The 288,358-nt window shown below is 37.2% G+C and overlaps 3 protein-coding genes across 6 annotated transcripts; 2 read left to right on the top strand and 1 right to left on the bottom strand.

Moving 5' to 3' along the window:
- Positions 1 to 52,480: 52,480 nt before the first annotated feature.
- Positions 52,481 to 87,478, bottom strand: LOC149807083 (uncharacterized). Its single transcript, XM_089961682.1, has 12 exons — positions 87,411 to 87,478; positions 80,604 to 81,131; positions 79,043 to 79,221; positions 75,914 to 75,994; positions 71,162 to 71,340; positions 69,639 to 69,831; positions 64,043 to 64,134; positions 61,694 to 61,848; positions 61,109 to 61,230; positions 56,695 to 56,790; positions 56,063 to 56,209; positions 52,481 to 55,263 (listed from the first exon to the last, which is right to left on the bottom strand). The coding sequence occupies exons 2-12, from the start codon at positions 81,010 to 81,012 to the stop codon at positions 55,186 to 55,188; spliced, it is 1,731 nt and encodes a 576-aa protein (XP_089817808.1). The 5' UTR covers positions 81,013 to 81,131; positions 87,411 to 87,478; the 3' UTR covers positions 52,481 to 55,185.
- A 13,530-nt stretch (positions 87,479 to 101,008) lies between these two features.
- LOC149807082 (nuclear pore complex protein Nup155-like) lies at positions 101,009 to 250,419 on the top strand. 3 transcript variants are annotated; one of them, XM_089961670.1, is made up of 37 exons: positions 101,009 to 101,081; positions 103,023 to 103,168; positions 103,883 to 104,020; positions 104,992 to 105,088; positions 106,479 to 106,549; positions 109,765 to 109,857; positions 111,895 to 112,043; positions 118,064 to 118,169; positions 121,668 to 121,741; positions 126,081 to 126,172; positions 130,495 to 130,592; positions 135,874 to 136,026; positions 144,240 to 144,340; positions 154,404 to 154,580; positions 157,669 to 157,779; positions 161,353 to 161,415; positions 166,770 to 166,902; positions 171,184 to 171,279; positions 174,972 to 175,113; positions 181,629 to 181,695; positions 191,404 to 191,516; positions 194,525 to 194,601; positions 194,853 to 194,986; positions 197,553 to 197,612; positions 201,474 to 201,605; positions 205,700 to 205,777; positions 210,226 to 210,422; positions 211,016 to 211,166; positions 214,443 to 214,547; positions 215,817 to 215,971; positions 217,967 to 218,096; positions 230,565 to 230,678; positions 232,461 to 232,581; positions 240,818 to 240,928; positions 243,135 to 243,271; positions 245,927 to 246,033; positions 247,302 to 250,419. In XM_089961670.1, the coding sequence occupies exons 2-37, from the start codon at positions 103,024 to 103,026 to the stop codon at positions 247,438 to 247,440; spliced, it is 4,167 nt and encodes a 1,388-aa protein (XP_089817796.1). In that variant the 5' UTR covers positions 101,009 to 101,081; position 103,023; the 3' UTR covers positions 247,441 to 250,419. The 3 variants fall into 3 exon arrangements, with proteins under 3 accessions (XP_089817796.1, XP_089817782.1, XP_089817788.1); XM_089961656.1 differs by having other exon boundaries at positions 101,021 to 101,262; XM_089961662.1 differs by having other exon boundaries at positions 101,021 to 101,262; positions 102,952 to 103,168.
- A 4,005-nt stretch (positions 250,420 to 254,424) lies between these two features.
- On the top strand, positions 254,425 to 262,706 carry LOC149807081 (kielin/chordin-like protein). Of its 2 annotated transcripts, none has more exons than XM_089933858.1 (4): positions 254,425 to 254,447; positions 255,179 to 255,282; positions 256,906 to 257,037; positions 262,513 to 262,706. In XM_089933858.1, the coding sequence occupies exons 2-4, from the start codon at positions 255,213 to 255,215 to the stop codon at positions 262,647 to 262,649; spliced, it is 339 nt and encodes a 112-aa protein (XP_089789984.1). In that variant the 5' UTR covers positions 254,425 to 254,447; positions 255,179 to 255,212; the 3' UTR covers positions 262,650 to 262,706. The 2 variants fall into 2 exon arrangements, with proteins under 2 accessions (XP_089789984.1, XP_089790066.1); XM_089933940.1 differs by lacking the exon at positions 254,425 to 254,447 and adding an exon at positions 254,502 to 254,520.
- The last annotated feature ends 25,652 nt before the right edge of the window (positions 262,707 to 288,358 follow it).

Raw genomic sequence — 288,358 nt, 5'->3', positions numbered from 1 at the left:
AACACCCGTGGGTCACTCTAGGGACAATGGAAATTTAACATGGAGAAAAATCGTGGGTCACTCTAGGGACAATGGGAATTTAACATAGAGTTTGGGTCTGTCTAGGGACAAGGGAAATTAACATGGGAATAGAGTTTGGGCTTGTCTAGGGACAAAAGGAATTGAATATGGGATTTTTTTTTTTAAAAAAAAAGTTTTTTAAATTTAAATTTAAATTTAAATTTAAAAGAAGGGGTAGGCAATTGAAAAGTCATTCTCTTTTCGAGAAATATGGCTGGCCCTGAAAAGGGCCTTTGGGTTTATGTTAATGTATTCATTAACATAAAGGGCACGCATTGGTCTTCTTCTTGTCCTTAGGCTGCGTCTCACTGTTGGCCCGTAAATTAGCACTCTTTTGAGGCATCCTTGTCTTTCAATGTAGATCCTCCGTATCCACAGGCTGGTGTTTGTCCTGTGGACAACGGTCCACTTGGATCGGACGTACATGAGCATGTCCGTCCTAAACATCATGGAAGACACAAGGGTGGATGACTCAACTGTGGTCCACATCTTGAAGCGACGAGAACAGGTGAATCAATGCAGTGAACTGTGCTTATTTATAGGTAGAGGTAGGATTGAAACGGATTGAGTTCATTCACCAATCCGAACACGCGTTACAAAATTCAGTCAGCTCGCATCCAATCCGAAGAGAACAGTCTGTGACGTCACGTGGTCTATATAGATTCGTTAGCGCTTGTGTGCAGTCAATCTATGCGACAGTGATTCAACATGACGGAAACTCAGAAAACGATCCATTGGGGTGCACCAACAGGGGAGACTGCCCAAGGGAACCCGGACTTACTTTCAGAAGAGGTGAATTGGGATTTTGTGGATTTTCTCTCCTCGCAAGAATTTGTTCCGGAACCTTCGTTACCTTCTTCATTACCGCAAGTGGAGAATTTTAGACAGAGACAGAAAGAAGAATTGGAGAAAGTTATGCAACGACAAAAGGAAGCGGAACAAGCTTTTCTCCTACAGCAACAGCAAGAAGAAGAGGTAAGAAAAAAACAACAGCAACAACAGCAAGAAGAAGTATCAGCAAAGAAACAAGAGGGTGAAAATCAAACGGTCACGGTACTGTTGGACATTTTAGCGGAGTTAAGAAGTCTGAAACAAATGTATCAGACTTCTTTATTACGACCGAAGAGAATACGACCTTCCCGAGCTAAACACGTCAACCCTGTGACTAAGCCTACCGTACCACCCTTAGTGATTTCAACCAAATCATCATCATCAACAGTACGCAGTCCAGAAGTAGGCCTTGGCCGTGGCAAAGGCTTAAGGCAGTTAAAGTTGATTGCTTAAACTCACCCCTACACCATAAAGAAAAAAGGCCCTTTTCAGGGCCACCCACATTTCTCGAAAAGAAATACAATTTCAATTTGCCAATAACTCAGAAAAACCTCCACCCATTTTACCCTTATAGTACGTTTCTGTGTATGAGTGCGTGAGTGTACGTTCTTTTCTTAAAATCAAAACTCAAAGACACTTACTTTATATCATTAATTTATTCTTTTATCCATTTTTTACAATCCAATTCACAATTCACAACACAACACTTTAATAAAAAGTTCATTGACTTCTTCTTTCTCCTTGTTTAGTCTCTCTGTTTTTTGAATTTCTTCACCGTCTTTTCTTCATTTTCTTCCCTTCTTCTTTTCTTCTCCTGTTTCTTTGCCTCTTGTAAATAGAATTGTCTTCTTTCTTCCTCTTCTTCCTCTGAAGAATCCCTCTCTTCTTCCGAAGAATCCCTCTCTTCTTCTGAAGAATCCTTTTCTTCTGACTCCTCTTGTTTCTTTTTTGGGTAATCTGGAGACCAATGTCCTTTTTCTTTACAATCATAACAGGTATCTTGACTTTTGTCTTTTTTAGTCCCTGTTTTTTTTCTTTTTTGACGGTCTGGGCACTCTGAAGACCAGTGCCCTTTCTTCTGACAGATATAGCAAGTATCTTGACTTTTATCTCGAAAGGAAGGAGAGTAGTCCGTGGGCTGGTCTGAAGAGAATTTTCTAATGACCCCTCGCAAAGCTCTGACGAAACGTTCCATCTGGGTAGTCTCTTCCATCGTTGTGCTCGGCTTGAGAGTGAAATGAATAGTGAAAGGACAAGACACGCACCCTTTTATATACGCTGGTCTGCCATGACTATAAATTAGTTTATGGTGTTTACACTTGAGTCATTTGACGTTTTGCACTCAAGATGAAACGATCCTATTCATTCGAGAAGAAAGAAGAAGAAAGTAAGAGGCAGAAACGTGATCTATCGCCTCGTACCAGGGCTGAAATCTTGGCACAAATTCATGCCAGTGATTTTGAAGAGGACATGAGTGAACCAGAATTTGAAACCTCTAAACCAAGTTCGTCACCCTTAGTCAACCCTGAAAAGTACTATTCCATTCGAGAGACAGAAAAGCGCTCCTCTAGAAAATTTAGAACCACGGCTTACACCTACACGGTGAAGTTTAAAGATTTCAAGGCCGACGTACTACTGGAGAAAGCAGAAGGGTTTATCACCGAGATGTGAGATTCTTTGCTCACCGCACTCAAGCGACAATGTCAACCCAAAGAAGACGATCGCTTGACACTATCCATAGATCACGACGGTTTGAAATCCCCTGTTTGGATCGAGTTTAGCAGACCCGCAGAACTAACCCCTTCCAAAGTCATGGACAAGATTCAACACGTACAACAATCTAATGACCAGTTTGACATCACCGATGGTAAAGCCACACTGAAAATGGCCTACGTCTCTCTTCCTCAAGGGACAGGACGCAAAAAGATGTTATTGGTGGACGACCTTCGCAACACCAAAACAAGTCTCGTCCGGATTAACAACCCTCAAGACCAGATGTGTTTAGCCCGTGCCATCGTGGTGGGACGAACCTATGCCAACAAGAACGACACGGTAGAATGGAAAAGAACCTGGGAGAACATTCGAAAATCGAACCGAACCAAACAACGAAACGAAGCAGAACTCCTGTTGCAACAAGCTGGCCTGTCCAAAGACACACCCTGTGGCATTCCTGAGATGCAGAAATTGCAAGATGCCCTAGCTCCACGTTACACCTTGAAAGTGCACCCTCAAGAAATGCGCGGACCTCTGTTGTTTCGAGGCCAACATTTTAAGGACGGAAAATACATTCATGTTTATTATCACGATGACCATTTCGATACCATTACCAGTATCACCGGCTTCCTGGGATATGTTTATTATTGTGAGAAATGTGACTATGGTTATAACAATTGAGAGCAACACAAGCATTGTGGATGGAAATGCCCAGGATGTTTGGCCTCTCCACCCTGTCTGAGCGAAGAACCAGTGCCTTGTTCAATTTGTCTGCGCACGTTTGTCAGCCCTACCTGTTACCAACAACATCTGAAGACGCAAGGTTCACAGAAGAAATGTGCTTGTCAACTGCTGAGATTGTGCCCTACCTGTGGACAAGGCATACTTACCAATAATGCCAAGGCACACGTATGTCGAGGAAAGAAAAAATGTCACATTTGTCACCACATCGTGGACTTGGAACACCAATGCTACGTGCAAAAATACCAACCCCCACCAGAGAAAGAGGACGGTCACAAGAAGAAAGGCAATTTCATCTTTTTCGATTTCGAATGCATGCAAGAGACTGGCATTCACATTCCTAATTTCTGCGTGGCTCATCGAGCGTGCGAGAAGTGCATTCAAGAACCTATCTTCAGTCATTGCCCTCACTGCAGCAAGATTCCTGGAGGACGTGAAAAAATCTTTCGGGGACCGAAGACGTTAGACGATTTTGCCCAATGGGTCTTAGACCCCATCGACAAGACGTGGAGCCAAGAGGACATCGAACGTTACGGAGATTGTCATCGTCATGCCACGGTGATGGTTCACAATTTCTCCGGATACGATGGACAGTTTCTTTTGAGATACTATACGGAACATGGCACCGAGCGTCCTAAAGTGACTTTGAACGGAGCCAGAATCATTTTCATGCAAGTGGGACAAGTACAGTTTAAAGATTCGATGAGCTACTTGGCCATGCCTTTGAGCCGAATGCCTAAAACGTTTGGAATGACAGAAATGGCTAAAGGGTACTTTCCTCACTTTTTCAATACGGAAGCCAACCAACACGCCGTTCCACCCCATTTGCCTGAGGCTCACTATTACGACCCCGACAACATGCGTACCGAACAACGAGAAGATTTCTACGCTTGGTACCAGGCTCATGCCTCGGACCCTTTCGACTTTCAGGAAGAAATGTTAAAGTATTGTCGTTCCGACGTGGACATTTTACGACGTTGCTGTGGAAAATTTCGAGAACTGTTCATGGAACACGGAGGGGTCGATCCTTTGAAAGAAGCTTGCACCATTGCCAAAGCGTGTTCCTTAGTGTACCGCCAACGATTCATGCCTGAAAACACCGTGGCTGTCATCAGTCCTCAAACGACCCACTTTGTCAAGCGTCAATACTCGGTCAAAGCCCTACGTTGGTTACATTACTTGTGCGACAAGGAAGACAAGTGGATTCAGCATGCCCGCAACGGAGGGGGCGAAAAGACCATCGGAACGTATTCGGTCGATGGCTGGGACTTAGAAAACCCCAAGATCGTGTACGAGTTTAACGGTTGCTTATTTCACGGATGTCCCGTCTGTTACCCTGATCGTAGCACTAAAAATCAGTTTTTACAACGGACCATGGAAGACTTGTACCAGGACACTTGTCAGCGACGCCTAAAGTTAGAACAGCAAGGATACCAAGTGGTGGAAATGTGGGAACACGAGTACGATCACCGTATGAAAACCGATCCCGAGTTTAAACGCATCGTGGAAAGTTACCAGTTCATGGACCCGCTGAACCCGAGGGATAGTTTGTACGGAGGAAGGACCAATGCCACCTGTTTGCTGTACCAAGCCGACGAAGAGAAAGGAGAAGAAATCAAATACTTGGACGTGTGTTCGTTGTATCCCTACGTGTCCAACATTTGACTCCTAGCCAATCTGGTTTCTTCTTCAACGACATGGTAAGTTACTTTAATGTCTCGGTCCCACTAAGGGTAAGTAATGACAATTCGGTGACCATCGAGCATGTTCAACGTAGGCCGAATCTTGCGGTTCCCAGTGGTGAAGTGACACACCGCAACTGAAGCACTTGACTTTATCTCCTTCGCCCAAGTAGAAAAATCCGGCTCTGGCTAATTCTTCGGGGGTCGGTCCTCCCAGATACTTAGGCCATTTTCCTTTGAACGATTGAAGACGATTTTCAAAGTCGCAGTATTCCGACAAACGCACAGGAAACGAATATTCGTCTTTCACAGGTTCGTTTCGATGAGGGCTGGGTGACATGAACAGGAGTTTGCTCAGGGCTGGATGACATCCGTAAGGGGGTAGACGTGAAGGTGAACATTCCCCTTTAAAACGAAACTCAGTAAAATGTCCAAGAGGACGAGCGGCATCACTTTCGCATCCTACAGGTTTGACACGCACAGCATCACTTTCCATGATAGGGGTAGGGACACTAAAGTTCCCATGATGCTTTACGCCATCGCTCAGGTCACAAGGTACAGCATCGTACCCATCGCAAGGCTCACAATCGCATTCCACTTCCGAAGTCTCACACTTGAATTGTGCCTTTCTAAACAACTTGTTTCGTGTTTCTCTGAAAGTATTCATCTTGTTTGCTCGGTCTTGGTAGTCACAATGAACTATCGATCTTGCCTAGGGTTCCTTTTTATATACAGACCAATACCGACGTGTCCATACGGTAAGGTGAAATGATTGGGAAGTCGCACTCGCTTCTGGTACACGATTTGATAGACATTTTCCAAGGGTCGACTGACGATGTGGTGAGTGGGTAAACGTACAATCTTGTTCGGTTGATAGGTGGTCACTTTAAAGTTTCCATCCTCTCCCGATTGCAAGGCTTCTTTCAATACCCCAAAGTTGACCACTCGACTGGTACGATGATTCAGAGTCAGTCCTTTCACTTTGCACGTCGTGTGCACTTCTCCTTGTTTGTCACGGTATTCGTAGCCGTAATTTTTGGGGCCGCCACTGACGAAACTTAGAATCTTGTCGTCGGGATGCTCGTCTGTCCAGGCTCCTAAACGGTCTCCTTCGATGTCAGGGTGATGTTGAATCGGGTGATGGATGTAAATGCAACTGTCCGTGTCAAAGTACAGGACGCGTTCCCCTAACAGTTCTAAAGCTTCGTACAATTTTAAGCGAGCATGGGCTGTCACGTAAGCCGCAATGATGACATTTCCAAAAGGGTCGTCTTGTACAAAGTCCAGATCTTCTTCGTAATTGACCAAGATCAAATTCTCTCGAACGACGTCCACGTATTTCATGTATTTGGTTTTTTGTCGTGAATCATCTGGAAGTAGCGGGAAGGTTCTGTCAAATAGTCCGTCTTGGGTAAACACGGTCGTTGTGCCATTTTACCCCACAAGCAATTTAACATCACTTTGGCAAACGATCGCCTGCCTTCGTTTTTCTCGATGTGGTCTAAAGTGATGCCTTCTTGTTCGTAGTATTTCTCTTTGAATTGTACTTGGTCTTCGGGAGTGTGACACCAGGAAGAATAGCCGCTGGCTTCTTGCTTCAGTTTCAAAAAGGCATCCACGTAGTCAGCGAAAATGCCTTTCTGACTGGGATCACCCTTGTGGTATTGTTGTGTCTTGGGAAAGTGGCAAATTTCGTACACTTCTAACAGTTGGTATCCCATGTCCAGTGCTTTGAACAATTCTACGCTGACCCAGGTTCCCGTCAAGGCACGTTCTTCCTGGGTGTGCTGACAAGGTTGGTCTTGGTTGCACGTTTCGGCACAAGTACGGCACAAGGGAAACATCAGTTTGCCTTGACAATGGTGACCAGTATTTAAACTGCATTTCAAAAACGATATTGAATCATTACCTAAAGAACTGCAAGAGAAGATTTACAAGGAAGTTTGGCAGGGGTTTACCAGAGTGAAATCTCAATGGGTCACTGTAGAACTTTTGTGTCGAGAAATTCATAAGAGGAAAGTGAAAAAAGTCAACCAGTGTGTTAGATTTCTTTGGGTCAAGGGTGCATTCCTCCTATTATATTACTCTTGACCGTTTACATCAAAAGAGTTCAGTGACATTCTTGGACGTTACCCTGAATGGCAGTGGTCAGAAATTACTCACTATGTGGATTACTTTTGCTCTCGGAGAAGATTGTGAAATGTACGGACTGACTTATTCATGGATACTTTACAAGAGAACATTCGTGCTTTGCCTGTGGAGTTGAGAGAACGCATTTACCGAGAGTTGGTGAAAATACAAGTGAAACGTAAAGAACAATTGCATCCGTTACGTCACCGGTGTTTGAACCACTGGTACCTGAAGGCTATACAAGGATTGATTCAATTGAAAGTGTTCCATCGGACAGACATTGATCAACGATTCTCTAGTTTTAAAAAGGATTGGTTTGGTATGGACGATTCTACCTACATCATTGTAAACGTACTGCATCGAATTCCAGAGGAAGAGTTAACGAATTACCAACATCTTGAACACAATGTCAACTTGGTGAAAGAGGAAACTTCTGAACGAATTGTAATGTGTAGACTAGTGACTGAACGATTTAAATTCGACACTGAAGTAAAACCATGTTTGTGCAAACAGTACATTTATTGTGTCAGACCAAAGAGGATTTAGTATGACCTATTGATGGATACTTTGCTAGAGAACATTTAAATTCCCTACTGGAGAACGAACATGTTTGGTTAGAAATTACCTTTATTGCTTCCGAAACAAAGACACTATAAAATCAAGTTGCCATGCCACGGATTATGTCACATATTATTGAACAGATTCCGTGGAAGGAACTCAATGACCATATTCAAACCGTGGATCATTACCATCAATTATTACAAGAACTGTATCCATTCAATTTGGGACGACAAGTGGTGTGTGTCTTAGTGACTTGTTTTCTGGGATTTCGTTTACCAGCCGATTCTTTGTGGACTCTTTACGATCAGTACTTACCATACCCCCATGGCCTTAAATGGTCACGAAAAACTCCTTTTACTCAAAGCCTTGCGTTTTCATCTGGATACTTCTCGACCTCAACAGGAAAAAAAGATTCGTCAACTTTTAGCTACCCAAGACGTGTGTGACGATGTGTGTGTAGCTTGTGACTTACACCCCCATTGGACAGATGTTCGTGATTGGAAAAAGGGGCGTTTTGAGGTTTGGACCCAAGAAGTGGCCCAGTATGCACAAGAGTTGTTCAAGGAAAAAAGTTACTTTTCAACCTGTGTTAGTGACGGTGCCAGAAGAACCCGTCACCGAGAACAACCACTCGCTTCAGGACAGGACTGTCATGGACATGCCTCAAAGGTCATTCCGGGAGGACACTTGTGTGACAATACCTCATGTAGAGACTGTAAGAACATTACACACTGTCCCTAGGACATCTTGGTTACCCAAAACATGTTGTAAAGACACTTGTTTATATTCCACTTTGATTGTTTTGATGTGTTTTTTATTCCTGTACATCACTATTTGGGTTTTATGTATTTTTGTCTTTCGTGTTCATATTAGAAACATTCAATAAACGTGTTCTGAAAAAAGTATATAAACTCTTGTCTTGTTTGTTTTCGTGTCACAAGTGACATTTCTCACACAATGGCTACCTCTGCTGTCTCTGTTCCCTCTTCCTCTACTGTCAAAGTCATCGACGAACACTTAGATCGTGCCAGTTGGGAGTCTTTGTATCTTCGCCATCCCTTTAACATGCTCATTGCTGGACCTAGCGGTTCAGGCAAAACCGAATTCGTCAAACGTTTGATCGAACATAAACATCATTTGATCGATCGGCCACCTCAACGGATCGTGTGGTGTTACAAAGAGTGGCAATCGGCGTACAACCTCTTGCGAGAAAGTCAAGGCGATTCCATCGTGTTTGTGGAAGGCATTCCTAAAGAAGACGACGGCATCGTCTCTGACTCCCGTCAAACCCATTTGGTCATTTTCGACGACATGTTAGGAGAAGACGAAGAAGAAATTAAATTGTGGTTCACGCGCAAAGGGCATCACCGTAATGCCAGTGTCGTTTACATCACCCAAAATTTGTTTCAACAAAGTAAAGCCCATCGCACCATCAGTCTCAATGCGCATTACGTGGTCTTGTTTAAAAGCCCTCGAGATAAATCGCAAGTGCAAGTCTTAGCCAAACAGTTAGGAACGCCTTGGCTGACTCAGGCGTACGACGATGCCACTCAAACGCCACACGCCTATTTACTCGTCGATTTGAAACCTACGACCCCCGAGGATTTGCGATTTCGTACCCACTTGTTTCACCACTGGTGCCAAGACGGAGGGCCTGTCCTGTACACGTCTCCGTCCTCGACTTCATTTCACTCCCCATAAAAAATCTATAAAAACCTCAGACCCTTTTTCGTCTGTCTCACACAGTGTGAACATGACGTCCCTTCAGTCGCATCTTCCCGTCAAATTGATTCGTGCCTTGTATGGCATCAGTCGAGAAAAAAAATCCACAAATACGAGCTCGTGTCTTAGAAGCTAGTCTCAAAGAAGTCTTACGATGGTTCACGGTGACGGCACGTCAAATACTCCAAGGAATCATTCAGATTCCTCATAAAACCCAACGCTTTTTCGATCGAAACAAAGTCGCTTTGGTTCAACTGGCCGATCCCCGCATCGACACTCAAACCAAAAAACAAATCATTTTGAAACCTGGAGGGAGCGGTAGTCTAGGAGGGGTCATCATTCGCTCACTCCTAAGATGGGATCCTAATGCCCCCAAAGTTATCCCCAAAACAAAAGTCCAACGCAGCCCCAAGAAGAAAAAGAAAAAGACCAGGTCCCCAAGGAGAACTTCTCCAGTGGCAGGACCCTCCTCTTACCAGACACCACCCCGGAAAAAGAAAAGAAGCCCCCAGAAAAAGAAACAGAAAAAAAGTCCCCAGAAAAAGAAAATTCCACAGAAGAAAACTAGTCGCAAGAGAGGCACTTCGGCTAGGACGCAACCTTACACTCGCAAACCACGATCTGCCACGGCAGTGACTGCGTCTCCGGCATCCTCACGTTTGTCCACTTCTCCGTTGATGACACCAGGAACTGAAGAGTACTTGGAGACGTTGATCACACCAAGAACATCTCCGTTGATGACCCCCAAAAGAACTTCCCCAGTGGCAGGACCCTCCAATTTAGTGGCAGTGGCTGCTGCTCACAAAGTACCTTCTCCCAAAATCAAAGTCCATGAAAGATCGGGCATGTTACAAAGTTTACTGGATTTGTCCAAGCAAGAACTGGCTCGATTTAGTCCGTTGCGTACCCCTGCACGACGTGTCATGCCTGTCCTCAAACTAATACGACGTCAAGACAATCAGTGGCGACGCGTTCCAGTATAAAAAAGGCCTGTGACCAAGTCGGGTATCAGTGTTTTTTGGTGCTCCTGAAGACTCAAAGATGTCACCCTCCAGAAAACCCCAAGGAAAGAAAAGGAAAGGACTGCCACCACGTTTAGCCAAACATGGGGACATGTTATCTGTCCTGTCCAAATCTTCTCCACCCCTACGAAAAAAACTCATTCAAACAGCCTCCAAAGAGGTCATCGATACCGTGTGCGAATGTTGTTTGAACGTTTTGAAAGGCACGATCCCTTTGTCCAAACGCCAGAAACAATGCTTAGGCAAACATCGTCACGTTCTTCGCCAAATGGTTCAAAAGAAAATTCCCATTCGTCAAAAAAAGAAGATGTTAGTGCAACGTGGAGGTATTTTACCTCTCTTGTTAGGCCCCATACTGAAAGGAGTCTTGGGAACCATGTTGGGAGGACTGGTGGGAGCAAGATAAAAAGGCCCTCGGAAGTCCCAAGATCTCAGAATCGACCGCTGACAACCCCATGGAAGGACGAAAACTAGCTTTAGTGCCTTACAAACGATGGATGGAATACCATCGGTGGCAAGAACAACGCACCCCGCATTTACCTCCCAATCCCAATTTGAGCGAGATGTCCCAGTTACAACACGAATTGCAGTCCTTGATGGATCGCCAAGATTTGTCCGAAACAGAAAAATCGCAAAAGTACGGTCAACTCTTGCAACGACTGCAACTCTTTCACCAGAAAGCTTTAGACGAAACAGCTTTACCCACTCTGAAAGATTTTAAGACCTTGATGAAAAGTTCAGCACCATCATCATTACCACCACCACCACTACTACCATCCCCAGGGGTCACCAGAGATGCTACCCCACGAAGACCTGAGGAAGAAGAGATGCGAGAAGTGTTTCAAACACCGTCAGCAGCTCCCATTTCGAGTAAGATTGCAGCATCCTTGTTGACACCGTCCCCCACACCCCAACGAGAGGAAATGAAAGCTTGGGTTAAAAAGATGATGTCCACTCCTCCTTCGACAGAAGTGAAAAAGAAAGAAGGGAAACCAGAAGCGAAAAAAGAAAAGAAAACCAAAGCCATTCCGTTGCCACCTCCACCACCACTACCTTCGACTTCTACTCCCGTGGCCCATCGGACACGTATATCCGTTTCTAAACCACCCTTCCGTCCCACCCAAAGTAGCATCACCGAAGAGTGGGTGACTTCTTAACACACAAACACAAACAATGGAAAAAGTCTTAGCCAGCATTTACTACGATCCCTCCCATCCTGCAGGTTACGCAGGAGTTCAAAAATTGTATCGTGCTGCCAAAACTCGACTGAAAAGTCTCCGTTTACCTCAAGTGCAACGATGGTTACAAGAACAAGCTACCTACACTTTGCACAAACCCATTCGACGCAAGTTTGCCAGAAGTCGCACCCGAGTGGAAGGCATCGATCATCAATGGCAAGCCGATTTAGCCGATGTCTCTCATTTGGCCAGCTACAATCGTGGCTACAAATATTTGTTTTGTGTCATCGACGTCTTTTCCAAATTTGCCTGGGTCGTGCCCTTGACTTCCAAATCGAGCAGCGAGTTAGTGCGAGCCCTGCAACGAGTGCTGAAACAAAGCGGTCGTCACCCTCTTCGATGGCAAACGGACAAAGGCACCGAATTTTTGAACCAAGCTTTCCAAAAAGAATTAAAGAAACGTGACATTCATTTTTTTACCACCGAGAATCCCGAAACCAAAGCCAGCATCGTGGAACGTTTTCAACGCACTTTGAAAGAACGCATGTGGAAATATTTTACGCATCACCACACTCTGAAGTACATCGACATCTTACCGCACCTGGTGCAAGCGTACAACCAATCTTACCATCGAAGCATCGGACATGCCCCGCAAGAGGTGACTCCCGACAACGAAGTGTTGGTGTTTGAGCGCCTGTTTGATACGTCCCCGACGAGGGCTGTCCCCAAGAAAAGTGGAGAGTTGGCCGTAGGAGATTGGGTGCGCATTGGCAAAACCAAACGCACTTTCGACAAAGGTTACTTACCTGACTGGACGACCGAATTGTTTCGCGTCACTGGACGAGTGCATGGCCGTCATCCTGCCGTCTATAAATTGGAAGACATGAACGGAGAAGTGCTCAAAAGAACGTTTTATTTGCCCGAGTTACAACGTGTCACCAAAAAAGAAGACGACGTGTACGACATCGAAAGCATTCTCGAACGCAGAACCCGTAAAGTGGGCAAACGACGTGTCAAAGAAGTCAAAGTACGTTGGAAAGGATATCCACCCAGTTTTGATTCTTGGATCGACGCTTCGCAAGTCATCGACTATAAAAAGAAGTGACCATCATGCCCTTTTACACAGACGCAGCTACGTCGACCACTCCTCCTTCACCTAGTTCTTCTGTGCAAGATTTACAAAAACAACCTTTGTGGGTGTGGTGTGGAGAACGTGTGCCTAAAACGCAAATCGTCTTTTTCTGCCAAATCTTCGTGGTGTATTGTGTCATCGGGGCAGCCATCGCCAATTTGAGTTTGCAACAAGGAGACAAATAATTGTGGACCATTTTATTGAGCAGTTGCATCGGTTACCTGCTTCCCAATCCCTCCCTGAAATTCTCCTCGAACGGGAACCTTGTGTCCAGTGCCAGTGTCAGTCACCACTCCAACCACAATCAGAACCCCATTTTGGGCGGAGACACGCCTCTGACGTCCAGTAACCCCTCGGACAGCCACAGAACTCTGGAATTATGAGTCACGAAAACCAATTTGACTTAACCTTACCCAGTGACAGTTCCATGGAGGTGTTTCCCCACAACACGTTGTGCTGTTACACGGCCAAATTACCTCAGGCCATCCCCTTAGATCACGAAGCCCATTCGGAAGTGGCTTTAGTAGAAATCATTCACCCGACCCAAGTCCTCAATGTCCTTCCCAATCAAAATAAATTTGATGTGGAAGTTTATGACGAACAATTGCAACAGTGGTTGGATAGCCATGGCAAATATGACAAGAAAACCCTTGGCACAAAAAATCAAAAGTACACCACCTATCACTTGTTCATTCCCCCAGGCTATTATTTTAGTAATCAACATTTGGTCAGCACCATAGCCACCAGGTTTAATGGCGTGTTTCTGAAAGCTTTGGAGGAAGTCAAAAAAGGTGTCGTCACCCTGGAGTACCACAAAACAGCTCGTCGCTTCCTAATGAAATTTCCTGAGGGGCGTAAAATGATGTCTTTCTTATTTTGTCCTGAATTGTTTGACATGTTGGGCGGAGACATGGAGATGAGAAAGAAATTTGAGCAAAAAAGTGAGCTAGCAATCATTTACGACAACGAGTCTTTTAGCAAGTTCTTTCGTACCCCAGTAGAACTGAATCAAGGACTGAATTTGATGTTCGTGTATTCCGATGTGGTGGAGTACAACGTGGTGGGACACACCTCCGTACCGTTACTGCGTGTCATTCCTTTCAAAGTAGATTCTGCCACGAACGCTGACGAGGGAGGTGGAAACACTTACCACGTCCACCGCGAATTTGTCCATCCTCACTATTTGCCAGTCAGCAAGTCGTATTTGGATACGGTCAACATTACTATAAAAGGAGATTTGGGACAAAATATTCCATTCACCAAAGGAAAAGTCACGGTGAAACTCCATTTTCGAAAACGATTCTCTCACGACTCGTAAGTAAGTCATGTATACAGTGTACCGAGGGGTTGCTCGACAGCGAGGACACGGTTTAGGAGGCATGCTGAAATCGGCCTTTCGTTCGGTGGCTCCGGTGTTGAAACCGATGGTGACACGCGGATTGCACGCCTTGAAAGATGCGGCACTGACGCAAGGCAAAGAATTTCTCCAAAATGTCATCATCGACAAACAAAACCCTAAAGAAGCCTTCATGAGGGCAGGCAAAAATGTCTTGCTGCAAACGGGCAAAGAGATTTTGGGCCGACGAGACACACCTATAAATGCCCTGCACGCTACCGAGTCAGGCATTCAGCAAGGACAAGGCAGAAAGAGACGACGAAGAAAACACCCTTTCACCAGACTTCAAGCTAGAAAGGCCAAGAAAAGAAGAACCGTTCGAGACTTAGACGTTTTCGATTATTGAAACACAGAAAAAAATGATGCACCGAGAATCTTGCGCTTGTTCCAAGACGGAACTGGATCTGTTTGCCATGCCCCCCACCATGATGACCATGCAAGAATCCCAGTGGATGGAATTTCACCCCGTCTCCTCATTGACAGCCTCAGCTCCCATTGAGTTTGAAATCAAAGGACAGCCCGAAGATTACATCGATCTGAATAGCAGTTACTTGTACTTGAAAGTCAAAGTTGTCGATGAGGACAATTCGACCTTAGATGGCGATGAGGTAATAGCTCCCGTCAACAATTTCATGCATTCCTTGTTTAGCGGAGTGGACTTGTACTTGAACAACAAACTGGTCAGCAGCAGCATGGATACTTACCCTTATCGAGCGTACCTGGAAAATCTCTTGACGTACGGAATAGACGCCAAGAACACTCATCTCAATGCCTCTGTGCTATGGGAAGTTGACGAAGCTGAAAAGTTTGAAAATTTCGAAACTGATGAAAAGAAAGAAAACAATGACGGATTTATAGAACGAAGAAACAGAATCAAAGATGGACAGAGTTTAGAACTAATGGATCGTTTGCATTTGGACATGTGGTTACAAGAGAAATATTTGCTAAACGGGGTGAATGTTCGCCTGAGACTGAATCGTAGCAGTGCCACTTTCCATTTGATAGGTACTACTACTTGCAAAACTGTCATATAGGAAGCCAGGCTCTACGCACGACGCGTGGAAGTGTTACCTAAAGTGGGTAACGACATCAGTCAAACATTGAGCAGAACGACCGCCAAGTATCCCATACGACGCGTGGAAGTGAAAACCTTCACCATTCCCAAGGGACAGCGATCCATGATCGAAGATCATTTGTTCCAAGGACAGTTACCCAAACGTTTGATCGTTGGTATCGTCGAGAATGAAGCCTTCAACGGAGCTTTGGGTAAAAATCCTTTCTATTTTCAACACTTTGGCGTGTCCAAGATCGAAGTCAGTCGCGATGGCAAGACCTTGTGTACCCGACCTTTCGAACCTGACTTTACCAAGAAGAATTACTTGAGATCGTACTTGTCCCTGTACGAAGCCACCGGCCAGTTAGGAACCAACACCAGTCACGGTATTACGTACGACGATTATGTAGGAGGCTATGCTTTGTGGGCTTTCGATTTCACTCCTGACCAAGGCAGCGACGAGGGACATTTCCACCCTATAAAATCCGGTCAGATTCGTGTGGAAATTCAGTTTGCAAACCGAGACCCTGATGTAACGGTGAACGTCATCCTGTATGCAGAATTCGATAATACCATAGAAATCAACAGTTTGAGAGAAGTCATTCTAGATTACTAGAAGCCATGGAAGACTGTTATCCCTCTTTGCCTAGTGGAGAAACTTTGGAGATGAAATGTGAGGAGACCGTGGAAAAAGAAGAATCCCAAGACAAAGACGAAGAAGTTGTCATGATGAAGTCAAGATGGCCAGAACAAGAAGCCCATTTAGTCTCCTGTTTTGCCAAACACTTGGTCGATAAAATGACGGAATTGATCAAGAAAAATTGTTATGGATGTCAAAACGATCATCCCAGTCAAATTCAACACGATAAATGCCTGATGTTGAGTGAAGAAGAAAAATTGGACGAGTATCTGGACGAAGCTTGGAGTCTCATCTCGAACAAAGACGTGTTGCACCAGTGGTATAAAGACTTGCGTGAACATTCTTGTCCACCATTAACCACTCAAGAGATCCATCGTATCGAAGCTCTCCTGAATCAGAGTGAGGAAACAGAACGAATAACCGTTTATTCGTCAGACATTTTCAAGCAAAAAGTCAGGATCGAATTGACGACTTATTATTACCTGTGAAGAAGAAAAAAAAACCACACACAAAACAATGGATACCTGGGAACTTTATTACCTTTTGAACCACAGTTCGTATACGGCTTCTTGGAATCCTGTCGTCTGTGCTAAAGATGAACTCCCTCATCGCAAACCTAAAGACCATCAAGCTTACGTGATCAACACGGACGACAGTCATCTCCCAGGAATCCACTGGGTAGCCGTCTACTTTCCTCAAGAAGGATGTGTGGAATATTTCGATTCGTACGGATTGCCCCCTTTGGAAGACGATATCATCGACTTTATGAGAAGAAATGCTCAGACCACCCGATTCAATAATGTGAAATTACAAGGCACAGATTCCTTGGTGTGTGGACAATACTGTGTGTATTTTCTGCATCATCGCAGCCTAGGCTATTCCTTAGAACATTTAGTGACTCATTTTGATCCTCGTTCTTCTGCTAAAAACGATGTGAAAGTAGATCGATGGTTTTGTGACCATTATGCTTATCTTTTGTCTCAAGCTAGGAAACGTAGTGTCCATCAATGGCCTAATGATTTCCAACATTGGAAATCACAATTTCATTCACAACGTTGTCAGCCCTGTTTAAAGTAGATTGTCAATGGAGAAAAAATTGTTTGATGTTATATTGTTGGATTATTGTTAAAAATGTTAGAGTTGTTGTTTAGTGTTAAGTGATTTTTGAATAAAAAATGTTGTGTTTTGAAAAAAAATGCCTTTGTGGTTTGTTTAGCTATAAGAATGTTGGATTGATGCTCTTTCATTTCTTACTATCCCTCTCATGACACTCATTGAACCTTGCGGCTCGAAAACCGTGTGGGGGATGTTTTCCTTCACGTCCGCGCTTTGACTTTAAGAACCGGGGTTGTTTCCAGTCTAACCATCCATTGTCGACTCATCCTCCTAAGAAGATGTGCTCCAAACTAGCTAAGCTCAACGAAGCCTACGTGAATTTGCATAGGGTCAGACACAGTCTGATACCGAAGCCAGAAGAAATAGAGAATGTGAGAATGCTAAAAGTCACTGAAGACCTGATAGAAGAGCCATTCAGAGAAGAAATGAACAGGGAGAAAGAAGAATGGACAGAGAAGTACAGACTTCAGAGACAGCAACAACAGCAGCAACAGCAGCAACAACAGCAACAGCAGCAGCAACCTGAACCTGACAGAGGCTTTGTCGATTGCCGTATCGACACCAAAGAGTTCTTCTTCTCTTTCCGAAGAAGCAGACCTATCGCCAGAAAGTCTATCCTCAGAGGACATCGCATTCTTAGAAACTAAAAAAGATTGCCATAGCAAACAAAAAAACAGCCCTTTTCAGGGCTACCCAATACTCTAGAAAAGAAATAACGATCCATTTGCCAATGTGTGTAGGTAGAGTAGTGTGAATATAAACACTAACTCTTTTTAAAAAAATGTGAGGGTATGTGTTTGTGTGTTTGTGTTTGTAAGTGCTAAAGTATGTTGGTATGGATAGTAGATTAAAATGATGTCTTTTTTTGGTGTTTGAGGTGTATATTTGGGGTTAGATTGGATTGCTTTGCGTATGTGGATAGTCTATTGAAGTGATTCATGACAAAAAATTTTAAAATAGTGATGGGTAACATAAAAAGTGAGTGAGTGTTTCTTTTAGGTCCGCGCGTTGTTTCTTTGGCCATGATCTAGGTAAGATCAATTTTATGTTTTTAGGGGGATGTTTTCCTTCACGTCCGCGCTTTCACTATAAATTGAAACTCGCTGGGCAGTCTAGCTACCCTTGTTGATTGATCAACACCAAAAATGAACACGAGACTGGCGAAACTGTTGGAACTTCATGTGCATCTGGAATATGCCAGGCGCCTGTTGAATGAACTGGCCGCGGGAGCCATTGTGGAAGACGGAAGGATGAGAGAGGAGGAGGAAAGAAGAAATAAAGAAGAGGAGGAGAGAAAATACAAAGAAGAGGAGGAGAAGAGAAGAAACAAAGAAGAGGAAGAGGAAAAGGAGAGAAGAAGAAGAAATTTCAGAATCCCAGAGAGCGAAAATTGGGATTCTGAAGCCACATATCCTGCCTCTGCTCTCTCCCCCCAAAAGGTAAAAAGTAACTGGGGGACAAGATGTGTATGTGGCGCCAGGCCTGGAAGGTGCCACCATTAACCAGGTGTCCATGAAGTTCCAAAAAAACAGCCCTTTCAGGGCTACCCAATACTCTAGAAAAGAAATAACCATCAATTTGCCAATGTGTGTAGGTAGAGTAGTGTGAATATAAACACTAACTCTTTATTAATAGTGCGAGTGTATGTGTTTGTGTGTTTGTGTTAGTAACTGTTCACGTAAGTTGGTGTGAATAGTAGATTATGGGTTTCTTTATTGTTTCTTAGCATATGTGGAGAGTATAGTTAGAGTTATATTATATGAAATGAGAAAAGTGGGGGATGTTTTCCTTCACGTCCGCGCGTTGTTCGGTCATGATGTAGGTAAGATCAATTTTATGTTTTTAGGGGGATGTTTTCCATCACGTACGCGCTTTCACTATATGAACCCACCACGTTCGTCGTTAGAACCATTCTACGGAATAATAAAAACGAAGATGGTGGTTGCAAGTGACTTGTTCAACAATTTGGTACATATATACAACTGGATAATAGATGGTATCTATGTAGTGGAGAGACTAGAAAAAGAATGGAAGATAGCAGAGCACCTGGACTACGCTAAATGTCTAAACATGGCAAAAGAAGTGATAGCAGGAATGATTGAAGAGGAGGAAAAGAGATTGAGAGGTATGATATATCCCACCTATGTCAGAGTGGGAAGCCTAAAGGAAGCACTTGACAATGCAAGCAAAGTCAGGTGCTTTCTTGAAAAAATGTCACATGGGACAGAGTGCTCTTATGTGGAGAGAGGTCAGGAAAGACTGAGGAAAGGAGAGGAGTTGATGAGAAAAGTGATGGAGGTAGAGGTAAAGAAGATTAAAGAGAGATGGTATAAAGAAAGAAAAGATCAGGAAAACAAAAAGAAACAGGCTGATTTTGATAGGCTAAATCAGAATTGGATCAAAGTCCAGGAAACGTTTAGAGCCTTGGGCCATCCAGACTGGATGCCAGAGGAGAAAAAGAAGAAGAAGAAAGGAATAATGGAAAAAGTGAGGACTTGGTGGAAGAAGTTAAGGAGTTAGAAGAAGAAGAAACCCAAAGGCCCTTTTCAGGGCCAGCCATATTTCTCGAAAAGAGAATGACTTTTCAATTGCCTACCCCTTTTTTTAAATTTAAATTTAAATTTAAATTTAAAAAACTTTTTTTTTAAAAAAAAAAATCCCATATTCAATTCCCCTTGTCCCTAGACAAGCCCAAACTCTATTCCCATGTTAATTTCCCTTGTCCCTAGACAGACCCAAACTCTATGTTAAATTCCCATTGTCCCTAGAGTGACCCACGATTTTTCTCCATGTTAAATTTCCATTGTCCCTAGAGTGACCCAGGGGTGTTTTTAATGGTAATTCCCATTGTCCCTAGGGTGACCCACTTTACTACTTGTGTGTGTGTGTGTGTGAGAGAGAGAGAGAGAGAGAGAGAGAAAGAGAGAGTGAATGCGTGAGTGTAGGTTATTTGTATGATTATAAAAATCAGAACCAAGAGACACTTACATTTTCTGTCTGGTCTATTCTGGTACAAATTTTACAATCTAATCAACAACACAACACAACAGTAAAAAGTTCATAGACTTTTTCTGTGTCTTTGTTCATTCTTTCTTGTTTTTTTTTTAATTAAAATTTCTTTACTTTCACAGGTTTTTCCTCTTCTTCTTCTTCTTCTTCTTCACTTTCTAAACGTCTTCCTTTCATCTCTTTTTTCTCTTTCTGCACTTGTCTGGATTTTTCCTTTGTTGAATGTACCTCTTCTTCTTCCTTTTCGGAACCCATCTCTTCCTCTTGCTCCTGTTGTTTTTAGGGCATTCTGAAGACAAATGACCTTTCTCTTGACAATGATAACATGTATCTTGACTTTTGTCTCTTCTGACACCTGTTTTGCTTTTTTGACGTTCTGGACATTCTGAAAACCAATGTCCTTTCTTCTTACAGGTATAGCAAGTATCTTGACTTTTATTTCGAAAGGCAGGGGAGTATTCCGTCGGCTTGTCTGAAGAAAACTTTCGTATGACACCTCGCAAAGCTCTGATCAGAAGTTCGATCTGTGTTGACTCTTCCGTCGTTCTGGTCTGTTTGAGACGGAAATGAATAATGGAAGGGAAGACACTGAGCCTTTATATAGGGACGATACTAGTCTCACATGGATATAGGGGACCATGGCATTAAATATATAGTCATTTGACTTTTTGCAGTCAAGATAAAACGATCGCATCATTTCGTTGAGAAAGGAGAAGGAAGTAAGAGGCAGAAACGTGATTTATCGCCTCGCACAGTAGCTGAAGTCTTGACTCAAATTCATGCCAACGATTTTGAAGATGACATCAGTAGGACAGAATCCAGACCCAGAGAGTCAACACCCAACCAAAGCCCACCACAGTCACCAGTTAACCCTGAAAAGTACTACCACATTCGAGAGTCGGAAAAGCGCTCCTCTAGAAAATCTAGAATCACGGCCTACACGTACACAGTGAAGTTTAAAGATTTAAAGTCCGAAGTACCGTTGGAAAAAGCAGAAGAGTTTATCACTGAGATGTGGGATTCTTTATTAACCACACTGAAACATTAATGTCAAACCAAAGAAGAAGATCGCTTGAGACTTTTCGTTCATCACGACAGTTTGAAGTCCCCAGTTTGGATCGAGTTTAGCAGCCCGTCAGAACTGTCACCTTCCAAAGTCATCGAAAAGATTCAACACGTACAACAATCCAACGACAAGTTTCACATTAACGATGGAAAAGCAACACTGTTTATGACCCATGTGTCTCTTCCCAAAGGGACCGGACAACGCAGAAAAGCGTTATTGGTGGACGACATTTGTAGCATCAAGCGTATCCTCGTCCAAATTAACAACCCTCAAGACCAGATGTGTTTAGCCCGTGCTATCGCGGTGGGACGAACGTATGCCGACAAGAACGACACGGCAGAATGGAAAAGAGCCTGGCAATCTATCCAAAGATCGAACCGTGCCAAACAACGAAGAGAAGCAGAACTCCTGTTACAGCAAGCGGGCCTATCCAAAGACACACCCTTTGGCATTCCTGAAATGCACAAATTGCAAGACGTCTTGGCTTCACGCTACACCTTGAAAGTAGGCCCTCAAGATGTGTGCAGACCTTTGTTGTTTCGAAGCAAAGATTTCAAAGACGGAAAATACATTCACGTTTATTATCACGATGAACATTTCGATGCCATTACCAGTATTACCGGATTCCTGTGATACGGTTATTATTGTGAGAAATGTGACTATGGTTATAACAATCGAGAGAAACACAAGAATTGTGGATGGAAATGCTCAGGATGTTTGTCCTCTCAACCCTGTCGTTTTAGAAATAAAAATCTGTTTCACTTGATGGGATGAGTGGGAAGGGAGGAAAAATAGTATGTGGCTAAAAGTTACATCTGCAAATGGCAATTTTAGTGGGGTGCGTGTTTGGAAGGTTAGCTAATCGGATGGAGTATCTGAGTAACATTTCTTGTCGTCTCAGTTTTAGCGGTAGTTCCCCAGTGAGGGCTTGGAGCCCGTCCGATGAGTTGGAGGGAAGCGTGCTTGTGCAAACGATTAAAGCTATTCTTTGGATGGCATATAGTTTGTATAGGAGTGGTTGTTTTGCTGAGTTATATACTTGACAACCGTAGTCTAATTTGGATCTTACAATGGCTTTATAGATGGTAAGTAAGGTTTCTTGGTTGGATTGCCATGTGGTACCTTTGAGGTTTCTTAAGAGGTTTAAGTATTTATTGCAGCTTTGTATAAAGATATCTATATGGTGTTCCCAGGTTATGTGGCTGTCGAAATACATTCCTAGGAATCTTACTACCTTAACATATTTGATCAGTTGGGTTAGTAGATAGAGGTTAGGGTAGGCTAATTTGTTGTTTCGTTTTGGGGTAGATATTATTGCAACAGTTTTCTTATGTGATATTTTAAGCCCCCATTTAGCAGCCCATCTCCCTATGTTATCTAAACTTTTTGTATTTCTGTGATGTTTTGCATTTGCTGGCGGGGCTTCCTGCTCTCCAGATGCCGCTTTCGTCTGCGAATTGTGAGATATTAACTTTAATGGAGGCTATGTTACGGTCAAGGTCGTTAATCATAAGGTTGAAGAGTATTGGACTGAGTACGCTTGTGGTGTTCCATTTTCAAGGGAGAATTCTTTGAGTGGGTGTTTCCTACTCTGGTTATAATTTTACGACCTGCTAGAAAGTTTGCAATCAAGTTAAACATGCGTCCAATAATTCCGAAGTTGTTGAGTTTTGCAATCAATCCTTTTGTCCAGACTAGGTCAAAAGCTTTTTCTAGGTCAAGAAAGACCGCTATAAGGTTTCTGTCTGTTTTTCTCATGGAGTTAAATGCTAGTTTAATTTAATGTCTGTTTCTAATCGTAGTAATTGGTAGGTGGTGGAACGCATGTTACGAAAGCTACACTGGCGTTCTCATAGCAGATTGTTGCTTTTGATGTGATGTTTTAATCTGTTCGTGAGTATAGTTTCCATAAGTTTACAGATATTATTGGTGAGGAGATGGGTCGATATGATTTTATGTTGTTAGGGTCTTTGCCTGGTTTAGGGATGGGAATAATGATGGTCTGTTTCCAGCTATTGGGTAGTTTTCTATTATTCCAGATTTGGTTGAGTAGCTTAATAATGGTTGTTGTTATATTGCTGGGGAGAGTTTTTTATATTATATACCCAATTTGATCTTTTCCAGGTGATGTTTCTTTCTTTGACCCTAACGCTATGTCCCATTCGTATAAGGTGATTTCGCTGTTTTAAGTCGGAATCTTGGGTTCCTCTTTCTTAAAAGAGGTGTTGAAGGGTGTTTTCTGCCATATGTCTTTGGTCTTGGAAAATTTTTGAATGGTTCTTACGCTGCTCATGTCGGAAAAGTGACTAGCAAGCATAGCGGCCTTTTCTTGATTGGTGGTAGCACGTATTAGTTTGGGGGTTGAGGAGGTTGATTTTCCTCAAATAGATTTTTTTATTATCCCAGACTTGTTTGGAATTTGATTTTAGATTTAGTTTAGAGCAAAAGTTTTGCCAGGATTTTTCTTTAGCTAATTTATGATGTGTTTTAGATTTTTTTTCCTTATTCTTTGTAGTGGGTGAAGACTATGGAGTTTCCTGTGTGTTTATATTTAATGAGTGCACTTTTTTCCCCTTATGTGCTGTGCTGCATAGATCACTCCACCAGGGCATTGATTGTTTAATTGGGGATCTTACAGTTTTTGGTATGCATAAACACATATCGAAGCATATTTACAGCATTGTATAAGCATATTTTCAGCGTATATATACTCAATTCTAAGGACGTCAAATTGACGTTTGTCTAGTGAGAATAGCCAAATTGATATTTTTCTAGTAAGAATAGGCAAATTGATATTTTTCTAGTTTGCCAAATTGACTTTTGTCTAGTAAGAATAACCAACTCAAGATTTGGCTAGTGAGATGATTGTTTAATGAGAATAGTCAAAGTGACGTTTGTCTAGTGAGAATAGCCAAATTGAGATTTGTCTAGTAAGCTTTTTAGATATATACAATCTTAATTCTGAGGACGGCACAATATATAATATTAATTCTATAACTTAATTCTAATGGCGGCACAAATACATATCATTTTTGTTTTAAGCACGGCACAACATATACGGAAGCCTTCTTGCCATACTGGGTAAAAATTCCAAACCAGGAATGTTGACTGATATTGACAAACCGTATTATGAAAGAGCGTATTATGTAACCGCGGTTATATACGCCTTATATCCGATAAATGATAAACACAGCGTTAATAATTTAAAACCAATGAAATTGTTAAGGCTAAATTGTGTAGCCGAACGAGTAACGGAACATTTTACCATTTCGACTCGTGGAAACGGTCTAACGCATAAAAGACGTAAAATAATAAATGAGTGGGGATAAATAGTTAAGGCTACCAGAGCGTCTATCAAAGACGTCGCTGAGCTAGGAAAGAAACTAAAATTCCCAATAAGAATAAAAACGTTAACCGAAGAAATTTTGTACGAATCGAATATAAATCGATTGAAATTATTGATCATACTGCACATGCGAGGACTAATGCAGTAGCAATATTTCCACGAAATCGAACTGTTAAATTTTATAACGATGATATATTTTATTTTATTAACGAAATAAGTAAAATCGATCCTGTATTGTATGGTAATTTTAAAGTTCTGATGATGGAAACTATGATAAGTTTGTACGACCTAATGGCGTTATTTGTCGCACAGAATCTCTCCACGAAGAATGAAAAATCTTGCGTTAAAATACACCGATGATACTGAACAATTACTCAGTAATTGTTTTACAGTTCCGTTAGTTGCGGCTCATTTTGCTAGAGAGAAAAATTCGTCGAAACCAACTCCGTTTGATTTTCTCAATGATATAATATCGAGTTGTGTCGAATACGGACACGGTGGATTATGGAATAGTAAATACGATCGTAAAGATGTTATCTCGGTTGATATGGCTGCATGTTATCCCGGAAGTTTCCTTGGAACGGGAGAATGTTCTGTATATTTTAAGAGATTTGGACATCCAACATACTAGATGACCAAAGTGTCGATAAACCTGACTTGATTCGCTTGTATCGAGTCATTTAAGTTTGCCGAAGGTCTTCATCCAATTTGTTATGTCTGGTTTGGCAAACATTTTTCAGAAAAACATTGGGCACCAACAGTATTTTTATGATATATGCTTGATTTAAAAATAATGATAATTCTGGCAGTAAGTGAAGCAATTATATCATATCGTCTGCAGAAAGAAGTTTTTTTTTTTTTTACCACAACAAAAGAAATATTCTGATGATGAAAATCATGATATAACCGATTACGAAACTAAAATCGCAAAAGATCTCGGCAGAAAAATAATCGGTAAATTTACTCAAGGAGGATCATATGATCATAAACGACATTGTACAAGAATGATTATAGACGATGCTGAGTTAGATTTTTTAACTGCTGATACAACGAAAAATATTCGTTTATAAGTCGAAGTAACGTTAACTTATCGGACGGAACTAAATTAAGTACAGTTGTGGGTTATATTGATGGTGAATCACCGCAGTTAACTCATTTAAGATCTTCAATGCTAGCGTACGTTTCGATAAATCTATTATTTGCTGTCAGAGTCGCTACAGATTCGTTTCATATCATTAAAACTATTCAGGATTGTTGGAGGCGAATGGAGTATAAAGCAAGAAAATATACTCGATTATTCTAAAATCGGCCGAAGTTGAAATCGAAGATATTTATTACAAAAATAATCAAATATCAAATTTATCATCTGCACTGTCAGTGTATGATCCTGTGACCAGAAATAAGATTGTTTATCTCAATGGACCTGGAAGTTCTGGTAAAACAACTCGTGTGATTGAGCTATTTCGGAATTTTGATATGGTCGTTTTTACCCCTACACACAGACTCGCAAGAGAAATGAGAGAAAGAAATATTAAATCATGTACTTATTACAAATTCTTTCGATGGAAGGGAGATAAAGAGACTCCTGATCGAATGGGCGAAAAATACATTCCAAAGATTATCGTTTGGGATGAAATATGCACAGTGTTGTTAGAAACAATAAAAAAACATTTCTTGATTGGTTATTGACAAAAAATACTGCTGTAATAATGTGAGGCGAGCATGGTCAACCGCCACCTTTTGTTGGATTGTCTCCACACGAATGGTTGAAAAACTTTGTAGATTATTATGAAGAAATAACCAATGATCATAGAGAGCTTGATCCAGAATTAAGAGAGCTTAAGAAATTAATCAGACTACAACCGAATAAAGTTCGGTGTGAAATAATGAGTGATATAATTTCAGAAACTCCTATTAACAATTTTTGGAATTTACGGAGACCAAATGACTTAATAGTTGCAAGCAGAAAGAGAGTTCATGATACACTTCAACAACAATTATTTATGTTACATTAAGAAAAAATTTCAAATCTACCCGTACCATTGTGTTATCGACCAGCAGATACGCGACGGCAGAATATCGACGTTGATATACTGCGACCCTTGACAGAGTTAAGGAGAAAACATAATCTTGCATTCAATGATATTGTCTTAGTTGATGTCAGTGTTTTTGAGGATGCGCTGAAAATGGAAAAATCTCTGTGGACGCTATTATACGCAGTGACGATCCATTGATCACAAGGATTCACCATCTCTGATACAGTTGTTTGGATCGTCGATGATCGTATCGAATGGTAGAATTTAGTTTACATCGCAGTGTCTAGAGTTTGAAAAATGTTTCAGTTGCGGAGGCTATCATAGACTTCATAGAAAAAAATAATCAAACTGCTGGCAATAACGATGATATAGAAAGAAAAAAATTATTTAGCTATAAAAAATTTGACAACAAAAAATAAACGCGACTTTGATCTTGATACTGAATTTATCCTGACGCTGAAACAAAAGCAAAATAATCATTGTGCGAGCTGTAATACGGTAATGTTGTAGCAGTATTCAAATAATAATCCAAGACGATTTTCTGTAGACAGAATTAATAGTAAGTTTGGTCACACACGCGAAAATGTGATGCTGACTTGTCTTGAATGTAATCGACGTCGAAGTGCTAGTTAAGTGAATGCGGTGGTAATTGTGTGTCTTCAGGAATTACTTGCAATTGTTCGCGTACGAATCCACGTTGAGGAGCAGTTGAATCTAGTCGGTAGATTGCAGGTCTACCATTAGATCTTACCACGCTAGAAACTGTATCGGTCGTAATACTCCAAATAGGATCAGTCTCTCTTTTTACCGCCTTCAAGTTCACCGGGTTTATATAAATATCTTACAGTCACATTACCTAATATTGGTTGTTTTGAAAAGTCATGCCGTTGTATTGGTATATCTTTTTCGTAATCTCATTAATGGGTTTCATGACAGTTGTTCGAGTAATTTCATTATTTAATGCATATGTCACACTTGGTAATCTTGCAACCCATTCGCGGGATCTCGCATCTTTCTGAATTATTTCCTTTGCATATTGATATCTAAATAACCGCTCAGCAAGTGTTCGATTAAATCGTTCAACAATTGCCTGATCATGATGAATTGCAGTATGTCCTCGTCTAATTTTGACATTACGTTTTTTCATCAGAGATGATACTGCACCAAGAAATTCCTTGCCAGGATCAACTTGTAATAGTTTTGGCCATCGTAAGGGTCCTCGTTGATAAATTGGTTCAAAAGCAGAAGAAACTTCAGTTGCTGTATTAGTTGATAATAGTTTCGCTTCCTTATATCTACTTGCAACGTCAACGACAGTTAACGCGTATTTATACGTACGTGATTGACGTATTCCAATTTTAATAGTATCATGTGGTAAAAATAAAATATCTGCTTGATGAACTTCATTAGGAGTGCTGACATAAAAATGTGCATGCTGAATTTGTTTAGGTGGTGGTAGCTAAATTTGCCATATTGCCTGTCGTGCTAACCATTTTTCAGCAGCAGAACGTGTAGCATTTGCTGCATCAGCGAGTTTACTAATTGCTGCTCTACCCCTCCAATATTCTCTTGGGCTATAATAAATCGATTCCATTATTTCAATAATTGGTTTATTAATTACCGGCTCCGAATAATAATTTACCTTCCATCGCAGATCTTACCAACCAATTAGCTAATGATTCTCTGTAAGATTTATATATATATATATATATATATATATATATATATATATATATATATATATATATATATATATATATATATATATATATATATATATATATATAATTTAATGCATGAATTAATTTTACGTCTGCAATATGTCTTTGTTGCAGATCTTTACTTTTATAAGCTACATCATGAATATGACATGCTCGATCAATATAATTTATAGGATACTCTCCAGGTCTTGGTTGATCTTGTTTATCAAGTCGGATATAATGTCGGGTTCGAGGACCACAATAATTATATCCTGGAAGATGTTTTTCTCCTGGGTATTTAGCCCACGGAGTTCCTGGTAATTTTCCTAATGAAGTAGCGATATCACCACCAATTTTCCTTGACTTGTCAAGGGAAATATATATTTATTTATACCACATTTTACACACTTACCTGTAAGCGCACACTTTATATTTTTTGTTATTATTGTTGTTAATCCACTTGTGGGGGTGGATGCTCTACATTTAACGCAATATAGATTCATATTATTTATTATATTTCTACAACATGGATGTCATTGATTTCTCAGCGACACGAAAACAAGAGCCAGTGAAACATATGTCAGCATTACCGAACTCTATTAGAATGATAATAATAGGTCCATCTGGGTCCGATAAAACGCAATTATAGCAGCAGGGGGGGCGAATCCGACATTTTGTCCAAACGTTATTTTGCTTAATTATTACTTTCTGCACTCAGCGGATCCGGTGTCGTCAGCGCCTGGTAAAAAAAAAACGACGTCGTCGTCGAGGGGATCGTCCGGACGTCATTTGGTTTAATTAACACCTTCTGCGCGCCGATCCCCAGCGTCGTCAGCGTCCGGTAAGCACATCGACGACCGCGTCGATGTCATCGCCCCCCCTGCTGCTATGATCTTACAAACAGAGTGATCACTAACTCCTCCTCTTGTAGGTCAATTAGGTTATTTGACTGATCGGTAATTCTAAAATTAATTCTCGTTAAAAACCGATTATGGCATCGCATATAGACCGGATTAATCGGACTCTCAACGATTAAAAATCCCGGAGGGGCTGTTGGTGAAAATGAATAAAGGATGTACCCCTGTTGAGCCTGATTTGATTGCTTGGTATCCACCTGATAACTCCCTTCGATAACATCACACACTAGATTAATCGCTATCACCGATGCAATATTTACGTTGTATGGAGCAATATGCCTACCATCATCTCCGTTATCGTGTCTGAGGATATGAGTTGATGGACTGAGAAAATCATTAAGAGACTTTCTTAGTTCTGGCGCGTTGTATCCTGGAAACCTAAAATCGGGTAAATCGGCTTCTGCGATATTATACTCGGTTAGGAATCGTTGTTTATTATCATCGCTGTTAGCGGATATTGTACCGATGATTCGTTCATTGATATATTCCATGTCTGATATAAGTTGATTTAACACCTCAACGTGTTTTTGTGCTTTTGTCTTCCGTAGCTGTTCTAGTTGTAATTGGTAATAATAATTAATTTCGATAAAATACCTATTAATATCACTTAATTTAACTGTGGCCTCGGCGGACAATTTAGGAGTTTTCTTATACGGAAATATCCATTGCATGGTATTCCTGTCTTGAAATATAAACCTACTGGGTAATAACGCGTTTTTCATAATAGACAAATCAATTTGATAAGCGGGATCAATCTCATGATACGATCGCGTATTCGTGTGCAAGTCTGCGGGGATTTCATGAGGTGGATTCTTAGGCCATCCTAGTATGGTTCTTATTGAACTGTTATAGATATCAACCATATACCCCGGTGTGTTTATTTCAATCGTCGACGATAACGTCGGTTCATGAACCGTAATAGCGATTTTTGATTCCTTTCCTGTGATCGATTTTATCCTGCGTTGAAATTCTTTATTGATTTGTTCTATTTGGTATGACCCAGTTGGTATTGTAACCTCCTCCCAGTCTGGGGTCCCATCGGGTTTATTTGTCCGTGCAAAAACCAGCGAGTTATTAGGTTGTTGTCCGTTAAATGCGTCCGCTCGGATATTAGGCCAACTGTGATATATTCGCAATTTTGCCAGCGCTATTTCCTTCACTGGAACCGGCGATGGGAAGTTCACACTGAATTCGGGTTTCGTTGACGTTATTGATATCATATTTGTTTGTACCGGAGTGGTGTTCTCCGCGATCCGTTGAAGCAACTGAAACCCTTCGGGGTTCAGCGACATTATTATTATTCGTTGTTTTTAGTGTCTAATTTCAACAACCAGGTGGTTCCGGCTTCCAGTTGAAAATCCTCGATTTTTGACATCGCGGAGCTATACAACTGGACCATCGTGGAGAATTCAACATCGGATATGAACAAATTATCGATCGACAACGAGATCAACCCGGATAATTTCGAGTACGCGTCGGATACTATTTGATGTTTTACTGTGTACTCGTCGAGTTTTTTCTGAAAACACGATGATATCTTTTTAGTGATTGCGTTGGCGACTCCAGCAATTGTTGTCATCGCGGAGATAGCGATTGGAACAGCGATCGGGGCTATCGTGGTCACCGTGGATAAAATAACACCGGTACCGGCTACTATACCCGACACCGAGTACACGACCGCGTCGATGGTGGTTATTTTTCTGCGGTATTTTTTTATTTTTGCACGGTATTGTTCGGAAAGCGTTTTCAAGTTCGCGGAGAACTCTTTTGCGGTATCGAATCGATATTGATGTGACGTCGGTGATACCTCTGATTCAATTACCCTGGTGGTCATTTTTATTTTAAAAGAGCTAGTGTTTTTAATTACTTAGATTCGCTACAAATTCCACATACCATGTGATGTTTGCCCCGGCTAGATTTCCATCAACGGCATAAATTGTAAACTGTTCAGTTGCGTTCCTGTCTATAATTGTTGATATTGTATTGTTAAACCCGGATGAACCCGACGATAATATATTAAACTGCATCATTGAAACCAGTGTCAATCGATAAATGCCCTTAACAGTTGCGGTGATATTTACTGTATTCTGTGTAGGAGTCCAATCGAATGATCCATGCCGAATTGTGTATACTGTGTTGATGGTGTTCTCATGAGGGATTTTTATTTTTTCGAATTGCTCTACTACTCTCGGTAGTCCGTCTTTAATCGCTTCAACATCAGTTCCGATTATTTCTATTCTCCGCCAATTCGCGTCTATATTATTCTTGTTCGCTGCAACATTAGTTTTGATTGTTTCTATTTCCCGTGTATTCTCGGTTATACTTTTTTTGTTCGCTGCAACATCAAGTTTGATTGTTCCTATTTCATATGTATGCACGTCTATACCTTTTTTGTTCGCTGCAACATCAGTTTTGATTATTCCTATTCCCCGCCAATACGCGTCTATATTTTTTTTGTTCGCTTCAATATCAGTTTTGATTGTTCCTATTTCCTGTGTATGCGCGTCTACACCCTTTTTGTTCGCTTCAATATCAGTTTTGATTGTTCTTATTTCCTGTGTATGCGAGTCTACATTATTTATGATCGTTGTAACATCAGTTTTAATTGTTTCTATTTTCCGTCCATGCGAGTCTACATTATTTATGATCGTTGCAACATTAGCGCCGATTATTTCTATTTCCCGTTCATGCACGTCTACACCATTTCTGTTCGTTGCAACATCAAGTTTGATTGTTTTTATTTCCTGTCCATACGCAGTGATATCATTTATAGTTATTGTAATCTCATCCGGTTTGACATTTTTTTTACCAAGGAATTTATCAACGGCGCTATCAACCCTGTTAAAATTTTTTCGTAACGTGTAAAATTGGCCCGACAGCGTTGCAAAATCCAAAATAGTATTCCTTATCCCCGCAAGATTCGGTTCGGTTACCGTCGGGGTCCCAAAAAAACTAGCGGTAGTGAGTTGTATATCGGTGATAGATTTTTTCACCTCGGTGACAGATTTTTTCACCTGCGCGTCAAGTTCGGTCACCGATTTATCCAACCTTGTAAAACCGTCTCGGATTAATGTTATCGTCGATAGATGTTCACCCGGTTTGAGTCGTCCGTCGCTGGTATACAACGCGATAGCGTCCTCGGCGGCATCACGCTGTCGTGTTAAAACGTCATCCAGCGACACATTACTGGATTTCAATTTACCCTGGCGGTCTTGAAATACAACTACTTCACCTGGGTCAACACTGGTTAAATTCAACGTATCGGCGATTTCATCCTCGATTAGTTTTTTTATGTCATCGGTGGCGGGCGTTTCCGTGGGTTTTTTCAGCGCCGAAACCGGTCGTCCCCAAATATCAATCATCGTTATTGTAAAAAAAAACGGCGTTTCTAATTAACCCGCCGGGCCTCTACGACCCCACTAGTGTATTCGTTTACAACCACATGAGGTGGTTTCCGCGATGATGAAATCGCCGCGAGTACGTTTAATACCTCACGGCCGCATATCGGCGGGTCGCTTAACTGCTGTGTTGGCAACGTGGAATAAAAAACCCGGGCTGAACACGCCCGGATATACCGCATGAACTCTTTCGGCGGAGCTAACCCGTATGAATCAAAATAGATGATCGCACGCGGATCAATCGCGTATGCAACCCAATGAGTTCCCGCTCCGGAGGACCCATCGAGGTTAATTATGCCGGTTTCAATATTCCTTGGTGCCGCCGGTAATTGATCCCTCATAAAAACACCTCTGAAGTTTTTTATCGCTAGCGCGTTTGCGGCGTCTATTAAATCAAAATTAGACATGGGAGTCATTGACTCCTGAGTCAATAAACGGTTCCCGGTAGTCTTAGACCCTTTCCCGAGTACCATGAATACGGGGTCCCCGGTAGTCTTAGACCCTTTCCGGCTACGGGTCGTTTTTTTTTTATAACCTTTCCCGGTTGCCTTTTTCAATGCCATTCCCGCCGCGGTACCAACGGCTCCTAACGCTGCCGCCTTAGCCACTGCTGGTGCGGCCGCGGCAATCAACGCTGGAATCGCGGCTAACAGCGGAAATATCCCACCGGTCTTTTCCATGTTTTTAATCGCTGCGGCTGAAAAATCTATTTGAACACCCTTTTTATTCTTCATCGGATTATTGAAATGTTTTATTTGACGCGCCGTCAACGATATCTTGTGATTACCACCTGCCATCTGTGACGGCTTCAGCGTTATTGTGGTCCCGCATTGTTTAGCCGACTTTGATCGTAATTTTTTGACTTGACCATCAGTCAACTCTACACTGACGACATTATACGACATTTTATTGTAAACGTGTTTGTGCTTTCAATTACATGTTTTCCACTGGCGCATCAACGATTCTCATTCGTCCACCAACACCTTCCAACAGCATTGATTTATCGCTGAGAATGACAGCAATAGCTCTATAATTAGCAATAACTCCGCGAGTTACATTAGCTCGGAAGTGTATATCAACGACGGATTGTCTTGTTAAATCAAGATGTTCCAGCGAAAAGTAATAGATCGGATATAGTTCTCTGAAATCATATTGTGATATTTGCAAACCAGTGTCGACGTTTTGATCACGACTCATATACGACAGCAACCGATGGTACACGCGTGCGATATGGTTTTGACCGTAATTAAGTTGTATATCCTCAGATGGTTCCTGCTGGCCGTTTATTCTCAGCGAGACGTCAGTAACGCCTAATCGATCAAATATCATATGGCTGGATAATTGATTATCAACTCTCGTCATATCCTGCAACGCAACAAATATATGACGCGGAGCCGAAATACCTTGTTGTGATGCCAGGTTCCATGTGAATATACCATTGATATTTGATTGCTTAGTATCTGTTGTTGTTGTTAGCCAACTTAGTAATGATTTTCCTCCCTGCTCCATGAAGGATAGCAATCGTGCCTCTGTGGTAATGGATGGAGTCATTACTGGCATCCACAATGACATTTTAGTTAAAACGACTTTACCAGGGTCATTATTTGGATTTGCAGGATCCGCTGAAATTCTCCAAATTGCATTTCTATCATCACCTTTTCGCACAAGCACCACGGTATGCTTTGCTCCGTAGATAACTTTTCGCACGTTCCTACAAAATCCAAATATATGATGCAGTGGAATCGCGCATGAGAAAGATCTACGCGCCCCTGTTAACATTGATATGCGTGTTGCAGCTCCGATGTTAAAATTAGGATCGTTGTTTATAATCATACTCTCAACATCAGCGTCATTGTTATTAGCATTATTTCTTGGTCGTCTTACCACAAATTGCGAGTTTCCGGCAGTGTTTTTAGTATCCTTTGCAAACATCATAGATGGACCCGCTGATCTTGTGTAATCGTCGGAATATCTTGCTAGCCCGATTATTGTTGTAGCAACATCAACATCGCGTTCTATAGACTCGATCTCTCGCCCGTCAATGAGATATTTTGCGCTCTCAAACAGTGCCATTACGCCGTTATTGACTAAGCCAACTTTGGTACCATCTGGATACGGTGCTGGTACAGCAGGAGTATCGGCCTCTGTTACAAGTTCTCCTTCGATTTCAATAAACGCTTCACACGGTAAAAAATATTTACTGGTATCATGGACTTGAAGTTCAATTCGCGATCGTATGTCGGGTTGTACTGCATGATAGGAATAAAATTGATAATTACGGACAGAATCATCCTTGTGCACTGGTGCGTCCATATCAAACGCCGGGTCAGCTGTTCGTTTAAACATTTTATTTAATAATACGCTGATGCATCTAAATCATCGTCGTGGTTTTAAACCACTTCCCGCTATTATGTTTGCGATGTCATCTTGATTATTGTTTACCAACGACGCTAGTTTTTCTTCCACGGCGTTATTTATTACTTTACTGACATTCGCAGGCATCACTGTCGTTGATGGCATCACCAGTGGTTTCTGTTTTTTTCTCCTCACCAACGACATTAGTTTGTCCTTTGCTGCAGAAAGCGCCTTTCCGGCAACATCTCCAATAGCACTAATACCCTTATCACGAATAACATCAATAGCCTTCATTCCTAATTGTTTGGCTAATGGCGCTACTTTTGGAGCCATTCTTGTAAATAAACCCGCAATGGTGCTACCGAGACCATCTCCATAGTACGCGCGGTAAACAGGCAATCGCGAGTTTACCACGTAGACGAGTACTGGTTTATCATGGTTGTAGTGTATGATCATCTTTATTATAAAAACACCGGTTTTTCAATTAGTGATTGTGATCATCACCCCTCCCCACCGCCGTGTGGAAAACCGGAATAAATTTTATCAAAATTTCCTGGGGTTTTTGCCCTCGATAAAAATCCTGTTTTTTCCGGTTTTTTCTTGATTTCTAGTCATTTTTGGTCATTTTTTATTGCCTATAGTCGTTTTTTTTCGATTTTTCAGCAAAAACATCGATTTTCTCTAAATGATTTCCTGGGGTTTTTGCCCTCAAAAAATGGCAAAAAACGACCAAAAACAGTCAAAAAACAACCAAAAACGGTCAAAAAATGGCCAAAAACAGTCAAAAACGATAATTTTATAATTTTATAATTTTATAATTTTTTTAATTATCCACTAACTCGTCTATGAGCGCTCGATACGCACTAATGTCCATGATACCGCCCGTAAATAACCGCTTGCAAATATCAGCGGCCTCATTGATTATTTCCGGAGAGTTATTTCCGGCTCGTTTTCCTCCGATTAGTACCTCTAGCCGTGATATATCACTGAGAACACTGTTAGGACAGGTAACGCCGTAGGATTCTTTACCAACAGAGTATCCTTTTCCTTTTTTTGGTATTCTACTTTTTACTTTATTGTGGAATGCGTCGTAATCGGGGCCATCACCGCGTGGTAATACTTTTTCATATTTACTCGCTAAATACACCATTCTTGTCCAATCCTTTAACGACTTTATATTTTTCTCGTAGCCGCTATTGATATGCTCCTTATCTCGTATGCTCTTAGCAAAATTGTTGGCGGCAAAATCAATTAATTCTTCATCGCTGAAGACCCTGATTTGATCTATTGTGCTCTTCTTGAGTATATTCCCCCTTTTCTCTTTTTCTTCCGATGTTTCTTCCGATGTTTCTTCCGGTATTTCTTCTTCTGGTTCTCTTGCGGTGGCGCCTAGTTCTTCCTCGTCGGCCATTGTAACATAAGGTTCTTGTGGGTCCATTATAGCGAGTGGTGGTGGCCTCCGTGTTGTAGCAGCCGCTAGTGTTTCTAAAGACCTTTTTGTTTGTTCGGTTTGAGCCGCTATCTTTTCAAGCGCATCGAGGACGGGTACAGTTGCCGCCGTAACATCTTTGGTCGCTTTAGTTACCGGGGCAAAGAGTTGTTCGCTTCCAACAGTAAAATCGGTTTGTAGTTGCTGCCGCGTTTGAAGTTGTTCTCGGACCCTGTCTCGTAACGGTATGAACTTTTTAAGCGCTGCTAGCCGCTCTCTGGCTAGCCGAGTAGTAAGTGATTCGCCTACCATTATTGCAATTGCGAAGCAATTTCTAATTTCTCGCCGGAGTTTTCGTCTATAATCCTTCTAATGTTTTTGATCTTACTAGAAATCTCCCGGCGTCGTTCATAAACACGTCCGAGTTTTTTTCGTATTATTTCAACGGCAGTGAATAGTCCAATGAATGCATTTGCGTCATTGTGGTACAAGTTTTCATTGATCGTATGTTGTAATCGTTTTATAAAAAAGTACTCGCGGGCCAGGGTAAAACGCCCCCGTTTCGATTGTTCGTTAATAATCTCATAATCGGATAATATTTTTTCACTGTCCAGACCATCAGATAATTCAATTCCTTGATTTTTTAATTTTGAAATCTCGGCTAATATATTATTGATGTCTTCGATATTCATTATTCTTATAGAACATCTTGTTTTTAAATAAAAAAAAATGAAACCCCGTGTATCAATCCCGAGGTGTTCAACAATACTGAATACTTTGTTTTCTTCCGGAATGGACAATTTATTGTCATGGCGACTTCGTCAGCGCCATAGGCGCCGGTGACTTCGTATCTATATATGAAAATCGAATTCTATGCCCGGTCTTTTTTGAGATTGCTGTTTGATATACTCGTTCTGCTACTTTTCGTATTGAGGCGATACAAATGTCAAAGTATCTACTGGCTTCATTCATCGACTGAAATATTTTTTCCTCGTGAGTTGTTGTATCAAATGACTTTACGGGTTTTGCTTTCTTTGGGTATTTACCGGTTTGGCCTTTTTTGGTATTTTGACTCTGCGAGACAGCTTGCAAGTTTATAAGAGAATTATCAGTCTTATTATTATTAATATGATCAATCACAAGTCCATTTTCGATTAATCCGTTGAATACCTCAAATACCGCCCTATGAACATGGTACTTCTTCTTTCCGGCACCAAACATCAGATACCCCTGATTACTTACGGTACCAACCGGCTTCTTCAGTTTGCGGTTTCTAACAATGCCGTCGCGAGATGCCTCGTAATTGACGAGCACAGGATGCGGCTGAAATTCTTGGTCCATTTATATAATAATACTACTTGTCTAATTTATTATTTGGTTTAATTATAAATCTTTCAACATAGTCTTGAGGGGTTTTGATGACGGAGTCAGCGGTGGGGTCAATGACGGCGTTTTTAATTCGTTTGTCATAATAGCGTTTTAGTTCCCTGTATCGCTTTCCGACACAATTGATACACAACTGCGATTTTCCTCTTACACCGACGTGGCAAACCAAGCACGGGAGGGGGCCAAGAGAACCATTACGAACGCTTTGTAAATGATACCCGCAGAATTCGCCTCTACATGATTTATTGCACGGGGTTGTCGACCCAATCATCAACCATTTGCAGTGATTCATTATACTATATTCTTTCATTTAAATACTTGTTTTAATTATATGGATGAGTTCGGGAGATTAGCAGCAATTAAGCCCTGGAAAAATATTAAGTTCAATCTCGATAGAGTCCTCAAGGACGCACCAAAAGCGTTAATAAACGATAGAACCCTGTTGAGTAAAATACGCGATTGTATCGATGAATTCAAGCGTGATGGCGCATCTCATAGTTGGTCAACATTTCGAATTGATGGCGTTGTTGATGCTACCATGAACGACAACCGCGCAGCAACGATAATATCACAACTTGACGGTAAAAAGTATTTCTTCAGAGTAAAATTCATTGTCCGGGTGGAATCAGGTAATTGGATCATACGTGATAAATTTGAACCAGTTCTCAGCGACAAGAAAACAGTCATTGTTAGCCGCGACTGCAAGCCGGGGCTGTTAACCGGAATTGACAGACCATACTATGAACGAGCGTATCCTGAAACAGCAGTTGTTTATGGAATATACCCGTTAAATAAGAAACCTGATATCGGAAAACTAGCGCCGATGAAACAGTCAACGGGGATAAATTGTGTAGCAGAACGAGTAATAGAGCATTTTACAAATGCGTGTCGAGGAAACAAATTGACTGATTTACGACGTAGCAAAATCAACCAGTGGGAACTAACCGTAAAAGAGCGTGGAGCAACCATCAGCGACATAGCGAGATTAGAAACATCGCTGAGATTTCCAATAACGGTTACAACGATAACCGGTGAAGTATTATACGAATCAAAGTACAAATCAAATGGGGCCCCAATCAAAATTATTGATCATAACGAACACGCATGGACGCCCGCGATCACAATATTTCCACGGGATAGAACAGTAAAGTATATCCCGGGGGAATTTTTGGGAGGGGACGGTTTTCTCGCGGAGAGGAAACTATTTGATGCTATCGCTTATTTATGTAAAAACGACCCTGTATCAGTGTGGTTACTTCGCAGCGCTGATACCTTTGATCAGTTTGTAAGACCAAACGGCGAATTATATCGCACTGAAGCATTTCACAACAGGATGAAAAAAACCGCCATGGAATTTGAAGAGCATGATGAACAACTGCTAACAAATTGTTTTACGATTCCATCGGTTGCGGCTCATGTTGCAGCGAGGAAAAATGCGTGGGGTCCAACGCGCAAGGAATTTCTACCGGATGTACAATCCAGTTGTTTGGAATACTATCACGGTGGACTATGGAACACTGAATACAACCGCGACGCTATGATTTCCGTTGATATGGTTGCCTGTTATCCAGCGAGTTTTCTCGGGTATGGATCCGCCGCTGAGTATTTCAAACGATTTGGACACCCCAGACATGAAATGACTCGTGTTGCTATTAATGGACCACTGCCTGATTTTGATTTAACCGGATTCGCTCGCATAGTATCATTTGAGTTCGCGGCAGGACTTCATCGCTGTTGCTATGTTTGGATCGGTAGACACATGGCTGAAAAGAAGTGGCTGCCAATAGCGTTGCTACGGTACATGATTGATTGTAGCATGCTTGTATCGTTGATTGTCAGTGACGCGATTATATCATACCGAGCGCAGACTGAAGTCTGGTTACCAGAACCGGAGCGTCTAGATAGCATAATTGACGAGTCCAAAAAACACATCGATGCCGACGAGGAATATATCGTCGAATGGTCCAGGAGGATATTCAACCAACGAAACCACGAGGCAAAAGATCTCGGTAGAAGAATAATCGGTAAGTTCACACAAGGTGGAAAAAACTGCGATTACAAACGATATTGCTCACGGCTGATTATAGATGACGCAGAATATGATTTCGTAATCAAGGACGCAGTGGCAAAAAATAGATACGTGAACTGCGAAACAGCTTTCTTGTCCAATGGAACAAGGTTGGGTACAGTTGTTACCTACAGCGATGGAGACAGCCCGGCATACCCGCATTTGAGGGCGTCTATGCTGGGTTACGCCGCTATCAATTTATTCTCGATGATAAATAGATTCCCCGACACCGCGGTTAGAGTAGCCGTTGATTCGTTTTATGTTGACGTAGCGTATAAGGGAAACGTAGCCGAGTTTACTAGTCCAGACGAGAGTTGGGGTACATGGAGAATTAAAAATGAAATACGACGCGATTATTCCCCGTCAGCAGATGTCACCGTTGAAAACAATTACCTACGCGGTGATAAATTATCAGAATGGTCTAATGCACCACCGTGTTCTGATCCAATTTGTAGACACAAGACGGTTTATTTAAGCGGCTGTGGCGGGTCAGGAAAGACGACTCGGGCAATTGAATTATTTCGAACGCGGGCAAGTATAATCGTGCTTACACCGACCCATAGACTAGCGCGAGAGATAAAACAACGAAATGTTGACGCCGTTACTTATCACAGCTTTTTTCGATACAGCGGCGGTGAGTGGACTCCTGATCGAATGGGTGAAAAATTTATTCCTGGGGTTATCATTTGGGATGAGATATGTACTGTTTCGTTAGATACTTTACGAATGTTTCTTGATTGGTTGCTGCTCGCGAATACAGCGGTAATCATGTGTGGGGATCATGGCCAACCACCACCATTTGTCGGCGAGGGTCCACATAATTGGTTAAGGGGTTTTGTGGACTATTATGAAGAAACCGATACTGATTACCGGGCACTTGATGAACAACTGCGCGGGGTTAAAAAATTAATCAGATTACAGCCGGATAGAATTCAGTGTGAAATAATCCGCGAGGTGATTCCGGAAACGCCGTTAAATGAATTCTGGGAAACATGGAGACCAAACGATTTGATTGTAGCGAGTAGAAAGATAGTCAGGGACACACTTCAGCGGAAGTTGTTTACGTTGCATAAGGAAAAGTTTCCAACGCGTCCAGTGCCGTTATGTTATAGACCCGCGGACACACGGCGGCAGAACATTGAAGTTGAAATTCCAGGCCGGACAGAAAAACAAATTCTCGTGCTGAATGATATTGTGCTCGTTGATATCAGCGTCGTCGAGGACGCGCTACGTGCTGATAAATCCCCGTGGACGCTAGGATACGCAACAACAATACATTCCTCGCAGGGACTAACCATCACGGACACAATTGTTTGGATAGTTGATAATCGCATCGAATGGTCCAATCTAGTCTATCTTGCGGTGTCCCGAGTACGAAGGATAAATCAGCTTCGAAGAATTGTTATTGACGGAGTCAGTGACGGAGTCGCTGACAAGGTCAGTGACGACAACGACATCATCGATGCAAGCGTCATTGATAGAAAACTCTCGGGTTACCGCCAACAGGATAAAAAAAACAGCGGCGTTTTGATATTGATGCCGAATTAATAATTGCGTTACGACAACAACAGAATAATCACTGCGCGAGTTGTAATTGTATAATGAGTTGGCGCTATTCGGATAAAGACGCTCGCCAATTTACCGTGGACAGGATCGATAACAGTCTCGGTCATGTCAAAAACAATGTGAGGTTGACATGTCTTGAGTGTAATAGACGCAACGGCGCTAGTTAAGACCACGCGGGGGTAATTGAGTATCGTCAGGTATCACTTGTAGTTGCTCGCGTGTAAACCCCCGCTGTGGGGCAGTTGGATCCAGTCTATAGATCGGTGGTCTACCAGTTGATCGTGTTATCGTTGATATGTTATGTGTGGTAACACTCCAGATAGGATCAGTAGCTCTTTTTTTACCGCCTTCAAGCTCTCCTGGTTCATACAGATATCTCACGGTGACATCGCCGAGAATCGGCTTGGAAACGCTATCTATTTTTGATCTTCCGGGTATATACTCGTATTTAATCGCGTCGCTGGGCTTCATGTTGATTGCTCGGGTAATCTCGTTATTTAACGCTGAAATTACGCCTGGCAACCTTTTGACCCATTCACGAGATCGTTTTTCTTGGATAAATTCCTTCGCGTATTGATATCCAAATAACCGTTCAGCAACAGTCCGATTGAATCGTTCAACAATTGCCTGATCACGATGTAGCGCAGTATGACCTCGTCGTACCGCGACGCTATGATGTTTCAGCGTTGATAAAACAGCGCCGCGAAATTCACTACCAGGATCAACTTGTAATAGATTTGGCCAGCGCAGAGGACCTCTTCGATAAATTCTTTCAAACGCAGCGGCTACTTCAGTTGCTGACTTTGTTTTCAACGGCTCCGCTTGTTTGTATCGACTCCCAACATCAACTACGGTTAGCGCGTATTTGTAACCGTTGTCATGCGGCAGAAATAGTATATCAGCCTGATGAACTTCATTAGGTACGCTGACATCAAAGCGCGAGAAGTTGATTTGTTTAGGCGGTGGTAGATAGATTTGCCATATAGCCTGTTTGGATAACCAATTAGCCGCAGTGGCCTTTGTTACCTTTGCAGCGCTTGCAAGCTTACCAATTGCGGCCTTCCCCTTCCAGTATCCTCTCGGAGAATAATAGATGGATTCCATGTTGTTATTATAAACGCTAGCGTTTTCAATTACCAGCGCGAGAAGCTCCGCTTCCAATCATTAATTTACCTTTCATAGCCGATTTTACCAACCATGAGGCCAATTTTTCTTTGACGGATTTATCAGGAATAGCATTTAACGCGTGAATTAATTTTACGTCCGCGATATGACGCTGTTGCAGATCGCTACTTTTGTAAGCAACATCATGAGCATGACACGCCTTATCGATAGCGTTTATTGGGTACTCACCGGGTTTGGGTTGATTTTGATCATCGAGTCTGATATCTAATCGCGTTCCGGGGCCACAGTAGCTATATCCTGGGAGGTGTTTTTCTCCTGGATACTTTGCCCACGGGGTTCCGGGGAGTTTTGATAACTTGGCTGCAATATCACCTCCTCGCTTTTTTTTAAAACATCCCCGGGTTTAATAGAAATAAATCTAAATTTCTTTGTACCGCATTGTGCACACTTGCCAGTAAGCGCCGATCTGTTATTTTTTGTTGTAGCGGTTGTCATATCATTTGTGCCAGTACGTACTCTACACTTTACACAATATAGATCCATAATTTATGTATAGAGACATGAATATAATTGACTTTTCAGCGACTAAAACAAGAGAACCAGTTAAGCATGTTGCAGCGTTACCAAACTCGATCCGGATGATTATCATCGGACCATCTGGATCCGGCAAGACGCAATTGTTACTCAATTTAATAATGAGATGGATGAAGTGGGATAAGTTGTATTTGGTTGCTCCTAGCGTAGATGATCAACGATGCTACGAGGTGTTGAAAGATTTTAACGAGAATGCATCAGCGATCGCTAAAAAAAATGTCATCGAGTTTATTACGGATATCAGTGATGCACCGGGTATCGATGATATTGATGGCGACGTTAACAATCTAGTCGTGTACGATGATGTTATGTTAGACAATCAAAAAAACCCAGCTAGGATATTTTCCAGAGGCAGGCATAAAAACACTGACGTGATATATGTCACTCAACGATACACTCAGATTCCAAAAGTAATCAGAGACAACTGTAATATTCTTGCTGTATTCAACGGCGTTGATACACACACGCTACGAAATATTTGGCAGACATGGTGCGGCGGTGACATGGACTTTAATGTTTTTCGAAACTTTTTTAGTCATGCTCAGTCGACCCCACATGGATTTGTAACGATAAATTTACATGATCCTCGGACACGATATCGTATCGGACTTGACCAAATATTCGGTTAGTTGTAAATAATTTTCATTGTAAATAACCACTTAGCAGCAGGGGGGGCGATGACATCGACGCGGTCGTCGATGTGCTTACCGGACGCTGACGACGCTGGGGATCGGCGCGCAGAAGGTGTTAATTAAACCAAATGACGTCCGGACGATCCCCTCGACGACGACGTCGTTTTTTTTTTACCAGGCGCTGACGACACCGGATCCGCTGAGTGCAGAAAGTAATAATTAAGCAAAATAACGTTTGGACAAAATGTCGGATTCGCCCCCCCTGCTATTATTACTTAATTTGATAATGAGATGGTTAAAGCGGGACAAGTTATATTTAGTTGCACTATCAGTTGATAATTAGATATGCTACGATGTACTTAAAGATTTTAATGAAAAGGCAAAATTGTTAAATAAAGGTGGTGATGACATTATTACTTTTATAATGATGGTGATGAAGCACCGTCCGTAGATGAATTAGATGGATTTATTAATAATCTCGTAGTATACGACGACGTAATGATGGACAAACAAACAAATCCAGCAAGAATAGTTTGTCGAGGTAGGCATAGAAATACTGATGTGATTTACGTTACTCAACGATATACACAAATACATAAAGTGATTAGAGATAACTGTAATATTTTAGTTGTGTTTAATGGAGTTGATACATATACTCTGCGAAATATTCACTAGACTTGGTGTAGTGGGGATATGGACATGATTAAGTTCAAATCAGTGCAGGAAATGAAAGAAAGTTATGCCCAATGGTCTAGTGGTTAATAGCGAAATAAATATATTTGTCAAATTTTACAAAGCTTGTTGTCTTTATCTATTTCTGTTACTTATTTTAAGAGTATAGACTCGTAACACAAAACAGAAACATATATGCAGATCCATCAAAGCCAGTCCCCCCAGCGACATTTAGTTGGATCAACATAACAGCAAAATCCCTATTTTCCAGACCAATTGCAAAGGTTGTTTCAAAGTGTAATCAATCACAATATGACTCTAATTTTCAATTTTATGTAGACCAAAGTGAGAGTTCTTTTTGAAACAAAACAAACGACTGAATGCACGATAAGCTATCAAGTTCAAAGGTCGCTTGGCAGTGAAATTTGCGCATGGATTCTGTTAATGAGCATTGGTTGAATTACGATTGCGTATTTACTTGGGAATCAAGCAGAAATTGAATTACTTTGTTTCTTGTAGTGTTCTTTTTATTATTCGGCCTTAGCTTAAAAAAAAAGCCAAATGCGTATATAATAAAAATGGTTACTACATTTGTATAGGAAAATATGAACTAGTTTTTTCTTCAGAGTAATACTTCATTCCTAACGTTGTGCATTATTGCTCAGAAAAACTCGTTCATATTTTCCCCACAAATGCAGCAACCTCTAAATCTTTCACGAGCATTCTGCCTCCATGGTTTACTACTGCAGCGTTAGTATCTTTTACCTTTCTATCAAATAACACAAAGAACTACATGGTACAGTCAATAAATATTTTGGCTTAGTTTTGGTTTTCTTCTGTTCTGGTTTCATCTTTCATCTTTCTTGGAATGCATGCGAAAGAGTGCTGTGTTGGATTCAGGTATTTAACTTCTTGTAGTAACTTTTCTTTAGTTCTGAGGAGGTATGTATTCACCATCCATTTATTTAGTTTTGAGGAGGTATATATCTACCATAATTTTCCTTAGTTCTGATGAGGTGTGTATTTACCATAAGTTGTCTTAGCTCTGAGGAGGTATGCATTTACCATAAGTTGTCTTAGTTCTGAGGAGATAGGTATTTACCATAAATTGTCTTAGTTCTGAGAAGGTATGTATTTACCATAAATTGTCTTAGTTCTGAGGAAGTGTGTATTTACCATAAATTATCTTAGTTCTGAGGAGGTATGTACTTAAAATAAATTGTCTTAGTTCTGAGGAGGTATTATTTACCATAATTTATCTTAGAACATATGGCTATTCAAGAAACTTGTAAGCGACATAGCAACGTATATTCATCACAGGTATTCTCCTATTGTACATGTTCATCAGAATGCCAACAGAAATCAACAAGTTGAGGTCTTAAAAGTTTATTGAAAGTAATATCAGTATGAGTAGATAAGTGCATGGCAGCATCCATAAATCTTAAATACTGATTCACCAAATTGTGTTCCCTAAATCTTTCATAGATTTAATCCAGTAAATTAGCTCTGCTTTCGTTGAATTCCTGTTTTTTCTCTGTACTTATACTACAGTTTTACCATGACTAATTCTTTCTTTATCAGCTCCATTAGGATCGAATATCCTGAGCAGATGATTGCTTCCCGTAAACGCTAAAGTATAAAAACTTTATAGCGATGACGGTTTATTTTGAAGTTTACATCCAAACTGAAAAATTTCTATTTTGTTTCATGTATGCCATCTCACTTTTTTGTTTCTGTCAAACAAAAAATATTTTAGAACAATGTTTATCACTCTCAAAATGCATAGGTTTTCATAAGTTGCATATCAACAATGTCTACCTGATACCACTCATGAACGTGACTTACATGAACTCTTTTGAATGGAATAATAGACTCTATGGTGGGGTATGCACCAATGTAAAGAAATCGCGTTCAAGGGGTTACATTGTCTCCCCATGTGGCTCTTTAACCAACTTGCTTGTTGAGTGTTTAGGTAATCTGTTCAGTTAACCATTCTTTCAGTGCATTTTCTTTTCTTTTCCTTTTGAACCACTCCAGTGGCCTAAGTGGTTTGATCATCTGCCTCGGATGAGGGAGGTGATGGTTTAACACCCAGGTCAAGTGATACAAAAGACATAAAATGGATAGTCGGCCTGGTGTCAGGATAATGTGAATGGGTGGGACAATTTGCTACATGTCTGTGGCATGATGCCCCAGTGCTAGATGTCAATATAAACTGACACACTGCAGATATTGTAGCAATACGACTGAAAAAGTATTAAAGCTATGTTAAAAAATCCAAATCATACACACACATATAACTCTTTTCTTTTTGTCTTCCTTTACTTGTAACAGATTGATTTATTGTGTAAAAGCTTCTGGTCATTTATGATCATAATAAAGATGTCTTAAATACTATTCTTTTATTCTGAAATAAAAACCATCAAGAGAATACTTTGTATCGGAGAAAATGTCTTTAGGTGTTTTCAATAAACCAACAGGACAACCATTTACAACAGGTCAATATATTTTCAACAATTTGCAACATTTTTTCAGTCTTTTCAAGCATATGAATGATTTATATTCCTTTGGTTGGCTCTACTACCACAACTTTATATAATGAGTTTCCATGTGATGCTTTAAATAAAACCTTTAACTACTTTTTTTAATTAATATAGAGTGACCTTTTAACATTTACAAGATCTTTTAATTGTCCTGTAAATTTAGCACAATTTGTTTATTTTCCAACTTTAAACACATAAACTGATTCATTCTTCATACTACATTGTATAATGCATCCTAAAATCAGGACTGATGACTAATGCTACTTCTTTCAATATCATCATCAAAAATAACCGGTAAATATGAATCATTTCTAGAACATTGGAGTCTCTCCTTTATGTCTGAAATCAACAAATGACCTATTTTATTTTCTTGTATGTTATTTTGCAACACAAATAGCTTTGATGACTTTCTGATCCAGTCTAAACTTAAAACTTGGTATTATTGCTTTATAATTAAATTACTACTTTCAGTACATGAAATATTTCTATCACCTCTCTGAAACATGCTGAATTCAAATTCAGATTAGTATTTTGTTTGGTGTGCTCCACATCATATAAAGCAACATTGCTAATTTTATATTTTGATGGGTCTTGTAAACGATGTTTTCACTTATCTGTTTATTGCCCATGTGAAAAAGATGTGCATCTGTATTAATATTAATATTAATTAATCTATCTGATTCAATGTATACTACTACTTGCCTGGGTGCTCTTTTCACAGATCTATCTTATTCAATGTATACTACTACTTGCCTGGGTGCTCTTTTCACAGATCTATCTTATTCAGTGTATACTACTACTTGCCTGGGTGCTCCTTTCACAGATCTATCTTATTCAATGTATACTACTACTTGCCTGGGTGCTCTTTTCACAGATCTATCTTATTCAGTGTATACTACTACTTGCCTGGGTGCTCCTTTCACAGATCTATCTTATTCAATGTATACTATTACTTGCCTGGGTGCTCTTTTCACAGATCTATCTTATTCACTGTATACTACTACTTGCCTGGGTGCTCTTTTCACAGATCTATCTTATTCAGTGTATACTACTACTTGCCTGGGTGCTCCTTTCACAGATCTATCTTATTCAATGTATACTACTACTTGCCTGGGTGCTCTTTTCACAGATCTATCTTATTCAGTGTATACTACTGCTTGCCTGGGTGCTCCTTTCACAGATCTATCTTATTCAGTGTATACTACTACTTGCCTGGGTGCTCCTTTCACAGATCTATCTTATTCAATGTATACTACTACTTGCCTGGGTGCTCTTTTCACAGATCTATCTTATTCAATGTATACTACTAATACCTGCCTGGGTGCTCCTTTCACAGATCTATCTTATTCAATGTATACTACTACTTGCCTGGTTGCTCCTTTCACAGATCTATCTTATTCAATGTATACTACTGCTTGCCTGGGTGCTCTTTTCACAGATCTATCTTATTCAATGTATACTACTACTTGCCTGGGTGCTCTTTTCACAGATCTATCTTATTCAGTGTATACTACTACTTGCCTGGGTGCTCCTTTCACAGATCCATCTTATTCAATGTATACTAATACCTGCCTGGGTGCTCTTTTCACAGATCTATCTTATTCAGTGTATACTACTACTTGCCTGGGTGCTCCTTTCACAGATCCATCTTATTCAATGTATACTACTAATACCTGCCTGGGTGCTCTGCTCACCATTCTGATGAAGGTATCAGCTTATTATTGGGTCTGTGCTGGACATCTTCACATTAGTTTATCTTTTTACACATGTGAAGCATATTTAATTTGTGAAAAGGCTATTTTATGCATGTGAAAAAGATTTCTACATATATGAAATATAGACTTGTTTTACGTGTGAATATTCTTTTCATATATGTCCAGTTCCTTGTCACCTTTGAAAACATTTTCACATATGAGACAAAAAATGTATTTCACATGTATGAAATAGTCTTTCATATGTGTGAAATACTTTATTACATATATGAAATTATTGTTTACATATCTATAATTCAATAATTAACTTCATATATGTGAATAAATATTTTACAATTGTTTTCATATAAAAATTTGATATCATGTATAATTACGTCTCCATAGAAATGACTGCAGTGAATGTAAACAATCTTCTGAGTAGACTTCACATTAAATTATTTTCTGTCTGAGTTGACTTCATGTTCAATTATTTTCCATCATCTGAGGAGACTTCATGCTGAATTATTTTCTATCTGAGTAGACTTCATGTGAATTATTTTCTATCATCTGAGTGGACTTCATGCTGAATTATTTTCTGAGTAGACTTCATGTGAATTAATTTCTATTTGAGTAGACTTCATGCTGAATTATCTTCTATTTGAGTAGACTTCCTGCTGAATTATCTTCTGAGTAGACTTCATGCTGAATTAATTTCTATTTGAGTAGACTTCATGCTGAATTATTTTCTGAGTAGACTTCATGTGAATTAATTTCTATTTGAGTAGACTTCATGCTGAATTATCTTCTATCTGAGTAGACTTCATGCTGAATTATCTTCTATCCGAGTAGACTTCATGCTGAATTAATTTCTATTTGAGTAGACTTCATGTGAATTATTTTCTGAGTAGACTTCATGTGAATTAATTTTTATTTGAGTAGACTTCATGTTGAATTATCTTCTATCCGAGTAGACTTCATGCTGAATTAATTTCTATTTGAGTAGACTTCATGCTGAATTATTTTCTGAGTAGACTTCATGCTGAATTATTTTTTATCCGAGTAGACTTCATGCTGAATTATTTTTTATCTGAGTAGACTTCATGCTGAATTATTTTCTATCATCTGAGTAGACTTCATGTGAATTAATTTCTATTTGAGTAGACTTCGTGCTGAATTAATTTCTATTTGAGTAGACTTCATGCTGAATTATTTTCTGAGTAGACTTCATGTTGAATTATTTTATATCATCTGAGTAGACTTCATGCTGAATTATTTTCTATCTGAGTAGACTTCATGTGAATTAATTTCTATTTGAGTAGACTTCATGCTGAATTATTTTCTGAGTAGGCTTCATGCTGAAGTATTTTCTATCTGAGTAGGCTTCATGTGAATTATTTTCTATCTGAGTAGACTTTGTGCCATATTATTTTCTATCTGAGAAGAAAACATAGTTTATAGCTTAACAGTATCATGTAACAAGATATTTTCTGCAACACTTTTCAATACTTGCTGCCTTTCTTAATTATACCATGTGCTGAATCAAGAACCACTTAATATTCTGGGTCTGTGCTGGCTACGATTCATGAATGATTTAAGAACTGTCAAATCATGTACTCTTTAAAAGAATATAAAAAACACATTCTAATGACTTTTCCAAAAGAAACTATTTTAATAATGTATTACTATAACAAAAGATCAACACTTTTTGCACACAAAGACCGAGACACTATTTTACTATTTATTGTGTATATTAAAAAAAAATTTAAATTTTAAATTGTAAAATATTTTTAAAAAATGGTATTATTTTCTTTTTTATATGCAAGAATTTATGCCTGCCCTCCACATGCTCAAAATCCTGTCAGGTGCTAACTCAGAGCAAAGATGGTATAAATAGGGAACTGAATATTGACAGAGCTTCCTATGCAAATAAGAGCAACAAGTACCTTGAGATCAGAGGGACTGCAGTTGTGATTATGCTCTCTAGATATAAAATTCATCTGTAACTAGGGCAACAAGAATAATTTGAGGTTTGTATACAGCTTATATTATAAACAGACCATGCAACTTTACTTAATTTTGGGACATGTATATTTCATAAAAAGCATATTATTTCAAAGCATGTACTTTGCACACCTGAAGGCACACAGTATACCAAAATACATTTCAAAATGGATACACTGTTTATTTGCTTTATTTAACCTAAACAAGAGTTTATGATCTTTCACGGTTGGGAAGTTATTGACATAATTAGGAAGAATATTTAAAGTTAATAATACTGATAAATCAGATTGCTCCGGTGGCCTAGTGGTTAGAGCGTCCGCCTCAGTACTAAATGGTAGTAACAGCTGCCTCGCTTGGTGCTCAGCATTAAGAGGTTAGTGTTAGGACTGGTTGGCCTGGTGTCACGATAATGTGACTGGGTGGGACATCATGCTATATGTCTGCTGCATGATGCCCCAGTATTAGACATCGCTATAAACTGCCACACTGCAGACATCGTAGCGATATGACTGAAAAATTGTTAAAGCTATGTTAAAAATCTAAATCACACACACACACACACACATACACACTGATAAATCATAAATTAAAAAATGTTTTCCTCAAATCCAAATCATAATAGCATAAAAAATGTATGATATCATGTTTTTAATACTTGATGTCATAAACTGTTGTGAATACATATCATAAATTTGAATACGAGCTATAAATTTTAATTTAAAATACTGTATATTAATATTTTGTATCAAAATAGGATATTAAAACTTAAAAATTAATGTCACAAAATGAATTTATACAATACATACAAAAACATAAACTAATAAATAAATAGCAAAACAGCATAACATCATAGACAACAAAGGTACATGCATTCTGACAAACCATTACACAAATATACAATTATTTTTATTGTTACTTTTATTTTGTATCATGTATATTAAGTATATAAGAAGACTATTTTTATAAAGTGTGCAAAACCTCAACGAACTCTTGCAGATATAAAATCATAAGCCAACAGGATAAAACATAGGCTAATTAAAGTTTTGCACTATACTGCCATTGATTGCTGCACAGATGTGTATTTAGTTTTTACTGGTTGCCAATGCAGTGAGGAGCAACAATAATTATTCAGCAATTTTGGTTTCATATTTAATAACATAAAGTCAGTACGTTTTTTATACAAAATTTTGGGTATACAAAATGTTTTTCTTTAATGGGAAATGCTTTTTGAATTAAAAAAAAATTCATTTTCATTTTTGACGAATTAATTTTATAATATAAAATATTTATTATTTAACAGCAAAATATAACTGCAATCTAAAAAATTACTTTTTTTCACATTTAACAAATTAATTTTTATCTAAAACATCCACAATAAATAGTAAAATGGCACCCCATATGTTCTTGTGCAGACCAGAGCCCATAATCTAAAAATGTTTTCCAAGCAAAAATATCAGTCTCAATATAAAAAACAAAACAAAATTTGATATTATATATGGAGTAACTGAAATTCAGCATGGTGAGCATACTGGTAAAGGAACGAAAGATATAGAGATAGTAAAATTTGCATGATTATAATGCCATTCTAATCAAAGTTGCACAAGATCTAAGTATTTAGATTTAGAGCTTGACCTCATTTGGCATCATCAAAGAGCTGCTGGACTCCTTGGTACCAAATAATACTCTTTAACATTATTTAATACAATGTTCTAAAAATGTTAGCCCACAGTTGCTTGGTTAGATATGTAACACCTTCCAGGTTTTCTTCGGCTGTGTGGAGTGTAACTTCAGTTTCTGAAGGAGGAGCTTTAAAGTCAGCAGTTTATAATATAAATCAGAGTTTTAGAAAGGTAGCCTCGATAAATTGCCCCCGGTCCCCCATCTATAAAAACTTACAAGTTCTATTTTGAGTGCTAATATCTATTAGAACAGAATCAACTGGAATATCATAACACACATTTATGCCACTGAGCTTCAAACTTTATTTTTTGCATTTATTTACAAAATAAATTCAAAAACATTAAAAATGTTCATATTTGACTTCATATGCTTGCTCTCAGCTGTGACATTTTTGTTCAAGGAACAATAGTACCTCATGGTCAAGAAACATTTTGACAGAACTTTATATCCATACACATGATAAAATCCTCTCCTTTGATTGGATCAGATGGATAAAATGCTAGTGTAATACATTCCAGTATTTACAGTGACAACTACTCTCTCTTATGCATTATGTGAGGTTATGTCCAACTCATGTAGCGAGGCTATGCCCATAAATTCTCAAGAAGGGCCATCAGGGACATTTCAGGTTATACACTGGTCCATGTATTCTCAAGAAGGGTGGACTGGGACATTTCGGGTCATACATGATATCAGGAATATTTTGGGTTATGCATGAGGTCTGGAACATTTTAGGTTGTACATGATGCCAGGGATCACACATGAGATCATGGACATTTATTGGTCTTTCATGAGGTCTGGGTCATTTTGGGTCATACATCAGGTAAGGAACATTTATGGGCTTTCCATGAGGTCAGGGGCATTTAGGGTTATACATAAGGTCAAGGACAGTTCAGGTTATGCATGAGGGAGATTATGAATGCAGATGAAATAGCAAACTGTCCAATGAATATAAGCACATCTTTTCTTTTTACAAAATAAATTTTGAAAAGCTATCAATAGGTTAACATTGTTGTTGTTGTTGTTGTTGTTGTTGTAGGGTTTAACGCCATTTTTCAGCACATAATAGGCTATACATGGTGGCCAGTATTAATGGTGGAGGAAGAACCCGGGAAGTCCCCGGAAAGAACCACTGACCCTCGAGAATCTACTGGCAAGCTTTCTCAAATATCCACATTGGCCGAATCTGAGACTCGAACCCATGCAGACAGAGGTGAGATGGCAGTGATCCGTAACGGAGAGCGCTTTAGACCACTCGGCCACTCAGGGCCCCATATGTTAACATATACATGTATATACATGTCTGACACCTGCCTGACATATTCCATCAGATAGGACATCATGAGAAATACAAGCATTAGATCTGTACATTTGGATATTTTTTCTGAATTAACAAAAGAAAGAAATGAACAGGTCAAATCATATTCTCATATTTTTAAAACTTTATTAATAAAATGAGAGATGTTAGTTTTCACTAGTCAACAAAGTTTTGTTTGTATTTGATCCCTCTTATGCATAGTATGACAGATCCCTCTTACAACTTGCTAAACATGGCTTGGTAGTGTTTGAAAGGATAACGATGTCTGATTTAGCTGTACTTATCATCAGGACATCATACAATTTAAGACAATGTCTCTTACCACAAGCTAACATATGCATATGAAAATGTTGCATCTTTCCAAGTAAAGAAATACAGTTTCTAAAATAATACCACTCATCAGCCCAGTATAAATTAATTTGAATTTAGGGTAGGGTCCACCAATTTCTGAGCAAATGTTCTGGTTTGAAGTTTCATGACTGTATGGAAAAGGCCAAAAATGCTTGTTATTGGGAACTGATTTCATTTTCAGGGTGGTCAGAAGAATAGGTTTCACCATATACTTAATGTATCTTTTTTCTCAAGCATTCAAGAGTCATGTGTTCTCAAAGGATGGCTAGCCTCAATAATACAATGAGAGCATAGTGTCCTCAATCACTACCACTTGTCACTTTAAAGGTAAGGTAAACCCTGTCTTCATAGACCACCACTTTTACTAACTAAAATTATACAGTAAAACCTGTTTTGAGAGCACTCCTTTTACCAACAAAAAATGGTACCTTAAGACACCAACAGAGCTCATGAAATTATGTAACATAGTTGATTTTTTTAATTAAGAATTTGGTTTTATAGTACAGCTGGTCTCACAAAACAACAGTCTTTTAAGTCAAGGTTTACTGAATTACTCACCATAAGGGAAGGTGTGTTTGTGTGATGGTGGTTATTAGGGGGGCCAATCATGAGGCTGGCTTGAAATGCTGCAGGTAGAGGGTATACTGTGGCCCTCAGCTTGTATAAAAACTAAGACATGCAATTTGTAAACAACAACTGAGTCATATGGTGACTTGGCTGTATTGCTATGTCCATCTCAAGATGCTTATAAACATAAAAATAATCACTATGACCAGTTTCTTTGTCTCACTGATTGCACAGAATGTTTCCTTAATTATCTCTCTTGATTATCAACTGGGTGAAATAAAAATGTAATTGATATACTCTGAACACTTAAAATGCTGTTTACCCCAAAAAATTTATTTGGATTTTCTGGTTAGGGCTATTCCATTTAAACATACCACTACCCCACGGATGGCAAAATAAAAAAACTTCCATACATGGTCATCAATAAACAATAATCACTTCTGTGCCATGTCATATCAAAAGATGCATGGCCATGGGTGTCCAAAATTCACTGCTATGACTGGTGGTGGTAGAAAAAAATCACTTCTATGGGTGGTCACCCATTTTTGAATGTGCCTTCCACCCCCACCAGGGGTATGTTTAAATGGAATAGCCCTTATTCATATTTACCAGGTCACAAGCAAATGAAGGCTTCATACCAGGACTAAACAAGTCCATTAACTGATGCTGAGTATGTGAGATACTGAAGTGTCATTAAGTTTACTGTAAATGTATCAGCACATAATTATAATACAAAATATATACAATGTCCAGTGTATCACATTCTTATCACAGGATAGCTGGGAGCAACTGGTTTCAGGTAGGCTGAAGTTATGTCAAGGCACTTTCCTAGGACCTGCAAAATACAAGTTCCATTGTATATCACTTTTTCAATAACCATGGTTAGTAAGACTATTGTGTCAGTATTGATTATTGGCATCTATGATTTTGTGTACCAATGGTACATAACATTTCCACTACCTGCCTTGTTCTTTGGATTCTAAAGGCCCTGACCTTAACCTTTCCATCCAAAATTCATCAGACATCTTTGTATCATAAAATGCAACCCATCTGTGAAATTTAACTGAATCAAAGTTATCATGCAGAGACTGCAGTGACCTTGACCATTAACCTTCAGATACCCAAATCACAAGGCTTCTTGTATAATCTAGTCAACATATTTATGAAAAAACACATCTTAATTTCCTAATCCATGATGTCTCTTAAAGTGTATTGGCAAAAAAGCTGCAAAGATGATGATATTAAAAAGATATGGTTCAAAAGAATATGTGCCATGGGAAGAAAAGACATACAAGTATGTGTCATATGCATGCATGGAAACGTTTTAACATGACATAAACACCTACTGTATAATGTAAAGCTATGGAATTAAAGAATGCATGAAAGAATGAATGAATGCATTAACAATGAAATGAATGATTATATGTACGAATATTTTTGTATACAAATATACTTGACGAGTTGGGTCACCTGTCACATGTCTTGTATATAGTGGATGGATGTACTGTCAACAAACAACATACAGAGAGAGAGAGAGAGAGAGAGAGAGAAAGAGAGAAAGAGAGAGAAAACACAAAGATACAAGTACACATCTGACCTGCAGCACCCTCCATCCCACCCCAAAACACAAATACCTGTCTAGTATCTGTGGGAAGAATCATTCCATCATCGAGTAGCCTTGTGGATGAATAGGCAGCAGACATTTCTCTTTGATATTTTTCCCTAATCTTACTCTCTGCAGCTATATGCTCTGAGGGGTTCAAATTCTTGGGAATCTTTTCCTGGAATGCCAGAAATAAAGATGTAGTAATTTGCATGCATCTCTGTGGTGTAAGAAATTACTTTGTTCTAATATTAACAAAAGTCACATGTGCATTTCTTTCTTTTCCAATCCACTATTTCTGTCAATGGCTCATTTATACCAAAATATACTTTCCAGCATGTGCTTTTTGCTCAATCTGATACTAAAATAGAAAGAAGATATAAAAAAACAAAAAACAATGACTTCAATCTGATGAACTGTATCTTTGAGATCTGGGTGCTGCATTTATGAATTTAGAACGAATTTCAATATCTACCTTGAAAGAAGAAGAAGAGATCAATAATCATGTATTTCACTGCTAACAATTTTAATCATGAGGTGAAATTTAAATAATCTAATAAATTTCATAAGACTGCAAAGAATTAATGTTTTAAAAATGAAAAAAAAAGGAATTATTAGTAGTGAACATGTATCTCATAAAAGTAATGTTTGCTTCAATTTTACCTGAGAGATCTGTTGTACTAATGACTCTGTGTTAGCCAGGCCAATGACAGTATTGGGCCATGTGAAGAGGAAGTTAGGACTCATACATCTACCTCCCTGCCAAAAAATATGAAACTGCATTATTTTCAGTCACTTATATAATTACTGGAATTAAATGAAAAAACTGTATTCTGCACTTCTTAAGAAGCAATAAAATGTCTAAATAGAAGTTAGACACAGAAAAAAAACCACTGTAACCAGTTCTATATTTTCATCAATGGGAACTTTTAAAATGCGGTCTCTGAAGATGGGTAATCCATTAATAAAGGTTTTTCTGAGCATCTGAAATATAAAATATAAAATCAGATTTTGTGGTCTCATAAGTGTTTTCTTACAAGATGGAGTCTTTTAGCACAGGTTCAACTGAAAGATAGTTTTAAGAATGAATGTTTCAAACAAATTATGTCTGTATAAATTTACCTGCAAATAAAATGGCAATCAACCAAAATCTATTACAGTAAGACAATGTAAAAATCAAGAAGATGCATATAAAATGGAAGTAGAAATCAGATGCTATAAGACAATATAACAATCAAGAATCTTCACAACTTAAGAGATCTGGTGGTATGATATATACTTGTTTTTAAGTTGGGTCCAACTCCAAACAACAAAGACCCTAATTTGCTGTCAAAAAATGTGTTGGCATATCAGGGTCTATGCTGCTTGTAGTAATGACTAAACAAAATGCAGAAACCCAGATCTGCCAGTGCATTATGCACCTGCTCATTTAATGACATTGCTTTGTTCACGATGATTTTGTAATATATTCAATAATTATACAACAAATGGTATTATGGGTAACATTGACAGATATCTTTTATATTAATGAATTTATTGTGAACTTTATCTTGGACTATAAATTAATAAAAACTAACTTGATTACTTGATTTTCCATTTAAATCTGAATGTAAACATGGAAGCAAACACTAAAACATGGCCTCCACTTTTCAAATGGTAATCACCGTTGCACATTTTCAATACTGTATTACCTCCCTTGCCGCATTATCATCATAATGTGATATGCCTCAAGTCAATTCAGTTTCATATTTAAACAAACATTTAAATGACTATTAATAAGTCATATGGACACCATTCTTTTGCATACCAGGGCCAAGCAACGTGGAATGAATTGCCTACTGAACTTAGACACAAAGACACAGTAATCCCATTTAAGAGGGCTCTTAAAACTCACTTATTTCGACTGCAAGAACAAACTTAAAGACCTAATAATGTTCCCTACCTTAAATATTTACAGCATGTTTTTGTTTTCTAATTTCATGGTGTTTGTTTTCTGTAATAATATCATTGTATATGGTTTTTATGTTATAGGTGTTGTCTAATGTGGTAAAGCGCATAGAGCTTCTAAAGATTAGGCACTATACAAAGTCCTCATTATTATTATGATCTTGAAGGCATATTCAAACCTGGGAATAAAAATAAATATGTAACTCTAAGCAATTTGTATCTTGTAGGCATATTCATTCAGATTTCTACTAGTTCTCTTTCATTTAGTCAAATTGGAAAAGGAGATTTTTAAGTAGTTTTACAATCCTGGTAAAAGTTTATTCTCTTTTCCAATCTAAGTTGGTTAAGGTCTTCCAAGACAAAGGCTATACTTCTTAGTGAAGAAGTCATAATTAGTTGTAACCAGTCTGAATGCCTGCTTTTGCATCTTCATAGTGTTAAGTCATAATTAGACATCACCAGTCTGGCTACCTACTTTTGGATTTACCAAGTGTGTAGTAATAATCAGATGAAACCAGTCTGAATGCCTGCTTTTGCATCTTCTTAGTTTGAAGTCATAATTTAATGTCACCAGTCTGAATGCCTGCTTTTGCATCTTCTTAGTGTGAAGTCATAATTAGATGTCACCAGTCTGGCTACCTACTTTTGGATTTACCAAGTGTGTAGTCATAATTAGATGAAACCAGACTGGTTGCTTGCTTCTGAATTTTCTTAATTAATAGCTTGTAATAGTGATGCCTAAATATTTTTCTATAGCTGTTCCTTCCAAAGAATATGACATGCTAATTTTATACAAAAAATGTTTTTGTCATTTGCTAATATTGCATTTTCATGTGTTGGAATCTTAGACCAATTTTCATGACCATTATAAGCCATAATTTAGTTATCAACAAGTAACTACAAAAAAGCTGCAAATGTAGTTTTTATTTTAACTAATAATAAAAATTACAAGACAAATTACTAGAACTGTTAAAAATTGCTAGGAGAAATAAGATTTAGCATATTTTCTCCACTTATAAAAAAATGCAAATGGCAAAATAGTTAAATCTGAGCTCTGTTCCTTCCAAGTCAAAGCAAATGGACATCACGGAAGTCAATAACGTGATTACTTGATGTGTAAGTGTAGCAAGCTGTCTCACTGGTCAAGGGCATGTTACAGATATTAACTCTTTCGTCCAAATGGAGGTACCTGTTTAAACAACAGTCTGGACTAGCTACATATGCCATGGGATGATGTGGAACAAAATGGAGAATGAACCATGGCTAGTGAAGCTTGGTATTTTTGAATAGTATTTTAACCAAACTTAAAGCTGTGAGTTTTGGAATAAATCTTATCGTAATGAAAATAGTCTTCCTTCTTTGTGTGCACTCTGTTTTCTTCGTATGTATGATTGATGACTCTGACCTTTATTAATTTCAAATTAATTGACACATCTCTGCTTCAAGCGCATGATGACAATTAAGTCTGATGTGGACATGCTGTGAACACTTACATCTTTGCTTCATGGACCTGTCAATTAAGTCTGATATGGACATGTTGTGAACACCTACACATTTGCTTCACAGATATGATGACAATTAAGTCTGACGTGAGCATGTTGTAAACAAGAGTCCTAAACGTGACTAACTTTCTACGGATGAATTTTTTTTATAGGAATCAATGTGAAGTGCATTTCTTCATTCCTTTCAGATCTTTTCACCTGCTCAGTACTGTAAGCAGACACTATGGTAGCCATGTTGGAGGTCAGATCATCATATTTTATTTGGAGTAACTACAGATCACAACAATTATTTTAGGGCATATCTTGTACAGATAGGGCCATCCATTCAGGAGTAGTAGGGAAAACATGATTTGATTTCAGGATGGTGACCATACTAGCATTGATATCTGCACCATTTCAATTAAAGCCCAACTACATAATGCAATAGATGTTTTAGTGAAAATTTCATATTAAAAAAAACATAAATTCTGGAGAAATAGTGATTTTCAACATTGTAAACCATGTCATCCGTAACTAAGGGGCATTATGTTTATTAGAACCAACAAGACCACATATTGCAGGACTTATTTTCTAGTAGTTTACACAGAGTAGCAACAACAAAAAGGGCTATAAGACGACAGATGTGAGATAAACAAAAGAACTATCACATAAGCTCTACTGGTCTTTGCTAGATTAAAACTTGTTTAAGAAATTTGTGCATATGCCATTACGAATAAAACCAGTCAGAACCAATGATCTTAAAACATACCCCAAACCTGCATAAATATGTTGGATAGTTTCAGATCTGATTTCACCTATTCAAACAACTGGAATTTACTTCATAAAATTTTGTCCACAACAAATGGATGCACACATTGATCATTTTCTAACAATTACTGCTAATTCTCACTTGTTGTGTTATGGTTGGTTGAAGATGTATTTCTGAGATCTGTAGAGCATATTTCTAAATCAAATTTGATATCTGTCAAATTGTAACTATACACAGAATAACACAACTTCCTGTTGCTATTTCCAATTATAGGGCTCCATTAGTGGATAAATCGGATGTTTCATCAATTTTGAGGAAAAAAATCAGATGTGACTTTGCTCATTCCAAGTAGTTGTTTTGGTCATGTGATTAGAACATGTGACTTTGTCTGTCCTGTGACTGTCTGGTGATGAATATCCAATCATGTGACTATTATCACTGTTCTACAAAATGGACAGATTAACTGACAGTTCAGAACAATTTGGGCTACAATGCCAAACTAATCAATCCATTTTGTAATATGTCAAGTTGTTGATCCAGGATTTGGTTAAAGAACAGGCCTAGGTTAGTTAGTTACAAAAATAGCAATCATAAGTTAGAACTCCAACAGTGTTTTTTCTATACATTTTTGAAGAAAAAATAAAGAGTTCCAACATCCACCACAACATTTTGTGAGGACAGATTAATATGCTTAATTAGCAGGTGCATTTCAATTATTTGACAACAGTTATTTGCACAAACTCAAAGGAACAAACCAGCTAGAGCTTGTCTGATTATGTAAATACATCAGATAGTTAAAACCCAGACTATATAGTATTACTTTCAGGAAAAGATGACCAAAGCCTGAGTAAAGATAACAAAGTCTTCTGAAAGCCCATACCATAAGAAAACTGGATGGTCCAATACTGTTCCCAATAATGACTGTTATCTTAGGTACTTGTGCACAGCTCACTGCTGCCATCATCTTAGCATGCTCACGGAGGCGGTTTCCGAAAGATTCACCTATGAAAACATATAAGCTACAAAATTCATTCACCAAGTAAAAGTGATTTTATGCTTAACCATGCTTATAATGTTTTTGTCAAAAATGTCCAAAGTTACAAAATCTGTATGAAAAAAAATTTCTATTAACTTATTTGAACTCTAAAAATATATTCAAGCATGTATTAAAATAAATTAGGCTTGAAGTTGAGCAAAGAATAAAATTATCATGTTTATTTATAGATTGTTACCTTTATTTGTAAGAGTAAACTGATACAATTAACAATTTAGAGTATATAATAAATCAGTTAATACATGTGAATGAACTGATATTTCATGCCACCTTACTGCTTTGGTTTGTGGCCAAATTACAAACTCATCAGTCACATGCGAAAACAACTTGTCCATCAGGATATTAAACAGTGCATGTACATTAAACCATGGCTGCCAGAAGAAAAGGGACAGGATTCTGAGCTGCACTCACCTGAGTCCATAGAGGGTTCAGCAACTGATTCTGAGGTATTCTGTAGGAAAATCAATGGTATTCCTCTCACACAGCACATTTGTATGAAGTGAGCTCCTTTGGCAGCAGCTGAACCAGTTATTTCCCCCTTGTTACCAACAATTCCAGTTAGAAACCTGGCTAGCAAAAGGCAACCAATTACAACCCTAAGATTAGTGGATAGGCTGATTTAAAGGACTTGAAGATTGCTGGAGGGACTGCATGTCAAACTCATGATAAAAGTATTGCTGTAAAATAAGTACAATGTAACCTTGATCTCAAGGTCTAAAGGCCAAGTGAGCATGTTGCAGAATATATTGTCTTAGCTTGATTATAACTCATACCGAATATGAAAAAAATCCATCAAGGGGTTTAGGAAATACAAGCAAAGAAAACAACTTTAACCAAAATTTCACACAAATTTTGCTGTGGCCTTAACACAAAGGTAATACGGGGAAGTAAATATGTTGCAGAATGAATTGTCTCAGTTACATAATGATTCCTTCCAAGCAATAATAAAATCCATCAAGGCAATTAGGAAATAAAAGTGAAGGACATTTAAAAAAAGAAAAATTCTATGTCTGATCTTGACCCCAATGGCAAAGGGGCAACTGCATCTGTCATTGAATAAAGTGTCAGAAGATTCAAAAGGATTCATCGTAAGTATGAAGAAATAAATCCATCAAAAGGTTTAGGAAATAATATAAACCAAAATCTTAATGCACATTTTCTATGACTATAACCTTGACTTCAAGGTCAAAGGGTTTAACAAGTATGTTGCAGAATGATTTCTCTTAGCTTCATAATGATTCATATTGAGTATGATGAGAATCTACCACAGGGTTTAGGAAATATATGTAAATACAATACTAGAACCAAGACCATAACAAAATGTTGATGATGCTGGTGGTGGCAGAAATATTAGTGTTATGTCACACATCTCACTAACATGGGCTTGTTAAAAAATATTTCATAATGAGCATTGTTATGCTTATCATGTCTACAAAGTTAATGGGCAATTCATTAAAAGCTATGAGACTATCAAGAATTATCAAAAATGGATAAAACTCTGGGGAAAAATAATCAGAACATGAGGGCAGAACATTATGCACATACAGACCCCATGTCAGTAATATATGCCATGTTTCAATAGCGTCCATGGAAAGATATGGGAGCAGTTCCATACAAATAGTCATAGATACTAACCCTTGAACACACTTATCATGAACTGTTGCATACTTTTTATGGAATCAAAGTGGCCCATACTGAATGGATTAACATGTTCACTAAAAGTAACAAACTTCTAGTCTTTACAATCATCATATTGTATCTTCTAAGGTGCCTATACTTACATGTACAGCCAGTAACAATTAAGATTCGATAAAATAGTGTATCCATTCTTCTAATTCTAGAACCCTCAAATCTTTCAATATTTTAACCAAACCATCAGCCATTAGTTTTCCCCAAAAAGTCTTCATCTCAGCAATTGTGTCCATCTGTTTACAATCTAATCAATAATTTTTATTGTTCAATTCATTGTTTTATCAAATTTAGAAATGTATTCTTTGCATCAGACTATCATTTTGGTGTTTATGTACCTCTCTTCATTCCTGTGAGAACATAAAAATCCAGTGATCACAATTTTTTCTCACAAAATTAAAATTCTCAGGAATTTCATCAATATAAAATCAGAATGTGAAATTCCCCTCCCCCCATTTTTTTTTTGGCAATTCCATAAAATCTTGAATAGCTGGCATCTGTGAAGATTTTTGGAATGCACTATGTAAATACCATACGGGACTGGCAGGGAAGATTTTGCTGCATGTTCCTGTATTATTGATGGCAGGCATAACTTACAAAATAATAGCTCAATTTTATAAGTGAAATCACATTCTGGTTGCAACAAACAATACTGATGCAACCATGCTGTGTTGTCTTTATCTAAAACAAATTCATCTACATTAAAATTCAGACTTACTCTGAATTTAGTTATGTTTGAGGATATCAACTTCATTCGGTTTGCAAAACTTAATATTTTCATCATTACTTAAATTCAACAATTTGAGAAGAGGGTTATTTTTTTTTAACAGGATGATCTTTCTTTCTTTGGCCTTAAAATCTGTGGGTTTTGCCAGCCACAATACCATTACTGAAATATGACCCCAAAAAATGACTTGATGAGAGTTTATTACATTTGCTATTATTCATTAGAATGTGCCTCATTACATAACTAAGATTTGACTTACTTCACTGTATAAACTATTATTTACTAAAATCACTGTTCCACTATTAAAAGTCCCAAATGATATAAACAATTTTCAGTGAACATACCCATGTATATGTGCCAACCCTGTAACAAGGGATGGACCATATGTCTTTTTAAATTCATGGAACCTGCTTTCATCCACAATTCGGCTTATAACCTGTAAAATAAGAAATTATTAATTACCATATTTATCTTATTCTTCATAATTAACCCACCCCATTTTTACAATGTTTGGCAAATATCTACTAATGATATTCCAGTATTAAAATAAACCAATCCCTACTTTTGGACAAATGTACAAGACTGCCACCCCCCTCCTTGTCTTATCATGGGAATAATACCATATAAGCAATCTCAAAAAATTAAATATGAAAAAGCTTCATGACAATGTTGCTTTGGAAAAAGTTATTCAATGGTTGTACATACATTCACACATGGTTTACATAGTTAAAAAATATTGGCATTCTACTTCATAATCTTTTTATATGTTCTGGTCAACATTTGAATTAAATAAACCATGTACAGCCCCATTATTAATCTTCCTTAATGTTCTGGTGAACATCTGTATTAAACAAACCAAGTATGGCCCCTTTATTATTCTACTTTAATGTTCTGGTCAACATTTGAATTAAACAAACCAAGCATGGCCCCTTTACTGATGTTCCTTTATGTTCTGTTCAACACACTAATTAAACAAATCATGAATGGCCCCTTTATTAATCTATAATCTTAAAATCAATATATTATGACCTGGACAATTAGTGTTTAGTTCAGCACCTTATTGTTGTGATGGTCTTTATATAAAATATTATCATGACTGGTACTCAAAACAATGCCCAATTTTTGTGATAATACATTTTTGTGATAATATGGTCTAAATACAAAACATAACCAGTCCAATACTTGTCAGAATGGTTATATTTGTTCATAAATATCACGATGAATTGTGTCAAGTTGTCATTAATTTCAATAATGTAACCAAATACAAATAAAAAATCAGAATCAAACATCACACAAACTTCAGTTTTTCAAGGTTTCTCTTTTCAGAATGTAGCCAATAAAATATGTATAAGGCATCCAGAGCAAAACATCCAATCTCTCTTGGTTCGAACACAGGCAGAGTCATACCAAAGACTTATACAAATGGTACTAATAGCTGCCTTGTTTGGCACTCAGCATTAAGATGTTAGTGTTAGGAGTGGTTGGCCTGGTGTCAGGATAATGTGACTGGGTGGGACATGATACTACATGTCTGCAGCATGATGCCCCAGTTCTGGACATCACTATAAACTGCCTCACTGCAGACATCATAACGATATGACTGAAAAATTGTTAAAGCTACGTTTAAAATCCAAATCACACACACACCATTATGGCTCTTCAGTTGAATACATTAAATATAATGCAAGCATTTTGTGCCTGAGCAGGTGAGTTCAGGTGAGCCACTCATATCCATGTTCTGTGCAAATGGAAAGAACAATTTCTGGTGTCAAATATTAATAATAATACCAAATATGATACATTATAAGTACAACATTTACCTCACAAAATGCTAAAAATCAATGTCCATCTAATTGCAAGTGAGTTAAAATTAATCTTACCTTCAAAATAGTAATTGGTGCCAAATCCTGTTCATATATCAGTAACTACATGAAAGGATGTGCATGATCTAGCAGGTTTTAGTGTAATTGCAGGTAGACTGGGCAGGTGTGCCTATATTGGGACTAGGTAAGTATTATCAAATACATTATCCAATCATAATACACAAAGGAATAGGTAAAAAGAGGAGTGTCTATAAGCCCTTACTCAAGAAAAGGCTTAATACTTGGTCCCCTAATTTTGTACATGCAGCAGCCTAGAAGCTTGCGAGAATTATGGGCTGAGTTAGCATATAGAAATGCCTGGACATCACTTATAACTAAATTTTTACTCCACAAATCCTAAAGAAGTAATGTGACTGCATAATTCAGAAGTTGCTGAATGACCCAAAAGGGTAGTTCTGCAGCTATAGATCCCAACAAATCAAACTGAGCCCTTGGGATTAAAGATCTCTGATGGCATGCATAAGTGAAAATCATCTGCATCAAAATTAGCTGTGAAGAGGATGATAAGAATATAAAACAAAATGACTATGGAAATTTAATGTAAGCAACAGCAGATGTTTCTTTGTTGTTGTTGTGGATTCAATTACCTTTTTCAGCATATGATAGGCTATACATGGTGGCCAGTATCACTAATGGAGGAAGAACCTGAGAAAACCCAGGTAAGAACCATGATCCATGGATAGTTACTGGCAAGCTTTCTCACATATCCACACTGGCTGAGCTATGACTTGAACCCACATGGACAGAGGTGAAATGGCAGTGATCTGTAAAGGAAAGTGCTACAGACCACTCAGCCACGCAGGGCCCTGTAATTTCTTTGTGTAAAGCATTCATCAATGATGAAGGCATAGAAATTGACGGAAACAAAGCTGAAGGTTAATTCTGTGGTGTGAGAAAACTCCTTGTAATTACTCAAATGGTGAAAAGGCACAAGTGGATATTGATTTTACAAGGTCTTGAAAAAGAGCATGCTTGCTACCATGATCAAAATTAAGTAATGTATATATGGGATTTGGCACCAAGCTCTATATCTAAAGAGAAGATCACTCTTTTCTGACTTCCACCTAGGAGGCAGATGACATTTAGCACTTTTGTGCACACAAAAAACTTGGGAGAGCTGGTAATGGTTGTACTCCTAATGTATTAAGATTTCATAACATATTTAACATATAAACCAATTTTGTCTATTAAAATACATGAATGTTTCTTCAATAATACTTACCTGATCATAATACCTTCGAAGAACAACTTATACCTAAAAGAACCCAGCTGTCCTTGATTTAAAACTTATCAGGAAAAAAAAAGTGGCAGTTAAAGTGATTTCACCTTGATCCTGTGATTTGCTCCAAATCCCATGAATTCTTGAGCTACTACTGGAGTGGAAGGCACACTCTCCATATTGATGTAACTGCATGGAGGCTGGGAGAGTATCAGTGTATTATGAATGGGTAAGTATTATTCAAGAAACCTATTTTAAAAGAACAAATTGGTTTCTTCTTCAAATTACCCAATTATAATACCTTAGGAGAATAGACAAGCGGTGGAGAGAGTTACTTCCTCTTACCCAGGAGAGACCATCTCCAGTCCCCCATGGTATGTGAAACAGCCAGATAACAAAACAAGAAAATAGATGCCATATGTTGAGAAGTGGCTTCAAAAGGAGGATTTTTCTCTCCTGCAAATCCAACAGAAGTTAACAAACTGCATCCTTATGATGTTGTTGAATGACCAAGGAAGGTAACCTGTTGCACAATGGCTTTAGGTCCCATCAGAGAAAGTAGATCTCTGCGATGAAAGCTGGAGAAGTGTACTCGGAACTCCATCCCACGGCACAAGTAACAACAGTTTCACTCTTATGCAATGTTTGCGGCAACTGTCCTAAATTTGTGAGCCAAGATGCAAAGCAAATTCATTGGTGTGGGGTTATTTCTAATATGCAGAACGAATAACCCACTTTCTCCATGATGAAAGTGTGTTGATATATCGTCCTTTCCCTCTGTGAGGGTTACGAAGAAGCATAATCTCCCTCAATGCAACAGCTCAGTCTTCCTTTAATACCACTTCAGAGTTTGCACTGGGTCCTATAGATGGCCTTGAGATCAAAAGTGCCCAGAGTAGACAGGAATTTATTACCAAAGTCTGATTAGCTGTGAACAGTAGCCTGTTCTTGACAATGAAAGCAGGGTCTGTTATGAGTGATACTTGCCCATCTTGATAGAACTGCAAGCAGACGTGTCCACAAACGGCACGTATTTGCAGATTCTGCCTGTCATTCAACAGTGCAGTGAGGTGGCACGTCTTATATGAGAAGTAAAATAATGAAGATCTTGAGAACCATTCAAATTGAGTCTTTTCCAGCCAGGTTAGTAACCATGATAGATTCCACTTGGGCGAGGATCCAACATCATTGGATGGGTGTTATAAAAAAAGGACCATACATCAGATAGATCTTTAGTTTGCCCAATATCCTCTCCTCCAGTATGCAGTATACCAGTGATCATGGAATGGTAGGTTTTTATTGTGATTGGTGGAAAAAATGTTTCTCATCAAAGAGCAACTGAGGTATGGATGCCTACACTGGTATAGTGTTCTTGTGTGCACCACTGTAAGAAAATACCAAACAAGAATTGGAAAGTCTGGTGATGGAGATTGTAATTACAGAGATATTCCTGACATGAATCCAGTGAGGTTTCCCTACTTTCGAGATGAAACTTCAAGGTTCAGCCTACATTTGGACCACAGAATCATTGAAATGGGAGCCCAAGAAGGCAATATAGGTCTAAGATGTCTGCTGCTGCAATAAGCAAACCAAGCAGGTGAAGGAATACTCTAGCAGGTGGATTGTTGCATATAGGCAATGAATCCACCATTGTATTTATTCATTTCTTGTTCCTGGGTGAGACATACTCTATTTACTTGAATGCTGAGTTCCAGACACAGATGACCAAAATCTTATAATGGTTAAGTAGTGACTGTGTGTGATTTGGACTTTTAATATATCTTTAAAAAAATTTCAGTCATATCGCTATGGTGTCTGCAGCGTGGCAGTTTATAGTGATGTCTACCACTGGTGTATCATGCCACAGACATGTAGCATCATGTCCCACCCAGACACATTATCCTGACACCAGGCTGACCAGTCCTAACACTAACCTCTTAATGCCGAGTGCCAAGCAAGGTAGGTGCTAGTACCATTTTTATAAGTCTTTGTTATGACTTGGCCAGGGTTCAAACCTGCGACCTCCTTCATCCAAGGCAGATACTATAACCACTTAGGCCTCCAGAGCAGTTGGTATGAAGTAGATGTCCTTGCCGACAACGAGAATGAGAATTAGGAGAATAATAAATGATATCATGTCTTGATCCAAGATACAACTATTAGCCTGCTGTTTTGTAGCCTGTAGTTTTTGTAGGTGAATCACAGAAACTTCATGGAAGCTGTGTGATTTGGAATGTGAAATCACACTTCTTGCAAGTAAACACTGACTGCCTAGTCTCTCCAATGGAATGCATTTAGAACCAGTTGTTGCATTCTATCATGAACAAAAGAAGAAAAAAGACATAAACGAGTTTGGGAATGCACTTAGGTTGACAACCTAATGAAGAGTGCCACATCTGTGGCTGAAAGAACCCTGGGCAAGAAGGAGGTATACTGAACATGATACCAAGTCCTACGGAAACCACTTGTGAGGTCCTTATGTTGTCCTGCACGTTTGGCAGTGAAAGATTGGAGACATCTCCCTTTCTGGGATGCGTGATAAGGGGCATGTGAAATTGAGGTCATCTGAGATAAGGAGGGTCTTGTAGAGAGATTTATATATAACTAGTGACAGGGTACTTTTTCCCACACTGTATATTAACACTTGAATAGATTTTCTCCAAAAGAATAGCACAAAACAAGGCACTTGAACCAGTACACTTTTAGGTAATTTTGGATGATATATCTTTGGTGATCATTTATTAATACACGTTTTAGATTGAACATAAGACTACAGAATTGCAAAGCAAGAGTATTACCATGTACTATCTAACCCTCTTATTTTAACATATTGCCAACCTTGTGCATGTCCATCTGATGCTGATTTCTGGCTGGAATGAGACCATTAAGTTCTGCTGGATCATACAATGGCAACTGGGGTTCTAGTTGTGGACCTGGGTGACCAGGAAGATTCAGCCCCGCGATTATGTCACGACCTATTTCAAAACCAACTTCCTCTGTTTCGGCATAGTAGTCGGTACATCCACTCACACTGTGATGTTCATAAATATTTGCTTTTCAAAACATAAAAATATAGAGTATGTGAAATAATATGCAGGCAGTGAAACTTCCCTCAATGTCCCTTCTGTAACATGGCTTTCACTTTAGACTGGACAGTCATTTTTCTTCCACCAGAAATGTTTTAATACTTATCAAATCTCTTTGTACTGTCTGAACTTTGCTAAAATGGCCATCATATTTAATCCCAATATTGTTCTATCTAGGGAAGTTTGAACTTATGCAAAATACTGCATGGCAGATATTTTTCACAGATGTTATAATTGACAGCTTTGTTAAAAAAGGATAGCTTTTAACTTTAGTTACTTATATTTGAACAAATGTGGATCAAGAGAAGTTATAATATTTAAATTGATTAATTGTGGATCAAGAAAAGTTAAAATATTTAAGTTGATACATTGTGGATCACAAGAGGTTATAATATTTAAGTTAATAAATTGTAGATCAAGAGAGGTTATAATATTTAAGTTGATAAATTGTGGATCAAGAGAGGTTATAATATTTAAGTTGATAAATTGTGGATCAAGAGAGGTTATAATATTTAAGTTGATAAATTGTGGATCAAGAGAGGTTATAATATTTAAGTTGATAAACTGTGGATCAAGAGAGGTTATAATATTTAAGTTGATAAATTGTGGATCAAGAGAGGTTATAATATTTAAGCTGATAAACTGCAGAACAAGAGAGGTTATACTATTTAAGTTGATAAACTGCAGATTAAGAGAGGTTGTTATAATAGATAAAATGTGGACCTGGAGATGTTATAATATTAAGTTGATAAATTATGGATTAAGAGAAGTTATAATATTTAAGTTGATAAATTGTGGAACAATAAGTTATAATATTTAAGTTGATAAATTTTGGACCAAGAGAAGTTATAATATTTAAGCTGACAAAATGTGATGCAATTTAATTTCATAATCACTCAGAGACTACTAAATCACTCAAGCTTCTTGAAAACTCCAAATTCCTGCAATAGACTTTATTAGATCTGTTATCATTATTTACACTTGCAGCTAATAATGGTTAAGATAAAAAGAAAATTCACATGAACTAAAATGCAAATGTAAAAAATTTTGAAAGCAATTTAAACTGAATTCAGTAATAACTATTTCATGAAACTGTCATAAATTTTTTTATCACACTGCTAATATAGTGTTGTGTTTAATACTTTAAATGAATTGCAGATCAAAAGAGGTTGATAAAGCTGATAAAACATGGATCCAGAGACGTTATAATATTAAGCTGATAAATTGGGGATAATTTATTTTATGCTTATTATTATAGATGATATTATTACTTACGTACAATGCAAAGTTGCCCCACCCAACTCTTCTGCTGACACAATTTCACCTGTAGCGGCCTTGACAAGTGGGGGTCCACCCAGAAATATGGTCCCTACCTTATGAATAATCACTGCCTCATTGGCCATGGTAGGAATATAGGCCCCTCCTGCTGTACAGTTTCCACATACAATTGCTACCTGTCAATGAATGTATACATAACTATATTTGTAAAGTCGTCTGTGGTCAGTGTGGTGAAAAGAAAATCAATTTTGTTGTCTTAAGCAGTAGCTTATGTGAAGTGAGACAAGTGGCATTTGAAGATTGGTAGTTACTGTAGTATCATCAATTTTCGTGGGGTACCAATATTTGTGGTTTTTGCTGTTGCACACAACCACAAATTTAAACCCCCCAACGAAAAATGAGCCACATAGGATGAAGACCCCACCCCACCCATTTTCTTACAGTGTTTCATTCAAGAGATTAATACAGCTACTAGTATTTGATAAGTCAAGGTCAACACTGTAATCTGGTAATTAAATATTAGCATTTACATGTTTTGTTTCTTTTATATTAAACTTTTTGAAACTAGAATTATAAATCATTTTACATTGTTTCAATGCACATGTTCGATAAGGTATCTGATAGTGTAATTTTATACTCACTGCCTTAAATCGATATGTGAGGTAAGGATAGAGAGAAAATAGAGAAAAGCATAAGGTATTCAAACAACAACAACACTAAAAATGAAAGAAAAAAATCATACAAAATAACAGTATATGAAAATTAAATTGAATACTTATTCAAGTCAATCCTTCATTTGAGTACAACTGTTGTTGAAATATTTAAATCCTTCTGAAAGCACATTTAATTTCATCCATGCAATTTTAGTCCAAAAGAACAATCCTGTAAAATACTATAACTATGTCTTGAAACACTATTATCAATGAAACATTATGCATATACACTAATTACAGCAGAGTATTAAAGCTAACACTTCACAGGTTTTTGGACAAAGGCGCTATATCAACATCGTGTCAATCAAGTCTCATGGTACTCAAAAATGCTTCTCAGGTAAATAATCCCCAAATTGCTGAATTCTCAAAGCTGCTGATAATTAGGTCCTATCTTTCACTCATTGTCGCGTGAGCTGCAATTATCCATTCAGCATGAATTGATTTGATTAATGAGGTTGCAAGGTTTACTAATGCTGTGCACTGATCGTCATCAGTAACATCCTTTCCTTAATGGCATTCATGACCTGTTTAGCTTACCACTTGTGGAAGTGTGACTTTAATTATTCTTTAATAACCTATTGGCCTGATGGTGTTGGCTGCATCAGCTTCCTTTGATGTTGAGCACTCAAATGAAAACATGGCAAAAGTGATTAATCTTGACAGGTGTTTTATTTGTGCTCATAAAGATGGAAGTATTGTTTTAGTGTTGTTTTGCCTTGACTGATGTTATTCATTTGGTCAAAAACATGGTGTAAGTATTGAACTTGCCAGGTCCTTGATTTGTGCTCATACAGGTGGTAATATTACTTTGAACATTAAAGTGACTGCCATTTGTGTCGGCAGTTTTATTCTTTATTTTGGGTAATTGTAGAGGTTAAACCATGAAATTAAATACCTACTAATATGCAAACTTTTACAGGCAAAACCAAAAATTTAAGTACCCAAGAAAATGCCTTCTTTTCTTCAAAAAACCACGAAAATTGAGCTCAACGAAAATAAATAATACTACAGTACTTAACAGACATTCATTTCATACATAATCTGGGTTACAGAACTTTGATAATATCTGTCTATTTAAAACAGGTGACTGCATGCATTTTATTCATTTATGTGCTTGGCTTAACAACTGTTATGAAAATAAATTCATTGATTAGTTTTCCCTCAAAGGGCTTCAGAAGGGCTCTTATGTTTTCAGAGAAAGATCATTGTTTACTGAGTCTTCACGTTGAGGTATGGGACAATCACAAAAGCCAGATACTGCCCCCAACCCTGAACAATGAATCATAGTATATCTTTGGTGTTGGCATGTATTCTGTGTACCATTGATGATTCTGGTTTTGGCATGTATGATGTGTACAAATGATGGCACTGGTGTTGACATGTATACTGTGCATCACTAAGTGTGTGTGTGTATGTGATAAGATTTTTAATAATTTTTCAGTCATACAGCTACGATGTCTGCAATGTGGCAGTTTATAGTGATGTCTAGCACTGGGGCATCATGATGCAGACATGTAGCATTATGTCCCACCGAGTCACATTATCCTGACACCAGGCTGACCAGTCCTAACACTAACCTATTAATGCTGAGCGCCAAGCGAGGTAGCTGTTAGTACCATGTTTGTATGTCTTCTGTGCATTATGATGTCATCAATAGGACCTCACTTGTTACTGAGGTACATCACTGATCTGTGAACTCTGGGAGAGACTGGATGAAAAATTATCTGATCATTACATTATGATGTCATTAACAGGACCTCACTTGTTACTGATGTACATCACTGATCTGTGAACTCTGGGAGAGACTGGATGAAAAATGATCTGATCATTACATTATGATGTCATCAACAGGACATCACTTGTTACTGATGTATATCGGTAATCTGAGAATTGGACAGAGAAAATATTATTCCAATCTGAATTCTGTATAAATTTCAATAAACTCTCCTTGTCCAAGACTTTTGAAGGAACACTTGTATTTCCTGGGAAAATAATCTTGAATTCAAATAATTGGAAGAAAAATTAAAAATTCAACTCAAACTGATCACAACAAAACACCTTTAAGTGTCAATGGTTTACAGCCCGACTGGCTAATTCTTATCATAACATAAATTATAAGACTGACTGAAATGCAAAACATATGCCTGGATGTGGGTCAATCCTCGGAAAAAACTAATTGATACATGTTATTTGATACAAAGTTCCTAGTATCATTTGCTTACTTTGAAAATAAAATTAAAAAAACAGTCAGAACTAACTCTATTCCAGTAAATAAAGTTACATTACAATAGCATGTAATGGAATTAAAAAATTAAAAAACTAACAAACAAACAATTAAATTAAATCAAATATAAATTAAATCAATTATACATAACAATTGCTCCTCACCAGCTTTGGTGTAGCAATGTTGATTCACTTAGTGTGGGACTGAACACCAAACCACTTCTTGTGTTGAGTTTCTTCAGTGATCAAAATAAGATAAGTTGACAACAAATTTATTACCTGGCAAAATACCCATGTATAGTATTTCTCCCATGATAAGCCAAGAGGGCCAGCCTTTTAATTGTTTAGAACAGTTTGGGGGTTGAGTGTATCAAATAGCAAAGCTAACGTAAAAATTCGTCCAAATGCAATGAATATGGGGGATGGGTGTTGATTTTGCATGGTCTTGTCATGTAAGACATAAGCAGTAATACAGGATCTTAAATGGGTAATGATTTAGTATTGAATTTATTAAATCAGTTGAATAATTTTCTCTTTGTAGGATCATTGGAGATATGTAAATTATTCAACACGTTTCATAAATTTAATGTCAAATCATCACCTATCTGAGATTCTGTTTATCACAGCTTTTTAAAGTGAAATGAGTTTGGATAAAAATAACACAAGATGAATTTCAGTATTTCATAAAATTCTAGTTTCAGTGCTACACCTTTCAATTCCTGTGTGTAAATAAATAGTCCCAGATGCAAACTGAAAGAATTTCAGGTGCTTAGTTGGACCAATCAGATTCACAGAAAGTGATATGTTAACATTGAAAAAATGTTACACTACAAATACTGTTTTTAAAGTGTTCCAATTATCTGAAAAATAAATTATTACAAACCAATGTAAATGTCTGACCTTTTAGCACTGATCTATTTTATCTCAGTTCAATTTACTTTTCTTCATGATAAAATGATTTTTTATAGCAAGAACCAGAAAACATTCTAGCTATGCTGCCAACCTTATATTTTATTTGCAATTATTTATCCAAGATATTAGTACTAAGAATCCCATCAAAAGACCTACTGTCATTGTTATAACACTTTCTGAAATTGGAAAATTCCATGCAGATTTTTACAAGTTTCTGAGCCAGAGATGCTCTAGACTGGGTGAGAGATAAACAGAAAAACTTTATGTTATTGGCATAGTGATGAATCAAGGATACTGCAAGCAAACTGGCACTGATAACCCTATATCACTACGTTAGTATTTGAAATGGTAGATCAAAGCGAGATATCAATATGGATTTGCTAATAAGCTGCTCATCTAAGTAGAAAGTTCTAATTAACTTTTTATGGATTGACAGTTAGCTCATGTCATTGATTGGTGTAGCAGGCTGACAGTGTTGCAAAATATTAGCTAAAAGTGAAAGACATTTTTTTCTATATTTTGGTTTTCTGCCACTATTGATGGTTTTAGCATATTGTGAGTTAAAATGGAGCTCCAAATGTCCAGGGAACTGAACTAACTTCCAAGTTCCTTGAGGTACATAAACAACTAATAACTTAAATACATGCTTAAGAAACACCACACCAAAATTATTCAAGATAAAGAAAAAATAGTTTTGCAGAATAAAACTTGTAAACAATGCATTCATGTTATAACTTTGAAAAGTTTTAACATAAATGTTAACATTGTTGGCCAATACTGCCATTATCACAGAAAGAGTAATATCCATCAACTAATGCAGATGAGACCAAAGTATATAATATTTTACAGAAAATGATGAAAGAAGATAAACCACTTGACTGTGTTGTGATGAGACACTCACCTGTGGGATACCCTTGGCAGACATGACTGCTTCATTATAGAATGACCTGCCTCCCTGATTCTTGTCAGGGAAGATTTCAGCCTGATTAGAAGAACAGAATTGATATCATTCCATACTACAGCTCCATGAGGATATTTTCATACATAATTAGGACATAAACCAACCATGAAATAATGATTTCTTGTTCAATATAATAATAATAAAAATAATAATAATAATAATAATAATAATAATGATTTAAAACATTAATAAAAACATATATAATGATACAAATACAAAAAACAAACACCATGAAATTAGAAAACATAAAACATGCTGAAAATATTTAAGGTAGGAAACTTTATTAGTTCGTTAAATTTGTTCTTGCAGTCGAAATAGGTGAGTTTTAAGAGCACTCTTGAATGAGATCATTGTGTCTTTGTGTCTAAGTTCAGTGGGCAATTCATTCCATGTTGCTGGGCCCTTGTATGTAAAAGAACATTGTTCATATGACTTCATTTTCATAGCGGGAATAATGAGTACACGATTGTCAGAATAGGAGCGAAGGTATCTTTCTGGTGTGTACACATGAATGAGTTCAGATAGATATGTTGGACTGGAGTCCGTCAGTGAAATATAGCAAAGAGAAAAAAAATTGTGTTTCATTCTGGATCGAATGGATAGCCAGAGTAGGGTACAGAGCAGGGGAGGTATGCTCTGATCGTGGTATTCTAAGGATGAACCGAGCAGCTGTCTTTTGAACTTTCTGAAGTTTCTGGAGAGATGAACCAGAAAGTTGTTGTTGTGGGGTTTAATGCCATTTTTCAGCACACGATAGGCTATACATGGCGGCCAGTATTAATGGTGGAGGAAGAACCCGGAAAAGCCCGGAAAGAACCACCGACCCACGAGAAGCTACTGGCAAGCTTTCTCACATGCCCACATTGGCTGAATCTTAGACTCGAACCGCCGCAGACAGAGGTGAGATGGCAGTGATCCGTAACGAAGAGTGCTTTAGACCACTCGGCCACTTGGGGCCCCTAAACCAGAAAGAATTGAATTACAATAGTCCAGTCTTGAAAGAATGAATACACAAGTGTTTTAGTTACATCAACTGAAAGATATTTGCGAATGGAACTGATGCATCTCAGCTCAAGATAAGCAGCCTTGCATATGTTCATGACATGTTGGTGCAATGTGAGAGTACTGTCGAGAGAAACACCTAGGTTCTTTGTGTTGTAATCAGAATGGTTTCAGTTTTATCATCATTCATCTGCAGCTTGTTACAAGTGAGCCATGATTTCACATATTTCTCTATTATGAACTGAGAGTAGGAATTAAGCAGTTTCAATCATTATGTGTTAGTAGCAATTAAGTTGTGTGAAGTGTTCATATTTGCAGCAATAATTTTGTGTGAGGTGTTCATGCAGCCATGAATTTGTATAAATGTTTATATCTGACTTTTAATGTCCCATTGCAGTAATCCCCAGCATATATTCAGTCTCAGAAGCAACAGTATCAGAGAAACTCACCTATACATAAAAAGTGAGTCCTGGCAACCTACATGCAAACACATATTTTCATGACTGTACAAGGAACAGCGTCAGAGATACTGACCTCAATGAAATCAAGAAAACCACCAATAGTGGTAAGGCTGGAATTCAAACCATGAATTCGTTTCTATTTATTTGGTACCAACCTTAAAAATTGTTGGGGTTCCACTGAACCATAGACTGACAAATATAAATGTCAGCTGATATGTCTCAATAAGAAATAGTGGTTAAGAAAATGACCTAAAAGCAAACCCTAATCAAAAGTAACTTAACTCAAAATAAACTAAGCTCAAATAAATTGAACCATGAAATCTAGGTCCCATTGATATGATTTTTCACTCATAGCTACAGTACTCCCCATGATGAAATTATGTATTAAATTGTGTAACTCAGTATTCAATATTGCCTAAGTAAATGAGTTAATGAACAGGTTAACACAAATCAATGGACCATGAATCACAGCGGCCTATTTTTCAATGATGGTTGAGGTACTCATGATGCAATTATATACACAGTTATGTGATTTCACAGGCAACAGTGCCTCAGAAAATGCTAAGGTTAACACAAATCACCATCTCATGAAAAACAGGTCATCCTGAGCTATTTTTGATTGAATGGTGTAGTATTGGACATGAAATATATAATTATACAGTGAGACCCCAATATAACACGGTAGTTGGGAGCCATAGAACCTGACCGTGTTATAAGCAACCAGGTCATTTAGCTGAAGAAAATGAAGCATGTACCCAAAAAAAAATTGGCAGCAGGGGGTAGGTAATAAATGCAAATCCTAACATAAAGACTCTGACCTTAACACAATGGGTGGTATGAATCAATGAACCATGCACTATATATCACTGATGACCAAGTTTTCACTTATGTCTGAAGTTTTCATGATACACTTACGTACCAATTCAAGTGACTCAATTAGCTATAGTATCTGAGAATGTGACCTAAACACAAAAACTAGCCTCTATATTGATGCCAGATGGACAGACATCATCAAACCATAAGCTCCATAAACTGCAAATGGCTTTGCAATCCAACTAAATATGTACATGATCCCTTGTGCATAAAGAAGGTCAGAGTTATCTTCCTTTGGATAGGAGGTGTAGTAATCTTCAAGATGCATGAAAAAATAATTTGTTTATTACAAGCAAAAGTGCTCTAAAACTGACCTAAACATAAGTTTTCATAATCAGTGAAGTGTGAAATGTAGGTCACAGTGATCTATGTTGGGTGTGATGTAGTACTACTCATGAAGATACATGTACAAACTTTCCTGATAATGCATGCAACAGTGTCTGAATCACTGAACTAAAGATAAAATATGATCACATTCAGTGGATCACAGAATGGAGGACATGGCGACCTACATTTGTTATGGTGGTGTAGTACTCTTTGGATATATGTACATATCAAGTTTCATAACAATAAATGTAATGGTGTTATGAGAAACTACATTTGATAATACATATACCAATGGCAATGATGCCTGAGATACTGTATAAGAAATGTGAGTGATCTAAAAATAAGTTAACTGAACAACTAAGACCCAAGAGCAGCTCAGTAAATACATACAAAGATTTCTGGCTACCTGAAGCGGCAGAAAAGCTCCACCAGAATCTACCACATAGACACATGGGATTCTGTTCTGTTCTGCAATTTCCTGTGCCCTCAGCTGTTTCTTTAGAGTGATTGGGTACACAGTGCCCCCTTTCACTGTTCCATCATTGGCTATTATCATACAATATTTGTTATTGATCTTGCCAATACCTTCAAGAAAGAAAAATAAAAATATAATGCCAACGGATTAAGACAAATAAAACTGCAAATGCAGCACTATGTAAGCTTTACTTTCTGACAACCTGCATATTCCTACACTATTTTAAACTAATCACTCTGCAAATGCTAGTTCCAGAAGGCAATATTTACAAGACTAAGACTAAATTTTGGTACTGGAAAAATAAATCTTTCAAAGTTATTATTATTCAGAAGATAAAGTAATCTGATATAAAATGAGCATGTACATCATTATTTCATTGTTAGAATGGTGGAAATTAGAAATATGTAAAGTTGATGTCAGTTGATTATCTTTCAGATATGCACAGCTACAGTATAGTGTACTCTCTTAAACTATTCACACTTTTCTCAGCTTCAATAAGCAAAATACACTCAGATAATAGGAAACAAAATAAAAAGATCGGACCATATATCGCACATTACTACTTCCATATTGACCAAAAACTTTTTTTTGCAAAAGATGTTGTTTTGGGGTTTAACGCCATTTCTCAGTGCAAGACTATATATGGTGGCCAACTAGTGGAGGAAGAACCCAGGGAAAACCCCAGTAAGAACCACTAAGACATAAGAAGCTACTGACAGCTTTCTCACATATCCACATTGGCCAGTCCGAGACTCAAATCCATGCAGACAGAAGTGAGATGGCAGTGATCAGTAAAGGCAAGGGCCTTAGACCACTTGGTGACTTGGGACCCCACATGCAACAGATAAATTAAAACTCAAATTTTATTGTTGAGGTTTTTCCCACACAATTTTATGCTTTGTAATTTTGTAAACTTTCTTTGGCATCTTCAATACTGACTCCAAGATAACACAGTTTTTGTACCAAAATGTTTGAAACATGTATTTAAGAAAATACTTCTGAGAAACCTTTGGTCATGTGACATGTATTATACATACAGTAGGTCAACCAATGTGATGGTTTTATCTTTTACTGGAATATTTATTTGGGTCTTGTTAAACAGCAAAATATATACTGCTACAATTTCTAAAATGGTAAAAGCCACAGTTGTCATGATAGGGAAAGGACACTCAGGGTCAAGCTACATATATAACATACATAATCAATTCACCATTTTAAGTGATGATTATTATGGATTTCATGGTTGCTAAATACAACGAATTTTATGATGCAACAAACAATCATCCTTCAAACAAAAGAACCCCATTCCAATGATCCTTTGTTGTAAATAAAGAACCCCATTCCCAAATCCACAAATGTAAAATGCCAATGAAAATGTCATTTTTGCAAAACCAAGAAAATTGATAACCACAAAAAATAAACGAATTCACAGTTAGAAAAATTGCAAAATAATGTAATTGATAATAAAACACTGAATAAAAATGTATGATACCAGCATATACCCCAGCTCTAGCCACATCACCATATTCCATGCCTAGCCCAGCAAGAGGAGCTAACTCTAGAAAGTAGTCTTCATCATCTAGGAGTAACCTGACCCTGTCTGTTGCCAGAAACTTTTTATTTCTTACTGTGTGTCTTTCTATAGCTTTCTCTCCACCTCCTGCTTGTGCCATAGCCAACATGTTTCTGTAATTGCCAATTAATTTTTCCATGACCTCAGCATTTTTCTGGAATGATGCATCATTGGTGTCCACTTTCTCATCCAAGACTGGAAATGGCTTTGACTTTCTCTGTTGAATAGTACCAAAAATATGCCTCCTGTGTGATCCAACAGATTGCATGCATGAAGCCTGAAATGTTTTTGCAAATGAGTTTGTGACCAAAATCCTGAATGTATTCATTTTTATGCCTCACAAGTATTCATTGTTATGCCTCACAAGTATTCATTGTTATGCCTCACAAGTATTTGACTCATCTAAGGAACCATTTGGTGCAAGTTGGAAAATACTGATGCTTCAACCTGGAAAAAAAAAGCAATCCACCATAAATTATATTTTTCATCTTATACAGCAGAGCTAAATCGTAAAAAGTATTTATAATAGAAAAAGAAACAACTACAACATTTACACATGATTTTTTTATCTTAGCCACAACATCTCCAATGAACACTTGATTAAAGAAATGGTGTCCAAGATCTTCATTTTCAGCAAAACTCATCTGGAACTTCTGTAAGCTATGAAGTGGATACAGACACATTTATGTCACATGGAACATTGGTCAGTAAATCAAATGCTTTTAAAACAGCAGGATTTGTCCCCTGTCCATCTATTCCTGAAAGATGGGGTTTGGGCCATCTTGTTTCAAGCTCATAAAAAGAGAGTTGGGGGGATGGCAACAAAACATTTGGCCAGAACTGCACTAGTTCAACCCTATTACAGTGAAATCAGACTACTGGATGTTAATATGGTTTTCTGAGAAGGCAAGAAATTATTACTGAAAGAAATATTAACAATGTGTATAACCATGTGCATGGCTTAATATGAAAGTAACACATGTGAAAAACTGCACTGGCATATACTGCAGTCTACAAGCAGTACAGAACAGAAATGGCTGCGCTGTGTTGACATGATGGAAATGTGGTGTTGGAGTAGGCTCTGCTCATAGATTTTGCCCAAAATGTGGAAGAAAAACTGTGGTTATGCAACTATAATGAATAGAACAAAATGCATGGATATGGCTGATTGACTATATAGTTAAATTATTGGAATTTGACAAATTTTCATTTCGACATTTCATTTTTTTTCTAAACATTCTTTTTGGTATTTGGCTATACTGAAACAAAATGGAGCAACTAAGACTTTGCAGAAGTGTGGGCAAACCTCGATATTAGCCAGTCGTGAGCAGGCACTACACAAAAGCAAACAACCTAATGTGCACTGTGCATGGATTTGCCTATGACAAGTCAAACAGATGGAAAACACCTAGACGTCAACAACCTCATTGGCTCAGCCTGATGTAGAGCCTGCCAACTGGCAGATTTATGTGGAGTGTCCTGTAGAAAATGCTGTAAATGTGCAGCTGCTCAACCTTGAATCTATCACACCATACACTCCAATGGGACAGTTGACCTTGAATCTATCACACCAGACACTCCAATGGGACAGTTGACCTTGAATCTAGCACACCAGACACTCCAATGGGACAGCTGACCTTGAATCTCTCACACCAGACACTCCAATGGGAAAGTTGACCTTGAATACCCTGAAGAACTTCATGATGTGTCAAACAACCATCCCTTGGCCAACAGAAACAATGCATGTCTAAGAAAGCTGGCTTATTGGCTACCAATGAGTCAAGTAAGCAAGCTCACTGCTAGCCAAGTAGCTACAGGTACCATGAAGCTAGTACCCTCTTTGCTCAACAAAGACCACCATGTGGTTCACTACCGCAGCCTGTACACGAAGCTAGGAATGTGAGTATCCAAAATTCAATAGCATTAGAGATTTATCAGAATATGTGTATCGCACAGCATATACACATGAACTCTGATCTCAAGGCAAAAGCAAAATGAAGCTAAAGTGATTCCATGTCAATCTTGTCAGACCAGAAGGTGAAGAAAAGCTGGACTGACTGATTATTATCAAGCATTTAAAACATGACCAATCTTTGATGGAAATCTTGTTGCTCTTCTTTCTACAAAGGCCAACTTAAACTCAAACCTCTTTATTTACACATGAATGCCTGCACTCAATCTTTCAAAGAACCTGATGCACAACTTCTACTAAAACTAAATTAAATTGCGATGCAAATGAAAAGACTAGTCTCTTGAACACAAACATTGATAGCCTGCTTCTTTGCATTGAAACATAAGTATTAAACCACAACATGGGTGAAGAGTTAAATCTGTGGGACAAGAAGAATTACCCACATGAACATCATCTCCACAATGCTGCAAACAAAAAAGTAGTCAGAATGTTCAAGGAAGACTGCAATAGAATTGCCTCTATTGACACGTTTGTAGGCCCATGATGTGCAACATCCTCAGAGGAGACTCCACATAAATCTGCCAGTTGGCAGGCTCTGCATCAGGCTGAGCCAATGAGGTTGTTGGTGTCTAGGTATGTTTTCCATCTGTTTGACTTGTCATAGGCATTTATAACTTTTGAAACTAATGAAACAGTAGCCACTTGAAGCTCGTCCAGTCAACTTGATCCACAAAATCTGTCATGATGGGCTTTACGGCTGATGATTTCCATTGTCTGTAAGGACATTGTGACCAAATGCCATATTTTGTTCTGGCCTCCTCTGCAGAAATTTTCTCATAAAGGCTTTGTATTTCCTTCATTAGCTCTGGTGTTAGATCATTCTTAAGTGTTATTCTTTACTATCTTAACCAATCATGACCATTGCTCAAAGAGCAGGAACCTGGCTTTACTTTTGGGTATGAACTTGGCTTTAAACTGATTTTACCATGTATTACTATACATGTATTGGTGTAAATTGGCTCATTACAATACTATTTACCAATAGTTTTTCTAAGTAATCACAGCAAAATATCATATATACTTGTTTATAATTCAAATCAAACTGCAAACAACAAAGATCCTGATCTACCATAGCATAATGCACATGCAGATCTGGGTCATTATTCTAACAATTACTCCTAACAAAATACACAGACCCAGATCTGCCAGTGCTTTATGTGATGACAGATCTAGGTCTGTGCAGCTTACAGCTGGACGCATCTTATAAGTGAGCACAACCTTTAAAATCTATACCAATCCCATAAAGTTCTGAAGTATTCTCACATTAATGCAGCTCTGGCTGGAGTTTTGTTGCTTTTCTGCTCATAATTTGCTTCCATTTTAGGGCTTGAAACATTCATGTTATTTAGTCATTGCTTTAAAGATGACAATAATAATCATCACCATCATTACTTAAGTGTAAAACTGATTTTCAGGGGAAGATAAGAAGGTTCATGAAAATAAAGTAAGCAGACAGGCAAAAAGGAATGCAGATAGAGAAAGATCTCAAAGACAATGATTTTCAGATGTTATAGTCAAATTTTTTCAGAAGAAATGCAAGAAAAACATTTTAAAAAAAATAAAAATAAAAGCAACAGTATTTTTTGAAGTCTGATTCCTCAGGATCTAGTTTTTAATCTACAAGCCTTTATTCGTGTAAAAAATTGTGTTTTTCCCAATGGAAGATTGGACTATTTCAATCTTCACAAGCTTCTTAGCTTCACTTGGATAGTCATACATATTTCCTCTTTGATACACACACACACACACATATCGTATATGTATGCATTCTGTACTTTCTGCATAGTCTTGTCCAATGCCATGACATGGTATATTTAAAATTAGTATGCATGTCAAATGGTATCTTATGTGTTTATTTGCCAGACATCATGCATATACATTTTAACCCAACATGTAAATGTACATTAGAATCTAATCATGTAAATTCTGTAGCAAATTTTAAAAAGAAATCGTAAAGTGTGATTGAGAAGTTGGTGTGTTATCTTATTCACAGACCATTATGCATGACTGCCCAATTTTTCACTGTAGATTTTTTTCAAAGTTCCATATCAAATGAAAGCATATCTACAAGATTGTTTCAAGATTTTTTCTTAAAGTGGCATTTTTCTTCTTCACGAAGCTATGCAACAGTTATTGTATGGCAATATACATGTACTTTGTCTTACTGGTAGATTGAGAGAAAAAAAGAACCTATGTATGAATAAATTATTGACTAGTCCTGTTTTGTATATTGAATTTATACTGTGTGCTTGACCTTTGTGACTGGCAGTTGAGTTTTGCCCGACCTGACTTTTGTTGTTTATTTTTGTAAAAGATGTTTACTTGAATTTAAATTCAAAGCAGAATTAGTAATAAATTCCCATTAGAAATCATTAGTTTCCCAGACCATTCTGTTACACAATAGGTCAGGTGACAGTTTGTATATAAAGAGGTGTTAGCAAACATTTGTTCATTCCTGTTTTAACTTCAGTCTTTTAAGTCATTTACTGAGATAATTTGATAGGAGTGTGTGTCTTTGATTTTTAATGTAGCTTTAACAATTTTTCAGTCATATCGCTATGATGTCTGCAGTGTGACAGTTTACAGTCATGTCTAGCACTGGGGCATCGTGATGCATACATGTTGCATGATGTCCCACCCAGCCACATTATACTGGCACCAGGCCAAACAGTCCCAACACTAACCTCCTAATGATGAGCGTCAAAGTGAGGCAGCTGTCAGTGCTATTTTGAAAAGTCTCTGGTATGACTCCACCAGGGTTTGAACCAACAACCTCCTGCATCCGAGGCATATGCTCTAACCACTAGGCCACCATAGTGGTCTTAACTTGAGAGGAACTGTTTAAATTATTCATTGGAAATACAAAGTGCTCAATGACGTTTTGGAATAAAACACTTCTTTACAATTATTGAGAGCTCATTGAATAACATTTTGGATAATATCATTCTTGCACATTGGGGCATACAGGACTACTGGAATTAATTTGGAACATTCTAAACTTTTGGATTTGTGAGAGAACACTGAGGATTGTTTTGGAATTTAATTCACAATACAGGTAAGTGCCTTTTGAATTTGACTTTTGTATTCTAGGAAAATAATTTATTTGTTTAATTTTACAAAACACTATTGGTTTTGCTTCTTTCTATTACTTAGTTTTAGACCATAGAGTCACAACAGTCCACAAGTTCTTTCTGTCACTGAATTTCCTTATACTGGTGAAGTAATGGAGTAGTTTCTTGTCAAACAATTCAACCAAATGCTCAATCAACAAAATAAACACTGTTCACCTACTGTGGGCCATCATGTATTAAAGACAAGCTGCCAGATGGTTGACTACAAATAGCCCAAGTTACAAAATTATGCTAGTCACCAAACTCAAAATCTCTCTGCCTAACAAAGAACATATTGTAGAATGTGCCTTGTGTATAAAACCAGTTGACCTTGCTGCTATCCCCAAACAAAAATAACTGCATTAAAAAGACACTCCTGTAATTACAATAAACATGGCTACAGTGAGATCCAGATTTCTTCAGATTACTACAAATATTATTTTTTCCCCAACATCATCATCCAATGAAACTCTTACCTACTAAAAATTAACTTACTATATGCATATGGGTAAATTCAACTGACAGTGTGAGAGTCTGCAACAAATGCCAAATAAAAACTGAAATATACTGTAAACAATAATTTTTATTTCTTGAAGGAATCCAAACTATCACAAAATTAGTGCACAGAATCAATCAAGTACCCGGGGCCCCGAGTGGCCGAGTGGTCTAAAGCGCTCTTCGTTACGGATCACTGCCATCTCACCTCTGTCTGCGGCGGTTCGAGTCTAAGATTCAGCCAATGTGGGCATGTGAGAAAGCTTGCCAGTAGCTTCTCGTGGGTCGGTGGTTCTTTCCGGGGTTTTCTGGGTTCTTCCTCCACCATTAAAACTGGCCTATCATGTTGAAAAATGGCGTTAAACCCCACAACAACAACAACAACAACAACAATCAAGTACCCACTGTGTGACAAATGTTTCTGTGTGGCAACTGGTAAAGACCCCCTAGCCACATTCATTACACCTTACTACAATTCCATTCAAACTTTAATACATAAATGCACATCCATTCATATTTGGTTTAGTTACAATTTACATTTATTTACTTTATCACCATATATCCAACACAGGGGCTCGTATCGTTGCTTACAATTGACCTGTCATATATGTACTATATAATAACTAAGTTATTATATAGTACATGTATGACAGGTCAATGGTAAGCAACGATACGAGCCCCTGTGATATCCAATCACTCCAGCACTAGTATGATCATCTATTATAACATCCTTTTCTTTTAACGCTCCTATCTTCACATATCTGAACTTGTTCTATTCCATTAATTTACTGCATACATGTGCAGCTACACGAGCACTAGAAATGTGTAGTAAGGCCCAGTCCTACAATGTAAGACATAGCACATGTTTTTGTTCTAGTGCCATCATCCCCCCCCCCCCAAAAAAAAAAATATCGGGTGATCACTGATGTGTCTTACGTTGTAGGACTATAGTATAGTCCTAGACTATAGCAAAGCCTATACAGAATAAGAAGATCATCTCGTGCATATTAATACATACAGTGACAAATCAAAATAAATGAAAAAAGAAAATCACGTGTATATGCTACCAAATATTCTGATATGGTTGCAGAGAAAATAACCGGAGTTACTGTACAGCACACAAATTATATGTTTACACTTCTAACTTACATCGATACAGATCGTGAACCTTGTCACCTCCCAACCTGTGCGTAAGATAAAAGGGAGGAAACTAAGACAAGACGATGGTTGCGCTATACAGCTTCGTACTTAAATTTTTAAAGATTATTTTACAGATTGTTCTCACTAGTAATAATGGGTATTTAAAAAGACCATGTCTGTCTTAGGTATTGTTAAAAGAACTGGTTCCCCTTTATTATGGCGTATGATTGATGGGTGTGATTTGGGTTATAGAGTATACAATTTAGCCTTGAGATACTTACTACTCAAATATTGCTACTTTCGCATGTTCATTTTCACTCTCATGATTTGATATAGATTTTGTCATGCATTCATTGCACTTTTAGAAGCTGGTATTGTGTAGTGTGTCAAAATTCGTTTTTCCTACTTTAAAAACTGCTAAGTTAGTGTACTTTAGGCTAATCTAGCCTGATTTTTCGAGCACGATTTAATCAGCTGTGTGCTTAGATTTTGTACAAGTTCCATTAGTACTATGTAAAGAAATTTCATCCGTAGTGCATAAAAATAACATAGAGGTATGCCAACATTCTCTCCGTTATGCATGTTACAAATGCAAACACTTTGCCTTGTACATTGCACTGTCTCAAACGTACGCAATATCTGGAACGCGCCATTAATAAAAAAAAAGGCAACAAAAAAAAAAAAACCAACAAAACAACAAAATACAAAAACAATGCCGTAAAAGAATATTTTCACAAAATATAAAACATAAATAATGGCACACAACTCCAGTCTATTGAATTCAGTAGCTATCAGGGAGTTGATACTCATTTTCAAGAGTTTACATCAAAGCAACAACAATGCCTGTATCAAGAGGCGGTGCCTATTTGTTTATATGTTTGGCTAGTTGTGTTAATGAATAGCAATCAAGGGAATAAATGATGTAATTTGATGATTTAAAACATTAAACTGATATACTCCAATTTTTAACAAAAACGCGGATTTAAAGATTAAATTTAATGGTGATAATATATAAATGGTCATTATCAGACCAGATATTACGATAATTAAAAGAATGTATTTAAAAATAAGTAATAAATTACGTACTTGATGCACTAACTTGTATTCGGCCAAATTTACAGTAAGACTTACAGATGTAAACTAATCCAAATCGATTTAGAAACAGCTGAGAAAGAATCTATGGAGAAATAAGATTTACATCAAAAAGTAGTGACTCAGTATATCAAGTATGTTTTAATCGACTTTAGAAATTGAAAATTTTTACATAAATCCAAAATCATTGGTACCCTTGAAAGGATTGAAATAAAACGTCGCAAATTGATTGAAAATATTTTTTTTGTTGTTAGATTTCATGTCTCCTTGTTGATAAAACCGAAAAACAATTTATCTAGCAGATGTCCTATTTATTGCCTTGTTAACTGACAGTATCGAAGGCATTGATGAGGTCGATGAAGACGTAGTATTGGTCCATGTTTCGCTTAATGCATTTCGTCTGGACCTGCCTAACAGTGAAGATCGTGTCCACCACATACTGCGTCCTGGACGGAAACCATTCTATGGCTCTTGTATATTAGCTTGTGACACAGGAATTAATAGATTCAAGATGACTAGGACAATGGCAATGGGAAGAGGATTGCGGTTGTATCACGAAAGGTAATTGATGAGGCCATAATATATAAACAATAGCTAAATTCAAAGATATATCCTATCCCGTGTTCGACCTATATGCGCCAGCGTTGCGAAATCGAAGCAAGTGCAAAATTATCAATACTACTCGTACGTGGTTAGAGATCCTGACGTCCAAGGGCTAAAAGAATTTCAGGTTCAGGACACATCTCGGTGGAGTCATTTTTGGAGGTTGTAAGAAAGCTTGTCCCAGACGATTCTGCATATAATGCCAAGGACAAAATCTAATTTCTCAACAACAGCATCAATGTGTTGTTCAGTAGTGCATGTTATCCCACAGACGGAAAGGAACTCGAAGAAATTATTGACACAATACAAAAAAGATTCGACGTCGTTACAACAATTCACAGACTCGCAGACTCGCCCATTAGAGTGACGATTGCGCAACGTTTGCTGGCGATTAGTAGGGACGATGAATAGACCGTTAAGTCAACGAATTAGAGAACCCAATTAGAGAAGGAGGCAAACATTAACATACAAGGTCGAGAAGGATAAACCAAGGCATCTAACGCGTTAGGGAGGCTGGACCGTAGACTAGCGTGCTGTTTAACCCTGCAGTTGTAAATGATCGGGGAACGACCGGTGATAGATCGTCGTTGATTGTCTGTGCTGCTGTTTACGGGAGGGGTGCTGTACCACGAGCAAATAAATAGTAGCAGGTCTGTAATTAAATCGTCGTTGTAATATTAATAGTGAGTGATCCTGCGCTAACCATGGAATCTCGAACAGCTAAATTAGCTCGACAATGACTAGAGGCGATTGAGAAATATCTCCCCGTACATGATTCTGTCAAACAGCAGTTACAACAGCGTCAGGAGGCCAAAGAACGATTTGCAGAAAGTGCAGCAGAGTTGTTTAAACTGGTCACAGGGGCTAATAAAGGCATTCTTCCCATGTTAGAGCAAACCGCTCAAACAACTGGGAAAATCGCAGAAGAACCAAAACTACAACAACAAAGACAGATTCATCGGGAACTTCTAGCTGAAATAGCTGCTGCTCTGGCACAATTACAATAAGAAATACAGCAATTAATCGAGGGTATTGACAAAGCTCATGAGTGAGGAGATAGCCGATGTGAAGGATATTGTTGCACCAAAACCAAAACCAGAGCCAAAACCATCAGTCCGATTTACCGAAGAAGCTTGTAAACTACATCGAGAGAGAACAATAACAGTTGCAGCTTTCGGATATTCAGATCGTGATAAAGTATTAGATCCAAACACCGCCAATGTTTCAGAACAAAATTGGGTTCCTTTTGTATTTCGAAAGTTCCGTGGTATAACTAGAATCACTGGTGAACACAAGAATGACTTTAAAAAGTTTGAGAAACAAGTCGAAGATGTTAACGAGCGCCATTACTTGGATATATATTTTCAGCCAAAAAGTCACAATTTAGACTACTGGCAGTGGTATTGTCACTCGTGGGTTATCTTAACTTCATAAAAAATAAAAATAAAACACTTGAGAGTCTAGATAAACTCTTCCCCAATAACGTCCTTGCCGATGTTGATCGACTAGAAATTCTGATTGGCGGGCGAAGAGCTGGCAATAATTCCCCTGAAATCATCAATGAAGCAGCTGATATTTGTCAGTGATTATTCATAGGTGGTATCATGGACATTAATGTTTATCGGTCATCTATCCGTAAGGATGAATCAATGCGTGATTATCAGCATTATTCATTCGTATGATGCGCGTGTACCTGACGCATGTGGACTAATCGAACTACAAGTCCAAGATACAAGCAGATATTTCTTGCCCGCTAAGGCATTCATTGAGATTGAAGGTTGACTTTTTTTTAAAGCAGATGATACATAATATGGAATTTTAGATCGAGCTGGTTTTGTTAATAATGGTGTTATGGCGTTGTTCAACAGAGTCACATTCATGGTTGACGGAAACAATATTGAATCATGTCTCGAAAATGTTTTCGTTGCAAAGACGATACTGGGTCTGGCAAGATATTCCGATAATTATTTACTGTCTCCTGGTCCATCAATGGTATTCACGAAGGATACCGCTGATCACTCCGAAAGCAGTAATGTGAGAATCAACGCCGCTGAACTGGGATCGCATCGATGAATAAAGATCTCAACCAAGGATTCTCAGCAAGTCGATCGATGTTAAACGACAATGAAGAATTTTCGTGTGTAATTCCACTGTCACACATTTTCGGGTTCTGCTTGGGTATATAAAAGTTATATTTGGCGCTGAATACAAGGGGGCGCTTGTCAGAAAATCCATCGACGATGATGCATTGTGGCACCCCAATACAGTTGATGCTGGCAAAGTAATCCTAATAAAACTTTCGTTGTGGATGCCAATAATGACACCATCGCTGACAGAAGAACAATGTCTGCTCTCTTTCATGGATAGTAGCAGCAGATCCACGCTGTCCTGGTTGAAGATGACCACAGACAGTGTCGAGAGTAACGCTACTGTGCTATTTACATGGCAGATAGCATCACAACAAGGGGCTTCGGCCCCACGACATATATTAATAACGTTTCATGATAACACCCGATTAAATTCACAGACGCGAAACCCAATGATGTTTGATACTCTCGGGGTTAGTGAAGTTTCTCTGAGAATAAACGGACATCAAGAACCATCCGAAGAAGTGTTAAACGAATTTTGAAAACAATCATGTTGTACGGGCGTATCATCGATTGATGATTTTCATAGGGCATGATCAGAATGTTTATTCTGGTTTGCACATATCTTAACGGGATTTCACATCGTCGTATCCGATCTATTACGTTTCGCTGAAACACTTGGATTTGTTCAGGCAATCAGTCGTCGACACCCACTCCAGACCTAGTGTAGCACGACCAGCAATTATTGCTAAGTACAGAGCGATCGCTTTTATACTGTCAGACAAAGCAATGCTGCTCGAATACGTAGTGGGACGAATGAAAGTCATTGATGCACCAATGGAAAATAAATAATCCGATTGCAAAGAAATCGAATCCTAAGCGATCCCTGCAAACTAATTGATTATTCACAATGCTGTATAAATGTCATATCATCACGATATTGTTACTCTGACTCCTGGTCAGATTAAAAAGTTACAATCGGCACCAGCGAAGAATTCGGGAATAAAAATATTTCTAAAAAAGGCCCAAATAAATTATCGTTGACAGAATGTCAGCTTAAATGCTACAATGATGCCAGGAAATCAAAGACTGGCTTGCGACTTGATCTTTCTGCGGATACCATTAAAGACTTAGAAAAAGCAGGCAGTACATTTCCACTTCTTGCAGATATATCAGCGTTGATAACCGCTCAAGCCCCACTTGTTGTAAAAGCAGCTGCACTTGGTGATGTTGGAACTGCTGCCGGGATGGCATTGAAGAAAGCGACAGGACACAGCCTAAAGATCTAAATAAAGGAAGTGGGAACGAGGTCTAAGACTGCCAGGAACCACCCATTCGTTTTACGATCGGGAAACGAGCGGTTCGGGCATGGGCCTACAAGGAACCCATCGTTAACGATGGCGTTAAGCAAACTTCCCATGTCTAATTTTGATTTACTTGAGGCTGCTTGTTGATTAGGCATCAAAACTTCAGAGGAGTTTTCATGTGTGATTACTTACCTTACAAACCAAATAGCTCTGAAACCGGTATCATTAATCTCGATGAAAATTCCAGGCCAGGTACTCACTGGGTTGCATATGATGTTGATCCACGTAGTGTTGTTTATTTGGATACATATGGATTGGCACCACCAAAGGAAGTTTTAAAATATATCGGCGATACAATGACTGTTGACTTCAACATAAGCGGAAATAGAATTGCCAATCTGAGATAACCAGAATCAGACGATTGACGCTACAACGAAGAAAAACGTGGACAACATCGCGATACGGATCTCGTTAATAACAACCAGTGACGGATTCGCCATATTCAGATCTGAATATATTAATCATATAACCACGTTTACGAATTTTCGCAGAAAGATAAATGGGGTCGTATCTGATTTCTTTTGAAATTCAATGGTCGCTGTCGTTAAGCTCATAGAAATAAAAGAAAAAAAATCAAAAGGATTTAAGATAATTTAATTCATAAGATTCCATTCATCAACGTGGTATACATAGTAGCGTCTGGATCAGCAACATGATCGCAGCAAAACAACTCCATAAAACATACCACTGAGGTCACCGGCGTGTACAGGCTCTGCATGTTTAGAGCTACGAGATTTGGGATATTTACGAAGTATCCATGGCGTCATTAGACCGATAGATTTTCCGGAAACGTGTCAGTCGTGTTAAGTCAAATTACAGAGGAAAGATTCATATTGGATCATGAAGACAAAGAATTAACCACAGCGACGTATTGGTGGTGTCTGGAATTTGTTGCAAAACCTCCTCAATTACTTATTTAGCATTAATATAATGAGCGACGTTTACCCACACAATCCTACAGGTTTGAACAAGCAAGTTCGTGGCAGGCATCGCTGAAAAATACATCGACACGCATAAAGCAAAACAAAAACAAAAATATACCGCAGAAGAATTGTTGTCATTGACGTTGTATACGCGTTTTCGGCTGTACTTGCCAGAACAATGGAGTTAATCGGCACATTATCAGCCCTATACATGGTAGCACAGGCGATAGGAGTAGGTGTAACCGTTATGGCAGGTATTGCTTGTATTCTTAATATCATAGCTAAGAAGCTATGTGCGACTGATAAATTACATGAATACACAACGCTGCTATAGGCAACAGCCAAGCACATACGCGTTATTATCGTTGATATCGTCGGGGTTTAATGACTGTATGATATCAGATCAAGAATTTACGTCGATAATTAATAATTATCATGAGGTGTGTAACATGCAGCTCGCAGATAAAACACACTAGCTAGCACACGGGTGGTAACACTCTGAGTGTTGAAACACTTGTTGTCACAGGGAGTGAGATTACTAGCGACCGTTGCACTCGGAGTGCTAGCACTGCATTAGAATCCGTGTAAATAATAACAAATTTCCACTAATAAAACACCACCAATAACCACATTGATATCAGCGACGTCAACGGAACCAGAATGTGATATTGTCTTCGCTACACCGATAAAGGCATAAAACGGCCGTACTCTTGAAATTGCGCTTGCATAACTGCTAGTCTATAAAAGTATGCCAAATAGTAGATCAAAGTCGTTTGGTGGATTAGCAGCTAATAATTCCATCGTATTCGCGTGTAAAAAATAAACCCGATGAAACACCCAACTAAAATGTTGTCAGCATCCCAACAGGAAACTATCAAATCGAACAAATCAACGATGAGTTTCAACGCAGAATTAAATCTATTATGAGACGAGAATCAAAAATCGCTTTAACCCTGTACGAGCTGCCATAGAAATTTCAACGCCGGATTACGCCGTCGATATCTATCAGTCTTCGATTAGAACCGTGTTTGGGTGGCCGTTGGTAGCACCAGCGAAACCACCTACAACACCACGGCAACAGAAATCCGACTTTACCACAGACAAACGCGAGTTCATAAAAGAACCCGAAGACAAGGATCTTCGAGAAGGGGAAGGGGTTACAGATGGCGTCTAACCCGTGGTGATAACACGACTTATGATGGTAAAGGAGTCGAAGAATGTCTCAGTATGTCACATGGTGAGCATGTATGTGTTGTCGGCAACTTCCGGTAACTATTTTTCAGCTTCGTAAATGAATACTCCAATGAGTACCTACGACAGCAAATCATTGTAACAATAACATATCTAAAAAAGTAAGGGCTCGCACTGATCGTCATTGCAAAATTATTGTAGAATCGGTTATTCATCTGATTCAACGAGGAGATACATTATTGTATGCAGAGTCGTTTCTTGATCAATATCAAATCAGGAAAGCTGAATTAACAATGGCCTTTAAGTTATCAGTGTTTGAACAGGAAGCGGCGAAAATATCTGTCAATGATATTATCGGTGGGTATCTTCCAGGGATCATCGAGGCATGGAGAAAAATACCATCTTCGCAGGATATACTCAAACACAGCATTGTCGTTGATGACTGAGGACGACATATATCACTTGGCATTGTCAATATCACATCAACTGTATCTTTGAACCTAGTCTGTGATGCCGTGGATAGCAGTTATGCCTCAGATCTTGGAAAATCCAAGAAGGCGCAACAATGATATATTCTTTACTCGTTCACCCCTGAGGTTCTCCCATGTCAGTTGATTGTATCAGTATCTGGTAATCCCGTTCTTTTTTACGATGTCCTAATCCATCATCGTCAGGGATATATTTCAGACTGACAGATCAAAATTTGCATACTCTTGATATGCGTCGAGAAGAGATATCACTGAGTTTTTATGTGCGAGACGGACCCTAGATCGAGAAACAGTCCACCGTATGGTCCCAACCCTCCACCATACAGTGTTTCACAAAGTAAAAACAGATACTGTATCAGTGTCCAGATCGTATAACGCTAGCGTTTGAACTTTTTGCGTTTTGAACGCAGAGCGATCCGCTGTAACAGTACAATGAGCCACCATACAGTGATTCACACAGTAAGAAAAATACTTTTCTTTTATTGCTGTCCACAAGATCGTTTATGATCCGATTATGTTTGATTGTCCACAGTATTTTTTCTTTTTTAGTTAGAACGCTAGCGTTCTGAAGTTAGAGTTTTCTATGTCACGATGGAAACGTTCACGTTACGCAGAATCAGATTCACAAGTATTATCAGATCTGACATAAATTTCTTTAACTGTCTTACGTGCATTCCCACAATCTTTTATGTTTCATATTCGCCCGACCAATCTAATCTAATTTTTCTATCGCCGTTGCGAGTGGAACGAATTCTTCAATTTGTGTATCATCGGTGAGATTAGCAAGATACATTCTCATTGCCCCCTGGAGTGATTTGATTAACATGTACTCGGATGGGAGTGTGTATCTCCCTTTGGATTTTCGTTCTTGTAATGTTTCAAAATCATGTGATTTTTTCAGCATTGAGTTGGTCAGTAAGTTCAATACCCGTCATTTTTCAATCGCAGAAATAAACGCATTAATATTTTCGTAATAATAATAATAATTTAAAATGAGCAATTGATGTGTTAGCACTAAAGGAGATGACTCAGTCAGGGTGGTGCCCATTGATAAGTATTTCCCATGCGTTAGGCATACTACTTCTTGTAAGCATTAATTGATCTGACTTCCCCTGGGAAATATGTATGTCCAGTCAAATAATTGACGCCGATAGTATTTCACCATGCATGATTTCAAGTTAAACTCACAACCATCCACAACCAAGCCCATCTGTCTCCTATGTATGTGCAAAGATAATTTTCTTTCGTCGTTGGTGTGAATCGAACTTGTACTGATTGCTAGCCAATATGTTTGGTAGTTAGGCGCTCTACTGATTGTGCCACGTTCATGCTTTCATTATCGCATTCTCGGACGTTGTTATATACAATTACACACTGCTGAAAAAATTACGTATTCTCCTTTTGCAGGCATGGAAATGGCGGCTGTGTGATTTATGAGCTATCTCATGCCCTGTTTAACGAATTACTAACTATAAGAGTAATCCGTTTATCAGAGATTGATTTTGTTATAGTAATTGGTTACGGAACGTTTCGCGTTCTGGTCATGAAATAGCCCTTTGTTTAGCTATACTTATAGATATACTTATAAGAAAAAATCGAAGCCCTTCATGATCAAACACTGAATTCTTCCAGGGGGTTATATGATATATTTCAAATACGCACACAGAATCAGGCGACAAAAATGGAAGCACATGTCAAGAAGGAACTTGTGTGCTGATTTGGTTTGTATGTGTATATAAAACGCAGGCGGACAAAATTATGACGTTTTGTCGTGTTCTCTCTTAGCAGCGGTTGTAAAATTCGTGGATGTGCCTTGGAGATAATCGGTCGTTGTCGGTTTAGTCAGGGACTTTAGTCCCTGCAGAGTTATCTCCCTTAAATACGCGTTCTCTATTCTGCGTCAGATATTGAAATCTTATTCTAGAAAAGGGATGCTGACTGGTATCGACCGACCATATTATGTGTGTGCATATCTTGTCACGGCAGCTGTTTACGCGATTTATCCGTTAACTTAACTTAATACTGATGCTCTTCGTCCGATGCGCGGATCACTCGCTTTCGGTTCCAAGGATGCCATCGCGAAGAATGGCAGCATTATCATCAACTGTGTAGCCCAGCGATTAACAGAACGCTTTATGAACGCGTTACGAGGCAATGGTTTTACAGCTCTGCGACGCCCAAACAAATAAACGAATGGGCAGAAGGTGTTAGAACGCTCGGAGCCACAATAAAAGATATGGCTGAGCTGGAGAAGAAATTGAAATTCCCAATAGAGGTAAGAACGATAACCAATGAAATCTTATACGCGGAAAAGTATCAATCGAGGGGTTCTCGATTAGTAATAATTTACCATAGCGTACACGCATGGACATTGAGTATAACAATATATTCACGGGAGAAAACGGTCAAGTATTGCTATGGGAATATTATTGTGTGCATCATAAATATCAGCAAGCGCGATCTTGTGTTTGTATGGTTGCATGAGAGCACTGAATTTCAGCAGCCAGGCGGCAAGCAGTCAACATCTAGCAATCGTGGAATTTATCAATTCGTCCGGTGAGCTTTATCGTATGGAATTCACGGTCAGATGACCAAAGTTGCGTTAAAATTCACTAATGACAATAGTGTCTTAGAACAGTTACTGGGTAATTGTTTTCCTGTGCCATTGGTCTTTGCCCATTTTGCTCAGCAAAGGAGTTGATGGAGTCTAACGACTCGAGAATTTCTCGAAGACGTTCAGCGTTCATGTGTCGAGTACGGGTACGGCGGTCTCTGGAAATCCAAATATGACTTGGTCTATATGGTTACGAGTTAACCCTGAAGATTTTTTTGGGATGGGCAAATGTAAGAGGTATTTGGAGAGATTTGGGCATCCAATACACGACGTGACTCGGATTGATTACTTACATAGATGACAAAGTCATCTATCGCTATTTTATTCGACACTGCCGTTGGAAACTCGACTGGACGGCCCGATATATGGACATTTTGTTCTTTGTGGAATTGTCAGACGGAGTGCTGGAGGGGCTGACCAGGGATGCTAACATTGATGGTGATTTTGTTCCACTTGTCGATGTATATCTACGTGAAAATGGTGTTAGCCAATCCTTGTATACATTGAAATATAATCATACTAAAGGTTAGATAGAAATCAACAATTCAGACTACCCTGATGTACCGATGCCAACTCTAAGACAGCCTGGAGTAGACAGAAATCAACAATGGAGACCACCCTGATGTACCTATGCCAAATCTAAAACAGCTTGGAATCGTGATATTAGGATGCTTAGCCAGGCATGAAAACGTCGAGAGACTGCTTCCACAACACCGAAGTGGAGTTCACTGACAAATCCACGCCGGTTGCATTCCCTCTTGATTTTGTTGCACCAAATATTGACTCAACCAAGAAAAGAAAATTTCGACTGTTATTTAGCAATGACCCACTTGTTCGTGTAACATTTTTTGGGCGAAGAAGAAAACGATCGTACAGATATTATTCAAAGGCGTAATCAGTACGGTTCTGTATGAATGCAATGTCTGGCCCATTGAATGACCAATCTCTGGAAATTTAAATATTCCCCATTTATATAGTTTCTATGATTGCATGACCTTTAAATTTGTACCAGTAAAACGGATTTTTCTTTCGAAGTGTGTATGCGTATTGCGTCTGTGGAAGGCCAGCATATGTCGAGCAATTATACTTCGTGATCACATCTTTAGCAGAAGAACTATAACAAAACCTCAGAGTTTTCGAAAAAAAAATATTCGAAGCGAAATAACAGCTGCGAGATGAAATCACCAAGAAAACCGCGCTGAGCATCACATTCAAACGTGCTTGTGTAGTCAGCAACTACCTCTGGTCTGGGTGTGGCGGGAATCATAGCTACGTTAACTATTATAATCACACCAGTCGGAATTATTGGAGCAGTATGACTAGTTACTGCTGTGACTGTCAACAAAAACAATTTCGTTACGTCTCCATTCGCGAATACATGTCTTTTCAGAGCTTATCGGTCTCGGGTATGTTGTTATGTATAGCTATACCGTGTGAGTAACATATCATTTTGAGTTCTGAATATTCTAGAAACAAATTTGTTTTCAATTTCATGTAATTTTCCAATTAGAAACGATTCAAATCATAGAAATTTCAGAACACTCTATTTTGTCCTAATTCTAGAAGAAAAAAAAAGTATAAATGTGGTTTGGTAAATAATGACCATAGTCATTCCTGTTTCATATAAGTTTTTAGAAATATGTGATCAGAGTTTGCAGTTGTGTTTAGATATAATTTTAGAGAAATTATTTATTGAAAAAATTAATTGGAATAACTAGCGTTTTTCTTATTCACTTCTTGGATTTATACATGCTACTAAATTGGATTATTGAGGACTCGTTAAAATACATTGTAGATTGCATCCTTTTGATACACCAGGACATTCAAGATTATTGGGATTCATTCGGAATATTCTATACTTTTGGACTTGTGATATTAGCTAGTTGATTTTATATAAATTCTTGAGTTTACTTCTTTAAGTTACATAGTTTAAGACACAGAGTCAAAACACAGTACAATTACAGGCTGCACTCGACGTCTATTGAGGATAAAATGATTAGCGTGGCCGAGTTTGACATGGTATGGACGGAAATGGAAACCTTCAGGCGACTCCGAGCACGGATACGAAACAGGAGCACTAACGACGCTGATTTACAGGCAATCAAAATAAAGTAAATGTTTGCCAGTGTACCGAGGCTACACTCGTATGGCTTCATGATTTGGATCCATAATCATCACTCGCATGATTCTGCAATCGAGTGATTGACAATAGTAATATAATATTAGCGTGTTTTTTTGTCACATAATCTAGGTTGAAGTCTTCTAACCCACATGACTTTCCTCTATCATGGGCGCCTCATAGTAACTTTTGCGCTCGGGTTCACATGTGTGCGAGTGTGACGTGAGGACAAATTCGTGGGGTGGACATGGGGTAATAGCCTTTAACCTGGATAAGAAACAAAAATTCAAAACTGCTCTAATCATATTTCTGTTTGTCGTTAGCAAACATAGCTCTAACAAACTAATGATTTTAATTTGTTATTTTCTTATTTAAATGTAGTTGCGACTCCAAGTGAATTTTGTCTATGTCTACATCTATATTTTATATGATTTATTCTCTTCCAATGTCTTTTCGGAATTTCGCATCAATTTATCGTCTCTTCATACTTACATATCTTGTGAATTCATTTGTTAATATTTAAATAATTTATATTAGGAAATCAAAAGCAGAAATGTCGTTACTAATAAAAATTGTCTAAATGTTAAAGCAGTATGTAATAGTTAAATTCCTTGTAACTTGTTTTTCTTGTTAATGACGTACGTCTTCAACGACTTTTTAAATACTTTTATTTGTGACCACCTGCAATCGAACAAAACAATAATTCAAAAACTTTTGTGTTCGTCAATTTTAGTTTATGATTCAGCATACACAAAATTAAAAATCATGGGACCTACAAAGCATCCCACAAGTCATCTTCTGTGAAAAAAACCCAAACATCCGTTGTGTCGCTGAAGCACATATTTTTAATTTTTTAATTTTCGTTTGTAAAATCTCCTGGTGACTAAATATACTCCCTTTTATTATTTCAAATTTTCTCAAAAAGAAGTTTCAAGGTATACCAGTTAACATATTTATAAGTTTAAATATGATTAAATTACTCGTTATTTCTATTCCAAAGCGTTGCGCAAAGCTGTTGTGCTGTTTCTTTTTTGTTTGTTTTTCTTTGGTTTGGAAATTTTGCTTTCTGTCTTCGTCCCGGGCGCGGTGAAACTCTGTCATACTTAGACATGAAGGGTATTGACAGAAACGGTAGAAGAGGTCCGATTGCGTCCCTGTTAATTCGCGCTGCATGGTTATGCAGTTTAAATCAATAGGCGGGTCGCTTTTGATAGCTTTACTCCTTTTTGTTTTATAGTTTTGTTGGAAGAAATGTTGTGATTTAAACCAAAACTGTCGAGTACAATCGCAAACACAACTGTTGTAAATCATTGCTATCTGTTACACGGCAGGACATAGGTACACCGAAGCGGAATCAGAAACCTGGCCAAAAGAAAAGTATTTATCCTTTTAAACTTTCTTAATTTAAATTGTATTTTACCTTGTAAAATAAGATTTTGAAGAGCGCGGTTCAGTTTTTGCAACACTCTCATATGGAGTAAATTGCCTTAGATCGTGTCTTGTACTTAAATTGAAGGATTCTTCCATGTCCCACAAAATGGATGGGATACAAATAATATAAATATTACTGTATAGTGTTTCAAATTTTTATTACGTTTTAAGTTCGTAATATGGCCAGGTTTGGTATCGTAATAAATGGATTTCATAGCGGTATTTTGAAGAATGAACGGTCCCTACATATTAAAAATTGGCCGTCACTGGTCTTGCGCCAGTAGGCTTATTTGAACTATTAGTGATGACACTAGGTTGAACATCTAATACCTTTATCTTAAGGTCATTATAGAAGTAAATGTACGACGAGTTTACTGTATGATTCTATATATACCCCCCAAACCCATTATAAAACATACAAAATGCTTTTCATTTGCAAATTCCACTATCAGTCCCGTTGCCTCCCAAAGCCCATCTCTGACCCACAGTTGAATTTGTTTTGGGGTTATATACAGATTTCAACCAATAATTTTGTCCCTCTGCATGTAAAATTATAACCAAGATTCTCTGTGGTCATTTGGAGAACCTTGCTATGGTTTGGTTGTTGTTGTTGTTGTTGTTTTGGGGCTTAACGCCATTTTTCAGCACACGATAGGCTATACATGGCGGCCAGTATTAATGGTGGAGGAAGAACCCGGGAAAACCCCGGAAAGAACCACCGACCCACGAGAAGCTACAGGCAAGCTTTCTCACATACCCACATTGGCTGAATCCTAGACTCGAACCGCCGCAGACAGAGGTGAGATGGCAGTGATCCGTAACGGAGAGCGCTTTAGACCACTCGGCCGCTATGGTTTGGTACAGTTTCAGATGTGTCAGTTGGATAGGGTAGCTACTTCTGATTGTTTTAATTAAAATATTTATTCCGGGACTACTTGTCCCATAGCAGAGTAATTCTCCTGATGTTCTCAACCCATAACGAACTCAGACTTCCCAAATTGGCCCATTACAATCTCAGCCCATTACATACTATATACTTGGGTTTTTGGTCTTTGATTTATATAATAGTACTGTGGATGTATTGTCCTTTGTCAATGATTGTTTCATATTTTTCAAAGGTCTTTCATTCTTTATGTTCAGTGAATCTGTTTGTCAATTTTAGTATCCAGTGTACAAACCATACAGGTTGTGTAGACATTCACTACCTACTATTTCAGTCATGAGTGTAATTTCTATAATTTGATTACCCATACCTTTATGATGATTATTAGAAAAGTTTAGAACAAATTTAATATTTAATTTAATATAAGCAAATGTGCCTACATGAGTATGTTGACAGACTTTAATTAAAGATTCCTTAATGCAGTTAGATAGACAAGAAAGGACACTGAGCAATATGCAGAAATTGTGAAAATATGTTAATTAAATTCTCCTTCTAAATTTGAAATAAATTACTGAAATATCTGGGACTTTTGAGAAAAGATATTGTATTAAAATTTTCATAACTTCTGTGCCATCCAAAGTTGAAAGGAAAAGGGTATTTATTTCTGTATTTATTAGTTCTGTTTATTAATCCTTTATCAGGTCATAATCTTTTAGAAACCAGCACCTACTAAATATACTTTTCTTTTCAAGGACCTTTATACCTGGAACAGCTCATAAATTTTTGGCCCTTTCTTATGAAAGCTTCATTTTCTTCGCTCTAGGATGGCGACATTCATCATTCCAAGTGGTGCACAGCTTCCTCATACAGCGGAAAGACTGGAGGAGACTTGCCGCTTGGTAGAAAAGTTTCTACAGGAGGACAGAAACCAGCTTGATCTGTCGGAGCTTCTTCGAGTTCCAGCAATAAGTATGTCATAATGTGCTGAGTTGGAATATTTCTTTTGCTTGTCACACTTTAAAAATAGATTGGTAGAGTGAAATGATCATGCAGAATATGCAATTATGAGATGTAATTGTTGTAATTAAAAAAAAAGAAGAAAAAACATGCTAAGTGTACACGTTTGAGCAGTTGTTATATCTGTTCTAGTTTATATATATATCTTTTAGCTGAGAAACAGAAAATATGAGACACACCATTAAATTCAGCTGATGATCTAAGATTCATGCTATGCTTAATGATTAGCATCAAAAGAGAATGGAGCTGATTTCTGGTTATTATATTTCATGGTCTGACAGTTCATCATTTTAGACTATCAATCTCATTCTGCAGTTCTGAAATTTAAACTGGAAACTGCAATTTTTTTGTAGGCATTTTCCTTATGTGGAAACAACAGCATTTACACAAAAGATGTCAGAAGCATAGATATACACTTGACAGATTTGGATTTCATTGTACCTTCAGTCCAGACTTAGTTGTTAATTGGCCAGCCGCAGAAACAAAGATAGTGTTCAGTCTTACTCCATTCCCATCCCAACACTGTTTCAGTCAGTTTAGTTGGGAATTATTTTCTTTGTCTTTCATGTCTAAAATCACAGGCTAAAGATGGTATACTTTGTCTCATGTTGTATATATTTTTGTCATGTTGTGTATATTTTTATTTAATGTTTTTTACACTTATAGACCAGCCCAGTGTTAGTGGCCTGCAGGATTTTCATTACCCCAGCTTGTTGGAGACTGGTCTTGGTCTTGAAAACCTATCAGAAGTTGGCAAAATTAAGCGAGTACCCCTCCCAGCAGAGCTGATAGAGCAGTTTGGTCGTATCCTTTGTTCACTGAAATACACATAGGCTAAATAGGTTCATCAACAACTGGTGTTTTACTCATTTTGTGTTTTTATAGTATTAAAATAAACCTAATGCTGTGTAAGTTATGTAGTATTACAAGACACGTAATACTCACTTCGGAAGTTTTATGGTATTAAATACACATAATACTTAATTTGTAAGTTATATGGCATTAAAATGCACATAATATTCCTCATACTTTATTAAAACTTAAAAGAAACTTTCTTGAATGTGAAAAACTGTTGTATAAACTTTGGTAATAACACTGAATGGCTATCATGCGACATTTCCAGAAAATAGATGACTTGTACTGATGAAAAGCAAATTATGCCATCCCGTAACATTTTACTGTGATATAGCAAATAAATTCTCATCAGTTTCTTTGTTTATAGCCTGGAAGCTCTTTTAACAACATAGTGATTGGATTTCACTCACTTTCTAGAGTTTCACTGGCTTGCAGTAAATTGGTACATCTGTGCAGATTTGAGGCTACTAGAAGTTATTATAGAGTTCAAAAATTGATTCACACCTATAAATTTAAGTTTAGTAACTGAAAGCCATTATTAGACACAATGTCAGAGTGTTTAAGGAAATGGGTGAAAGAAAGGAGAAAAAAGTAATAATAGCATGTAAATGTTAAATAATTAAAATTAGTCCCCCACCCCCAATTCATTTAGTCATGAATATTTCTGTTTCCATACTGGAAGAGATGTCCTTCTATCTTAGTGAAGTTATGTAATTTAAAATACTGTTTAAATATTTCTCAAAAGACACAAGAGGCCACCTTTTGCAATGCTTGTCTTTTGTTTATCTAGAAAGACATGTATAAAAGCAAAATAAAAATATTTATCATTGAGGTTAATATAGGGTGTGGATAGATGGACATGCACATCATTGTGAAAGTGATCACTGTGTCAGGCAAAAATGACCTTAGTACATACTCAGGTATGCAGCTGAACTGTCAGATGGGATTATTTCCTGAAATTGAGAGAGCCTGGCTTTCTGTTGATAGTGACATATTCTTGTGGAAATATGAAGATGGGTCAGTATTTTGTGTTCCCTAGCAGCTATGTATATTTATGCCACACCAGTGTCCAACAAAATCAGAATTTTAGCCCAATTGGGGATCCTTGGAAAAGAACGCATTGTTATTATTATTAGTTCTACAGAGCCTTATCCAGTTCAATGCATATTTGGAATATAACATGATCACATTCTTGCCTATTGCCGTATACCAATGCTGCTCTTGCATCATGTCCTCGCCAGTGAACCCAAAAGGATAATTCGCTCTGGTATAGTTTTCAGCACCCTATTTGGAATACATAAAAACATATAGTTCCCTTTCTCTAGTGTCCCAGTCCTTGGGTAATACTCCTTGTTGGGGACTAGATATAACAACACATACTTCCGTTTCTGTAGTGTCCCAGTCCTTGGATAGTACTCTGTAGTGTCCCAGACCTTGGGTAGTATTCCTTGTTGGGGCCTGTATGGTCATGGGGTTTTGCTCTTTTATTTATCAACAAATTATCATTTTTTCTTTAAACACAGTTCTTGTTATTTATATATTTGAAGAAAAATAGAAGCATTCAGTTCTTGTTATAGATATGTTTGAAGAAATATTGAACCATTCATGCTTAAAAAAATAGCATTACCCTTGTCTTTTCATCAGTAGTTCAGTAAGAATGGATAAAATTGTCACATGGGAATTGTATCTTTTATATTGGGATATTAATCCATTTAGATTTTTTACTAAGAACTCTAATTTTTTGAAGAATCTTAAAAGTTTACAGAACAAATCTTGTACTTCTACAATGAATCCTTAATTGAATCCCTTAAATCATTGTACTTTGTATGATATTACAATGAATCCCTTAAATCAGTCATTGTACTTTGTATGAATCAACATTGTATCCCATAAATCAGTCATTGTACTTTGTATGAATAGACACTGAATCCCTTCAGTCAGCCCTTGTCCTTTGTATCAATCTGCATTGAATCCCTTAAATCATTGTACATCGTATGAATCTAAAATGAGTCCCTTCAATCAGTCAGTTGCTTTGTATGAATCTATAATGAATCCTTTCTATCAGTCATGGTACTTAGATTGTGAATCTACAATGAATCCCTTAAAATCAGTTGTAACTAGACTTAATCTACAATGAATCCCTTAAATCAGCCATTGTACATTGTATGAATTGACAATGAATCCTTTTTCAGTCAGTCATTGTACTTTGTCTTTCAATCAGTCATATGCAGAAAAGTAAATGAAATCTTCTTAAGACAAGTAGCTGCTTAATAGAGGTTTAAATCTTATTTTAAAAATCCTGGAAAGAACTTAGAAAAATTGGATGGTTCAGGAAAGTAATTACTTAAATGAGTGGCATTTAAGATAAGTTTGACTTTGTTACCATGGTTTATTGTGTTTTTTTCAGTGGAGATCTGGCTTACTTTGATGGCCTGAATGAGACTATTCTTTGTGCTGCCCTTGTTAAGCCCAAACCTGGTGAGTATACCATCCCCATATTACTAACCAGGTTAATTTTGGAGAGATAGAAAAGAGACAGAGTACCTGAAGATGTGACTTGTACGTGTTGCATTTTGTTTCAGGCATTGATTGACTACTATAGTGTTTTCTTGAGCAAGCCATTTTACTTGCAATGATGTAAAATGACTTTCCTAGTTTTGCTGTGCCATAAAAAACAAGACTGGTCTCTGAGTTGGGTGCCAGTTGGCACATCCATATATCACAGAAGTTTACTGTGGCCTAGATTTCACATTTTACTGGCTTAGGTTATGTTTTTGTGTTTATCTCAAAACCAACTGGATATATATATATATATATATATATATATATATATATATATATATATATATATATATACACACACACACACTCATCTGGAGTCATGAAACTGGGTATGCATCTTGAGTAACGAATTTTATGTATCTCTTAGTATCACACCGTTGCCACAGAGGAAGGTCACTGTGACCTACATTTAACTGGCTTTGCTTTAGTTTTAACTCCTGACCAGCTGGGTTTTATTCACTGTGTATATATACTGTTATACCTAGATTCATAAAACTTGATGAATACTTCACTCATCACAAAAGTAGGTAACTATGACCTATATTAGAGCCCCGAGTGGTCTAAAGTGCTCTCAATTACGGATCACTGCCATCTCACTTCTGTCTGCATGGGTTCTAGTCTCGGATTCGGCTAATGTGGCTATGTGAGAAAGCTTGCCAGTAGCGTCTCGTGGGGTGGTGGTTCTTTCCGGGGTTTTCCCTGGTTCTTCCTCCACCATTAATACTGTCTGTCATGTACAGCCTAGATGATGGTTTGTTAGTACCTTACCTTTACCACAAACGAATATCAGTGTGACCTCCATTTCATAGTCACATTTTACCAGCTTAGGTTAAGTTTTTGTGTCGAACTCATGACAAGATAGGTTTTTAGCAGAGAGAATATATATAGAGAGAGAGAAATTCATGGAAGTTGGTGAAGGGATGTATCTAAATGAGTACCAGTCACATCTCAGAAGAAGGTCACTGTTGTTCATGCTGTAATTATTAAACTGGTTGATTCTGTATACATCTCTTGTACCAGACCCATGTTAAAAAGGTCAATGCTATCTTATTTCACATTTTCCTGGCTTAGGTTAAGATGTGCATTTAGCTCATGACCACACTTGCTGTGCATACTATATACATATACTTGTACATGGGGATGTATTTTTATGAGCACTACTCACATTTCATCAGTAGGTCAGTGACAACCATATTTTACATTCACTAACTGAGGTTAATTTTGAGTTTTGTGTTGATTTCTCAGGCGCTGTTCATGCCTGAATTGTAAAATTGCTGATGATATGCATCTCTGTTACTACCACACTTTCATAACAAAGGAAGTTCATGATGATCTATATTTCACCCTTTGCTGGCCTAGCTTAACTTCTCATGACCACATAAGTTTTGGTCATTTTATATGCATTCTTTCAAACATGATTTTTCTCTGTTTTAAAGCAGAATTCTGCTTTTCTCCTGACAAATCTGATTTTTGTTGATATAGTCCTTTTTTTATTATTATCATCTCCGATCCAGTTTTTAAAAAAATTGTCTGTTCGGTCCCATTCTGCAGTGACCCTCGTAACGCATTTGTTCCATATATTAGTTAGCCCATGACTCTCGTAAAGAGTATTTTGATTGGTCAAAAGTTTAAATTCATCCAATGAATCTTCGTGTAATTGAAACTGATGGCAATAGAAAGAAGAAGCGAATTTGCAAAAAATGGCGTCCTGAGTTGTTGAGAGAGACCATGACACGAGAAGTTTAGATAAAGGTTTAAAAAATTTATGGAAATAGGAATGGCTGGAGTGAAAAGTCGACAGAAATTTAGTTGGTCAGTATATAAGAAAACTGAACACTAGAGGACACATTTTATGACTTCTGCTGTACGTTAATTGCAGTTGGAAGAGTTGGGAACGGCACCAACAAAGGAAGCTGCATATGAAAAATTGAAGCTCAGAAGGCGTCTGGAAAAAGTGCAGCTAATTACTATAAGAAGAAAGATTTCTTGTATGAGGGAACAGATGTAGCTGTCTGTCCGAATATGCGCACTGCATGTTGCCAATACAAGCACCAGCTTGAAAGGAACAAGGTTCTCATTGAGAAGGAAAAAAAACAATTGCAAATTGAGCCCAAAAAGGAAGGCTAAACAAATCTTTGCCAAAGTCGTGCAAAGAGCTCGACTGGAATATCAACAGGCTGTGTCCATTGGAGAAAAAAATAAGTGAATGTATGGGATTATTTGTATATAGTTGATGTGCTTGAGTGTTTATTTTACAGATTTTTTATGAAAAAACAGAAGTATAATCTGTTTGCTGCAAAAATTGAGAAATTTTTGTGACTTAATTATGATGTGAACACTGACATGCACATGAAATAACTTACGCACCAACATTATTGGAGAACAATTCACGTGACAATAGATATTGTGAAATTATTCAAGTCAAGTTGAAACTTTTTGTTAAGTTTGTTAGTTTTTCAAATGAGTATTTTGTTATATATTATGATCATAAGTTGCACCAGGAGCAGTTTTTTATGATTGTAAGATGCATTTTTGGCCTGGGGTCTTTGGCTTCCTGGACCCCGGATCAGGGGTACTGCCTCTTGAGGATCCCCAAACCCCACTTTAAAATTTTCAGCTACCAAAATCGTTTCTGATTCTTTCCTTTGTTTATGTTCCAATCAAGGAACTTGATAATTAGATGCATCTGTGTTACTGCAACACCCTTAGAACCAGAGACAGTGATCTTCATTTTACAATGATTCATCCAGAAAAATATTTTCAGCTATTTTGACTATTCCAATATCTACAGTTACTTGATAATTGTGGATGTGGAATGGCTTGCACTTTGGGTAAGGAAGAACCCTATTGATTTTTTTTGGGTGGAAAGATCAAAGAAGAAGGTCACTCTCACAGGGAATAAAATGGTTTCTGCACAATAATTAGAGTTCTATATATACCAAATGTTTGTAAATTGCTTGCTAATCATTGTAGTCACTAATTTCGTAAGAGTTGTACCCTTTTTATTGTTTTTACTATAGACTTATCTCCATCAAGGAATCGGGGCAGAATGCAGGTGAGTGAGGGTATATTTATGTGAGGAAATTGCTTACCACTATAGTTTGTGTTAATATATAATTTTTTTGTTTCAGGGATATTCCAGCCATATATCAAGTTTCTGTTGTGTCTGGCCACCCCTATTGACATTGTGCTGCTTGGTGCTAGTTTTACTGGACAAATTAATGGTACAAATTATATGACAAGTTAAATTTATTAATTTTGCATAGATTTGATATAATCTCAACTTTCTGATGAAATTTAGATATGAACACATAATTGTTTAAGTATGAAAATTGTACAAGATCAGTACAGAACAATTGACTCTTAAAGATGGAATCATTTTACAGTCTGGCAGTGTTAAGTTTAATCTTTTTGACCATCATTTTTTGTTACAATTACTATTCCTCTCAGTTCTGAATAGTGAAAGTTTATATTTGTTACAAATCATTGATGATTGCTTAATTCAAGAACTACACTTACCATGTATGGGAATGTGACTTAATTACACTCAGTATCATAGGCACACTGGTGCTTCATCTGAATCTGGTTCTGTTCAGTACACTTAAACCAGACCTGCCAATCCTTATGATTTTGCAGTAAGGCATATGTAAGTTACACTTAAAATATGGACTTACTGAACAAACCACAAATTACAGAAATACAATTGTTTGTGGTAAAATCCAGATACTGGCTTGTCCATGTTTAATTCAGATCCAGGTTATATATTTTGTTTAGTTGAATTGGTCAGGGAACCAGACTGACTCTATTGGAGTACCTCAGTCACATTAAACTGTACACATTTTGTGATGCAGAATGTATGATCAAACTATTGTTTTTGTTTTTTTAATGACATCTAACAAGCGAGCGGTGAGGATGAAAGGAACAATAAATCTCGTAAAAGTTTGAATAGTACAGAAGAATAAAATGGAGCATTCAGATTCTTGGGGGGAAAAAGCTCAAAGGGCAACAATTATGTTTACGGACAGTTTATTTTAATTTGAGTAAAGGCCTGAAAGATGATTGCCTTTGCCACTGCTTTTTTAAAAAAAGAATCAGGTTCAGAGGTAACAAGAAGCCATTGAGCTTATGTATGTTTTGGAACTGCAGTTGATGGTAATTAAGGTTAAAGTACACTTTACGAACTTTTGAGTTGAAGACGATGTTTACAGTCAGTACATATTTTTGAATCATACATTTGGATCTTTAAATGTATGTTTTCCAGCTTGATAATAGCAGTAGATGATATTTTGTTAAATCTTACTGAAAACTGGCCCAACTTACTGGAAAAAAATTGACTGCCTTACTGTGAAGGTCTTGTTTGGGTTGGCAGGTCAGCTAAACCAAAGGCTGCATTTGAGAGGATTGATCTGGACACTGGCTCACATTCCAGTGCCATGCTCAATTCTTGAACATCTACAGTATGCTACCTGGAAGCCGCTGTAATGCCAAGAACCCACACTTGCATTCTGTGTGAACTTATATCAAAATGTCAGCAATAGAAAACACATGAGGGACCAGCAAATAAAAATATGTAGTTATTTGAATTTTTAGAACAAAAACAGTAGCATTTTTTATATGATATAGGGCAGAAATGAGATGCTGAGAACGTGATCATGTCAATCAGGGAAGGATTCGGCTAATGAAAGGTGGCGGCTAGATTAAAATTATGTTTTGCCATGAAACAGTGTAACATATATAGATGCAATTACCAATTACATCTTGGATATACTGCATAGTGTAGCAGTAAAAACTTCTCAGACATCTTGAAATACAAACAAATTATGTTCTTACTGCACCATTATACAGTTTCATAGATCTGCCTCAAAGCCACAGCAAAATATAAAACTGATATATATTGTGAACTCATACTATACATATTGCAATGTGTAGTGATGTGCAGAACGCTGACAGCTGGAATTCTATGGATGGAATATATTCAATTTACTGTCAGTTATAATATTTGAGCATAATTCAATTTTCTTGACATGGGTATATGCACTGTATATTCATGACATAAAATCTTCACAGATTAATAAGTGAGTGAATTTGCTTCTTGCAATCTCTGCTTTAAAAACTATTTTAGAAAATTCAGTTTCCTTGTAGAATTGTCTGAAATTTTATCCTGGCTAACAGTGTGTGTTGTGTGTGTGTGTGTAGTATGCCATTGAGGCATTTAGATCTGAATATTGCAAATGCAAATGAGGTTTCTTTACTGTTTGTAGGTAATGAGTATGAAGAGATGCATTTACTCCCAGACCCATTATTTTCCATCCCAACTGACAACACCTATATAACTAGCATTGTGGGTACAGACTCTGGGAGAATCTTCATGACAGGGAAGGATGGCTGTCTGTATGAGCTTGCCTATCAGGTAGGCAGTTATTTACATGAATATCAAAATCACCATTATAAACTGCTGAATGTCTTGTAGTATGGACTTTACGATTTATATATAAATTTTATTGTGCCACCAATGATTTAAACATGCTTCTTTTTGCATGTGTTTACTACTTTGAGGAGTAAACATAATTTTCACATTACTAACAGCTGTATGATTGTTGTATAAGATTTCAAAGACTGGTTTATCAACCTCTGTTAGAGTTAGTCTTTAGATTGTAAATTTGTTAATAGTATTTAAGTAAAAGAACCAGTCTGCAAAAGGATGGCACAGCATAACAGCAGCAGTAAAAAATGTGAAAATCTTGTGTGTTTTTTTCTTCCTAAAACATGTATGAAAATTATAGTCATAATATTGGTTTATTTTCAAAATGATTTTTTGTAAGTGCTATTAAGCTTCAGAAGGTCAGCTATATTTACTTGTACAGAAGATTTTTATTTATGGGAAATTAGCTTTATTTAATCCAAGGACTTTGCGTACAATTCATAACATTTGCAATCATAATTTCTTGACAAACCAATTATACTAGATTTTATCAAGGTCATGGAACCTGAACATCGTTTTAGGTTTGAGCTTTTCTTATTTGACATTATAGAATTTTAACATCTTTGTATTTTATATTTTATCATCTTGTTCGTAATATTGATATTTAATTGAATAGTTTTATCTTCATAAACATTTCTGCAATTCATTTCTTCAAATACAAGACCTGATGATAACACCTTAGGAGAACTACTACTACCTTGCAAATCCAGCCCTCCCAGGTTAAATGTTGTAGCTAAGAAGCTAAAAGTTACCTGCCCACATAGGTGGCAGTTAGCAGTCTCCCCTTGATGCAGTGATTAGTGCCAAATCCTATGAATACTTTTGTTATGCATGTGCAGAGCAGCATTCTCTGCAGACAGGGAGGCCACACAATTCACAAATAAGTATTCTAGAAGATCTCCATTTTCCAGTTTTTTTTGCTTTTCATCTTTGGGATCCAGTGAGAGCTCTGAATGCATCCTGTATCTCTTCCCTGCACCGTAATTTGGGCTTCCTCATCAGAATCACTTGGTGTCTACCCAGTACTGTACGCATGTCAGGCTGTCAACAGTATTATCTTAGTGCTGATCCTTTCAAAGTTAGGTTCTTGCAAGGATCATATTTCAAGCCGATGATTCCTCTTGAGCAGTGTCTTCAGCAGGGATGTACACTGAAGTCATTTCGACAGGGGCCTCAGTTCTGAAGAACCATCTCTTAGCCTGAGAACAAACTTAGCATACAAGGTCATATCTCAGGAAATTGGAGAACATTACTTGATGGTTTGTGTGGATGTGAGCACAATTGGTTAAGGTGCACATATCCTTCCATTGTTCCAGAAAGGTGGTAATATGGATTCCTTATCAGATACTGCATATCAGTATCTTAGAGATGAAAGGCATATGGAACGCATTTCATTGTGGTAAGAGAAACTAAATGGAAAGGGCATTTTCAGTCTGCCAGACAAGTCCACTGTGGTGGATTATCTCAAAAAGCATAGGGGAAGTCCAAGGTCTTTGTGTTTTCTTTGGGAATGTCTAAGCTGGCATCTTCTACGATAAATCAGTGGACAAGTTCATCTTATTCCAAACTGACTGTATTGATTACTAGACTCACTGTCTTAGAAGAATCAGCTAATACAAGCAGAATGGTAACTTCATTACTTCATTTTCATTCGCTTATTTGCCCACTGGTATCGAACACTGGTGGATCTATTGGCAGCAAGGGTAATGCAAAACTAACATCCTTTGTCTCACTAGCTCTAGATTTGATTGCCTGGACAGTCAATGTCCTGATTGATCCACTAAGATGGGAAAAATCTTGGACCTTATCTAGGGATGGAATTCCCCAGGAAAAGAGATATTTGCTCATCTGCTCAAGCAACCATGATAGCAGATGTTCCATCCCAATCCAGATTTGTAGAGACTGCATGTCTGGATCTTATTAATCAAGCCCTCAAGAACAAACAGTTCTCTCATCATGTGGTGGAGAGAATAGCTCGAATGAGAAGACCCTCCACTTTTATTTGTATGAGGGAAATGGAGAAATTTTGCTCAATGGTATGAGTGTAAACACATTGCACCGCTGAACGTATCGTTACCTCAGATAGCTAACTTCCTGCTTTGGCTCTTTGACAAGAAACAGTTATCACAAATCATGATTAAAGAATTTGTTCCATGTCTTTTAGCACACTGCTTCATCATGGATGATGTGATATCAGACTAACAAGACCTGTCCAATTTGTTGTTGTTGTTGTAGGGTTTAACGCCATTTTTCAGCACAAGATAGGCTATACATGGCGGCCAGTATTAATGGTGGAGGAAGAACCCGGAAAGAACCACCGACCCACGAGAAGCTACTGGCAAGCTTTCTCACGTAACCACATTAGCCGAATCCAAGACTCGAACCGACGCAGATAGCGGTGAGATGGCAGTGATCCGTAACGGTGAGCGCTTTAGACCACTCGGCCACACCTGCTGTTAAATTTCAGCATCATACATCCATATGCATTGACATTGTGCCCAGAGTGAAATCTATCATGGGTGTTAACCTGACTGAATAAGACACTGTTGGAACAGCTCTCAAGGGCTTCACTGGTTGACTTCTCATACAAGACCTGCTTCTTACTTGCACTAGAGATAGCATGCAGAATCAGCAAGATACATGCTTTATCAGTTGACCTGAACTACTTTCATTTCTGATAGGATGGGTCATTGTCATTGATGATGGCACCTGCTTTATTTGCCAAGAACAGGCTCCTGCTCATGTGGAATCAGACTACTGTGGTGTACCACTGTCTACTCTGGACACTTCATCACAAGGTCATCTACAGGATCCAGAGAAATGGTACCTGAAAAAATTCGAGCCAGTGCATTGATAGAATTCCTGTCTCTTCTTACCTCTCAAAGATGAAATGGATGACATATCAACATAGACACTCCCTTCTTGGATAAAATGGGTTATCCCCTCCACATGTTAGAAATTAACCCAGAATTAAATGAGCATGCTACACATCTAGGCTAATGAAGTTAGGGCAGTCACAAGAAGCATTGTATTTGATTGGTACTGTTCTCTAGCTGACATTTTACAAGCTGTGTGTGTGTGTGGGGCTGAGTGGTCTGAAGTGCTCACTGTTATGGATCATTGCCATCTCATCTCTGTCTGTGTGGGTTCAAGTCTTGGCTTCTCTCAATGTAGGTATGTGAGAAAATTTGCCAGTAGCTTCTCGTAGGTCGATGGTTCTTTCCGGGGTTTTCCCTGGCTCTTCTTCCTCCATTTATACTGGCTGCCATGTATAGCCTATCTTTTGCCAAAAAATGGCATTAAACCCTACCACAACAAGCTGTGGGATGGAGGTCAGAGTGAGTTTTCTCCAGCTTTAACCTTTGAGACAATTTTTCACAGAAGGTTCAGATTGACCTGGGAGAGCCTATCACTTCAATGCAGCATGTTACCTTCCCGGGTGGTTCAGCAGCTATCCTAGGGACATGGCTTCAAGAGTTCTGCTGGATTTGCAGGAGGGAAATTTTCCCTTTCCGAAGTTGTATATCCTTGCTTTTGGACTTAATCCTCCAGCTGGGTTATTTGTCTAGAAGGTGTCTTTCATACCATGGGGGACTGGTGATGGTCACTCCTGTATAAGGATATGTAACTGCCACCACTTCTTACCTATTCTCCCAAGGTATTATGATTGGGTAATGTGTTTGAAGAAGAAACCAATTTTTTCTAATAAGATATATTTCTTCAATAATACTTAGTTGGTCATAATACACATTCACCCTCCCAGCCTTCCAGGAGTTACATCCATTTGGAGATTGTGCACTCCACTCCAGTAGTAAGTGAAGTATTCACAGGATATGGTACCAGTCCTGGGGAGATCCCATTAACTTCCACTCAAGTGAGTACGTAACTTTTAGCTTCTTAACTGACAATTTTGGCCTGAGAGGAATGGATTTACAAGGTAGTATTTCTCCTAGGCATTATGATTGGGTAAGTATTATTGGAAAACCTCTTTTATTAGAAAAAAGTTTAAATTTTTTTCTCGAACATAACTTTTAGTTGTCAAACATATAGCCAGTATTGTGCTGTGTTGTAAAACACTGCTACATACATAAATACATACATGGGGGCCCTGAGTAGCTGAGTGGTCTAAAGCGCTCTCCGTTACGGATCACTGCCATCTCACCTCTGTCTGCGTGGCATTGAGTCTCGGATTCAACCAGTGTGGAAATGTGAGAAAGCTTGCCAGTAGCTTCTCAAGGGTCAGTGGTTCTTTCCGTGGATTTCCCGGGTTCTTCCTCCACCATTAATACTGGCTGCCATGTATAACCTATCGTGTGCTGAAAAATGGCGTTAAACCCTTCAACAACATACATACATACATACATACATACATACTCTTTGGCAGGGAACTGGAGGAACATTTCGGATTTCACTGAATTTCTTGTTCAGCATTCTAATATTTGCTTGTTATAACAATATTTGTATATTAATTAGATATTAAACTTTATTATTTATGCCCTACATTAATTTTGAAAGAATATATGGTGTTACCATTATTCTCCAATCCATCCAGTTTTTTGCTTAGGTCAGTTGCTAACATACTTTTTGGTGCAGTAGGGGTGTGTCATACAACTTTTTGTGTTTGTGTCTCATGATGAGTGCAACACTTCACCAAAAAGTATGTCAATGTAACCAATTTTTTATGTTACCCTGACTTAAAAAATTTTAAAGTCAGTTTCTTGTGTACTACCTATTAAAATTTGGCCATTTTGACTTGTATTTTATGATTCATTGACTTTGCTTCAGTTATTTTACTAAAGTCAATTACTTTTACAGAATATAGGGTAGCATGGCAGTCATTCTTTGTTCATGTAGTTCTGGTATATAAAGCAGTCACTTTTCTGTGTTCATGCTGTTCTGGTTTAGGAAGTGCTATCATTGTGAGAAAAAGAAATCACTTTTCTGACATTAATGTTGGTGGCATCAATAATGTTCAAGTTTTTAAAGTCACATATCTTCTACATCACTTATAGCAACCTTGGGTTAATAAGCTAAAGTCATTTTATGCAAGGCATTCCTGTCAAGCCTGGCTTATGCTACTTGTCAAGATAAACATCATCACGTTTTTTTTGCATTCACCTGAAGCCTGGATATTAGCATGGGTCTATGGTTTATGCACACTGGAGAGCTCCCTATAATGCCTGTTTGAGCAAAAAGCATCCTTCATTGCTGTAAAAGTTCAAAAAGTTTTGTATACAATTTTTAAAACATCATTCGATGTATTCAGCTGAAACTTTGTGATAAGATTATGAGTGTTCCATTTAAACATACATGGTACCCAGGGAAGGCAGTTTTAAAAAAATATATGCCAGGGTACCTTAATTTCACAGAGTTCATATTAAAATGGTAAGAAAATTCTAAATTGGATCAGATGGGTGAGTATTCCACATTAAAAGTGCCTTCCCTGGGACCCAGGTATGTTTTACTTGAACAGCCCTTACTGTATCTTTAAGTTTATATGCTATATTCTAGGAGTTATTGATTATTGCCTGCTTGTTGCATCCTAATGACAATATTAAAGTCTACAAAGGCAGATACAGGGATTATAGTGACAGGTACATGGATGAGACACTGTATTCTGCAGACACTTGATTATCCTTGCTAGATATGATAGAGTAGATTTTCAGTGATTCAAAATACATATTGTATTCCCTCAACAATTTGTCTGTGTGAAACAATGTAAAGAACATATATGACTTATACATGTGTCATCGAATTTAAATAAATTCTAGTGGAAACATTTGGATTTTTTTATATTAAATACAATATGTTTTCAGGATTGCCTATCGATCAAATGACATAATGTCTCTCTGTAACTCTGCATTTGAATCAGTTAATAACAGAGTAGTTTTTGTATCGAAAAATAAGTCAGACTTCAATCTTGTAATGTTCTGCTCATCCTTTTTCAGGCTGAAGATGGCTGGTTTGGCAGAAAATGCAAAAAAATCAATCACTCTACTAGTAGCCTCTCATTCCTAGTCCCATCTTTCCTCAATTTCTCATTCAGTGAGGATGGTAAGTTATGTATGACATCAAACTGGAAATTAGCAGGTTTCTGTTTTTTGTTTGTCAACAGTAAACAAATTCATTTCACAGTTTTCGCATAGTATCTTTTGAAACTGCATTATTGGTACTCTATTTGTTAGGTCTCATGTCTCCCTCTCTCACAAAAATGTTCAGAACAAAAAAACAATACTTGACTAATTGGGTTTCCTGGAAAGACCTGTTAAAACAAGATTGTTTTTGTCAATGATAAAAATAGCAGAAACAGATGAACAGTTACTGTCGTTCAGTTTTCTTACCTGCTGTCAATTGAAATTACTATCAAAACTGTCAATCAGTGATAATCAACATAACTATAGTTACCTGGGCTGTGTTCAGTAAAGATAGCGTTATGCAATCTTAGTGTGACATGTGACATGGTTGACGATTGCTCACGTCAGTCTGGCATAGAATTGAATTTTGTAGTTTACAAACTGTCCATTTCATATCTGACTGAAAATGTTAGAGCAGATGGATCTTTTCAAACTTCCAAAAGATGTCAGATCAAAAATGGGGAGAAAAAAAAACTGCTGTATGAACTTTAAAAGAAGAATGTGAGTAACATAATACACCACTCCGACTGAGCACATGATCATCTTACCGATTGAAGATTTTATGATCATTCAGCAAAGTTACACATGTAGATTAGTTAAAGTGAGTGCTGAATATAAATAATTTGCCAATATATTTTGTATTCTGGTTCTAATCACATGGATTTTGCCCATTTGTGACAAGAAATTTGACTAGTTGCCGAATCACGTTACTAGCAAAAGTAAATTTTTCATACAGTGTACTGTAATTATGGCATATAATATAGATGACACTTTATGCGAAGAGGTTGCTTTTTCATATTAGCAATACTTATGCTTACACCATTCTTGGGGTTGTCATGTTTGCATTATGCATGCACCACCTAGCATACATATCAGAGGACAATATATGAGATCTGCAAAGAGGCCTGTTATGCACTAATCTGTGTAACTTCAGAATATTTTTGCATGTGTTGGGTAATATTGCCAGATATACTGCCAGTGCATAGAAGTGATTGAAATAGGCAGTATTTGTAAAAATGTCTGCACTTTGAGAGCAGTGAAACATTAGAACTCCCATAAATTAGTGCATATAAAAATGAGTTGCAGTATCCAATATTCACTGAACTGTTAACCATTCAGTTGCTTGTGATGTTGCCAGTAGAAGTCTTGCAGCACTTGTTGCACACTCGGTCTTTTCCAGTAGGCAACTATTTGCAAATCTGTGTTTTCTTGCTTGACAGAAATGGTTGTTAAATAAAATTTATTTAGCACATTGGGCCCTGGAACAAGCATTCTGTTGTAATTTTAACCTTATATCAGGGAAGTTTGAGAAATGCTTGTTTAAAGGACAGGTAACCTAGAAAACCCAAAATAGCTGACTCCCATCGTGGTTCATCTAAAGATGATTTCATTTGGAAAATATTGGCTGATGATAGCAATTATGGCATTGATTTTTTAAATTTTATAGTGTATGTATATATGTATATATATATATATATATATATATATATATATATATATATATATATATATATATATATATATATATATATATATGTATATATATGTATGTGTAGATATATATATATATATATATATATATATATATATATATATATATATATATATATATATATATATATATATATATATATATATATATAAACAGATGGCATACTGGTCAACAACCCTTTCAGTGATATTTCAAAATGTTGAAAAGGCAGAATGCCAAGCCTATTTAAAATACAGTCTCAAACAGTTTAGCCCTGCTGTATCTTGTACTACAAAATCTATTTCGCCTTATGAAGGATAAGATAAATTGAATAAATAAGAATTTAATTGATACTTAAATAGAATAATAAGAATATTCATTTGATCAAATTACCTCTGAATGAGCAAGACTATGTCACTGATGGGCTTCAAACTCGAATACAGCATTATGGTACAGAAAAGAAATCTGGCACGGTAGTCTGCAGAGCAGTGATTGAAGAAAGTGACACTGACAAAGCTCACTTTAGTGAAAAATCTGATTTTGGAGCAGAAATATATCTATAAGACAATACCAAAAAGCTGTGGAAAATTGTACGTAACAACCATAAAGAACATTTTCCTTACTTGTTCAAGCTGGCTAAGCTAGTTTTGCATATTCCTCTTTAGACAGCGGACTGTGAAAGGTTTTTCATACAAGGATAAGGAATAATATTCATACATGAATAAGGAACAGATTCAGCTTAGAAACTTTCAACAGACTAATGCTTATACAACTACAGGCAACATATTGTAAAGATTTTGCTTTCAATAGCACTTTAACAGAGTGGGCTTGGAAGAGAGAAAGACAGATATTGGGGGTGTTTGTTATATATTGAATTATGTTTGTTTCCTCCTTCCCTCTCTTTTTTTTTTTCTATTCCCCACTTGTTTTGTTGGTGAAGGGGAACTCTATCTTTAGATAAAGTCCTGGCAGCATGTCTGTATTATCAAATAGCAGATATTTGTGTGAAGTTGTTAAAGGCATTTGAGTTTCTGATTTTTGCCCTTAGTTTCAAAAGTACATGAAAGTAGGATATGTGTTACTTTTTGCTGTTAAGCTATAACAAGAAGCTTAAAAAAGAAATTCCTGATTGGGAATTCCATTGAGATGTTTGACACAACCAAGCCAATAGTCATTAAGATCAATTAGTGCTGCATAAAGTCAACCATCAGTGCCAACCAACTGACCACACTCTTAATAATTAACATATAAACTTTGTAAAAATAGAACGTTTTTATGGAAAAATGTTCATTGTATTAAGTTCCCCCATTGCTTTTTCCCTTTCCTACCCCCTTAAAATTTTGCCAGAATCTTGGCAAATGACAAAGCAATAACAATATGAATCAGTAAATATTGTGATGATGATGATCCAGATTTTCCACATTTAAAAAATATTCTCTAAGTTTTGCAAAGTTTTATTACTGCAGTATTTGATCTGGTAGATATACATAACTGCACAATAAATATGGCATTCTTTCATATTTAAATTTTAAAAAATTTTCATTATAATCTATATAGTTTTGGTGTTTCTCCCTGAATCGAAAGAGTGCATGTTATTTATCATCAAGACTTTAAATGTGTATCTGGTTATCAGTAGTATGCCTTGTATTATCACAAGTTGTTTTTATTAGTTTCATATTATTATTGTTGTTGTTCTTGTTGTAAAAATTAAAAAAATATGCAAGATTGGTAGCTGACAGTTCTAAAAATCCATTTTTATATGTAGTCCACTTCCATTGATGCAGCATAGGTTGTTTCATGATGGGGATTCCTCTGGAGCAGTTCAACCAAGAAATATATGTTTATAAATTGTAGTGAAAATTAAGGGAAAACTTAATTTCTATGTGTTTATATAAACTGATGCAGAGTTTCAGTCAGTAAACATCTTTTCAAATGCTTTTCTTTTAGATTCCTTAGTTCAAATTACTGTGGATGAATCCAGAAATATTTTGTACACGAGATCAGAGAAAGGAACAATTCAGGTAAGCTTGGTGTTGTGTGTTTGCTTTTTTTGAAGAAAATTATTTTGAAGATGTGATTCTGTCTTTTTATATTGGCATTAGTGAGTGTGTGGAAGATGTGATCCTGTCTTTTTATATGGTCATTAGTGAGTGTATGGAAGATGTGATCCTGTCTACAGTGGTACCTCGGGTTACGAACTTAATTCGTTCCAGAACTCGGTTCGTAACCCGAAACATTCGTAACCCGAAACATTGAAATCATTGAAATAGAGACAATCCGTTTCAAGATGAAAGAATTGTTCTTCTTTATTAACGTCCGGTCGTTTACCTGACAAAACACAAAGAATACGTGTACTTCACGTATTAAATAAAGAGAAAGAAAACAACCAAATAAATTAAATGTAAAATAAAAAAAGATTTAGTCCATCTTTCTTACCAAGAAAACAATCATGGGAAATTTGTCACTTTGTTTGCTATTCTGAATCATTAGTTTCAGGAGTTTCGTGTCGCTGTTTCTTGGCAGCCAACTGGGAATCTTTCTGCACCAAGAAACTATCAAGGGAAATTTGTCGCTTCCTTTGCTGGAGAATCTTTCTGAAGTGGGCCATCGCATTATCATTCATCAGGTTTACTGCCCTGTTAGCAACAAGTTTGTTTGGATGATGGTTCACAATGCCCACTTGCTGCAAATTTCTTTAATCCTGGCAGTTGAAACGGTCACTGGCTCCTCATCATCGGATGACTGCTCCTCCTTTAATGTCTTTAGCTGTTCATTCTGAAGATCCACAAGCTCATCTGTGCAAAACTAGGCTACTAGGCTAGCGCTAAGCAATGTTAGTACTGCGTGGCCTTCGTGTGTACTGTATGCGATCATTTGTCTCCAACGTTAAACCTTGCTCTCTCTCTCTCTCTCTCGCCTTCGTTCGTAACCCGAGGCATTGTTCGTTACCCGAGACAAAAAATTTTCGAAGTTGTTGTTCATAACCCGAATTGTTCGTGACCTGAGGCGTTCGTAACCCGAGGTACCACTGTATTTATATGGGCATTAGTGAGTGTATGGAAGATGTGATCCTGTCTATTTATATTGGCATTAGTGAGTGTATGGAAGATGTGATCCTGTCTATTTATATTGGCATTAGTGAGTGTATGGAAGATGTGATCCTGTCTTTTTATATTGGCATTAGTGAGTGTATGGAAGATGTGATCCTGTCTGTTTATATTGGCATTAGTGAGTGTATGGAAGATGTGATCCAGTCTATTTATATGGGCATTAGTGAGTGTATGGAAGATGTGATCCTGTCTATTTATATTGGCATTAGTGAGTGTATGGAAGATGTGATCCTGTCTTTTTATATTGATATTAGTGAGTGTATGGAAGATGTGATCCTGTTTTTTTATATTGGCATTATTGAGTGTATGGAAGAAGTGATCCAGTCTATTTATATGGGCATTAGTGAGTGTATGGAAGATGTGATCCTGTCTTTTTATATTGGCATTAGTGGGTGTATGGAAGATGTGATCCTGTCTTTTTATACTGGCATTAGTGGGTGTATGGAAGATGTGATCCTGTCTTTTTACATTGGTATTAGTGAGTGTATGGAAGATGTGTTCCTATCTGATTATATTGGCATTAGTGAGTGTATGGAAGATGTGATCCTGTCTTTTTATATTGGCATTAGTGAGTGTATGGAAGATGTGATCCAGTCTATTTATATGGGCATTAGTGAGTGTATGGAAGATGTGATCCTGTCTTTTTATATGGTCATTAGTGAGTGTATGGAAGATGTGATCCTGTCTTTTTACATTGGTATTAGTGAGTGTATGGAAGATGTGATCCTGTCTGTTTATATTGGCATTAGTGAGTGTATGGAAGATGTGATCCTGTCGTTTTATATTAGCATTAGTGAGTGTATGGAAGATGTGATCCTGTCCATTTATATGGTCATTAGTGAGTGTATGGAAGATGTGATCCTGTCTTTTTATACTGGCATTAGTGGGTGTATGGAAGATGTGATCCTGTCTTTTTACATTGGTATTAGTGAGTGTATGGAAGATGTGTTCCTGTCTGATTATATTGGCATTAGTGAGTGTATGGAATATGTGATCCTGTCTATTTATATTGGCATTATTGAGTATATGGAAGATGTGATCCTGTCTTTTTACATTGGCATTATTGAGTGTATGGAAGATGTGATCCTGTCTTTTTATATGGTCATTAGTGAGTGTATGGAAGATGTGATCCAGTCTATTTATATGGGCATTAGTGAGTGTATGGAAGATGTGATCCTGTCTTTTTATATTGGCATTAGTGGGTGTATGGAAGATGTGATCCAGTCTATTTATATGGGCATTATTGAGTGTATGGAAGATGTGATCCTGTCTTTTTATATGGTCATTAGTGAGTGTATGGAAGATGTGATCCTGTCTTTTTATATTGGCATTAGTGGGTGTATGGAAGATGTGATCCAGTCTATTTATATGGGCATTAGTGAGTGTATGGAAGATGTGATCCTGTCTATTTATATTGGCATTATTGAGTGTATGGAAGATGTGATCCTGTCTGTTTATATGTGCATTAGTGAGAGTATGGAAGATGTGATCCTGTCTATTTAAATGGGCATTATTGAGTGTATGGAAGATGTGATCCTGTCTATTTATATGGACATTAGTGAGTGTATGGAAGATGTGATCCTGTCTTTTTATATGGGCATTAGTGAGTGTATGGAATATGTGATCCTGTCTATGTATATGGACATTAGTGAGTGTATGGAAGATGTGATCCTGTCTATTTATATGGGCATTGGTAGGTACATGGAAGATGATGTAATCCTGTTTATCTATGTGGATATTAGTGGGTGTGAAAGATGTGGTCCTATCTTTTTATTTCCGCATTAGTGGGTGCATGGAATATGTGATCCTGTCTATTTATATGGGCATTAGTGAGTGCATGGAGGATGTAATTTTGTCTTTTATATCAGCAATAGCAGGTGCAGAGAGGATGTAAATAGGTTTATTTAAGTATTACTGTGTGCATGGATGATGTGATCCTGATTTACTTTGTGCATGGAGGATGATACCCTGTTTATTTATTTGGACATTAGTGGGTGTATGGATGATGTGATCCTGTTTATATAGGCATAAGTGGGTACACGGAGGATGTGATCCCATTGTTTTATTTGGGCATTAGTAGGTGCATGGATGTTTGCCTAATTATTCCCCTTTTCCCATATTGTTAACTTGAAAACCTAGAGGGGGATAGTGTGGGGGGTAAGGTAGGGTGCAGGCTTTTCACGATGATTATACAGGCCACTTCTCTGAGCTTTTTGTTAGACTGAAAGTCAGTTCCAGCTTGGATTGATGATTACATGCTCATAAGTCTCTGTCCTTCCTTTTGATGTAAATGCTTCAGTTAAGGTTTGTGTTTTGGTCATTTTCTCACACACTATTGCCTTTAGTGTAACATGGGGTTACTACAACCAGCAGTCAAAATTAGGTTACTGTGACTTACATTTCATAGCTCAATGATTTATGGTTACCATTCGGTTGAACTCAGTTTCTCTGTATTGGTATTTGTAATTAGGTCATTTTCTTGAACAGCATTATATGCAGAATTGCACAAGTTTGTATTTATATGTGTTATGGGGAGTACTGTTTACGTTAGTGAAAAGTATATGCCTGGCCTGTGGTGCAGTGATTTTGTTTAACCTTTAAGTTTAGATCATTTTGTCAGGCACTATTGCCCATGAAATCACATGATTTGGTATGTAATGTCATGATGAGAGTACATCCAACAGTGACATATTTCATGCTTCATTGGACTTAGCTTGAATTCAGCTCAGTTTCTCAGTTTTAGGGTTTGCATTTAGGGCATTTTCTGATTTGCTTGTAGAGTCACACATGTTGATATTTAGATGTGTAAGTCTGTGCTTCAAAGGATGCAAAATTATGACAAAGAATGTTCCTAACTATCAGACCATACCACCGTTGGTCTTTTTTATTGTCATTCAATCAGACCACTGTCTCCTGGATACACAGTTCTTTATAAATTTGTAATTGGTCTGAACAACCAATTATGTGGACAGAGTCCATGTCTTCCAGTGGATCTGGTTAATCAGTATTTTACTGTATTTTGTGCTGATCATGGCCTGGATTAAACCCACAGAACTTTAAGGATGGACTAAAATTGTAGCCTGAATTACAACAGTTGAATCGGATAAAATCATAGTCCTTTTTGGATGGAACCAATCAAATGTCAAAAGTCTAAACTTAAATTTTATGTGAGCCAGAAGTAAAATTTAAGATTGTTGATCTGTAATGTATGCATATGGTCCCATCTTTTCATACAATGTTCTGCTTTTAGGTGTATGACCTTGGGGTAGATGGTAAAGGGATGAGCAAGGTAGCAGCCATGACGCTACAGAACACTGTTCATGCAGCATCAAACATTGCCAGGTATACTACTGGATATATCCTGTCTAAATGTTACCATGTAAAGGTTGTATAGATCCATGAAATATCAAATAGTCTTAGGCAGTGTTCTTCTTTTCAAGAGTTTTAGATCTCTTGTTAGCATGAGTAGTTTAGGTAAGTTTAAGGTATGTATAGTTCATTTACTTTATCCATGCTTTTATATCATTTACACACAGATGGGTTGAACAAGTTGTGACCTTTACTTGAAAGTCATGCAAATTGTTTAAACAGTGAGATCATTTAGGGCATTCATAATAACGATTAATGGCTTGTTTACATTTATCACACTGCTTCAGTGGCCTTAGTGGTTAGAACGTTTGCCTTAGGTGATGGAGGTCGCTGGTTTGAACCCTGGACGAGTCATACCAAGGACTTTAAAAAATGATACTAGCAGCTGCCTTGCTTGGCGCTCATCATTAAGAGGTTAGTGTGAGGCCTGTTCGGCCTTGTGTTAGTTTAATGTGACTGGGTGAGACATGTTGCTACATTTCTGCAGCATGATGCCCCAGTGCTAGACATCAATAAATAAGGTGCCACACAGTTGACATTGTAGCAATATGACTGAAAAATTGTTAAAGCTACTTTAAAAATCCAAATCACACACACAAACACACACACACAAATTACCTGAAAATCTAAGCTCCATTTGTTGGAATTTCTTATTGTCCATATGACAGTAACAGGAAATGGATTTCTTCTACTGTTATTAAAAATAGTTTGTTTCTCCAGATTCCCAATTTAGCTATATAAAACAGATTTGGACTTAAGTGTCTGATTTAAAGGGGTTTTATTGTATCTCATAGTTACAGAAAAGCAAATTAGATGGCAATGTTTGAAGCTTATAACATTTCTGTACCTGCCAATTTTCCAGACTGTACTGAGGGGGTTGTGAGACTCAAAAAGTGTGTTGTTAGGTTCCATGGGAGTTGGTACACATTCTCCTGTGCTTCACAAAGTTAACCTCCTTCAATCTGGAGTTTCAAAATTAGTTCTGATATCCTTTGCACACTTAATAAATGGCTCAACCTTCCATGAATCCCAGATAGTTTTTGACTTCAAAGAAAATTTGCCGCAGATGCTGAACTTGGATTAAACACACTTCCAGGTAATAATGTGTGATAACTTTTGTTTCTTCACAAGAAACCTACGATTTATCTAATTTCAAATGAATTGGTTTAATCCACTCCTGCACTTTACCAATACAAATTAGCCTGATGGGTTATCCAGTGGCAATGCTGAAAGTACTGTAAAACATGAAATCACCTGACCCATTTTTCAGTCAGTTATGTGACTTGTTGAATTGCGTTTATTATTCTCTGATTGTCCTTTTAATTGCCACTGTGACAGCTGTATATCCTGATGATAGTTTTCAATAAGCATGAAGCTATGCTAATGTTGAACAAGGATACATTGTCATGTCAGGAAAGGCCTCTCTTTATTTTTTTTTAAAGGATTTATTTGAAATAGTTTTTATGAAGACAAATGTGTCATGGAAAATTGGGTGTAGAAAAAGTTTTTTTCCATGTACATTCTGATCTGGCAAATACGCATTCTGTCAGTGGCATTTGGCATAATTAATCTAAATAAAGTACTAGACTTTAATACCATTAAATAATTTTTTTATGCTGCGTAAAAGACTGACCCAACAATCAGGAAAATATTAAGTGGACTAGAGAAATTACATAAAATTTAAACAGAAACAACTGCACTCCTGAAAATCTTTGGATGGTGCTCAGCCTTAAAATGGATTGCATGCACTTAACACATTAACATAAACTACTATTTACTGAAAAAAATGGCATCCTTTTTCATTTAAATCCCAAATGTTTCCAAAAGCTGGATTTGGCCTGAATATCTTTTATAACATCACATTCAGCCAATATGTTGTCATGTTTGACATGAGTCAAACATCTGATGAAAGGTTCATTGATATTCCAAATTAGTTTGTGACAAATACAGCTGTCTTATTAAAAAAATAATAGTCCTTCGAAGGGTCTGACACTTGTTACATGTTTAGGCTCTCATAAACAGTAACAAGAAAAAAGTGAAGACAACAAGCTTTGTAAAATTTATTTCCCTAAAAAAACAAGGTAAAAATGAGGAAAAGAACTTACGGTTTTAAGAATCAGATCCAAAATAATCCAAGAATAATTCAGGAATTAAAAATTAGAAGTCCTAGTAATAAAATGATCTAATGAATTTGAGTTTGAGACCAAAATCTAAAATGGAAGGTGATGACGTATACTGTACCAAGTATAGTACTGACGTGTCAACAGTTCTTTGTTGAACCACAGAAAATAATATTCCGGTGTTTGAATTCCCTATAAAATTTCAGTAAATGTCTTTGTCCAAGAATTCTGTATGAGCACTTAAATAATCCCAGGGAAAATAATTAATCTCTTAGAATCCAAATAATTAGAAGAAAAATTAAAATTTAACTCCAACTGGCCATAACAGAAAAAATATCACCTTGACGTCGAAATGTTTAAAAGCCCAACTGACTAAATTCTCTATAGAAAAAGGTTATACACTAATTTAAGACGCAAAACAGATTCTCATATGAGGGTCACGTGATCACTTTCTATAACAAGATGGAAGCTTTACATGCTTAAGATCACGTACTCCCAATACAACCTCAATTTCACGCTATAAATCCCACAATAAAAAAAATAAAAAAAAGAAGTTGTTTTCTTCAACTCTTACTTGCTCTGTATCAAGATCAGGAACTAGGTCAGCATTAAGATACAAAGTTCTAATATTAGGTGTTTATGAAAAAATAGTCAAGTCAAACTAATTTCTGGAAAATGACAACTTCCAGTAAATAAAATTACATTACAATAGCCTGTAATGGAATAAAAAAAAAGTTAAAACTAACAAACAAACAATTAAATTAAACTATACATAACACACTCTACTGGGTGAAAAGGATTTCTAGGAATTCAGCATAAGATCAATTCTTCCTTTTAACTGTGTAGTGTTGAAACCATCAATGAAATTCTTCAGTGGTTACAAGATTTTCAAAATATGACTTTCCGTTTAAAAGAAGTAGCAATAACAAGATTTGACATCAGATTGGCACCATTTTTATTTAAGACCAACTGGACCCCATGTCATTATGACTTTTGGTTAAGGTAGATTTGTAATAAATATTGGATTTCAGATCAGCACCATTTTTATTTAGGAACAGTTAGACATCGTAAGAAGCTTTTAGTTAAAACTCCTTGTTGATATGATCATCCATTTAGGAGGAATAGTGATAAGACTTCAGATCAGCACCATTTTGGCCATATTGGGTATCATATTGGTGCCTTTTTAATTTTAGGACCAACGAAACAACTAAAAAAACCATTTTGATATGAGCATCCCTGTTAGAGGAGTAGCGATAAGATTTTCAAGATGGCTGCTATGGTGGCCATACTGGGCATCTGATCAATACAATTTTCATTTTGGACCAAGAGACATCATATGAAGTCTTTTAGTGAAAATCCCATGTTGCTATGACCATCCATTCAGGGGGAGTAGTGATAACAAGATTTTCAAGGTGGCCTTGGTGATGTCCATAATGGATGTTCAAGCAGCACCATTTTCATTCAGGAACAACTTGACCATGTGCTGAATGTTTGTGTCAAGTTTTAAGATTACCAAGTCCTAATTTCAGTAATTCTTCTTTTTGACAACTTCTTATCAGTTCAAAGATACTATTTTCTTGACTTTAATACACATTCATATAGGGGTTAAAATTCACCAGCCTTACTTGAAATGGCAAATGAAATGTTCTGGTCGTCATGTGAATTTTCCAGTTAGGTGAGTGGTGATTCATTACTGACCAGTGTTTTTTACCGGAATAGTGTGTTTTCCATTTGTTTAGATTAAGTTTATAGGATCATTTTGCTCTCACTCTTTAGTACTAAGAAACACTTAAAGGGAGAGCAGCAGTCTGGTTTCAGTTTTGTAATCACTTACAAGTTACAAATATTGTTAAAGGATCACATTATTAGTCTGGAAAACAACTGTTCACATATTGAATTTAGACTGTAAACATTGACAGCTTTTATATTTATGTCGAATTAGAGTTTATTCTGGAGTATAAAAATTGTGGTACTTGTCTGAATGGTTGAGTGAATTTTTAGAGATTTTGCAATCCTTTCATTACCACTGAAATCATTATTTGTCTAGTTTATATTTTAAGTGCAAATTTATAAGCCTGTATTTGTAATATTTCATTCTAACAATGATTAAGTGAAGGTGTAGTGAAAGATTTTGTTAATATGCTTGGAAGAAATTGCATGTCACTTTTCTTTCAGAACCATTGACAGATCCCATTTTAAACCCATTGTACAAATAAGTGCCTTGACTAACAGGGAATCTGCCAACATACATCTTGTAGCTGTCACTCAGACTGGTAAGTTTGACTTAAATTATTGAATTCATTTATTAGCTCACCTGTTGGCATGGCAATGTTGTGGTATGGTCCTACATCCAGCATGCTTTGTGCATCATCAGTTCGAATATCTCTGTCATGTATAGCCTATCTTTCATTGAGAAATGGTGTTACACACAAAAACAACAACAACAATATTACTTGATTACATTGCATTAGGATATCTTTCTCAGCTACCTCTGAATCCAGCCCTCCTAGAAAGATGACATTTGTCTTTCTGTCTATAGATTATGTAGAAAGAGGGAAGAAGAGAGAACGCAGACCCAGTCTGAATAACATGTCATAAGCCCATATGCAGTGCCTATCTTCTTTTTCTTTGCATGCCATGTTAATCTACAAAATTGCCTTTTTCTCTTGTCAGAGATGCATTCTGGCATCCTGAGCTGTTTTTCCATATTAGAGTGATAATACTCTCATGACACAATATATTTAACGATGTGTAAGGTGTCATGTGAAATTTGAGTTATGGAATTTTCAGGGTTGACCTTCTAATTTACCCTTCCTCTTGAGTGATATCATTTGCTAGTAGCCAGTCTTATTGCATTAGAATGTTGTCACTACCATATCCTTAATAAAAACCACTATTGATCTTTACTGATTAATCCTGTTGTGATTAGGATGTTGGTATATATTCATCTAGTTATGGATGGGGATCAAATGGGAATCCCACCTTCCCTATGATTCTTCTTAATCTTTATGCAGACCTGTATACACCTAAGTATTCTTCATATTTTGTACTGATGAAACCCAAAATATACTTGCCTCCAATTGTTTAGGCAAGACTATGGAAAATGGCCAAACAAACATTATGTCTTAATGTTTTGTTCCGCTTGTGAAATTTCTTTTCACTAAAAAGTTTTACTTGATCAGTGTATCAGAGAGGTGTTTATTCATTGGTTCCCATGCAAATTAGTAAACTGTCTGCAAGCATCAAAGGGAGCAATTGGCAGCTGTTTTTGAAAACAGCAGACCAGCATCATGTGAAAAGAAAATTGAAAGAAGTCGAAAATTGGAGTGCTAGCCAGAAGTTCATGAAGATTTATAAAACAATCTAACAAGGAATTCATTATGCTTCCTGTGGTGTGTGTGAATTGGATTTTTCTGTCACACATGGTAGTAAAAGCGATATGGAAAGAGATGTGGAGTGCAAATCTCACAAGAAATGGGCTGGAATAAAAGACACAAATAAGTCTCTGTCCTCATTCTTTAAAGCACAGTGTCCAACAGTAGGGAAATGCACATTATCCATGCTGAAGTGATGATAAGTCAGCTTTTGGCTAAGTTAAACTTGCCGTTGAAATCAGCTGATTCATTAAACCAGGATTTAGAGTGATACTGGCTTTAGGAAAAAGTGTTTCGTTTCTTTTAAAAAAATCCCCAGATAATTCAAATTTTGTCATTGTCATGAAAGACAATAAACATATTTCATTGTGACGGGGTGTTGTACAAATAGAACTAACTACAACACTCGCTGGTCGTGGGTTTATTAACCAACAGGAAACATACGGAATAAAAACCTAAAACAATGACTACTTAATATACAGTACTCAAACAGAACAGAACAAATACTTAAATATAAAATATACAAACAAGACAACCAGATTCACAACCCTCACGCCAATATTTCAATATATCAGCTCGATAACATATAAATGATAACCTTACCAGACACAAAAACCCGAAATCTAAAAATGTTACAATTCTCTTGACTTATGACCATCACTATAGGTCTATGTAAAAGCAGAATGAGTAAGGTATTTTTCATCTGGACCCCAGAGAAAAAGTTCTAATGGCTTTTGTTAGGTGCCATTGGATCGATGTTAGTGTGCACTGTGACTGATTACTCACTCATTCATTCACGATAAACATGCACCTGAGTCACATCTGGATGAAGTTTTTTATATTTGAACTGTTATCTTTATAGCTATACTACTGACAGCTGTTGAAAACTACGGACATACTACTTTTGGATTACTGATGGAGAAGGCGAAGGATAAACAGGTCTGCATATGGGATGTTTAGACAGTCATTTCGGGAAGTAAATTGGCCTTCCCATTTAGGGACTCCAGTACTTTTGTTCCTGGTTGTGGGTCTACACTATCTGTTTGTGTAGGATCAAGGAAAAAGGAGAGGTTGCTGGTCTTCTTCCCCAAGATGCTCAGAGGGTCGAGAAGCATTATCATCCTCCATGTTGAGTTACATGAAGAGGAAACTTCTGTCCACAGGTCTCCTTTTTGACAAAGAGCTGTGTGGTTGGATAGGCCTGCTTCTCATTTGAGTGCATGACAAGTATGTCCTGTAGATCTTGGTGGACTTTCACAGAGAAACAGACTGAGATGATGTTTCCTCCTCCCTTCAAGTCCCCTGCCTCCAACCCATTATCTCAGGCAGCAGAAGAGGAATAGATCTGGTCTTTCAGTAAGGTGGTAAACCCAGGTTTTGTATACCAAGCTCTCTGGATCAGAGGTCAAGAAAGTTCTCCAGGAAGTATGTTTATCCTAATCACCTCTTGGGGCCTTCAGCAAATTTCTTTAGAGGGATGCAGCCTTAGTCCACATGTAGTTGCACAAACGTGTTAGAAAGTCCATTGAGAAGCTTGTGTTCCCCTCCCACTTCCCAAAGCAAGAAAAATATTCTGGCAGACGGTCCTCACATAATCATCTCAGCATGTACCAGTCCATAGCAGAGTCCCTGTTCAGGCTGTGTAAGAGACTTTTGGTGGACTTGTTCCGAGAAGGCTGAACAACAAGCACCCATTTTATATCCTCCCAGTACCAGATTAGGGCTTTGGCAGTGAATCCATTCATGGTGAGTTGAGACTGTCTGATAGCTGATGCCTTTCCATTCCTTCAGAATGATTCTGCAAGTGCTCCAGAGTCAGCAAATTCAGATAGTCCATCTGTGGCTCCAGTGATCATGGTTCAGCGATTGACTCAGCCTGTTGGTAGACCAGCCCAGGTTGTTAAATCAGATGAGGGACCTGCAGCCATAGCATATGGGGTCTCCTTGACACTAGACCACACATTCTCCACCTTCTCACTTATCGTAAGTGATTAATCTGCTAGAACATATTCAAGCAAACTTGCGAACAGCATCATTTGGAATAAGAGACGGACCATGTCCATAGTCTGTGATGTAAATTAGAATCTTCCATGATTGTTGCAGTAGGAAGCATGTCAGTCCTAGCTTTCTGTACCTAAGTGCAGTGGCAAAGTTCCTTCTTTTTGTGTTTGGTCTCTTCTGTCAGGGATGAAGGCTAGCCCAGTCTAACATGCTTAAATTCTTCAAGGGTCTGGAGATTGGATCCAATCTTCATCTTTGCGACTTTGTGTCATGTATTTTGAAAGGCAGAGATTTGAGTCATGCTCACTAATGCCTAGATGGAAACTATTGTGTTTTGTGGGCTTGGTCAGATCTGCATTATAAACTTTTGTGTAAAGCTTCTTTCAAGAATTTTACCCCTAAAACTGTTTTCCTGCTTTCTTCAGAATTTTAGAGGAGTAGGAGTCGGCCTCATGCTTTGTCTGTAGTAAAGGATTGTTTAGGGGTTCAGCAGTCATTATGATTTCTTTCCTTTGTTGACCTGGGTTCCTAGTTAAGAACCAGCTGCCTTCAGTAGCTCCACTTCCTATTGAGATTCTCAGTCTCAGTTATATCAGCACTGAGGATGATAAAAAGAGATTTCAATGCCTGTTTATAGCTTCACTGTTTTATATGGCCTTTCGTAATGGACAAGGGTTCTTTTGATCTTTGGCATCAAGGTGGATTGTCTTTACTATCAAGAGAACTTAGGAGTCTCACACTGAAAGAGACCCTTTCATTATGAGAATTAAAGACCATGAAGTTAGGGCTGTTATTACTTTGTGAGTCAACCGCTCTGGTGGCCTAGTGTTTATAGTGTCCGCCTCGGATGTGGGAGGTCGTGGGTTCCATCCCCGGCCGAGTCATACCAAAGACTTACAAAAATGGCGCTTAGCATTAAGAGGTTAGTGTTAGGACTGGTTGGCCTGGTGTCATGATAATGTGACTGGGTGGGACATCATGCTACATGTCTGCGGCATGATGCCCCAGTGCTTGACATCACTGTAAACTGCCACACTGCAGACATCTTAGCGATATGACTGATTTTAAAAAAAAAAAGCTATGTTTAAAAATCCAAATCACATACACACACACACACTTTGTGAATTGGTCAGACTCATTCATCATTGGAGGATTCTCCCCGTTCTACCTTTGGCTTTTAGCACCTCAGAGCAAGGGTGTGTTAATCTTGGGCCAAAGTGGTGGACACTCCCTACTATAATGATGAGTACATTCATTTTTGTAAAAGTTTTGTTAGGCCATCTGCCTCCCTCCAAAATAGAAAATTATGTAAGGCAATAGTGATATATATCACTGCTATTAAAATGTTATTTTGGGGTGGGGGTGGGGGCTGCCTGACACTATTGTGAGATTTCCTATTCCTTTCATGCTCTGATGTCCCACAAGTAGTCTAGGTCCAAGAAAAACAGGATGGCTAACATGTCTGGTGACATGGGATTCAGACTGGGTCTGTGTTCTTTCTAAAACATTCTATGAGGTATGATTTTCAGTCATATAAGCAACCCTTCAAAGTGATTTAGTTTGTATGAAAAGATGTGTCTAATAATTACTTATAAATATATTAGGCATATAACTTTCATATATTCATCATATATTCATTAAAGAATGACCATAATCTAGGTTAAAATTCTAATTATGGATTAACTTGATCATTGGTCCATTTTAGTTTTGTGTTTTGGCTTAACACAGATTTGTAATTTGTACATGTTTTTTATTCCACTTTTGATTTTGGCAAGCTTTTTATTTTGGTGTCATAGTGACCTACTTTTCCATGCTTCTATGATTAAATATCTGTTAAATTTGACTAAGTTTTTATGACACTTGTATGTAAAGTCATGAAATTTGGAGGGTACAACTTGCTACAGGTGGAAGTAGGTTACAGTGAGCAACTTTTCTTTGTATCATGTCATAGTGGAGTAGGCAGTAAGTAACATTCAGTGAAATTCTTGATTCTGCTTTAAAAAGAGTATTAACATAACTTATAAAGATGACTGGTCATTGCTATCATCATTATGGACCATCTTACCCTAAGCATCATTTAGATGATTCCTAAGTATTCACAAAGTGTCAATGTTATCAAATGAATATCTTCAGCAAAAGAAACCTATGTATTGAAGTAATGCTATTACTTAATTTTTAGGTGTGAGGTTGTATTTTGCTACCTGTCCCTTTGGAAGTGCCAGAAGTTGTCCTAATTTACTAACCCTTGTTCATGTACGACTACCCCCAGGGTTTGTGACCTCTTCATTGCCACAGAGGCCGAACAATGTCCACATGGCCTACCACAAGAAAGGTGAGGAAAATGATTGTTGTATCATTAGTATTGGCAGATAGGGAGGTGTAAGTGCTGTTACGATTATGGTTTTAAACTAAGTAATAGAAAATATCAAGAACCAACAAGTTTTGTCAAATTCAACAAATAATTTATTTCCCTAGAATAAAGAGTGAAATTTAAAAAGAACTTTGAGTATTGTGAATTAAATCCCATATAGTTCTACAAATTCTATCTCAAGTCCAGATATAGTCTCAGAGGTACTAATGTGCCAGTGGCCAGGAATGTGGTGACATGTTTACATTCTTTTCATGTTTCACAATGATATAATCCAAAATATCCTTGTCATTATAATTCCAGATTAATGTTTTAGTTTAGTAATATTATTGAGCACTTTGTAATCCCACTGAATACAAATTTGAATAAATAAATCCACCCACGTTGAAAACAGAACACAACAATAAGACTGCTTCTGTGTTAAGGCATGAATGAGTAATTTTTGATGTAAAAAATATTGATATAAAAACGAATCTGGCAGCCCTTATGATTTTGCTGTAAGTCTTATAGAAATGACCCAAAAAATAAGGATTTAAGAAATAAAAGCACAAATTACCGAAATACAATTGCTTGTGGTAAAATCCAGATATTGGCTTGTCAGTGATTGGTTGGGATCTGGGTTTCATATTAGATTCATGGAAGTTGGTTGGGGAACCAGACTAACTTTACAGGAATGCCTCAGATGATTTAAACTGCACACTTTTTCTGATGCAATATGTCTGAATGATCAAGCTGTTACTTCTTTTTTTAAATTGCGTCCAACAAGCAACAAGTAAGGATGAAAGTGACAGAACATCTATTAGAAAGTTTTAACACAACAGAAGTATAAAGGGGAATATTTAAATCATTGGGGAAAATAGGAGGAAGGGAAACAATTACGTTTAGTGGACATCATGGCAGAAAAGATCATTGCTGTGGCCACAACATACACTTTTGTAAAGGATTAAATCAAGTTGAGAGATAGCAAGAAGCCAGTGAGCTACATAGGGTTTGGAACTGCAGTTTGTGAAACTACTGGAGATAATTATGGTTCAAGTAAACATTACACAGTTTTTAGTTGAACGCAATGTCGCTGCATAGGCTTGAATTACACTTCTTCACTTTTGAATACATTTTTTCCAACATGACAGTAACAGTGCATGATATATTTTTTTACACCTTACTGAAAACTGGTCCAACTTATGGAAGAAAATTGACTACCTTACTGAGAAGGTCTTATTAGGCTTGGCAGCTCTGTAAAAGTCTATGACACAATAACAGAGCCAGGATGTAGGTTAGTCTCCTAAAATATTCAAAGTTGTCAGCATGTTTAGGAATTTCCAAGTGAAAAACTAATATCCTACATTCAGATAGAAGAAAACATGTTTGCCTCCATTAATAATGATCTGAATGTTTGATCTATAATCGTAGAGAAATATTAGCTATGTAATACATACATGCCAACCATTAAGCTTTTGGCTTAAGCATTTCACTTTTTTTCACCGACTTATGTCTTAAGTTTGCTTTTAGAGGGATTTTCCAGTACATTAAAAAATAAAATAAAAATAATACAATAAAAAGTTGTGTTTGTTATTTATGTATCATCTTTTTAATTCCACTCTTCATAAAACTTTTAGAATATTCTATGAAAATGGAGGTTATATCATCCTGTCCATTTGGACATGTGTGCATGAGTAATGATGAGAAACTTCTGCACCATTTGAGATGGAGACTTAAAATTTTGAGATATGATTGGCAGTGAGCTCTTATGATCCCTTGCATGCAAAGCCAGGTACTTGAGGAGACTTCATTTAGTAGGGTGGTGGTAGTGATAACTGAAAAACGAGAGGATATTACTAATAACCATTTCGATGCATACCTCAAGTTGTCACTACAGTTTAGCAGTGGATATAGTGATAACCTGCATCTGTCCATCTGCCCATCCATTACAAGATCTCCTAAACTGCTAGATAGAACTTATAGCTTTTTTAAGTTATCTTGTCTTTTGGATAACCATCTGCAATAGCTGGTCATTCTTGGCTCCCACACTTGGGTCCCTGTGACTCAAATGTCATGCACACAAATTTCAGTTACAGTGTCCCCCACTTATATTGTCCCACACAACATTGGCCACCCTCCTCTACACAGCCAGTTTCCTCAGCAATGATGAGTTTTTGTCCAAAAGTACCCCTTGTTGGTTGCCACCCTTCTGATCCATCATGTGGCCAGCATTTAGGCCCCTCACAAGTGGCCACTGTTATCTGTGTCAGAACCAAACTTTAATTCATATGGTAAGGTAATAATCCAATTACTGATGTTAATTTACAACGTCATGTTTTCATTACTGAAAGAAATGTTGGCTAAAGTATATAACATGTATAGTAAGGTTAACATTATTTATTTTACAATAGGATGTGAATTGCTGGATTTTACAAGTAAAAGAATTGTGATAATTCACTGTAGTGAATTATAAGAAATACTTTCACTGCCATGTTAATAACAAGATAATTGTGAAATATGAGGTTATACTTAAATGCATTATGTGGCTAAGTGGTTACAATGGCCATTTCTTGTTACACACAACTAAAGATCAAATCCAACAATGCATTATTTTTTTTTTAATGTGCTATGTTACTTTGAAATGAGAAGGAGCGTTATGTAACTGTTTACATTCTCTGTGTGAATAATCACAAAATACAGCATAACATAAACAGTAAATCACAGACATAATAATGCTGGATCCAATAAGAAATATGCTACTTCAGTCTGTTATACAGTTCATCATGTTAGCCAATATGTTTGAGCATAAAATAGAAAGAAAATTTGCTTGCTGTGAGTGAGTAATGAATTATTTTCACCCACTTGATGACATATAGCTGTTACTCACTCGTTTCAAGCAAGTATCCTCTATATCATTATCTACAAACATTGACAGGAATTGGGTTCAACAATGTTGTGATAGAGTTTTGGGCTTCACACAGTGGGATTGGGATATGTAATAAAAAACATGGTGATTTGTGATGGCAAACTATTAATAGGGATCAAATCAGCACATACTGCCCTTTCCTATTTTCAATTTTAATCCCTGCTGGATGTGGAGACACCCTGTTCAAGAAGTGAGTCTTCCTCCACACCCCACCCCTCCATGGTGCCATTACTGTCCTTCCTTTGGCTTTAAGGTAGGATGGACATTACAGGCTGTGGACCTGTTTTTCTTCTGCCTTCCTGAGGAAGACAAAGTAGTGGAGGTTCCAGTCTCATTCCAAGAGGGATGATAAATCTCTAATTTGCCAAGAAAGTCCACTAGTAGGGTCAGTCTTGTCACCCTCCATGAGGGGCTTCAGAATAAAGATAACCACATTTCTATGTCATCCTGTCAGTAGAGGGATTCTAGGAGAAACAATCCTGTCTTACTTCAGGAGAGTGTTAATGACCATGATGTTTCCATAATTGTGGACTAGAATAAGTTCATTGACAACCCAGTGGTGACAGTTTCTCACACTCCATTGGGGGCCCCAGTCTCCTCCAATCTGTTGGACTGCATAGTGGATGAGGAAGTCTGGATGTTTTCTAAGTAAAGTTTACCAGGTCCTTTGGCTGGACTTGTATTTTATGCTTTCAGTCACTAATGAGAGAAAGTTTCTATAGCACCAGTCCAGAATGCCATAAGGCCCAACAACTGAGCAGCCTCCATCAAATTTTAGGATGTGTACCTTCACTTCCCTATCCTCCTCCATCCTGAAAATACCTCCTTTGTTGTCTCATCTAGGAGATATTTAGATTTCAAACTCTTCTACAGTGGTGGGGGTAGTTGCAGTACTCTTGAGGTTTTTAGGGAACCCCATCCTGTACTATTTTGATGGCTGGTTGATGCACAACATCCTCAGAGGTTTTCTTCTGAAGGAGTGACAATTGTGTTTCAGAGACTGGTATCTCACTTATTAATGCCTAGATGTGTGTATTCTTTGTTCATTGTTAAAATACCATATGATCTGTTGCGTGAAGTGTCCTTTGAGAATCTTTCCTGATTTCCTTAGCTTCAGTAAGAAAAAAAGTGAGGTACATGCCTTGTGAATAGAAAAGGGTTGCTCATGGTCCAGCATTATTTATGATTCTCTTTCTTATCTTTGCCAACCTGGGATTTTGGCTAAGAATTGGCACCCATCAGTAGTTCTGGTCCATATTGAGATCCCCAATCTCAATTGCTTTTCTGCTAATGATGATCAAGATTATCTCCTTTACCCAGTTACCTTAAAGCTCTATTTGGCTTCATCTAAAAGGAAAAGGAGGGGTTTTGAAGAATCTCTTCCTACCTATTAAGGTTTCCTCTGATATTTTGGCAACCATACTTTTCAATTGATTATCCTCACTACGAGGAGAGCCTACCAGTCCTTGCCTGAGAGTGACATTTCTTTCATGAGAATTAAAGCCCATGAAGTTAGGACTGTCGCTACATCTTGTGTCTGTCTGAATAACACAGTACAGATGTTTTATAAATGGAACTGTTATTACACATGGTTATTTTTTATGCTTTACTTAACCCATTTTATCCTGTTTACCAATTTCAACTGCAGTGCCTGATTCCTGAGAAGCAATTCTAAATACATTGTGGTCAAACGGAGCATCATATAGCAGCAGCTGCTGAAATTGTGACTACCTTCACCATGCTTACTAAAAATGTTGTAACAATGTTATTTCTTTTATAAAGTATATAAAACTATATATCTCGGAAAAGGTAATAAAATTTGCAACACAATGATATATGTTTTGTTATCATTTACCAATGTACATGCACACAACTGTATTTTGAAATATGACTTGAAAGAGAAAAAAACATTAAAAAACTTACCAAGATGTTCAGTGAATCTTTTGTCCATGAAAATTAATGAAATGCTCCTAATATTATGCGAATAAAATAAAGATAATTCAATTTCTAGTATTTTGTTCCAAATTTGAAGTTTCTAGCACTGTTAGTTCAAAAGTTATAATAATTTTAGTAAAATTGGACAACATTTCACAAGGAACAATTTGTTTATTTCACATTCTGGAACATGTACTTCAGCATGCAGTTTCTCATGAAAACTTGTCACAAATTAATCCTAGAAATCTTTCAACGTAACGATTTGTATCATCAACAAGTTTTTTTCCAGATTAAATCATCCCATAGTAACTCAAAATAATGTTTTGCATCGGCTTCTCCTGGGTGTTGCTCCTTCTATCAATTTAAATCTTGGCTGCAACTGAAGTGAAAAATCATCCCGGACCCATTTTTCTTGAAAGCTTTCACAGTCAGCTTCATTCTCTGAATCGCTGTTGAAAAGTGCATGAAGCCATGCATCATCTCTTTCATCAGCTTTATTAAATTCTAACCCATCATTTAAGTCAATATTATCATTGGAATCATCCAAATCGTCAACTTCAATGTCGCTACCCTCGCCATCAACATTCATGTTTACATCAGAGTTGTCGTCCATCATTGTATCGATCGATTTTCACGTCAACAATTTCTTTTCCAACCGCGTTTTTTTATATAAATTTCACTGCGCATGCATGCTTTAACCATTTCCTGTGTAGGTGAAGAAGTACACATATATGTGATGTATAACACGTGTTTCTAGAGATGCTACACACATATGTAGTAGAGTAAGACTGTAGTCGTATTCAGGATAAAATGGGATACTACGACTGCAGGCATATTCAGGATAGAATGAGGTATTACGACCTCAGTCGTATTCAGGATAAAATGGGTTAAATGTGTCTTTTTGTTTACCCATAAGCCTTTGAAATATTAATTGAAAGTAGGGGATTTGTCTAGAGTGTGTCTTATGTTTGCAATATCAGGTAAGATTCAATTCTCATGGTCAAGGTCAAATGTTGTTTAATTTTATCTATGTATATATATATATATATATATATATATATATATATATATATATATATATATATACACACACAGTGTGCGACCCCGCTATAGCACGCTCCGTTATAACACTGTTGTGGTGTGGCTCCCGAAATATCTTGTACTTGTATTTTTCCTGTACACTTAAAAAACTTTCTTAAAAGTACGTAAAAAGCTTATTATCATTTTGGTAAAGAGATCACATATGAATAATACAAGACAATCGTGGCTTCTAATTTTGTTAATGTATTTTGCTTGTACACGAAAAAGTTTTTTCTTCTTAAATGTATGAAAAATAGCATGTAAGAACTTTTTTTATTTTTTATTGGTGAAATATTTGGCTGTTTAAACTTGCATAGACAGCCATTGGTTTGGAGTGGAGAAATTCAGAGGCCCCATGAAAGGAAGCCACAAACTGGATATAAAATTCACTGGAATTTATCTATTGTTACAAAAACAAATTCTTTGTCCATAATGACAAACCATCTAAACAGTGCATTGTTATATCATAATCCGCTTATCTTGACATTTAGCGAGAGTACTGTATGTTGTGAGATATCTGGAGATAACTGGACGAAGCATTATCTCGTAATCTATCTTTTGTCTGTAATTAATATATTTACATAGACTGACATTTGTATGTGATGGTAAGTAAAATTCCTCTTCTTTTCAACTCAGAAATAAATCCTTCAGAACACTCACATTTTCCGTAATAATCCCTGTCATCAGACCAGAACACCTGCATCACTATTGTCCATTGACCCGTTGTTAAATTTCCGATGCATGTGTGGAAGGCAGCATCACGCTGCTATCACAGATGTAAAAAATAAAAATAAAAATCTTGTTTTTTGGTTTATTCAATAGGCAGGGAGGAACAGTAACTAAAATAGACCAAACGACGACAAATTCCTTTTTAAAAATGTACCCAGATAAATTAGTTTGCTAAAATTTCAAAGGAAACAGATTACCTTTTAAGCATCGATTGTTATGAAAACATACTCAGCAAATGGAAAAAAATCAGTTTCAATTATGCAATACAGTTATTTGATGTTGCCGCCACAATAAGAAATAGGCATTTGTTTGGTTCTCTAAAGCTGTCCTTAAGTGGTGACTTCAATAACTCATGCACCCTTCACCCTTCATCAAAGAAAGCCAATTACAGTCTTCAATAAAAACAAAGAACTTTTCTTCAAAGGAAGTCAATAATAAACTTTGATAAAAGTAATGAAATCTGATGGAATTTTGCATCTTCCAATGTGACTGGAACACGTTAACTGTGTCATGAAAGTTTTCTTTTTGCAGAGACCAACGGTGGCTTAAAACACAAACTAACTTTTACCGACTTGGAACGTACTGAAAAGTAAATGTGCTTCATCATTCGTTACATGATTGTGCTGTTTTTCCACTGAATTCAGACAAATATGACCGTGACAAAATTATTGAATATTTTAAATCTGTGTATGTGCATATTTTTGATGGAATCACTTGTATTGTGGATTCAATGTATATGATGAGATTCGCTGGTGAATACATGGTGTTGATACTCTATTCATGCTATACATTAGACATATTTATATAAACAGTATTCATGTATATGCACCAATTCGTGGTTCACTAAAAAAAGTAAAGTATTATATATGCCTTCTCTGTTTTCACTACAGGTGTATTTCTCATTTAGTATGCATCAATTTAAGATGGTAACTGTGCAGTTGAAGCATGTATTTTACTACCTGCAATTTTTTGGGGGTACATGCATCATTTTCTTCAGCTAACTGACCTGGTTGCTTATAACATGACTCGGTCTAGAACACGATTGGGTTCTATGGCTTCCAATTACCGTATTATAGCGGGGTCCTACTATCCTACTATGTATATGTATGTGTGTGTGTGTGTGTGTCTATATATATATATATATATATATATATATATATATATATATATATATATATATATATATATATATATGAATTACATGGAACTTGCATATGTACAGTTATGCAAAAAGGTTGTCTTACAAATGAGATTATTTTGTCACCATTAAGGTAATATATTATTACCGACTGTGTGTAATACATCAGGGTATGTTACAGTTATTCAGGGTGAAGGTAATATGTTAACATTAATGATTGTGTGTAATCTATCAGAAGAGGTATGCTACGTAAAATGTAAATGCTTGTTTCATCTGCCATTATATTTTCCAATTTCAACCACCTTTACTTGTTTAATGTTGCACTAATGAGTCAAATTCATACTGTAATTAATATACTTAATCCATAATTATTATAATACATATTTCCAGGTACATTACTCCTGGTGGCATCACAAGGAGAGAACAGTAACGTACTGTGGACCATTAGCAATGACTCCTTCCCCTTCCAGACACATCTGATGGAATCACAGGTGCATCTCATTCATATTTGTAACAGCAAAGGGCTGTATTTAGTACTAATGTTGCATATTGTTGTGACTGGTTGTAATGAATGACACATGCAGTTTATAAACATTAAACATGGCAGATGAAAGCTGATAACAGTATGGTCAACATGAATTTCAGATTGTATCCTTCATTGGTTGAGACATGGCTTGCCTGCAGAAAATGTACTTGTAGTTGGTATTTTTTAGTGCTGGTTCATAATTAATTTTGTTTGTAGTCTCAAAACCATATATAAAAGCTTCTATAACTAAATTATTCGCTTTGGCAAACTGTTCTCTGAATTTAATTTATTCCTGTCATTTTAGGAGAAAAGGTGGGGATTATCTTATTCTGTCACCTGGATGTGTGTGTGTGTATGTACAATTACTGGACATGATAAGACAAATTTATACATGCACTTGACAGAGGCCTGAAAGTCCATCCTTAACCCATAAGAACTTGGCTGTTTGGTCATGATCTGGAAAAGTATTGAGATACTCCCTCTGTAACCATGTAAACCAGGGGTGTCAGTGACATGGTCCAGATATGGCTCACCCGGCTCAATATTCCAGCCTGCAGACCAGGTCTCTTGTTAGTGTCAAATTTGATTGCTTTTCATAGTTTAGGACATGTATGGCCCAAGTGAAGTAATTTTATATCAGATCAGGCCCTCCATAGCAAATGATTTTGACAACCCAGATGTATACAGTTACTGAGAATGACAACAAAATCTTTATATGCAAACAACATTGACCCTGGTGATCTAGCCCCTGAGTCATAACTATGAAACTTTTGAGATCCCACCATAGAAACATATATGCACTTACTTACTGGGCATGAGTAATATGCAACTAAAATGGATCCTTTTTACCCCCTGGGATTAGACCATAGGGTCACAGATTTTGGGGGTTTGGGGGGTTAACGTTGGAAAGCGCATATAAATGTTTCTCTTTCAAATATTTTCCCTGATCACATCAGTGTTAGGTATATCAGCTTAACACCTCGCAAATCAAGCCCAGCAAAAATGATGAAAATTCATCTTTTCTGTCTAGCCCCATTTCCTCCCCTTGCCACCATCAGGTGTTGCTTGTTTTTAAGCTTCTCTTTCATACAACATCAGAAGAGACACATCCCATCAATCCAAAACCAAAATTTGTGTTAAAATCAAATCATCCATGCATGATTTTGGAATTATTTGGATTTAATATTCATTCCTAAAGTCAAATTTTGAATTTTGTGAATATTTTGTGAAATTTGTTCATTTTCTTTGCAATTTGTATACCACATGGTACAGCATGCTACTGTAGATGCATGCTGTTATTCACGGTTTTATTTAGACTGCCTATTACTTGCTCATTCATGTAGTAATGGTTGTTGTTTTAGTGACTTGTTACTATCGACATCATTAATTTATACATTTTTGTTGTGGTTTTTTTTTATCTTGTCATTTCAGTGAAACCTGTTGATGAAATGTAATGAATGCAGCAAGTTCAAGGCTAAGAAAGACATGTACATGTACAAGTTGTGTCTTGCATGCACAAAATGTACTTCATCAGTACGATGCATTGTGTGCACCATATGGTCCAAGAATGTAAAGACTATGGTTTTGCAAAAGTCGACCAAGAAAGAAATATAGTATCGATGATAAAAATGTTGAAATTCCTGCAATAATTGTGTTTCATTGGGAAGTGAACCCCCGTTTGAAGGCAGCCTAGATGGCGCAAGCCCCCCCCCCCCACATGTCTGAACACTGCCTTTGTGCCTGTAAGGCTGGGTGCATGTTTTTTTTTTAATAGATTAAAAAGCTTTATTTTTTACTTCTGTATTGCCATTCAAAGCTCTCCACAGTCATCCAACCAGATAAACTGTCCATCCAGCCAGTTGAGCTATCAATCAGGAGATCTTAGTGAAAGATCTGTCCATCTCGCCAGAGATGTAGCTTAAGTGAAGTCGTTCAGATTGTCAGAGTTAGTATCAGTGAAGTCATTCAAACTGTCAAAGTCTGTAACAGAAGTGGACATAATGGGAAAGGTATTTTGCTTATCATGTGAATGCCTCATTACTTATGTACACAAGTGTTTGTGAACCTTTCTTCTTTTATTGAAAGTTCCAAACATTTTTTTTCCCTCCATTTTGGAAAGGTTGTTATTGATGATGCTGGCTGCTGTTATGATGATAATGATCGTAATGCTGGTAATTACATTTATGTAGATTGTCACAAATAATAGCAGAGGATGTGACTGCCTTGTGTTGTAGTAGTGCTTTTGTTGTTGATAAGATGTACCATTTGTATATAATATGCTGTTCTTTGACCCACCCGATTTTATAAACCTTTCCCCATAGTTGCTTATAAGATGATCTGTGGAGGTCTTAGTTCTGGATTTTAAAATTCTGATCGCTACATGTATTCAAAGGCATAGATGTCATCCCTTGAGTCCCCACCAGGGCTCTATCCCTGGACCCGATTTGGGGCCTAAGTGGCCTCCAAACCCAAAAGCCAACTTTTCAGAGATTTGCAACAAAGTCCATTCTCATCCCTGCTTAATGATAGGTCTGTTTGTCCTACCGTGCTATGGTTATATTCAAGTAAAATTATGATGGATCCATATGTCTCACCAGGTCTAGTGCTTCATCTCTTGACAATTACAGAATCTTCATGATAGATTTGTGTCCTAACATGTCTATGGCTACATACAATTGCAATTGAATCTTAATGATAGATCTGTCTGTCTCGCCTGGCCTTATGCTAAACAAGCACATTATGATGGGGATTTTAGTGATTGGTCCATCTGTTCAGCCATACCTGTGAAACAGATGGTACTGGCACCAACCGGACTGCCTTCAACGTGGCCAGTAACCATACCTGCAATACTCCTTGCAAACCAGCCATCTGCACTGGTATAACAAAATCATCAGTGGAGCTAGCTTCTCGTACATTCATTGCTTACACATAGGGTAATGGTTGTGGATTACATGAGACGATATCATTGCATCACTGAAATGGAAACAGACCATACACAGACTTGTACAAGAAACATTCCACCGCTTATCATGAAACTTAGATAAATATTCAAGTTTTGTTAACATGTCTGTCTCACTTTTTATGAGGTGGATTTTTAATATAAAATGCTTACCACCATATCAAAGTTAATTGAAAACAAAGTTGCTACTTATTCTCAGTTTTCTGACAGCCAGGAAAAATCAGCCAACCATCACGCGGGAGAGTTGTGTATGAAATTCAGTCACACTGGATCAACCAATTGGCACTAAATGAATTACTGATATAAGTTATCTTGTAGGGGCTTCAATTTTGTTTATCCCATTCCATCATCTTTCTTCCTCTCCCCTTTTAATGTACATATCTTCAAATTGGGAGCAGGATGAAATTCTTCAACAGTCACTAATCAACAGTTGAACAGTGGAGATGGTATGAAAACCACAATCTCGGGGTGGTGGTGTCCTAATCATGGTTGTTCTGTACCAGAACAGCCAACAAGTTTTGGCCAATTATACACGTAAGTCACCTCCTTGAAATTCATTCTTCCACCAAGAACCAAAATAGAGACAAGATCTGTATACCTCTCCAGCCAAAGGGACAAGTATGCCATCAGTCTCAATCTTAACAGATGCCAACTTTCATGTCCTTGTTCACTTGACTTCATGAAAGTTTCTTCGGTTCGCCTATTGTGACAAAGTCACCAATTTAGAGACCTTTTTTTCAGTCTAAATATCAACTCTTAGGTCTTTATATGATTATGAATTGTTGTTATCAGCCTGTTCCAGTCTGCTTCCTCTATGGCAATGCCAGCGTATCTGGAATAAACTCCAACAACATATGGTAAGTTCTATTCTCCTTAAGGGTAGAAGTGATTTCTTGTCCCTTTTGAATCATCTCGGTGTTCTCCTTATTTGTGAGAAATCAAACCTTCACCCATCAATGTTTTGTCCCAATCATGTTGGAAAATTTGGTAGTGGTGACTTACTTCCATAAATGGGGGGTGTTGCACAAAATCACTGCCAACATTGGATCAATGTGGACATTTTACACATTCCCAGCACTTAGTGTCTGGCCAGTGTTCTCTCCAGGAAGGGTTAGGCTATCCATACTGAATTCTCAGCACTTAGTGTCTGGCCAGTGTTCTCTCCAGGAAGGGTTAGGTTATCCATACTGAATTCCCAGCACTTAGTGTCTGGCCAGTGTTCTCTCCAGGAAGGGTTAGGTTATCCATGCTGAATTCCCAGCACTCAGTATCTGGCCAGTGTTCTCTCCAGGAAGGGTTAGGTTATCCATACTGAATAGTCACTTCATCTATTGGTTTTTGATTGGATTTGTATGCTTTGGGCATGTCCAGTGATCAACTTTTGCAACAAGGTGGAACTCTAATGGGCCGACATTGCCTCACCAGTTCCAGACTCAGAATCTTGTTCTGAGTATGCATTTAAAGCTGTACTAATTAATCGGCCATACTCATAATTGGGCTGATTATTAGAACAATCGGTATAATCAGTATCGGCAGAAATAATCGGTGCCAATGTAAACAAATTTCCGAACTATAAATTCAGTCATAACATTCCTCTTGACATGTCTTGAATTTTAAATCAGAATTAAATAGCGGAAATTAAGGAATAAACATTTGATTTGGGGGTTAATTGAAAGACAATATATTCTTAAAAGTAAATACTTTTTGCCACACTTGCTGTAAACTACTGCTGATTGTCTTGCACACAACAAAGTATCAATACCATTCATGCAATCATCCCAGTCACAGCACCCAACCAGCAAATGAGGCCTCGTGTGGCTGTTGAACTTCCAGCATACACATTAGCAGATAGCTAGGCAGATTAGATAGGTAGCAAAATTTCCAACTACTACCAAACAATGACTTACTGTAGTTAATCTGTTGTTTAGCCAGTCCTACAATGCTGCTATCAAAGAATAGCAGTCGCATGCTGAAGCAGCTGAATGCTGACATACAAATGTTATGCAGCATTGATATTGGCATGCCAGCTCCAGCAACGTTACTCCTGGATACCCCATCTGCTAAGCTGCTTCTGCATGTGACTTGCAGCCTGTAGCGTGCCTCCATCCAGCCACATGGACAAGTTAGTAGTAACTTACTTGATTTAAAACATTGTTTCAAGAGCGCAAAACGATTGGATTATTAATATTGACTAGCGATTGTCCACTATTAAATATACTAACAAGCCTATGCATAATGTCGAACTCGAAACACTCAAGTTTAGTCTGGAATTACTTCAGGGTAAATTTATTTGAAGAGTCCAAAGCAAATTTGCACACTTTGCAAAGCATGCGTTTCCAAAGGTGAAAAGAATTCTAAAAACTATACAACATCAAATCATGTCCAGCACTTGCGCTGCAAGCACATTGTCGAACATGGCCTGTTTCTGGCAGATAAAAAAGAAAAGGATGCTGCGCAGTTAACCTCAGCAGCTGCAGCAAATCCTCATACTCTGACTAGCCATTTGCATTTGACGACCGAGAGTTATTCGTTGGCACAAAGCTATTGCAGAGTTCATGGCAGTAGATGTGCAGTCATTTTATGCTATTGAAGACATTGGATTTCGACCTCTGGTGGCCAAGGGAGAACCGCGCTATAAAATTCCAAGTTGGAAGTACTTTTCCACATCTTTGATACCTGCCATGCATAAAGCGATACAAAGCAAGGTGCATGATTTAGTTTCTGCCCAATCTGACCTTAGTTTGGCATCTGATGCATAGTCAGACCCGTCCATCGGCGTAGCCTTGAGTCTTACAGAACACTGGCTGATGCAAGACTTTCAGCAAAAACAGGTGACTTTAGCACCAACACCTCTTGATGAGTCACACACAGGAGAATATTTGGTGAGAAAATGGACAAAATATGTGAGGAATACAACATTTCCAAAACTCATATTCATGTTCTTCTCTGTGACGGAGGTGCAAACGTGGTTAAAGCAACGCATTTGGATGAAATCGACAGCATCAGCTATGTTGCATACACACACTGCAGCCCATTGTTAGTGATGGCATTCTGTCACAACAAGCTGTCAAAGATGTTTTGGCGATCTCGGGATCCATAGTCAGCAAGTTCCGGCACTCCCTCCTGGCACAACAGCAGCTAGAAGAGCAGATGGAAAATTTGGCGCTGCCCATAAGAAACTCATCCAGGATGTCCAGACATGATGGAAGTCTACATACAATATGTTGGTTTTGTTATATGAACAAAAACAAGTCTTGTGGGCTTACGCTACTCTCTATGACCTGCCTACCCTAACAGCCCAACAGTGAGTCTTGATTAACAATATTGTGGACACGTTAGGCTCATTCGTGGTCATTACCAAGTAAGCAAGTGATAGCCAAACATGAGTATCCATCATTCTTCCTATGATGAAAATGCTCCAGATGTTTAGACAATGCGCGGGGGGCCCCGAGTGGCCGAGTGGTCTAAAGCACTCTCCATCACGGATCACTGCCATCTCACCCCTGTCTGCGTGGGTTCGAGTCTCAGGCTTGGTCAATGTGGATATGTGAGAAAGCTTGCCGGTAGCTTCTCATGGGTCGGTGGTTCTTTCTGGGATTTTCCAGGGTTCTTCCTCCACCATTAATACTGGCCGCCATGTATAGCCTATCTTGTGCCAAAAAATGGCGTTAAACCCGACAACAACAACAACAACAACAGACAGTGCGCCGTGATATGTTGGCATTACTAAACACAGGCTTTGCTGACGTTGCCAGCAACAAGAAGCTTGTCTTGGCCACCATCTTGGATCCACGATTCAAACATCACCTATTCAGTGAAGTATTACTTGTGACCAGATCCAAAGAATGGCTTGGATCAGAATGCTGACAAGCAGGAGGAACCCCCAGACCAATAAAGGAAAAATTACAACTGAAACAAATGCCATTGGACCATCTATGGGACTTGTTTTCTGTGGCCTGTGCTGAACCTGTCCATACTATCAACGTAACAAACCACGTGGATGATGCCGTTGATGTGATGCTTGAATTGTATCTGGCCAGCCCTCTGTTGCCACGAGAAGAAGACATATACGGCTGGTGGAACATTCATAGGTCTCAGTTCCCCATAATGGCTAAATTAGCTAGACGCTATTTGTCTGCTCCAGCTTCAAGCGTTCTGTATGATCAGCTGTTAAGTGGCGCAGGTTAGATTTTTTCGGATTGCCCTGGATTGTTACTTGCTGAGAAGGGAGAAATGTTACTCTTGCTTAAACACAACGTACCTCAACTAGGCTTTCAGTATTAGCTGCAGCCAGCGTAATTTGTCATCTAACTTTAGTCTTAAAGCATGCATATTATTAATTTTAATTATTATTGGGCTATCATTATTAATATTTTTTAGTCATTTATGGAAATCTAGTAATGGCGACCTGCATAATACATTTTCATTCATTTATATCTTGAATTGGCAAACCATAAGTTTTATCAGTTTTAGTTTTAAAGTTTTTCAAGTTTTATGTTTGTGTGATTGTTGTTTTCTATAAATAACAATGTACTTCTTATCTAGTTTCTGTTTCTTTTTGTACAGAATTTTAAATTCACTTGCCTCATACAACCTTGTTATAACTCACACGGCAAAATACCTGCTTGCATTGGGCAAATAGGTTTATGTTTCCGAATCCGTCACTGTTATAAAACAAATAATAATGAAATAATCGTCTCATAATTGGTATTGGCAGTTTTAATAATCGGCTATATGTGGTATCGGCATAATTGGCAAAAAGTGACATCAGTACAGCTTTAGATGCATTATCAACCAGTTGAGACGGGTTATGGTCATTTGCTTATCCCCCTTCATGGTATTAGTATTGAAAATAATACTGAAAATAAGGGGTAATTTAAATCTGATAGCCTGGTAGGACAAATCCTGGGTGAATGATTTGCTCAATACAGTGATTGACCTACCAAGGAATATTACAGCCAAACTGAATCTTTTCAACCAACCATGGTCATAGGTGTTCCACCCCTGCCCGTACCATCTTTTCCTTCATGTCTGGCTTTTGTCACAACAGCCTTGCAAGAGAAAAAATGTAGACTATTAATTGTGGAGAGAATCTTGAGAGCAAAGAAGGCCATCCACCTTGATTGCTTTTGAGGGAATGGGGTGTGTTTTCAGGGACTATTGTTGAGTCAATAACATAGTCCCTTTGAGTGCCTTGGTCCCTCAACTAACCAACTTTTTTCTCATTCTACGAGATGAAATAGGCACCAGTTACCTTCAAAGGCTCCAATGATATCTGACTCATTCAGGCATCATGACCATTCAGTATTTTGTTTGAATAGGCCAAAATCTCTCACAATCTTTCCAAACTGGAATCTGTCATGGAGGCTAAATTTGGATCAATTTGAACCATTGGCCTTGATCTTGCTGAAGCTGTTGTCATACAAACCTATTTCCTGATAGCTTTAACTTCGGCTTGCAGGGTATGTGAGTTACATGCATTTTCATTGACCCAAACTATCTTGAGTTCAGACCAGATGTGAGCAGTCAAGAGTCATCATACATTCCTTCTCATCTGTAGATAAGTCGAGAGCAACAGCCATGCAAGATCCTGTCCTGTACTTGAAGTGCTCCAAGACAAACACAAATGACTCTTTCTTCCATGAAGGCAAGAAGAGGACAACATCACCTCTCAAGCCCTATGTTCATGGCTTAAGTGGGTTATATGCTTTGTGTACTTGGATGTCTCAAAAGAGGAGAGTCTCCTCATGAGAATTTTAGTTGATGAAATTTGAGCAATCTCTACAACCATCACATTCAGATGAGATGTCATAGAAGGTGGGGGATGCTTGTAGAGTCAAACTTCATAAACTTATTTTCTCATGGATTTAGCTTTGTAGAGACAAAACCTGAATCTGGTGGTTTCCATGGCTGTAGCCCAGATGACCATCGAACCCAATTAAACCAACACAGGTTCTTGGCTTTGCTGGAATTATCTGTGAATTTTGACAGTAGCCATCTCCTTAAGCCTGAAAGTGCATTCATGGTTCATGTGGCCATACACTGTGTTGCTTTAGGTAGTAGAGATTATCATCCGATCATTATTCCCTAGAAGGATTTTTTAGTCCAATTACTTATTCTGAGAATGATTAAGTAACGTATTTCAGGGAGAAAGCAAATTTTGCAAGTAAATTATGTTTCTTCAGGAATACTTACCAATCATATTACTTAAACCCCTAATATCTACCATGCTGTTCTCATTGGCATATTGCTTAGCTTTAATGGGAATGGATAGAGTTATTGCCCTTGGTCTATATGAAATAGACAGCAAAAATGAATTATCTTTTTAGTGGGACCGGATTCGGGAGGTAGCAGGCTTATGTACCTAATGGTAATATGATTTGGTAAGCATACTAGGAGAAACATAATTTACTTAAAAATGTGCTGTTTTACAGATACTTAACTGCATGATTTTCTTGAGGGGAGCTTTTCTTTCATTGCAGTCTTTGCTTTTGGCATCTAATGAAATCAGCAGTGTATCTTAATAGTGCTTTGAGCAATTCTTCAGATTTTTCACTTGATGATTTCAAGATTCAATTCAGTCCTGGTAAAACACATGTAAATCTTTATGATTTAATTTCATTTGGAAGAATTTGCACTTTGAAAACATTGATAGCTACACTACGACATGGACCCAATACCTACATTACTTAAGCAGTACATTTTAAAAAGTGCGGTATTGCATGAACATTTATGAGCATCATCTCTGACATTTATAATGTTTATTTAATTTTTGAAGTAACTTAAGTGAATAAAGTTTGAACATGGTCCCTGATCTTGCATATTGACATAATTTACTGTGATAATTGCCAAACAGGAAATCGCAGTTATGTCTTCAGTTCAAAATACTGTCAACAAAATGATTCACAATGGATATAAATTAATTAATTTGAAAATGTTTGTTGCATATTGACTTTTGTGACAAATTATATTACTAGCTTCCATATATATTTAAAAAGGAAAATTGTAGTAAAAATCACGCCCACTGTAGTATCATTTTACAATAATGTTATATGTTTGATTTTCTCAGACAATAGTTCCTCTGGATGGCAAGACATGGGCTCTTTGTGAAGTGGAACCAGAGCAAGCCAAAGTTCCCAAACTCGGTACACCTAGAGACCAATTTCAGCTTGTGCCTCTAGACCCTCCTGTAGTGGTCAGTCAACATGCAGAGGCACCCAGGAAGCTTGTCCTGCTTAGCGCACAGGTGAGTAAAACTGACAGGCAGAAAGAATTTGTTTTTCTTGACCCAGTTGGTCAGTAAAATAGATAGATGGACCAACATAGGTTTTGGTGGTAGCCGTTAAACAGCATGTAGAGGCCTATCAGATGTTTGACTCGTAAAATAGATTGATCGACTGACTGACAGAGGTCTTGGTGGTAGCAGTTAGCCCATCAGAAAAGTTTGAACATTAACAATGGCCACACAATGGTCTTCTTGAAAACCATGTCATTGATACTTCTGAATGGATTATATTTTCACTAAAAGACTTCTTATGATGTGTAGTTGGCCCTAAATAAAAATGATGCCAATCTAATGTCCAACATAGCCACCACAGCAGCCCTCTTGAAGAGCTTGTTGCTGCTATTCCTTCTAAATGGATGGTCATTTTGACATGGGATTTTGACTAGCAGACTTCTTATATCTAGTTGGTCCTAAATTAAAATGCTGCCAATTTGCTACTCCTGCTAAATGGAAAGTCAGATTAACATGGGGTTTTCACCAGAAGACTTGCAGTGTCTAGTTGGTCCTAAATAAAACTGATACCAAATTTGACATCTAGTATGACCACAGTGGTGGCCATCTTGAAAATCTGTTGTTATTGGTACTTCTGAATGGATGGCCATATTTTCATATTCTGCTGTATTCAGCAAAAGACTTCTTATGATATCCAGTTGGACCTAAATGAAATGGTGCCAATCTTACATCAGGCATGGTTGCCACAATGGCAGTTTTGAAAATCGTATCACAAATCCTTCTGAATGTAAGATCACTTTAACATAGGGGTTTTCACCAAAAGCTTTCTAATGTTTAGTTGGTTCTAAATGAAAATGGTTTTGATCTTAATTCAGTACGGCTCTCACAGCAGCTAATTTTTGGAAAATCATGTTATTGCTCAAGAATATCATAAATGGTTTATAGCACTTAAAAAGGAGACATGGTCTTATTTTGAATTAATGGAAATTCTTTTAAGCCAGTTGAGTATCAGGCCTTATGAGGGACTATTGTTTCTGATTATCGTTTAGATCAGCTGGAAAAATAATCAAATATATAAATGTGTATATATGTGTGTCTTGTTTCACAAATCATTTGTTATAGGTACGTGGGAAAGCCTGCCAGTAGCTTCTCGTGTGTCGGTGGTTCTTCCCTGGGTTTTCCAGGGTTCTTCCTCCACCAGTTATACTGGCCGCCATGTATAGCCTATCTTGTGCTGAAAAATGGCGTTAAACCCTAGAACAACAACAACAACAACAACAACATTTGTTATAGCAAATCAGTGGAACTCATACATATATAGATATTGTCATCTTGACCACCACAGTAATGGTCAGCCAGAATCTTAAATTACCAAGATAGTATGTCCTTTTCACTGTATATGTCAAGTTGTAGTAAAATAAAACACAAATTTTTTGACTTTTTGAAGGATGGAATAATTTTTTTCAGCTAATATTTCATCCTGGCCATTAGCAATGATATAACAACAGTTATGAGTGTGAAGGACATTCTTTAAATTAATTGGAAGAACAATTCCAGATATTGTATAACACAGTTATCTTTTGAAGGCAGGCTTCTCCCATTAAGTATTGTTTCATGGGAAAATGCTTAGCAAGTAGAGAAAGACACCATAGACAGCTTGAATGAAACTGGGGAGCCTAGTAGCCCAGTTGTTGGACTCCTAATCCAATGCTTTTAGGCTTGTTTCTAGCCCAGGCCAGATTAGGTCAATGGCCTTGGCATTGGCTGTATAGAGAAAGGTACTTGCCTCCAATTTCCTTAAAAAGTTATAACCAGCAATATGTTAACAGTCTCATAAAACAAGAAGCCCCAAAATCAGTCTAATAATTCTAAGCAATTGTTCCCCCACCTTAATTAAACCAGACAGGAATGAGCAAGAGCAGTCTTAACCTTAGCATGTGAGATTACATAATTCATATTTTGTCCTACTAAAATTCGATTGGTGGATGTTAAGTGTTTTTACAGTTACAACTGAAGTTTAGTTATGAAACATTTGCAACAGGGGAAAAAAAATCCACTTACATCTTGAGGCCTGAAATGTAGAACTGTTATTCCCATTGTAGCAAATTGTACACTGTTGTGTGGAGATACTATCATGCACCATCTCGTGGAGATATTATACACTGTTTTATGGAGATATTGTACACTTTTTTTTGTAGATATTGTTGAAAATATAATTCTTTTTACTAGATTACAAGTAATATGATGTTACAATAACCTTATCATTTCTGACATATTACTCTGGTTTGGACAGCAGATTATGTTACCTGATGCATAGATCTCAGTTATAAAACATTTGTTTTATTTTCAACTTAAATGTATATTATAACAAATCTTCTCTTTTGAATTATGGTTTGAGTTGTGGAAAATATGGAGAAAGCAAGTTTTAAAATGACTGATTTTTGGACATAGCAATTTTCAGAATGACTGATCACTCAATTTATTTATATAGTATATCTGGAGTATGAAATGTAGAATATGAAATTAATGAAAACTTTTCATTAGTGTGTTTCAGAGCATATATTTTTCTTGGTTTGAAGAATCTGAGTTTAAATTGTAAATTTCATCTATATTTGGCTGTAATATGTCTGTTTTCAATTGCATGGTGGTACATTTTGTAAGATTCATATATCAGTTAAACATGTTTTCAAATGCATGGTGATGCATTTTGTAAGAAGCACACTTCAGTTAGACATGTTTTCAGTTATATAGTGATGCATGTTTAAGAAGCATTTTATCAGTTAGACATCTGTGTTCTCAATCACATGGTGATGAATTTTGTGAGATGCACATATCAGTTAGACATCTGTATTTAATTGCATGGTGATGCATTTTAAGATTCATATATCAGTTAGACATACATTTCTAAAAATACAGTTTCAAAGTGAAGTCAGCTGTACCTTGTTGAGATAGTGTATAAAAAATGTAGAAAACATCTTTGCAAAGAAAACACAAGATGATCAATTACCAGTGCCATAATGCTGACAAAGACTTAGAACAGAGGTCACATAGACCATTGAATAATAATATTTATTGTATATTTTCCTTATTCCTTCAGGGCAGCCATATTTTGCGTAAGATGAGGCCAGTTGATCAACTGCGTCAACTGCTGATTGATTTTCAAGGACCAGATTCAGAGGAAGTGAAAGCCTTCTTTAGGTTACACAAGGTAATGTATACTTTACTGTATGTGTTACAGGTATTTCCATACACAAGGTAATGTATACTTTACTGTATATGTTACAGGGATTTCTATACATAAGGTAATGTATACTTTACTGTATGTGTTAGAGGGATTTCTATACACAAGGTAATATATACCTTACTGTATGTGTTGGAGGTATTTCCATACACAAGGTAATGTATACCTTACTGTATGTGTTAGAGGGATTTCCGTACACAAGGTAATGTATACTTTACTGTATGTGTTAGAGGGATTTCTATGCACAAGGTAATGTATACTTTACTGTATATGTTACAGGGATTTCTATACAGAAGGTAATGTATACTTTACTGTATGTGTTAGAGGGATTTCTATACACAAGGTAATATATACCTTACTGTATGTGTTGGAGGTATTTCCATACACAAGGTAATGTATACCTTACTGTATGTGTTAGAGGGATTTCCATACACAAGGTAATGTATACTTTACGGTATGTGTTAGAGGGATTTCTATGCACAAGGTAATGTATACTTTACTGTATATGTTACAGGGATTTCTATACAGAAGGTAATGTATACTTTACTGTATGTGTTAGAGGGATTTCTATACACAAGGTAATATATACCTTACTGTATGTGTTGGAGGTATTTCCATACACAAGGTAATGTATACCTTACTGTATGTGTTAGAGGGATTTCCATACACAAGGTGATGTATACTTTACTGTATGTGTTAGAGGGATTTCTATGCACAAGGTAATGTATACCTTACTGTATGTGTTAGAGGGATTTCTATACACAATGTAATGTATACTTTACTGTATGTGTTAGAGGGATTTCTATACACAAGGTAATATATACCTTACTGTATGTGTTGGAGGTATTTCCATACACAAGGTAATGTATACCTTACTGTATGTGTTAGAGGGATTTCCATACACAAGGTGATGTATACTTTACTGTATGTGTTAGAGGGATTTCTATACACAAGATAATGTATACCTTACTGTATGTGTTAGAGGGATTTCTATACACAAGGTAGTGTATACTTTACTGTATGTGTTACAGGTATTTCTATACATAAGGTAATGTATACCTTATTGTATGGGTTACAGGGATTTCTGTGCCCCACTACAAATATGGTGGTGTTACCCTCCATCCACCCATCAGGTTAACTCCTGCAATATAGTCTGTTTTAGGTTTTATTGCAGAGCAATGTGTTCCTGGAACATGATAGCAGTCTTGCAGATTGATTAGAAATGGGACCAGTTCCCATTATCATAGAAAAAATTAGACAAACTGATAACACAATTTGTAAGATTAGATTGGGTATTATGCATGATGTTTAAAACAGTTCTCATTGGGACATGGGTCTGTTTTGGACAACTGGTGACCTCCACAAAACACCCAAGAAATCAAATGTTCATATATAGCCCTATCCTGCACTCATTCATTCTTGTACACGACTCCTACATATTTGAAGATGAACGTTGGCTTTTATTATTAGTGATTATTATTATGTGTGCTAACTTATATGGTAGACTAGTACATCTTTTACTTACTGTTGGAAGGAGAAAATGCCTAATGTAATTAGAACTGCTGATGTAAATAACAGTATTTGAAATACATGCCTTTAATTCAGCAATAATGATGAATAAATGTATTTTATCTCTATTGCTATATAATTTTGGTTTTTGATATATTCATATTGTTTGGAATGTTTTTTCTCTCCCTTTGACAGAAACATATCTTTTCTCTCTCTCTCTCTAGATCTGTAAATTACATATATACAGAATACATGCATGGATGAGATATTATTGCTTTTTATATCAAGACAACTGAGTATTTATAGTTAGTGGCTTATGAAGCACCCATGATGTGCTTGGAGAAATTATTTTTTGGCCATCCATCTGTCTGTCTCTTCCAAAGAAGCTTTCCAACTCTAGCTCAGAAAGTGTCAACTTGTATTTCAGTTAGCAAAGCAAAGTATAAATTTGTTGAATATGTTACATAGCTGCCAACCCTCACGAATTTGGTGTGAATTTCACGACTTTTTCAGCGATTCACGGATTCATGCTGTAAGCCAAACATTCATGAAAATTTTCCAATCCTCAATTATTTTAAATCTTTAATAAAATAACCAATTTCCCGTTAAGTGCTACTCGTGATATTCGCAGTTGCCGAAATAGTCCGGTACTGCTGGTCACGATATTAGTAGATCTACAGCTGATTTGTACGGTTGGCCCGGTAGCAAGCATTTTAGCCTATTTTAATCTATATGTATAAGAGTAGTTTTACAAATGCTTTTGAGAGAAACTGGGGCCTAGCCGGAAATTTGCTCCGCACATGCGTCAAAACACTGATTTGAGTTACCATTCAGCATCGCATGTAAGATCTTGAAAATGTCTTCACCACCAAGGAAAAAGAAATGTATTCCTCAAAAAGTGAAGTTTAATTTGGAATATATCAAAAACTGGCCTTTCATTCTGCCATTAAACATTGATATTCATTCATGCTATTTGCACTCAGTGTGTCATCGCAGAGACGATGTGAGGAAGAATGTCGGTTGCAAAAAACACGTAGAAGTTGGGAAAATTAAGAATTCGCAGATTTCAGCTCTGGAATATTTTAAACCATTGGCGGAAGACCTGCAGGCTACCAACGCTGAAGCATTATTTGTGAGTTTTCTTGCCGAACACAATCTACCTTTATCAGCTGGAGACCATGCTAAACATTTGTTCTGACAAATGTTCCCGGACTAGAAAATCGCTTCCAAATTTTCCTGTGGAAGAACCAAAAATGCTGCAGCTTCTGTGCATTCCTCACAGCAACAGTGACAGCGAAAGAGTATTTTCTTTAGTGAGGAAAAATAAGACAGACTTTAGGGCCTCCTTAGCTGCAGAAAATTTGTCAGCAATTTTAGTCCCCAAGATCAACCAGCAGACAAGAAGTCGGAACTGTTTAAAAAACAAATTTACGATCAAGCAGTTGAGGAAGTTCAAGTCTGCCACAGTATCATATCTTGATAAATAAATATTTCTGCATATATGTAATGTTTTATTTTTATTTTGCGAACTTGATATAGTGTAGTATTGATGGTCAGAGTGGATGGAGTTATTGTCATGGTATTTTTCACGAATTCATGTCCAAATTCACAACTTTTTATCCCTATTTTCACTAATTGTGAGCCTGGAAGGTTGGCAGCTATGATGTTAGAATTAGCTTTGAAAATTCCTCTTCTGATTTTTAACTAACCCCTCATGGATGCGAGTCATCTGTTCTTGACTGTTGTTGCAAAGCAGTTCCGGTTTATGGAATGGTGATGTCTTACTGGAAATCTATCTGTTCATCCATTCATAAGTCTGCCTGGCATTAGTACTGAAAGTAGGGTTTGTGTACTATTGCATGTAGAGTCACATATCCTGGTATATAAATGTTTCATAAATATTCATTCATCATCGATAACTAGATTACTCTAACCTGTATTTAATGGTTTGCAATGAGACCATTCTGCTGTTTGCTGTTTTTCTTGTTACTTTATGATTTTTAAGATATGCATTGTATGGACCCTTTTCAGATTGAGCAAGCATGTGCCACCTGTCTTATTCTTGCCTGTACCAGACTAGCAGCCGATCAACAGGTAGGCATGCACACTTTTTAGCCTCTCCCCCCCAGTAACATGCCTGCAGCTTTCATGGCCATGTCAGTTTTGATACTCTTTACCTGGACCTTTTTTGTACAAGTTGGAATCAGTAATCATTTGTGTGTGTGTGTGAACAGAATGTCTGTAGAATGGTGTGATTGTATTAGGGCTGTTTCATTTAAACATACATGATACCCAGGGAAGGCAGTTTTAAAAAAATATATGCCAGGGTACATTGATTTCACAGAGTTCATATTAAAATGATAAGAAAACTCTAAATTGCATCTATGGGTGAGTACCCCACTTTAAAAGTTTCTTCCCTGGGTCCCGTGTATGTTTTCATGGAACAGCCCTTATGGGAACATTGTTGAGATTAAGGTTGATGAAGTGGTTGATGATGTGAGCAACAAATGATTCTGTTAAATGTTTTGACCCCTTCCCATCATTTTTCCTTATAAAATTAATGAGTTGGTGAAATTTCTGTTAAAAATGTTGAAAGAATTTTATTGTAAATTATAATAAAACATTTTCAGCTGAACATAATTTATATTGTCACTGCATCCGTTTCAAATACTGAACATTTTAAATTGTTTTCCAACTTTACAATAGCAGTACACGATATTTTGTTACACCTTACTGAAAACTAGTCAAACTTATGGAAACAAAATGACTTGATGAGATGGTCTTGTTAGAGTTGGCAGTTCTGTCAATTATTCTCTCTTCATGTTCCAAGATGGTATTGTTGTTTTTTTGTTCATGCTGCCTATAGTTTTTGCATGTTTAAGTAGCTTGTCTTGGTTATTTGTGTATATAAACACTTTTCAGAGTTGCACACTGGCAATGAACTGTTCCAAGCGCAAGAAGATTCAAACCAATGAAGACAAACATATTTCATGTCTAGTTTGCTCAAAGTGTTCCTTGACTTCTACTTGCATTGTATGTGTGACATGTTCAGAAGGGATTTGGTCCATGGTTTTGATAAAACGTCTAAAGAGAAAAATGAGATATGGGAAGTCTCGATCAATAGAATGCGATATCTTTGCACCGTCAGTTGCCATTGTTGTGTGTGACAGCATGGCAGTTTCCCACCCTTTCCATAAAGAATGATTCACACAGTGCCTACTGCAGCTATTTCAGTCCGAGTCTATACCAGCATGACAAGTCCTGGTACTTGCCCAGGCACCAATTCTGCTGGTGGATCAGTTATTAACAGCATATCCATTGCAGAACATACCATGCCATGCACTGGGAATGAAGGTGCTGTCTCATCGATGGCACAGGTATGTTTCTTGCAGACATGGATACAATCCCTGATGAGGACAGCCCTGCACAGTGAGTGCAGTGATAACCACTATGAATTAGCATACTCTGACCCATGATGGAGCGTACACTATTTAGCTTCAGTAATCCTTGGGGTTTAATGTATTTACTGAGTTTTGTCAATTTCTGAGTGCCCACTGCTGTCATCTGTGAGCCAAGCCTATAAGGTGAAGGCTTCAGAAGGCTGGAAGATGTCTGATAAGATCCGAGAACAGCAACTCAGATGGATTCATTTTCAGACAGACAGCTACCCACATCATTCTCTTCATACTGCAGTCAGCATAAAACCAGCAGCAAGCACTATTTAGTCATGGATATAAACTCTCTCTTCCACTTCCTATGGGCATGATGTTAAGAATCGGGACACCAAGACTGGTTCTTAGTATGGTTCAGGAGGACAGTTTTGCAATCATGATAGGTCTTCTAGAAGTTCATATGTTTCACATATGGGGACACTTCCACCAGGTAAGGGCATTTCTTTTTGGTATGAATATCAGTCCCCATGGTTTCACAAGAAATGTGAACAGTCAAGCACCACTTCTTAACCACCTCCACTTAACATGACATTACACTGCCTGGTCCACATTCTGCAAAAGCACCAGGTCAGTCAGTTTTGTACCAAGACATACAAACTTGTTCCACTGTTGTTTGCCTTGGATCCCTGGGCTAATATGATCCCATCCTATCTCAGTATTTAGACATAAAACATTTCTTGAACCAAGTCTGCCACTCTCAAGAACATGTCTTGAAATCATATTGGTGTTGTCTACTATTCACTCAGAATTTTAGCACTCAGTATGACTGTGGATCTACTTTCAGATCTACTTTCCACTACAAGGTCCCATCTCTGTTGTAGGAAGAACCTTATTCTGTGTACAGTACACCAGAATATCCTAGGGTACCAGCATAGTGGGCTGGAGTGTCCAAGTTCAGGCCTGCTGAGATGTGAGCAGGGTGTGGCCCATGCAGGAATGTCCATTACTCATTAATCTCCTGGAGTTGAAGGCCACAGTACTTATCAGAGTCATGCAGGAGATGCTGTCAGGAATGAACATTCACGCTCAGTGCTGCAAATCAACTGTCTTCTTTTACATCAGTTGGCAAGGGAGAAATTAATCACCAGGCATCTGCCTGCAGGTTTGAAATTTTTCACATGTGATGTCATTGCTGATAAATCACATCATCTGTGGAACATCCAAGTCAAAGCAGACTCTATATCTAGTTGGATTCAGCTGTTGCAGAACTAATGGTTCTTTCTTTGGTCTTCAGTCATCCTGTGCCTGTTGCGATGATCTTTTAGAAACCTGTGGCAAAAATGAAATGAGAGGCTCCTAATCTTTGTCTCTCCAGTCCCTGAGCTGGGTATGTCTCAGGACATACGTTTTTCCACATAGCTTCAGATCCCCAAGTCTTTCCAAGTCAGGATGCTGTATAATACTGATTGCTCCTGACATGTGGGATAAGTCATGTTGTGGTCATCTAGTGAACTTAGCAGTGGAGATTTCCTGGATATCCTACCTTCTCGTTGCCTGTTCAAATGTGAATGCTGATATTACTTCTGTATCTGTAGATGCACTTGGCTCATATCAAGAAAGCCCTTGAATGAAAATGGTGGAAGGAATTGCACTGGTAAGGTCCAACTTTTGTTCGAAAAAACATGTAGGGAAGCAGCAAGTTTCTGTCAGTAATTCAGGGGTGGAAATGCATTCGTTCAAAAGTCTCATTGCCACAGATATCTAACTTGCACCCTTGTGCTCACTGAAGAGTAAAAATAAGCTCCCATTAATAACAAGGGCTACTGTTCCACAATGGTGGACATGTTCTGACACCACAGAAGGGAGAATATGGAGCAGAAGAAAGATCTCTTTAACCTTGCTAACTTGACTTGTGTTCAAAGGCTCTGATCTTTACTCCATAATGGAATCTTCCATTGGCTCTGATGTGATTGAATATAGCAACCTTTTAAATCAAAGTCTAGAGCTTTCAAGAAACACCTATAGTATGGAGCTGCTTCCTTGTCTTTTTTGCTACAACAGGCTGGAACAGTGAGTTACATGCCTTGTCAAACTATCAGATCTATCCACAGTTTTTCCACCATGGTTTGACTCAAGATGGCCTCTTCTTTAATTGCCACGAACAGGCTCCCATTCATGGGGAAATCTTGAAATTTCTCCCTTGGACCCTTTACCCTAATGGCATTTACATTACCTGATAAGGGCATTGAAGTTTGGTCCAATGTGTTACCATTATCTTTTCTTTTATATATCTTTTACACAACTTGAACATCTGTTTTACAATTCCAATTTTTCTAACTTGTTTAGCTGCTGATGTTCTGAATGTGCCATAAAATGATACACATTGCAGTCACTTGAAGTTGAAGAGGGAAATATTATTTGTTCTCTGTCATCCTGGCTATGGTGGGTTATTCACTTTGCTTATAAGGAACTAACACAAGACCAATGCAGTGTTTTGGCTTATTGGCTTACATGATGGTCAGAGATGACATGCTGTAGCTTTTACTCCAGAGAATGTTCATATGAAAGGGCTGTTTTACCCATTTATGTTGACATCCTCGGGCCCGAGGAAATATTGTCGACATAGGCAGATGTCAAGATAAGTGTTGGGGGTCGGTTGGAAAAAAGATACAAGTTAAATTAATCAGTAAGGGGTGACCTGTCATCAGTGAGTACGTTTACACTTTGAGAAAACAAACAATGGAATATTTGAGTACATGAAGACAAAACCAGTATGAAATACACTTGTATATTGACAAATTACATTTTGCTTACCTTTGTGTAATAAAATCTACAATAAAATATCGCATCGGTCACATCCTGATATGAAAAACATTCGCTACAATATTCAATGTCAGCATTAGCACATGGTTGCATAGTTGTTATTTACATGCTTCAAGTACATGTACTTAAATTGACCTAGATTTTGGTCAGTCTGTTCCCATCTTATTAAGGCTACCAAGGGGATGGGGCTATTCACAGGGAATGAAAACCTGTCAACAAGTTGGTTTGAACAGTACATGTTTTTAGTTACAGAAGTCATTGTGAAAAGTACATAAAAGCGAACAAGAGATGCAGCTGATATGATTAATGAAGGCATAATATTGTATACATTGACACATGCTAATGAGGTATTAAAAAGAAAATTATTCTTACAATACAATATTGTAATAATGTCAGCTCAAGTGGTATACATTTAAAATACGTCCCGGAGATAACAAGTTATGATTTCTCTCAAAATACAAATACATGTAGCAGTATAAGCATGACAGTTTTTGTAGTAATAGTAGACCAAGAAACTAGGACTTTGCTTTTTTGTCGATATAGGCAGCTTGTCAACATATATGATGTCGATGTAAGTGGGTAGGACTATATATATATATATATATAGAGAGAGAGAGAGAGAGAGATAGATAGATAGATAGATAGGCTACCTTCCTGGGTCATTCAGCAGCTTGATGCTGGTTACTCTACTTCCTTTTGGATTTGTAGAAGTGAAATTTTTTCTCCGAACTGCCATCCATGCATAAACAGACTTTAAGGAAGAACCCAGGTTTTGGAATGACATGTTACTTCAGTAATACTTATCCAATCATAATATTGGAACACCTACACAATCCCTCCCTACAATTACATCCCAGTGAAAGCATGTAGCGACTGATACATGGACAGGAGTTGGTACTAATCCCTCTTTCCAGGGGGAGACCACTCTTGTTTTACTTTTACCTCTGGAAGCACATGATGTTTTTGTTGGTGGATTTGCTTTTAAGGTGTTATGATTGGGTAGGTAGTATGAAAGAAACATATTTTTGTCCATGTTTATTCCTCTTCATATAAACATATGATTTATACCCACAGAAATAAATGAATTCAAAATATTACAAAATGTACAGTTTATTGCGTTCAAATTTGCTTTCTTTTGCTTTAAAATGTACTCGAACAGTGAGTGAGATAATTTATGTGAAGTTTTGTCTGTGTTTAAAATTCAACCATTGACTTGAAATGTTTGTACTGCAGGTTGCAGACTGGGCCAGAATGGCCTTTTTCCTGTACGGAGGGGAAGCTCAATACAATGTAGGAGGAGGAGGAGGGGGAGGGGGAGGAGCTGTGAGAGACAGACATTTGATGCCAAGTACTTTAGGGCCCTCTGGTAAGTGTCTCAATGCATAATGTTCACTCATCTTTGAATAGCATAGATCCAGATCTGCAATTATCTAATGCACCAGCTGTTCAAGGTTTATGTTGCTTACCCAGAATCATAACATAGGCCTTGATCCTCTAGCGTATCAAATGACAGCAGATCTGAGTCTACATTGTTTCTAGTTGGGTAGTTGGTATAACAAGCAGATTTGATACACATAGGTCATATTTGGCTTCAGTGTCAACATTGATACCTTTTTTGAATGTCATATGACATACATCATACTTCAGGTTGCAGAGAAGATAACATGTTTTGTGGAACTTTATTGTACAGCATTTGTACTGTGGAATTGGTTACAAGTATACATGTATTTTGTTTTCATAATTGGCTCACTTTATGAAGTAGAGGAGAGCTATTGTACCACCTCAGCATTGGTATATTAATATATGTATACTGAGTGCTATGGTATTGCAGGGTTAAAGTTTGCAATCAGCAAATAAGTAAGTAGGCACTCACCTTCAAGTTATTATGTGTCTGTTGTTTTTTGTGTGCTCTTTGTTAACATACATTTAATCTCAAATTTAAATCAGATCATTGTGCGTAATGATTGATAAAGAGATGCCTACTAGGTTCTAGGTTATGCAAGGTGAGTTACTGTGATGTCGTCGCAATACCCCAAATTATATTTTTATGATGGCATATACTTGTCATAGTGTTAGGAACTTGATGCATTTGCAGCACAAAATGTGAATCAGTTTGAAAATTGGATGCTATTTCAGTGGCTCTCATACTGTCACCTGTACCCTGCGACAACAGAAACTTGTCTGGGAGAATTAAAACAGTGCATATGTAATCACCTATGATGGTGTCAGGATTGTCGGTGAGAATGGGCACGCCAACATGAGCATGAAAGTACATGACTTCAAACTGTTTAAACAAAACCAGGTGATATAAACAAAAGTAATAAATCATGTACAACAACGTTTTTAAGTCGGCAAGTGTCAATTGCGAAAGCCACCAGAAAATAACATTAATAGCCTTGATATTGTGACTCTTATTTGCCACTCTTGATCTCTTGTTTCTTGACAAATATGATATTCATGTGATCTGACTCTTGTATAAAATAATTGGACATTATCAGATGACAAACTAGTTAACCAGTTCATTACAGCTATAGCAATTTTAAGAAGAGATTGATTTTATTTGAGAACATGAAGTATGGCTTGTTTTGAAAAAGTGAAATTCATGGGTGCATTCTTAAAATAGTTTACTCCCCAGCATTTACTCCAAGCTAAAAGCCTTTGACTTTCACCTGGTATGATCTGGGTTCTAGGTTTGGAGCCTGTGGCTTTCATTTAGTAAGCTTTGAGTGTAAGGGTAGTAAGATCTGGCTTCTAGGGTTGGAGCCTGTGACTTAGTTAGCTTTGACTTCTAGGGTAGTAAGATCTGGCTTCTAGGGTTGGAGCCTGTGACTTAGTTAGCTTTGACTTCTAGGGTAGTAAGATCTGGCTTCTAGAGCTGGAACCTGTGACTTTCATTTAGTAAGCTTTGACTTCTAGGGTAGTAAGATCTGGCTTCAGGGGTTGGAGCCTGTGACTTTCATTTAGTAAGCTTTGACTTCTAGGGTAGTAAGATCTGGCTTCAGGGGTTGGAGCCTGTGACTTTCATTTAGTAAGCTTTGAGTTTAAGGGTAGTAAGATCTGGCTTCTAGGGATGGAGCCTATGACTTAGTAAGCTTTGACTTCTAGGGTAGTAAGGTCTGGCTCCTAGGGTTGGAGCCTGTGACTTAGTTAGCTTTGACTTCTAGGGTAGTAAGATCTGGCTTCTAGGGTTGGAGCCTGTGACTTAGTAAGCTTTGACTTCTAGGGTAGTAAGATCTGGCTTCTAGAGTTGGAGCCTGTGACTTTCATTTAGTAAGCTTTGACTTCTAGGGTAGTAAGATCTGGCTTCAGGGGTTGGAGAACGATAATTAGCCTCTAAGGCAGATTTTATTATTTAAAAAAAAAAAAACTTAATCTCTGGTTTTTATCGGTTCATTTTACTACTTGTACATTAATATCATAGAAGGGAATGGATTTATAATTGTTTTATGTTTTTGCTGCTCTATAACATTATGTCTGTATGGATGGATGGTGGATGGATGCAGTTCACAATAACTGGCTATACAGTTCTGATTAAAAGTGAATTCTAAAATTATGAAAATAGCAATTGTTACAAAGATACCAGCAAAATACTTAAGCTAAAAATGCTCCAACATTTTGTTGTTAGGACCACTTTAGTCTGTATTTATTTGTTGCATGAAAATTTGTGTTTACAACGGCCACTGGAGACATTTAAAAGCTTTGTATTGCTGATATGCGTAATCATTGTTTAGACTGAATTTATATGTATTGAATTTTTGGCCATAATTTGAGTTGGGTATTTTTGCATATTAGATTTATTTTTTTCTGTTTGATGAAAGTTGTATTATGCTGTTCAGTGTTGCATATTGAACATATTTACTGATTAAGTTACTTGTGATTGTATAAGGAAAATGTATTATAGTGTTTATATATTAAGAAAATTGCCGATAGCAGTATGGCTGGGTTTTAAACCATGAATATTATAAAATCATTTCATTCTTTGTAGATTTTTTTTGTTCCTTTGAGCCACAAATTGGCAAATCTAAATATAAGCAATAGTGTCTGAAAAAATTACCTAAATGAAAACCTTAATCGAGAAAAGTTATGCTCAACTTAAGCACTGATTGCTGTCAGAGTATAGATCACAGTGACATATTTTCACTTGTTGCTTTTGTGCTCATGATGCAACTACATGCTAAGTTATGTGACTCTGTAGGCAATAGTTGCTGAGAAACTGAGCTAATTGCAAAGATTAGCCAGAATCACTGGATCATGAAATATAAGTGACTGCAATCAGATTTTCACAGAGTGATGTAGTACTAAACCTGATGTGTTTAAATACCAGCTTATTTGACTTATGAGTAATGTCTGAAACAAATGATGAAAGGTTAATCACCATAGGGACACTGAAACGTCACAGTGTCCAAATTTTTGCTGATGATTGTGGTACTCTTAATGATGGAATTACAAAAAAATTGTTACATCATAGGCAATATGTGTTGAGAAAATTAGCTAATATAGACTGTCATGAGCATTGACCAGTATGAATCATTTATCTCATTATGATATATAGAAAAAGCCTAATTTGTCTTTTTCAACAGTTCATATGGACCATAATGAGCATTGACCAGTATAAATCATCTATCTCTTCATGATATGTAGGAATGAGACTGACTTGTCAACAGTTCATATGGACCATCATGAGCATTGACCAGTATAAATCATCTGTCTCTTCATGATATGTAGGAATGAGACTGACTTGTCAACAGTTCATATGGACCATCATGAGCATTGACCAGTATAAATTATCTATCTCTTCATGATATACTGTAGGAATGAGAATGACTTGTCAGCAGTTCATATGGACCATCATGAGCATTGACCAGTATAAATTATCTATCTCTTCAAGATATGTAGGAATGAAACTGACTTGTCAACAGTTCATATGGACCATAATGAGCATTGACCAGTATAAATTATCTATCTCTTCATGATATGTAGGAATGAAACTGACTTGTCAACAGTTCATATGGACCATAATGAGCATTGACCAGTATAAATCATCTATCTCTTCATGATATGTAGGAATGAAACTGACTTGTCAACAGTTCATATGGACCATCATGAGCATTGACCAGTATAAATTATCTATCTCTTCATGATATACTGTAGGAATGAGACTGACTTGTCAACAGTTCATATGGACCATCATGAGCATTGACCAGTATAAATTATCTATCTCTTCAAGATTTGTAGGAATGAGACTGACTTGTCAACAGTTCATATGGACCATAATGAGCATTGACCAGTATAAATTATCTATCTCTCCATGATATGTAGGAATGAGGCTGACTTGTCAACAGTTCGTATTGACCATCATGAGCATTGACCAGTATAAATCATCTGTCTCATCATGATATGTAGGAATGAGGCTGACTTGTCAACAGTTCATATGGTCCCCCATGAGCTCTGACCATTACAAATCTTTTATCTCTTCATAAGATATGGAGGCAAGCTTTACTAACTTCATACATTTTCATTTCTTATTATTTAAAGCATTCATAATTATGCAGATTTTTATGATGATCTTTGGTCCATGCATAAATAAGATTTCCTCTATGTATCTTCACATGGGTTTTTTATTCTATTTTTTTATTTCTTGCACTAGGTGCTGGTATATATTCATCCCCTAACCCTAGTTCCCTCCTTCACACTCCTGGCATGACTCCGTTTCCATCTCAACCAACAGCGGTAGTGACGCCAGGTAAGGCACCACCCAATGTAAAAGCTTTTTGTATGGTATCTTAAATTTAAACTTGAATCTCCATGTGCAGTATTTTTTCATGTATAATGCAGACCAGCTTCAAACATTGTAGAGTCAAATCGACCATCACATGATGTGCTAGCATGGATGAAACAGCATTGACCCTGCTTTGCTAGTGTATTATATGACTGCACTGTTTGCTACTGTTGGTAGGGCATCATACTCATTATCAGTGGGTGGCAGGTTCATTACCTGCCTCAGGCCAGTTAGAGTTGGCTGCTGCAATGTCTCCTTAGGTAAGGCACTCTGCTCCCATTTCCTTGGCATTGTGTAACCAATAATGCATTAAAAGTGCTTTGTAACAACTATCCACCATTTGCTTGCAATCATGATTAGAGTGAACAACACCAACTCTGACTTACTGGCTACATTATGCAGCAACAGATCTGCATCTGATCTTTTTTCTGCCCACAGTTGGGTACTCTTGAAAAATAGTCAATATGGTAGTCTTTGTTGATCTTAGAAACGGTAATCATTCCTACACAGGGCTTGAAAATAATGCCAATCTGCTAACTTAATGATTTTGCAGATAGATTACTAAAACTCCTGTCCTTCATTAATCTGTTGGAAAATTTCCGTTTCTGTCATAGCATTTAACTAGTGATCTTGTGTTGGATAAATCAAATAAAACATGAGATGCCATTCACTTTCATTGTTCCTTCTGTGAGTCTGGGCTTGTAGAATAGGCCTGATGTGTCCATGCTGCATGTCATAAGAGGCTACTGAGTGGAGTCAACTTGTTAGCCATAGGTTGTGACCTGTGCCAAGAGTGGAAGGATCCTGGTAGTTGAGTAAACAGGAGACTCATGAGTGGCCCCCACCCACCCCCAAACACTTTCGAGCCATGACAAATCCTCTTTTCATGATGAACAAAAGGAAGTCTTCTTAACTTACTTTTGTAACATCCTTTCCCAATAATCTCACTGGATACCACGATTACTCCTAAAGTTTCTACCTCTTGTCACCTTTATTTTTCCTCCTCAGAAGATTTACTAGAAGACTCTGGGTTAATGGGTCAATGGGGAGGTATCTTTTCCTTCTGAGTGTACCACCTTTGTATCACTGGCACTTAATAATAAGTGTCCCTATGTTGGTGGGTGGGTGAGCATGGGCGATGAATATACAAAAAAACATGTTATTTATATTTTACATTTTACAGGCTTAGCTTTAGTTGTATTTAGTTTATGATATTGTTGGGTGTTTGGATTCTGGATGCATACAGTCCACTGGAAGCATTCATCTAGATGAGGGTATGCATGGCAATGAGAACTATACCATCTTTGAAAATGTACATCAATGGCCATATCTTATGCACTACTGACTTGATTAAAATGTTTTTGGATCATCTTTTTGCACTGTGTTTATGATAGAATCATGAAATTGAGGATGATCAGCATTTCTTTTTGCTTTTTGTACCGGTAAAGAAGAACACAGACATTTTGTCCTTTATTGGCCATAAATATTTGTATGTTGATACATCTGAAGGAAAGTAACTCCACTGTAGCAGAATAATGTTCTTTTATACATGTCAGTATATTGTCATCTAATTCGGTAATGTGCTGAAGTTGGTGAGGAGATTCGTGTTTATGAGTGAACACCTTGCTTAGTTTTGGGAAACTTGATGTGCGCACTATGGTTGGTATTGATCATAATTTATATTAGGATGTTTTAAATTTAGTTGCTGCATATTATCTGGGAGAGTGAAAGTGCATGCTGTATAAGGTAAATGCCACTATAATACAATAGTCAGCATCCACAGTGTGCCAGCATACTATGTAATGTATCAAGCACTTTCCAAACGAGTCATTTAACTAAAGAAAATGTTGGATGAGTATCTTCTTTATTATTAGTTATACAGGAGATGGGGGCACAAAACTACTAGCTCAGTGATGCAGTTACCAACTCAAACTGATGCATATTGAATGAAAATAAAAACAAAATGGTGATTACCTATTTATTATTTATTGGGGGGGGGGGTGCAGAGAACAGTACATTGGTACATATATGTGTATAAGAAAATTTGCAAATAAATAGTGTATGTGTACTCACCAACTAAACCATAATAGCGAATCTTTCAAATACATGCACAGAGAAGCAGAATTTTGAATTTCTCAGTTTGATTTCGTCTGAATCCAAATACTTGCTATTAAGCACACATTAATGTGTGAAGCACTGTATTTTTGGAAACAGTCATATATGATGGACATGTCAGAGAGACTTTTGACTAATGGTAAAATGCATGAATCAGATATTAGGAGTTTCTAAAAAGAAATTTGTATTTAGGATTGAAAAATACTCTAACTGAAATGTGTTCACAAGGTCAACAGTATTGACCTCATAATGTACTGTGGTAATACTGGAAATTACCTTGGCTCTTATGATATAAACAGAGTTATGTCCAAGAAACATAATATGTGGGAAACCAGAAGGTGATTATATGCTTCCTGTCCTTCCTAGACCCTTAAAGAGAGGCACGACTTCATGACCCAGTTCATATTCTCATGTGTTACTTTAAATGCACTGAAAGTATTAATAGGAATAGGCAAGACTTTTACACCATATTAAGGGGAAAAAGCAGGACATCACTCATCAGGCTTTGGCATCTTGGTTCAAGTGGGTGATTAGCTCAGCATATTATTGGATTTCTCCGGATTATATATGTCTCATGAAATGTCAGCACATGAAATTAAAAAAACATCTGCAAAACTTGCATTCAGACAAAACCGCTTTATTTAGAACATTATTAAAGTTTTCAGCTGGCATGCGGGCAGTCAGTAACTTCTTCCATCTTATTTATTTAGATTATAGTGAAAAGAACCAAATCTCAAAGGAATAGTAGGCTCACACATCCACCAGATGCTGATGCCAGCACAAACTCAATCATTGGCATTGGTGTAAAGCTTTCTCTGGATTTGCCCAGAAATTTTCTTCAGCAAGGAAACAACATATGTTTCTCATTGCCCATTGATTAAAGCTTCACAGTAATTATATGTTGGGAGTAGTTATTCCTCAGGGGAATAGTTTTATTCCTCACACGAGGAAAGGGTTATGAATTTGATTCTCATTTATTTTCCCCTCTTACTTATTCTCCTAACATTATTGAGATCTATACTGTATTTGATGGAATAAGGATTTTTTTATATCATATATTATATATGCTCCAAGAATACTTGCCTAGTCACATTACAACTCATCACTCCCACACCTCTTCACAAGGTGAGTATCCCAGTTGATGCATTGTACAAGCTTAGACTGGAACAGCTGGTATATGGGTAGCAGCCTAGCTGTGGTGAGGGAGGAAATTATTATGTTATGGAGAAGTTTCTTCCCTTAGTTTCTATTTCTGTTTTACGAAGATATATAGGTGATAAAAGACACATTGTTTGGTCTTCCTGGGCGGGTTGGATTCTGGAAGTAGCAGATGTTAATTCCTAATGTTGTTTGTAATCACGTAAGCATTCTTGGAAAAACATACTTAACATTTCCCAGATAAATAAATAAGTAAATGTTGACGATCTCCTATATTGTACAAATCTTTACTTTTTTTCTCATGTTCAGTTTGTTTGCTAAATTCTAGAAAATCTATAACAATGAAAATAATTGGTAACTGTATTATTCCTAATCTGTTTCAGGCATTCATCATTATCCCCAGACATCCACCCCTATGCCAGCCCTCGGACAACCTGGCTACACCCACATGACACCCTACATACCTGATGTCACTCTCTCAGGGAAGCATAATGGCATATGTCTGTATATGGCAAGAATACTAAGGTACTACTCATCCACTAAACTCTAAATATTTGCTTTGCTGTATGAATTTTTAAAGAAAAGGAATTATATGAGTGTTGTTGAGTCATAATTAACCTGTCACAGTGTTTGTATGTATACCTGTCACTGTTGCCTTTCTTACCCATCAAGTTCATAATTGCAATCTCCCATTTTATGGAACATTTGAGAAATCTAGATCAGAAGTTTTGCTTATTAATTGTACAAATCAAATAATTAAAAAGTCCATGCTTAGGCAGTACACTCAATTACTGCATTGCATTAATTTTATAGCACTGCATTATTAGTACATTTCAATAAGCACTGGATTAGGTAGTATGAATTTAATCCTTGCTTCAAATAAAATTCATGGCAATGCTTTGAATAGGTCCTTGCTTAGTCAGTATGATCTTAAGTTTTGGTGTTAAAATTATTTTTGCTGTTTCAAGCAGTATAATTCGAAGGCAAATATTTGCTTCATGTTTTCTCCTTGCAGAGAGTATTAGCTGCAGTGCTTTATACGTTTCTTTGTAGAAATGTCACAAAATGTGAGAAAGTTTGGGCACATATCCACCCAAAATTTTTATTATGCACAAAGTGCATATGAACAGATGGTTGTTTGGTCCAATGATATTTGGGACATGGCTGAGTGTTGGTACACCTAGAAAGGAGGAAGAAATGCCCATCTTTTCTCTGTTCTCCTTGCTTCCAGAAGTGTTTGGGATGTTCCTTTTCCTAAAAGAAGAGTACTGTCCTAGTGGAACAGTTTTATTCTGAGTCCTACTGGTTTCAGAATACAACTCCCTAGTTCCAGGAGATTATGGGACCAATTACTCCTCAATTCCAGCAGTGTATTGGATATGTCTGAAGTTGAGAGACAGTTCTCCTGAGGAGTGGCAGAATTCTGTCAGGGTAGATATTCATTGATCCCAGGAGTGTATGGAATCTGTCTCCTGCAAAGTCGTGAGACTGAATGCTCCAGAAGAATCTGTGAATTCTGACAGGGTAGGTTAGTTCTTGATTCCAAGAGTGTATCAGATCTGTCTCTCACTGAGTAGAGACTCTATCAGTGTCTTTGGCTTGGTGAAGGTTCCAAAGACCAGATTATGCATCCCTGAGAAGGGAAAGCAATCATATCAGTCTGGATTTTCTGATGGAAGCTTGTCCATCAGATCTTCATTGCCTGTCTGGTCTTTGACCAGTCACCTGGCACCAGTCTTTGAGTACCATGTGCTGGTTGTTGTTGTCGTGGGGTTTAACGCCATTTTTCAGCACGATAGGCTATACATGGCGGCCAGTATTAATGGTGGAGGAAGAACCCGGAAAACCCCAGAAAGAACCACCGACCCACGAGAAGCTACTGGCAAGCTTTCTCACATGCCCACATTGGCTGCCATGTGCTGGTCAATGGAATTCCATTATTGGTACAGGAGGAACACAAATCAGGTTGACACCTTCTCCCCTTCTCCATTCTGCTGACCCGTCATAATAGGGATAGGGCATATGTGTCCAAGTAAGAAAGGAAATCCGATTGGCACCCACCCTATTTTCTATGTTCCCATTCAACCCCTAAGGGATGTGGGGACATCCATTCAGATGTGAGTCATCCTTTCCATTAAGAGCATCATGAATGCCTATCCCTTGGTTTTCAATCAGTTTTAAGATGTGGCAGGTCATGCACCTACATGTTTTGCTCATGTGGAGACAAACAGAAAGAGGGGAGGCCAATCCATTCCCACTTGATGATCTCGGAAGGCCAGAAGTATTCCCATTCCCACTAAAAGACCTGTAAGGATGGTCCTGCCACTCCCTGTGAGCAGTTGTTTGATGTTAATACCATTTAGGGTAGATGGGAGTGTTTCCTATCTTGGCTGTAAGGGAATTTTACCACTCCCTTTAAGGAGGTATGGGATGAGGTTAACAATACTCCTCAGTTCCTGTATCATCAGAAAGACTCTGGGTAGGGAAAACCCATCCTCTTTCAGTAGCAGGTGCTGGAAGATGATGCTTTTTTTCTTTTCTTGTAAACTCCAGAAAATTCACAGAGGAGCTGGAATAGATGGTCCTTTCTGCTTTCTTCGGGTCGTGTTCCATATCCCAGTTGTTGCTTCATGCAGAGGAAGAGATGTGGCCTTTTGAAAACCCAGTGAATGAATTTTATGGCCTTCTTTGCTGGATTGATGTCGCAAGCCTTTAGGCGCTTTAGGTTTGGAGGACAAGAAAATCATCTCCAGTTTGCAGAGACTTTTGGAGGCTGCACCACAACTAGATCTCCTTATATTCCTTCCTTTGACCAGGGTAAGGGAGCATTTCCGAAGGTTTTCAAAAGGCCAGCTTAAGGGACAGTTGCCTTTCTGTGTTAAGACAACTGGTTTTGGCATCCAGGTATAGAGTTCACTCTCCTGCTTGGCCTGTTAAGCCACCTTCTTGGATGCTAGGGCATTGCAAGTTGGGATTTGATGGGATTTGGAGTCCATTCAAGCTCTTCGAGGTGCTGGAGCTTAACCTTGTATGCTTGTCAACATTGTCTCATATGCTGCTCTCTTTTTCAAGAGTCTCTGTTGGTCTTCTGGAGGAATCTTTGCCTCTTGCCATTTTGCAACAGTTGTCAGAACTTTGAGGTATACTTTGTCAGTGCCCAAGGGCTAATGCGGGATCTGCTCATCATCCACAGGGATATTGCTTTGAACATGTCAGGTTTTACTTAATCACAGTTAGAACTGTCTTGGGGCTGCTCCATTGGAGGCAGAGACTTTCTTCAGAAGTCTCCTTACGACCATTGCATCTTAGGACATGAATTCCCCAGTTGCACATATCCCTTGTAGCCCACTCCTGCTACTTCAAAATGTTCCAAGAAGCATCCTCATGTTTACAACACCTTGATGCCATCCTTGAAGTTTTTTTCAGAAAGATACAGTCTCAGCATCAGGAAACAACACTAGGTCAAGCCACCCTCTTGCCTGTCTTTAGATGGGGAAGGTGGTGTGTGGCTTGAATGGCCAATGATGAAACATGTAGTTTGCAGAAGGGCAGTGGAAGAGAGAGTGGTAAACAACCAGTCTCCAACTTTCTATTCCAGTATTTTTCAGGTTTCCAGAGAAGGTGGAAAGTTCTGGCTTGTCTTTGAGCTTTCCACCCTAAACATTTCTTCAAGATCTAGACTAAAGCCACAACTAGGAAGGCCTGGCAACTGAGCTGTCTTCATTGAGTTTTACGATACATGTCATCACATCCAAATTTTTTCATCCTTATAGAAAATACCGCTTGTTTTGCCTATACTGAAACGTTTTCCCATCTTGAGCTCTGCCGTTAAGACTAACCTCTTTAGACCTGCCAACCCTTGTGATTTTGCTATAAGTCTTATGGAAATAACCCTTAAAAAAATACGGACTTATAGATTAAAAACATAAATTATGGAAATATGATTGTAGTAAAATCCAGATACTGGCTTATCTTTGTTTTATTCTTAATGGGTTTTCATATTAGATTCAGTGGAATTGGTCAGGGAACCAGACTGACTTTACTAGTGTACCTCAGACATTTTAAATCACATATTTTGTGATGCAAATGTTTGCATAATTAATCTGTTGCTTGTTTGTTTGAAAAGAACACAGTGCCCAACAAGCATCAGGCGAGAACAAAAGGGACAATAAACCTCAAAAAGTTTTAGTAGTACAGAAGAATGAAGGAATATACAGATTCTTTGGGGAAAAAGCATCAAATTCAAATCATGGCAAGAAAGATGATTGCAATCACCACAGCCCATGTGAAGTTTAATTTTTTAAGGATTACATTAATCTGAGACATATCAAGAACTCTGAGAGCTCTTGAGGGTTTGAAACTGCAGCTTGTGAAACTGTACTGGATGTAATTAAGATTCGAGTAAACTTTACAAACTTTCAAGATTAACACAGTGTTTCCTGTCACTGCATCAGACTTGATTCACATTCTGGACTTGTAAATGCATGTTTTCCAGTATTGTTACGCCTTATTGAAAACTGGAACAAATTGTGAAAAAAAATTGTCATACCGAAAAGGTCTTGTACAGGGTTGGCAGGTCTACCTCTGCTACCAGCGCTTTTGCCAGGGTGATGGGAGCTGTTAATGCCTACCTGATAGCTTTAGGGATTCCCATCCTACTGTATTTCAATGACTGGTTGATGCACAAATGCCTAAATGAGTCCCTTTTCACAAGATCTGTACGATTGCTTGTCCACAGCAACCCAGGGCTTGTTCTCACTCAAGAACTGATCCCTTCTCAGCTGTTTTAATTGGGGATGAATTTCATCACAAACCTTGGGCAAGTTTGGCATTTCACTGGACAGTATTTACACAATCTGGGTCTTTTGGCAGGCTTCAAGTCAAGACCTCATTGACTCACCTCTTTATATCCCTCCTGTGAACTTTGATTTCTGTGGCAGACCTGCTTCCTGTAGTAAGGCTGCATTTGCACCTACCAGGGTTTCTCCTTCTGGCAAACTGGAAACCACACAAGGATTCCCTGTCAGTTCAGATTCTCTGGTGTCAGAATTTTATTACCACATGAGTTGGTGGGAAAATTGGGACTAGAGTCCCAATGCATGCCCAAGAACTTCACTTTTGTCTGTGCATGTATGCATCAAATTTGGGTTGGAGCCAGAAAGTGTAGTTCTTCATGGTCCTTGAAGGAAGCTACCATTCACATAAACAGTTTGGTAATAAAGGCAGTATTTTAACTCATTTAGCGATGTCAACCAAATAAGGATTTTTTGTGTGATAGTTCCCAGCAACAACATATCGGGAGTAACATACTTTATAGAGCAAGGAGGTGCATGTACATCTCTTTGCATTGAGGTTTGGAAACTCCTTCACTGGGCAGTCTCTGTGGAGATTACCTTCCTTGTTCTTCACATTCTGGACAAACAAAACTGTTTTAGGAAAGGCATGGTAATCTTCACAGAATGGACTTGGCACCAATCTGTTGCAGAGTCCCTGTTCAGGCTTTGGGGAGGTACCTTGGACTAGTATGGAACATAGCTGAACAACAAGCTTCCCTTACATGTCTTTGATCAGAGGGCCTGGGCATTGGATGGCTTCATTCTAAGGTGTATCACCTGTTTGTTCATACCTTCCCACCTTTTAAAGTATTCTGCAAATGCTTCACAGAGTCAGGACCTCCTTTACTGAGCTCATTCTGATGGTCCCTCTGTGGCCACAATGATCAGTGATCTACATCAGAGGAGGGACCTGCAGGAGTATTTTCTTCACAACAGTTCGCAGATTCTCCACCTTCACACTTGGCTTTTCTCAAGTGATTTATCTCCCAGGATAAATTTTTGAAAAAGGCTGCCAGCTGTATCGTTCATGCCAGGAGATGGTTTACATCAAACATATTTCTAATTTGGTTTGGTCTTGATGAAGCTTGTTTGCTTCTTCACAACAGTTCACAGATTCTCCACCTTCACACTTGGCTTTTCTCAAGTGATTTATCTGCCAGGATAAATTTTTGAGAAAGGTTGCCAGCTGTATCGTTTATGCCAGGAGATGGATTACATCAAACACATTTCTAATTTGGTTTGGTCTTGTTCAAGCTTGTTTGCTTCTTCACAACAGTTCACAGATTCTCCACCTTCACACTTGGCTTTTCTCAAGTGATTTATCTGCCAGGATAAATTTTTGAGAAAGGTTGCCAGCTGTATCGTTCATGCCAGGAGATGCTTTACATAAAATGCATTTCTAATTTGGTTTGATCTTGTTGAGGCTTGTTTGCATGAGATAATATCATTTGTAAATACTTGGCATCTTTGTAATTTTACCTGTAAAGTCTTGTATATGATATAGAACACCAAGGAATTTAGTTTTTGTAACAAATTGGATACCTCTGACAATACAAACATTATTATTATTATTATTATTATAATATTATTACACCAGGAATATGTATGCCAGGTTATCATTGCCACTTTAAATTTACCACTTTGTATGCCTGGTGTGTCATTACCAATCAAGTTTTGGGGTTAAATCAATCTCAGAAACAGATATTACATAATCTTGTATTGAAAGGAAAATGCATTTCCAAATTGGAGATCTCTGAATAGCATAAAGGAAATTAGTTCTTGTTATAGTGTAGGATGGGGTTATTGTTAATGACATAATTTGTGTGTACTTTTTATGATGGCATTTAAACTTAAGGAATTGACCCATATATTAATTTGTCTGACCCACCATAACAGTGTTAGTTGCCCTGGTCCATCCATGCATCACAGCTTGGTTAAAAGCTCAGATTTAGAGCTTTTCATGCACTGTGGTGGGGATCCATGTTCTGTGAACATATTTATGATTTAAGTTTACAGTGAAGGTATTACATCAATGCTGTAATTAAATTCACACTTGAAGTGACCTATACATATTATTACACGTACAGGGTGTTTTAAATGTATCCAAGAGACATCCCAGCCATGTTAATTGAGATTGTTTTTTCCCATTCTCATTGGTAACTGAAGAAATCTGTGAACAGTTTGTTTATACAATATGCATTTCAGACCAATCTGGGATGTTATGGTCACCAAGGATTTCCCCTGTCAGACTCCTCAAGGCATTGTGAACTATGTGAGTATATTATATAATGATGAAGCAGTGTAGTTTCCATGAATATTTTGAGTGTAGTAAAATCTAAAATCTGACAATGTAGTTTCCATGAATATTTTGAGTGTAGTAAAATACGAATTCCATTAATATTTTGAGTGTAGTAAAATACGAATTCCATGAATATTTTGAGTATAGTAAAATATGAATTCCGTGAATATTTTGAGTATAGTAAAATACGAATTCCTTGAATATTTTGAGTATAGTAAAATACGAATTCCTTCACACACTTATACTACTTGCACAGCAGTTTGACGTTTTGTCAATAAATAAAATACAATGAAAAATTTATGACAACATGAAATAACCTAATTAGTTATATAAATATATACAAGGAGTGCAAACAGTACCCCACTATGCTTAATTTTACTGTCTCACTTTTTCTTGCTGCAGAATTGTAAAAAGACTGAAAAACCTACACATATCCATTTACACACACTTACACACTAGACATAACTCTCAGACAACCATCCAGTGATCACCCTTTCTTTTCAGCATTATCCATTTGAAAGTCTTGAAATTTGACTCGGTCAGGTGGAAGTAACTGATTGTACCATTGGTTGAATAACCCATGAAAGTAATACCATGAAATGTTTACCCTGCTTGTTTTCAGAAAGAATCATAAGAATTTTACACAGATTTCGAGAAGGTGAATATTTCTTTAAAATTCGGATAATAGAAAATTTGGTTCGTGACATCATTCGACTTAGTTATCAGTGCTAAGTTGGATGATGGATCTGTTAGATTAAAAAAATGTATTTAAAAAACTTATGGTACTGAGAATTTTTAATAGAAGAAAACAATGGTGAAGGAAAAAATATGAATAATTGTATGACAGATTTGCCATGGCTGATCATGATTTTGACGATAAAGAGAACAATTGTTTGCAAAGGAGAAAACATACTTTATATGACTGTTTACCATATGATGATGGCAATGAGAGAAAATAAATGGTTGTGACAGAGAAAATCAATACTTTGTCTCTTTTTGCCAGGCAAGTGAGTGATCCAAATTGTCTTGGAAGAGTTTCAGATCTCATTTTGCCAGTCCCACTTCAGTTTCACAATCTCCATTCCTCATGGAAGTACTGTTGGACACGGTAAAAGACACACCTTTACAAGCAAGAGATTAGGGTGCTCGTTGGAAAGTGGGTGGTGGAGATTGTTTAGAACCAACGATCTCCTGGTGTTTACTCCAAGCTTTTTCTGGCTAGGAAGGCAAATAACAAGCACAAAGCAGTCATCATCTTCAGTCATCTAAATCAGTTCATATTTCCACCAAAATTCAGGATGGAAATATCAAGGTCAGTCCACCTCTCTGTCTGTCTAAATGAATTTGCCATCATTCTTCTTCTGAAAGATGCATGCCTTCATGTTCCTATCCATTTGTCCTCATGCAAATTCCTGCAGTTTGCATACCAAGGAAATTGTTTGCTTTCCCTTATGACTTGAACATAAGTTCTTGGACCTTACAAAACTACTTATCCATGATGTCTCTATTCTACTTTGTATGCTTCCATGACAGTTTATTTGACATTTTCCTTCAGAAACATATTGTAAATTCAGTTCTAGACAAACTAAAGAATGATCTCATATCCCTTTTAAATCATCAAGGTTTTCTGAGAAATTGAGAAGATTCCATCCCAACAGTTCACTGGGTATGGGATTTCTCACCTACTTCAACCTGGTACATCATCCCCACTTTCATGTGGCCCAAATCAACCTCGCAGAGTCCATTTCCAACAAGAAATGGATCACAGATTTGGTGTTTCTGCAACTCCTCGGATTGTTCAGTGCAGGAGTAGATTTTATCACACTGGGTTCTCTACATGTGCCCTTTGCAGATGGCCTCGCTGTCTCAGTGCCCGTTTTCAATGCCACTTGATTACAGGATCATTGTAATGAGTGAGATGGTATCATTCCAGGACCAGTCATGCAACCATGACAGGCTCACAACAGAAATAAGGGACTCCGATTGGCTGAGTGGTCTAAAGTGCTCTCCATTACGGATACTGCCATCTCACCTCTGCGTGGGTTCGAGTCTAGGATTCGGCCAATGTGGCTATGTGAGAAAGCTTGCCAGTAGCTTCTCGTGGGTCGGTGGTTCTTTCCAGGGTTTTCTCATGTTCCTCCTCCACCATTAATACTGGCCGCCATGTATATCCTATTGTGTGCTGAAAAATGGCGTTAAACCCCACAACAACAACAATGACAGGAATACCTCTTGAAGAGCCACAACTGGATGTGACTGGGTACAATTAGAAGGACCTTTGGTTGGGGAGTCCATCTGTTACCAGGCTTTGACACCATCAGCGGCCAGTGGGATCTTGAGACCAGCTTTCCACATCAGTCTCTTTGATTTTTGGAGTGACCATCTTCAGAGCAAGGTTTTGCTCATTTTGTAAGACAGCTCAGTGGTAGTGATGTACCTCCTCAAACAGGGCAGTACCAAATCAACTCAACTCTGCATACTGGTTTGGGAATTCCACCATTTGTACTCAAATCACAACAATGACATCCAGATCAGACATACTCCAAACAGACTCATCATCTTGGCTGATTCTCTGTCAAGGAAGCATACATGCCATCCATTACGCTTTTGGCGTAAGCATTATGCTTTTTTTCTCACTAAATTATGCCTTATGCATAAACATATTTGGATTACATGTTTTTGGTATATCCCCTTCCAAAAAAAATTAATAATTTGTTTTCTCATTTTTATTAACATCCCATTAATCCCATAGACTGTTTTCTAGACAAGACGGCATCTGCATAGCTATGATATAAGAGTACACTTGTCTGGAGACTTGCACTTTCTTAACAGTATTATGTTCTTTTTATGGCAGCTGCCCATATTACCAAGAAAGAGGCTGGTTTCACTTTCAAACTTTTGACCCTTGGTTTCTATTTATAGCAGCTTTATGGCTTAGTTATGAGAGAACAGACTGGTTTCCTAATTTTTAATCTTTGTGCACAGATTCTTTGTTTTAATTCATATCTGGTACAGAACCAGTCTGTAGGTATTAGGCGCTAAAAGTCGTCTGATTTATTCTAGTCAATGCGTGTGTTAGAGCAAAAAAAAATTTCAAATAATTTCACAGATGGATTAGAAAAAGACGAAAAACAGATTCAAAGATGAATACATGAATTACATAATACAACGTTCCATTCTAGGGCAGCGACACGCCCATTGCAGATGTATTAAATATTGACTGTAAGACACCGACTTGAGAATGAGAGCAATGTAGCTTCAGAGGTGTTTTTGAAGGACTGAATTTAGCAGTCACTTTCTTCCTCAGTAATGATTTTCATGCGATCACAGCCTTTGAAAAATGACCCGACTGGATCAGAATTTAACATGGGTCGAAATTTAATACTACACATGGGTTGTTATTTAACAGGACATTTAAAAATGGGTCAGATTTTAACGTGAAATTTTGATCATGGCTGTTGAAAAATTACCCAACCAGATCACAATTCAACGAGGGTTAAAATTTAATACTACACAGGCTGTGTGGAAAGGATTTTAATATTAGTCATGGTGGTAAAACAAAGAAACCTTGAATTAGCTCATTTTACTAACTCAAATACCAAGGTAACTTCTTTTTACAGCAGAACTCAATTGTGGACACGAATTTTATAAATGCAGAGCGTTATTTACCGAGTTCTTAATAGAACACGACTACCTAGCGGTAGAAGACTACCTTGGTCCTTTGTTCAAAAGGCTAATTCCAAAAATTGAGAATATATGCATGCGCAAGAACAAAACCATCTAATACTGTATGACGGGTACTGTCAGAAAGAAAGGTTGATTTGTCAGATTAGATTTATTTGATAAGAGTTATGTGTAGGTACGTTACTTTCTGATGAATGGATATGTGTAGGTCTGAGGGAAAGAGATGCCAGACAAGTCAAATTGAGCGTAGACATGGGGTATCACTTGCACTCCTTGAGTATAGTTATAGTATAAGGTAATTTCGTGTTATCGCAAATGTTGCATTTTATTTATAAACTGTCAGATTCCTGTGATTGCTTGCTACCATATATACTTGATGATAAGTTGCCCTGTCAATTCTTATGGCTATAAAAAGTTGATTTCACTTTGACCCTCCTATAAGTCATCATTGAGCTGTAGTTGCACTTTGAAAAAATAAACAAGCTAAACTCATTAGATAGACAGACAGACAGACAGACAGGTAAGTACAGAGAGATAGAGAGTTAGGTAGGAAAACTAGAGACAAAACCAGTCTAAAAATAAATACCGTGGTCCCTGTTCTTATACCGCCACTCATTCTGCACCTGGAAATTGGCTGTATAAGACAGGTGGCCTTTCCAGAGGGGCACTGTATTTATGAGATTTATGTGTATGTATATGTATGTGTATATAGTAAGAAAGCTACGTATAACTTAAAACAGTTAACATCTTCATTTAAAAGTAGCTTTCATTATTAAAATATTATTCTTAACTTAAAATATAGACTTATTTCAAGGTAACATAAATTAATAGTTCTTATTCTTATGCATAAAATGTGAGTTGGATATTGTTGGCATATGTATTGCAAAACCATTCAAAAACATTATTTAAATCTTGGTACATACATTCTTGTGTATTTAAAATAATTCACTTTCCATTTACTCCATTTTTGCACTGCTACAGAATGTTCTCCTTATCTGTTATGAAAACAAATTTTCAGCAAGTGAAGTCCCCTCATTGTCATCAAGTTGAATACATTTTACTTTTTCTTCTGAAGTATTATTTCTCTGTTTAGGTGATGATTTATTTTTGTGTTTCTAATGGTACAGTACTGCAATTGAATTATGCAGATTAAACTTTTGTAGAGTAAACAAAATGACTTGTTTATCAAGGAAGTGATAAATGTACTGTCACATGATTTTTTTTGTCTTTGTCTGGTACCCTGTTGTGTTCAGGGTTAATATCTCTGTGTTGTTAGTGCACAAAATCTGTATTTAGCCTATGCTGACCCTTTTATGATCTTGATAATTATGTCCTGTTGTAAAAAGAAAAAGAAATGACAAAATGCTGTGTGAAGCCCAAAACTCTTATCAAAACATTGCTGACCCCATTTCCTCAAAACATCAGGATTAATGATATAATAATAACCTTTGTAGTACATGTACTTTAGCCAACACTTCTTTTGATAAACGAAAACCTGACATCTGGAAACGGACATCAGGAAAGATAATCAGATTATCAGTTCTTACCTTACCATATAAATTCAATATTGGTTCTAGAGATATATTAATAACAAAATGTGGCTTCTTCGGATATTTTCCATATTACCTTTTTGCATTAAATGTGTTGTCCACTGGTCATGTTAGAGGGGTGGCCTTTCTTGAGGGGTACTTTTGAACACAAACTCATTAGTGCCATGGGATTCTGGCCATAAAAAAATGGGTGTCCACTGGTATGGGGTGGGGGTGGCCTTCGTGAGGAGGACCACTGTACAGTTATATTACTGAGTTGAATATATCACAGATAAGTCGACAACTTAAATTTTATCCATCCTCATGTAATAAAAGCTATAGAAATCCATAATACTTCACATTTTAAATGCACTTGTATGATAAATCCTTGAATTTTAGTATAGGTCACACACCTGTATAAAATAGTAGACCAGAATGAACTGATTCACAACATCTCATGATATGTTATTCTTACAAATAAACCATGAATGTTAAGTCTACACTTTTGTGATTCACAGTATCCTCTAAATGTCACCGTCTAATGTGATCAGGTACAAAGCCCACGATTTCATCCTAATTGTTTGAGTCATCAAATAAAGTCATTAAATCTGCCATTATTGTCTGAACATCATCCAACTCTGCTTCCTCATCTTTTTTTGTCGTTTGCATGTGCATATGTAAAGACTGAGCTAGGTCTCAGTAGGTGACACTTTGATCATGTGGTCTGAAAACTATTAAAGGATGCAACTGATCAAGTCTTAGATGTGTTTAACTTAATCAAAGGGAGTTCAAATAAGAATTAACTTGGCATTAAAGAAGTACCATATTTACTGCTGTATCAAAGGGTTGTCATCTGGAAAACAAAGCGGGTGCTGTCTTTACAGATGTGCACAGGGAGTTGTTGGACTCGACTTGGCACTGAAGAAGTTCATATTCACAGTCCAATTAAAGCTTTTATTGGTTTGGTTTGGTGCTTTATGGCACAACAACACAAGTAGGTTATTTAGTGATGAGGCAGTCGGAGTAAGGTGCCTTGGCCAAGGATGTTCCACAGTAGCTGACTCCAATCAAAGGATTGCCAACTGTTCAAACACTGTGTGTATTGCTGTACAGGTCAAATGACTTGGAAAATACCACTTTGGAGTTAGATCTTTGTTATGAAAAACACAGATTTAAATCGAATTGAAACTTATTTAAATCAAACAGTGTTTATACAGCAAAACAAAAATAGAATACTAATAATCATTTGGGCTTACATGAAAGACTTACCATTGAACACCAAAGTTAAGCAATGTTGATGCGCACTTTACTTATCAGTGTGTAATATTTAATTTAATATTTTCAAGTTATTAAATCCAAATGTACTAAAAGTGTTATGTAACAAATACTGTAATAAAACAGATATGCACAGTGCCTATCATATATGCATTTCTGGATGAGAATTTTGGCATGGAAACAAAAAAATATTTGCAGTGACAGTACACCACTCCCTCGATAACTCGCGCACATACGGGTCCAGAAACATCGACCGCACTATAAGTATAAGTGAGGCGTGAGTTATCGAGGGACCTATAAAATAAGCCCAAAACCAATAAAGTGATTGACGACATAACGGAAAAATAAGGGGGGGGGGGTAGGCAGATTATACTGTTGAATACTCACTTTATAATCGTTCTGAGATTAACTGTTAATAAATATCTCTTAATAACGGTGTACTTTATTATTTTCTCATAGGACAACATTAATTTCTGGATAAATTACAGTATATTGAGGTGATCATCGAAAACATTATTCCACGTGGTTTCCGTTCGCTTAACATGTGTACCAATTCACACATTGTGTACTACGTCACTGATTTTTATGTTGAATTGGATACATTCTAGTTTTATTGTTTGATCCAAATTAGACGTTTTTTTATATACAAAAGATCGACTCTTTTTGAGAAACAGTGTCAATCGAACAATAGATAGATAGATTTGAATGCTATAGAAGTAAAATGGAAAACAAAAAAAACAAGGGTTAATCAGTGCTAACATATTTAATTGGTCTACAAATTTAAAACAACGTAAATTAGAACAAGTTAATACTTGCCGTTTGTGCCATGCTTGACAAATATCAATTCACTTTTTGAAAAAAATCAGTTAATTTTTTTTGTGTGTGTTACTTCTTGGTTTCTCTGCCGCCAAGCAAAATCTCTCAGATTTCTCAACTGCGTGAGCTTTACGTAGTCAACATTTTGGGTCTCCAGCCACCTTATGGCAATATCAAAATATTTGATTGCTTCCTGTGCAGAGGGGTGGGGGTGCAACATCTGCGTCTGCATCACTTTCAACACTTGTGTTACTCCAGTTAGAATCGTCTTCTGCTGCAAATTTGTTCGTTATAGAAATAATTATAGTTTAATCTGACATGTATTCAGCTGTGGGGCAATCATTGTCAGCACAAATCCACTCCTCCATATCATCAAAAGAAACACCCATCTCAGGACCATGAGTCTGTACAAATTTGTCCCAAACAGCCTCGGCATTAATGACATCAGTTTCACTGAAACATTCGAAGTCACTATCATCGTCGTTGTCTCTGTTACTGTTTTGCTTTACATCAAAGGCAGCTCCAAGACCCTTAATCCAGCACCCGAGGTCTCTTGTAATTGATTTTTTTTTGAATGCAACAAACACTTCCCCAAGTTGTTGATCAAAACAAAGCCGGCATGTACATGTAATTAGGTTCTCACAGAAGTACTCACGGGTTTCGATGTGACGGTCGATTGACTCTTTTCATGTTTTCAATGAACAGAATATGTTGTGATTATAATGTTTACATTGAAACGGAATTAAAGGATTAGAACGTGACTTTCACACAGGAAGACATTTAATTGGTGTTTATTTCATTCTCTGTTGCCACCTGTTAGCATTTACCAGAAGTTTTCATTGATCACTATTTCACCAGACTGTTTATTTACAGTATAATGACAACTATTTATCATAAAAACTTACATAATATATGATATCTTTAAACAGAGGTCTCGCTAGGATTTCAAAACTGGGTCTTTCTGCCTCTGAATTCAATCACTAAATATCAGTACATTTTCTCACTCGGCCGCCAGTCAAAGCCTTTGAACTAGCCGCCTAGCTGTTGCATCATGTTCTTTTTTTTTTTTTAATGTACTCTTATAAAATGGCAACAGTACATCAAAGAGTCTTTCAGTCACTGAATTCTGTCATTGTAAATATCAGCACAGTTAACTGATCAACACATTTTCCCACAAAGCAGGTGGCTGAAACAGGACCGGCAAATCTTTTAATTTTCCCACGCACCTATTACATGCGTATGGAGGACTCCCGCCTCAGTGATTTTCTGCGTCCCAGATCAAAAATTGGCGTCCAAATATGCGTAATTAAGCGTTTTCGAGATCTCTGAAATTAATTATTCTTTAGAACCTGTAAATTTCAAAATATGGATTATATTTTTATGGGCAATAATCACCATTTTCGATGATAAAACGAGCAATGTATCAAGGTTTAATTTATCAGTTCTTATCGTAATTTTTTCATGTTCAGCATATTTTAAAGATATTTTAAATACATTTTCTCTGGAAAAAATCGGGAGCCAAGATGGACACTGTATTATAAGCGGGATCGCGAGTTATCCAGGTGCGAGTTATCGAGGGAGCGGTGTACTTTGCATGTTTTGCAAACTTCTAGAATTTCCAAGATTCATTTAAAAAATTTGATATGTGTAGAATATCCCATATTTATAAAGAATTTGGTATGCCACACTTATAAGATGACACTTGTGCATGAATAAAAGTTTCTGTAAAAAAAACGTCATCCTATAGATGAGTATATATGGTACATTAATAATGTATACATTTACAATAGATACATTATTTTAAAACAGACATAATGCGTCATATCTGGATGATTTGCTGCTGTTTTGTTTTATATTCCCATCTTAAATGGGGTAAGTTATGGTATTGTCGTTCCATTATCATTTGATTGTCCAGTCTATAATGTTGAAATGCTTATAGAGATTTTCATGAAATGTATTTATATCATGATCAGTCAGTGTATCATGTACCAATCCTCAATCTTATGGACAAGGGAACATGGCTTATTTTCTTATCTAGAGAATAACTTTCGAACCATGGACAAAATTTTAATTGCACTTTAGCCAGTTATATGTTTATAAGTGTGTGTGTGTGTGTGTGTGTGTGTGTGTGTATAGTTTTCAAGGTCAGAGACCCGCATATCCCACCTGACTGTCAGACATGGGCAAACTGTATCAAATATACAAATCATTGGGAGGAATAGGTATCTTATTTGAGGTACTTGTCTACAAAACTGAGGCTTTATATTAATGTATTGAGACCAGATATGGTCTGGAGGTGAGACACAAAGTTTTGCTAACTATGGTTACATTGAATTTGTAACTTTGTATTTTTTTTTATTGTTGTATCTTTTTTCAGTTGACCTGTAATTACCACCCAGATGAACTTGAATTCATTCTAGAGAGTATGCATGAATTATCAGACTTTGTGGACTTCAACTCTCGTTTTGATTCAGGACCTGCGGACACTAGGTACATCTCTTCCTGAGTAATTAAGTTACGTCCAGTCATGAGTAATTCAGATTACATTCAGTCGTGAGTAATTAAGTTACGTCCAGTCATGAGTAATTCAGATTACATTCAGTCGTGAGTAATTAAGTTACGTCCAGTCATGAGTAATTCAGATTATATTCAGTCGTGAGTAATTCAAGTTGTTGTTGTTGTTGTTGTGGGGTTTAACGCCATTTTTCAGCACGATAGGCTATACATTGTGGCCAGTATTAATGGTGGAGGAAGAACCAGGAAAACCCCGGAAAGAACCACCGACCCACGAGAAGCTACTGGCAGGCTTTCTCACATGCCCACATTGGCTGAATCTTAGACTCGAACTGCCGCAGACAGAGGTGAGATGGCAGTGATCCGTAACGAAGAGCGCTTTAGACCACTCGGCGAGTAATTCAAGTTACATCCAGTCATGAGTAATTCAAGTTACATTCAGTCATGAATAGTTCAGGTTACATCCAGTCATGTGTACTTCAGGTTAAATCCATGAATAATTCACATTAAATTAGATTCATCTCATTTATAGCATTCTTTTAAATTTAAATGAAACTTTATATCAGATGCACAACAGGAGCAAACCACTGTGGTGACCTAGTGGTTAGAGCATCGGCCTTGGATGTGGGAGGTCGTGGGTTTAATCCCAGGCCAAGTCATACCAAAAGACTTACAAAAATGGTACTAACAGCTCCCTTGCTTGGTGCTCAGCATTAAGAGGGTAGCGTTAGGACTTGTCGGCCTGGTGTCAGGATAATTTGAATGGGTGGCACATCATGCTACATGTCTGCAGTATGATGCCCTAGTGCTAGACATTACTATAAACTACCACACTGCAGACATCATAGTGATATGACTGAGAAATTATTAAAGCTATGTTAAAAATCCAAATCACACATACACACAACGGGAGCATTCAACTTTTACAGAGTGACCTCTGTGGTACAAATGTTATCATAATATGGTCTTTCTTAGTGGAGGAAACTGGAGACCCTAAGGTAACCACCAGCCTCAGATGGGCTGCCTCCTACCCTTGTACATGTTGGAGACCAGTATTGTCCTTAGGACTGCCAGATGGACATAATACTATTACATTGTCATGGCTTCAAATAAAGATAACAGTTTTTTTTCAGGAATATACTCTGGTATGCTGCACTCCACTTCAAAGAACCTCACCCTGTAATTTTCTGGCCACTGAATGTCCAATTTCATTCCCCAAGAAAAATGTATACAAAGGATCACATTATTAGAATACCAAGGATAAAAAAATTATGATTGTTGCCAAACGCCATTTCAAAAAAACTAAGAACTATAAAACAAAAGTATTGCTTACTCTGGTGCTTAAATGAAAAGTGTATCTCCATTATCTTGAAGGCAGTTTTCTTTGTTAACATTGAAATACTAAACGTGTGCAAATTTAATCTCTTTATGCATATCATATTCACTATGTGCCTTTACATTTGATATATTTAAGTAAGCTTTATTTTTATGTACCATTTTTACTTGCAATAGTCTGAGGAGAATAGAATATTATAAACAACTGAGTTATGCTTAAAAATAAATTATTTTTATCATTATTATTATTATTATTATTGCCAACTCCATGTAAGGAAGAATTACAATGGACTCCATATTCTTTGTTGGTAAAAGGAGGGACTGCTGTCATAACGACAGGTGTTTGTTTCAGAATGGAGCAGAATTTCATATGATCCTGTTCTACATACTAATTGTTTATGTCGCTTTGTTCTACATCCTAATAGCTTATGTAAGCTATCTGTATTAGACTGTGTAATAGAAAACATTGTGCTTCCTTGGCTTAGAGTACAGTCTTGTCTGTGACAGGTACCACCTCCTTTAATAGAGCACCCATCTTTAGAAATCATCAAATTTGATTCGTATTTGATAATTCAAAATCTTTAAGACCTGTTTCCAAAGGCCATTTTGGGGGTTGCCAACACAAAAGGTTAACTATGTACAAAAATAGGTTTATGTCATGAGACACTGAAAGTAGGTAAGTGTATTCAGCAATTTCAGTAGGAATAAGGTTTTCTGGAAATTTAAAAGAGGATGGTGACAAATTGCAGAAGTACAGAAATCAGTTTAGGTTGTTTAGACAAAAGTTTTCTAAAATAATTGGACATGAGTGAAAGATACATTTTCCCTGTTGGCCTTTGATGAAAAATGTAATGGACAGGTCTGATTCATGAAGGAATGCTTATTGATTCAGCCATTTAATAATTGCTAATGCAGTTATGCATATGCCGATTTTGAAAGTAATTAGGGTTATTAGGATTTTTATAGTGGTTACACATATTCCTATTTTGACAGTAATTAGGGTTATTAGGATTTGTATAGTAGTTACAGATATGTCTATTTAAAAAGTAATTGGGATATTAGGATTTTTAATAGTAGTTACACATGCCGATTTTGGAAGTAATTGGGGTTATTAGGATTTTGTATGGTAGTTACACATATGCCTATTTCAAAAGTAATTAGGGTTATTAGGATTTTTATAGTAGTTACACATGCCTATTTCAAATGTAATTAAGGTTATTACAATTTTTAACAGTACAGTTACCCATGTGCCTATTATGAAAGTAATTAGGATTATTAGGATTGTTAATAGTACAGTTATGTTGGTGCCCATTTTGAACAAAATTGGGGTTGGGGGATTTTTAATAGTACATTTATGCAAATGTCAGTTGTGATTTTAATTTCACCATAAGACCTGCAAATGGAGACCTAAATATCATTTTCATTTCACCATAAGACCTACAAATGGAGACCTAAATATCATTTTCATTTCACCATAAGACCTACAAATGGAGACCTAAATATCATTTTCATTTCACCATAAGACCTACAAATGGAGACCTAACTATCATTTTCATTTCACCATAACACCTACAAATGGAGACCTAAATATCATTTTCATTTCACCAAAAAACATACTAATGGAGACCTAATTGTCATTTTAATTTCAGTATAATGGGCACTTCAATGACGTTCACCCCTCACCTGGTAGGAGCAGTAGATGACCAAACCCGCAGAAAACTGCAAGGTGAGTATTATGGCTTCCATCAGTCATGGCAATTTTTGTGACCAGTCCACATTCACTGGTCTGCATTATGTATAGTATCATTGTCAGGAAATATTTAATATATGATTCATGACTTTTTTTTATTCAAAGTATATTTTCTGTTTATCCCAAATATATTTTCTGTGATTTCATGTAATTAAGTTATTGTCAGATTTGTTGCATTGCAGTACTTAGTTAAGATAAGATAAAAATTATTATTCTGTGTTCTGTAGCTGAAGCACAGAAGATGGAGAAGATATCATTGCTGCATGTTCAGGAGTTGCTGCATTACATTGAGGAAGTTCTTGGGCTCCTACGGGTCTTGCTGGATCACCAGTTCCACACTCTTACTACCAGCCTAACACAGGTACTTCACTGATTGCCTGTCTATCAACCATCATCTATCAGTCACTTGTCAAATTGTGCATGCATCACTTATCACAGACTTTGTCATAATTGTTATGTAATGCCACCTGCTTAGTTTGATCAACATAGGTGAAACTTCTTCGATAGCCAGAGATGCCAACATCTCCTATTTCAGTGAAGTTTCTCTGATTTTTATAATGATAATCCATGTTCCAAATTATGATCTCTTTTCTCTTATCTTTTACGGTAAAGTGGATTTAAATGGTAATAATTTTTTAGAGTAAGAAAGCATTCTATCTCGTGTTCCATTTCCAGTGTCTAGAACTTGTGTTGTACTTCGTCCCTCTCATTGCAAGATAACAGTACAACAAAATTGAGAACAAGTCTACACTTTGGACCAGATCAGAAAAAGATGACTAATGAACGGCACCCAAAATTGAAAAAAATTGATTTTTAATCATTGTCAGTGATATTTGGAAGAATATTACATTCAGTTGTTACATTTTCCAAGACATAACTGGAAGAATATCACATGTTTTGAAAGACCTTTGCTATTGACCATAAAACTAGAACATGGATGAAAGTCTGATCATGCGAGACATTTTAAGTAAAACAATGGTTGACCTTGTGCATATGTATAAAGACAAATAAAAATTTTAAGAATTTTTGAATCAGAACAGAACAGTTACTTTTCATTCTTTAAATTTGATCATCTGTCACTGATATCATTCCAACATTTCTCCTTCAGATACATTCCCCAATCATATTACGTTATGACTATTAGCCCGCTACCTCACGAATCTAGCCCTACTAAAAGATGAAAATCATCTTCTATTTCAACTAGATAAATGGCAGTACTTCTTGCTTATTACCTCCTCTTGGCACCACCTGGTGTTGCAAATCTTTGGTTTCTCTGCTGTACGGAGCATATGTTTTACAGTTCATCCTCTGACAATCCAGATATTTTTTGTGTTCCTACAAGCCCATCCAACATTCCTTTTGGATTCATTGTCCATAATTATCAAGTACTGCAGGTTTTATCCATTATTTTACAATTTCTGCCAATTTTGAGTGATTTTGTCACCTTTTGGGACATTGTCTTTTAAGACCCCCATCCCACCATATGATCTATGACCTTACCAAAGATCATTGTGAGCTAACATGCAAGTCAGCATCCCCTCCTCCTTTTACTTCTTCTGACATAAATAAATTTGGGAATATATTCAAAGGAGAAAGCAGATTATTAATTAAATTAGGTTTGTCTGAGAATACTTACCCAATCGCATTACTTAAAACCCTCCCAACCATCCTGCCATGCGAGTATCCTCATTAGCATCTCACTTGGCTAAAAACAAGCCACAACTGGCAATACAAGGGGAGTAATGGGCAAGAGTTACTGCCCATTTTCTATTTGAAATAGGATAAGACGATTTTCATCTTTTAGTAGGGCTGGATTCATGATGTAGTAGGCTAATACTCCTAATGTAATTTGATTGGGTAAGTTTTCTCAGTATTAAGTACATTTCTCAATGATATTTAGAAACATCTGACATAGGTTGGCAACAGGGGTTATAGAACTCAAGAAGCTATGAGTCCAATGCTCTACCAGTTGAGCTACCTTGCTCATTGACTCTTCAGAATTGCTAAAAAAATGTATTCCTTTGAATTTTAGTGCCATAAATTGGATAGTTTGTTTACAATTCATGACATATTTTTCATCTGTTAAAGGGAGGTCATCTGCAGCAATGAAAATTGAGAACCGATTGTGTTACACCACCCGACTCTGTTTTGCCCTTCAAATATGATGGTATCTCAAGTAGTAGTATGACAAAGAACTAAGTAAATTTTTCAATATAATGTATACAGTATCAGCTAGGTGTAACTTCAGTTGGTCCTCCAGTTTAAAAAGAATTGTGAAATAAACAATATAAACTCGGATTTCTTTTTGGTTTTTTCTATTTGGCTTTCTTTGATGGAAAATATTTCATTGTATAGAAGTTATTGATGTAATAATTAGGATAATTATCTTGACTGGAGATCATCAGATAATAGTTTGACAAAGTAAATTTCAGGGTCAGATTTATATATCTGAAAAAATACCAAATGCATTTTTCTCAAATTTGAATTTTTAAACTTGTCACATTTCTAAATACAGTAGACACTGTTGTATCCAAACTAGCCACTAATTTGAAACTTCATAGTGTCTCCAGACTTTTCACACTAAGATCAGTAATATGTGTTTATCCAGATGTTGGCATATCTACACTAAATGGATATGCCCTGTTCAGTTCTGATTAAAAGGCTTCATCAAATAAACCTTTTTATAAAACCTTCCACATAAAATTGTAACTGAATATTGATGATGAACTAAAGTATATAAAAAGTTGCTTTCTTGCACAAAACATATCCTTTTTGTTATTACGAGGGAAGAACTCTGTATTATAGTGTGTATATACACCATTGTAACATTTGATGTACATGCTGATAACTTCAAAAAAAGACAAGACTGCTTTCTGTTTATATTTCAATGCAGTATTAAGTTGATAAAATTTCCTATCTATTTTCAGGACCAACAAAATCATCTGAGATCAATGACCTTCAGGACCTTGGTTGTTAGTGGTAGAGAGGTGAGAAGTATATTTAACTCAGTCTTTCACAAAAAGGTAAAGTGAGAAGGTCTGGAACACAAAAAGGTAAAGTGTGAAGGTCTAGAACACAAAAATGTAAAGAGAGAAGGTCTGGAACACAAAAAGGTAAATTGAGAAGGTCTAGAACACAAAAAGGTAAAGTGAGAAGGTCTAGAACACAAAAAGGTAAAGTGAGAAGGTCTAGAACACAAAAAGGTAAAGTGAGAAGGTCTAGAACACAAAAAGGTAAAGTGTGAAGGTCTAGAACACAAAAAGGTAAAGTGTGAAGGTCTAGAACACAAAAAGGTAAAGTGTGGAAGTCTAGAACACAAAAATGTAAAGAGAGAAGGTCTAGAACACAAAAAGGTAAAGTGAGAAGGTCTAGAACACAAAAAGGTAAAGTGAGAAGGTCTAGAACACAAAAAGGTAAAGTGAGAAGGTCTAGAACACAAAAGGTAAAGTGAGAAGGTCTAGAACACAAAAAGGTAAAGTGTGAAGGTCTAGAACACAAAAAGGTAAAGTGTGGAAGTCTAGAACACAAAAATGTAAAGAGAGAAGGTCTAGAACACAAAAAGGTAAAGTGAGAAGGTCTAGAACACAAAAAGGTAAAGTGTGGAAGTCTAGAACACAAAAATGTAAAGAGAGAAGGTCTAGAACACAAAAAGGTAAAGTGAGAAGGTCTAGAACACAAAAAGGTAAAGTGAGAAGGTCTAGAACACAAAAAGGTAAAGTGTGAAGGTCTAGAACACAAAAAGGTAAAGTGTGGAAGTCTAGAACACAAAAAGGTAAAGTGAGAAGGTCTAGAACACAAAAAGGTAAAGTGAGAATGTCTAGAACACAAAAAGGTAAAGTGAGAAGGTCTAGAACACAAAAAGGTAAAGTGTGAAGGTCTAGAACACAAAAGGTAAAGTGTGAAGGTCTAGAACACAAAAAGGTAAAGTGTGAAGGTCTAGAACACAAAAATGTAAAGAGAGAAGGTCTGGAACACAAAAAGGTAAATTGAGAAGGTCTAGAACACAAAAAGGTAAAGTGTGGAAGTCTAGAACACAAAAATGTAAAGAGAGAAGGTCTAGAACACAAAAAGGTAAAGTGAGAAGGTCTAGAACACAAAAAGGTAAAGTGAGAAGGTCTAGAACACAAAAAGGTAAAGTGAGAAGGTCTAGAACACAAAAAGGTAAAGTGAGAAGGTCTAGAACACAAAAGGTAAAGTGAGAAGGTCTAGAACACAAAAAGGTAAAGTGTGAAGGTCTAGAACACAAAAGGTAAAGTGTGGAAGTCTAGAACACAAAAATGTAAAGAGAGAAGGTCTAGAACACAAAAAGGTAAAGTGAGAAGGTCTAGAACACAAAAAGGTAAAGTGTGGAAGTCTAGAACACAAAAATGTAAAGAGAGAAGGTCTAGAACACAAAAAGGTAAAGTGAGAAGGTCTAGAACACAAAAAGGTAAAGTGAGAAGGTCTAGAACACAAAAAGGTAAAGTGTGAAGGTCTAGAACACAAAAAGGTAAAGTGTGGAAGTCTAGAACACAAAAAGGTAAAGTGAGAAGGTCTAGAACACAAAAAGGTAAAGTGAGAATGTCTAGAACACAAAAAGGTAAAGTGAGAAGGTCTAGAACACAAAAAGGTAAAGTGTGAAGGTCTAGAACACAAAAAGGTAAAGTGTGAAGGTCTAGAACACAAAAAGGTAAAGTGTGAAGGTCTAGAACACAAAAAGGTAAAGTGAGAAGGTCTAGAACACAAAAAGGTAAAGTGTGAAGGTCTAGAACACAAAAAGGTAAAGTGTGGAAGTCTAGAACACAAAAAGGTAAAGTGAGAAGGTCTAGAACACAAAAAGGTAAAGTGAGAATGTCTAGAACACAAAAAGGTAAAGTGAGAAGGTCTAGAACACAAAAAGGTAAAGTGTGAAGGTCTAGAACACAAAAAGGTAAAGTGTGAAGGTCTAGAACACAAAAAGGTAAAGTGAGAAGGTCTAGAACACAAAAAGGTAAAGTGAGAAGGTCTAGAACACAAAAAGGTAAAGTGTGAAGGTCTAGAACACAAAAAGGTAAAGTGTGAAGGTCTAGAACACAAAAAGGTAAAGTGAGAAGGTCTAGAACACAAAAAGGTAAAGTGTGAAGGTCTAGAACACAAAAAGGTAAAGTGTGAAGGTCTAGAACACAAAAAGGTAAAGTGAGAAGGTCTAGAACACAAAAAGGTAAAGTGTGAAGGTCTAGAACACAAAAAGGTAAAGTGTGAAGGTCTAGAACACAAATAGGTATAGTGTGAAGGTCTAGAACACAAAAAGGTAAAGTGTGAAGGTCTAGAACACACTTGATTTGAATGGCTGTGGTAATATTACAGTAACCATATGTGGATGTCATATAGACAAATTGCATTGCTATGGTAACCATATTAGAGTACTCAACTGAGGATGTCATGTAGACTGATCACATTGCTATAGTAACCATATTAGAATAATCATCTGAGGAAGTCATACGCACAAATCACATTGTTATAGTAACCATATTAATCATCTATGGACAATTGACAAATCACTGTGCTCCTGCAATTTTGACAGAATTATTGCCATTTTTGTCTTGTATCCAGAAGCAGCAAACCTTTTGAATGCAAATTGTCTTGCATTTTTTAACTTGATTGGTCTTAGGCCAGAAGAGCTTATGGGATGTCCTGTTTTATGCTCTCAGTCGTCCAACATTGATATGTCTATTAGCACAAGTTTGTTATTACTACTACTTTTTCTAAAACTGCTTGCATTGATGTGATACTTTACACAAACACACACACACACACACATTTATTCCAAAAGATACCTTTGGTCCTAAATAAAAATAGTGCTGCTCAAACATCAAATATGGCCACCAGAGCAGCCATCTTGAAAATCTTACTAATCCTCTTCCTGAATAGATGGTCATATCAGCATGGAGTTTTCTTTAAAAGATTTCTTATGGCTGATGGGTCTTAAATGAAAATAGTGTCACTACTTCTCCATAATATATCAACATGGATTTTTCACCCAAGTCTTTTAATATTGTCCATTACATACAGGACATGTATATAGGAAATTTGCCATTGAAAAATTAGATTGGACATTGTGAACAGGTGACTGCAGACTAAAGGTGGCTGTTAAAAACAAGTTTGACGTTATGTGCATATTGACCAATTATTCTGCTCAGAATAATTAAAGCAAGAAAAATATGAATTTATTTCATATAGACACATCTCCATCAGGGTTGAGGAGTATTTCTGTCATAGACCATAGTGCAAATTACAGCCAAATCTCCTTTGCTTAGAAACAGTTGGCTTGAATATCGTGGGTTGCTCAAAATTGTTTTAAGACATGGCAGAGTGTCTTAAAAAGTCTGTTAGATAAGTACAACAGTTGTAGAGTTTCCAGATACCCTATTAGCATGAGGCAATCGAAGAGGGATGTTTAGGGAAGAACATAAGTGAAAAGCCCATGTACATGCTAAGTGTGACATAGAGATACTAGTGAATCTCAGCCTCACTGTTTACAAGGGTGATTCTACTCAATTGTGTCTATTGGATATGGGGTGAGGAAGTATGTCAAACTTAATTCATGCATGGAATAAAATAATGGTTACCATACTTTTCAAAATGTAAAGAAAAGAAAATACGGAACTCTGTAGCATGTAGAGCCTGTTAAATGAGCAATCAATTTTTTAGTATGTCACTGTACACTATGAACATGAAGCTTAAGGGGATGGATGGGTGGGAAAGAATGGGAGAATAGGTCAGATACAACTTGAAGATTGCATTTCATGTTCAAACACCTGCTTTTGCTTCTGGAGGCAAATGTGATACTCACTTCCTCATAGTTTTTATGATCTATTTTTGTTTTACAGTTATTCAGTGTGTTGATCAACTGTCTAATTAATCGTTATCTGGATGATAATGCCACCATTGACACCATCAGCAGCAAGCTAAGAGAAGTGTGCCCCACTCTCTACAGCACTGATGATGCTACTTGCTCAAAGGTAATGAAAAGTCACTTCAAAAAGTTATATTCTAAGTTAAGTTTTGTTATGTCCGCCCATTGTTTGTTTTGTCCACCCATTGTTTGTTTTGTCCACTTATTTGCAGGACTCACAATACTAATTCAGTTCCCATAGTAAACCTATGCAAACACCATGATATAAAAAATTCAATAACCTAAAATTTTGGAGTGCTTATGATCAAACCTATATTTATCAGTATAGATGAAACCTGGATGTCAGCTTCTGTGTAGAGGAAAGGATGTGAGCTGCAGCATTTTCTGGACCTGCATGTGTTTGAAACGTGCTTTCAATTCCGCATCAAAGAGTCAGGTGCTAATTTTAGTAATGAGTGTTCCAAACTCAAGACCGTTAAAGGACTGAAATTCCATCAATAAAACGTCTCAATTTTCTTTCACTTACAGCTAGGATAAGCTCTCAAAAGAGTCTTTTTCCTAAAACATAACTTACATTATTAACCAATCATGGTCATCCAAACACATATATGCCCCATTTCCAGGCTGGTTCTCATTTTTCCATATCATTAGTACTGTGTGTCCTGCAGGTGTATTGTCATAGATCATGTTTATCTGTTCATCTTTCTGTTACTGTTTTCCTGGTTCTCTTTCCACTGAACATCTAAAAAATTTCCTCCTCAAATTGAGATTTAAAAATATCTTTCATATTGCTAGGTACAGAATTAATACTTTTTCCATGAATATTAAAAAGGCATTGAGGATTAAAATACAGGCAAAATATTCTTTAATTTCCTGATATTAGTAGTGCTTTGTAAGAAAAATTGATCATGTCCTCAGATTGGAGGAATTTTTCAACTTGTATTTCAATAATAATTACAAAACTAAAGAATTATTTTTCATGCTTTATATTGTTCCTACCTCTCACAGTAATCACAATATTTTCATAAATATATGTCGTGAGATAATATGAAATCTCACTTTGAAGAGATTTTGGATACTTTTTTGTAACATTAATTCTGTCTTCACTGATTTAGCAAGATATGATGATATAGGGAGGAAATGTTTATGATAATGAATGTTTTCTATCTTGGATACAACCCAGAGGGAAGAAATATGGGGTCAGTTTCATAGATAGCATCTTATGTTATGTGTTTAAGCATGAATAAACAGTAACAAAAGAAAGAGTGAAACAACAGGCTTTGAAAAATTTAACAAATAATTTATTTCCTTTGAAAAACACTATAAAAAAAATGAAAAAAATAAGAACTTCCGGTTTTAAGAATCAAATCCAAAAATAATCCAAGAATAATCCACAAATTAAATTTTTGAAGTCCTAGTAATGAAATGTTCTAATGAAGTTTGAGTTTGAGTCACGACAAAAAATCCAAAATGGAAGGTGATGACATATACTGTTGTCAGTATTGTGCTGTTGTGTCTACAGTTCTTTGCTGGCCCACAAACAATATTCCGGTGTTTGAATTCCGAATAAAATTTAAGCAAATGTCTTTATCCAAGAATTCTATATGAGCACTCAGATATTTCCTGGAAAAAGAATTAATCTTTTAGAATCCAAATAATTTGAATAAAAATTATGACTCCAAACTGTCACAATAAAATCAACATCTTTACGTCCCAGTGTTTAGAAGCCCAACTCAGAAATATCTCTAATAACAAAATGTATACAGTAACTTGAGATGGAGATGTAAAACAGATTTCTGGATGAGGCTCACGTGATCACATTCTAGAAAGGCTTGGAAGGAATCTACAAGTCTAATGGCATGTAAACCAGTACAGCCTCGATTCCACGATTATTATTCTTACATTAAAAATGAATTTAAAAAAGTTGTTTACTTGACCCTCAGTCAAGACCAGGAACTAGGTCAGCATAAGATACAAAGTTCGGTGTTTACAACTAACAGTCAGGTCAAACTAATTTCTGGAAAATATCAAATTCCTAGTAAACAAAATTACATTATTTTGACATATAATGAAATTAAAAAATTAAAAGATTTTAAAACTTACAATCAATTGAATTAAATCAAATATAAAGTAAATATACATAACAAGCATATTGACTTTTCTGTCAAACCTAGTTACTGTCTACACCAATTAAGGCAACATGATCATATCGGTATATTGGCTCTTCCATCTGACTTAATTTCTGTCTACACTGATTGAGGCAAGATGAACATATTGGTATGAAATCGTAAATGCAGCTAGGGGCTGGGTGGTATGTATGCATTGTGGGATGTGCGAAGAACAAAAAAACAAAAACTAGAGCTACTGCTGTGGCTTACCATGGCCAGTCCCAGTAGACCACAAGAATTTATGGAATGGTCTGTTATCTGGCCATCGTCCTTCTGTCCATTATTACAAGTTTATTATTGCTACTCTTCCTAATCTACTTGAAAGGTTTGCCATGAAACTTTACACATACACATTTATTTAGTGGTCTAGTTAGTCCTAGATGAAAATGGTGTTGATTGTGCATTGAATCTGGCCACTACAGTGGCCATCTTGAAAATCTTGTTATTGCCTCTCCTTCTGAATAGATGGACATATTAGTATGTGCTTTTCACTGAAAGACTTATTATGATGTCTAGTTAGTCCAGAATGAAAATGTTACTGATCTGGTGTGCAGTGTGGCAGTTGCTGTGGCCATCTTGAAAATCTTGTTATAGCTGCTCATCCTATTATGATGGCCCTATGAGCATAGAGTTTTCACTGAAAGACTTATATCTGTCTAGACCTGTTTTTGTGGTCATATGATATATAAATATTTCCCATTTCATACACATATTAGTTCAGTGGTGTTGATATGCCTTTGCTATATAAAATTCTAGAGTTAAATATTTTGGAAGTTTTTATCCAATTTTCTGTACATCCATCCATCCATCATACACACTCATACACACTTTTGTTTCTGGAGTAAAAATCAAATGTTCAAGGTATCCCTTTGAAATTTTATTAGATCAAAGGTTATGTTCACAGTGACCATAAAGAAGAAAAATGGTTTATGTTAAATATATAGAGTTCTTCTTTGATGAAACATTGTGAATGGATTCCATTTGAGACAGGAAAGACACCTATTCAGTTAGGGTGAATCCAACAAAAGTCAAGGTCACAGGGACCCTAAAGAAGAAAAACTAATATCCACAAATTACTTAAGTTATGCATTATATATCTGGATGAAACGTTGTAGATGACATACATTTGAGACAAGGAATACCATTAAGTAAAGGTCAAGGTCATAGGGATTCCCAAGACAGAAAATGGTTTCTCAGAATAATGTTATATGTTACAAACCAAGACCAAACTTGGTGGATAGCATGTATTTGTGAAAAGAAAGGCATCAGTTTATTCTGAGGTCAGTAGGTCAAAGGTAAAGTTCACCAAGATGGAAAGAAGGATTTCCTCAAACATATTTTACATGGCAGGTATATAATCTACCATTTATGATACTTTCACATTTGTAATTTTGTTTTACCCACTAATTAACTTTTTAACAGAAACCTTGTTAGCAAAAAGACAGGTTGAAGGGGATCAGTGGAATTTGTTATGCATGATTTGGATGCATATGAGGATGACCTGATTAGATTTTGCAGTTTTTCAGACTTTTCAGTTATTTTTTAAAACTTTTAGGTGACTTTGACCTTTTGGATGCACAGTGAGGACAAAATGTGTTTTACAAACACAAATATTGTTGCTAGAGGTTTTCTGTTTTCCTCCATCTTTAAGGTCTTGTACAGGGTCCGAGTAGCTCTCTTACAGTCCAACTGATGCAGGTTAGATTCCTGACCTCAGACTGGATTGCCTAGCTAATTCTTTGGGAAAGGCACTTTGCTTTCATTTCCTCATCATGATGTAACCATTAATCTTTTGAATGTACCATTGAAAACCAACCCACCATCCGAGACTTTATGTCATCACAGGGTTCTTAGTAAAATGTGTTATAAGGAGAAATAATAGCAGCAAAGCTGCAGCAACTATTTAGGGTACTGATGTAAAGAGGATACTTTAATTTTTACTTTCAATGGTTGTATATCATAGTAGATATTTACCTTTTAGCCTGGGAAATTCGTCTGTCACTGCTGTTACTTTATACATTTAACCCTTCAGGCTAATGAGTTGCTACAGTCCGCAAAGATCAACCAGAATCAGATGGAGAGAAGAGAGCAGCTTAAGGAAGCCCTAAAGGTAAGAAGTCTTGATATTACTGTTTGATGTTATTTGTTCAGGATGGTGGTTATCTGCTGACTTTGTAATTATTAGGCCAAGGACTTTGTCCTTACTAAAGAATATTAGACCTGTATTTATTTACATGTTATTAGTTCTTGATGGCATTACATTCTGACTTTGCACTTATGTCTCTCTGGACTTGATCCTTACGACAGAATTATGGAGCTGTATTGTGTACATTGGATAATTTATTGCTTAATGTGCACAACCAGCCTGAAAAGGATAAAATTAAATTTTTATGTTGAGAGGTAAATTTAACTGCAGAAATTTAGTTCAGTTATTGCAATGGGTTTATAAAATATAGAAAATTGAATAGAAGTTGAGTCAATCCATGCAGATAATAAGGACAACTTGTTAAACAAAAAGATTAGTATTTTTACTGTCATGTGACAGAAGAATATTGCAGTTCAATAGATATGGTAGCTATTTACATGTGTGCCTCAGCAGAAAATAGATGAGTGGTCAAAATGTATAGTTAATATCCTTTATTAATTTATTAATGGTGTTGATTTAGTTCTAAAGCTGAAGTAATCATCGAAAAGTTAGGGTGATTTTGTGAATTTTGTAGGGGCATCAGTTTTCTTAGATTGCATAGTAACTACAATACTACACATATGAAGACCCAAAGAAATTTGTGGTATGAGTATACATTATTTTTTGCAGAACCATGAAAATTTATTATCGCTAAAATCAGAGTATTTCCTGTCCCATAAAGTGTCAATAAATAAAATTTATATTGCATGATCATAATAATAAAGAATGACTGCTTTGTGTACAGAGTACATGCAGCCAAATGAGCTGTAAATCAATTGACACTGGATATGACAGGTGGATGCTATATACTTAAAAACGATTTTTCTCTCTCTCTCTCTCTCTCTCTATATATATATATATATATATATATATATATATGCACGCATTCATAAATACATTCATACATGCACACATACATGCATGCATACATACAGACATATGTCCGTACATACATACATACATACATATATACATACATACATAGAGTAAAACCTTTTATGATAAACCATCTTCTCTGCCAACAAAAAGAGTGTCTGTTATGACTCTAAGGTCTTAAACTAAGTAACATACTAGAGTGAAAGCCAACTAGGTTTGGAAAATTGAAAATATAAAAACTTTAGGAAAGTGAAAAATTAAAAATAACTAAAGAATGACATTCTAAATAGTCCTAAAATTCCAATGAATAAGTTAAATAAATAATTGAATCCTTTCAACTGAATTGAACACAACTATTTGACTCTTCTACGACTGATGTTTTTGCCAGGAATAAATAATTTTCAGTCAGTTATCCCTTACATGAAAAACTAAGATGTAATACAGAAAAGAGAATGAGAATTGCATATTCATTCTAGATCAATCAAACCATAATGTCAGGTCCTTGACTGAATTTCCAGCAGTCAACCAATCAGGAATTAGGTCAGCCTGGTTTTTCCAGGTAAACATATTTACTCAATGAAATGTTCTCATCCCAAAGTATTATAACATGGGTGCTAAAATAATGACCTGTCCTAAAGTACAAATCCACAACCACAAAGAAAATGAGTATTTAATATATTATTTAGTAGTTGACACTTTCAGTCTTTATAATGAAAATTAATACACAAAATATAGATATACATAACAGTTCTTTCACAACAGGTTTGTGCAAAGGGACAGTTTCCAAGGTTGAAATTCAACACTGTTTAAGAAGGAAAAATACCCTTAGTCACTATGCATATATTGTATTTATGTATAGTTCATGTTAAAATATTGCATCCATTCATCTGAAAATTATACTATATATGAAGATAGGTACATATGAATTGCAAGTATGAATTCAAAGTTAACTTCTTTAAATTGCATCAGTTGTTTCCTCCAATGTTAGATTTTTGCTCCTTTTTGTTGGAGGTTCTGCCATTGTTATCAGGTGTAAATGTTGTCAGTGATCAGTTGAAATAATGACTGTAGAGGTTTTAATCAGGTTTTGGTAAATATGGAAGATATAACGAGCTTGTCCAGAAACAATAAATTTATTTAGAGATAAAAGCCATAGGCTTAATTTACCAATGACCAGTGCTCAAAGAAAATTTTTTTAGGCACAAGCACAGGGCTGGTGACCTAAATAAACTCACAAGCCCTGACTGAAATTCCACAGGCTTGGGCTCGAATTTACACATGCCCAAAACTTCTCCTTTCTTAATATTGTCACACAATGTTGCAGTAGCTTTAGTTCAAATATAAATTCAATAGAGTTCAAAGGGGTTTGAAGGTAATGCAAGTGTCATTAATGTTCATCACTACAGTCGCTAGGGACTGGATGGTCCTGGTGTTAAAACTATTCTGCTGTATTCTCTGAGTGAATCCTGGTCATAACAGAGTTGATGTATGTCGATGTGTTGTTTGCAGTATGTGCAAAGAATTAATACCCCCTCCCCTTCCCCCTTTTTTTTTTCTTTATTTTTTTTCCTTCTGGCATGCTTCAAAAAGTAAAGCTCAACCAGGGCCAGTCTTAGGCTGATTGGACTGATTTGGAGCCCTGCACTCAGAGGCCACAGGGGCCCAACTCGTTATTTTAAAAAATATATCTATAGAGAAAGTAATTTGAAAGTGATGGAAGAAAATTTTAAGTTCAGTATCATAAAACTTGTTAAAAAGTTTATTTCCAAATGCCTTGCTCACAGGGGGCCCCACAAATAAATCCTAAATGATCCAAATTGGGCCCTGCATTTGTTTTGGCCATTACTGAACTCAGGTAAGAGTTCTGGAATTTAATTTTGTTAGGTTTTGCAGATAGCTAATTGTTTCCTAAATCTACTTTAAAAAATGACTTACACTTGAACACTGTTCTGGCAGCTGAAATGATCATGCTTTGCATTCTATATATATTCTATATATGCAATAAAATCTGACTTCAAAGAAATGTTGCCATGGTTCACAAACTTGTCCAAAATATAGTACTTCTCTGTTAAACATTCTCATTCGAGGCAGTGATATGTAATGCATGCATCTAGCATCTCTTAGATTTACGTATAATGGATTGTTCCACTTCCTGAACCTACCTGTGCAAATTAGCACAGTGGTCTTAATTACTGTAGTCTTCAAATACATCTCACTAGGTTTTTTCAGCCAGTTAAGTAATATGTGAAATGGTTATTTATACCTGACCTCTTTGTATTTAATTGCTGCTATTTAAATGCCCAAGGGATAGATTTACATCAGCTCCTATCATGACTTTGTTTATACATGCTACATGTAACTGGCATATACTAAAATTGATGGAGTTTGGGGGAGGGTGTCTTTCTATTTTTGAAGATTAATTGAAGAAAATTGTGTTTCCTTGAAACACGACTGTGTCAGGGGTTTGGAAGTACAAAATCTTTTCCTTTTTTTTGGCTTTGCTTCAAATCTTATCTCAGTTTGATGTAGGACATTGGTGATCAGGTTTAGACTGCACTGTTTTATGGCAGGTGTGTCAACACCTTGAAAATAATTTACACATTTCATCGGCGTGATCAAAGTTTCCTCAGGCAGATTATAATTGTTTTTGACATGCCCTATGAGCACACGCCTCTTTAAATACATGACGGGCCCTATCTAAAATTAGAGGGACCCAGGGCATCAGGCGATCAGATTTTTTTTAGCACTGCAATGGCATAAATCAAGGTGGTCCAACATATTCAACACCGCAGTCCACAGGAACCATAGATGTACAATTTGTGGGCCATTCGTGATATATATTATAGTAATTATACAATAATTTTAGCACTTTTTGTAAGGCCAGTAGCTTCTCGTGGGTCGGTGGTTCTTCCCCGAGTTCTTCCTCTACCATTAATACTGGCTGCCATGCATAGCCTATCGTGTGCTGAAAAATGGCATTAAACCCCACCATAACAACAACAACAACAACTTTTTGTAAGAGTGCGGGACTAGTTGGACTAATCTAACAAATGGCTTAATTATGTCAACAAATAGTTTAACTGGCTGCACTAAAGTGAACTGATGATGGATTGGTATGTGGGATTTAATCACTGTACAATCACAAAAAGCAATCAACAATACAACTGTTGAACAATAATGATCAAATCCAGAAAATGATAAGCACTTACTAGAATTTAAGATGATGTTAAAGACTTCATTCATCCCAGACATTATGGATTAACTTAGAGACAAAATAGGTACAAAAAATGTACTCTACCCCCGTACTCAGCCCCTGTACCCAAACCCTGTACTCAGCTCCTATATATATATATAGAGAGAGAGAGAGAGAGAGAGAGAGATTATAAATTCAAATAGACATCTAAGGAAGGAAATAAAGCGTATAGAGAGAGGGTGTCACCACAATGACTTCCAGTGGAGATTAATAATTGTACAAAGAATTACTTACATTGTTTTAGCTGTACAAGAGTGTGAGCAAACCCTTGAATCTGCCAGAGGTGTGTAACCAATTTGCAAGTGTCCATTTTTATGAGGGTATTGTAGACCTGTGCCTGGCTATGGCCAATAAAGCGGACCCCCATCAGCTAGCTCTTCTTTTCCACAAAAATGATGAACAGCCAGATGACATGCAGGGAGTGCAGGAAATGATGAATAGGTCAGAAGTTTTAAATGACAGCTTATTATTTCACTGTAATTTTAACTGAGTTGTTTGCTTCTTCAGTTTCCTATCTTGGACATTGCTTCAAAGTAATGAATTTTTGGGTAAAATATAATCGTTTTATAGTTTATTATTATTTTTTTTTTTTATAAAATTATTATTACTATTATTATTATTTGTCACACATGAATGTTATGACAAATGGTATCACTTTTCTGCCAGCATTTGTGTAACAGTTATAACATTTTGAGATAAAGTTTTTGAGGGTGAAATAACTTCTCATTATCTGCATTCAGATCAAACTTAAGTGTAATAATATATGTCTAAAGATTGTGTCCAGATTCCTAGGATTTACTGTCTTGCATAACTAGAAAGCTGTAATATTATTGTGTGTATAAAGATTCTATCCACATTGTAGAATTTACTGTCCTGTATAACTCGAAAGCTGTAATAATAAATGTCTAAAAAATGTGTCCAGATTCTAGGATTTACAGTCCTGCATACCTAGAAAACTGTGTCATGACATTGTTTGCATGTGAGACAATGCATTCCTTTGAACAGTCATAGTACATCTATACATTGTATTACAGGAAGGAATGCTACAAATGTATAACAGAGACATTGTGTCACTTGATGTCTGCCAGCATATCTCACCCCCAGTCTCCCAGCATTCCCCAGTCCCCGGGCCCTCCCCCTGCCCCAGATCCAAGCCGTCTGTCTGCTGCAGATGCTGAACACTATGTGAGTATCAGTGCATACAAATGCTTTTAAATTAAGAGAAGTCTTTTAAATATGTAAAATTCCATTATCATAGAGCTCTGCTATAACTCATTCATCCTTGAAGTATGGTGTTTGGAAATAAAATTACTCCGAGTTAGTACCTGGAATATTACTAAGTCATTCTTGCTTGAGTAGTGGTGTTTGGAAATCAAGCCACACAGAGTTGGTACATGACTTGTTAACGTTTATGAATGTGACAGCTTACTACAACATGCAAAATAATATTCAGAGCTAGTACCTGGAATGTTAGCACTTACAAATGTGACAGCTTACTACAACATGCAGAATAATATTCAGAGTTAGTACCTGGAATATTAGCACTTACAAATGTGACAGCTTACTACAGCATGCAAAATAATATTCAGAGCTAGTACCTGGAATGTTAGCACTTACAAATGTGACAGCTTATTATAGGTTTCTTCATTAAATACATTTTACTTGGTCATAATACCTTAGGGGTCCTTCCAGTATCTCACAAATACAGTCTTCTCAAGTAAAAAAGACATAAATCATGTGTTCTGACTTGTTTTAGCAATCAAATGTTTTCTGCTTTCCAAGACAGAAGGGGTCTTGTTCTTAATTTATTTCATCCAATCATGAAATTTTACATACACTTTCTCTCAAATACTTTCCATGTTGTGCCTTAAGTTGGAGTGATCCAGAGAGTTTTCTCATCACAAGTGAAGTACACTCTATATGTTTAGTCCACAAATTTTCTTTTGTTTTCATCATATATGAATATTTTCATCTCAGTTTGTTTTGTGATACAGTAAGTTAAATGTCACCGTCTCATTTCTCTGTTTCATCATACAGTAAGTAAGTTAACTGGCACCATCACAGTTCACTGTTTCCTAATACAATAAGTTAACTGGCACCATCTCAGTTCACTATTTCATAATACAGTAAGTTAACTGGCACCATCTCAGTTTTCAATTTCATCATACAGTAAGTTAACTGGCACCATCTCAGTTCTCAATTTCATCATACAGTAAGTTAACTGGCACCATCTCAGTTCACTATTTTCTAATACAGTAAGTTAACTGGCACCATCTCAGTTCACTATTTCTTAATACAGTAAGTTAACTGGCACCATCTCAGTTCTCAGTTTCATCATGCAGTAAGTTAACTGGCACCATCTCAGTTCACTATTTCCTAATACAGTAAGTTAACTGGTACCATCAGTTCACTATTTCCTAATACAGTAAGTTAACTGGCACCATCCCAATTCACTATTTCCTAATACAGTATGTTAACTGGCACCATCTCATTTCTCATTTTCATCATATGGTAAGTTAACTGGCACCATCTCAGTTCACTATTTCTTAATACTGCAAGTTAACTGGCACGATCTCAGTTCTGTATTTTCTAATACAGTAAGTTAACTGGCACCATCTCTGTTAACTATTTCCTAATACAGTAAGTTAACTGGCACCATCTCAGTTCACTATTTCCTAATACAGTAAGTTAACTGGCACCATCTCTGTTCACTATTTTCTAATACAGTAAGTTAACTGGCACCATCTCAGTTCTCAATTTCATCATACAGTAAGTTAACTGGCACCATCTCAGTTCTCAATTTCATCATACAGTAAGTTAACTGGCACCATTTCAGTTCTCAATTTCATCATACAGTAAGTTATTCGGCACCATCTTTATTTTCTGTTCTGATATTCAGTAGTAGTTAACAGTTTTTCTAATCTTGACCTTACTGCATCTTATTTCAGGCAGATGATTATTTGTTAGTAATTAGTTCTTTCTAGCATTTATATCATTTCTTAGCATCAACTTCAATGTAAGCTTAGAGCCATGTTTGATTTTTTTTGTGCCTGTAAATGCCATCATTTTGTTCTCTTTAGTTTTATTGGGCAAAATTATATATGGTATATGTAAGAGGATTAAGGTGTGTAAAGATAATCACCACACCTCCATTACCTGTATGGGTGTCAATCAGACTAAACCTATGAAATCTGCACTTGGTCCATGGTGGGATGGTGGGTGACAGTTCAACAGAACTTTTGGGCTTGCAAGAGAGCAACAAGGCAGATTTCTCTGGATGCAGATGAGCAAAACTCTTGAATAATGTAGTCATTTAAATCAAGAAGATGCTGTTGATAAATTGACAACTCCTGGTATTGTTTATCATTTGCAACTACCTGGTATTGTTTATCATTTGCAACTACCTGGTATTGTTTATCATTTGCAACTACCTGGTATTGTTTATCATTTGCAACTACCTGGTATTGTTTATTATTTGCAACTACCTGGTATTGTTTATCATTTGCAACTACCTGGTATTGTTTATCATTTGCAACTACCTGCTGATTTCAGCTCAGGCTTATTCATTCTGGATTTTTTATTATTCATTAAGCCTACAAGGAATAATGAAACAGGCCTTTCTTATCCCAAAATTTTACCTTGTATCACCTATTTCAGCAGCATTACTATGGGGGCATTACTGTGATACCAGCACCTGCAATGTACTGTAACGGGCTGGAGACAGCTGATCTGTTAAATAGTTTGTATCATAATCGGTTATGACTCCTTAAAACTAAGAATAGATACCTTTCTTTAACATAATAGGTTAGTTTTAAGGAGTCATAACCTATTATGCTACAGAAAGGTATCTATTCTTAGTTTTAAGGAGTCATAACCTATTATGCTACAGAAAGGTATCTATTCTTAGTTTTAAGGATTCATAACCTATTATGCTACAGCAAAGTATCTATTCTTAGTTTCATCCGTTGTATATATTGTGTTATTTACAGTTACTCGTGCAAAATAAATAACTTTTTTAATTAAAATGCGAAAATTTCATGAAGATGATTCCAAATTTCTACACACTAACAGCCATGTTTGATGATATGAGCAATATATTGAACTTTAATTTACCATATGTAATTGAACTTTTTTTAGTCCAGCAAATAATAGCTTATTATTTTGCTATTTCTATAAGAAAAAAGATGAGATCCACACCTTGTTTGGCATTACAAGTGGATTCTTATGTTACCCATGCATGCTAAAGCAAGGGAGCAGTGTACTACACAGCTCTGTTGTGAATTTTATCAATATTATCATGAATGGGTCTGTTATAGAGAAATACTTTGTCAGAATTAAGCTGGTTTGTCTGATAGTTATTACAGTGGGTTTTTTTTCGTCCATTCTGTACTAAGTAGTAATTATTTTGATGAGGGAATGACTTGATAATTAATACTGTGATTGTGTTTTTGTTTTTTTTAGAAGAATCAAGTGTTCAAGCTAGCCCTAAAGTCTGATGATGAGCTGTTTCATGTGTCACTCTATGAGTGGCTCTTTGGTCTGAATGCTACAGATATGTTGTTAGAGGTAATGCAACTTTGTTTATCAGCACAGGAAATGTTGTTAGAGATAATATAACTTTGTTTATCAGCACAGGAAATGTTGTTAGAGGTAATATAACTTTGTTTATCAGCACAGGAAATGTTGCTAGAGATAGTACAACTTTGTTTATCAGCAAAGGAAAAGTTGCTTGAAGTAATGAAACATTACTTTATTTATCAGCACAAGATAATATAATGCATTTGATCCTATATATGTTTTTTATTCTTCAAGTATTGTATTGTATAGCTGATGATTTTGAGAATGTAAAGATGAGAAATGGCAGAAAATGCTGGTTTTTCGTGATTTGTTATATTTTAGTATTTACAGATCTGGAGAGGTTATGATATCTGAACATTTAAAATTTATTCAGGATTTATTTTCACAATCTCTCTTTTAGACTGTTAAATGACAATAACAAAAAATTCACTGTGTAAGATGCCAGCTATATGGGTCAGTTTGATAAGTTTATAGAATAGAGGGTTCAGGATATTGATGTTATTAAGAAAAGTCTTGTGGATTAAATTGTTTAACTGTATTATTTTAAAAAAAACTTGTGTGGGCTTAGTGTAAATTTATGAATTTACAGTGCATAAAATATTGGAATGATTCTGCCTTTATTTTCCAGTTTTGATTCCCATGTAATCACAGAGTATGTGCCAAATAAAAAATATCCACTCTGCATAACACACTTACCTTGGTGTTTTTCATTAGAAGGCTATGATCTTTAACTAGTCCATATTTAATTCATTTTTGCCATATATGCTCACTTATAAGTCAAGCCTAACTGCAAACTACACAGACCCTAATCTACTATGACACATTTTGCTGGTAGATCTGTGTCTTAGCAGTTTGTTAGGAGCAGTTAGTAGAGCATACAGAATAGACGGATCTGCTTTTGTGTTATATGATGGCAGATCATGGTGTATTGACTCAACTTTTGTACACAAGAATATGTTACTTATTCAGTTATTACGTTATGGACGTTTGTTACCAAAGAACCATCTCTGCTTTTTTATTTATTGGCTGTTATTTTTGGTATACATTTCACAAAGTCTGGCACAGTGAAAAAGTCACCAGCCTATAAATTGTTTGTTTGATTTCAGATTGCTTGGACTTGTAATTGTGGGAAATGTATTTAAATTGTAATATTTATCAGTAATCATCCTTAATCCAGAGTTTAAAATAGGAACAGTATTGTGTTGGATTAATGACTGTAGACTATATCTTGATGTCTGAGCTTGTTCATTATTACAGATTCAATCTCCATTCTTGGAACCCTACCTGAAGAGACGAGCGGGATATCAGGTGGGTGACACAGCAACACTAGATCTCCTGTGGAAATATTATGAGAAAAATCAGAACTTTGGTGCAGCTGCAAGAATCCTGTCTAGACTTGCAGAAAGACATAGGTAGGCATTGCATGTAAGCTGTTCTTTCACTTTATCATTGTGAAAAATAAAAATAGATGTCGAGAAAGAAAGCTGTCCTTTTTTTAGATGCCAACCATTGCAATTTCAGAGGAAACTTTTATATTTTTAACCTCATATAATACTGTTATGATCACTTTTGTCAGATTCTGATTTTCTGGTTGGAGAAAATGTTGTTCAGGCAAGTCACAACTTTACCTCTAATAAATCAAGGTCACTGAAATGCTTACCATGTCTGATTGTAATTCATTTGCGACAGCATACCTGGGCACTTTTATTACAACAATAACTGAATATTTAGTAATAAAAAATCATGTGATTTTATTCATCTGAGAAAATTTGAGAACTTGAAACAAAAGATGACTGATTAGGATTTTATCCAGATGTGTAATTAAGAAATTCAAAATACGCAATGCATCAACACTGGATGAATAAGATGCCATTGCAGTCTTTTCTCAATTGACTTCAATGTGGCACATATTGGGAAAGAGGACTGTTGGAAGCACATTTTAAACCAAAAATCACTTTGTATCTATAAGGTGTAATGTTAAAAAACAGTGCGATGTATTCCTCATGTCATGTTGAGAGACTGTTTTTTTTTTTAAATGCTGATATTGTGATGTCACACCTTGAGTGGCCTGAATACGATCAAATCTATGAAAGCATTTCAATTATATTGATTTTAAAATATTTTGATTTGTGATATTTTGCATTCTTTATTAGTATGCAGCCACTATTTTTGCACACAACAAAACAGTGTTTCATATTATGCAGGGTATGAGGAGCTGATACCTGTGCATAAGATCATACAGACACTTACATATACAGTTATGGGTAGTTACCCTGATTTCCTATTGCCATCTCTGGATACTTTTGAACTTACATAACTGAATGTCATAATAACATCATTTGCTTTTAATACTGTAGTGAATAATTTCCAGCTGTTTAACTCTTCTTATTGTTTTTGCTTATGCATATTCATTTATGAAACGGCCCTGAGATCGTACAAATCTTGAGCTTGAGACTAAGATTTCTACTCAACCAATCACAAGGAACTTTTTTTCTGTAATATCATTTTTCACTGGCTAGTAAGGAATCAAGAAGTAGGTGATAGTGACCTATTTGTATGCTCCTATTTGCTATGCTTTGTTTTTGGGAATGCATCAAGAGTGCAAGCAAGATACAAGAGTGCAAGCAAGATACAGCACTCTAAAGAATTCTTATTTATCTGATTGATTTGGGTGAAAGAATTCTTGCACAAGCACTTCTGTTTTTGTAATACCAACATTTACCACACAACTCTAAATGATTAGATCTTTACATTACTACATCATCAGTATCACATCACTCAAAACCTCAGAGGTGTTGAATAGGTGTAAATTCTGGATATATTAGATGCAAGATGATGTAATTGTGACTTCTGTCTTCTGTTAAATAACAATGAAAAGAGGTTTCAATTTTTTTTAAAAAAATGCAATAATCACTTGAAAAGTGTTGAAATGGAAAATTTTAAACTCATCAAGAAGTGTATAAATCAGCAATTTACTGTACGCTGGCCTCACAGACTTTCTGTCTAATAATTTGATGTGAGCTTAATAATTGTGTCATTGCAAGAAAAAATCTCTCACCAGCATACAGTTTTCATAGAGTGTCTGATAAAAGGAATCAGAGTTCTTTATCCTGTGTAATCCAATTAAATTTTAAATACTCATTCAACTTTTGGTTTATATAGTGTTGGTGACAGAGCAATGTTTCCTACTCTTTGTAATGCCCATACACGAGTATAAATGTTTAGCTAACATAATGCTAAGAAGATTAAACTATAAATATTTCTTTGCTTTTGGATTGCTTTGACCCTCCACCATATAAAAATATCCATTGTTTACAAAGGTGAATACTCCAACATTTTATTAGCAACGCTCATTAATAAGATGGAAATAGCATGATGCACAGTTTGATAAACATCTCCTCCTTCAGTACTGATGTAGACCTTCAGGAGAGAATGGAGTACCTGTCCCGTGCCATCATGTGTGCCAAGAGCTCCACATCTCATATGAGCTCAGCTGCTGAGGGTGAATTCCTGCACGAACTGGAAGACAAAATGGAGGTACAGTACATAGATGCTATTTGTTTTCTGTGGATAAATGTAAGCATTGCACCCATTATTAAGTTGATGGTGGGCAGACAAACTATTTAATGTATGCTCCCACCAGCACATTTTCACTGCCAGGGTTCCAATAAAATTTAATTGGGACCCAGGGAAGGCAATTTAAATGTGGAGTAGTCACCCATAGATGCAATTAAAAGATTTTTATACCTGTCATATGAACTCATGGAGTAACAATTTTACCCTGGCATATATTTTTTCAAAATGTGCCTTCCCTGAACAGTCCTCTAACAATCAGCATGATTTTTGTTGTTGTTGTGGGGTTTAATGCCATTTTTCAGCACATGATAGGCTATATATGGCAGCCAGTATTAATGGTGGAGGAAGAACCCAGGAAAACCCCAGAAAGAACCACTGACCCACGAGAAGCTACTGGCAAGCTTTCTCACATACCCACATTGGCTGAATTCGAGACTTGAACCGATGCAGACAGAGGTGAGATGGCAGTGATCCGTAATGGAGAGTGCTTTAGATCACTCGGCCACTCGGGGGCCCTGCATGATTTTTGTGTTAAATCTCAAAGCATTTCTTCACAATAGAGAATGTCACAATAGATCTTACTTTACACTAACTCAATGAAACTAGTTTAATGATTTCTATCTTTTGGCAAGCAAAAGTTTGAGATGATTCAACAAATTGTATAAATTCCATTTGAAATTATAAAACAAATGTAAAATTCTAATTTCATATTGAGCAAATGTTTTCAACAAGTGTTGTGCAAATTGCATTGATTTAGCTACGAGTTAGACAGGGTGTTGCTAACATTACCTATATCATGTTGCATAGTATAACATAACATTTAAGACATTAACACATCACAAATTACAAACTGATTAAAATTAGTCAGTCCATTGTTTTATCATAGACATCATCACAGCTGTCATGTTAGATATTGGTATTCCTTCATCTGAGGAGGTGGTTACCTGGTATTTACTGCAATAGTCCAACTTATTTCAGTACCTCAGAAATTCAAAACAAGCTGATTCATGTCTTTTTGAAAAATGTTCACTGTAAAAAGATTTTTCTTCTTGAAATAAGTAGCTCCATAATTTCTTAGGAGAGCTACTACTACCTCAGAAATCCATCCCTACCAGGATAAAATGTATTAGCTTACAAAGCTGAAAGTTATCTGCCCACCTAGGTGGCAGTTAGAGTGATCTGCCCTTGATACAGAGATTGGCACAAGATTCTGTGAATACTCAAGTTACTACTTCTGCTTATGCCGAGTAACATGTTCTCAAGAGACAAGCCATGGAATCATTTTACATGCATTTTTGAAGTTCTCCACCTTAAAGCAAGTTGGTGGATTGTTCTTTTTTAAGGGAAGTATACTCCATCTATAAATTTCTAAATTAATGTTCTTTTTTTCTTGAATGACAGTTTCTGGCTTTTCAGTGTCATGACTTCACAAACCTCACACATTTAGATGCCCTTGATACATATCTACATGGGTCGCAATTACATCCCATCACATAACTGTAGCTGCATTTAACTATGTACATTTCTGGTGTATGATATAGAAAGCTCATATAATATTGCTGTATGATTTCCACTACAGTTGGATATATATTTAGTGGTCTGTATTAATCTAGTCTTAGTGTCCTCTTTGGTGTTACATGTGTAACGCTCTACTGATTTTACCTATATAGGCCATCACTTGGCCTTTCCTACATGTAACATTGTCTTATAATTGATTTTATAGTGTCCACTTCATAAGTATCAGTATTGAAATGTTAGTACATTTTATGTGAATGTATGGTGTGTACAATAGAAAACTCACTTGTTTCGCTATATAGTTGCCACCACAGTCAGATACGTACAGTTGTCTATGCAGTTTTGTCATAGCATCTACTTCATAGTTACTATAAGCAACATTTTGGTAATTTTACATGTACAGGCAGTCAGTTAATCTTTCCTACAGGTAACTTTTATTAGAATTCATAGTTTGGTATCTACTGCATAAGTATTGATAATGATGTTGCATTAATCTACCTGTAGGGGCTGCCATGTGCACCCTTTTACAGGTAAGTATCATAATGTGTAGCTCAGCACTGGCTCATAAAGCAGGCTGTATCCTGCACTACACCTTTATATATTGTCTGCTCTATTTTTACAGGTAAGTATCATAGTGTGTAGCTCAGCACTGGCTCATAAAGCAGGATGTATCCTGCACTACACCTTTATATATTGTCTGCTCTATTTTTTATTACAGACAGATAATCACTCTACTTTACTCCTGTTGTAAATCTAAAAATACATGTTAGGCTTGCATATTTATGAAAAGAAGTCAATAGGTGACAGTACTGAGGGTGCTAAAGGTGAATGCTGCTTATAGGTGCACTCTGAAGGATGAGAACATCAGTTTGCACCCTAGGTTTGACACCATATAACTGGCTGGGAAGTGCAACAGCAAGCAAACAGTCTCAGTTGTCATCTTGCATATCAGAATTATGGACCAGCTATATGTATCAATATCCCATACCCCCATCCCAATTTCAAATACTGGACAATGTCATGCCAGCAAAGATGGCCCTGTTTTGTCATGTCCAGACCATATACCTCTGATCATAATGGATCATGACCACAATTGATCATAAAGTATCAGTCACCAGAAAAATGATCTTTGTTTAGTTATAAGCAACCAGGTTATACATGCACTTTCATGGGTTAGTCTAACCTGGATAGTGCTGTTGGGCACTCTGTTTGATGCCCAGCTTGGAGCCTCTATATCCTATAAATGCTGTTTCAATTTGTTCTTAAGCCTTTGCCACTCAAAGGGAGCTTCTACTTGGCAACAGCTTGGAAGTCACCATATCCAACTGAGGACATTGTGTGAATTGTGTGAGCCACCATCCTCAACATCTCAAACTACTTTGCAGGTAGCACAAGAGATGTGAGCCTCAACACCTTTATCCAAAGATGACAAAACTGACTCAAAGTTCTCTCACCGTTATCAAACAATATTTGATGCACAAAGACTCTATAGGCTTCAACTGAAGAAGTTTTCATGCAATCAGCAACCAGAGTTCTATCTTTCTCCCTCTACAACAAATGCCTGGTCTAAAATTCCAGTTTCAGTTGATTATTGATTCAAAAGGACAGATTCATTTTCAAATTACTTCCACAGTCTGGCAGAATTAGTGACATTATGAGCTGCTTATATTGTAAATTACAAAACCCAAGTGTCAACCAAGCAAAGATGCCTTCCTCGAACTTTAGTTGGTAGCTTGACTGCTTTTGTGACTTGAGTGGTGTGAGCATCTGCCTCAGATGTGATACGTCACAGGTTTGAACCCCGGCTGAATCATGCAAAAGACTTACAAAATGGTACTAGCATATGCCTTTTTTGGTTCTCAGCATTAAGAGGTTAGTGTTAGGATTGGTCAGCCTGGTGTCAGGAGAATTTTACTGGGTGGGACTTTATGCTACATGTCTGTGGCATGATGCTTCAGTGCTAGGCATCACTATAAACTGCCACACTGCAGACAGCGATATGACTGAATTTTTTTTGAAGCCATGTTAGTAATCCAAATCACACACACATTTAGCTGGCATTTCACACCACTTTTCCATTTGGATACCTCAGCAGTAGACATTTCAGGTTTGGGGATGACAACACCATCCTCTGCAGACCTGCCAACTCTTTGCCATAAGTCTTATGAAAATTACCCTTAAAATACAGACTTACGGCATCCTATTAAAAACTTCGGAAAAATGATCATTGCTGAAAACTCCAGATAATTGGTTCATCCGTGTTTTATTTGGATTCGGGTTTCATCTTAGAATTAGTGAAATTTTACAGCAGTACCCCAGACACTTTAAACTGCACCTATTTGTTCATGCGAGGCATCTGCATGATCACACTATTGATTATAGAATTTTTTTAAATGGCGTCCAGAAAGTGATACATGTTTAAGATGAAAGGAAAATAAGTTTTTGAAAAGTATTAATAATCAACACAGAAGAATAAAAAGGAGTATTCAGATTCTTGTGAATAAAAGCTGGAAAAGACACAGTTTGTTTATTGGACATCAGATGCCAATTTGAGTATATCTCGTGGTGGGTGATATGATTGCTGTCATCATGTGAAATGGAAAAGAATTTCCAACGAATCATGTCAAGTTGAGAGATAGCAACAAGCCATTGAGCTGCATAGGGATTGGAACTAGAGTTTGTGCAACTGTACTAGTGGTAAATAAAGTCTGTGTATACTTTACAAACTTTTCAGTTGAGCAAAAATTCAACTGTCTTACTGAGATGGACTCGTCAGAGTTGGCAGGTCTGCCTCCACACACATGGATTTGAAGACTTGAAATGAAAAACAGCAGTTGGTGCACGACATCATGGCCATGGGCTCTATGTTGGACCTAATATCTTTGGTGATCTTTCAACATGCCAAACATAGCATGTCTTCTCCCACCCTCAGTCCAACAGGACATGCATAGGAGTCTGTTTCCAGAGTGACCCCAGTCTTTAACGTAGCTGCCCAATATACTCTGACCAATGCCATTACATCAGATACTTACAACTAGCAAAACGAGATACAGTGTTCTTTACCTCCACCTTTCTTATGACCATCATAAGGCCAAGCTATGCTTGCAACCTTTATCATCTAATTTCATTAATGGTCACAATGCTGCAACGACCTGTGGACCTGACAAGTGGTTTCCAAGGGACCCATTATCACTTTCAGTGCACCTCCTCCTTTGTCCAGGGTTCCTTCAGCTACAAATGCAGCACTCATTGCTCTGTCACTGACCTAAACACATTAAATTCATTCAAGCTCCATTAGTTCATGGTGAAAGCACCACTGTGGGTTCTAAATGCCATCCAGGAGGGAGACTACACAATCAATGTGGACTTGGAAGATCTTGTCCCCATTCACATGACTTTCAGGAAGTTCCAGCAATTTGCCTACAAAACATCATTTACCAGTCAGGGCACTCCCAATTTGAATTGACACAAGTCCCTGGAGTTTTAGCCAGTTGATGGACAAGGAAATGGTTAATGTCCAGACCACTTCGATGACATGACAGCAACATCAACTATCTGGACTAAATTCTAGTAAATAATCAGGAGAGTCATATCTTTGATCAAGTCATGATATCCCTTGTTACTTTTCTTCCAACCATGGTTTCCTTGTCAACAAGGACAAATCCAACCTTGTATGATCTCAACATTTTGTTCATCTAAGTATGGAGTTCAACATTCTGGTAAACAGAGTGTCTTTCTCAGGAATGACCATTGAAAATCAGCACATTGATGGCTTTATTGCTTACATGGGCTGATCTACCCACCAAGGAATTCCTTCACCTAGAGGGTTTGCTCATTGTGACAGAAGACCTCTTAGTCCTCTTAGTGACTGCTTATTTGTGCACCCATTTTGTTCAGACTTGGCTCATTGAACCACATTTGGTCTGCACAAATGTGAGGTTCCATCTCAGAACAAGGAGCAACCTCATTTGGACACATTTGATATCTCTCTTCAGTACAACCTCCAGAAATCATAATCTGTATGGATATGAGCTGAGAGGGCTGGGTAACACACCACCTTCCACCATTCCAGGAAGCCAGTAAAGTATGGCTCCCTTAGGATTGTCATTTACATATCAACATTCTTTGGATGAAAGTCATTTCAAGAGCTTTTTATTGGTTGCAAGATGATCTGCATGGGAAGGGAGATCTAATTCTGTCTTACAATTCCTCTGTGGTGATGGCAAAGTGGGACCAAGTCCCCAGACCTTTGATTCTTGCTTGGGATATTTCTGAAGTGGCACTGTTACATGTTTAGGCTAGAATAAACAGTAACACAAGAAAGAGTGAAAACAACAAGCTTTGAAAAAATATTATATATTTATTTCCCTGGAAAAATACTGTAAAAATGAAAAAATATGAAAACTTACGGTTTCCAGAATCAAAGCTAAAAATAATACAAGAATAATTCACGATTAAAATTCGTGAAGTCCTAATATCGAAATGTTCTAATGATTCCAAGTTCGAGTCTCATCTAAGATTCCAAGATGGAAGGTGATCATGTATGCTGTAGCCTGTACTGTGTTGATGTCTACAGTTCCTTGTAGAAACATAAAAATTAATCCTCCATTCTTGGAAATCCAAAATTATTTTTCAAGAAAAGTCCTTGTTCAAGAGTTCTGTATGATAACAATAATATTTCCAGAGAAACAAATTGATCTTCTAGAGTCCAAATAACCTGAAGAAAAATTAACATATAACTCAAAAACTCAAAACATCAATACTTCAATACTGGTCACAACAGAAGAAAACAACTTGACATCAAGTGTTTAAAAGCCCGGACTCTGAGATCTCTCTTTCTAAAAATCACTATTATTACTAAGTATTTCGCAGTTTCGGAAATGCCTAATTGCGAAATAGAGGATGACGTGATCATGTTTACATGTAAAAGTCACATAGTTCCTGTATGTCCTTGATAAGAACCAATCATTTTACTCCTAGAAAAAAGTTGTTTACTTGACCCTCAGTCAAGGCCAGGAACTAAGTCAAAAATAGAAACAAGTGTTTCTATTATTAGATATCTAAGGAAAACTCAGGTCAAACTGAATTTTCTGAAAAATATCAAATTCCTAACAAACAAAATTACATTACATTGACATGTAAAGAAAATAAAAAGACTCCAAAACCCACAAACAATCAAATCAAATCAAAAACAACTTAAATCAAATATAAATTAAATCAAATATATGTAACAGCATCTTGAATGACAAATCTACACCCAAGTTCATTATATTCCGGATCAACTAAATGTATCATTGGATTCATTGCCTTGGAAGAATCAGCTAATACAAACAAAGGTCTCTTCTTCCCTTGACCTTACTCAGATGTGTGCCTGATGAAATCAACCAATGGGGAACCTATTCATAACAAGTTAGAATGCAAAACTTCCAACCTTTGTCTCATCAGTCCCAGGTCAGGAGGCCTTGGCAGTATGTGCTCTTTCTTTAGAGTGGAACAGCCTGTGTGCATATGCCCACCCTCCAACACCTCTGATTCCAAAGATGATACAGAAGGCAAGAGAGTCAGAGGGTTGCTTCATCCTGAATTGCTCCACTCAGATGGGAATAAATGTAGATCTATGTCATCCATCTTGCAACAGAAATCTCCAGGAAAATTGAGATATTCCCCATCTGCTCAAGCAGCTATGATGGCAGCTGTTTCAACCAGCCCAGAGTTACTGATCCTGAATGTTTGGATCATATTAAGCAAGCCTTCAGGAACAAACAGTTCTCACATCCAGTGGTGGAGAAATTGATCAAGCAAGATGGCTGTCCACTGTAAAAGTGTATGAAGGCAAATGGAAATCTTCACGCATTGGTGTGCCCAAGAAGACATTATACCACTGCAGGCATCAATACCTCAAATAACTAATTTCCTACTGGCTTTATGACGAGTAACAGTTAATACCAAATCACCAAGGCTACCATTCCATGATAACTAAAACCCTGCATCATCATGGAAGAGAGAATACCAGACAACACATAGACTTATCCAGTGTTCTGTCCAGTTTTGATTATACAAAGTCTACGTTTCCATGATAGCTGACACCCGGCATCATCATGTAAGAGAGGATATCAGTCAACACAGACCTATCGAGTGTTCTGTCCAGTTTTGATTATACTCATCCAAATAGGTTCACTTTTTGCACAGAGCAGAATTTATCGTGGGTAGTAACCTGGCTGAAAAGGACACCATTTGAATCACTCACAACAGCCTCCCTGGTTCCCTCTTGTATAAGAACTGCTTCCTCACTTAATTGGTGAAAAATGTGCAGAATCAGCAAAATAATGCTTTATCAGTAGACTAGAATTACATACAGTTCCAAAATGATGGGTCAATATCACTCATGATGGCACCTGCTGTCAACGCCAAGAACAGGTTCCCATTCATGGGGAATCATACTTTTGTGATAAAATTCCTGTAGATTCTGGATACTTAAACTGATGATCATATACAGGACCCAGTTTAGTTGCTAAGGGGATGTATCTTTAAAACAGATTTGTACTAAAATATATTTCATGAATAATATGTAACTGATCAAAGTACACATAGGCTCTTCCAGCCTCTCTGCAGTTATATCCATATATAGAGCATGCTTTCCACTTAGCAGTAATTGAAGTATTCATGGAATTTGGCACCAATCTCTGTATAATGGGGAGATTACTATTAGGTGGGGCCCTAGGATGCCAAGTTGCCTAAGGCACTTGCCTTTGCAGATCTCTAACATCTCACCTCATTCTGCATTGGTTTGAGTCTCAGACTCATTCATTGTGGGTATGTCATAAAGCTTGCCAGTAGTTTCACATGGGTTGTTTGTTCTTCTTAAGGGTTTTCCTGCATTCTTCCTCCACGAAAATATACTAGCCACCATGTATAACCTATCATTAGCTGAAAATTGACATTGAACCTATAATAACAATGACAATAACCATGTAGTGGTCAGGTAACCTGTAGCATTTTAGCTTAAAAGTTTTAGCTTGGATGGCTGGATTTACGAGGTACGAGTAGTTCTTTTAAGGTATTATCAATCAGTAAGTAGTGTTGAAGAAACGTACAGTGAGACCCCACAAAAGCATGATGGTCAGGGAACACAGAGCAGGACTGTGCTATGTACCATACCATGCTTTAAGCAACCAAGTCAGTTAACTGAAGGAAATGATGCATGCTTATACCCTTGGCTGTACAAAATGGTGGGGTAGTAGGAATGGGTGCAAAATGACATGCTTCATTCTCACAGTTAACATCTTAAATCAATTCATATTAAATGAGGAATAGTAAAAACAGGCATATTTAGTATTTTACTTGATTCAGAGACCCATGCATTGGTACATATACAGGATGTTCATGTCAGTAGCATCATTATAGTAAAATGTAACAACATGTTTATTCACAAACCAATCTCATTGCATCCGTAAGAGTAAATCCATAATAATTCCATCATAAATATGCACAGAGAAGTATACTATTTAGTCATTTTATCATCAAGTGTATGAATTCAGTGCACACACAGAATTGGAAAAATTACATTTGGAAACATGAAGCACATGTATGGTTCTATAGGTTTGCATGTCTCTAGGGTTATTAAGAAATATCTCTACTGCTAGAATTTTATCTGCTGCAAATCGGAATTAGAAAAAGTAATTTGAGAGCTAAACCCTGTTTTTGAACTAGAAGCATGCTGAGATATAAATTAAATATGTAACAGTAATTTACTTCATTGTTTTTAAAAAACAATCAATTTTCTGCTGCTTCTCGCTACTAAATTGCGCTTGTTTAACATCAAACTTAGTACGGGGATTCAAGCTTCTTGTTTCCGTGTACCATTATCTGTTGTAAAAACCCACGAATTAACACTTTCACACCTATTTGCTTTAATGACTGCAGCAAGAATGGTTGTTGATGACCAGTGAAATAATTTTTTTAAGGAATGGACAATATTATTCATCAGTCAGTTGATTGCATAGCGACTGACAAGACCACTATGCCATGGGTGCTTATTGCTGGTTTTCATTTTTCTAATTTTCTAAAATGTTTCATAAATAACTGCCCCATGATTTCAACAACCTTTAGCTGAGAGGTTGAATTTGATGATTAGCAATTACTGAATTCATTGATTTATAAATTTGCTTCAGAATCTTTTTTCAACCACTGCATAGTTTGATAATTAATTGTGTATGCCATGTTTTCTCATACATCCATTGGCATTTATTTGAACAGTAATAGTACTGAGAATTCATTGAAGACAAATACAGAGAAGTCTTAATGTCATTACTGCTCAGTAATATTTGTGCTTACCAGCTTTTTACTGAGCTGATGTCTTTCAAAAATAAACTTTGATCAACGTGCAGTGATTATTGACACAACTGAAATGAACATTTACAAATAAAAATGTTTAATATCATTATTCATGTCCAGAAAGATGCAATGATAAGACACTTTATTCTTCAAAAATACAACACATCTTGCCACATTATGAAATCAAAATCTTATTTATTTTGGCACAAAACTTTGCAGTACTTGAAGATAGTGGTGAAATTATTTAAAAATTTCGGGAACCATGCCACAAGTGTGCTACACCCAAATTCATGCTATAACAAATGTGCTCTATAGGGATTCTCTGCATTTTATTAGAAAAAATTGGTTTGAAATTTATTTTAGCTGATTTAGAATTAGTAAGGTTAACATATTTACACAACATTGTTGTGGAAGTTTATTTACATTAAATTGTAGGCAAAGTGTGAGTAAGCTTGCTAGAAATGGTACTTTATCCCACATGGTAAAATTATAGATTATTTTTTTTCAGGCTGTTTTGTTGAATTTGCAGGTTTTCTTTTTAAAACATATCTGGACTGAAGAGTGTTTTAATGAAGAATTATCTGCTTTTGAAGCTGTAGTATGAAAAAAAATTTCAGAATTGTTTATTTTAAAAAATGATGAGATTAAGGAGTTCTGTGTAGTATACATTTGAATGGCAAACCTTAATGCTTGTGTCACTCTTCATGTAGGTTTCAACAATAATGCATTTTCTGTTTTGATATTTGTGTAGTAGAGGTGTTTTGATGTTTGTGTAGTAGAGATGTTTAGATGTTTGTGTAGTAGACCACTATGTTTTGATATTTGTGTAGTAGATGTGTTTTGATGTTTATGTAGTAGAGGTGTTTTGATATTTGTGTAGTAGAGGTGTTTAGATGTTTGTGTAGTAGAGGTGTTATGATGTTTGTGTAGTAGAGGTGTTGTGATATTTGTGTAGTAGAGGTATTTTGATATTTGTGTAGTAGAGGTGTTTTGATGTTTGTGTAGTTTTAATGTTTGTGTAGTAGAGGTGTTTTGATGTTTGTGTAGTATAGATGTTTTGTGCACTGAAGTAGAGGTATTTTATATTTATAGGTTACTGCATTTGTATGGGAAAATATGAACAAGTTTTTTGGATGGAAATACTGCATGATCTTGGGAGTGCAGTATATCCATCCGACAAAACGAGTTCATATTTTCCCATACAGATGCAGTAACCTTTTTATATATGCTAATTTTCTTATTCTACCTAAGGCTTAATTATGTAAACAAAAATACACTACAAGAAACAAAGTAACTCAATGTATGCTGTATTCCAAACTAAATACACAAGTGCAGATTCATCATTACACAGTAACAACATTATTAATGTGCACATAATTCTGCCCAGAAACATTTGAACTTAGTCATGCACTAGACATAACTTTATAAAGTAAATGGTGTTTTGGTCTACTTATAATTGAAATTTGGAGTCATATTGTGAAAATTGCAATAACTTTTCCATTTGATCTGGAACAAATAGATTTTGGTATTTTTGTCGTTTCTATGAAAATTTGTGATTATGGACTAGATTCATCTGTACCAGTTCTACATGAAGTACATCAGATTTCAGTGCCAACGGTGCAGCATGTTGACATCTGCAAGTGTGTTTCTGTTTGTCATTGAATGTTTGAAATCATAGTGTTTGAAAATTATGAAGTCTTTCAATTTCAATTGACAAAAAGACTCTATGAAATATAATGCTTATTTCATTCTGAGTGCTGTTTGGAGGATGTAATTGCACTTGGAAAATAGTCGAAATTACAGTACAATTTCAAAATATATAATCAAGCTTGAGAACCCATGACATGGCTCATGTAATTTGAATTTGCAGAATTAAGAAAGTACATTTTGAGGAAATTCAGGATGAAAAACTATAAGTCTATTTTTAGCCATTCTTATTACCAGCTAAAAAAGACAGTTTATGCCTTGTCACTTGCATGTAATTTGTAGGGATCCAGCAATTTTGTGAAATCTGGCATCTATTGCCTGTCTAAATCCGAAACATTGTATAAAAAAAGTTAACGTGAAATGTGCCAAAGCAGCTGGTTTGTGGCAGTCCACGTAACATCTACTTTAGTTCATTCAGAAACAAATTTAATCAACCAAAACAAAGTGCCTACTACGTAAGTTTACATGATTTATTTACAAAGTACTTATCATACAGCCATCGCTGCACATTTCTAATATCGCGTTCACTTGGCTGCTTCATTGAAAGTCGTTATCGTAAAATATTGCACGATTCTGACTGTAAAGTTAACTGAGAAAAAATGTGCATATAATAAGTTTCATTATAGTTAATTTGTTGAATATTTTTGGATAGGATAAAAATGTCATCATATTATTATTCTTTTATAATAGTTACAAAACCTGCTCATTTTCAAGTGAAAATTGATGAACTTTTCTAGACTTATTGCTGTGACTAAAAGTAAGTGAAGTTTCTCAGTTTTGACAATATCAGAAGAAAACAGTAATTATAGTTACAATTCTAGTTTAAATGGACAGCTTCCCATTTTAAATCAGTTGTCTTGATTTCTTCTCCAGGTGGCTCGGCTACAGATGCAGGTACAGAGGACACTGTCTAAGGAGAGTGTACACAGGCATGACATACAGGAGGCCCTCTCCAGGCTAGACTTTGACCTTATGGATATCAGTATGGTATGTCATTTGTTTGTTATAGCAGCAATGCATAGGCAAGAAATTGGGTTCACTTTTCCAGTAGTGTTGTTATTGGCATCTTCATTAGGTTGTTGCATTTAGTTCAGTTTATCAGACACTGTTCTATGTACAGTCATGAAATTTAAAGAATGTCTTGGAAGATACTATTCGCAATGGGCATAAATCAGTCAAAGTGACATACTGTTCATGTTCAAGCAAGAGTTATGAAACAACAGGTATAATTCATCTTAGTACTATTTGCCATGGACAAAAGGAAATCATTGTGACCTACTTTTCATAACCCATTTTTTATGTTAACTGTTTGCATTTGGGTCAGTTTATCTGACACTGGCATGTAGAGTCATGAAATGTGATGGATATATTCAGCTTGGAGAGTACTACTTGCTGTGTTCAAAAATAGGTCACCAAGTGTGATTCCATCAGTTCAACAGGTACTTCAAGTGTCTGTTGTGGAGTAAGAGCATAAAGGTTTGTGCCAGAATGCAATCCAAGCAAAGCTGCTGTGCAGGCTTAGTGTTGACACGCTTGATAAGCTTATGAGAGTAAATCTTGTTGATATAAAAGACTTTAATGCTGGAAATCAGGTACAAGAAGGGAAATCTTCAAAGCAAAGAGATTGTTTATTCCAAACTGGTGAACTTTACGGGTGTGGAATTACTGTAGCGCATATGTGGCAACATCATGATTGTTGATAGCGAAATACATTTTGAAAAAAAAAAAAAAAATAAACATTGTATTGAAATCTGTAGCAAATCATAGGGGTAAACTTGTGGCTTGCTGCCACCACCCAATCAGACCTATGGAGTTGTTGATTTTTTTTAGTGAATATATATTTCAAGCTGTAGATTGTATAAGTATGTCAAAATTTCTGGTTGCACTTGAAAAAATTTCAGGATCCTTGTCAAAGTCAAGGTCTTTAACACATTAACCCCTAGCGACTACTTAACGGGGCAGGAGGTAGTAGCCTACTGCCGAGCTCTGTAGTATCATGGTCATGCATGATACACAAAAGTGGGTGGTATTATAGAAAGGTGGACAGATGTAGCTCAACAATGAGACCAGATAATCTGGAATATCTAGTTGTACTACAAAATACAGATAAAAAAAACTCATTTTTTGGACCCGACTTTTTTTTACCCAAAATTCACCCGTGGTCGGAATCTGATTTTGTGTCTAGATTTTAGACTTTTTGGTCTCAGATCTAAGGCAAACCGGTATGAACTGCAAACAGACAGATGAGCCTTTGCAAAAAGTAGGATAAGATGGGCATTTGGAATAAAGAGTGGTCTCCATACAAAAATAATGGCTCCGTTTAGCAAAAAAAAAAAAAAGAACTCCAATTTTTACCCTTCTGCTCATGCGCGAGTCAAATAGCCAATGAAAAATTATATTTCTAACAACTAGACAGTATGTTATTGAAAGATGACCGGGGATTTGGTGTTTTCGAGTCTATTCAGAAATAGCTTTCAAAATGTGTTTCCTACTCAATTTTCAGGAAAAAATGGCAAAAAGCTCCAGGGGTTAATGTGTTAAAAGTTCATGGTCATAACAAGTAATAATAGACATCAGTAGCCTGTTTCTTTATCCAGGCTGTGACTTTTTAAAAACCCTACAGATAATGTGATGAAACTTTAACCAGGCTCACACCTTTTCACTCAACACTCAAATCTTTAGCTCAGAGGTCAGAGTCATTAGTATGGGAAAGGTCATAAGATAAATGTGTCATTGTTGCTGTACTCTTGCTTTTATTTTTTTCTTCAGCTATATGAGGATTTTGCAGTGCGGTTTGACCTGTCAGAATGTCAGCTGGCAATTGTTCATTGTGCTGGAGTGTATGACAGTGCCCTGGTGGAAAATCTCTGGCAACATATCATTGATAAAGGTCAGTGCTTGTTCCGTAATTAGTAATTTGTGTGTGTAATATCATTATCTTGAGCATTTTGAAGGATTAACTTTATATGTAGAATAAGATTTTTGAGAGGCAATCAAATTACTTACATGAATTGCCTTGATGGGAGTAGCCATTTTTAAGACAGCTATGAAGTTTACTGGTTTTAGTTGTACTTTTTCATGATCAGGCTGTCAATAACTTTTAATTTCAGAAGGTGCAAGTTTGCCCTGGATGATATTCACAGTTTATTTTTAAAAGAAATAATTTTTTAGTTGAAGTCTTTTATCATTTTTTTCTTTGCATGCTTTTCAAAGTAGTATTATACTGTTCACAAAATTGGTGTCATCATCAAAAACCATATATAAATATATGCTACTCCATTGCATGTCAGTAATTTTTGTCATCCATGCAACAATTTGGAGTGGGGTTCATGGTACCTATCCACAGAGGAGGGGTTAAGGGGTTAGCTTTGTACATACATGTACATTATTTGTACATTTTTGAGTAAGTAATTGCATTTAGCTGTTTCTTTGTTCCCTGTATACATACTGTTATACATAGAATCGTTAATCTTGCTGAGGGCATGCATCTTGATGGCTACTACACCTTCATCACAAAAGTAGGTTACTATACCTCATAATTGATGCATCATTTGTATTTAATTTTGTTTGCAGTTTACTTCTCAAGCATTATTTTTGCTATAGAAACATCAGGCTAGACGGTTGTAAGTAGTACCTCATCCTTACAAGTAAAGAAGGTCACTGTGACCTAAATTTCTCAATTTGCTGTCATAGGTTAAGTTTATGTGTTTAGTTCATCATGCCTACTGTTATACCTGGAATCATGAAACATTGGGATATATCCTTACGAAAACTACACCCATATGATACAAGAATGTCAATGTGACCCATATTTCATGCATTACTAACTTTGGTTACATTATTTGCTTAACTTCATACTTTAATCAACATTAAACTAGATTATTGTGTACATCTTGAGTAGAACCAAGCCTGTAAAACAAATGAATGCCAAGGTGACCTACATTCCACTGGCTTAATAATAATAGTAATTCTTTATTTCACTTGGGTAGCTCAATTAGGATACAGATGTATCTAGTCCCCCTTGAAGCCCTCAGCTATATTCTAACAGTCTACATGTATATACCTAAGAAAGCATTTAGAACACAGTAAATCACAACATTAACAAATGGACAATGAAGTGATTTGACTTTACTTTATTCGGAACATATGGGTCGTATTGAAATAAAAAATATAGATTAGAAAAGACAAAACAGTTGGAATAGAAACAGGAATTTTGCAAAAATATAATGATGTAGAAATCAATCAAAATCGAGCTTTAAATATTTGAGGTATTTTGCTTTAAAACTTTAAGCAGACATGATTGATCTAACTGACATGGGCAGTGAATCCCATATCATATCTTTGTTTCAGAATATTTAAAACTACATTTAAATTGCTCAGTATTAGGTTTTGGTAATTGCAAGAGGTTATTACCATACATTTCTTTTTGTTTCATTTATAATCCTTTATTTTATTTTGACCGCATCACAGTATTTCTTATATCAGAGTCTAGCTAAGCTTCTAATATAATTACATCACTATGTGAAACTGTGATAGTAGCATCATCTGCAAAAAAGTTTGTGTTTGTGTGCTGTATTCATAGTGGATGGTCATTTACGAAACTAAGAAATGACAATCGGTCTAAAATAGACACATAGAGAACACTGTGATTAATTTTCATTGAACTCTTAAACATTTCCAATAGATATTTTTATACTCCTTTTACATAACTAGGATGAAAACCAGTTTTAGTCATTAGCATTTAACTTCGATAATAAACATTATGATCGATTTAATCAAATTCCTTCTTGAATTCTAGATATAATCCACATATTGGGTTGAGTTTCTGCAGCCAGCATTCTGTGAGTTTTGTTAATGCAGTTTGGCATCAATGACCCTTGTGAAAACCATGATTGCTCTTTGTGAAAGAGTGAGAATGTTCTTAGACTCACTTAGTAGTCAGTTTCTCATTGATTTTTGATAGTACAGTAGTCCCCCTCTTGAACGGCCCCCCTGACCAGCGGCCACCCGCTCCTTACGGCCAGAATCCGTTGGCACCGACGAGTTTGTGTTCAAAAGTACCCCTCGCGAAAGGCCACCCGGCTAACGCGACCAGCGGCCAGCATATTAGTGCAAAATCATAAAATTTACCCCTCACAAGCGGCTGCATTTTATTTGAATATGTATCCAGAACCAGTATTGTATTCATAACGTGTGTTAAGTAATCCGATTTCTGTTTCCTGATGTCAGGTTTTCGTTACTGAAAGAAGTGTTGAGTAAAGTACATTTACCACTAAGGTTAATATTATATCATTTACGCCTCACGAGAAGCCAAATTTATTCCATAAAAACCGAGAAAGACTCAAATTTTAATCCATACAAAAGGGTACGTACATGTAATCCAATTAGCCTTACTGCTGTGTTATCATAAGATGTCCGGTTTAGTCACTCTGATAATTGTTAAGAATACAATTATAGAACAATAGTAACAGATGAGAAGTGGCAGTATCGATGTACAATACCCAAGTCAGCAGGAAAATGGTTTAATAGCCTTTATGGCTTCCCTTAGTAAGATGTTGAGCTTGTTCACTTTGGTAATCAGTGGCTATTACTACTGACAATAATTGTCAAAATTACGAATCCTAGTAGCCGCGAGGTCAAATCTGCGTGATGTTAATGGTACATATCAAAGCCGTTTTGGCTTCTCTCACCTAGTTTCAAGAAATGTATAAAAACAATAGGGTACCAGACTGCGACTAACAAATCACGTGACAAGATCACTTCCTTTAAAAACACACAGCAATTTGTTTAGATGCATACAAAATTGTTTTATCAGTATTGTAGTTGGCAACATGAATAGCTTACTGCAAAAAGATCAACATGTCATCGAGGAAAATAAAAATTCTCAGTTTAGAGGAGAACCTGAAAGTAATTCAACTGACGAGGATGGGGGGGTCGTCGAGGATCCTTGCAGAAAACTAATGTCGGGAAGACTCAGATAAACAATATCGTGAAAGATAATGAAACAATTCTGCAGAAGTGGAAAGGTGAAATGGACGGAGAAAGGAAGATTATTTGAGCCAGGAGACGTTTGTATCCTGATTTGAAAGACAAGAAAAAGCAAAAATTTTGTCGGTTGAACTGGGATATGACGACTTTACCGCAAGTAATGGATGGTTGCACAGATTTCAAGTGCGACACAATATCAAGTGTTCTGTCATTAGCGGCGAATCAGCTGATGTTGATAATGAAGTTGTTGAAGATTGGAACAAAAGACTAAACGATATATGCAGGGGATATGACAGCAAGGATATTTTTAATGTGATGAGACAGGTTTGTTTTTTAGACTGTTACCAACAAAGTGACGTGATGTGAACTGTAACATAATTAAAAAGACAGTTTTAAAACTGTATCAATGGTTATTCATAGCATTCTTTTGCAAATGATGACAAAGTTTGTTTTACATTTATTTCACATCATGCATGTGATTTTTTAATTAAAATATTAAATATTTAAAATTAAATGTACTTGTGACTTTTTTCATATGTATTTACTATTCGCATTTGTTATCCCCCTCTGGAAAGGCCACCCGCATTATAAGGCCACTTCCCTGCTGCATTAGGGGTGGCCTTATAAGAGGGGGACTACTGTATAGGGAGAATAAAAATAGGTCCATAGTTTCCTGAGTCCTTCTTGGAGCCTTTTTTTTTTTTGTAATGGGGTCACTTTTGCTTGTTTCAATGTATCTGGCAAAACACCAGACGATATTCCTATTGACATGATAAGCTATAGATTGTTGAGTGAATTTTTAACATTTAGCATCATAAGGGTTCAGTATACGTAATATTCACTTACGTTGACTCAAAAAATTCAGTTGAAGGTCAGTTGGAACTTAGCATTTACATAAATGAGAAGCTTTATGCGATCAGTGGTGTCTGTGTTCTCACTGGCATAATGATTTGTTACGTTCATGAAATAGTTGCTGAGGATGAATCTTCACTGTGGACTACTTGGGCTGGAAAAGAATTTTGAGCTGAGGACAAAATTATTTTAGATACTGCCATAATGTGCTTGTACTGGTATCACTCCCAACAGCTTAAATTTAATAGTTGTTCTTAGCTTTATGTATTAGGCTGCTTGATATGTATCGTCATTGTTGAACTTAACTGTAGGCTGCTTGATATGTATCGTCATTGTTGAACTTAGCTGTATGTATTAGGCTGCTTGATACGTATCGTCATTGTTGAAAGTTCTTCCAGTCCTCGAGTCTTTGAAATTTCTCTCATATTTTACACGCACAATCAGTTAGACAAGCATCAGTTTCTTCCAAAGCATATTAGCTGCATGAATTTGGTTGGCCATGGTTGACTTTTGATAGCAGCTACTCAATGAATTTGGTTAACCATGGTTTACATTTGATGGCTTTTACTGTTTCAGTTTGGTTGGCCATGGCTGACTTTTTTGGCATTTACTGTATGAATTTGGGTGGTCATGGTTAACTTTTGATGGGATTTGAATGTTACTATTGCACATTATTCTTGTATTAGATGTGAAAATACATTTGCATGTGGCCAGGCCTCTGTGGCAGTGGGTAAGTGTACCTGTCTTGGCAGTACACTGTCATGTGCAGTTCACATCAGCAATGAAACTAACACCATAATTGGTAAAGCAATTGTGGCCTTGGCAGCTGCAAATGTGTGGGAGCACAGAGGGATCAGTCTGCAAATAAAATGTATAGTCTACAAAGCGATTGTGCTGCCAACCTGGTTGTATGCTTGCAAAACCTAGGCAGTGTACAGATAACATGCCAAGAAAATTAATCATTTTCACATGCCTAAGGAAACTGATGAGGATAAGATGGCACGACAAGGTCCCATACACTTATGTTCTCAGATGATCAGGTATTCCAAGCATCTGCACTCTGCTGATGAAATCACAGTTGAGATGGGCAGGCCATGTCACCAGGATGTCAGACTACCTAAGATATTCTACAGTCAGCTAAAGCAGGGAAAGAGATATCAGGGTGGTCAGAAGAAAAGCTTCAAAGATTCTATCAGGTCATCCCAGAAACTTGAACATTTGACCCAGAGTTTTGGGAAGATCACACACAGGATCACTCCACCTGGCAGGTCTCATCCATGCTGGTGATGTGGACTTTGAACAGAAGAGAATTGCAGAGGCAGTGCAGAAGCACAAACAGCAGAAATCTCAAACTGCAGCAATCTAATATTGATCAATCAAACCCAAGTGACATTCTCTTTCAAGTGTGCCACAGACAGTTCCAGAAAAATTGTCTTGATCAGCCATTCGTATACTCACAGAAACCAAACCAATTAGTAATGTCATAGTCATCTTCTAACAACAAGGATGAGCAACAAACACATTTCAAGTTATTCCAAGCTTCACAGTTATGACAGTACAAAATATTTATTTACGTTAGAAATTATGTCATATATAATTTCATTTAAGCTCAATTTACTAGTTTTGTTCACTATACACACACTAGAAGTGGCATTCTCCTCTTTGCCACTCACCTAAAAAGGTGGCAATGTTTCCAAGGAACAAATATTCTTTTGTGCCAAAGTGCTCCACATGCATGGCAAAAGATAGGCTTTCCATGATGAAGCACATTAGTTACGTGACTAGTTCAAATACTGTACTGGCAGTAGTCATCACCTACTTTCTTCAGGATCCTGGAATATTTGTTCATGTTGCAAAATAATTGGGCCATTCCATTTTCACTCAGGTGGATCCTATCTTTATTGTATAATTAATTGTAGGTTCACTTTGTGTCCTGTGAAAAAAGAGTAGTACTAAGGAACACAGTATTTTAGTTCTCACACAGATCTATCAAAATACTACTCAATGTCCATACTGTTCCCGGGATAAACTGTTGTCATTCCCAAACACTTGAATCTACGGTGGAAACAAACTACAGGTTTTACAACATAATGTTGAAATTCGTTTTCCATGCATATTAACATAAACTTCACCTTTTGAACTCCATAGTTTATAAGTATTTACCTTCCACTCGCCTTGAGTTTCTTTATTCTAGTAATCTTCACTTGGACTTTGATAATTAGCATCATATTTTGGTGTGAAATTTACAGTTGAGTGATATTGGTTCTTAAAATTATTAGGTGCATATTTCATCCTGTAAATCAGTTCTTGGTATCCTTGTGTAAGATGTGTATTTTCATGATGAATTACATGTCATTTTGAGTTCTCCATCTTGCACGCCATGTGTAATTGGAGAGTCATTGCATTGGCTTTTCTTGCATACATTTTTTCTTTTCTTAGTACAGCATCATATTGATCTCTACTCTTTATTACAGTATTTGCAGTATGAGGGGTTGGTTCAGCATGGGATGGTCTTACTATATCTAGTTTAACATTAAATACTAAATCTAATTTAACATTAACTCTATTGGCCTCAGAGATTTTTGTCATTTTTGCCTGAAACAGGGGTAAGAAACGCATTTTGGAGGTTAATTCTGTATACATCCAAATATATTTTCTTACAAGAGTTTTTTGCTTAGACTGATGCCTATTTGGGCTAGAAACATTTTTATTGACTATTTGGCTTGTGCAAGTTTTTTTTTGTTCTTGTTTGTTTTTGTATTTTGCTTATCATTTTTTGATGATGCTATCCTAAATGCTTAGCTATTTAGCTATCAGATCCATGATTGACATACAGATCCTTGGCTATTTAGCTGTCATATCATTGATTGACATACAGCTGTCTCTGTTCAAAACAGCTGTCATTTAGCAGTTAGTGCACATACCTGGATTAATTCTTTTTCTTTCCATATTGCTAGCAAATAGTTTTGCTCAAGCAAATGGTGTATTATTTTTGGAACTTATCTTGAGCATTATATTTTCTTTATTGCTTTCAAAATCTATAAACTCTTCACTCTTTGCTCATAGTATCTTCATTTGCATTGTTTTCAAATTAAGAAGAATCACCGCTATCCCCAGCACTTGTTAGTTCCATCAGGCCTTCAATGTGTGAGCTATCCTGAAGATAGTTTTATCAGGTATTCATGTGTGAGCTATCCAGAAGATAGTTTCATCAGGCCTTCATTGTGTGTGTGCTATTCAGGAGAGAATTCCACTGGGCCTTCATGCCTGAGCTATCCAGAAGATAGTTCCATCAGGCCTTCATGTGTGAGCTATTCAAAAGATAGTTCCATCAGGCCTTCATGTGTGAGCTATCCAGAAGATAGTTCCATCAGGCCTTCATTGTGTGTGTGCTGTTCAGGAGAGAATTCCACCGGGCCTTCATGCCTGAGCTATCCAGAAGATAGTTCCATCAGGCCTTCATTGTGTGAGCTATCCAGAAGATAGTTTCATCAGGCCTTCATGTGTGAGCTATCTAGAAGATACTTCCATAAGGCCTTCATTGTGTGAGCTATCCAGAACATCAGTCTTTTAATGCTCATTTTCTGAATCGTTTTGTACATGTAAGCAAAGCTGAATCCATCTTTTGATATATATCTTCTGCTTCATTTTGTTTCATTTTCTGTAAAACATATAATTGTTGTATTTTAATGCATTTCCCACACCTGTACAGGTTTCTATCTCACATGTTCAGATGCTTTCATTAGAAAATAGGCTAATATTTTGTTGTCAAGGTTATTTTAGAATGAAATTTCTTCTCTGCATGATAATTACTGTTTGCAGAGGCAGATGGAGACTTTTAACATCAAACTTGCTTGACTTTTATATAACCAGGATTGGGATTATGTGCCATTAAGCCTTGTATATGCATACATACCATACTGATTTTCAATGTTGAAATGTAGTTTGAACAGACATTCAGCTATATTCTTTCATCCTGATATGGTTTGAGAGAAACAACTCAGTCTATAGAATATTTCTTTTAGAAATTTATTTGATAGTTTGGGATTGTAAATTCTGTTACTTTGAATCTATTTCTCGTTGCTAGTTTTGCCTTGTATATATTAATTTACTCACAGTTATTATGTATGAAATTAATGTCCTCAAATGAAGAATCCTGTTTCAATATCTTGTGTAAAAGTCCTATTTACCTTTCAGGTGTAGATTTTACATTTAATTGTGCCTCATTTTTAGTATGTTTAAAGTGCTTTACATTACATGTTATTTATTTATTTGATATTTTTCAGAAATGAGTGCTACTAAAGGAAATGTTGGACAGAATCGTGTTACCAGTATTAGCAACAAATTAGCTGCAGTAGGAAAACTCTATGTTAAAACTGAAAAGTACTTCCCAGTTGGTAAGGAAAGATAATAATTTAACATACATGCCAACCATTATGGTTTTGGCGTAATGATTACACTTTTTTTCACTAAATTACGCCTTACCCATAAATGTATTCGGATTGCACGTTTTTGGTATGTCCCCCTCCCAAAAATATTAATAATTTGTTTTCTTATTTTTATTAAAATCCCATTAATCTTTCAGACCTTATTCTAGAAAAGATGGCTTCTGCGTAACTACGACATAAGAGTATGCTTGTCCATAGCCTTGCATGCACTTTCCTAACAGTATTATGTTCTATTTATCGCAGCTGCCCTATTTCCAAGAAACATGCTGGTTTTACTTTCTAACTTTTGACCTTGATTTATAGCAGCTGTATGGCTTAGTTAGGAGAGAACAGACTGGTTTTCTAATTCTTAATTTTTGCCTGCCTATTCTTTGTTCTAATTCATATCTCATACATAACCAGTCTGTAGGTATTTGGTGCTAAAAGTTGTCAGATTTATTCTAGTAGATGCATGGGTTAGAGCAAAAAAATGTTTTCAAATAATTTCACAGATGGATTAGAAAAAGACAAAAAAACCGATTCAGAGATGAATACATGAATTACACAATACAGCTCTCAATTCTAGGGCAGCTTCATGCCCACTGCAGGCTGTTTGGAAAGGATTTTAATATTGGTCATGATGGTAAAACAAAGAAACTTTGAATCAGCTTGTTTTACAAACTCAAATACTAAGGTAACTTGTAACTTCTTTTTTAAAGCAGAACTAATAAATGCAGAGGCATTATTTTCCAAGTTTTTAATTTAACACTGACTATTCCTAGCAGTAGAAGACTACATTGGTCCTTTGTTCAAATGGATGTTTCCTGATTGCAGAAAATATGCATGTACAAGAACAAAATCATCTAATATTGTTAGATGTTTAGCAGAAGATGATTCGCTTAAAATTGCAGAAGCCATGAAAATTGGGCCATTTAGTATTGCTACAGACAGGAGCAGTGATTATGATGACAAAAAGTTGTACCCAGCCTGTGTAAGAGACTTTGACAACTAAAAGGGCAAAGTCTGAGTGCACTTCTTTCATTACCAGAATTAACAGTAGATTCCACTGGAGAAAACATTTTTTATTTGCTTGTTAATGCTTTGAATAAACATAAGTTGGCAGAACTGTATGGAGTTTTCAGCTGATAATGCATCAGTGATGACTGGAATTCATAAAGAAGTTGCATTCTCCATTTTGAAAAATGTCTCCATCAGTGTACATATCAGGTTGTCCCTGTCATATGCACCTTGCTGCAGGAAAGGCTGCTGATAAATTAGAAGGAGAATCCCTGAAGTACCAAGTTGGCATTCTACCTGACAATGTACTTCATGAGGAGTTGCTGTGGAATGGCATCATATTTCCCAGCTAAAAGATTCAGTAACTGGAAGATATATATTTCCTCTTCTTTGTCAGGTTATGAAAGGAATATTGGTTCTTCACCATTCTAATGCTGACTGTGAGAGACTATTCAGTATTGTTAACAAAAGTAAAACTGAATTCAGATCCAGGCTTTGTAACCCAGCACTTGGTTTTCTACTGGTATGCAAAACATTCATAATCTCAGCTGGTACAAAATGTTTTGAAATGCGGTATGAGAGACTTGCATTTTAAAGCTCAAAGTGCTATATATGAAAATTTGAAGCAGTAATTGATGTTAACAGACCAGAAGGGGTAGATAAATCATTTTGTATATATGCACATTGAATTTTATTATGTTATATGTGGATTACTCTCTTTCTGCTCAGATTACTCTTTTTGTCCACATCAGTTACACATTTTTCTCGCCAGTGGTTGGAATGTATGATGTAATATTTTAATTTTATTTTTTAAAACTATTTGGAGAAATTCTTTTTCTCTCAGGTTAGCTTCAAATGAATATTTATCTTCAGTGCTTAACTGTTGTCATTGTTTGTGATGATTTATGTTGTAGTAAATTGAAACTGAGTATAATATTGAAATAGTCATAGAACCATGCTCTGTATGATTGATTAATATGAATGCTTCACAAGTTTTAAACACTCTTTTTCGACTTTAGTACAGAAATAATCGGTCATTATATATATATATAAAATATTTGTTTTATTTTTTGAAGGATCTGAAGGGTATTTCACTAAGTTCCATATCAGGCTTCTCATATGGCCATTCCCTTTCCAGAGACCTATCTTTTTTTTATAGCATTCCTGATCAGGTACTTGGAGCAGAAGAGTTGTCAAGACAAATTGGATACCAAGTGGGTGTTTTTGTTGATGCTGGACATTGGTGTCCCAGCCCTGAAAATATTGGAAATATATGACAGAATGCTTAAATCGAGGGTAAAATATATTAATACACTAATATCTAATATTCTCCTATCTTCTATCCCTCATTTGATAGATAGGTTGATAGATGTACATGTATCCTTGGCATTTAGATGCATAGATTGACAAACAATTTTTTATTTTATTAAAATCAATTTGTCTGTCGAGACAGGAAAGTTAATTCATTAACAATTTGATTTCACTTGCTGAGTTATTCATTGACTCTAATACTCAGGATTACTCAATCTGGCAGAATCTTTATATCATATCCACCCCTACCCCTCCACCTCTGCATTTATGAAAAAACAAAGTAGCTCTCCCGTTTAAAGTTGTGAACTTATTTGCAGTCCTTATTATTGTAAATGTTGTGAACTTTTCCAAACTTAGGTTCTTAATTTAAAAAATTCAGCATCAATGAAAGTAAACATTCATGTTGGAGTTTCTGCTGACTTATCTATTGAACTAAGCAAATATTGCTCAAGTTTGTGACTATAGGATATTTGAATCTTTCTTAGTCTATTGAAATAGGCCAATTTGAATCAAGTTTATGCCTGTAGGATATTTGAATTGTACCTAGTCTATTGAGTTAGACAAAGTTCAGTCAGGTTTATTCTTTTAGGGTATTTGAATCTTACCTAGTCTACTGAAATAGGCATATTTGAATCAAGTTTATGCTTGTGGAATATTTAAATGTTATCGTTTTTAAAAGAGTTGATTTGTATCAATACCCGGACAATGGTGTTTCTTTTGGCGATTCATCCATCACATCTTGGTTTAAATTTGCATTTAGTTAATGTTCTGGCAATTTAGTGGAACATCTCTTTTCTCTGGACACAAGGCTGTCACTTTACATGTGTAAATGATATCACTTGATTTTTATCCTGTAAACATGTACAAAATCAATGTTCCATGAACACTAGGCTGTTACTTTACATGTGTAAATGATATCACATTTTTATATCCTGTAAACATGTACAAAATCAATGTTCCATGAACACTAGGCTGTCACTTTACATGTGTAAATGATATCACTTGATTTTTATCCTGTAAACATGTACAAAATCAATGTTCCATGAACACTAGGCTGTTACTTTACATGTGTAAATGATATCACTTTTTTATAACCTGTAAACATGTACAAAATCAATGTGCCATGAACACCAGGCTGTCATTTTTACCTGTGTAAATGATATTTCATGTTTATTATTTAAATGTTTTTAAAATCAATCTGCCATGAACACTAGGCTGTCAGCTTTACCTGTGTAAATGATATTTCATGTTTATTATTTAAATGGTTTAAAATCAATCTGCCATGAACACTAGGCCGTCAGCTTTACCTGTGTAAATGATATGTCCTATTTATTATGTAAATGTGTATAAAATCAATGTGCCATGAACACTAGGCTGTCAGCTTTACCTGTGTAAATGATATTTCATGTTTATTATGTAAATGTGTATAAAATCAATGTGCCATGAACACTAGGTTGACACCTTTACATTTGTAAATGATATCATTTAATGTTTATCGTGTTACAACAAGCTTGTTGTATCATTGAAAACAGCTGTTAGTGAACCGAGATCTGAATGAGTATCATGAAATTTGCAACTTTGAATAAGAAGTCATATACTTTGTTAAATTTTCTTAAAAAATAACTATTAGTATGATATTTCAATCCATGAAAATGTGGCTTACTGGTGGCAGAACTGTCTTTTATTTATATCTTTTAATTCAGTCTTGGTGTAATCGTTATAAACGCAATATGAATATGCCCTTCTGTATTCGAAGATGAAAAGTGTCAATCTACCGTCACAGCTATGTCTGCAAGCACTTAGAACCTGATTAAGTGCTATGTTTTGATCTTCAGCTTGAGGAAGTGTTTGTTTTATTGTAACAGTTAATAATAAACCTGCATTATCATGTTAATTACATCTTTCATATCAAGTAAAATAAAGGGAGTGAATCTTGGAAGGTTAAAAAGCATGAAAATTCTACATGCTTAAGAGCTAGCAGTCATGTCAAGGTGTCAGATCAACACATTTTTTAATTGAATACTTTTTTAAAATATTATTATATAGGTAACATAATTAAAATATCTGACTTTAATCATTGGTTTATTTTACTAATTCACAGAGTGATCAAGGATAGCAAGGGAAATGAGAAAGGAGTATTTCATAAATCAAAAGCATTATTTCACAGATACTGTTCATTATGGAGAAGTGAGCTCCAAAGTTGTTAGTGAATTTAAAATTCCCAAATTAACATTCGAGAGGTTGGCTCAAGATAAAAATTGAGTTCCAACCTAATTTTCATGCTTGAATGACTCTTGTATTTTCAGCAATCTGTTAATTCAGTATTTATTGGACCCCATTTTATCTACACTCATAAAAATTGGTATATGGTTGCAATGTAAGGAAAGTAACTCAGCCATATCAGAATTAGGTCACTGTGCCTATTTTGGTTTGAGTGACACTGGTATTTTCTCTATGCCAGTCTGTATATTGTTTACTCCTGTATGAGAGAGGTTATTTGTGTTTACAAGGAAACACTTTGTTTCCCTATTAAATCTAAATTTGTCAAAGTTTTTAGACCGAATTCCCCCTAAAATTCCTTTCATCTAAAAAAAGTGTTAATGAATTGATCATTGCTTGTTTTTATATCTTTTTAAATAGGATCCCTACTGGCAGAGTGTACATCAACCGCTTCATCTACTGAATGTAATTCATAGTCTTTTGTCCCACTTACATGAATATCCAGCTATCATACCACCATATGAGAGGTAAGTGTACTAATGTTCCATCTTGAGCTACTTTTTCCTGTGAATCTCCTTTTTATGAAGAGAGAGCCAGGCATCAAAATTAACATCCTGCTCATCTGTACTGAGGGGACTACTATGCAAGTGATGTATGCTGTATAATGACATTTATACTGTGCCTTGTGTCTCAAATTCAGTGTTTGAAACTGTTCAATCACTAGTAGGAAGTTTGGATCATATTCTATGTATAAAGTATGATTTATCAATCTGGTGGAACTTAGTAAATAACTGTGTTAAACACGGTGTGATCAGAAAACACCTATAGGTCATTATTGTAGTGAATGAAAGGTGCAACCCCCTCCTTTTATAGTGTGACCTCTGCCTTTAAGAAATCACCTACAGGAACTCCAGAAAGTCATCTCTGAGGAGAGCTTGTCCTTTAATGTCCTTTTTTTAAGCAGTTAATGAAACAAATACAGAACTGGATTCTGCTTCATGTATTACTGAAAAATCTCAGTCTAAATGGAACATATGTGCATCTATTCCTTTCTCAGTATATAAAAAATGCACAGTCATGCATTTACATTGTTATTATTGTTATAACATATTTGACAATGTTTTCTACAGGCCATTTTAGCCAGTTACATCACCTTGGCTGTATTCAGTGGTGCTACAATTTTTTTAAATGGCCCATTGACCCATTTTTAAGTGCCAAGACATTTTTACCCTTGAAAATTGTTTCCCATCCTTTGATTGAGACCATGGACCAGTCAAGTTTCTCTTGATGACTCTGTTTCTTTATTACTTCATTTTGATTTACTTTATGACAGGTCATCCATTGATGGATATTTGATATATTTCAAGTGGGATTTTTGTGTGTTTTGTCTGTTTTTTTTCCTCCACTACGTCAAAGGTGGGCCAAATTTCATCAAAGACTCAGAAGCCAATGTGGATCACCTTTGATGCCTTTATTAAATAGTTAATAGGAGTCTTGACATAAGCAGGGGATTGTGGGATATGTCAGCTTTAGGTGACTCTTGATTTTTGTTTCCATCAGATTCCTCATTGGCTGCAGTGTGCCAGAATCCCAAATAAAATCTTTCAAAATTTTGCTGAATCCCAATTGTAATAGATTTGTTCATTCACAAATTTGACAAGGATGGGCCCAAACCCATTCCCAGTCATTCTAGCAAAATCCCTGTGAAAAAGCCGTTTTTTAACAAATGTTTTGTGTGCATGTCCAGATAGCTTCTTGAATATAATTCTCTCATCATTATATCTATCCCTTGCAGGCGTCACTTTAATACTCTCGCATTGGACTTCATTGCCGCATACCTTGTGGAACTGCAAGCCATCAGTAGCACAGATCAGCATGTGCGGAACCTCATGCAGAAATTCCGATCTTTGCAGATGCAGATGGACCAGATGTGAAAAATTCAAGATGATACAAAGTGTGACTTGTCAACATAGTGAGTGAAAGCCTTCAAGATTCATGGACAAAAATTAACAAAAGACTGATAGCACGGAAATGGCCATGTCAGACCCTCATATTAACTGATTGTGAATGGATATAGACAGGATGTAGATGTATAAAACAGAGAGACTTGATGACAGTGCATGAACACAACATTAAGGAAGTTCTGCAATAGGTGGCCATAAAAAAATATTTATGAAGTTCATTTCCTCTATTAATAAATCAGAAATCATGACATTGCTTTCATTAATATGCAGTGATCATTCATTTTTTTCAATTTCACAAATGAATAGAGTCCTGTAATGGCGCTTCTTATATTTTAAATAGGAAATACATCGTGAAATGCATGATTTTGCATCAGATTTTCTTCACTTCATTTTTAAGGAAGTTTGTCAATGCCTCAAGTTAAAAATAGATGGGTATACACATACACAGTGTTGCACCTAGAGCATGGAATCATGGGTATACACATACACAGTGTTTCACCTAGAGCATGGAATCATGGGTATACACATACACAGTGTTGCACCTTGAGCATGGAATCATGGGTATACACATACACAGTGTTGCACCTAGAGCATGGAATCATGGGTATACAGATACACAGTGTTGCACCTTGAGCATGGAATCATGGGTATACACATACACAGTGTTGCACCTTGAGCATGGAATCATGAGTTCACACATACAGGGTCCCATGGAATCATGGGTATACGCATAGTGTTGCACCTTGAACATGCAATCATGGGTTTCCCCCAGTTCTATACCTACTTAAATCTTGATTTTATGATAACGGTTCATTTTATTTAAAACAACAGAAGGGAGTAATATTATCTGCTACAGTTTTTTGCCCATATAATAGGTCATTTTCCCTACATGCATTTTCTTTATTAAAAAAAATTGATATATACATTACAGCTTAATGAAGAACATGCTACATATTTTAGCTTAAAAACTTATTTGTTTATTTTGTAGGTAAATAAAGGTGATACATAAAACGTAGTACTACCCAACCCTTTCTTTCATTGATTAGATTTTTAGGCTGTGGCATGTTTAGTAAATAATTGTTTTTAAAAATAATTATTTTGTGCATGTTAAATATGTGCAGTTATGTAATGATTTTTTTAAATAGCAGGGCACAGCTGTTATGTTGCCATTTTGCCATAATTGCACATAGAATTTGTTTTCAGCACACCTGTAAGTATAATTTCCACTGGTTACAGACAGGGATCTGATTTGTGTGTAAAACTTTTGGATTTGGATAAGCCAATTAAAGAAAAGCACAGGTCTTATGGACTTGTTTAGGTTTTAACTCAGATTTTTAGAGTGTAAATTTACGGACAGGTAATTTAAGAAACAGGGCTACATACAGTAAGACGAACAAAAAGCATTAGGTAGGTGTAGTAATTGGCTAATGATATATTCAGACCTATATAGTCCATAATATTGACTAAGTATATATTTTCCAGAGTAAGTAATGTTTATTTTGTTAATATTTGATGGGGAAAATTCAGTCTGTTCAGCTAAATGCAGGCAATAGTCCACAATGTTTAACAATGTTTAACATTCCTTGAAGAAGACCTACCATTAAGTAGACAAAGTGTCTTCAGTGTTAACAGTGTATATCACTGAGTTTAAACTTTAGGGAATATTAATTAACTCTTTAACCCCATGTGCCACGTTTATGTCATGAGGTTGTACCCTACTTCTGTACTCAGTAATATCAACGTAATTTACAATACACAAAACTTGGAGGGGTTGTTGCAGAAGAGTAGATGTAGTTCTACACTGATGCCAAATAATGTAGACTTTTTACTTGCATTACAAAATACAGGGGAAGGATGTAATTTTTAAGACCCCATTTATTTTTGGGCCAGAAATGACTGGTTTTGCAAGCAGAGTTTATGTCTGGATTTTAGACTTTTTTCCTGAAATCTAAAGCAGAACTGTCTTAATTGCATATGGACAGGTGAACCATTGCAGTAAGTTTGAGATTTAGAGTAAAAAGTGGCCCAGACATGAAAATCGTGGGTTCAGTACTCAAAAAAAGGGTCCAAATTTTGGGGTCAGAAAGGTCAAAGATCAAGGTCACTCAGAAAGAAGAAACAATATCTTCGTAGGAAATTTCAGTTATCTACACAGAAGAGGACTATTAAACATTGGGCAGGTTTATGGGCAGTTCACAATTCATTTCATTGAGGTACCACATTTATAAAATTGTGTATAATAATTTGCAGTCTTTTAAAAAGGTAATAACTGTCTTAACATTTTGCTATTTATATTCATCCATGTTTTGCTTGTGGTTTTCATGGACTGCACATTTTCTGTTACTTTAATGACGTTTTTGCAAAGGTGCAGAATACAGACTACCTTAAATAAAGAAACAGGAGACAAATCTCACCAATCCCCAAATTTCCTATCTAGCCTAGCTGTAAGATGTCAGCATGAAATGCATTTGGTTGCTTACCAATGTTGTCATGTATTGTGCTTAGCTTGTCCGGATAGTTTCTAGTATTAAACCTGTATCAGTTTGATTTATGGTAACATTGTCATCCTGTTTCTGTGAAAATTCCAGATGTACCCAAAATATCCCACTTATGTAAATTACTAGAAGAAAAAGGAAGTTTGATGCAGATGAATACAGATTATTGGCTTGCTTATGATAAGTGCATGATCATACACAAGTCCATGATCTAATTGGATAATATGGATGTCAAAGGTGAAGCTTGTATAATGGCTGCCACACGGCCCATAAATGAATGCCAGATTTTTTAAGATTTTCTTTAGTTGGCAGATTCGTCATGTCATGTTATCGCCACACAGTAAATGAAGGAAATAAATTGACATTTTTTAATGCAAATGTGTTTCGTTTGTCACTAGATCATTACTTTAATATACATAGAATATGAAGGAAATAAACTGACATTTTTAATGTGTTTCATTGTCACTACGTCAATTAGACATGATTTTCTCCACTTTAAAGTGGAATTCCGCTTTTCTCCTGACTTGATTCAGATTTTTCTTGATGTAGTCCGTTTTTTATATCATCTCTGATCCAGTTTTTTCAAAAACAGTCTGTCCACTCTCATTCCACAATGACCCATGTAAATTATTAGTTCCATATATTAATTAGCACATGACTCTCGTAAAGAGTATTCTGATTGGTCATAGGTTTGAATTCAACTGATGAATCTTCGTGTAATGGAAACTGATTGCAATGGAAAGAAGAAGCATGCTTGTAAAACAAGGCATATGGACTTGTTGAGGGAGACCATGACATGAACAGTTTATATAAAGTTTTTAAAAACGTATGGAAATAGGAATGGCTGGAGAAAAAAAATTGACAGAAATTTAGTTGGTCAGTTTATAAGAAAACTGAATGCTAGAGGTCTGGCATTTTGTGACCTCTGCAGTAAGATCTGAAATACGGTAGTCGCGGTTGAAGTGTTTGGAACAGAACCTACAAAAGAAGCTGCATATGGAAAAATTGAAGCTCAGAAGGCGTCTGGAAAAAGTGCAGTTAATTACTATAAGAAGAAAGATTTCTTGCATGAGAAAACAGATGTAGGCCTCTGTCAGAATATGTGCACTACATGTCGCCAAGCACCAGCTTGAAAGGAACAAGGCTCTCATTGAGAAGGAAAAGAAACGATTGCACATTGAGTCAAAAAGTAAGTGGTGACAAAAAAGAAGGCTAAAGAAATCTTTGCCAAAGCCACAAAAAGAGCTCGACTGGCATATCAACAGGTTGTATCCATTGGAGAAAAAGACAAGTGAATGTATGTGATTATTTGTATATAGTTGATGCACTTGGGTGTTTATTTTACAGACTTGCTATGAAGAGAGGGAAGTATAATATATTTGCTTCAAAAACTAAGAAATTATTGTGACTTAATTACGATGTGAACACTAACATGCACATGAAATAACTTAGCATCAATACTATTGGAGAACAAATTCATGTGACCATAAACAGGGTTCCCACGCTACCGGGAAATTGGGAAATAGTCGGGAAAAATGATAATTTTTTCCCCGACCATGTCCTGGAATTTAGCAAATATTGATGAAAGTCGGGAAAAACCCGGAAATTTTCTGCCACCACTTGATGCCCGAAACAGTCACGTAACTTGAGTCGTAACTAAACTGATCATGAGTTAAATTTATCGAGTTCTGACCAGAATATTCGGAGGGTGCAGTATGGATTATTTGGTTGCTTGCAATAAACATTATGCTGAGTCAGTCCAAATGCCTAGTGGATTAGATTCGTCTAGTAGACTTTTATTTTCAAAGTCAGCTCGATATCCACGTCTTTCCTTGCATGGAAGGTATGAAAACCAATATAGTATCACAAGAGGCCAACATGGTGGTGGCAAAGCATAGCCGCTTACCGGATGGCCTAGCAAACTTTAAACGTTGCTAGATCAAGTGATACATGCATGAAATCGATATGAAAATTAACTTATTTTCTCAGAAGTTGTGAATTGTAAAATCGTTATGTCTTTAATCTGCTGAAAGACCAGATAAAACTACGTCGTTGATGAAATGTGACCTGGTGCTCGCGATTTGCATTGCTAGTCGCACGAGTACTGTACACATATCTAACAACCCACCATTTCAAATGTAGAGGAAAAAAAATAAAGTTGTATACATGTTGTAATAAAAATACAAAAACAGAAGAACACAAAATTCTCCATATTTATATATTCCGAAAACAACTTTTGGAGTATTATATCACGTGACCACGACGCTGACGTGATCTCTGCTTGATAAATCAGACTGGCCAGATTGCTGGTTTTTACAAAAAGTATCAGACTTTCATTTAATATAATTGAATTTCTGTACAACAACATTATAAAGGAGTTTGTTGTTGATATCATGTGAATATTAGACTTCCGATGTCCTCATTTGAGATTTGCGAAATCATGTGACTAGTAATGCAAATGGCGAGTACTGGGTCAGGTTTCATCTACGCCGTAGTTTCGTCTTGTTTGACTGGATTAACGACATAACGATATAATAATTGCCATTTCAGAGAAAATAATGGTAGAAATAAAGGTTAATTCGCCGGATTGGATTCGTGCGATGGTAGTCCGAGAGTTATGCGTTTGTAAGTCACTGTCTTTTGAATGTATATGTGTAGTTTTTCAGTCTTCTTGCAATTCTGAAGCGATAAAAAACGCATGAGATAAGTCGAATCGAGCGGAGGGTTGTGGTCACGCTTGCACTCCTTGTGTTCATTTATATTATCGATAAGGTGATTCCATGTTGTCAGTGATTTCGCCGTACTTTATTGATAAAACGTCACATTCCTATGCTTGAACCTGTAACCGAGAAAATCATATTTACTATGTATCTGTTAGAATCATACAAATAACTACATTTTTTATAAAAGATGGAAATTTATACCTTAAAAATTATGCGTCTTAATCAAAGTTTCCAATTTTGCAAGTAGTTGTCCCACACGTACAAAATCGTCTGCTGCCCAACATGTCTGCTTGCCAGTAGAACAGGATTCTCACAAAATTTCCCGGCATATAGTCTGTTTCTAAATTCTGTAGTATTTTTCCTCATAAACACATTACACCCTATGCATTGTTGTTTCTCTTCCACATACTAGCTCATTTTTTTTAAAAATATTGAATTTTATACAAAGAAAAACGGACAAGATCGGTTTAGTTGGCTTAATTATCGCTTGCCATTTATTGACTTTGTTATGTTGAATTTTGTAAAACTAGCTATAAACTTGATCAAATTACTTGACTGAACTGCTGAAAGAAACAGTGCAAAGTAATGTATTTCATTTCTAAAGCCCGAGGGATGGATGGAGGACCCCCAAACCCCCTTACAATTTTTTCAGCTTTTTTTATGGAAGACCAAACCATGTCTGGTCATTACTTGAATACACACAGCATATGAAGTGAAAACAACAAGCTTTGAAAAATACAATAATTTATTTCCCTGGAAAATTCTGTAAAAATGAAAAAATTATGAACTTACAGTATTAAGAATCATATCCAAATATAATCCAAGAATAATCCCAGAATGAACTTTTAGTAGTCCTAATAACAAAATGTTCTAATGGTTCAAGTTCGAATCCCGATAAAGAATCCAGGATGGAAGACGATGACGTATGCTGCAATCTGTTGTGTTGAAGTCTACAGTTCCTTGTATAAACATGAATTATGACTCCGGTTTTGGAAATCTAAATAAATTTCTTATAAGAACTGTCTTTGATTAAGAATCTTACATGAGCACATGTCTTTTCCACATAATTTGAAATAACTCCAATCCAAGCAATTTGAAATAACTCCAAACAGCACAACGTACAACTTCCAGAGTAACAGCACATCTTCTACTGAGAATAATTCTCCAAAACATGTTATATCGTCTTCTAAACGTAAACAAAGGGTCACGTGATCATGTTCTAGTGGTTTAATGAAATTAAGTACTTGTTAAAGATCACATCTACTCAGTGTGTCCCTGACGAAAACCAGTCATTTTACTCTAAGAAATACAAAATACAATTTTTTTTATATACATTTTAAACACAAAGTCCCAACATGACATCGACAGAAACCAATCATTTTAAAATAAGGATAGAACTTGTTTACGTGGCTGCTACAAATTTGGAAACAAGGTCAGGATTTAGATCAACACCTGGTGTTTATAAACTAACAGTCAAAGTCAAATTATTTTCTGAAAAAATGTATCATCTCTAGTGAATAAATTTACATTACAATATCATGTAATGAAAAATAATATTTATTTAAAACTGACAAACAATTAAATTGAAATATATATTAAAACAGATATAATTAAATCAATATACATAATTAAATATCGATCATCAAGTTAGTGATAGTTTGCATTCAGACAACCGGTTTGGTATCGGTAACTAAGTGTGAAACCTATATTTCTGACTATGCTAATATCAGTTTTATGCCAGTGACGTATTCTAAATCCTGTAAGTAGACGTGAAACCTATATTTCTTACTATGCTAATATCAGTTTTATGCCAGTGAAGTATTCTAAATCCTGTAAGTAGACGTGAAACCTATATTTCTTACTATGCTAATAGCAGTTATATGCCAGTGAAGTATTCTAAATCTTGATCATGTGCTTTGTCTGTTCTCTAAATCATCATTATGTCTTGATACGTGTTTGCAATTCTTTATTCACTGGAGCGTTATCATTCTTATCAAATGACGACGCCATGGCTACTGATTGGTGTAATTGTGGTTATAACATCACATCTGGTTTCATTGTTCATATTAAATTTCTTTTTGACATAGTGCTGGTAATAGGTGTAATTTGTAGATGAGCCCATGAATCATAACGCCTGAAAACTGTATCGTTGTTGAATGTTATTGGTCTTTGAACAATTCTTTTTGTCTGGAGAGGGTGGGGGTTGGTTGAAAAAAAATGCAAATAAGGTTGTTTCTGAGAATGTCATAACGGATCAGCAAATGCAGTGGTAGGTGTTAGGTTTTTGTTTTAAAACAAAATAAGATTTGATAATAACCATGTGTTTATGGTAGTTATTCAAGTATTTTTTTTTTCATGGGTAGGGGTGGAGGGGTTAAGAAAGAATGTTTATTGGTATGTCGTACTGGCTCAGCTAATATAGTATATATGCTACTTGTGTACCTCTCATTGATCAGATAAGGCGTTCATGTATAGCCCTTCCCTTTTTAGATCCATTATCGTATGGTGACATGCATCTGACAAAATGAGTACATCGTACAAGATGGCGAAATATATCGGGTTTATTGTGCTCATCACGTACTGTCTTGCTTTAGGTAAGTTATCATATTCCATGATTTCAAGAAGCAAAATATTTATTTTATTAGCTTATATATCTGTATGTGCGTTTGTATGCCAAGTATATATACTGAATTATGAATTTAAGTAGACACGAATTTTGAATTTGATTTAGTTCTTCCTTAAGTCTCCCTGTTTGAATGCATTCGGCTCCATTTGATTATTTTAGACATTTCATATAATCATAACACAGTGTGAAATGTGCTATTTTAGCACAATGGGTTGGTCTGTTAAGATGAGGCCATCTTTCTGTTGTAACAGCTGTCTACTTCCGCGTGTCAGTTTGTTCTCTCTCTCTCTCTCTCTCTCTCTCTCTCTCAGAGGTAGAGATCTCTCTTTTATCTCAGCGTAAAACAAATCAAATCGAGGAAATGGTTGAGAATATAGTTTTGTGCCACTGAACCAGATCTCTACGTAAATTAAGCAGATGTGAAAATCATACTTTGATTGCAATCCTCTTTGAAATACTTCAAACAAAATTTGAACAGGAAACAAATGAATTACAATTTTAAAAACTTACAGGATTGAATATTGAACATTGCACCTAAATAAATACCAACTACTCAGTAGAAGTTCAAACATATTTGCCTAAAATGGGTTAAGAACAAACAAGCTTGTTTCAGTATGAAAGATGATAAAGTTGATGTGGTTTTTTTTTTACTGCTGTGAACTATGTGTTAAACATACCAAATGATCATGTAGATAGGTCATCAAAGTGCAATTTAGGTATATACGGACATCAGTTTTTGAGAGATGTCTGATATAGTTAGAATATATATATATATATATATATATATATATATATATATATATATATATATATATATATATATATATATATATATATAACGCTATCATACAAGTTAGAGAATTTTTAATTCATTCTCTACGGAGATTCCAATCCAGGTCCGCGGGTAAGCAACACCCATTGCCTTGCCTGCACACACCAGCTCATATTCCATCACGACTAAGCACACATCACCACAAACAATGATGCTGCTTAATCGGTGTTACATACGACCTAGTACTTAATTCGCATCTATCTACAAAGTCATTCCGGATTCCTATGAAAGAAATCAAGGTATATATGATTAATTATAGAGAATTATAAATATAAACCAGACAGAACGTCAATTCGTTCTGTCTGGTGTATCTTTATCCTTCTATCTCTCTCTTTCTCACCGCTCCTATGGCCTAGTTGTTAGAGTGTCTGCCTCCGATGCGGGAAGTCGTGGGTTCGATACCCGGCCGCGTCATACCAAAGACGTACAAAAATATTACTAACAGCTACCTCGCTTGGCGCTCAGCATTAAGAGGTTAATGTTAGGACTATTCGGCCTGGTGTCAGGATAATGTGACTGGGTGGGACATCATGCTACATGTCTGCGGCATGATGCCCCAGTGCTATATATCACTATAAACTGTCACACTGCAGACATCGTAGCGATATGACTGAAAAATTCTTAAAACTACGTTAAAAATCCAAATCTCTCTCTCTCTCTCTCTCTCTCTCTCTCTCTCTCTCTCTTGAACCGTGCTATCTGTTAGAATAACTAAAACAGAATGACGAGATGTTCAGTTTCCATGATTATACGTTTTAGACACGCCATGCGAGTTTGGGTCGCCTTTGCCTTCTGTTTTCTGTGGTCGCGGACCAAACCGTCAGGACTGTCCCAGTGGTTACTTCTGTCATATAGATCCACTTGACAGGTTCGCCGTATGTTGTGCTCAGGGTAAGTTAGTTTTCCAAATTCCAACGTTAGTAGATAGACATGTTTTGCAATTGTATAAATGAATGGCGTCGAGAAAAGATTACACATCTCCACTACGCATACCCAGGACTATGCCGTTGGTTATGTGAACGAGAGGAAGTGTGAATGGGCGATTACACATTATAGGGATTTTATTTACTCGCATCTGAAAATGGTGTTAGATATGATCATTGCGATACCTTAAGTATTTTTTAAAAAAATATCACATCGCATGATCGTAGCAATTATAATATCTTATTCCCATCGTCCGTTTTCAGTTCGCAATTTTAAGAGTTGTCTCACTTTCTGTACCTTTCAATTGTATCAGTGATTATATGGAGGGCTATTTCCTTCTTTTTCTTTTCTTTCCATTGGACTCATAGTTGGGTGAATGGACGAAGCAGAACAAAATAGTTATTAACAAAATACATGAAAATTATATGGAACCAATAATATGAATGAAAATATATGCGAAGTGTCGAATTTTGAATTACAGAAAATTTTAATTTGAATGCGTTGAGCAATTAAAGTCTTATCGCATTTAAGCGAGAGAGTCTTTTTGAAGAGTCACTTCGACTTTTTTTCGTGCACCTCCCCCATGGCAGTGTAAACTTCAAAGGAACAACATTCCGACCCAGTGAAATTGACCGGGGTATCTTAACACGGTCCTTAGTAAACATTTGAGCTACCAACCCTAACCGCTTGGTAGGAACCTATGTCCACTTATCATATTTTCAAATATCTCAGGAGAAAAACAAGCCAAGTAGTATGGTCGTGTGCCTTTAAAAACGGAAATAGCAAAAGGAAATCGAGGTTTATGGATGGAACGAAGTATTTGGAAGTTCCGTACCTTCTCTCTTATATATTATGATAGATAGGGTCCTGTCAGAACGGGTCATGTGGGTAATCTAAAGGTGTTTTTGTCACTCCGTATGTTTTCTTCCTTTAGATTATTGTTGGTTTTTTTCTTCTTTTTGTTTCTCAACATCAAGCTCGCGTCGAGCACCTGTGCTAAATAGTTGGCTCCCTATATTGACACTGTAGCTTGTGAATTACCCATTGTGTGCCAAATTTTAATCACGAACGTGTCGACAGTTTTCGTGTAGTGGGCTGATTTGTATTGGCACTCACAGGGTCCTGGTTCAGCTGATTTTTAGAATGTAAATATTTGGGGGTCATCTTGAGGAGTGTACATTGTTAGTTAACGTACATATTACACAGCTAAACAATTTATATAAGGGTTCTTCATATTTGAAGAAAAAATATATTGATATTAATCCATAAATAACTGACATAATAATGTGTAACATGTATATTCCATATAATACTCGACACGTTTAAATATCATAAATATGTTGAATACATCATCAGAATGAATCAGATGTCGAATATTTGTGTATCTCAGTACACATTTAATATGAAGTGTTATGCAAAAGCACAGCATACGTTAGTCATCACAATTAAAGGTTCATTAATTTTTTGGAATGCTGTACATAGCATCAGATGGTCCTGTTCTGGTGCCATCATCTTCTTCTAATAAAATTCAAGAAGGCACAATATCTGATTTTTCACAAAGTGGTCATCATATTGAACATCTACTAACTCGTGGTCGTCTTCAGATAAAAAATTTACACTTTCACAACCCTGTGCAAAACATAGTTGATAGTTAATTGAACTTGTAAATAAAATACTCTGCATCCTTTAACTTTAATACATTTCCATTTTCACTCTTTACAAAGTTTGCATCATATTTGCCACTAGGAAAGAGTTATTCTAACACTGTCCATTTAGAATTAGGAAACTGACTTTTAATTTCTAGCAAAGTATACCCATTTAAAGTCCCATCAGGACTTGCACAAAACCTTTTATCCTCCACTGACACATACAATCCAGTCACTTATAGTATAGCCATTTGAAAAAAGAAAGTATTTTGCTTTAACCTCACTGTCCTGCCCATGCTTTGTAAATTTGTTGCCAGTACATTTTGAATGTAAATGATCCCTTATGAAATTGTCATCTGTCTCTTTAATGGTACTTTGTATGAGCTGCTAGATGTAATTCGTATTGTTAGAGAGTCTCTCCACAAAGAACATTGACATTGACTTACAGTTTCATTTTGCAGTTTATTAATATGATCTGCATCTAGACGTACATACTTTGAAAACAAATGTTAAACATTTCCCACAAGATGATAAGCTTTCATGACTGCTATGCTATTGAAGTGATGCATAGCCTGGACAGTTCGAAGGTTCACTTGTGAAATTTTTGTTCATTGTTGTTCCTTTAATTTGAAATAAAGCTTTAAGTGGTGAATTGTCGACTGCGGTTTTAAACTCTGCCTTTGTCCCAAAAAAATAAATAATAAAAAATGGTGCGTTTTGGGCAACGGGCACTACTTCTCTGTCATCTTTAATGGGGCTGTCGCCAATTTGGCGTTTTTGAATTTAATATTTGCAAGGGGTTTCAGTTCAACATTTCTCTTCGAACCTCTGTTCCACTTAGCTGTCTTATCAGTAAATCTGACCCCAGCAAGATTATTTCTCACAGCATGTTCAATTCTCCACAACAAAGCACCGACATGACTGGACGAATGTCCTTTCCCGGCCATACATGTACACCACCCATTCTCAACAACCCCCTCCATGGTAAAAATAAATAAATAAAGTAAGCTTCGTTTACTTTATTTACTGTCTGTGATGAGCGTATTTCTTCTTTCGTGAAAATTTTATTCTCCAAGTTCGAAGTATTGTGCAAAACTGTATCCATATTTCCACTGTGGAAGTAGATATAACTTTTGTAAGCTTTTAAAGTGCTTCATTTATTTTCCATCTACTGCTTTCGATGAGATTAAATGGTTATAAATGTCGCCGTACATGACATTTGGCCACTCTCTCATGTCGTCGGTCCATTCATTTATATTTCAAAATACATCAGGCATTAACATCTCGCTTCAGACATTGCATTTTTCAGTGCAAGTATCAGTTTGTTTAAGGCTCTTCGCAGTTATGTGATGGCAGACGCAGCAGTGGTGCTCCAAGCGGCTCAATCGATTCAAAGGGTGATAATTGAAAAGAGCTATACTCGAGCACGTGCACTGGCTTCAGAGTGTAACTTGAACATGATGGGTATGCATCAAACTGGACACCCACCCACCCGCTCTTAGGCGATGTAGTCTCTTTGATTCAAATTATTACGTGTTTCCACTTTTGCTCAAAATTAACTAAGTGCAGCAAAGTTTTAATATAGAATCGTTTGTCTAATACGAACTAACTATAACTTGAAACTTATTGCACACATTAATTTTTTTCGATCAGTATCTTATTGTTAAGAAAAGCTCATTGTAATCGTGTGATGAGTTTAACTCTTACAGGCTATTGGTAATGCACAATTCAGCACAGGTGGGTTGAGGATGGTACTCTGTGAAGAAATTGCTACAAAATGATGTTAATAGTGATGTCACATATCTGCATTTCTTTCAATTAAGTGTCCTGCAAAATTTAGCAGTAGAAAGGCCCGTATTGGCTTTAAACAGCATTTTATGACGAAGACAATAAAACAATTTTCCATGTATTTTGGTAATAATATTATGACATAATATTTAGTTCCAAACATTATATTGTTACCAAAAATGAACAGCTTGGAATATTTTCATATTCTCAGTTAATATGTCTTTCTGCATATGCTGTTTTTTGTGTGTGCATCTATCTATCTATCTATCTATCTATCTATCTATCTATCTATCTATCTATCTATCTGTCTGTCTGTCTGTCTGTCTGTCTATCCACCCATCCATCCATCCAATCCAATACCGGGCTATTGTTTTTACGCGCAAGAATTAAAGGGTGACGCGACTGAGCCCAAATTTAATGAATTTGTCCTTTCTATCGAAACTCTTTCTACTAAACTAAAAACTATGTAATAAACAGAAGCTCCAATTGGTAATGATTTAAGAATAAATTTACGAAAAATATTAAACTTTTGCTCCTTAAGGCCCTCAAAAGCTGAAAATTACTCAGCTCGTTTCATGCATTCAGTATAATATAATAAGCGATTTGAGATCCTTTATGTGTTCGTAACCTTGTAATGTGACATTACATCAGACAGACAACCGCTCCGGTGACCTAGTGGTTAGAACGTACGCCTCGGATGCGGGAGTTCGAGGGTTCGAACCCTTGCCGAGTCATACTAAAGATTTACAAAAATGGTACTAACAGCTGCCTCGATAGGCGCTCAGCATTAAGAGGTTATTGTTTGAACTGGTCAGCCTGGTGTCATGATACTGTGACTGGGTGGGACATCATGCTATATGTCTGCAGCATGATGACCCAGTGCTAGACATCACTATAAACTGACACCTTGCAGACATCGTAGCAATATGACTGAAAAATTGTTAAAGCTACGTTAAAAATTCTTCACACACACACACACACACACACACACACACACACACACTCAGGCAGACATATCAGTTATTACCTCTCATTATAGAGTACAATGGCATCATCCAGCCGTTTGATTTGTAACTTTAATCAATTATCTTTACTAACGACATGATCTACATACAAGACTACGCTAGAATGCTTCTTGCAAGACAACATTTATTTGTATGACATGCAAGTCATTGACCATTATGTTATACAAAAGTGTTCCGAAATAGCTCCATCGAACAAACTTCTGACGCATACACCACGTGCACGTGCAGAAACGTTCAGATCCAGCGTGCTTATATGAAATCAGTTGAATCAATGACTTGTCAAATGGTCCTACGCTGAAAACTAAACTTGCATTTCAAAACAATTAAATCTTATCCATTATTATTATTATTGTTATTATTATCATTACTACTACTACTACTACTACAATAAATATCCAAAGACTTATACACAAATAGACCGGCAATCATGCATGCATAGAGGGACAGAATGATTTACTGATTGACGGGTAGATGGATGGACAGAAGGAATAAATATTCATAGAAAGTTACATTCATTTAGCGCACTCTCTTTGAAGACCAAGCACTTCAACTCGCACATTAAATTTATTTAAATATTTATTCCGTAAAGCGTGGTAAGACCAAGGACAATGTATTTTCAGAAACGTGTTATTATGGTAGACATACATACCACACAGGTCAGAGCAAGCATTCCTCTAACGGTTGCAACATGTGACCGTGTCAGTAGGGAATGGTTGCCTGTACTGAGCGTTTCGCGTGCGCTTAGTTTCAAGAGACCATAAAGGAACAGTTACTTCCTTAATTACTTATTTACTTAAGTAATTACTGTATGTCTTCACAAGTTTCAACTGGCTTAATGAGATAATGTTTGTATTATTTGAGTTATATTACCTGTTTATTATAACTACTGGTACTTTATAATCCGATGTTATGTTTGTTGAGGATGATAATGATGATGATGATGATGATTATTATTATTATTATTGTTATTATTATTGTTAAAGTTTTGACGTGCCTCTACAATGGGACAACGTACCATACTGGTGACAGTTTCAAATCTTCTGATGGATGCAATACGTGCGGCTGCAATAACGGGATGGTCTTCTGCACGGAAAGGGCTTGCTTAGGTGTCGCTGTTTAAACTCGCCACAAGTCAAATGGTCTTGTTTCTAAACTAAACAAATGTTTAAAAAGGAAATGGTGTTTTGTTATTATTATTATTATTATTATTATTGATACTGACTGCACATCAACCGGGTGACCGTTCCTGAAGAGGGAATGCTGCAACACTCGTGGCTGTAGTAATGGAATTATCGGTGGGAGGACAATTAGCCCCGTCAATTACCCCCAGTCCGTCCCCCCCGCCCCCGTTTCTCCGTGTCAATTGCCCCCTGGATAACTACCTCCATGACATGGTTATTACCTGTATAAAAGAAGCAAATACACTGAACAACTAAGTAAAACCAAAAGTGATTACGGTGCATGGGGCGGCCTATGATAATTACAAGATGCTAAGTAGTTGATGCTTTTTTTTTTGCCAATTTGAAATCTGTATCTGTCAGAAAACCTTAAAATGAATTCATAACTAATTTGGTCCACGTCTTTTACATATGAAGATGTGTACCAAAATATGACCAGTTTTTATCTGATAAAGTATAATAACAATTTTGAAGTGAGAACCAAATGTATGATAACTACCAAATGCTATTACTGCAACAGAACTAATAATAATTGTTGTGACTTGCATTAAATTCCATTTATCCCCAGCATATACTCCAGAGTGTCATTCACTTTTTACTTTTGAAATTACATAGTTTTAAATATAGAGTACAGTTAATTTCTTGCAATCCAAAATTGTTCTGTTCCAGGAATTACGGCATAAATCATTTATTCTATAAAGTGATATAAGCTGCTTTAGAAATTATGTCGCAACATTCTAATATTAATAATGAGCAGTAGGTAGGTGTACTAAAAGCATACGTTGTGTGCAACTCCATATAGGTATAAATATTGCTACGTTGATCATATTTACGAATTACACCAAGCAGGCAAACATACCCATCAAGGCTTGCATAATATATACTTACTGCAGTGATTGTTGGCGTTTGATGCTATCTATACATTTCTATATGGTTGGATGACAACTGTCAAAATTAGCTTGAAAGCTGTGGTACCAACAGAGTTGTTTGTTTGGGGTACTTCTTCTCCACGATTAAAAATGTGCCTCTTTATATAGGAGAATAGCCATGTCACGGGGGTAGTTGTCCAGAGGGTAAATGACAACGAGGGTAATTGACGACGGAGTGACTGACCTGGCGTGCGGGTACTCACTGGGAGTAATTAACGAGGAGTAATTGATCGGGGTAAATGAACAGATGTAATTGTCCTAAAACCAAGATTTTCGTAAGCTTTATGTAGTTCTTAAGGCATCGAATTTGTTAAATGGTCTTACACTGCAGCACAAAGAGATTCACCAAAAGATTTGAAGTATTAAAATTTACACACAATCCCATATTGTTCCAGCTCGTGCATCAGTACAACATGAAGTGCTTGGTTTCTGTGTGACTGTTCCAGGTGCGTAGTGTAAATTGTACAACCAGCCTACAATGTTCTCAGTAGTTAAGGGGGCCACCCTAGGGTCTATGGGAATTATCATTAAAAACACCCCTGGGCCACTCTAGGGTCTATGTAAATTTAACATGGACAAAACCTCTGGGCCACTTTAGGGTCTATGGGAATTAACATGGACAAAAATCTTGGGCTGGTCTAGGGTCTATGTAAATTTAACATTAATCACTCTGGGCCACTCTAGGGTCTATGGGAATTAACATGGACAAAAATCTTGGGCTGGTATAGGGTCTATGTAAATTTAACATTAATCACCCTGGGCCTGTCTAGGGACTAGGGGAAATGGAACAGGGTCGGGACCCTATTTTAATATGGTCCCGACCTGATGGGTCTCTATTTTATTTTAAAAAAAATTAAAAAAAATAATTTAAAAAATGGGGTAGGCAATTGAAAGTCTATCTCTTTTCGAGAGATTGGAGTGGCCCTGAAAAGGGTCTTTGGGTTTATGTTAATATGCCCTTAACATAAAGGGCATCTACAACATCTTCTTCGTCTTAGGCTTAGTCTAATGGTAGGTCCATAGACTAACACTCTTTTCAGGCATCCTTGCCTCTCCACGTAAATCCTACGTATCCATAGGCTCGTGTCGGTCCTATGGACAACTGTCCATTTGGATCGGACATACATCGGTATGTCCGTCCTGAACATCATCGTTGACACAAGAGTGGAAGAGTGTACGTCGGTCCACATGTTGAGGCGCCGAGAACAGGTGAATCAATGCAGTGAACTGCGCTTATTTATAGGTAGAGGAAGGATTGAAACGGATTGAGTTCATTGACCAATCCAAACACGCGTTACAAAATTCAGTCAGCCATCGTCCAATCGGAAGAGAGTAGTCTGTGACGTCACGTGGTCTATATAGATTCGCTAGCGCCTGTGTGCAGTCAATCTATGCGACAGTTATTCAACATGACGGAAACTCAGAAAACGATCAATTGGGGTGCAACAGCAGTGGAGACCACCCAAGGGAACCCGGACTTACTTTCAGAAGAGGTAAACTGGGATTTTGTGGATTTTCTTACCTCGCAAGAATTTGTTCCGGAACCTTTGTCACCTTCTTCATTACCGCACGTGGAGAATTTTAGACAGAGACAGAAAGAAGAATTGGAGAAATTTATACAACAGCAAAAGGAAGCGGAACAAGCTTTTCTCCTACAGCAACAACATCAAGAAGAAGAGGTAAGAAAGAAAAACAACAACAAGAAGAAGCAGCAGCAACAAGGAAACAAGGGTGTGAAAATCAAACGGTCACGGTATTGTTAGACATTTTAGCGGAGTTAAGAAGTCTGAAACAAATGTATCAGACTTCTTTATTACGACCGAAGAGAATACGACCTTCCCGAGCTAAACACTCCAACCCTGTGACTAAGCCTATCGTGCCACCCTTAGTGATTTCAACCAAATCATCATCATCATCAACAGTACGCAGTCCAGAAGTAGGCCTCGGCCGTGGCAAAGGCTTAAGACAGTTAAAGTTGATTGCTTAAACTCACCCCTACACCAAAAAAGGCCCTTTTCAGGGCCACCCACGTCTCTCGAAAATAGATAGACTTTCAATTGCCAATAACTCAAGAAAAACCCATTTTACCCCTATAGTACGTGTCTGTGTATGTGTGTGTGAGTGTACGTGCTTATTTTAAAATCAAAACCCAAAGACACTTACCTTTATATCTAATTTATTCTTTTATAAATATTTACAATCCAATTCACAATTCACAACAAATCACTTTAAAAAGTTCACAGACTTCTTCTATCTCATTGTTCACTCTCTCTGTTTTTTCAATTTCTTCACCGTCACAGTCTTTTCCTCCTCTTCCTCCTCACTTTCTTCCCTTCTTCTTTTCTTCTCCTGTTTCTTTTTCTTTGCCTCTTGTAAATAGAATTGTCTTCTTTCTTCCTCTTCTTCCTGTGAAGAATCCCTCTCTTCTTCCTCTGAAGAATCCCTCTCTTCTTCTGACTCCTTTTGTTTCTTTTTTGGGCAATCTGGAGACCAATGTCCTTTTTCTTGACAATAATAACAAGTATCTAGACTTTTGTCTTTTCTAACCCCTTTTTTTTGACGGTCTGGACACTCTGAAGACCAATGCCCTTTCTTCTGACAGATATAGCAAGTATCTTGACTTTTATCTCGCAAGGAAGGAGAGTAGTCCGTCGAGTGGTCTGAAGAAAATTTTCTAATGACCCCTTGCAAAGCTCTGATGAAACGTTCGATCTAGGTAGTCTCTTCCATCGTTCTACTCGGTTTGAGAGTGAAATGAATAGTGAAAGGACAAGACACATACCCTTTTATATACGCTGGTCTGCCATGACTATAAATTAGTCCATGGTGTTTAAACTTTAGTCATTTGACATTTTGCTATCAAGATGAAACGATCCAATTCATATGAGAAGAAAGAAGAAGAAAGTAAGAGACAGAAACGTGATCTATTGCCTCGTACCAGGGCTGAAGTCTTGGCACAAATTCATGCCAGTGATTTTGAAGAGGACATGAGTGAACCAGAATCCAAAGCCTCTAAACAAAGTTCACCACCCTTAGTCAACCCTGAAAAGTACTATTCCATTCAAGAGACGGAAAAGCGCTCCTCTAGAAAATTTAGAATCACGGCTTACAAAAACACGGTGAAGTTTAAAGATTTCAAGGCTGAAGTACCGTTGAAGAAAGCAGAAGGGTTCATCACCGGGGTGTGGGATTCTTTGCTTACCACACTCAAGAGACAATGTCAACCCAAAGAACACGATCGCTTGAGACTTTCCATACAACACGACGGTTTGAAATCCCCTGTTTGGATCGAGTTTAGCACCCCTGCAGAATTGACTGCTTCCAAAGTCATGGACAAAAGTCAACACGTACAATAATCCAATGACCAGTTTGACATCACCGATGGTAAAGCCACACTGGACATGACCCACGTCTCTCCTCCTCAAGGGACTGGACGCAAAAAAATGTTATTGGTGGACGAGCTTCGCAGCACCAAAACATGTCTCGTCCGAATTCACAACCCTCAAGACCAGATGTGTTTAGTCAGGGCTATTGTGGTGGGACGAACCTATGCCAACAAAAACGACACGGTAGAATGGAAAAGAGACTGGGAGAACATTCGACAATCGGACCGAGCCAAACAACGGAGTGAAGCAGAACTCCTGTTACAACAAGCCGGCCTGTCCACAGACACACCCTGTGGCATTCCTGAGATGCAAACATTGCAAGATATTTTAGCTCCACGCTACACCTTGAAAGTGCACCCTCAAGAAATGCGTGGGCCTCTGTTGTTTCGAGGGAAAGATTTTAAGGATGGAAAATACATTCATGTCTATCATCACGATGACCATTTCGATACCATTACCACCATCACCGGATTCCTGGGATACAGATATTACTGTGAGAAATGTGACTATGGCTATAACAATCGAGAGCAACACAAGCATTGTGGCTCGAAATGCTCAGGATGTTTGGCCTCTCCACCCTGTCTGAGCGAAGGGCAAGAACCAGTGCATTGTTCAACTTGTCAGCGCACGTTTGTCAGCCCTGCCTGTTACCAACAACATTTGAAGGCGCAAGGTTCACAGTGAAATGTGCTTGTCAACTCCTGAGATTGTGCCCTACGTGTGGCCAAGGCATACGTACCAATAATGCCAAGGCACACGTATGTTCAGGAAAGAAAAATGTCACATTTGTCATCACATCGTGGACTTGGAACACGAATGTTACGTGCAAAAATACCAATCTCAACCAGAAAAAGAGGATGGACACAAGAAGAAAGGCAATTTCATCTTTTTCGATTTCGAATGCATGCAAGAGACCGGTATTCACATTCCTAATTTCTGCGTGGCTCATCGAGCGTGCGAAAAGTGCATTCAAGAACCTATCGTGAGTCATTGCCCTTACTGCAGTAAGATTCCTGGAGGGCGTGAAAAAATCTTTCGGGGACCGAACACGCTAGCCGATTTCGCCCGATGGGTCTTAGACCCCATCGACAAGACGTGGAGCCAAGAGGACATCGAACGTTACGGAGATTGTCATCGCCATGCCACAGTGATGGCTCACAATTTCTCCGGATACGATGGACAGTTTCTTTTGAGGTACTATACGGAACAAGGCACCGAACGTCCTAAAGTCACTTTGAACGGAGCCAAAATCATTTTCATGCAAGTGGGACAAGTGCAGTTTAAAGATTCGATGAGTTATTTGGCCATGCCTTTGAGTCGAATGCCTAAAACGTTTGGAATGACAGAAATGGCTAAAGGGTACTTTCCTCACTTTTTCAATACGGAAGCCAACCAACACGCCGTTCTACCCCATTTGCCTGAGGCTCACTATTACGACCCCGACAACATGCGTACCGAACAACGAGAAGCTTTCTACGCTTGGTACCAGGCTCACGCCTCGGACCCTTTCGACTTTCAGGAAGAAATGCTAAAGTATTGTCGTTCCGATGTGGACATTTTACGGCGTTGCTGTGGAAAATTTCGAGAAATTTTCATGGAACACGGAGGGGTCGATCCTTTGAAAGAAGCTTGCACCATTGCCAAAGCGTGTTCCGTAGTGTACCGCGAACGATTCATGCCTGAAAACACCGTGGCTGTCATCAGTCCTCAAACGACCAACTATGTCAAACGTCAATACTCGGTCAAAGCCCTACGCTGGTTACATTACTTGTGCGACAAGGAAGACAAGTGGATTCAGCATGCCCGCAACGGAGGAGGCGAAAAGACCATCGGAACGCATTCGGTCGATAGCTGAGACTTAGAAAACCCCAAGATCGTGTACGAGTTTAACGGTTGCTTATCTCACGGATGTCCCGTCTGTTACCCTGACCGCGGCACTAAAAATCAGTTTTTACAACGAACCATGGAAGACCTGTACCAGGCCACTTGTCAGCGACGCCTAAAGTTAGAACAGGAAGGATACCAAGTGGTGGAAATGTGGGAACACGAGTACGATCACCGTTTGAAAACCGATCCCGAGTTTAAACGACTCGTGGAAAGCTACCAGTTCATGGACCCCCTGAACCCGAGGGATAGTTTGTACATAGGAAGGACCAATGCCACCTGTTTGCTGTACCAAGCTGACGAAGAGAAAGGAGAAGAAATCAAATACTTGGACGTGTGTTCGCTGTATCCCTACGTGTGCAAATATTGTCGCTTTCCTGCAGGGCACCCACAATTGTTCACCGAACACATCGACCTGAAAAACATTCGACAATATGAAGGCTTGATCAAGTGCAAAGTTTTGCCTCCCTCGAACCTATACCATTCCGTCTTTCCTCACCATTGCCAAGGCAAACTGATGTTTCCCTTGTGCCGTACTTGTGCTGAAACGTGCAACCAAGATCAGCCTTGTCATCACACCCAGGAAGAACGGGCCTTGACGGGGACGTGGGTCAGCATAGAATTGTTCAAAGCTTTGGACATGGGATACCAACTGTTAGAAGTGTACGAAATTTGCCACTTTCCCAAGACACAACAATACCACAAGGGTGACCCCACGCAAAAAGGCATTTTCGCCGACTATGTGGATGCCTTTTTGAAACTGAAGCAAGAAGCCAGTGGCTATCCTTCCTGGTGTCACACTCCCGAAGACCAAAAGACATTCAAAGAGAAATACCGGGCACAAGAAGGCATCACTTTAGATCAGATCGAGAAAAACGAAGGCAGGCGATCGTTTGCCAAAGTGATGTTAAATTGCTTGTGGGGTAAAATGGCACAACGGCCGTGTTTACCCAAGACGGAATATTTGACAGAACATTCCCGCTACTTCCAGATGATTCACGACAAAACCAAATTCATGAAACACATGGACGTCGTTCGCGAGGATTTGATTTTGGTCAATTACGAAAATCTGGACTTTGTACAAGACGACCCCTTTGGAAATGTCATCATTGCGGCTTATGTGACAGCTCATGCTCGCTTAAAATTGTACGAAGCTTTAGAACTGTTAGGGGAACGCGTCCTGTACTTTGACACGGACAGTTGCATTTACATCCATCACCCGAGTCAACAGCACCCTGACATCGAAGGAGACCGTTTAGGAGCCTGGACAGACGAGCACCCCGACGACAAGATTCTAAGTTTCGTCAGTGGTGGTCCAAAAAATTACGGCTACGAATACCGGGACAAACAAGGAGAAGTGCACACGACGTGTAAAGTGAAATGATTGACTCTGAATTATTGTACCAGTCGTGTGGTCAACTTTGGGGTATTGAAAGAAGCCTTGCAGTCAAGAGAAGATGAACACTTTAAAGTGACCACCTATAAGCCCAACAAGATTGTACGTTTACCCACTTACCACATCGTCAGTCGACCCTTGGAAAAAGTCTATCAAATCGTGTACCAGAAGCGAGTGAGACTTCCCAATCATTTCACCTTGCCGTATGGACACGTCGGTATTGGTCTGTATATAAAAAGGAACCCTAGGCAAGATCAATAGTTCATTGTGACTACCAAGACCAAGCGAACAAGATGAATACTTTCAGAGGAACACAAAACAAGTTCAGACAGGCACAATTCAAGTTTGGGGGCTCTGAAGTGGAATGCGTTTGTGAGCCTTGCGATGGGAACGATGCTGTACGTTGTGACCTTAGCGATGCCGTAAAGCATCGTGGGAACTTTGTTCTCACTACCCCTATCATGGAAAGTGATGCTGTGCATGTCAAACCTGAGGGATGCGAAAGCGATGCCACTCGTCCTCTTGGACACTTTACTGGGTTCGTTTTAAAGGTGAATGTCCACCTTCACGTCTACCTCCCTACGGATGTCATCCAGCCCTGAGCAAACTCCTGTCCATGTCACCCAACCCTCATCGAAACGAACCTGTGAAAGACGAATATTCGTTCCCTGTGCGTTTGTCGGAATACTGCGACTTTGAAAATCGTCTTCAATCGTTCAAAGGAAAATGGCCTAAGTATCTGGGAGGTCCGACCCCCGAAGAATTAGCCAGAGCCGGATTTTTCTACTTGGGCGAAGGGGATAAAGTCAAGTGCTTCAGTTGCAGTGTGTCACTTCACCACTGGGAACCGCAAGATTCGGCCTACCTAGAACATGCTCGTTGGTCACCGAATTGTCATTACTTACCTTTAGTGGGACCGAGACATTAAAGTAACTTACCATGTCGTTTAAGAAGAAGAAACCAGATTGGTTACGAGTCAAATGTTGGACATCACCGAGACCAGTGTTTAAACTTCATTTCAAAAACGATATTGAACTGCAAGAGAAGATTTACAAGGAAGTTTGGCAGGGGGTTGCCAGAGTGAAATCTCAATGGGTGACTGTAGAACTTTTGTGCCGAGAAATTCACAAGAGGAAAGTGAAAAAAGTCAACCAGTGTGTTAGATTTCTCTGGGTCAAGTGTGCATTCGTCCTATTATATCACTCTAGACCGTTTACATCAAAAGAGTTCAATGAGATTCTTAGACGTTACCATGAATGGCAGTGGCCAGAAATTGCTCACTATGTGGATTACTTTTGCTCTAGGAGAAGATTGTGAATTGTACGGATTGACCTATTCATGGATGCTTTGCTAGAGAACATTCGTGCTTTGCCTGTGAAGTTGAGAGAACGCATTTACCGAGAGCTGGTCAAAATACAAGTCAAACGTAAAGAACAATTGCATCCGTTACGTCACCGGTGTTTGAACCACTGGTACCTGAATGATATACAAGGACTGATTCAGTTGAAAGTGTTCCATTGGACAGGCATTGATCAACGACCCCCTAGTTTTAAAAAGGATTGGTTTGCTATTGATGATTCTATTTACTACATTGTAAACTTACTGCATCGAATTCCAGAGGAAGAGTTAACGAATTACCAACATCTTTTACACAATATCAACTTAGTGAAAGAGGAAACTTCTGAACGAATTGTAATGTGTAAATTAGTGACTAAACGATTTAAATTCGACATTGAAGTAAAACCATGTCTGTTCAAACGGTACATTTTTTGTGTTAGAAAGAGGATTTAGTATGACCTATTCATGGATACTTTACAAGAGAACATTCGTGCTTTGCCTGTGGAGTTGAGAGAACGCATTTACCGAGAGCTGGTCAAAATGCAAGTCAAACGTAAAGAACAATTGCATCCGTTACGTCACCGGTGTTTGAACCACTGGTACCTGAATGGTATAAGAGAACTGATTCGTCAAAAATTGTTTCAGTGGTCAGACATTGTTCAACACTTTGAGGTCGCCAATGATCGACATGTTCATCATTTTGGTTACTTCGAGATTCACCTAGTGCAACACATTGAGGAAGACGAGTTAAAGGATTACAAAGGTCTATTACGTGGAATCTGCTTAGTGGAAGAGGAAACTTCTAAACGAAGTTTGAACTGTACGTTACAGTTTGGAGCATTTAAATTTCCTACTGGAGAACGAAGATTTCTGGGTAGAAAGTACGTGTATTGCATCCAAAAAAAAAGAGAATATAAAAACAGGCTGTCGTGCCAAGGTTTTTATCACATGTGATTGAACAGATTCCTTGGAAGGAACTCCGTGAAAATATTCAAACCGTGGATCATTACCATCAATTATTACTAGAACTGTATCCAATCAATTTGGGACGACGCATAGTGTGTGTCTTAGTGACTTGTTTTCTGGGATTTCGTTTACCAGCCGATTCCTTGTGGACTCTTTACGAACAGTACTTACCACTCAAATGGCCTTAAATGGACACGAAAGACTCCTTTTGCTCAAAGCCTTGCGTTTTCATCTGGATACTTCTCGACCTCAACAGGAAAAAAAGATTCGTCAACTTTTAGCTACCGAAGACGTGTATGACGATGTGTGTGTATCTTGTGACTTACACCTCCATTGGACAGATGTCCGTGCCTGGAAAAAAGGGGGTTTTGAGGCTTGGACCCAAGAAGTGGCCCAGAATGCACGAGAGCTGTTCAAGGAAAAAAGTCACTTTTCAACCAGTGTTAGTGACCGTACCAGAAGAAGAACCCGTCACCCAGGACAGGACTGTCGTGGACATGCCTGAAAGACCCTTTCGGGAGGACACTTGTGTGACCTTACCCCCTATAGAACTGGTCAGAACATTACCCAAAACATGTTGTACAGACACTTGTTTCTATTCCACGTTGATGGTTTTCATGTGCCTTTTATCGTTGTACTTAAGCCTTTGGCTTTTATGTATTTTTGTCTTTCGTATTCATGTTTAAAACATTCAATAAACGTGTTCTGAAAAAAGTATATAAACTCTTGTCTTGTCTGTTTTCGTGTCACAAGTGACATTCCTGACACTATGGCTACCTCTGCTGTCTCTGCTCCCTCTTCCTCCACTGTCAAAGTCATCGACGAACACATAGATCGTGCCAGTTGGGAGGCTTTGTGTCTTCGCCATCCCTTTAACATGCTCATTGCTGGACCTAGCGGTTCAGGCAAAACCGAATTTGTCAAACGTTTGATCGAACATAAACATTATTTGATCGATCGACCACCTCAGCGCATCGTGTGGTGTTACAAAGAGTGGCAATCGGCGTACAGCCTCTTGCGAGAAAGTCAAGGCGATTCCATCGTGTTTGTGGAAGGCATTCCTAAAGAAGACGACGGCATCGTCTCTGACTCCCGTCAAACCCATTTGGTCATTTTCGACGACATGTTAGGAGAAGACGAAGAAGAAATTAAACTGTGGTTCACGCGCAAAGGGCATCATCGTAATGCCAGTGTTGTTTACATCACTCAAAATTTGTTTCAACAAAGTAAAGCCCATCGCACCATCAGTCTCAATGCACATTACGTGGTCTTGTTTAAAAGCCCTCGAGATAAATCGCAAGTGCAAGTCTTAGCCAAACAGTTAGGGACGCCTTGGCTGACTCAGGCGTACGACGATGCCACTCAAACTCCACACGCCTATTTACTCGTCGATTTGAAACCTACGACCAACGATGATTTGCGATTTCGTACCCACTTGTTTCACCACTGGTGCCAAGACGGAGGGCCTGTCCTGTACACGTCTCCGTCCTCGACTTCATTTCACTCCCCATAAAAAAATCTATAAAAACCTCAGACACTTTTCGTCTGTCTCACACAGTTTGAACATGACGTCCCTTCAATCACATCTTCCCGTCAAATTGATTCGTGCCTTGTATGGCATCAGTCGAGAAAAAAATCCACAAATACGAGCTCGTGTCTTAGAAGCTAGTCTCAAAGAAGTCTTACGATGGTTCACGGTGACGGCACGTCAATTACTACAAGGGATCATTCAGATTCCTCATCAAACCAAACGCTTTTTTGATCGAAACAAAGTCGCTTTTACCCAACTGGCCGATCCCCGCATCGACACTCAAACCAAAAAACAAATTATTTTGAAACCTGGAGGGAGCGGTACTCTAGGAGGGGTCATCATTCGCTCTCTCTTAAGATGGGATCCAAATGCCCCCAAAGTTCTTCCCAAGAAAAAAGTCAAACGAAGCTCCAAGAAGAAGAAAAAGAGCCACGGTGTCAAGACCAGGTCTCCAAGGAGACCCGTGTCTCCAAGAACTTCTCCAGTGGCGGGACCCTCCTCTTACCAGACACCACCCCGGAAAAAGAAAAGAAGCCCCCAGAAAAAGAAACAGAGAAAAAGTCCCCAGAAAAAGAAAAGTCCACAGAAGAAGAAAACTAGTCGCAAGAGAGGCACTTCGGCCAGGACGCAACCTTACACTCGCAAACGGCGGTGACCGCTACTCCGGTAGCCTCAGGTTCATTCACTTCCCTTTTGATGTCACCGAGAACTGAAGAGTACTTGGAGACGTTAATCACACCAAGAACTTCTCCGTTGATAACCCCAAGAACTTCCCCAGTGGCAGGACCCTCCAATTTAGCGGTAGTGGCCGCGGCTCACAAAGTACCTTCTCCCAAAATCAAAGTCCAAGAAAGATCGGGCATGTTACAAAGTTTATTGGATTTGTCCAAGCAAGAACTGGCTCGATTTAGTCCGTTGCGTACCCCTGCACGACGTGTCATGCCTGTCCTGAAGTTGATACGACGTAAAGGCAATATGTGGCGACGCGTTCCAGTATAAAAAAGGCCTGTGACTAAGTAGGGGTATCAGTGTTTTTGGTGCTGAAGACTCAAAGATGTCACCCTCCAGAAAACATCCCTCTTCTAAAACCCAAGGAAAGAAAAGGAAAGGAGTGCCTCCTCGTTTAGTCAAACATGGGGACATGTTATCTGTCCTGTCCAAAGCTTCTCCACCTCTACGAAAAAAACTCATTCAATCAGCCTCCAAAGAGGTCATCGATACCGTGTGCGAATGTTGTTTGAACGTCTTGAAAGGCACGATCCCTTTGTCCAAACACCAGAAACAATGCTTAGGCAAACATCGTCACGTTCTTCGCCAAATGGTTCAAAAGAAAATTCCCCTCGGACAAAAGAAGAAGATGTTGGTCCAACGTGGAGGAATTTTACCCTTCTTGCTAGGTCCATTACTGAAAGGAGTCTTGGGAATCGTGTTGGGAGGACTGATGGGAGCAAGATAAAAAGGACCTCTGGAGTCCCAAGATCTCAGAATCGACCCTTGACATCCCATGGAAGGACGAAAACTAGCTTTAGTGCCTTACAAACGATGGATGGAATACCATCGTTGGCAAGAACAACATACCCCGCATTTACCTCCCAATCCCAATTTGAGCGAGATGTCCCAGTTGCAACACGAATTGCAGTCCTTGATGGATCGCCAAGATTTGTCCGAAACAGAAAAATCGCAAAAGTACGGTCAACTCTTGCAACGACTGCAACTCTTTAACCAGAAAGCTTTAGACGAAACAGCTCTACCCACTCTGAAAGATTTTAAGACCTTGATGAAAAATCCAGCACCATCACCACTACCACTACCAGTGACCAAGACAGAAAAAGGAGAAGAAGAAGAGGAAGGGTTCAAACTCCACCAGAAAATGTACGCAAGTTAACAGCACCACCTACCTCCAGAATTGGATGGATTAAAAAGATGATGACCACCCCTTCTTCATCACAAGAGAAAAAGAAGGTGAAGACAGAAGTGAAGACAGAAGTGAAACAAGAACCGATATCCCCTGTTCAGACATCCTCCTCCTCGACACCTATTGCCGGTCCCACACGCAAAGCATTGCAATCCAAGAAAATACCCCAAGAGAAAAAGAGTAGCATCCTCTAAGAGAGGGTGTCTTATTAACAAACAAACAAACACAAAAAATGGAAAAATTGCTAGCCAGTATTTACTATGATCCCTCCCATCCTGCAGGTTACGCAGGAGTTCAAAAATTGTATCGTGCTGCCAAAACGCAACTGAAAAGTCTCCGTTTACCTTAAGTGCAACGATGGTTACAAGAACAAGCTACTTACACTTTACACAAACCCATTCAACGCAAGTTTTCCAGAAGTCGCACCCGAGTGGAAGGCATCGATCATCAACGGCAAGCCGATTTAGCCGATGTCTCTCATTTGGCCAGCTACAATCGCGGCTACAAATATTTGTTTTGTGTCATCGACGTTTTTTCCAAATTTGCCTGGGTCGTGCCCTTGACTTCCAAATCGAGCAGCGAGTTAGCGCGAGCCCTGCAACGAGTGTTGAAACAAAGCGGACGTCACCCTCTTCGATGGCAACGGAAAAAGGTACCGAATTTCTGAACCAAGCTTTCCAAAAAGAATTAAAGAAACGTGACATTCATTTTTTTACCACCGAGAATCCCGAAACCAAAGCCAGCATCGTGGAACGTTTTCAACGCACTTTGAAAGAACGCATGTGGAAATATTTTACTCATCACCACACTGAAGTACATTGACATCTTACCGCACCTGGTGCAAGTGTACAACCAATCTTACCATCGAAGCATTGGACGTGCCCCGCAAGAAGTGACTCCCGAGAACGAAGTGCTGGTGTTTGAGCGCCTGTTTGGTACGTCCCCGACGAGGGCTGTCCCCAAGAAAAGTGGAGAGTTGACAAAGGTTACTTACCTAACTGGACGACCGAATTGTTTCGTGTCACTGGACGAGTGCATGGCCGTCATCCTGCCGTCTATAAATTGGAAGACATGAACGGAGAAGTGCTCACAGGAACGTTTTATTTGCCCGAGTTACAACGTGTCACCAAAAAAGAAGACGACGTGTACGACATCGAAAGCATTCTCGAACGCAGAACCCGTAAAGTGGGTAAACGACGTGTCAAAGAAGTCAAAGTACGTTGGAAAGGATATCCACCCAGTTTTGATTCTTGGATCGACGCTTCGCAAGTCATCGACTATAATAAGAAGTGATCATCATGCCCTTTCACACAGACACTACTACTGTTACCACTCCTTCACCCAGTTCTTCTCTGCAAGATTTACAAGAACAACCCTTGTGGGTGTGGTGTGGAGAACGTGTGCCTAAAACGCAGATCGTCTTTTTCTGCCAAATCTTCGTGGTGTATTGTGTCATCGGGGCAGCCATTGCCAATTTGAGTTTGCAACAAGGAGACAAACAATTGTGAACCATTTTATTAAGCAGTTGCATCGGTTACCTGCTTCCTAATCCCTCCCTGAAATTCTCCTCGAACGGGAACAACGGGAACCTTGTGTCCAGTGCCATTCTCAGTCACCACTCCAATAACAACCACAATCAGAACCCCATTTTGGGCGGAGACACGCCTCTGACGTCCAGTAACCCCTCGGACAGCCACAGAACTCTGAAATTATGAGTCACACTAACCAATTTTACTTAACCTTACCCAGTGACAGTTCCATGGAGGTGTTTCTCAACAACACCTTGTGCTGTTACACGGCCAAATTACCTCAGGCCATTCCATTAGATCACGAAGCCCATTGGGAAGTGGCTTTGGTGGAAATGATTCACCCAACACAAATCAAAAACATCACTGAAACTCATAACACTTTTGAGGTCGAAATCCTGAACCAACAATTGCAAGAAACCATGAATGAAATCGGGTTTTCAGGCGACGTAAAACCAGCCAACAATCCACTCTTCAGTATCTACATCTTGAAAATTCCGTCAGGGTTTTATTTTAGTGGCAACATTTGGTGGATACCATTGCTTCCAGGTTCGAATTAGCCTTTGGCAATGCCCTGAACAGAATAAAAAAAAGTGTCACCCTGGAGTACCATAAAGTGGCTCGTCGTCTCATGATCAAATTTCAGGATACCCAAACGTTGTCCATCAGTTTTAATTGTGACTTGTTTGATATTTTAGGTGGAGGCACAAAAATGGCTCCAAATTTTAAACCGAAGATCAACAGCAATATGGAATTTTACAAGTTTTTTCGATTCCCTGTAGAACTGAACCAAGGACTGAATTTGATGTTTGTGTATTCCGATGTGGTGGAGTATAACGTGGTGGGACACACCTCTGACCAGGAAGGTGGAAACACCTATCACGTCCACCGCGAATTTGTACATCCTCACTATTTGCCTGTCAGTAAGTCGCATTTGGACAGTGTCAACATTGCTATAAAAGGAGATCTGGGACAAAATATTCCATTTACCAAAGGGAAAGTCACGGTGAAACTCCATTTTAGAAAACGGTTCTCTCACGATTTATAAGTCATGTATCCAGTGTACCGAGGGGTTGCTCGACAGCGAGGACACAGTTTAGGAGATATGCTAAAATCGGCCTTTCGTTCGATGGCCCTAGTCTTGAAACCGATGGTGCCACGAGGATTGCACGCCTTGAAAGATGCCGCACTGACGCAAGGCAAAGAATTTCTCCAAAATGTCATCATCTACAAACAAAACCCTAAAGAAGCCTTCATGAGGGCAGGCAAAAATGTCTTGCTGAAAACAGGCAAAGACATTTTAGGCCGACGAGAAACACCTATAAATGCCCTGCACGCTACCGAGTCAGGCATTCAGCAAGGTCAAGGCAGAAAGAGACGACGAAGAAAACACCCTTTCACCAGACTTCACACGTCTAAAGCGAGAAAGACAAAGAAAAGAAGAACCGTTCGAGACTTAGACGTTTTCGATTATTGAGAAAGAGAAAAAAAATGATGCATCGAGAGTCTTGCGCCTGTTCGAAGTCGGAACTGGATCTGTTTGCCATGCCACCCACCATGATGACGATGCAAGAATCTCAACGGGTGGAATTTCATCCCGTTTCCTCATTGACCGATTCCGCTCCCATCGAGTTTGAAATCAAAGGACAGCCCGAAGATTACATCAATCTGAATAACAGTTACTTGTACCTGAAAGTCAAAGTTCTAGATAAGACAGGAGTGATATAGACACTGAAGCAGTAGCTCCCGTCAACAATTTCATGCATTCCTTGTTTAGTGGAGTAGACTTGTACTTGAATAACAAACTAGTCAGTAGCAGCATGGATACTTACCCTTATCGTGCCTACCTGGAAAATCTCTTGACGTATGGAATAGACGCCAAGAACACTCATCTCAGTGCCTGTGTGGTATGGGAAGCTGACGATGCAGACCAGTTTGAAATATTGGAAACTGATACAAAGAAAGACCACAATCAGGGATTTGTAGAACGAAGAAACAAAATCAAAGATGGAAAGAGTTTAGAACTGATGGATCGTTTGCATTTGGACATGTGGTTGCAAGAAAAGTATTTGCTGAACGGGGTGGATGTCTGCCTCAGACTGAATCGTAGCAGTACCACTTTCCATTTAATGGCTGATAGTGACGATTACAAAACCAAAATCCAAGAAGCCAAACTCTACGTACGCCGTGTAGAAGTGTTACCTAAAGTGGGAAACGACATCAGTCAGACGTTGAGCAGAACGACCGCCAAGTATCCCATACGACGCGTGGAAGTGAAAACCTTCACCATTCCCAATGGACAGCGATCCATGATCGAAGATCATCTATTCCAAGGACAATTAACCAAACGTTTGATCGTTGGTATCGTCGAGAATACAGCCTTCAACGGAGCTGCCGATAAAAATCCTTTCTACTTTCAACACTTTGGCGTGTCCAAGATCGAAGTCAGTCGCGATGGCAAAACCTTGTGTACCCGACCTTTCGAACCCGACTTTGACAAGAAGAATTACTTGAGGTCGTACTTGTCCTTGTACGAAGCTACCGGACAGTTAGGAACCAATACCAGTCATGGCATATCGTACGAAGATTATGCAGGAGGCTATGCTTTGTCTGCTTTCGATTTCACTCCTGACCAAGGCAGCGACGAGGGACATTTCCACCCTATAAAATCCGGCCAGATTCGTGTGGAAATTCAGTTTGCAAAACGAGACCCTGATGAAACGGTGAACGTCATCCTATATGCAGAATTTGATAATACGATAGAAATCAACAGTTTGAGAGAAGTCATTCTAGATTATTAGAAACCATGGAAGACTGTTATCCCTCTTTACCTAGTGGAAAAACTTTGGACATGGAATGTGAGGAGACTGTGAAAGAAGAAGTTATCATAATGAAGTCAAGATGGCCAGAACAAGAAGCCCATTTAGTCTCCTGTTTTGCCAAACACTTGGTCGATAAAATTACGGAATTGATCAAGAAAGATTGCTATGGATGTCAAAACGATCATCCCAGTCAAATTCAACACGATAAATGCCTGATGCTGAGTCAAGAAGAAAAATTGGACGAGTATCTGGACGAAGCTTGGAGTCTCATCTCGGACGAAGTCGTGTTACATCAGTGGTATAAAGACTTGCGTGAACCTTCTTGTCCACCATTAACCACTCAAGAGATCCATCGTATCGAAGCTCTCCTGAATCAGAGTGGGGAGACGAAGCGAAGAAACGGTTATTTGTCAGACATTTTCAAGCAAAAAGTCAGGATCGAATTGATCACTTATTATTACCTGTGAAGAAGAAGAAGAAAAAAAACACACAAATCAATGGATACCTGGGAACTTTATTACCTTTTGAACCACAGCTTGTACACGGCTTCTTGGAATCCTGTCGTCTGTGCTAAAGATGAACTCCCTCATCGCAAACCTCAAGACCATCAAGCTTATGTGATCAACACGGACGACAGCCATCTCCCAGGAACCCACTGGGTAGCCGTCTACTTTCCTCAAGAAGGATGTGTGGAATATTTCGATTCCTATGGATTGCCCCCTTTGGAAGACGATATCATTGACTTTATAAGAAGAAATGCTCAGACCACCCGATTCAATAATATGAAATTACAAGGCACAGATTCTTTGGTGTCTGGACAATATTGTGTGTATTTTCTGCATCATCGCAGCCTGGGCTATTCTTTAGAACATTTAGTGACTCATTTTGATCCTCGTTCTTCTTCTAGAAACGATGTGAAAGTAGATCAATGGTTTTGTGACCATTATGCTTATCATTTGTCTCAAGCTAGGAAACGTAGTGTCCATCAATGGCCTAATGACTTCCAACAGTGGAAATCACAATTTCATTCACAACGTTGTCAGCCCTGTTTAAAGTAGAATGTTAGTTAAAAAAAATGTTTGTGATTAGAAAAAAATGTTTGATGTTATATTGTTGGATTATTGTTAAAAATGTTATAGTTGTTTGTTAGTGTTAAGTGATTTTTGAATAAAAAATGTTGTGTTTTGAAAAAAAGGCCTTTGTGGTTTGTTGGGCTGTAGGTATCCTGATTCATGCTCTTTGACTTCTTACTATCCCTCTCATGACACTCACTGAACGTTGCGGCTCGAAAAGCGTGGAGGGATGTTTTCCTTCACGTCCGCGCTCTGACTTTAAAGCCGGGGTAGCCTCCAATCTAACCATCCATTGTCGACTCATCCTCCTACGAAGATGTGCTCCAGACTAGCTAAGCTAAACGAAGCCTACGTGAATTTGCATAGGGTCAGACACAGTCTGATACCGAAGCCAGAAGAGATAGAGAATGTGAGAATGTTAAAAGTCACTGAAGACCTGATAGAAGAGCTCTTCAGAGAAGAAGTGAACAGGGAGAAAGAAGAATGGACAGAGAAGTACAGACTTCAGAAACAGCAGAGAGAGCAGCAACAGCAACAACAGCAGCAGCAGCAACCTGAACCTGACAGAGGCTTTGTCGATTGTCGTATCGATACCAAAGAGTTCTTCTTCTCTTTCCGAAGAAGCAGTCCTATCGTCAGATAGTCTATCGTCAGAGGACGTCGCATTCTTAGAAACTAAAAGATGGCCCTAGCTTCAACTTCGCACACAAAAAAACAGCCCTTTTCAGGGCTACCCCAATTTCTAGAAAAGAAATAACAATCGATTTGCCGATGTGTGTATGTAGAGTAGTGTGATTGTATATGTTTATGTGTGTGGGTGATTGTAAGCGCTCAAGTACGTTTGTGTGGATAGTAGATTATGATAATGTTTTTTTGCTGTTTGACGTGCGTGGATATTGGATTTGGGGTTTGATTTGACTGCTTTGCGTATGTGGATAGTATATTATTTGTTTAATGAAATTTTTTAGAATAGTGATAGGTAGTATAAAAAAGTCAGTGAGTGTTTCTTTTAGGTACGCGTGTTGTTTGGTCATGATCTAGGTAATATAAATTTTGTTTTAAGGGGATGGTTTCCTTCACGTCCGCGCTTTTAGTATAAATTGAAAAATGGGCTACCCATCGTCGACCTGTTAACAGCAAGACAATGAATACAAGAATTGTAAAGCTTCTAGAACTCCAGATGCACCTGGAATATGCCAGGCGTATAGTGAATGAGCTGGCTGCAGAGGCCATAGTAGAAGAGGCAAGGATAAAGAAAGAAGAGGAGGAGAGAAGACAGAGGGAAGAGGAGGAAAAGAAAATAGGAGAGAGGATGTTGTATAAAATTCCAGAGACAGAGGATTGGGGTGCTGAAGCCAATCATCCTCCCTCTGCGCTCCCAGGGAAAAGAAGAGTGAAAGGAGATTGGAGTAGAAGATGTGTGTGTGGTGCCAGGCCTGGAAGATGCCATCATTAACCAGGTGCCCTGGAGTTCAAAACAAACAGCCCTTTTCAGGGCTACCCAAACCTTTAGAAAAGAAATAGTAATCCATTTGCCAATGTGTGTATGTAGAGTAGTGTGAATATAAACACTGACTCTTTTTTTCCTAGTGTGAGTGTATGAGTTTATATATATATGATTGTGTGTTTATAAGCGCTAGCAAAGGTTAGTGTGGATAGTAGATTAGTGGGATTTGATTTTAATGCCTTGCGTGTGTGGATGGTAGATTTTGGGTTATTTTATTGCTGGTTAGCGTATGTGAATAGTAGATAATATGAAATGAGAAAAGTAGGGGATGTTTTCCTTCACGTCCGTGCGTTTTAAGTGATAATCTAGGTAATATAAGTTTTGGGTCTTAGGCGGATGTTTTCCTTCACGTCCGCGCTTTTCGTATAAGAACCCACAGTGTTCGTCGTTCACACCATTCTGCAAAGAATAAAAAAGAAGATGGCTTCGAACCACCTTGATAAAATGAAAAATTGCAAGACGTCCTGGACAATTTGAGCATGATGGAGCAAATGTTAGTTAGGCTAAACGAGGATCACTATTCTTATAGTCCCCATCGAGTGAAGATGGAGATTAACAACTTACGAAAACTAAAGGAAATCATCAGTGATCTGTTGAAAGAAATAAAGGAGGAGAAGGAGGATGAAGAAGAAAGGATAAGGATGAGAGCATGGAATGAAAAAATTGAAAAAGAAGAAGAAAATGAGAAGAGGAAGAAAGAAGAGGAGGAGAAGCAAAAAGAAGAGAAAAAGAAGGAAGAAAAGAAAGAAAAGAAGAGAAAAAGTGTAGGACAGAAAATAAGAAGCTGGTGGAAAAATAGAAGAAATTAGAAGAAGAAACCCAAAGGCCTTTTTCAGGGCCAGTCCAATCTCTCGAAAAGAGATATACTTTCAATTGCCTACCCCATTTTTTTATTATTTTTTTAAAAATAAAATAGAGACCCATCAGGTCGGGACCGTATTAAAATAGGGTCCCGACCCTGTTCCATTTCCCCTAGTCCCTAGACAGGCCCAGGGTGATTAATGTTAAATTTACATAGACCCTATACCAGCCCAAGATTTTTGTCCATGTTAATTCCCATAGACCCTAGAGTGGCCCAGAGTGATTAATGTTAAATTTACATAGACCCTAGACCAGCCCAAGATTTTTGTCCATGTTAATTCCCATAGACCCTAGAGTGACCCAGAGGTTTTGTCCATGTTAAATTTACTTAGACCCTAGAGTGGCCCAGGGGTGTTTTTAATGCTAATTCCCATAAACCCTAGGGTGGCCCCCTTAACTACTGTTCTCTGTGCTACCTTAAACAGGCATTAAACGCATTTTTACTTAATAAATAAATCTGATGGGTATTTTTCGACCCATTGAAAATTTAAAAGACTGTCACAACAATATTACACATTTCCACCCAAGAGGAAATGATTATCAATTTTGTTAATCGTAAAATTATCCACAAATGCCATCAAACCTTACATTTGCAAAGGTGGACGCAACAGAAAAAGTCATGTGGTACAACTGACCTCATTTAACACATGAGAAGGATATCAATCATAGAATTTAACACGCATATTCAAGAAAATACGGAAGAATCTTGCAGTTTATACATTTCGCATTTATGACTTTTAAATAATTAAATTCCAAAGCAAAGAGTCAGTTTTATACCTTTGATTCTCAATGTTATCAGACCAATAAACGTGTTGGTCAGTGTACGTGTCCTTTACAGCGGCGTTTAGTATGGGGTTGAAGTAAATGATGCAATATGAGTATAAAAGAAGTTAATGGGAGAAAATATTGACAGAAATACAGCATAAATAAACGAGTACGGTAGATTAGCCATGATCATTGCGTCTTGAAAGAAATATTTTATGGCTTTTACCTCTTTTATGGATCGTTGCAAAATATAAATCTTGAATTGCTGTTTTCCCTGGACTGTAACATATCAAGCTTTCGACAGCTATTGGTTCATGCTTGTGTTAATTCAGTATAGAATTGACAGCTATTGGTACACGCTTGTGTTAATTCAGTATAGAATTGACAGCTATTGGTACATGCTTGTGTTAATTCAGTATAGAATTGACAGCTATTGGTACATGCTTGTGTTAATTCAGTATAGAATTGACAGCTATTGGTACATGCTTGTGTTAATTCAGTATAGTAAAGTCGAAAGGATAATCATTTAAACTGACTTTGTTTCCATATTGTCATTGTAAGTGTCTTCAGAAAATCGACAAGGGTAAATTGCACAGGCATTTAATTTCTTTCCTCTATAAATGTACCACTAAATAAAACGTGAAGCCCTCATTTAAAAAAAATAAATTCTTGTTTGACCATTTCAAAAATTATCTTTTATTCACCTATGATGATAGTGAATAAAAACTACAGTGTTAAAAATGTATGGCTTACATAAAGTTCGTAATCTTTTCAAAGAAATTACTAGCAAACGACAGAAAATGCTTCAGTGATATTTTCCACACTGAAGATGATTCCGATGCTTTATGTCGTCATTCGTTTTTAGTAAATGTACTCTCGATGACACTATAATCTAATTTCAAACTTGCATTTACTAGAAAATAATCATGATTGTGCGTGAAACTACTTTACACCACTAGTATTTCCGCATTATTTCATCACATTATTTAGTGATTTGGATGATTTCTACAACGACATGAAAAACAAAAAAATATCAGAACAGCTTTAGCAACATTACGGCAACAACAACATGAGTAAAATCACCACCAACAGCAACAACTGCGGTACAGTACGTAAGAGAACAATAATAATAATAATAATAATAATAATAATAATCATAATCATAATATTGATGATGATGATGAGTTGGGGGAGAAAGAGGAAAACGAAATTGAAAAAGCTGTCCACTAATGCTGATTTGAAGTATAATGCATAGTTTTCACAAATGTCTTTATTTTACATTCACGAATATTTCTGTGGTTGTTGATATTTTCCATACTTTCAAAAGCTAAGAAGCTAAAGATGATTTATTCACATCAAAGTTGGTAAACAAGATAACTGTAATTGAACAGAACAGGACATAAACTTCATTTGATATTGAAATCTCCGGCCTCACGCAGGCGGCATATGAGAATAACGTAACGCTTATTTATGTTTGGTGGTATCGTGGATAAAGAGTGGTCATTAAGCGCATTAGTGTACAAACAGATACATGACAAAATCAATTAGGTGTGCATTACTATCGTATCATGTAAAAGTACGTAAAAGGTACATAATGAAGAACAACTTGTGTAACGTATAGACATATACGTATACCTACCCATACATACACGTAGACATTCATATGTCTACGTACACACACACACACACACACACACACACACACACACAAGCGCACATCCAGTCGGTAATGCAAATTGTTACTGGCAGTAAAATAACAATTTTCATAATTATATCAAACATTTAGATAAACTTATTAATATGAGCAATGTTTGGAGGAAAAGATTTTGCCAAACTTTGCTACATTAGGATTAATACGGTAAAAAGACGATAAGCATCTGCATCTTTATCTTGAGAAAAAAGGACACCCAAATGTTACGAGTCTATACTCTTAAAATAAGGAACAAAAAAGAGTGAAGACAACAAACTTTATAAAATTTAACAAATAATTTATTTCCCCAGAATACAAAGTGAAAAATGAGAAGAAAAAAAAAACTTACGGTATTGCGAATTAAATCCAAAAATACTCCAGGAATTAAAGACACAAGTTCTAGTAATACAAAGTCCTGAATGAAACTCAATTCAAGCCCCGAAGAAATCAGAAATTGAAGGCGACGACGTGTATGTTATAGCCGCTCTGCTTGACATCAGGTCACATTAGCATTTTTTTTAAATCAACCATTACCAAATGGAAAATAACCTTCTTGAATGATCTAATGAGCCTTGTTTAATTACAACACAATAGCCTACTAAATTCACATGGGCATCTCCAAAAACCCTGACCCTGACCAACATATTTACCACTTCTTGTTTACCTGAATAATAAGTCAGTTCATGAGCTCATACACATAGATAACAATGAAGCTCTTATTAGTTCTTTACATCAATGAAATAAAATTTTTTTAAAAAAATGTCAATCAGGTCAAGCGGAAATGAACTCAGTTTTGGACAAGGTCAAGTCCAGTAAACAATGCTACATTACAATAGCATATAATTAAATATAAAAAATGTTAAAACTAACATATAAACAAATTTAATTAAATATACATAACACAAATAATTAGTGAAATTCGTCTCGGATGTTATTCCTATCGAACACTATGCATTTTCTGTCTTATCTTTGTATGTTATTCGAACGCCCTTGCTCTACTGGAAGTGTTTGGTTGCTAGTTTAAAATAACTCTCATAGTTTAAATCTTTTTTGAATATTTGGTAAGTCGTACTTTTCGACGTAGCTTCTAAGCTTGCACTCCATTCCTGTATAAATAAGCCATTTAGCGCGCGTGCAACGCTTGCTTTCAGAGCTTGAGAGTTACGTATTGATGCTTCGTAGGTAGATCAATTCTTTAAACTGAAATCAATTTCCTTCTAATATGTTCACACTATTAATAAATGGAGTGGATATCTCGCAACAAGATAATGTATAACGTTTGGAATATTTTGCATTTATTATTGCGATAAAAAAAAACAATCATGCGACATTTAATATAAATGTCAATTGTTTTCCTACAAGGTTCTGAACACAGGAAAGCGACATGAGTGCTCTTTCTAAATTTTTTAAAAATATCTCAGGACATTGGTGGTAAAATTTCCAACAAGCTAAGTATTGTTGAGCCCCAAACTTCACATGCATATAGCAAAATAAGTTCAACTGTGACATGGAACAGTTGTAACTTTAAATCTATTTGAATTAGCAGGTTGTTTATTCTTTTATAGAGAAGATGCATGGCTTTTTCGCTTGTTGAACGTTACTTTTAAAAATCTCCGATCTTCGGAAAAAATAATACCCAGGTATGTAAATTCCTCACAAATAGGAGTATTATTTCCGCCCAATGTAAATTTTAACTAACTGCAATTTCTCGATTAAAAAATTAATATTTTTGTTTTTGTTTAATTGGCATTTAGTTTCCAGACTTTAGTGTACTCAAATGAAACATTTATATTTTCTTGGGAAAAGTCAGCACCAGTTCTAAATATTACAGTGTCGTCTGCTATTAGAAAAATCAACAATTTCAAGTACATTTTGGTGTCAGAACCTTCTTGTCATAGTGCAATGCCTGTAAAATCATTTTCTTTTAGAAAACACTCCAGATCGTATTGTAGAATACCAAACATGAAATCCGACTTGGTTTTCTGCTAATATGTTCTGATAGCTGCGAAAAAGCTCGATCCTTTAGTTTACTATGGCGGTAAATAGGTTACTAAAACAGATA

Source organism: Sinohyriopsis cumingii, chromosome 1 (genome assembly GCF_028554795.1).
Source record: "Sinohyriopsis cumingii isolate HCF-2022 chromosome 1, ASM2855479v2, whole genome shotgun sequence".
Lineage (NCBI taxonomy): Eukaryota > Metazoa > Mollusca > Bivalvia > Unionida > Unionidae > Sinohyriopsis > Sinohyriopsis cumingii.
Note: the sequence above shows the minus strand (reverse complement) of the source record. Positions and strands in the feature narration are given on the sequence as shown.

Bases quoted from the DNA above. Each gene is read 5' to 3' on its own strand.
- LOC149807082 (XM_089961670.1), top strand. From the start codon at position 103,024: ATGGCGACATTCATCATTCCAAGTGGTGCACAGCTTCCTCATACAGCG. The intron at 144,341-154,403 runs GTGCATCTCATT...TGATTTTCTCAG, and splicing joins CACATCTGATGGAATCACAG to ACAATAGTTCCTCTGGATGG. The intron at 171,280-174,971 runs GTAAGGCACCAC...AATCTGTTTCAG, and splicing joins AACAGCGGTAGTGACGCCAG to GCATTCATCATTATCCCCAG.
- LOC149807083 (XM_089961682.1), bottom strand. From the start codon at position 81,012: ATGAATACATTCAGGATTTTGGTCACAAACTCATTTGCAAAAACATTT. The intron at 75,995-79,042 runs GTAGCCAGAAAT...TCTTCTAATCAG, and splicing joins GAGCTTTTCTGCCGCTTCAG to GCTGAAATCTTCCCTGACAA. The intron at 61,231-61,693 runs GTGAGTGCAGCT...ATGTTTTCATAG, and splicing joins TGAACCCTCTATGGACTCAG to GTGAATCTTTCGGAAACCGC.
- LOC149807081 (XM_089933858.1), top strand. From the start codon at position 255,213: ATGAGTACATCGTACAAGATGGCGAAATATATCGGGTTTATTGTGCTC. The intron at 255,283-256,905 runs GTAAGTTATCAT...TATACGTTTTAG, and splicing joins CACGTACTGTCTTGCTTTAG to ACACGCCATGCGAGTTTGGG. The intron at 257,038-262,512 runs GTAAGTTAGTTT...TTATTGTTAAAG, and splicing joins CGCCGTATGTTGTGCTCAGG to TTTTGACGTGCCTCTACAAT.